General features: G+C 40.3%; 1 protein-coding gene across 4 annotated transcripts; it reads right to left on the bottom strand.

The window, feature by feature from the left end:
- Window positions 1-25,577: 25,577 nt before the first annotated feature.
- SEMA6A (semaphorin 6A) lies at window positions 25,578-145,819 on the bottom strand. Of its 4 annotated transcripts, XM_030467071.1 has the most exons (20): window positions 145,245-145,803; window positions 94,269-94,406; window positions 91,513-91,630; window positions 86,497-86,557; window positions 84,956-85,018; window positions 84,273-84,374; window positions 81,439-81,529; window positions 78,405-78,524; window positions 77,345-77,433; window positions 76,243-76,460; window positions 73,272-73,403; window positions 70,387-70,542; window positions 68,805-68,981; window positions 67,923-68,063; window positions 67,748-67,828; window positions 65,736-65,794; window positions 63,977-63,997; window positions 63,793-63,843; window positions 56,766-56,930; window positions 25,578-29,714 (listed from the first exon to the last, which is right to left on the bottom strand). In XM_030467071.1, exons 2-20 carry the CDS (start codon window positions 94,366-94,368, stop codon window positions 28,525-28,527), a joined length of 3,135 nt encoding a protein of 1,044 aa, XP_030322931.1. In that variant the 5' UTR covers window positions 94,369-94,406; window positions 145,245-145,803; the 3' UTR covers window positions 25,578-28,524. The 4 variants fall into 4 exon arrangements, with proteins under 4 accessions (XP_030322931.1, XP_030322928.1, XP_030322929.1 ...); XM_030467068.1 differs by lacking the exons at window positions 63,793-63,843; window positions 145,245-145,803 and adding an exon at window positions 143,448-143,550; XM_030467069.1 differs by lacking the exons at window positions 56,766-56,930; window positions 63,793-63,843 and having other exon boundaries at window positions 145,245-145,819.
- Between the last annotated feature and the right edge of the window lie 123,269 nt (window positions 145,820-269,088).

Below are 269,088 nucleotides of genomic sequence, written 5' to 3'. Positions count from 1 at the left end.
TTTGTGGGGAAAGCAGAGGAACCCCGAGGCAGTGCAGAGAGGCGTTTTGGAGCACTGAGGTGCTCAGCACAGCTGATGGCCAACTGGCCTTCTGAATTTGTCAGTGCCCTTGACTGGAAAGCAAGTGTTTCAAGATCTGATGCTGCTCTGTGTGCAGCAGAGTTGATTCTGAATGTAGACAGTTCTTAGCAAGATGTATGCAGGAGCAGGAGAAACAGGGGTGGGGGGAGTGGGGAGCGAGTGCTTACAGGGAGACTCCTGCAGATGCAGCCTTTGTCTGCCTGTGCTGCCCAGCACTGTTGAGCAGTGGGGCCTGCTGCTAATCTTTTTCACAAGAGGAAATCTGAGAGATTTGAGCTAATTGTTCTCAGTTGCCCAAGGCAAGGAATTTCCTCACATCCTTTCAGTGCAGAGAGCTGGCCAAAGCCACCAGCTTGCTTTGTTTGCCCCACTCTCTGGGTTCAATTTACCCACAGAGATGCCAGCCCAACGATGGCAATAATTTGCATTTGGGGGAGAGGTACAGGCTAGAAATCTCTCTAAGCATTCTAGTCATGCAAAACTGCCACCTTTGATTTTCAGAAAGCTGTTACCCCCCCTACCATCTGCTCTTTGTGCCACTTCCTTCCCTGGAGACACCCAACAAAATAATGATATGGATTTTTGCATATGAGGATGGAGATGATCAATAGCAATCCCTCCCATGGCTGTGACCATGGTATGAGAAACAGATAACTTATAACATTAGAGTACCAGAGGCTCAGGAGAGGCAGGAGAAATATCTTGAACTTCCTTGCTGCCCTGCTTGTCCTAAAATGAATCCCAGTGCACCAGCAACCTATAAACCATTGCTGCTGTGCTTGCAGTGTGTTTCCCCTAATGCAAAATGAGAGCAGAAAAGGCTGACCTACCCTCCTGCTTTGAGGAAAGTGCTTGCTTATGGTGAATGCACTGGGAAGGAGGCGTTTTCTTTGTTTCTTCTTTTTCCTAATGACCTCTCTTACACTGTCAAGGTCTGCAGTGATTTACTATTTGAGTGCTACTCAGTCCATCTGAATCTATTGACTGGTTTATTATACACATTCAGGATATCCTCCACCCACAAAGGATGTGGGCAATTTGTATAATGCAAGTATGAGCAACTTCTTTTGGTCAATTCCTGTATTTAGATACTTCTGCCTCACCTGAACTCTGAATATATGTCACCGACATTTCTCATATTTCTGAAAGGGCTAATACCAGCATTGAATAATTCCAGTAAAAAGCCCAGCGTGCCAACATATTTTGTCTAAATTATTCAAGAATTCAAGAGTGTTTCGTGCAGCATGAGTGAGCTCTGAATCTGTACGTGTGTGAGCCTGTCGGCATGATGGAGTAACGGTGTGTAGAGCTTTTGAAGGATTTGCTCTTATTTTCCTTAAGCTGTCATTGTTGATGAGAAGGCAAAAATATTTCTAATTTCTTTTCCACTCTGCTAGGGTATAAAACAATCCAACCCACCACCCCAAGATGCTTTTTCTGTGCTGCCCTGTCACAACAGAGGAATGAAACTGGAATACTTCAAATAGTTGTATGAAATAGTTGCTCTCTACTGTCAGAAGGTAGACAGAGATGGCAACCAGTTCTTTCCCTGCACACCATATTAAGCTCCTTTTGTGTTCAGAATTAATTGTGATAAGTCGACAAAGCTCAAGAGATTTCTGAAAAATAAATTAAAAATGTTGTCAGTTTGTGCTGAATTTTCCACACCTCTTCAGTGCATGTTGAAGCAAAGACCTTTTAAGTACGCTGTAATCTGGTATCAGGCATTACTCGAATTAGCATTTTTGGTACCATCATATATGAATTAAAATTCCATTGATACTTATTTTTATAACTAAGCTGATTAAATGTTACGTTTAGGTCTATGCCATTGTGTTCATTTACACAGATTTATTTTCAACAAGTAAAATGCATGCAGCTTGAAGGATTTCACTAGCTTGTGATTTTCACTTTGGTATGCATGGACAAAGTTGCTTCACCCTGTATACAGATTTTGGCCACATCTTGATGTAATTCTTTCAACAGTCAAATCCTTTTCACAGCACAGGATCACATAATGAAATAATGGCAGTTTCAGTAAATTTATGTTAAAACTAATACTAGCATTTCTAGACTACCCTAATATTTCTGGCATGCTTAGGTGTCACACTTCATGTCCTTATTTTGTGTATTCTCACTACCCCCACCCTATAACATGTGTTACTGTTTTAGGGAATTTTACACACCTGTCACAAGAGAATCTGCACTCTTGATTCACATGCCACATGCTGGGTAATAACATCAAAACAGCCTGTGCTTTTGGAAATAAAATTACTTTCCGTTTAGCACATTATTTACAGATACGTGAAAACTGCAGCCACCACTCACACCACCTGCATAAGGATGGGCTCTTTGCGTCCTCTGGCTTCTCTCCTCTGAGACTTTTATGCTCTACTCTCAAATTTTATCCAGTGCTCCAATAAAATGGACTTCCCAGCTATCTGAGCCTTGTGCCTGTTTATGCTACAGAGGCACAAATGTTCATTCATCCCCTTGCCTTGGTTTGGCCTTAAGAAAGCTGCTGTGGGAGGGTAAGCTCACACTGCTGAGTGGCTGATTACATGTGTGGTAGGCTGCAAGCCAGCTTTGTGCTGTTCTCATCTATCCTGTATGCATATTGGAGTCTGAATGTGTTTGTGGGCATTCGGACTGGTTCCAAATTGAAAGTGCAAGTGGGGAACAATGGCTTTAGATTAGGTGGATGCTTTGGAGGGCCAGGGGTGCCCCCTTCTTCACCTGTGAGAGTAGTCTATTAGCTGGACAAGTCCAGGAGACAGTGTTTGGCCTCACAAAATTCAGCTCCTTGTCCAAGGAGTGGAATGATGTTTGTTCTGAGAGGGTGGTAGGACCATCTCAGGAGCACATCAGGGGGAGGAGGAAAGAGGTGCAGACGTATGAAAGGGAACTTTTGATCCCCATGGAAGAGATTAACTGCAGGAGTTCCTGTGGTCTACCAGTGCTGGGTGCTCTCCAGCAAGCTCTGGAGAAGACAGAAACAGGAAGAGCTCTCATGTTTTTCTCTACCTATTTGTTAACCCCATTTTCCCTTTCTTTCTTTACCTATGTCTTCAGAAGAATAAACTACCCTATCTATTTTGAAGGTGTGATTAAATGTTTCTTTGTGAACACATCTTGATTTAAGGGAGATTTGAGAGTAACTGGACATCAAGCTGCCTTCCACCAAAAGGCTACCAAATCCATACTGAGGTAGAGAAGGATGTGTCCATCTCACCACTATATGTCTTTAGCTTGGTACCCTTCATGTTAGTGTGTTTCTCTCAGGAGAGAGAAAAAGCCCTCTCTATGCATGATACCCAGGAACACACCTGAGGGTATGTGGCTCTAGCTCCCTGTGTGTGTGCATCCATGCCCCCGTCACTGCATCACTTGAGCAGGAGGGCTCTCCCCAAGCCAGAAGCTGTGTATTTCCTGGGCTGGCAGTGTCGAAGCAGCCAAACCTAGCAGAAATTTCAGCTTCTGTCTAGACATCATCAGTCCCTCCCACTGACTGCCAGAAACATACAGGAGACCCGTGATGTGGGAATGTCAGTTCTCTTGTTTGGCTGTCTTTATGAATGTTGTGGGTCCACATGAGGCTCCAGTTAACATGCAGGGAGCTGTGAGGGTAAGGTTTTATTCCTCATGATGTAAAAAGCAGTAATTATTCTGGCTTCAGTAGAGCAGGCTCATAGTTTGATTTGAGGAATGTATCATCTGGCTCTTGTTCCTTTTACAAATGTCAGTCCTCCCCCTCTGCGCTGCTCTTACAAGACCCCACCTGGAGTACTGTGTCCAGTTCTGGGTCCCCAGAACGAAAAAGACATGGAGCTTGGAGCAAGCCCAGAGGAGGCCATGAAGGTGATCAGAAGGCTGGAGCATCTCTCCTGTGAAGACAGAGTGAGTGAGTTAGGGTTGTTCAGCGTTAAGAAGAGAAGGGTCTGGGGAGACCTTATAGTGAACTTCCAGTACTTGAAAGTACAGGAAAAAAAAGGTACAGAAAAGCTGCAGAGGGACGTTTTATAAGGGCATGTAGTGATGGAACAAGGCAGATGGCTTTAAACTAGAAGAGTGTGGATTTAGGTAAGATATCAAGAAGAAATTATTCAGTGTAAGGGTGGTGTTACACTGGCACAGAAAGCCCAGTGGAGCTGTGACTGCTCCCATCCCTGGCAGTGTTCAAGGCCAGATTGGATGGGGCTTTGAGCAACCTGGTCCCTGCCCATTACAGAAGGGTTGAAACTGGATGATAAGGTCCCTTCCAACCAAAACTATTCTACAACTCTATGATCTCAGTGTTTATGGTATTTGCTACCTCACCTGGTAGCTGTCATTGGCAAGCTGAAATTGTGATATATTGTGGAGTGGATAAAAAGATGGTCAGAAAAACATCTGACAAATGATGGGCCGAGGGTGTGGGTAGATGGGAGAGGCTCCCTGAAGCACTCAACATCCTTGGGATTAGTTCTACAGTGTGATAGGATGCTGGGGAAGAGCACTGGGCAACTGTACCACAATTGCCATGGAATGTTTGTAGGGCTGCTGCAGGGATCTGTAAGGCCTGTGACTGGATGGCCTGGGGAAGATCCAAAGCTGGAGAAAGGGAGGGATCAAGGTGGACTGGGAAGGAATGAATGTGTTAAAATGTGTGGGGAAGAAGAGATAAAAGGATCCAAATGCATGTGAAGAAGACTGGCCAGTCAGTGCCCTTTCCCTGTGTGACTGACTCTGTTCTGCATATGTGGGCATGCATTGGGTGTGAGTGTCTGCTGGGGGAGTCTCTGTGGTCATGGGGAAACGTGCCCAGCCAGGATACTAAGTGCACCTGGGGAGCCCCAAAGAGTGCACCCTTCTTTGGGGACCTCTGTGTGTGTGTGTTGTACATGAGGGACTTGGAATATCACGAGCAGGACTGAGGCTGTGGCTTGTAAGGCAGCCAGGGAGGCTGAGGATACAGGACCAGCTACTGCAGAGACTGCATTTCTAAGGCTACTTACAGGAAGGAGGGGAGGACCATGATAAGGGCATCTGCATGCTTCCCATCTTTATGACTGCTCTGTGCCTGCTGGGAATACATGCTCATCCTTGCTACTGCATGCATCTGGGGATGCAGAATGGCAGCAGCCTCGCATCTGTCAAACTACCTGTTCAGCATCTCTGAACACTGGTGTTATTCAATAATTCACTAATAACCTGGATAGTGGTAATGCTTATCAGTGTTGCTGCAAGTCTGTGTTGAAAGTCTGGATTAGCATTCCACATAGTGTTGACAAATTAAAGATATTAACCAAAAAACCAAAACCAAACCAAAACAAAAAAACCCAACCCCAAACAAAAGGATATAATTCAATAGGGAGGAGCCTAGGGTATAATACGTAAAGAACAAACCTGCTGCACGAACAAAGGTGGGGGGAAATGTGGCTTTCGATGGAAACAGACAGAAGTACACAGATAAGTGTACAGTGTACACAGTAAGTGACAACCCACCTACCCACAGGACATGAACAGGATTGTAAAGAGGCCAAGCACACTATACACTTCTGCTTTACACAGAAAATTGTTCCTTGAACTACTTTGGGCACCACACTTCAAAAACCGGTTGGCTTAATTTGTTACAACCAAGAAGACAGATGGAGTAGTATGGTGGACTAGAAAACATGCAGAAAATTGGACAAACTGTGCTTCTTTAGCCAGATAAGAAAAGCCCAGGTGGAGATAGGATAGTCTTGAATCCAAAACTAGTTGTGGTGAACTTGTTGGCATCTGGTGTTCTCGGACAGACAGGAAGAAATTGATTGCCACATGGCTAAACCTTAGAAGCAACATAAACAAAAGGATGAGTGAGGGCACGGGCATGCTCACCAGTACAGGGATGGTGAGGTCTCCAGTGCCCCAGCCTGGGTGCCACCAGGCAGGGCATCTCCCAGTAGAGGCCCTGGAATACACCATCCCTCACGGCCTATTGTCCTCTGTGGATATCTCAAGAAGGTCACATCCCCCAGTCTGTGCATACCATTGTTGGAAACACAGGCCAGATGCTTCTGCCTTCACCAGCAGAAACTTACGGACCACAGCAAGACTAGTGCAGGAAAGCACCCAGCCCTTCCAGGCTTGCCCAGGTCTGGGCTCATTGTCAGCTGAAAGTCATGCCTTCCTTCTGAAACTTTGCTGATCTGATGCCTTGTGGGAAAGGAAGGACTACTGAAAACAGCTGCTAGCAAGAGACAAATGAATAAAAGCATTTGCCGCCTCTAGGCTTAGTGCATACATCGGCTACCAAGTACAGAGTTACTAACCCTTTGTAAATAAGTAATTAGGGCACTTAATGTAATTGAATAGCATAATGAATAGGAGCAAAATAAATGAACTGCAAAATATTTCTTTCCTTCAGAGAAATGCATAGGTATGCAAAAAAGCATTTTCTGGTATATATTACCATGATTGTGAGTGAGAATAGGTATCTGAAAGACAGAAAGAAATCTTAGGTTTTCCACTTCACTGTTCTGCTGGGGCAGATTTGGTTCCAGCAATGCACTTTACAGTATTATACTACAAAAACTATCAAAGGTAGATGAAATTTATACTTTTTCAACATAGGTCCGAGAGCCTCAGTGGGTGTAGGCTGACAGATCGCCACTGAAGCCAGCAGAGGTGTGCCAAGTTACACTGGCAGAATTAGCTAATGCACACCGAGTTCAGATCCTGCTGCATCCCCCACCCCTCTGCAAGCTCAGCAGATTTTGTCAGTAGTAGGAAAAAGAGGCTGGGGCTGTGTCCTGCCTCCAGCTCCCCCTCCAGCTCTGCCTTTTTTGTTTCTCTTTGTCTCACTCCCCTGGCTGTGAAATGGGGTAGCGTTTTCCTGCCCTAAAAGCTGTTGTTAAGGGTCAGTCCTTTAAAAGCATCATTAAGTGATCAGGTATCATGAAGAGAGAAACCATTTCATTATCTAATGTGAATCTACTGGAAGTTGCTTCTGGGTATCAGAGGATTAGTTATAATATAGCTCTGCAAGTTAAAGCGTAAGGATGTGGCTCCTGATATATAGTTAATATTTCTAGACTTTTCATGCATGTAGCTCCAAAATTACTATGGGAGCCAAATATTCTTGAAGGATAACCCTAAGAAAAGCACATAGTGCTTAGACAGTTAGGCACTGTCTAGGCACTGTGCTTTCCTTATTAGAAGATTACCATTTTACCTATTAATATTTTGCCTCCTGTGTTTGCTGAAAGCCTAGTTCAGCTGCTTTTCAAATGTTTGGCTATAATCAGTTCAGTGTAAGGAAGGACGGGTAATTTGTTCCCAAATGCATGCTCCTGATGGAAGAGCAGAAGATTCTCCTTTTACCTGCAGTAGGGTCATAGCTGGAGTTACCCCTCAGGCTGGCCCCAGCTTTTTGCACCTCCTTGAGCAGCTTGCCAAGCCCACATGTACTCCAGAACCCCAAGATGTTGCTCCTCATAGGAGCTAGAAACACAAGTGAGCTGACTGCATAGTACATTTGGTGCTATACTTCATGTGCTCATCTTTAGCATAGTGCCATAGGTCACATATATAATACTGGTTTATTTTGTGTAATATCATCTGTGCAAACTACAGTTACAGGTTTCTTTACAGTTAAATAATGCAGTTATGAAGCAATATGAACAGCAGTTATGAACAATAAATAATATCTGAGGAAGTGAGAAGTTAAGAGGTGCAAGTGTAGGAGAAAATGTGTATTTTCAGATGAGATTTGAGAAGACATGGGGAGTCACTGGGGCATGTAAATGTATCTTCATAGAGGACCTTTCACTCCAGAAGCATTTTACCAGTTACTAGAGTTTCTTCTTTAGGCTACAGAGGATCAAAACCACCTGGTGCCCTGGGCTGTAGCCAGGCTGCAAGCAGTGATCTCACAACATTGTAAGTCCTGGGGTTTTGCAGGAGCAGAAGCAGCTTAAGAGATTTCAGAGCAAAGCAGGATATAAAAGACAGTTCTTGAATAAGATACACAATTTAGGTCAAAAAACCATCTCATGGCGAGTGTCTCCTTTCACCAAGGTGCTGTCTCATTACTGGGAGTGGTCTCCAGAAGAGCATTGCTCACTCTGGTCTCTGCTCTGGTCTCTAAGAGTTTAGCAGGTGATGTGGCTGCAGCAGCTCAAGTTGCAAAGATGGGGAACAGTGGAGCCAGTGTTGGGAGAGTGAATGCATGCACATAAATCATGCACCACAAGCCCTGAAGCACATATTGAACTGCAGAAGATTGAAGTATGAATTTCTACAATTCAAATAATGAACATTTCAATTTTTAAAAAAATCTAGGTCACCTGAGGTTTATTTGGAGTAAGATTAATGGCCAAAATGAAATACGATGATGAAATAAAGCTAAGACTGCTAAACACAATAACATTTGGCAAACAGTCTGTTTTGAAAAACAAAGGGATGGATAGTTCCTATATGACCAATAATTTTGGTCTAACAGGAAAGAGTGCTAGTATTTTTTTTTCTTCAACATTTGTCTGAATGTTGGTTGAAGTATTTCAAGACTAGGTTAAACATTCTTTAAAGTGTCCCTTGTTAAATCTCTCCATCCCCTAGGTTTTTTTCTGACATGTATTTGCATTAATGCAGTTTCTGCTTCTAAGTAAATGAGGTATCTTTGATCTGTTCTGCTGCATGATTTGTTTGTGTGCTTTTATAGGTTAAAAGCTGTATGCCTTCACATCTAGCTGCTGGAAATGTAGTATTTTCTCAGAAATAACGTTAGACAAATGCTCTCTGTCCTCCCAAGCCTGGAGTCCCCTCAGGTGTTTAATCCTTTATGCAATCCTTTCCAGTGGATGAAAAATGACTTGCAGCTCCCCAGCCAGGAGGGATGGTGAGAGCATCTGGTGGGACCCAAGCACAGGCATTTCCCCTTAACCTGAGTCCCATCCCCATCACCCCCGAGTCCCTAAGGGCAAGAGATGACTGCCAATTTCCTGAAGTTTTTGAGGGCCACCACTGCGTATGTTTCAGCATCCTCCTGCTGCCTGTATCCTGGTTAGTTTTCTCCTTACTCTGAGACACCCCAAAAAACAGATAATGAGCCTTCTTAAGAACCTGGACACTCAGCAAGGCCTGTGTGGGCTTTGCATCCCCTGCCTTCTCCCATTACTCCCCCTGTGCTTACAGCCAGCAGCCACACAAAGGGTTTCTCTCTGTCTCAGCCTCCAAGGAGCAGGCAGGCTGCGAGACTGTCCAGGCAGGTGGCAAAACCCACCCAGCAAAATCCATTCAAGCCCTTTGGGGACCAAAGATCTGGTTGCACAAAGGTCCCAGGTTTTCCTATCAGGATCCTGTGCCTGTGCTTGCAGTTCCCCCCTCCCCCTGGGAGGTGGGGAAGGGAGGATATGAAGTGGGCTGGCCGGGGTCTGTGAGCCTGTGTGTGCCTGCCCATGCGTGTGATGGTGGGGAGCAGCACAGGGATGGGGGCCATTAGTGGCACTGTGTGGAGTGTTTGCTTTTCCAGTGATGTAGCCCAGACAGTGTGATGCAAGGCAGAAAGCTGTGCCTCACCTAGCTGATGCTTTAATAGGCACTTTCCCAGCTCAGCTCTGCATGGTTAAACAGAGTTTGAACCCTATTATGTGACCTCTCAGGTCCTTGTCTGTCAATTGAGTTGCTTCCCACATGCTGCTCTCCCCATTTACAGCTAGCACCAGACTTTGCCCTCCTTGAAAAGCATTGTGTGAGTGTGACCTACAGCTATTTTAAGTGAAACTTGGCTGTTACCAGCTATTCCTACCCATACTGCTCATTTACTGAGAGACGAGGCAAAAGCAGATGTGATCACAACCTGCATTTTCTCTCCTTTCCCCAAAGTGGCCTGAAACTCAAACCTTGGATTTATCTCCTCAATTATATACAGGCTGAGAAGGAGAAATTATTGTTTTCAAATTGGTTCTACCCTGCTGAGTTTGGCTTGCACCAGTGCACAGCACTATATCGAGCAGCATCTAAATTCAAGGCCATCGATGCAGGCTGCCTGAGGGAGAAAAGGGACATTTCTCTCTTTTTTGTCCCTGGGATTTTCAGATGCAGTGTCCAAAGGTGTGGAAAGAAGTAAGGAACCAGCTATGAGACTTCTGGAGCCTCATCCTGCTCTCCCTGTGCCTCACATCACCCAGTGCCAGGAGTCCTGTGCCAGTTGTATGCTTTGCATTTCTGAAGGGCCACTGTTTACATTATAAGGTATTTCATGCACTACTGAAATTTACATGTTAAATAGGAAAAAGGTAATGAATTAATGATGCTTATTCTGCCTCTTATGTGCAACACAGTCATTCAAAAATACGTAAGCAAATAAAGCCCTTGAATGTGAGATAATTTTAATTACATCAATACTTGAAGTAAACTATACTCTTTACTGAATCTGGCAAAGGAAGGAGAGGACGTTTGAGATACATATAGGCTTCACCTCTAAATGTAAAATGAACAACACCCACAGTCGTATTTATTGCCTTTTCTTTTGCACACCTACAGGATGTTAATTTTAAGTGAAAATACTGTTGATTTGAAAACAAGCAGGAACAATTTGTTGTTGTTGTTCTGGTAACTGATTCTTCTGAGATGCAAAATAAATGACAAAATAAAGTAATTTTTCATCAGGAATATTCCTCTTGAGAGATCTGCAGTATTTGATCTTTCAGCCATGATCACTGTTTGTACTCGTATATAATACAAAATAAATTTAAGTACACTTTCACCTACTGCTCTGACATACAGCATTGCTTGTCCACCCCACAATATGTTTGATGTGTCAGAAGGATGCAGCTGTCCCACTCTGAGATCCCCTCACCAAAAGAAGCCTATGTGGAGCAAGCACAGGAGACTGGTGTTTTCTTCAATACACAATTTATTGCCTCATGTTCATGTGATGAAACAAAGTCCAGGGTTAACCTTGTAGATCAGTGCTATCAAAAATATGTTCTTTCCTCCCCTCCCCCCACCCCGGCCTTTTTTTCTCAGTTTCTTTTTCAGCTGCATGATTTGCGAAGAGGAAACATGAATAACATGGCTCCTCTGGGTCCAATGCACCCTGGTGGACTTCTAGCCCCTTTTACCTGGTGCCCTTCTAGCCCTGATGCAGCAGGGACCTGGAGCTGCAGCTTTCTCTGTTTGTAGGAGCCTTCCCCTGTCAAAGGCAGAAGGCTGGGCCTCCTCCCTATTTTAAATGAGCCATCACAGTAGACCTGTGTGGATGAAGAAGCCGCAAATTCAAAGCTTTACATATTAAAAGAAAAAAGAAAAAGAGAGAAAATATCAACAGCAACCCTCTTAATGGCAAAGATAACCTTGACCTTCAGCAATTTGCTGAAAACTAATATTGTTTTTAAGAAACCCACTTGATCTGAGAAAGTTCATTCAGAAAATTGGTGCTACTGCTGCAAGAGCAAGGTTAAAAGCTCAGCCTTTGTTCAAAGCTGGAGACAGGGGAAGTGGGTTCTTCTCTTGGCTTAGCCAGTAAGTCCCCTCATCTCACTCCTTCCATCTCCTCGGATTTCTTATGCTTTCCATTTCTCCTGTTTGAGTGCAGCTTTGATATTAGCCATACCACCTCAGCAGAGCCCTGCAGAATTTAAGTAATGAGCATAAAGTAATCTCAGCCTGGCCCCTGGTAAATCCCAAGTTGCTGAGTTGTCTCGTGGTCCTCCCGTGCATCCTGTAGGCAGAGGTTTTAGCTGGGCTGAGCCATCTCACTCACCAAGGCCACATCACAGCAGCCAAACACACATCCCAGCCTTTGCATGATACAGGGGGACTGAGACACTTCTGTGACATTCCCTGGCAGCTGGGCTGTGTCTTTCAGCAAGGTCTTGCTCCTGCGTGCACTGACAATGACCATAGGTGTGGGCTTTTTTTCCTATAGAGACAGAGCTCCCACTACCTCCCTTCAAGGTGGGTTGCACACTGAGGCCACTTAGCACATGGGAGCCAGGCTTTCCCTGCTTCCCACCCGAATTATCCCATGGGGGTGGTATTCCCACATAACCCAAAAATCATTGAACTGTGGCATTCCACTCAGCCCAGTGGGCAGCCACAACAATCCTGCTCACTGCTCAGTGCTGGGTGACCAGCACAGCACCTGCAGTCACGGCCATCGAAGATTTTATACCATCTTTTGGAATACTGATTAAAAACAAATGATTCAGTGTTGGCCTAAGACTCAGTCCTGTGAGAACTCTGCTGGATCTAGCCCCATCAGTAACTGTACTTTAAGTTTGTAATTAATCTTCATGCACAATTAATGCAATATTGGTTTGGAACTAAAATGTCCACGTCTAGACTGTATTGCTGTTTGAAGGTCCTGGAGGACGACATCTGTAGATGGGAACTTCAGCATAAATCAGGATTGGTCTCAAGGTAAGACCTCCTACTTATTGCTCTCACAAAGATATATGAATGCAAATACCACAATACTGCTAACAGCAACAACAGTCTGTGCTGTGCTTAAATGAGGGCTAACAGAAGGGAGAGTTTATGGCTTTTTCTCACAAGCATTTGTTTTCTTTCAGGCTACTCTTTGGGTCTTGGTCTGACCTGTGAGATGCTGAAGGCTTTCACAATACTGATGTAAGCCCTACCAGGGACATTCAAGACACAAAATGTGTTGTCCGTGAGCCAGCAAGCAGGCAGCACAGCACGGCTGGCTGTGACATTTGGCAAAGGCTGTGTGGGACTTACAGGGCAGGGGGGTACGTATGGGGTGGGGAGGATGCTTGTGAGCAGTGTGGGGGTGAACAGGGCCAATGAGGGGGATGCATAGGGTGCCAACAGAAGCCTGCAGATGGCTTGAGAACAGCACAGGAAGAGGAGTGTGAACCTTTCTTTCCTGTCTTATGCTACAGCGTTATTAGGATCACATAAATGCCAGTGCTGTTAACAACCACGGTGATGACTGTTGTATCAGAAAAATCCCCCCCTGCTGCCTGCCTCCCAGGTGTTTGCACTCACATATCACTTCCCATTAAAATGGTCTTCAGCAAGTGCTGGGGGTGTCAAAGCTGGGAGATGGAATTGAATTAGTTTGAATAACTGAATAAGTTTTAGATCTTGGACTGACAGCTTGTTCATATACATTTTAAATGCCCAGCAGCAAGTGCATAATTTGCTTTACCAAGGCACTGCTGTTCACAGCAGCACGGCAGGGCTGTACTTGGCTACTGCTTACGTTTAACCTTGCTGCCCTCAGGATCCTTTCCTTGCATGGTCGATCTGAAAGGCATGATCTTAAGTGGTGTGACTGCAAATAATCAACTTGCACATTTCTGTCTTTCATTTTTGGTTTGGTTTTTTTTTTTGCTTGGATTGTTTTTAAATTTTTTAATGTTTATTTTATTTGTTTGTTTTAGGCTTTTTTTCTTGCAAAATCTTTTCTGCAAAAATTCTCAGGCACAGGGTGGCTTCAGGCTGCCTGGGAAGTGTTTCTGCTGTGCTGTTAGCCCAGCAAATATTCTGGTGTATTTTGATTCCACCTCATCCTGCACAGCACAGGCACAATGGAAAGAAGGGGAAAGTTTCATAAAGGCCTTTTGTATATCTCGCTCTGAAATTTGATATCAGTAGAAGAAAAGAAGACAGAGCAAGCAGATTTTGAAGAAAAATTTACTCAGTACTTTTTTAACACCTTTCATCCATAGTTCTTGAAAGACCTCAGAGATGTCAATAAACAATATGAACATAATAATGTCTTATTATAATAAAACCATTCTCCATGTCCATAAACAGGAAGAAAATGCATTCCTAGGAAGGTGTATTGTTTTATCTCCAACCAAAAAAGGGACACTGTAAGAAAGTGAGACATAAAAGCAGAAATCTTTGTTTCCATCTCTTCCTTACAAACATTTTTTGGAAATTAATAGCTTTAGGCAGAAGAATTATTTTATACTTTACAAAAAAAAACCTGCTGACTGGCACTTATTACCACAGTGCTTGTAAGGCCTCCTGCACATGGTAGATATTTGCCCTACTGCTTGGTAGCCTGCCAGCAGAAGGAGTTTTACCTCTATAAAGCAGCAATGTGAAGCCTTTGTTTCTGTGATTAGGTTTATCTGCAAATTTATTTTTCTTTCTATGTCACCAATAAATAAGATATTGTCTGTAAACTTTTTACCCAACATGCAAAAGCAGCTTATGAATGGCTGTGAATAGCAGAGCCACTGTAAGCTCAATCTCCCCTGGAATTTCAGTTTGTTTTTAAAATTGCATTCTTTCCCTCTATCATCTAAAATATACATAGGAATGTGTTTCAAGTTTGGAAGCCAAAATTTCCAACAGGTTTTTCAATTTACAGACAGCTTAGGCTTTAATATGGCATAAAGCAACACAAAGGGAGGAAGGCTGAGGCTTGGTGAAGGGTCCTGCCCAGCAGTGTGAATCCTGAGGGCAACTGATCTCATTCACTTGAGGCTGCTATAGAAGTGTCCTTTAACTGATGGCAAATGCAATGTCAGTTCATGAAGTGTCAATGTGGCAGAAGTACATATGGAGAGGGATTCAGAAAAGGTCTAAAAAAATCTAAATGGCCTTCAGGAGATTCTGAGATTTGTTTTACTGTAATCCTTTACTCTAAGCAGAAGATAATAAAAACACCTGACTCTGGCTTGTGTGTATTTCTATTGCACATTGAATTAAATGACAATGCAGAAATTAAATGGAACGATTCAGAAGGAAAATTCCTTAATGCACAAAGGTCTTCAAGTGAGAATGTTACATGCAGCACTTACCATTAAAAGCATTGATATTTTCCAGTGCTTACTACATAGTGGTATATGGGATGTTATTCTGATAAGCTATTCTAAACAGATGGGTTAACTGTGGTTTCTTAGAAAATGCATGGTTTTTAATTGCAGTATCATTACCTGCATTAATGGACATGGTAGGATGTGGGTGAATGGGTACTTGTACTTAAGGCTGTCTAATATTTTCCACCGCAAGAAGCTGTTTGCTGATGTTTATGGCATCATCAGGTTTTGTTCAGCAGAAAAACAGGGTCCTCAGGTAGGTGGATGCTTGAAACAAACATTGCTTCTGAAGTGCCAAGAGCAGGGGTTTGGGCAGCCCTCATGAGTCAGCTCCTCCCTGCCCCCTCAGAAAGCCTCTAATATGTTCTCATTTTGAAGTTTCAGAGGTGTTTTGTAAAAGACCAAGCTTCTGAAATGTAGTGGGGGGTTACAGTTGTGTTAACCCAGTGGAAATTCTTTTCACTTCAAAACACACAGTTTAGGAAATATGTAAATATATGATCTGAGGAAGTTTGTTTGCATCTGACAACAAATCTTGATGGTCTCATGGGTAGACAGACAAGGTAACTATGTATTTTAGCTTGTAGCTTTTCATTCCACTTTTGTTTTCCTGGCAGTTTGCCTCCCTTTATGTGTTATTTGGCTCAGTTCTTGCTTCAGTTACAGAAGCCCTCTTTTATTTTTCTGTTAAGCATAGGGTATAAAAAAATACATATGAATATACAAACAGCTGATGGGAGTGAGCCAGGCTTTTCTCAGTGGTACACAGTGACAGGACAAGCAGCAACAGGCACACACCAAGATACAGGAAGCTGTGTAAACAGAAGAAAAACCTTTTTTTTATCATGTAGGCTATCTAGTGGTGGAATATGTTGCCAATGGAGGCTGTGATGTCTCCACCCATAGCGATACTTGAAATCCAAGTGGACACCATCCTGGGCAGCTTGCTCTACCTGACGTGGCTTGAGCCTGGAGGGTTAGACAAGCACCTCTGGAGGTGCTTATTAGCTTCAGCTGTTCTGTGAACCTGTGAATCTAGATTCTGTGACATGGATAAATATAGATTAAAAAAAACGATGACTTTGTGATGTGGTCCCGGAACCTGGGTTTATCTCTGTTAGTCCATGCTGCTGCTCAGTGGAGCTTGCCCAGCCTGTGCGGGGGGGCTCCAGCTCTCCAGCGCTTCCTCTCTGGCACAGTCAAGGTCACAGCAGGGACCAAAAACATCCTGAGATGAGAGGAAGGAGGAAAAGGATGTGGTCCAACTCCAAGTTTCTGCGACTAAAGATCTTCCAGGTCTCCTTGGCAGAGCTGCTGGTTGAGGATGGCAGGCAGCCTCCTCCCCTGCCGCTGCCCCTGTCCCTGTCCCGGGACGGAGGCGCGAGGTGTATGGACACACAGGGCAGCAAGAGGAGAGCAGAAGAAAGGCATTGCCACCTGCATTGTGCTGGTCATGCCAGTGGCTGGCACTTGGGTCCTTCCAGGCCCTCTCCAGTCAGCAGCACAGAACAGCCCAGCCCTGGGAGAGGAATAGCAGCCTAAATAGCTGAGCATGGTAGGTAGCCCTGCCATTCCTGGCACTACCTGCCACTTACAGTAAAAATATACCCATACAAACTCTCTGTAAATAAACAGAGAGAAAGGTTAAGTGAAGACCATCCAAGCTACTCTGACAGCAGCAGTACAGCTGATGACTGATTAGAGAGGTAGCTCACCGAAGCCTAATTATAATCTAGTATTTAATTGCTCCTGGACAGCACCAGCCCCCTGGGCAGGAGGCAGCTGGCTGTCTGCAGCATTCACACTCTGGAGGAGAAGGGGAAAAAACTTTACTGGCTCTGTGGGTTTTCTGTCTTTGGCACAATTTGGAAACAAATCACTCATTATTTTTATTGCTGTAAATGTTACACTTTTTATTGGTTTTTTCTTCTCACTTCTATGAGGTAACCTTTAATTAGCTATATGAGTAAGACCACACAATTTCTATTAAATGACTTAATTCCAGTCTCATAAAGTTATTTCTTTTGTGGGAAAACAGAAGCTTTTCCGTCACATCACTCCTACACTCCTCATGGAAGAGCCTGCTGCTGCTACACCCTGTACCCCCAATATTGCTTCCTTCCTTGGCTGTGACGCTCATAATATCTGAGGAACAGGTGAGCTCTCTGAGGCCCCTGAACAGCTTGCTGTTCCTCACAACACGAGGGAGACCTCACCCTGTGTCTGCCACCTCTGGGCAGCACTGTGGGCAGTCCCCTGCTGTCCCCACAAGCAGCCCTTTGCTTTCCCAGTAAAGCTGTGTGGAGCTTAAACAGGTGCAAAGGGCTACTTTATGCCAGATTTTCTACAGTTATCCCACCTCGCTTGTCAAGGGACAGGGAGAAAAGATTGGTGATTGTCAGATCTTGAAAAAGAAACCTCACAAATTACCACTTCTGCAAACAAGTTGCTGTACCAAGAATTGAATATATGCTGTTAATTTTCCCTATGAGATCCTGAGTATACTGAGTATAGTTGTAAAAAAGATATAAAAAATATGTAAGCTATGCTATACATGTAAGTTATATAAATATATCTATCTTTATTATATTTTATGTATACCATTTGAGTTGAAGTTTTATGGTCAAATTGCTGCAGGACAGTTTCTGACAGCAGAAATCCCATGATGCTGGAGGGATGCCCTTTGCTTGCCAGTCCCTTGCCAGCTGGCAATGCTGTGAGGGCCAGGGCAGCTCTGAGGGCAGAGAAGGGGCTTGGCTGGGGACACTGAACTGGCAGGTCAGCCCCTGGCTGGAAACACACCTCTCTAGGCAAGGCAGTGTGGTGGTCTGCAGAGACCCCCCTGGAGTCACCTGCTCTCCTAGTGGGGCAGCATTCTGTTTCCTTCCCCGCTCTCATACCAGCAGCTTCCCTTTTTAGTCTTCCAACCTGCAGGAAGGGATGTTTTTTTGTTCCTGCCTCCTTTTGCTTGAAACAGAAGTTCCCACATGCCTGCCCTATTTCGAAACTCTTCACAAAAGAGAATTCTTTTCCTTTCACCCCTACCCCCCACCTTTTTTATTTTTTTTTTTTTTTCCCTTTCTCTGTTTCTGCCACCTGGCTCTGTGGGCTCTGTAGCTGTGCCTTTTCTCAAAGCTGAAACCTTTTGGGAGGAGAATGTAGATGAGAGCCACCTGGGACCTTGTGACCCCTCATCCCAGCTGCTGGTTTGCAGCTAGCCAGAAACAAACTGGCTTCAGTCCTCACTTTGCCTGATCATAAAATAGGTCATCCAGCCTATTTTCCATCAAAGTCATCCCATTTGGGCAGGTATCAAAATAAGGGGAAAAGGAGAGAAAAGAAGGACTTGAAAAGGAACAGCATGATTAAAACCCCTTTTGAACTACATGAAGGTTCCCTGCATCCTCCATATCAGGTTGAAAGCACCTGTGAATGCCCATGGGCTTCCAGGCTGGGAGAGAGCAAGAGCCACTTTTGTGCAACCATGGCTTAAGAGAACCAGCACCCTTGCTGGTGGCAGATCCCTGCACTCACAGTCATCCCCCTCCCTGCTGCACCCAAAGCACCCCACAGGAGAATTGGGAACTCTCAGGCTCTTTCCTGTCCCTTGTCACCCTTGTGGGGTGAAGGTCCTACAGATATGCCAAATCCAAAATCATGTTGGTCTTTACTTCAGTACCAGCAATACATAAAAGTAAGGGAAGATACCACAACAGAGCATTGCCTGGGTGACCAATGGTGATGGGGCAACTTTTCATTACTAGATTTAAAGCATTAGGGAAAGGCCACATACATCTTTTTCTAGACCAGGGACTAGTTTATACTTTCTCTTGTAAAATGTAGTCACATAATCCAAAGAGGATACATTGTTTCTTATTGGTTTTATTACAACTCTGATTGTGATAAAATCCTTCCCAGCAGAGTAGCAGCTAGTAGCTCAATCTTCAGGTAGACTTTTTTTCTTACTTTCATTGCAAAATTAAGTTGAACAAAAAAAGCTACTGAGTTGCATTTGTTATACAAATTTATACAAATTTAAAAGCAAATACTCTGGAGACTATTTAATTTTCTGCTTGTCAGCCTAATGCATTTCATATTCTGTGTTCAAGTATCAGAGAAGATCTGGTATCATCTGTGATTATGGGTGAGACTGGCTTCTGGACAGTCTAAATAAGCTGTGTGGTGAGCAGGCTACACTGGAGACATACTCAAAGCAGCACTGGTGTTGCAGGCTGACTAATTGACAACTCTTCATCTCTGCATTGATATTTAGTACAAATTACATCATATAGGGTTTTAAATTTCTAAATGCAGAGGTATTGCAGTTAGGAGGCATTTAAAGGCATAAGTTACACTAAAGGAGAGCTGTTTCAATGTAGCCATGAATTATTTAAATCTTCAGTAACTGGGCACCCAGAATAAATAGTTTAGGACAGTGGGTATGTGTGATGCATTTCTACTCAATGTTTATGTAACCACAGCACATCTCTGTAGGCTTGATTACCTGCTGGTTTTAAAGATGAAATCTCATCAAAATGCATTTTAGTTCTCTTAGTACAGCAGAGCCAGCACAGCAGAGGATGAGCTGATGTTTTGCAGGCTGCAACAGCCAGCATCAGCCCTTAATACACGCGGTGTTTGGCCTGTGCTGTGCTCATAAAGATGAGCTGACATCTCAAGACTTAGTTCTGAGATTCTGTCTCCTCCCCACAACATTCAGCCCTGTTTGTCAGCTACCTGCAGCAAACAAACACTCCAGAGACCTTTTCCAGGGCAAATCACCAGCTTGCTACTGTCCCAGGTTCTTCTCTAGGACCATCCACAGGAACAAGGTGGCAAAATATCCTCATATACAGTGATGGCCTATCTTGCAAATCAATTTCTTGTAAAATACCTTGTGAGAAATTAGGCATGCCCTCACCACTAGCCATGCTGAGGCTTGGGGCCTGTTCTTCTGGGTCTGTTGCCTTTCATGCTCTGCTGTAATGCTCAGTTGGACCAAAGTGCTCTTTTAATGGGACATAACGCTGGACAGAACCACACGAGTCTGTGTGCCACTTTGCAGCTGGGGGGATGAAGGACAAGCTTGCAGCACTTCACGGGGTCACATTCTGTCTGCCTAAGGACCTCAGGGTACCAAGGCCTTGAGAATAGTCAAGGGCCAGGGGAAGAGTTTTATACATACATATTTCTACAGTTTTTTACCATTTATAGGAAATGCACCTAATACTATGTCACTATTATAATCTATGAGAGTAACGCAACTAATGAAAGGAGTATGCAGCTGGGTAGATTCAGACAGAGATACTGTTTATACAGCTGAATCACCCCATTTAGAAACTTTGTGTTTCTTCTGATGCTCTGCTAGCACACAGAGAAGGGCAAAGTTCTTCTCTCAGAAGGGCAGATTACTAGGCTTTAAGTAAGCGGAAGATTTGAACACGTGTCTGATCTTCCCATGATAAACATCTCTGATTAGCATTGCAGGTGTTGGTTTCTGCTTGACTCCTGTTGATTTATGTTGGGTAGCACAGGCTCCTTACAGCTGAGAAAATATATTGGAGTCAGGCATGAGGATTGTCTGAAACCTGAAATTTGGCTCTGAGAATTTTCATTGGTTTTTCCTTATTCTGAAACCACAGTGCTACAGATGAAAAGACTTGGTTTCAAACAAAACTTTTCTCTCTGTTTAGGGAAGGCATTTGTTTATCAAAGAGAAAAGTGGTCTTCAGATTGTGGGCTGCTGTTGTACAGACTTGTTTTGTTCTTGTGATACCATCAAAAGGTAAAATTGGCTAGCGGTATCATACAACACACTTGAAAAAAAAAGGGGGGGGAGAGGTCAGGAGGAACACTCTCTGGCACACACAAGTCCTTGAACTTCCACAAAGAGATATCACGTTACATTTTGCAGTGTTTCCTAGGAAACCATTTTAGTGTAAAAGGAACTCTTTGTCTCCTGCTCTTTGCAAAATTGTTTGAACCTCCATATCTCATAAAAGGTTGCTTCACAGGCAATTTATGCAGCATTTAAAAAAGCTAAATCTGCAGTTTGCTGCACCATGAGAGGCAATATCTTTATCAGCAGCCTGAATACTTTAGATTGTATGTTCTGAATTGATAAGATCATGTAATCGTTTCTAAAAGTAAGAGAAATAAAATCTTCATGTATTCTTTTTTTTATTATTTTTATTTTCCAACATGCTGTGATTTTCTCTACACATCAAGACAGTATTAAAAAAAAAAAAGAGAGAGAGAGAGAAAGGCAGAAATTGTTTTGGGAAGCTCTTATCAGTACCTTTATACTAGCATGTTGGCTGAGGCAAAGGTACATTTTGTTTTTTTTTCCTTTGGCCACAGTAGAGGCTGGAACAGGATTTCCGCAAGCACGGCTCTGACTCCCTGCAGCTATTGCGTGGCTGTGCCTGCGTGCTGATATGTGCCACCTGCCAGCCCAAATCCTGCAGGCTGGAGCAAAGGATGTGTCTGCCCTGAATTACCTGTGCCCTTCACTCCCACAGGCTGAGCACCATAGCTGAGGAAGGCTCATCTCCAGAATGGGGCAGTTTCTGAGCTGGTGGCAGCTTGCCACATGAGGTGCAGCCTGACCCCAGGGGGTGGCTGCCCAGGAGGGTGCAGCTGTCCTGGTCCTGGGCTGCAAATGGGGTCGAAGTCCTCAGGCCAGAGATTGAGCTGCATTTTCTCTGATCTCTTTGCCAGTTACCTTTTGTTATTTATCATCTTCGTTCAAATCCAGCATTAGATGCCTGCTATTTCATCTTAAGGAGGATGAATATGAGGGCATGCAGTGCCTCCACCCCTGCCAGCAGGCTGGCCTGTGCTTCCCCGGCACTTTGCTTAAAGAGCTGACCTAATGAGTTTTGTTCCCTCCTGTAGTCCCTGTCATTTATAGTTGCTATAATTTCCTGTCATAGCTACTTCCCCCCCGCCCCCCGCCTTGTGCTGTTGCAGAGTTCAGCTATATGGCTGATGTGATCTGACTGCAGCCTGCTAGATTTGTCTTTGTCTTAATGTATTATTTATGATGCTATTATTCCTTGCAGTGGACTGCCAGCCACACTCTGCATACAGTTGCTGGTCTTCCAAATGCACCATGGCTAGCAAAAGAAAACATAGATCTAATTGAATTAACAATGGTGCTGTTAGCCTTAATAGAGTCTGTCATGAAACACTAAGCAGATGTGACAATGATCTTGGTTAGTTATATTTTTGTTCCTACTTTCAGTCACTGTACCTGTTAGCCAGATCAGTGGGGAGGATAATTCTCCTTTGCTGATCAGTAATTGCTCTTATCTAGACATGTGGCAATCGCTTTGGACTGATGGTTGAAATAAGCAAAGGACTTGAATAGCAGAAAGTTTTATATTCTGAAAGTAAACTTGGCTAATTAAAACAAGATACAGATGGTACTGCCACCTAGCAATTTTCACCTCACTCGCTCTGACTCCAATTATAGCCCTTCCCTACTGACTTACACTGTTTAAATTACAAAGTCAGTGGATAGATGACTATTTACCTGTTTCTATTCATACAAAGAAGTCTAACGCATCATTGTTCTCCTGCACAAGGCATGTGATGATGGTCTTAGTACCTACTCTGAAAAGAAAAGAATATCCACTTTATAAAAAAAAGGGGGGGAAAGTAATAAAAAGACCACTTAGAGACTCATTAGCATACAACTAGTATCAGCAGGAAGCATACAAGTATTACACACACAGTGTGTTTCTCTAACACTTGTTGGTTGGAGCAGGTGTCATACTTCTGGGAAATTAACTTTAATTGGATAAACAGAAAACTGGCCTTAACTAAGTCAGTCAAACTCCTCTTCTTAGCTTATTACTTTCTTTAAGCACTCTGAAACACTTGATGTTGATCCCTTGAGTGATTTTCACTTCTTCCCAGGGCAAATCATGTTTATAATGACAGGTTAGACAGACAGCCATCAAGAATGGATTAGGTTTGCTTCATCCAGCCTCAGTGCAGTGGGGTACACAAGACTACCACTTGAGGTCCTCCACATTGCTTTAAGTGAGCTTTGGAAGCAGGCTTTAGGGAGCAAGAATCCATGTCCATTCCTGGGAGAGAGCATGGACTAATTCTCCTATGCTAATTCTGTGATAGAAGAATGAGCTGGAACTGCATCCCAGAGATTACTCTGGCCAAAAGCTGGAACACTGTTCTTGGTGTCGATTCATTACTGTTCTGGCACTTTATTCTGGCACCCTCTTTCATGCAAAACTATCGCCATCCTGCTGGCAGTAACATGCACTGACCTGCCCACGGTTTTTCTGATTGTCTGTATTTTTTCGTGTTAGCAGCTTTTGGGAGCAAAATATTCCCTGCTGAAGAAGATACAGCTGGGTAGGATTTGCAGCTATCTTTGAAATGACACTTTTGTGTAGTTTGAAAAGTTATGCCTGTTGGTGGGAAAGGGCAGAGTCAGGGTGGTGGACCAGGTTTATTTACAGTGACCTGTTGTTTTGTCTCATTCAGACGGCTTCCATTTTGTGTAAAAATTATGTATGCAAATTAATGTATACATTATTAGAAAGGAACTTCCATGCTTTCTTGGTGACATGCTAAATGAAGTAAACATGAGTACCACTATAACAATGAATAAAGTGACACTGACTTGACAGAAGTGCTCAAAGTACCCCTGCTTTCTTCTGGTGATCTCTGCTCCTTTCAATGCAAGGAGTTTCTGCAGTGTGGCCCTGGCAGTTCCCGCAGGGGATGGATCTCATGATGCAAAGACAGGAGATACCTCAGATGTCTTCTTCCCTGATAAAAGCTACTATGTAGGGGGCTGAGGGCACTGTCTCTTCTGGAGAGGGAGGTTGGTGGAGGGACAATTACTTGGTGAGGTGCTTTTGTTGGTGACTGTGCTGCACTGGGCTGGCCAAGATCCCATCAGATCAGTGGGTTGTAATCCACCCTGTTTCCTTCCATTCCTCTCCTGGTGATTTCTCCACGGCTTTATGGTAAGACAGGTCTCTGTCAGAGACTATGTGTGTGGCAGAGCAGAAGTGCACATTTGGGGAGGTGTTGGGAGGGAATATTGTTTCAAAATGCTAGGTTCACACCTTTCCTTAGACAGAAATTTGTGGCCACACAAGCAGAGCTGTCACAGACCCCACGTGGCTCGTGCATAAAGGCATCCTCCTTCCCACCCTCCCTCATTCATGCCCATGCTTTTAATGGACCTTCCTTTCTCTGGTAACAGATGAAGGAACTCTGCAAAGGAGGCAGCCAGTACGGACTCTGGAGGTGTTCTTGGGCCCTGTCCTTCAGGAAGCAGCCTGCAGTTGTTTAAAGAGGCATATAAACACTAATGTTAAAACTGAGGTATGTTAATCTTTGAACGGCTTCTTTTGAACAGTGCTGCTCATATGAGTCATTTCAAACTTGGACAAATTAGCTCCAGAGAGGACTGTTTGCAGGATAAATGTGGCAGAGTGTGGAGCACTGGGTGACCATAAAGTGTCTCCCATCCCCAACCTAGGGGCCATTCAGCATCCCTTGGGGCAGCCTGCTGGGTTCTGCCCATGGCAGGTATCATTTCCATGTCCACATCACACATCTGCAGGTCAGTGTGCCTGGCTCAAAGCACACCTGCACAGAGACATGTCCATGGGCAAAGTACTGCAAAACCATATTTGCAATGCTCTGCTCCTCTCTGTCACTGCCATGCCAAAGCTACCACCTCCAGTGCCCTGGTGACCTTCTGGGCTAAGAGAGGAAGACAGAGCTGTAATGGGAGCCTTCCCAACCAACAAGTAGAGCATGGTCAGATTTTGTGACTATTGTTCTTATATCATGTCCCTAAGCAACTCCACTTTCTGCTGAGCCAGTGTTGGGATTATCTGTGGTGCAAGGTGGTGTACAGTCCAGAGAGAGGTGTCCTAGTAGGGCAGGAAATCCCTAATATGACCTGAGCAAAGGTAAATTACTGAATCAGATCCTTCGTTTCTATGGGGCCACACAGAGCTTTTGTCACAGAACAAAATCATGGAGCCCAGTAATTAACATAACTAAGCATCTAGTATTTACCTGTACTGTAGTGTCTGAGCATAAGTGATCCACAGTTACAAAAAATCAGTGTGGAGATCACAGGTATGTTTTAAGGACTCCCAGGACTATGGAAATTAGATTCTTCTGTTTTTTATTGGTTTACTACCATTTTCTTGTAGAATTAAAAGTCTCAGACAACATCCTCAAGAGCAGGCTTATAAAGCACAATAGATTTATGGCTGCTAAAAGAAAACACAGGCTCCTCTATTATTAATATGCAAAGCCTGGAGGTGAAGTCACATCTGTATGATGATCTATTTTGGTGGACCACACATGCTTAAAACCCAGCCTTGATCTTTTTAAACTATCAAGGCTGCTATAAATATTTGATGATGGAACAAACTCATAAAAAGAAAATGCAGACTATGAATAGCAGGAGAGCAAATGTGTGATTCACTTTTTAATTACCACCACCTTACTCTAAAGTCAAGCTCCTCTTCCGTGAGAGACTGAAAGTAACTGATTTCTTTCTCAGCATACCCCAAACTAAATTATCAGCATTGCATTTGTTTGTATATTTCAAGGAAATGCATGTCATCATAGAAACAAAACAACCAGGGACACAAAAAATAAGGTAGAACAGTCTGGTTTTATTACCATACGTAATCAAGAGCTTTTATTTCACTTTTCTCCTCCTTCTGTCTTTTTTTTTTTTTTTTTTTTTTTTTTTTTTTTACAACATACATTAAGTTGTGATTCAGATGTTAGGGGGATGTGGAAATGAGGGGAAAGTGGTGACACCACAATACTTTACAACTTTACAACAAATGAGAGTCTGAATTTGTTGTATCTACCAGTGTATAGCAAGGGTGGAAAGCAAAGGCACACATAGGTTCATGAACCCCTCAAAACAAAGGGTGGAAGGGAACAGGGAGTGGGAAAGCACAAAAACAGGAGACCCACCAAGTACAAAATGAAAGTTTCAAGGTCAGCCCGATAACTGGTGTGGTGTACATCATGAAGGCAGATGGCTGCACAAGCTGTTGCCATGATTATTTGCCTCTTTGTTTTTGGGAGAATGCTTTCTAGAGTAATATCAATGGGACCTGTGCATTTGGTGTTCCAGGGGTTTGCAGCTTGGTAAAAACATTGTGAGTTGGTTCTTTTTTTAAAAAAATGACCTTGCTACCTACTGTTTTCAAAGGGTTTTCGGTTTGTTTTTATTAAAACAACAACATTCCTTTGGATACAGAACTATCTACTCCAGTCTGCATAGTTCACTAAGGGTGAACAAAACTGTTTCAAAAAAGAAGCCATGATGAAATGAAAGAACATGCAAGCACCCTTGTTACACACTTTGGTCTAGACCATCCAGATTTTATATATAACATCTATAAGCTAATGGACTTAAAGTCTGTCTTTTCAGTCATTCTGAAACAAAACCAAAACCCTGACAAACAAATGGAAGTATAAAATTTTAAAAACCAAATTGAAACAGAAACAACCACCTTACTCAAACATACTGTTCAGTAGAGATATATATATATATATAAAAAGCTTAGAAGCGATCCCCATCGTTTTTCTACAGTATGTTGACACAGTTATTTTAACAGATTAAAAACACATCTACGTTTTTGCATAAACTGAAAGACTGGAAAGGAACTTACACACCTGCGCGCGTGCACGCACACACACGACACACACACTTGTGCACGCGCACACTCCCACGCTAGTTACATGCACAGTCACACCAAAGAAACAAAGGAAAAAAAACCCCATTTTTCCCCAAAGAAGTATATGCAGCATCCTTCTGGAGTAGCAGGTAGCTACAGCAGAAGCCTGCCTGCCTGTCCTAGCCCTGTGTGCCCTGCATGCTCTGGGATGTGCTGCTGGGCTCTTTTTTGGGGCTTAGCCCCCCTATCTGGCACACAACCCCTCCCAGGGGACACACCATCCCTGTGGGTGAGGGTGTTGGTCACTTCCCTGCTGCTCAGTGACAATGATCCCCACGCTGCTGGGTGGTAAAGAGCAAGAGGGAGGTGGGGGACCGCGGGACTGCCAGCATGGTACTTTGGGAGCATTGCTGCTTGTGGGTGGTTTTGAGAGAGGACTTGGCACAGCTATGTCAGATTGAAGCAGAGGATATGGTGCTAGCCTAATTTCTTGAATGACACAGGGTTATGACAATAACCACCATGTGTGTTTTTGAATGTCTTTAATCCAGTTCTTGAAGGGGCTTGGAGGAGGAAGTATCAATAAATATTTGCATTACTCAAAGGGGAAAAGAAAAAGGTTTTACATACTACAGCTCACAAGTATACACAACTGAGGGTGTAAGGCACAAATTTACATGTGGAAGAAAACAGGCTATTCACAGATATATTCCCACGAAAAACCCGTGTGATAAGACCATAATTTATGCATGGTAACAGCCGGCATATTAACTAGTTCACACTGTTTGAGGATTTTGTTTGCCGTCTCACATGCAAGGTGAAATGAGATGGCACATCACAAGCTGGTGCCTTCACAGAAAGTATTAGCTACTGACAAAGCCATGTTGATAGCAATGGTGCACAAATGTGCAGCGTTTAGGAGTTTCTCTTGCAGTTGCGTTAGAAGTTATGAACTTGCAGTATTTGTTGCTGTCTTAGGTCAGAGGCCCAGTCAGCTAATTAGCTGAGAGACTTAAATAGATATCCCCTTTTTTTTTCAGCTAATCAGGCAGTCCAGGCACAAAGTTCAGAATTCCAGCTCCAATTTAACTCAGTGAATTCATTGGAAAAATAAAAGAGTTTTAATTACTCCAGTTAATGGGTTTCACGTTAAATAGGTATAACTTTCAAGGTACTTCTGAAGAGCTGCTCACAGGATGATATGCAGAAGTAATTTCCTTAGGAAAAACAAAAGTTGAACAATAAATAAGAGGAGTTACTTGCGTTAACAGTCACGTTATTTATTAAAAGAGAAGAGTAGCAGAAATCTATGACATAGCTTGCCCAGCATGGCATTTAACTGCTTTAACCAAATGGCTGTAACACTGACGGGCATCATTTCACAGTACCTGCACGCAGTAAACTTCTGCCATTGTTAAGTCAGAGTTAGCTTTGTCAATGGATTTTTTTTTCTTTCTTTTTTTTTTTTTTTTTGTTTTTTTTTTTTTGTTTTGTTTTGTTTTGTTTTGTTTTTTGTTTGTTTGCTTCTTTCTTTCTTTCTTTCGTTCTTTCTTTCATTCTTTTTCCTCTTTTTAAAATGTGTTTATTTTTTGTAATTATTTGTTTAGCTTTTCAGAGCACTCCTTCCCAGGAATTCCTTCAGGAATGCACTGTGCAGCTGAGGGAAGGGTGAAATGTCAAATTATCTTTCACCTGTGTGCTTTTGGCTCAATGTTTGTGATGGAGGGTTAGTCTTTTGAGCAAAGAACTGGTGGGTTGTGGGGGTTAGTCCTGCAGTTGCAAACCTTCAACCATGGGTCATATGGCTCAGGTTTAAAAAAATATTCCACTTTTCCCAGAGAGCAGAAATCCAACACATCTTCAGCTTGCAACAAACCATCTTCTCAGAGGAGCAAGTGATAACAGTTGCAGAACAGTGGCTTTCAAGGGCAACGTCTGCTTAATTGTCCTCCCTCCCCCACCCCCTCTGATTATGTACATGCATCATTGGGCTTCATGGACATGGAGAGTGGAGCAAAAGAAGGTTTGGGAGGTACGTCTGGCTTTAGCGAGGGTGTGCGTTTCAACCCTGACCTTGTCAGTGAGTTGTAGGTGTTGAGACTTGGCTGCCGAGATACAGTCACGGCCTGTGCCTGAGCAGCATGGACTTGTATGGAGTCCACCCGCTGCGGGGCTGGAGGCGGGTTGTCACCCCGGCCAAAACTCTGATTGCGGGACAGGTGGGACGAGTTGGAGGAGTTGGTATTGTTTCTTTTGAGGGTCGACGCCTGGTGACTTCTTGTGAGCGAGTTAGAAGGGTAGCTTCTCTTGTAGTCCATGTTGTAAGCAGAAGAGTGCATCTCCAGCCTCTTGTTCAGCCCGCTCTGTGACAGTGAGGTGCCTGGGGGCCCGAGGGAAGCTTCCCGCTGGGGTACTTTTGGAGGCATGCTGTCGAGATTTTCTACCAGGTTAACCCCATGGCTGGGGCTTTTGCTGCTGAGATGATCCTTGATAGTTTTGTATTCAAGGGTGGCATTCTGGTCCTCCACAGACATCTGAGCCCCATCGCTCATTTTTGGCTGGTCAACATACTCGTGCTGGTAGCCTTGCTGGGCTATGGGCAGGACAACAACACTGGGAATGTGGCTAGGAGAAGCCCTGAGTGGCAGGTCAGTTGGGATCACAGGGGAGGCCATCGGAGGAATATCTTTTGTGCAGGCATTGATAAGGTTCTGGTTTCTCTCCCATTCTCTGCTGCCACGGCTGGGTTTTCTCTTCTGTTGCAGGGTTGGGGTGGACTCAGGGGTTGGCAGGGCGGCCAGGTCCAGATGGTGCTGGTCAGCTTTGATTAACATCTTCGCAGTGCTGCCTGGGGTAGTCAGCTTGCCATTGTGCATCAGAGGCGTGAGGATGGCCTCAGGCTTTGGCTCCTTGGACTGAGCATCCCCAAAGAGACCACTGAGCTTGGTAACACTGCTCATGGAGCCGCGGCGGGAATGAGCCAGCTCCTTCTCTTTCCTCTGCACTACAGTCACATCCCGGCGGCGGTGGTCGCAGATGCAGTACACAATGATTCCTGAAAAGACGGCCCCCATGACAAAAGCAAGAATAACAGCAATGGCCAAGAGGGTGACTGGCACCAGTTGATCATGACCCTTCAGGTAACTCTCACGAATCACTCCTGCAATAAACAGCATACAGTGGTTAAAAACAATTGGGGCAGGGAAAAGCTACTTGTCGTTAACCACTTTGTTTGAAGACACACCCTGGAAGGTTTGTTCATATTTGCAAAGCAATTTTTTAGCAGCTTTCCCAAACTTGGAGACATGCTGTGCCTGCCTGTTACATCTTGCATGCACAGCCTTGGGCTGTCAGTACAGCTTTCAGATCTGGAGGTGAAGACTACAAAGTTCAGGAGGCAAGTAAGAATTTAATTGTAGGGCAAGTGCAATCCTTGCCCTGGGCAACTCACAACTGACTTCAGCAGGTCAGTGCTATTATTTCTCCTCTTCTGACATAGTGCTCATTCCTCCTCTCTCTCCATCTGATCTCTCCTCAGCCAATACCATCCATTTTTACTATAGTAAACTGTTCATACTGAAAAACCTTTAAAAGGAAGAGAGGAGACAGAAGCTCTGCAAATACTAGAGAAGTGCATCCCACATTGTTTAAGGCTTCTTTGATTGTCATTCTGTTATCTTTGTTATGTGTTTTAAAATCAGTGTCATATGCCTGAGCTTCAGGAGCATCCTTAAATAACTACAGAAGATAAAGCACAGTTCTGAAATCTATTGAGTCTGCTAGATGACTACCCTTGCTATTTTAATTCTAAAAGCTCTTTCTTGTTTTCAACACAGGAATAGCTTGACCTCTGTGCTGAAGCCTATGCTTTCTCAGCTGAAAGCCCTGACTCTTACGGCCTCATCTTGTGGTCCTTGCATTGTGGTCAGAGATCACTGCCAAATTTTACTTGGCCCTTGAAGCGCTCACTGACAGAAAAGGAGTCTTTGGCAGAGTGCACCTCCTCCATCTGAAGTTCCAAATACAGCATTAATCAATACCCTGAATTTCTGTAAAAAGTCGTTTTTTCTGACATAGCTGGGCACCAAGCCAGCAGTACTAATGAAACACAAGCACAAAGCCTCTAGTTTGTATTTTTTTCTCCCCCGTTTCTGGTTTTGTTCTTAGTGCTTAACAAGGAGCAGCCACAGCCTGACAAGTTGTTGAAGGAACAGCTCTCCCATCTTTCTTTCTAGAGAGGGCTCAAGTGCCAGGGCATTAAAAACTCCACATACTCCAAGGAAATGTAATCCTTATCCTTATTACAGGAGAGAGAGGGAGACAGAAAATGTACCTCCAAGGCTCTCCTGAGGCTTCCTGAAGTTACAAAACTTTCATATTGTCAACCACCTCCTTCTAAAATAATGTAATCTCAGGTACTTGGCAGACAAAGTATTAGTAGCCCAGAATCAGAACAAAATGCAAAATACTCCTCAGAAAACTATGTTAAAAGAGAAATGAAAAGTTACCACTATCTCATAGAAACTTTTGATGAGTATTCTGGCCAGCTATAGTACTGCTTCTATGGCATATATTTTTCTGTCCCAATCAAATTGCAGCATTTAGGTAGACAAGGGATATTTTTACAAGACAGGAATTTTACATTTAAAAGCAAAGTAGCTCCTGAAATCATAAACCCCTGTGTGTGACATCATAGCTCGTTGCCACAGAAATCACTGTGCTGTGACAAATAGAGGATTATGATTTCAAATGGAGAATAAATAGCAATAGCGGATGATGGCTTAAGAAAACATGATCCTGCATTCATATAAATGTCTTAATAGAAAAAAAAACAGAGGAAAGAAAATATCAGAAAACAATATATAATTAGAAACTATCTTCAAATTAAGTGTTTCTAAGAGATCTCTCTTTCAAAGCCCACCAGCTTTTTAAGAGGCAGATTTTTCTACTCTTTGTCATCAGCACTTAACAAGTAGTGATAATACCTAGCCCTGTAATTTAAATCCACATACAAAATTACTGCACATAGCCCAGAGGCACAGCCTAGTGAATACAGCACAGTCAGCACTAACTGTGTTTCACTGCAAAGTTGTTGGTCTTCTGTGGACCTTATACTTGCTGATATTTAGGAATCTGAGACCATGCTTATTTACATTTGTAAAACTGATTGAAGTAATTAACTGGAGAATCAGATGGTGGGAATGATGGTCAGGGAAGCGTTTAGTCTTATCCAGAAATGCATTTATGGGCATGAAGTTAAGGAAAGCTTCAACTCAAAAAGCCTAATTCTATGGACAGCTTCCATGCACAAACTTCTCAGAGATATACCCTTTTGAGCACTTAAATGAATGGTTTCTGCATGAAAAAGGCTCAAAATCCCAGATCCCTACCTACCTAAGGATGCATTTACCTAAGTACCTACAGTCAATGCCAGTGTGAGTGCATGAAAGGAAAATTATGCCTTACTAGCTTAATATCCTACTATGTACAGACTGGGGGACAAGAGGCTGAAGCGCAGCCCTGCAGAACGGGACTTGGCAGTTTTGATTTAATAATCTTACTTGGCAGTAAGTTCAATACACATCCACAATGTACCCTGGCAGCCAACAGGGCCAACCATATTAAAATATTAGGATGTATCCAAAGCAAGGCAACAAACATGGTGACAAGACAAGACATCAGGGATGACTGATGAGGAAGATGTTGTTTGTTCAGTTTATTGCTTAGCTCATTGCCAGCTAAAACTTCCTCAAGAAAGGGTGGGGAGAGGAAATGCTGATCTCTCTCTCAAATGCCTGGTGATAGTATGAGGGAATGGCTTAAAGGTCACATCCATGCCTGATACTTCCATCTGCCTAAGAGAAGCTGTTCTCCACTCTCAGCCTTCTGCTTTAGGATAGGTCCTACTCTGCAAATGACAGCCTTAAGCACAAACCTGCATCACAGCATACAAAAGCAGTATGAAATCTTAAGTCTTACCTTACCAGTGGATATTGAATCATTACAACTCACAATACAAAAAAAAAATTACAGCACAGTTCACACTGAGTGACCATACTTGTTCAAGAAACAGGTAGCTTAAATGATGTCATGCATGCTGTGGCTGTATTATCAGCAGAAATTTATGATGGTCTTAAAACAGCCTGATTCCAGCTAATTCTTCTTGGGCTCAAACCTTCCTGATGTTTATTATGTTTTCTATACTGGACCTAAAGGATATTTAACACTAGTGGCTTTGCTCTAGGGAGGTGGATCTTCTCTCAGCACAATGTCAGGTTAAATGATATAATTTATTTTTTATCATGGATCACATACATGTGCAAGCATGCACATGACAATGCAAACAATGACAACAACTATAACTTAAATGAAGCAAGATGAGGAAGATGAAGGAGCATGAAATGATGAACATTCAGCATCCTATTGTCATGACCACAAAGCGGTAAAAACTAATATGAAATGGGCTGATAATACTTCTGATTGTCAATCAACATCTCAAGCCTCTACCATCAGTAGTAACAGCATTCCCAGGCTGGGATGAATGGGCAAGTCTGTGATCCCAACTATGTCCCCAAAACAATCCTGTTTGAAAGCAAACAGATAGGAGAGTGTTCATGCCACTTCAGAAACTGCATTATGTGCACTTTTACCTATCCTGCAATTCCTAGAGAACAAAATACTCTGCAAGGCTAAGTCCAGCATAATTCATTAGTACTCATTATCCAGATAATTAAAATAGATTGAGAAAATAATAAAAAAATGTTTGGCCTACATTTTTGAAAGTAAAATATAGTATCCAGACTACCAGTTTGAAGAAATATCTGCTATTGAAAAGTCTTATAGGTATATATTATCTGACATCCTTCAAAGACATTAGGTACTAGAAAACTGACTGGGCTAGCTGCATAAAATGGCATGGAATGAGACTGTAAAATATGATTGATATAAAATCACTGTATTACTTTTATTCTATACTTAATTATAAAATAATTTTATTTTAAAAATATTGTGTCTAGCGCCTTCCTGTTTGCAACATATTCTTTTTAAGTGTGAAAATACATTCCTTATTTCATTCTTGTGGTCTGAGCTGCTCTTGACTGGTCTCTGTAGTACATGGAGACATATCACATGGATAATAAAGAGCTATTCTTTGCAAAGAGATATTGGTGACAAAATCACCTGTATTAACAGGGAAATGTCTGGTGGTAAAAACAGCAGTAAAGCTGAAAAAGCACTAAAGACACAGATGAGGTTAAACATTTGCATTTTCAGGGATCAGACCCTACATTTTCCTAATGCCACAACTAATGCAAACATTTCAAGCATCAAGTCTTCCATTTAAGTCAAGCTCTGTCCCTTGTCAATCACAACTGGGCTTATGACCTCAGGCTCTTCCTCCATGTGATGTACTATTATATCTGGCCACTCAAAGAGCCAGGCTCATAACCTGATATCTTTCACTCTTCATGGCCATTCTTATTCCCATAGACAACCTGAGCCTTCCTCCTCCACTAACTTTCTGTAATTTCATCCCATATCCTTTTGTCTGCATCTTCTAATGTCACCATTCATTTTTCTAGTCACTATGCCCTGTACTGTAACAGTCTGGAACAGGCAAAATCACCATTTCTCACTCTCCTAATGAGACACAAGACCTGATATGTTACTGTACTATTCTGCTATATATAATTCATTCTTTTTCCAGCAGAGCTTGTGGGTAAGGTACAAAATGTTGGCTGGTTGGTTAGTTAAGAGTACATTAAGAAAAAGGTTTCCAAACCTTCTGTTTCAACTCCGAGATTAGCTAGTGCTTGGACAAATCACACAAACAGTATTTATCTATCTTGTTCGCTAAAGATCATTGGAAGCACAGAAAAAGCAAGGGGACCTTAAATTTTACGCTAATAATACATGTGCTTTTTCTAAAGTTGACCTCTATATCTGCTCAAAAAACAAGTTACTAGCAAGATGTGCACAGTTCTGAAATTATAATTGTATGAAAACGCTGATGGGGCTGTTCTGAGCATGTTTTTCTCCTAATTCTAACAGGAAAGAACTTTGGAGGGCAGAAATGTAATTAGGATGAAAGAATCACATGGAGTAGAGTTGATCATTCTAAGGAACACATGATATGAGTGTAACTGAACAAGAATAATGAGTATCAGTACAACAGATTTCAATAAAGGAGGACAGATAAGTAAAGACATGGAGCTTCTCTGGCTTCATTTTTCAGATTCATTTTTCACTTGTGTTCAGAAATGTAAAAAAAGAGAGTCAGAGTAAAGAGAGTAAGAGTGCACCAAAAGAGAGAAAAGAGTTACAAATATTTAGGTTGGCTAAAGGAATTTGTCCCAGACTGCTTAATGAGCAGTCTAGGCAATTTCTAGACACTCTGCAGTATCTTGGAGAATGCTGGAGTAGGTATGGCCATCAAGAACTCTAAAAAAGGACAAGCATATTACCTGCCTTTGAGATGAGCTGAAGAAAGGACCTCACAAATGACAGACCTGCCAGTCTAATTTTTAGAACCAGAATGACATTAAATTAATTACATTAAATCAGAAAAAAAATCCTCTTTTGACAGGGAAAAATGGCTTACTTTTTATGGAGAAACATTAAGTATGATACCCTTTGATTTCTATTAAAGGCAGCTAAAACCTGCTGAAAATATGCAGTGGAAAAGTATTGATCAAAAGTCTACCTGGAAACAGATCTGAAGTAAGGTGTCTGCCACAGAAGAATACCAATTATTAGGCATATGCAGAAAGGAAACATCCACTCTAGGAGGGCCAGCAAAGAAATTCTGTTCGTTTAGAATGCACTGTGTAGAATGAAACATCCCAAGATAAAGCCTAAATATGTCTCATTTATGATCAGAGACAGAGATGACAGAACATCAAGTAGAGCCTCAGAGTCACATGTCTCTAATGGTTCTGGGTTACTCTTGACAGTAAGCAGAAACTGAAATTCCAGCTTAAAACCCTCACAAGTCCTTGATGAATGAAAACAAAAAAACTACTTCCCAGTGTGAATAGCTTAGTGTGAGGCTGTTTCAGTGACACAGTAGTCTGGGTGCTCCCATCTCTCACAATGTAGCTGAAATCTGAGAAATTAACAAGAGCAGTACAGAGAGCAATACCTGGTCCTACAACTGCAAGTTCCTATGTGTGAATAATGTAGTTACGTGTCACAAAAAATAGAACCATAGATTCACAGAATGGTTTCACTGGGAAGGGCCCTTAAAGATCACCTAGTTCCAACCCCCTTGCCATTGGGAGGGACATCTTTCCCTGGAGCAGCTTGATCAAAGATCAAGGCCATCCAACCTGGCCTTGAACACTGCCAGGGGTGGGAGAGCCACAGCCTCCCTGGGCAACTTCTTCTAGTGTCCTGCTACCCTCACAGGAAAGGAGTTCTTTGTAACATATAATCCAAATCTATCCTCTTTCAGTATGAAACCACTCCACATGGTACTGTTGCTACATGCAGTTGTAAAATATCTGTCTGCAGCTTTCCTGTAGGCTTCCTTCATGTACTGAAAAGGTGCTCAAAGGTGTCCCCAGAGCCTTCTATTCTCCAGGCTGAACAACCCCAACTGTCTTAGCCTGTCCTCATAGGAACAGTGCTCCAGCCCTCCGATCATCTTTGTGGCCCGCCTCTGGACTAATTCCAACAGCTCCATGTGCTTCTCACATTGGGAGCAGCAGAGCTGGACGCAGTACTCCAGTACTCACCCTTGTGAGACGCAGGGTCTCACAAGAGAAGAGTGGAGGGGAACAATCACCTCCCTCAACCTGCTGTCCATACATCTTTTGATGCAGCTCAGCATACAGTTGGCTTTCTGGGGTGCAGGCACACATTGCCAGCTCATTTTGAGCTTTTCATCAACAAACACTCCAAGTCCTCCTCAGGGCTACTCCTGAACCATTCTCTCAGGTGAGAACAAGGTCAGTTATAGCACCTCTCCTCTTTGGTTTCTCTATTCCTTGGAGAAGGAAGTAATTATCAATGAGTTCCAGCAATTTCTTGGCTTATTCCCTACTGTGTTGTCTCTCTAACAGGTATCAGAGTGGTTGAAGTTGAAGGTTGATGGGCTTGTAAATATGAGGCTCACCTAACTATAAAGAGCCTCATCTTCTCAATCTTCCTGGTTGGGTGCTCTATCGCAGACCCCCACTGTAATGTACCCTGTTCCTGCCTTCCCTTTAATCCTGACCCATATACTCTTGGTGGGATCCTCGTCCATTCCCAGGTGGAGCTCCACGGGCTCCAGCTGGTCAGTGATGCTGAGGACAAAGCCCATTCATCATATCCTCTGCCTCTCCTTCCTAAAGAGCCTGTCTCCTTCCATTCCAACACTCCAGTCATGTGATACATCCTACCATGTCTTCGTGAGGCCAATGAGATCACATCCCTGCAGGCACACACATATAACTCCTCTATAACTTCTCCTTTGTCCTCCATGCTATGTGCATTTGCATAGAGGCATTTAAGTTGGTACCCCTATTAAGCTGACTTACTGGCTTACTTAACCCCTTTCAGTTCAAGCACTACTGCTAGGTGTCATGTGGACACAGAGATACTCTGTCCCAGTAATGATGCATGGCTGTGAGAGATGTACCCTGGACCACCTGCTACGTTTACCAAGAATGCTCTGTGATCACCTCTGCAGGAAGCTGTCATTCTCCAGCTTTCCAAAATTGCCTATAGCAGGTGGTAAAGTGGTAACCCAAAATGGTGGCACACATGAAATGGAAACACAAAGCTGGGAATTGAAGAATAATGTTTTGGCAGGAAAGTGAGGGGATAGCTGTGAGTGATAAGGTAATATTTATGTCTAGACCACACATTAACATCAGTCAGGGAGTGAGTATCAGTGCTGTCCTAAACTCCCTCTCTCTGGCTAAATGACAATGAACCCACTTCTATCTCCAACGCCTACAAATTCATTTAAGAGTTTCCACAGAACAAGTTATTGTTCCAGAAAGGCACAGGGATTTCTTTACTAGTGTTATTTAAGGGGAAAACTTGCAGTTAATTTATTTCTCCAGTGAAAGCTTCTCTGTCTGATGCATTCCTCCCTTTGCTTAGACTTGCAAGAAATAACGGTATAGACTCATTATGAATGGAAGTTTTTATGGTCATCAGAATACCTTTTTTAAAATATCACTGAATAGGTTTTCAACATGCGTCTCCAGGTGTTACAACTGTGTTTACTAGCAGTCTCATGCTGCTAAAAGAGTGTTTTGACCCGAAAAATCGCTGCAGGTACTAACAAGTTTTCTTCCTCCTTTTTAACCAGCATTAGGAATAAAAAAATTCAGAAGAATCTTGAGTGGACACCCTGATCTGAAAGGACAGCAAATTCAGGAGTCACCAGAGTCTACCATGCATTTCTGTGATTTTATCTCATTGTTTCTCTTGAAGGAATGATTTCAAGGTTTGATATGAAAACCCACATTATAATCCTAGTGATTTTATGTCTGCCACTCTATTGGAATTGCTTTGCTGAAAACAGTAAGCTTTTTCCTTCATCCTCCTTCTGGCTGCAAAGACTTGTTCTGCTCACTCAGTGCAATTCTACCAATATTCTTTTCTAGACTCAGTTTCACCATCAAGAGAAGAACAGCTCAAGCATTCACAATTAAAGCTGCTTGCAAACAGTTGTGGATTTGTTTTCCCCCTCCTGTTACAGGAAAGCTGTATTGTTGATTAGAGAACGTGTGCAACTGTAAGCTTTCCATGACTGTGCTGACAATCTCTCTACCAGATTCTGCTCTATGGCTCCCAAAGCCCGTTACCCAAGCTAGCATACTGAGATATCTGGTAAACAAAAAGAAGATGTATGCACTTGGAAAGAAGAAATGAGCTTGGTAAAGAAAAAACCTTCAGTTACTAGAGGCCTGAGAATCATTAGAGGTATGAAGAGAAATTGCAATTCAAAACTATGAAATGAAAATCAATTTATAAATGTCTGAAGTAACACGTAACAAAGCCTTGAAAAGTTTCTAAACAATCAGATCAGCCATAGCCACATTTGTCAGGGTTTTTTTGACTCTTAATCAGAACTACTTCAGAAGAAATCCCTCCAGGATAGGTTCATCTATTGGTCTCCAAGGGTGATTTTGTTTCTCCTTTCAAATGGTCCAAATTATATCACCTCTCCTCTTTTGATGAATGACTGTCAACATGACTTTCTATAGAAAAAAGATATTTGTGATTTACTAGAACATGGAGATCAAGAGGTGGCTTTGCTCTCAATGGGAAGATGGAGAATTTTCATTCTTGTATTTTTCTAAAGCTTGTCAAGTTCACCAAGAAAGGGGAGAGAAATGACCCCCCCATATCCTTGTAAGATAAGCTGTGAGTTCTGTAGTACCATTTTCAGAATGGATTTAAATTATCTGGTTTTAATTAAATTATGAGCCTGCAACCCAATTTTTCTACATGGCACAGTGTCCATACAAAAACTACACCAGAACTATACCATGGCCACACTTGTAACTTTTGAGAAATTAGAAACAAGCAGTTATTTTTTCAAAAAAGTATTGTTATATTGGAAATTACAAGATCTGAACCAGCAGATTCAAGCTCAGACCACTACCCCCTCTCACCAAAATGAACAGGAAGCAGACAAGAAAAAGACTGGAATAGCAAAGTCTTAGAGCTTTTTAAAATTGTGTTACTTTTAAGTAGTATCTCTCCAAACAAATCAGTTTATTAAGCTTGCATGTCTGGAAGCAGGCTTGAGATACACAAAGTCCTGGATCTGTAATATAATGATATAGGCCACTATAGTCCTGAAGCCAGCTCCATGTTATTTGTCCCAGTGGCTAAGCTCAATGCCAGCTCATACACTAGAAAGCACTTTTTTCCCACTGGCAGGTGGTATGCAGCAGCTGATAATTTTGAACTTTCACAATTTCTGTACTTTCGTTCAACTATCACCCTTTCCCAGTGAGCAATGATAATTTTAGATGACTCTGTGTGATAGGGAATAAGCAGACATAGCAGATCCTCTAAAAAGAGTAAACCACAGGCATTCACAGTAGTTAAAAGAAGATGTATAAAATTCAAATGTCAAGGCAAAATAATTATTTGGAGGCTTTTCTCAGTAGAGACAAACTTTATGCTACTTTGCATGTTAAAACACAAGTTTCCTTTAAAGTCGGCTGCATTTCCTCTAATGACGTAAGAAAAGCTTAGTGCACATTCTGGGACCTTTCTACTATGCCTGGGATGAGTTTAAACATATCCAGCTGCTCTTTAGTAGTTTACTTCAGGGGATCTTTCACAGCTGGCTTAAACCAGATTTACATATGTTTGGCTGAATATTCATGATTTCAGGGCTCCAGAGATGTTGTTGCAGCCTGCGAAGTGAATCTCTCATCTCCACAGTTCCCATTTCACTGCATGGATCTCCTCTGATGGTGCAGAACAAATGCTGTGGGTTTTTTTTTTATCCCTGCTGTGGGCATTATGTATTCTGGGCAGCTCACTGCCTTTCTGGAAGCAGTTTTTATGAACAGTGTCAAGGAAAGAGAAGCTGTCACTAAGAAATTCTGTGGCTTTTCCTTTCCTTTTTTACAGCCTGTTTTGAACTATGGCCTTTCTGCACACAAGGGAAAAGTGAAGTTTGCTGAATGTCAACATAAGCAGCTCTGCTTAGCAGGCTGAAGCTCAAAGCAGACTTATGGAAGAATTGGAGTTAAATTTCAAACATTGCATACAAACTAAAAGCAAAAATTGTTTCCTCAACAGCTCTGATCTTCAAAGAAAAAAATGAAAATGCTAGTTTTGAGCATTTGTGACTGAACACGTTACAGCTAAAGTAACATAGCATCCATCTATTTAACATCTAAGACATTTACATACCTAAGACTGTACCCTATGTACCCTATTCCATGAGGTCCCTGAAAACTATTAAACTCTTGAAAAACTATGTGACCAAGCCAGCAATGTTTATTCATGCACACAGACTGCTGCTGGGTTGCTGTTGCAGGTTATGGACATAGCTGGACCCGAAATTAGGTCTGCTCTTACACAGAATAATGATGAAACCTCTTCTGTCATTACAATGCCAGCACTGTATATTTTGTGACAGAAAGCAAACACTGTGCATTAACTCTTCATTTCTCCTACACTCATGTATACTGCAGGTGTAGACAAAAGACCCAGACTTAAGAATTAAAACATTTCTTCAGTGATCAATAATATACAATACTGCTTCTTCTAGAAATATTTGGAGGGCTGGTTCTGTAAGCAAAAGTAGCTTATACAGATCTGATGTTAGGTTTATTGTTTCCTTCCATATTGTGGCACCATAGACTCATCTGCCTTTAAATAGAGTAATTGACTAAGGAATCGTTATGAGTTTGAAACACTGGCTTTAACAGTCAGCAAGATTAATTTTACTGGTAGTTCTTTACGTACATCTCAGTACTTTTTCAAATGTAAATTCAAGTGTAAAGCCTTCTTTTCTCTTGGTTACAGTTGCTCAAATCCAGTCTCTGGTAAAGCAAGCAGGGTTACTGCTGCCACATCCTGAGGTAAAAGACAGCTTTTTTCTAATGGACTTCTTGTTCTGGTGCTGCTATCATCTCTCTCTCCCTATATTTGATGTCTACAGTGGTGTCTTCCTTCATGCACCTCTGTCAAATTTATAGTTCCCTGCATTCTTTGACCTAATTTTTATCCCCTCCACACCTTGCTGCCACTGCATGTACATTTGCACGTTGGTGCCATTCATCTTCTTCTCTGTGAATTTTCTAGTGTGCTCAGTAGTTACTCTTGCCAGTCTGCATCCCTGAATGAGATGAACCTGTAGCTTTTCTCAGAGTACATACTGTAGCAAGCAGGTACCGATGCAACTTCAAGAAAGCTATCCCAGGGACCAGCAGCAACCTAGCCACAGTACTGTGTACAAACCAGTGTCTTCTCCAACACATTCAAAGCCCATCCAGACACCCTCTTGGCTGTCCAGATGCAGTACAGGCAGAGGTACCTGTATATTTGCCTTACCATGCATCTCACAAGCAACAGTGTTTCTGCAATACAATAGGTCCCCAGCCTTCCGCTCAGTTCTGGTACTGGGTCAAATACCAACTTTCTGGATTATTGTAGTGGTTGCTCAGTTCCTGCTCTTGCTCTTTCTTTAAGCCAATACTTTCCACTGCTGCAGGGAAATCAGGCAGCTTGCACAGGTTGGTGCTGTAACAAGGAAGACAGCTGGCTTTTTTTCTCATCTGTAGACTATTTCTCAAGCCATGTTTACTGATCTATAGATATACAAGTTTCCATGTGAGAGGCTAAAGCTTCAGTTTTTGCCTAACATTGAGACCCTAACAAATTCATAGAATCATAGAATCATAGAATTGGATGGGTTGGAAGGGACCTCAGAGATCATCAAGTCCAACCCTTTATCCACTACCACTGCAGTTAGTAGACCATGGCACTGAGTGCCACATCCAGTCTCTTTTTAAATATCTCCAGGGATGGAGAATCCACTACTTCCCGGGGCAGCCCATTCCAATGTCTGATCACCATAAAGAAATTCTTTCTAATGTCCAACCTAAACCTCCCCTGGCACAACTTAAGACCGTGCACTCTTGTCTTGCTGACAGCTGCCTGGGAAAAGAGACCAACCCCCACCTGGCTCCAACCTCCTTTCAGGTAGTTGTATAGAGTGATGAGGTCTCCCCTGAGCCTCCTCTTCTCCAGGCTGAACACCCCCAGCTCCCCTCAGCCTCTTCTCATAGGATCTGTGCTCGAGTCCCTTCACCAGCCTAGTTGCCCTCCTTTGGACCTGCTCCAGCACCTCAATCTCCTTCCTAAACTGAGGGGCCCAGAACTGGACACAGGACTCAAGCTGTGGCCTCCCCAGGGCTGAGTACAGGGGCAGAATCCCTTCCCTGGACCTGCTGGCCACACTGTTCCGGATACAGGCCAGGATGCCATTGGCCTTCTTGGCCACCTGGGCACACTGCTGGCTCATGTTCAGCTTCCTGTCAATCCAGACTCCCGGGTCCCTTTCTGCCTGGCTGCTCTCAGCCACTCTGTCCCCAGCCTGTAGCACTGCATGGGGTTGTTGTGGCCAAAGTGCAGGACCAGGCACTTGGCCGTGTTGAACCTCATCCCGTTGGAATCAGCCCAACTCTCCAGTCTGTCCAGGTCCCTCTGAAGAGCCCTCCTGCCTTCCAGCTGATCAACACTTCCCCCCAGCTTAGTGTCATCTGCAAATTTGCAAATGCATGATGATGGACTCAATCCCCTCGTCTAAATCATCAATAAAGATATTAAACAGAACTGGGCCCAACACTGATCCCTGGGGGACACCACTAGTGACCGGCCGCCAACAATCTCTCTTATCTCAGTAATATATATTTATTCTCTTCCTTCCTTTCTAAGCATAGTGTAGGTGAGATCATACCTTTTGCAGAAGCACAGCTGATGTTATCAAGTTGTGTTTCAAGCAGAGATAAACTGTATTGCTTTTTCAGGTCTTGATGCTGTGTATATGAAAGTAACCACTAACTTAATATTAGTAATTCAGTGAGTGAGAACTGCTACCCCCAGGTATGGAAAATTAATTGGTCTTGCTGGACGACTGCCTCAGGGCATTGCCTGTAGCTTGGTCATATTTAGACAAAAAGCACATAGAGTGCTGCAAGACTCTAAGACCTCTTTAAGACACTCAATAGAAACCAGTGTTTTGTAGAGATAAAGCCAAACGCTATCTGCAAAAAAAAAACCTCCATCAGTACTCAGTACTCTCTATGTTCTTTGTTATGAGCCATGACAGCCAAACCTCTGGGTAGGCTCTGTGGAGAATGCAAGAGGATCAGTGAGGAAAGCAGGCAGAAGAAGAGAGAGAGGGCACTCCTGCTCTGTGTCTTCCTTTGAGAGCCTCTGACTGGGACTCGCCCAGCAATGAATACACACTGAGAACAGCTGAGTGGTTTTATGGGAGCTACAAGCTGGCGGCAGGAATTAAAGTTCTCCAGTGCTGACCAGTGGCTCAAAGAAATTTTCCACAGCCTTTTCTGCACCACATGACAAGACTAATTCTCTTAGCTTCTTTGAAAACAAGCAGTACTCAGTGTTTACTCAGTATTACGGCTTCTGTCTCACTCACCCTATGTGCTTTTGAACAGGAATTCAATATAGTTTTCTAATTTAAAGAATATGGAAACACTTGGAAAATATGTGCTTCCCAAAAGACTTTTGGAATTATTTTAATAAAGGCTTCAGTGAACTGATGTTCAGGAGGTGTTTCTGTGCATGCTTAAATTCCCTGTGTTTGTGTTTAGTATTTGTAGGTCTTTCAGGCACTCCGAAAACCCCCCTCTGTTTCCTTCAACAAGAACATGATGGTGAATAATAGTAGCTTTGCAGGGCTTTAAAATGTGCCTGCTTTCCGCTCCTCACTTTTTTTTTTTAACAGCTGTTCTTTTATTTTGTATCACAATTGTGGGTAAGATGGGATGGAGCATGAACAAGATAGCATGTTATTGACAGCATGCATCTGGTGTTATTTTCCAATTAAAAAAATCCTTGTTGGGCACATGAAAGAACTGTCTAGTTTATGCCTAGTTGTGACAGTGCTATCAAGCTGCAGCTTCATCTGAGATTTTATTTCACAGAAGATAGCAGTATTTGGTTGCTGGTGGGAGAGCTACAATTTATATCAAAGTCTAACCACCTTGGGAGACATGGGAGGCTGGAAGTGGTCCGGAGGCTGTCCACTGGGACTCACTGTTTCAGGGTATTACAGGTACTCTTCTAGACAACACAGAGCTGGTGATGAATGTGCTGTTAGCCATTTCCAAATGTTTGCTGTATTGTACAGCTGTGCCAGAAACACCTCTTAGATGCTACCTGAGCAACTTCTCTATAAACTGCCTCAAGCTTTTCTAAGGCCAATGGAGCTGTTAAAATGTACTTCAGCAGAGACTCTGACTTATTCTCATCTGCTGGGGCAGGGAGAACTGTCAGACTATCAGCTAGGGGTTAGAATGCTTATCAGTCACAGCACCAGCACTGAATGCACACAGAATTGCCTGTGTGTTCAGTCTCTTCTGGGTATGAGAGACTGAAATTTTTCAAAAACTTACATCTTGGCCTCTTTTTCCCTCACAGGGATTTCAGAGTGCACATTTTAATATAATGGTAAACTTGCACAATCTGCTCCAAAACTTCTCAATAAAATGCCCTTAAGACCTTTCTTTTGTGACATGAAAATAATGATATATTTTTCCTTATCCTCTTTCTCAGCCACTGGCACAAAAAATCTCCGAACACATCACTAAAATCTAGGAAAAATCAGAGCAACAGTAATCAGATACCAGAGACTATAATGTCTGGCTAAATGATTATTAGAGAGCTCAAAGTAACACCTGCCAAACATCTGGATATTCATAGGAACAACTACTTCCCAAATGTGATAACACTTGTTATCTGTATTTCATGTTTAATAAAATCATCATGGTACAATCTAAATTATGCCCTCTTCAGGTTTTCCTTTTTTAATTAACTATATGCTGTTAATGAGTAAGAACCAGCCCATTCTGACATAAAGAATTAAGCTCACCTTTTTTAATCTTAAAGAAAAAAAAGAAAACAGGGCAAAGGATCAGTGAAGATCCTTCCTACATTCTGAAATGGATGTTGATACTATTCACTAAAAGGTTATCTATATGAGAAGAAGGCAGGTGGTATTTTGTACAGAGGCATGTAATTAAAAAGTTCACAGTCCACTGATCATATTAAAAGTGTGCTGAACCAGGACTGTCAATGTTTATGTCATTGTAAAATTACTACAGGACATCTTAACTATTAATTAATATAATTATTAAAACTAGGCACATCCTATATGAGAAAAATGAATTATTCATATATCTTTAACAGTATATTGACATTTTAATTGTACACTGGCATTAACTTAGCACCAAAGGCACTTTAATTGTCTTTTACCTACTAGATTTTCTGCTTTTAAATCCCTTCAAATTTCAAAGGAGTTTCAGAAATTTCATCTAATTGGCCAGACTGCCGTCCCAATTTAGCATCTTTGTACGGCATGTTGTCTACCTGGACTCAATAACATGACACAAAAATTAAACCTGGTGTTACTTAATATCCTGCCCACTGATTATGCTTTGCTACAGATAGAGTGGTGGCCCTGAGGGGCCAGCATACCTTACAATGAATTCCCAGGCCTTGACAAATGTGACAATGCTACAAGGGTCAAACAAGAGCACGAGGCAGCCTGCGCTCCTCCACTGAGCTGTCCTCATGGGGTAACTGGATGAAGGCAGCTGGGGATCCAGTCCATCACACAATAGCTCTAATGCCCTGAACCCTGAGCAGCTGCCTTGACAAATTAGATGTGGCCCCTTTTATTGAAAAAACAGATCAAGGTCCAAGGGTAATGACAGTTTCCCCCTGTTTTAGAAAGGCAGGCTTCTACTGCTCATTGCAGCCTGGAAACGGATGGCATGATTTTAAATCTATGCAGGACAATTACGGGTCAAGGATACCTGCTGTGTCCTGCAGCCACATCTGACATTTGATGAGCTCTATTTTAAACTTTAAACCCTTCTTTAATTTGCAGAATCTACTCATCTGGGGGCATTTAGAAAGAAAAGCTCTGTTGAAAGTTTTCATAACCAGAAGTTGCACATTAGCACAATGTTGTCTATTACAAATGCTGGTTGTTTTTTGTTTTTTTTTTTTGCTAGTAAGAAGCAAATAGCACTTGGTTTCCATCTTGATACTCATGTTTCCACCCCTGCTACTTAAATCTGAAACCCATACTGTTAGAAAAATGTAGAAATATTTTGATTTCTGACAATTTTAAATTAATGTCAGTGCTGAAGTATAGGCATTTCTTTAGGGGTGGCATGGGCAGTTGTTATGTACTGGAATATACCCATCCATTACTTTTATTTCCTCATCCTTGTCTATCTTTTGAAGTGTAAACTCATTTAGTCTGTGACTAGATGAGCTGGGTTTCTTTATGTAAGATTTGAAATGAAGTCACAGAGAAGAGACACTAAATCACTGCCCTGTATTCTATCACAATCCCCATTTTTTTATTAAAATTTGGCTTAAGGATGTGGCCCTCTACAGGGACTTAGTTTCTGTCACCTATTTTCCGTATCTTGTCTTCTCTCTGTCTCTTTGCTCTTGTCCTCATAGAAACTTAGAAAAACATAACAAAAACAAGTTGAAGACAGTAATTTGTCAGAAACATCCCTTCCATAATTCTTAATTCATCAATTTTATGTAGAAATACCATTTTATTAACTAGCATCTAGTCTTCTGCTCCCACTGTTTGAACTGGAGGATGCACTCTGAGATGATTAGCTGTTTCTAGACCTGGGAGCAGTCAGCTTCTACACGCAAGACAGAACAGAGGAAGGATCAGTGTCATTCCTCATGACAAATCTGATGCATTCCCTTAATCCTGACTGCACAGCTCTCTGATGTATGTCATAGGTTGTCAATTTTCTGGCATGCTTGCTAGTTGTATTAACCTGGTCTGGTGCACAGGTCTCTGGACATTAAAAACTCTGCTGAGATATTTGGTCCCATCTAACTGCAAACAGTGGATTTCTAGTACTTGTCTGATATGGAATTAAATGTTGTTCCATGGCAGGTATGCCAGGAAGACATTTTGCTCCTGGACAAGTTGCTCATTAGGACCATTCTAAACAAACATAGGGTTGTTTGTTTGCTTTTTTAAAAATGTATTTTTTATTATTTTACCCAAGCAGCTGATATATATGACAAATGCCAGTAAGCCCCCCCTTTTTACGGCTATTTACAGTAAGCTGGTATTAATATATCTAAGAACATTTTAGAAAATAAAAAAAATCTATGTCTTTGTTTAGCACAGATTAATCCAACCAACTGCTCTTTAAACCCTAATGGGAAAAGTCAATAGGTTTTAATCTTGATTAGGATCTACTAAAGTTTAAATGGACTAAGTTCCCTGTCTTCTTTTGTGTAGGTGAAATCCCTCTGTGAAGCACTGCAGCTCTGAGTAGCCAAACCTCTCACTTCAAATCCCACCCAAACACTACAGAATCATTGACAGAATCAAGGTGAATTCCCTACACTCTTTCTCACAGCACTCTTACTAGTCCATGGGCAAATGACTTAAAAGTATAGTAAGCAAAGGATCCAGTCTTTTTTGATCTTCATTGTTTCCTCAGCACTTGAAACTGCTAGTGAACTGCAATGTATTTGCAACCCGCTTTATATTTCTGCATAACATGGTTGGATGCACGGGAAAGAACAGCAGTGTTTGAGCAGCCTCCTTCAGGCACACGATTTGAGCTTATAGCCCTTCCTGAGCCCCATCCAGGCAGAACAGACTATGGTGCAACTCTTCTCTCACTGCCTAACACTTTTACCATCAGTCACTTTCTTCTCACAGTGCCAAGACAATGATATAAACCACAGAATCATAGAATCATCCGGATTGGAAAGGACCTCTGAGACCATCAAGTCCAACGCTTAATCCACCACCACTGTGGTTCCCAGACCATGGCACTAAGTGCCACATCAGTCTCTTCTTACAAACCTCCAGGGATGGAGAATCCACCACCTCCCTGAGCAGCCCATTCCCATGCCTGATCACCCTCACTGTAAAGAATTTCTCCCTAATATCCAACCTAAACTTCCCTGCCAGAGCTTAAGTCCATTCCCTCTTGTCTTACCGACAGCTGCCTGGGAGAAGAGACCGACCCCCACCTGGCTCCAACCTCCTTTCAGGGATTTGTAGAGAGTGATGAGGTCTCCTCTGAGCCTCCTCTTCTCCAGACTGAACACCCCCAGCTCCCTCAGCCCTTCCTCACAGGACTTGTGCTGGATCCCTTCACAGCCTCCTTGCTCTTCTCTGGACCTGCTCCAGCACCTCAATCTCCTTCCTGAACGGAGGGGACCAGAACTGGACACAGGACTCAAGCTGTGGCCTCCCCAGGGCTGAGTACAGGGGCAGAATCCCTTCCTTGGACCTGTTGGCCACGCTGTTCCTGATCCAGGCCAGGATGCCATTGGCCTTCTTGGCTACCTGGGCACACTGCTGGCTCATGTTCAGCTTCCTGTCAATCCAGACTCCCAGGTCCCTTTCTGCCTGGCTGCTCTCAGACACTCTGTGCCCAGCCTGGAGCTCCCCATGGGGTTGTTGTGGCCAAAGTGCAGGACCCGGCACTTGGCCGTGTTGAACCTCATCCCGTTGGAATCAGCCCAACTCTCCAGTCTGTCTAGGGCCCTCTGCAGAGCCCTCTTGACTTCCAGCTGATCCACACTCCCCCCAACTCAATGTCATCTGTGAATTTGCTAATGGTGGACTCAATCCCCTCATCTGAATCATCTCTGAAGATATGAAACAGAACTGGGCCCAGCACTGGTCCCTGGGGACACCACAGCCACCAATTGGATCAGCACTGTTCAGCACCACTCTCTGGTGGCCTCCACCAGTTCCTAACCCAGCACAGAGTGCTCCTGTCTGAGCCCTGGGCTGACAGCTTTTCCAGGAGAATGCTATGGGAGATGGTGTCAAAGGCTTTGCTGAAGTCCAGGGAGACTCCATCCACAGCCTTCCCCTCATCCCCCAGGCAAGTCCCCTATTCATAAAAGGAGATCAGAGATCAGGTTGGTCAGACAGGACCTGCCTTTCCTAACCCCGTGCTGGCTGGGTCTGATCCCCTGTCCATCCTGTAGGTGCTGTGTGATTGCCCCCAGGATGATCTGCTCCATAACCCTGCCAGGCACTGAGGTCAGGCTGACAGGTCTGGAGTTTCCTGGGTCCTCCTTTCATCCCTTTTTGTGGATTGCTGTGACATTCGCCAACTTCCAACCACCTGGGACCTCCCCAGTGAGCCAGGACTGTTGGTAAATGAAGGAGAGAGGCTTGGCGAGCTCTTCTGCCGGCTCCCTCATCACCCTGGGGTGGATCCCATCTGTCCCATAGACTTGTGAGGATCCAAGTGGCTATTTGCAGGCCACAAACTGTTCCCTCCAGCATTACAGGGGGGCTGCTCAGCTTCCTATTTCTCTCTACAAGCCCCAGAAGCAGCTGTTCTCAGGACAACCTCTTACTGTTGAAAACTGAGGTAAAGAAACCATTAAATACCTCAGCCTTGTCCTCATTTTGGTAACTATGTTTCCCCTCATTTCCAAGAAAAAAATGGAGATTTTCCCTGCCCCTCCTTTTGCAGTTGATGTATTCATGGAAGTACTTTTTGTTATCCTTAATGGAAATGGCAAGATTTAGTTCAAATTGTGCCTTTATCTCTCTGATTTTCTTTCTACATGACCTAACTATACTCCTAAACTCTTCCTGAGTAGCCAGCCCTTTTTTCCAGACTGTAAGCTCTCTTTTTACCCCGAATTTCCTTCCATATCTCCCTGTTCAGCCAGAGCAATCGTCTTCCCCCCCAGTTTGCCTTTGAGCACACAGGGATAGGCTGCTCCTGTGCATTCAGGACTTGCTCCTTGAAGTACACCCATCCCTCCTGGAACCCACCCCCTTTGTTTTCAAGGGCTGTTTCCCAGGGTACACTCTGAATCAGTCTTCTGAAAAGGCCAAGATCTGCCCTCCGGAAGTCCAGTGTAGAGGTTTTAATGTTGGCCCTCCTTGCATCCCTGAGTATTAAAAACTCAATTATTTCATGGTCACTATGCCCTAGAGGGCCTCTGACCACTATATCTCCCACCAGCCCCTCTCTGTTTGTAAACAGAAGGTCTAGTGGGGACCCATCCATGGTGGGCTCATTTACCAGCTGGAGTGCAAAATTATCCTCTATACACTCCAGGAATCTCCTAGACTGCCTCTTCTCTGTTGTGTGGAGTTCCCAGCAGACATCTGGCAGGTTAAATTCACCCATGAGAACAAGGGCTGGTGATCTGGAGACATCTGCCAGCAGCTTGTAGAATAATTGATCACTCTCATCATCCTGGTTGGGTGGTCTGTAACAGACTCCCACCAAAGATGTCAGCCTTATTGGACTTCTCCCTGATTTTGACCCACAGGCACTCAACCTTTTTGTTACTGACCTCAAGTTCTACAGTCAAGAAACTCTCTAACATACAGAGCCACCCATCCACCTCTCCTACCTTGTCTGTACCTTCTGAAGAGCTTGTAGCATCCATGGCAGCACTCCAGTCATGGGAGTCATCCCACCACATTTCTGTGATGGTGACTACATCAGAGCTTTCCTGCTGCACAATGGCTTCCAGCTCCCCTTGATTGTTTCCCACACCGTATGCACTGGTGTACATGCACTTCAGCTGGACTGCTGATTTTACTCTTTATTCAGGCTTTCCATTCCCAGGCTCATCTTTGGAGATGCTCCCCCCGCCCCCCCTTCAAACCTAGTTTGAAGTTTGGGGCATCAGCTCTCCTGATCAGCCCTGCCAACTCACGGGCTATCTGTCACATCTAGACAGATGAAGTCCATCTGATTTGAGGACACCAAGTACCACGGAATTTACCCCATGGTCAAAGAACCTGAAACCCTGCCACTGACACCAGTCCCTAAGCCATGAGTTAACCTGCTGGATCTTCCTGCTTGTTCCTTCATCCACTGATGTCATTAGAGGGATGGAGGAGAACACAGCTTGGGCTCTTGATCCCTTCAGCAGTTGCCCCAAGACCTTGAAGTCTCTCTTGATTGAATGGGTGCTATACAAATACAGAGTATTTGCTTGGCCTTGAATATCCAAGCCCTCCAGCTTCAGACCTGAAAACAATGACTCAACAGATAAATCTTGACAAACTCTGTGCTACTTTAAATCCTCTCCTGAATTATTACAAAGTGCCAGCAAGATAGTAAATAATTCTCCCTTCTTCCTCTGACATAAGGTGCTTTCAGTGTTTTAGAACCTTGTACATGTTAGCATATAACAACATTCCTGTGTAAAAACATACTCTGCAAATGTGCTTCCTGGTGTAAAACTCAGCCCTCCCATGATGAACACCAGTTATTTAATTTAAGTAAAAAAAGAGTTCAAAGCTTTTATTTGCCACAGACATTTTCTCTCGTTTCATGTCTACTTGTAAAGTATCTTGTTAAATCAGTACCTTCCATTCTTTGTCATAATAGTACCTGAAGTTTCTTATAATTTTGTATCATTGCAGCAAAATTTGCCTGAACATTTGCAGACCTCTGGAGACAAGAATTGTCAACACTAGGCAAATCTTTCAAGTAGAGATAATCATGGTAAAATTTAGTAATACTGCCACTTGTGTACACTATGAAATACCTTCTGGACTAAGGTTTTGAAATTAACCACCTTTGGGCTCTGCAGTAGCACAACGCTCTCCAAACAGAGGAATTGCTAGTGTCTAATTCTGTACCAGAGGAAGGGATGCATTTTTTATCATCATTATTAATATTACTATTATTAATATATAATAATTATATATATTGTATATATTACATACAATATATAATATATAATATTAATATAATGACTATTACTATTATATATTATATATTGTATAATAATAATAATAATAATAATAATAATAATAATAATAATAATAATAATAGAGATTCTACATTCTATAATATAATAGGTTTTACCAGATGCTATCTATATCAGGAGCATTCTTGAGATCCAAACATACCAGCAACACTTAACTCTGTAAACCGAGTCCATCACACTCTGATTCTCATCATCTTTTTACCAGTTACTTGGACAGTGACAAAAAGCTTGCTACAGAAAGGAGATACCACCTCATAATCCTCACTTAAAAGGTGTTAAGACAAGAATACAAACATTAAGCCTGCTAATAGCAATGCTACATTTTTGTCATTCAGTGCCCAGCTCAGACACATCCACCTGTGGGAATAAAAAAGTCATAAAGCTGAATTTGGAACCAATTTATCAACACTGTGATTAAAAGGCAAGCTCCAGGCACCTAGAGACCAAGTGAGAAAACCGGGTAGCTGGCTGCATTTGTGCTAATGAACCCAGGACTTGAAAAGCATGAGTCACTTCTGAAGGGATGCAGGAAGGACAGGAGGCAGCAGAGAAGGGCAGCAGGGTAATGAGGGGGAAGGCCAGCTCCTCCTGAAGAAAATCACTTTGTTTTCTCCATGTACATGTCTGTCCCCCCTTCGTTAGTAGGACAACTACAGAGAGACACAACAGCACTACAGCATCACTGGGGTGTAGAGGTAAAGCCTTGGAGTGCCCCACAGAAGGAGCCTTGTGACTGTGGAGGGAGGGGAACCAAGTACAATGGCAGCAGGGGGGAGGGTTAGATGGCAAGGTTAGTGAAACTGGTTCAACAAAAGTGAGAGAGAAACACACAATTAAATTAACACTAGAAGACAGCAAGAAAAGAAACAGAACATAAACATACTCTAGGACATATTTTTGGGTTTTTTTCTTTTTTTTCCTGAGGAGGAGATGAGGAAAGAGGGGTGCATTTTGCCCAAGCAGGGGTAATTTTTGTTGTTGTTGTTGTTCTGCAAGAGGAAGGGCAGATTCCCTAATGGCCAAAATGAAAATGCCAGTAGGATGACAATGCATAGTTCCCAGTCTATGGGTTCCACTACACATTTTTATCTTGGCAAGAAATGTATTGAAGCTCAGAAACAACAATCCCAGAATATATTTAGCCACTAAAGCTGTGGCACACAAATGTCACATTCCCATGAGTCAATCCTTTTAAAGAACCCCCTCTTCACACCCCCACAGATATTCCCCAAGATGCCTGCACTGAATTAAAAGTGAAGCATATGGATGGATGTGACATCATCAAAGCACCCGTGTTACAGAAAAGAAAACAGCAAGTGGATTCTTTACAATTAGTACAGCCAGTAAGAAGTCATTTGCAAGCACAGGAAAAGAAAGAAAACACTGTTCAAGGGATTAGACACAACCAATGAAGAAAACCACAAAGCACTTTGCAAAACAAATAAAAAATGTTGATATTTAAAAAAAATATATTTTTTCTCAGTGAATATGTGAAAGTAAAAGAAATCACAACAAAAGTGAAAACAGAATCTTAATAAAAGGACAGTAAGTGTAACATTTTCTGATTTAACTTTGTGTAAGAACTCTTTGCTTTGCCCTTTTAAAACAATGAATCAATACTAATTCTGGAGCCAATCAGCTCTGACTGGGCAAGGCAAAGAGTAACAGCACACAAGTAGATGGTAATGGTAAACAACCATGCGGTCACCTCTGCCGCCATTGTTTTGATTTTGTGTAGACTGCTTCCAGCTTTGTCAATATTCATAATTAGGCACCAAAGAATGCATGATATTTAAATGGCCCTGTCAAGTGCTAATAGGGCTCTTTCATAACCATCACTCCCTGGGGAAGGGATTGCTGAATGTAAGCCACCTCATCAGTCAGTGAATTGAAGCGAAAATGATTAGAATCCAACAGCTACACATTTATTAATATTTTCACTGCATGATCTTCTGGAAGCTGCCACTGGCATACAAGATGCTTTTAAACACCTATTAAACACTGCTTCACAGAAGATTTGTGAAGTAGGGATCCACACATAACAAATAGTGCCATTAAAATGTGTCTCCACATTCTTCTGGGTACATAAAAGGGACAGAACTTCCACTGTTGGTTGGTTGCTCTGACACTTCTCCAATGGCTGATGCCAGCAGAAAAGCCGGGTTCAAGGATCAATTCCTTCCTTTCTCATCCAATCTGCATAATGACACCCCCTCCACTCAGGGGGGAGATACTACTTACTTTCTTGGGGAACACTGGACTTAGAAACGTCCTCTCACCTCAAGCAGTTTCAATACCAGCTGTTACTAAATGACTGGACATAAAAAGAATAAAAATCCTTTTTTTTTTTTTTTTTTTTTTCCTGTCATCATTATCATTGATTTACTGGTGAGAAGAAAAAGGAGTTCTAGGTAGATCACCTGCTATCTTTAGAAGCACATGCAGGCTCACCAGCCTTCTGCCCTCTGTATATGTGATACCCAGGAATCACTTTTTCTGAATTTCTCTTCTACAGCTGAAAAGTAAGGGCTGAGGAATTAAAAACTGATCTTAAGCAGGAATTAGGAACATGAGCATTTCACTTCAGCACCCTCAGTCCCTTGCATCCTAAATTATGGTTTTGAGTTTGAGTATTGCAGCTGCCTAAATTCTTTCTCTGCTGAGACTCAGCAGCCTCTGTGTCTGCAGAAGCGCTGTGCTTAACTCACAGGTAAGCATGACGAGGTTCTAGTAATTCACATTTTTGCTTTAGGTTTGCAGTCATTCTTTGAGAATGATTACAGGATCAAACTGTGAAAAAAATGGTTTGAGCAGGGGCTACTTCTGAAAGTCAGTTTTTTTTTTCTGAAACTCAGTGTTTTGTTTTTTTTTTAATAGGAAAAGCTCATTGCTGGGAGGTGGTAGTCTGCATCCTTTGCCTGAGAGAATTTGAATCTTCATATCCTATTTCCTGCCACCAAGCCTGAAAGCCACGGCTACTAGATTGATGTTTGCCATGGCATCTCACCAAATTTTACCACATCTCCTGCCTGATTTGATCAGCCTCCTCAGCTGGAAAAACACTTCAGGCTTCATCTCTGGTGGGCCCGCCAGGTGATGTTCATTGCTTTCATGCCCAGAAGCCGTGAAGGCTCTTTGAGGTCAATCTTGGAGAGTTCCATGGGAAAACCATGGACTATCCTAGGATATCCTAGGACTGTGGGAGGCACAGTGTCCAGGGCTGCTGTGAATAACAGGCCCTGAGTTCACAGTCTGGGTCAGGACCACCGTCAGAACAAGATTGTTCTGCAATGTTAATGTGCTAGTTACTGCCTGCATCAGGTCTCCACTGCCAATGAAGACAATTTTTAAGATTCCCTGGGTCAGATGGAGGGGATGGAATATGATTTAGTAATCTACTAGTTTGGACAGACAGTGCAAAGCTGTAGATCTGGCATGCCAGTAGCTTTCTCCAGCAGCAGCTGATGCTTTTACCTAATGAGTTTTTCATGTAAAATGCATGAACAATAGAGGCTGGAATCCACATTTCAATTAATATTTTAAGTGTTTTATATCAAGTATTCATAGCAGAAAGAACTAAAGCTCATGTGTGTTCTTGCCCCTGGTGAGTGCCCTAACCACTCAGTGAGTGAGTTTTGCTCATGCCCATCCTCATAGACCAGTGAGTACTTAATTAGGCCATATAGAGCAAAACATCTTCAACAGAGAAGAGCTTGAAAGAAGTGATCTAAGAACACCCTGGAGAAGAATAACAAGGGCTCAGATCTCTCTGTGCAGTGGAGCTATTTGAACCTAAGTTCCCTATTTACAAAGGAACCATTTTAACCTCCTTGAGACACAGATTAAAAGGAGCTGGGAGAAAAATGGAAGGCCAAGCTGGACTGAGGAAAAGCTCCTCCTTCTCTAAGCACATTCAAGCGGTAAACTTAGATAATTCTCTGCTTAATTCTCTGTATGCCCAGCAAAGGGGGACTGTAGGCCAAATGACAACGCTGTCACTTGTACTAGACCCAGCTGTGCTTCTGCACAGGGATGAACACTGAAACCACACCTAAATCCTAACTTCTCTGTGCTTTAAAAATGCAACACAGAACCTCTCTTCAACAGCAGTCACCTCTGTATCTTTTAAAATATTCTAACTACCTCCGCAGCCCTCATTCTCAAAGGTGCTTGATGCTCAGGTCTCACTGGAGACAGTGGAGCAGCCTCAGTGGCTAGGACTTGTGTCAGCTTTACTTCAATGGTTAAATTAAAGCAGACCTTCAGTATCTCCCTTTGTCATTGAGAGTCAGAAATAACATTAAATTATCTGAGATCTGCTGTGCTGCCCTGGGAATTCAGACAACTAGCAATATAAAAGTGCACCCTCAAGAACAATGAGAAGCCATAGGTCTTCCTCTGCAAGACAGTGGGGTGGGGGGAGCGATCAAGCTTAAAGAGAGCTAAATCTCCACTCCTTCCCTCCTTCCTGTACACATGCACAACACACACTGCAAAAGCATGCACTTCTATTTGTTTTGTGTGGTTTCCTCAGGCAGTGAATTATCTAGGACTGAGTCTGAGATTGGCTGTTTAGTTTCAGGCTTTACGATAAGCTTTTAATTATAGCACAGGAGTTTTATTACATGTTACTCTGAGCCAGCTGGAAGCAGTTACACTTTAGTCCTCCACCCCCACCCCTCCTCACCACAGGATGTCATTTCCAAGGCCTTACCCTTCTTGTCTTGATGATTATGGGATGAAACTGCCACATATGGATCTGTATTTTCAGATGAACCAAGCGGATCCTTCCAATCCAGCATGCGTCCCCTACCATCATAACCCTGTCGAGCGCGAGAGTCAGAAGTGGTCGTGCTTGGGACTAGGGAACTGGAGTGTCCTGTTCATATTATAAATACAGGTAGGGAAGACAAGTCTCATTAGTCACTTACCATGCTACCTCACCATGCTCAGGAATGTACCCACTGCTTTTCTTTCATGATGGGCAAACACCTTCTCTTGGGCTGAGCAGTAAGTCCTTCAAAGCACTGGCCCAAGGAAACAGGGGATTTGAACCTTCAGATCAGTCAGGCAGGGACTGTGAAGCAGTGCACACATGCCTTGGGCTGCTGCTGAGCTCATGTTTGCATGGTTTTACTCAGCAGATCTAAATGCATGTGGAGGAGAGTGAGTGCACTTCATCCAAGTGAAGCATCATTTGACTGAGTTCAGCACACACACCTGACTGACACCGAAGTGTCAGCCCACACTGTCTGAGTTAAAATGCAATTTAAAAGAAAAAACAATTTAAAATGGAACAACTTCTTATTTGGCCAAAATTGAAGGAAAATGCCATCAGAACCACAACAGGGAGATGCCAGTAGCTCTCTGCCCCATGGCCCCAGAGCAATGAAGCACGGTCCAGCAGCAGTTCTGTACCACAGCATCACACTCCCAACAGGAGCTGAGCAGGGCATGCCAGCGACCTGCATCTGTTTGCACCCTTGCCATGGGTCCTGTCTGACCTGATGGCCCAAAGTGGCCCTGAGATGAGCATGAAACTGAATCTCATTTCTCCTCAGATTGTAAGTGAAGACCATGCCCTACTGTGTGGATCTATGATTCCAGTAGCTGCTGCACAGCCTCCTCTGACCACAGAAGTCTCACATGCCCTTTTTCCATTATAGCTGCTCTAGACATTATTACTGTTGTCCTGAATGAAGCCAAGAAGCTCCTCACTAATCAAATACACTCCAACAAACAGCAGATGCACAGGACACACCCCTCTGGTGTGTAGACACAATTTTGGCAGCATCTTTGCTTGAGTAGAGATGTGTTTGTAGACTCATACATCCCTTTCAGCTAGGTCCTGAGAAGTACATCAGCACCCAGAATGCCTAGAGTGCTTGGAGTCTATAGCCTTTGAAAGATGGCTTGAACCTGGACTTCCCAGTGGCTTGGGCTGTTGTGTCACTGCTGGGGAGGGGACATCAACACTCCACCCATGCCACATTTTGACCTTAAAATGTGCACATCTCTGAAAGTTCCCTTTCACCACATGAACCAAAAAGAGCTACTTTCAGGAAGACACAAGCAGCTCTGGGCCTTTACCAACTTTCCTGAAAGAGCTCATCAAAGAGGGGCTTTTGAAAAATGCTCAGACACAAACCAAGAGAATTGGATTATTCAGACAGAATGGCAGAATAACACTTTCTCTTCAGATACTGTGGGACAGACTGACAGCAGTTCTGCATTCTCCTGCCTCCTTTAACATCTCTGCAAATTAATTTTCTTTCCTTACATGTGAATTTCCCTTGGAGAAGAGTCCAATCACCAGGCTACAGACTGCCCTAGCAGGGACCCTCTGCCTGCTCCTTCCTTTGATGTTTTTTTACTGCTCAGAAAAATAATTTGAGGCTTACTGGAGCAGAGATAGAGGAAACCAAGGAGCTCAAATTTAGAGCTTTGCAGTGAAGGCACAGAGCTGGGCATGCAGAGACTGTGCTCCTGTATGTTACATTAAAGCATCACTGGATAAGCATAGAAGTTTTGGAACCTGTAACTCAAAAAGGCTGCTTTAGATGGCTCCTGAAGCCATCAGCCCCAGCTCCCAGCAGTGCAAAGAGCTGTTCAACACAGATTCCTGATTTTACTCTAGCAATCAAAAATCTAAATGTTAGCCACCAATGCTCCCAAGGTTTTTGATGCATCCATGTGCTCCATTTTATCCAACCTTTTCCAGCTTCATGGAATTGAACTACTGACGAAGTCAGCAAAGAAGTTGCAGCTTCTATTATGATTTAAAGAAGTCCTGCTGAATATTAATCATCTTACAGAGAAAGAAAACATCTGTACTCCTTCAGATATTTTTGAGAAGCCCTTTGGATTTACTGCATGGCATTGATTATATCTGGCAGCACTCTGGACTGTGTTTTGCATGGGACATGGACACAACTAACTCGTAAGACTGGTATGCTTAACAAGGAAAATTGGTCTGATTCAAAGTGTTCTCACGATGGAGCCAACCTTCAGCTACTGCTCCTAATCATTAACACAATTTAGCTCTAAACCTCAGGCTGAAGGCTTATACTGACAGAGGAACTGCATGATTTTTTATGACAGGAATCATGGTTTGCCCCAGGTATCTTTCTGTAACATGATAAATTAGAAGCTTTATTTTGTTGAAGACACAAAGCAAATAGAAAAGAGAAGCCAAATATTATTCACTTCTAAAAAGTTTCCATAAACCATAGCATGGGTGGGAGCATTGGTAACATACAGTTAGATGGATGATGGCCTCTGATCCAAATGTGCTGTCTGCTCCACAGCAGCCTTGCAGCAGGACTGCTTGTTTCCAAATGCACAGGTAGAGGTTCAGAGACTGAAAACACAAACCCTCCTGAAACAAGAATATGCTGAAGCATCAAAGCTTTCAGTCCTAAACCATTTTATGTTTGTAAACTCCTGTGCTCATCACCAAGAAAGAAGTGTCACAATGAGACAGAGGACAGGCTAGAGAATGGAAATTATGCTGTTTCCAAGTCTAACAACTAAACCACAGTACCAGCATAGGGTTCCAGGCTCTGAGTTAATACCCCCCTCAGCAACTCCAATAATGTGTACAATATTTGGTCAGCCTACAAACAGAGCTGCACTGAACATAAGAAAGCAATTAGTCATACCTTGATAAGGGGGCAAAAGAGAAAAAATCCTGCCAAGTAGCAATCATACTTTATGCCTGTGTTTGATATGCATTTATATAGTCATATCTCTGTCCAGACACTCTCACTTCAGGTGTGCTTAAAGGGGGAATTCTAAGGAAAAGCCTTAAGTATGGTTAAAGAAAAACATTTCTTAATACAGTAATCCAGAGGAAATATATGCCTAAGGGACACATTTTCTGAAAAAAGATTTCCTGAACCATATGCTGCAAATGCATGGAGAACTTCTTCGTAATGGAAAGCTAAGGCTTTGTAAAGATATTAATGTGTACCAGATGGTCGTTAGGTAGAGAAGGTTTTTACACAAATGCAAGAAATCAATCTATTCGCACTGGTACTAATGTGTTAGCCTAGTACACACTGAGAAACAATCTTCCACATGTAATTGAGATAAACTTTATTCCATTTGATTTTAAGGAAGCAGTGCAGGAGCAGATCAGACTCTAATAGCCTGTCCCACTTGTGTTAGGACTGTATTCTGCAAACACATACCACTGGGCCACGGTTGCTGGTGTGTGCAGAAGCTCTGTGTCCTTTAAGACCCTGATTAGCCAGTCCTGCTGGATGAATTTCACCTCTGAGCAGAGTGATGTGACAAATGTATGAGCTGGTTAAGTTTCTCTCACTGACAGAGAAAAGATTAAACTGGCAGGCAACTCAGGCCTGGCCCTCTTACATATAGTCATTATTAAACCTTTACAATGTGCTGTATAGTTTGCAACATGTAGTGGATTGTTTTTTTTCCATTACACCATTTTTACCATTCTGATGTGTAAACAGTCTTTACTGCAATTTAAAGAGACTTCAACATATCTGAGATGTAGCTAGTACCTTTATGTTAATATCTGTTAATACCTAAACATCTAAAAAGACAGTACTGCCTTTGTTTTAAAACCATCCATTTGGAAAACAGCAGACACAGTGCTTTTCAAACTTAGTTGTTTAAAACAAACATGTAAAAACCGATATAGACATGCTTTTAAAAAAATCTGCTTTAGGTGCTTTCGTTATTTGCAAAGATATTTCATCTGGAGTGAGGTAATCAAGTAACAGGAGAGCAAAACCAGTCAGTGTCTATGGGCATGGGTAATGACTCAGAAGGGCTGCACTTCTGAAAGGACAGCTCATTCTGAAGCGCACTTGTAAAATACACGGAGGTTTTTTCAGGTTTAAAACAAAGACAGGGATTCAATATGTATATGATAGTTGCTCTACTATGCACAAGTCATTAGGATCTCAGAGGTTAAGATATCTGCACACTATCCTATTAACAGCTATAGCAACCTAATTAGACAATTAGAGGGAAAGGCTAAATCAATACTACAGAGGGAGAAAGGATTATGGCTAGGGGGTAAATAAGGGCCCAATTCACTAAGAATTGATGTCTCCAAAGGTAATTGAAGATGCTTGCAATTTTGCAGAGGAATACAGCCCAATCTCCTTGTTTAAATATACAGATCTTGCATAATCTCTCTCTGACATTCTGGTGCCAGACCTTCTGCCTCTGTTCTCTTTGGATATTAAAGCCATGCACCTGAACAGTCACCTGTGTGGATTTCCATTTTACTTGTTTACAACTGATCATGAGTCTGCCCCAGAAAAGAGAGTCCATCTCCCAGACTGAGGAGGAGGCTGATGGAATATGAAGAAGACAAAGACTAAGGGCTTGGTTCTCCTTTCATTCATGATGTTCCAGACTGGCAGTAAATTCATTGAAGTGAGATGATTTATAGTGGAGTAAATCAAGGAAATCAGGCCTCAAGAATTCTTTTTTAACTGTAGTTTCACATGCCTTTGCATATATTGAGCCCACTGGATCTAAAAGCTCCTTGAGCATTCACCTAGTTGGCATTCTGGAATACCTTAGTGTTCTAAGATTTAATCTACTATGAAAAACCATTTAACTCTGCTCAATAACATCAAAAAGCACCACTTAAAATTTTTTGTTTCTCTCAAGGAAGAAAAATGATTCAGAGAAGTCACTACAGTTAGCTAACATAAGCACATTTACTGAGACTCGTTTACTAACTTGGAATTTTTTATACTCTTCATGTGCAAGACCAAAGGAGGTGACTTGCACCTCCTTTGGCTTTTGCATTTTGCCACAGCAGGTGAAAAGAAACACTGGGTATATCAGAATAGGTATTTCAACAAAACTCATGAAAAGAACAGTCAGCTTGCTACGTTTTCAGCATGTACCTGAGCAGGGTCAGTGAAATCATCTCCAAAAGACAGGGCATGAATGGGAACCAATGTTAATGTTAGCTCAGCATTTCTCCATTTCATCTGTCAGTAGAGCTGGGTTTATTCTATCTTTGGACCTGGCATTCCAGGACAGCAGAATGGGCCCCTTTTGTAACCTATACTCCCTAGGACTGCAGCTTTTTTCACTCTTCTGTTCACTTGAACCATTCTTTATGCTTTCTTAGTCAGATTAAAATATCAGCTTTTGCTAAAGTCCCTACGTAGGTGATAGCTGATGGGGTCCAGAACCACAGCCTTACAGCCATAACTATGCAGCTTATGAATGCACTTAGAAGCAGGAAACCTACAATATTTCTGCCACATCAGCACTATGCCCAAGGCCATTTTTTTTTTTTTACATTAAGCAGTGTGGATTTTTTTTCTTACTGTTCTTTTAATTACTATGCTATATAATAGAAGTACAGTAATTTTAAAATGAAAGGAAGTACAAACTGTATGCAGATGAAACCGTGCTTTATATATATATATGTATATATATATACACACACATATATATATATATATTACAGAGTGGCAACTTCTCTTTGATTTTGTATATTCTCTTCACTGGTTTTCATTATCATACTTCCAAACAAATTTCATCTGCACATATGGAGAATTTTATTTTAATTTTACAAATGTTGAACAGTATTAGTGTACATGCAGTTTTTTACACTCTGCTGTACTGAGCTGTCACTGGTTCTGTGTTGTACGTACATTATTTTGCAGGCACACAATAAAAGGATCAATTAAAAGTTCATTGCAATGGCACACTGGCCTACCTCTTGCTAAGTTCAGCCAAACATATGGTAAATTTGCCCTAGCTCTGATGAACTGCAAGTCTCGTACAGACTGACAGAAACTTTACAAGCAAGCTCCCAGCCCACGTGGAAATTTGCCATTGACTTCACTGGGAGCAATACCACACATCTTCTTAGCTTTTGAGTACTTGTCTTTGTTTAGGATGTCTATAAAGAGAAACTATTGCAATATATGTCTAGCTTTGCATTTAAAGTGATTCTTTTTTCTGCAATAATTCCTCATGAAGACATTTATTCTGCACTCCAAGTACCAGTGTAATCCACTTCCAAACAGACAGAACAAAGTGGTGGTAAGTACTGTAAGCACAGATTAACAGCTGCCTCATGGGAAACTGCTCCTCTTCAGCTCAGGCCATTTAATTTGTTTGCGAATACCCCTCTTTTTTTAGACCAGGCACCATTCAGGTATAAAGATATTGCAAGCATGGAAACATCAATGACTCATGCTAGAAATGACAGGAGCTTCCAGAAATCAAGGCATAACCCAGTCTCAGCTGACATAGGTAACAGGGTAATTTTCCTTATGAGACTTTCTTTTATTCAGGAGCAGTTCTGCTCCTTTCCCTAAGGCATCTCTGACTGGCTGCTGTCATGACTGGCTGTAGCAGTCATCACACCAGCTTGGACAACTCATGAGTGGGACATGAGCTGCTATCCTGTTCTTCCTGGTGAACAGATAAGATGCATTACTGTACCAAAGTGTTCCTTTGTGTGTTCAGATGAAGCATGCTCTAAATGATGTCTGCTGCATGCTACTAAACTAGGCTGTATCTGACTGCAAGAGAGGCAGTTTTTAAGGAGTAAAATAGAGTGACTGCAAATCAAGAGGTATGATTTAATCCTGGTTTTGATTAGTGAATCAGGCCCTCAAAAAGAAGACAACACGAGTGAAAAAGGGTAGTAACTATTTGAGTACAGGAACTACTAGCTAACACAAGGATCTGAGTAGAATTTTTAAAAACATCCGTAAACTGACCATACACTGTGCTGTAAGACATTTCATGATCAGGTGAAGCAGTTGAAATGTCTATGAACAAAATAAATTGGGAAGAAACATTAAATACAACAAAAGAATTAAAATACTTAAAAAGTTTAGTAAAAAGTCATTCCTCCAAAATGGATTTGCTGTCAGTAAATAGTGAAACTAGTAACTTCCTTACCATTCAGGGCTACGAAGGCATCTGAAAGACAAACAACAGGGAAAAATAATTATTTCTTTGCCTTTTTTTCCATTTAATAGTTGGCTGCTAGCAACTTTCTATGTTTCAGCTGATATTTACATGTATGTGATTAGTAGTAATACCTGAAAACAATGTCTGGCTTTGAAAGTTGGCCAGTTTTGTGCAAATGATACCAAGTGGGAAGGCCAGCATCCTCCCTGCCACGGCTGTCTTTGCAAGATCAAGTCCTAATCTAATGCGAGGCTCTACAAGTGATGCAGCCAGAAATGTGAGTCAGTGAGGACAAACTCACATGACCCAATACTACATGAAGTCGTAAGATCAGCTGGGTCAGCAGGGAGTGAAATCTACCCCTGTATCATGGTTCACTGCATCATTCAGGTCTAAAGAGGGATTTAAGCAGGGTATGAGCTTTGCTGCTCTCTGCACAGGAGCAGATCTGTCTCTCTGAGCACAACGTGCTGCTCTTGAATGATTTCCTGCCCTTACTTTATATTTAACTGATCCCAGGCACACTCTACTCCTGTCTAACATGTTTGCTCAAGAAGAGCAGAACTAGCTGAAAAGAACAAGGCTGCACCAGATGGGAACTGACCTGACTTTGGTGCTAACCCATTTTGCAGGGGGCACAGGAGGGACTATGTGTACACCCCTTCCAAAAACCTTAAAGTTGGCCTACGTAACACCACTTTAGGGCAGAGAGAGGCAGGTGAGATGGAAGGTATGCAGAAGCTGAAATCCCTGTATTCCCCCAAGCACAGTGACCATCGTAATAAATGGCTCTTGAACAAGGATGCATGAGACATAAGAAGACTGGCTTTCATCAGACCAGTCAGCCTGCACTGTATCCCACAGCACACTCCACCCTCTGTTGTTTTGCTTTGTATTCTTGAAGTAGTGACTCTCTCACTGTACGTCCTCATCTTCAGCAGTTTTATTGCAATTACAGGAATCAGTGCAAATTGCACTGAAAAGAATATGATTCTTGATTTCATAAGTTTATAAATAATATTTGGGGCTCAGAATTAGACCCACCATGGCAAGAACATTTGGAATGAGATCTGCCCTGAAAAAGATGTTGGTATTCCTGAAGGCTAGGAAATCAGAATGCAGTGCAAGCTGTGCACATTTAAGCACCTCAGTGCAAACCATAAATGTATAAAGCTGTGTTTAAGCTTCCAACTCATGTTGTAAGTACTGAAGGTTTACCATTAAAATTTCTTGAGTGGGGTCAGTTGTGCCTGAACCTTAATACCACTACATTGTTCAGTCTGTGTGTAAAATCCACAAAGAATTAAAAACTAAGTAGTTCCCACTCCTTGATCAAGATACAATGCTGAAGATATATTTCACTATTTCCTTGTCCTACGTGGGAATGGAGTCCAAGTCACAGTCTACACCAAGGAACCAAGCTACTCATCTACCAACCTAACCATCATAGGTAATACAGACAATGAACATTATGTTGTTGCTATAACCAATACCTTTTGGAACTGAGGTTTTCTCACTACATAATTGTTTTGAAGTCCAGTGTTTGTATGAATTGCACCAATGGTGCTATTGGCTATACATGCATTTAAAGAACCATTCCTCTTCTCAGCCTGCATCATTAGCTGCATTTGCTGTCCCTGTTGTGGCTCACATTGCTACAGAAGAACGTCCAACAGGTAATGGTGATTTGAAGAAATCATAAGGACGCTGTGACACATGGTAAATAGAGGGTAAAAGCTTTGCTTACTTTGGCAGTCACCCAGGCCATCTGTATTGCCATGTTCTATGTCTTGTTCAAATGCCTGTCTAAATAATAGAAAGAAATAAAACCATATGAATAACAACATCAGAGGCACTACAAGAAAGAAATTACCACATGTACAACTGAAACAAATCCCTGCCATGAAACTGTCCCTTTCTTTGGAACGTTCACACAAATGCTGAAAAATTGCAACACACACATTCAAGTTCTTTGTTCTTGTTTAACAATTTCTTGACTTCTGATGGTGCTCTGTCTTTTTATTACTTTTACTTTTTAAAAATCCACAGTATGCTTCATTGAAGAGGGAGGCAAACTGATTAATATTTTTAAACTAATTGTATAATATATGACATTATGGGGGCAATTATGATCCTACCTTAACTTGTCCAGATAGTACAGAAGGTGCATCAATATTTTGATGTAAAAAGATAACCCATAGGATAGGGTGCTGTACTGGAGGACGACAACCTGCACTCCAGCAATAGTTTTTGTACTAAGCTGGACAAGGCTGCAAGCTGTAAGGTGAACTCAGGGGCCTCTATTGAAATCAACACTCACAGGCTTTTCTAGCTTTTAGAAGAATAGTTAAGCTCTTAACCTCTGCCTGTGATTTTGGGTAACTAGTGAAACTGCTCTTTCAAGTTCCTGTATGGACAAAGGTGAATGACAAGAACCTTGGAAAACCACCAGGACCAGCCCTTGTTTACATGAGTCAGGATCCTGCCGTTGAGGCATAATTGCCTATGAAGTACCTCATTCCCAGCTCCATATTCTCAAAATTCCTGCTCAACAGTCACATACTCCAGGAGGGTACCTAACATCTCTGCCTCCTGTTGTCCAGTTTAGAAGTACACTAGACATCTGCATAGCTGATCTGAATCCCCTTCCTTCCCAAGGGCTATGTGCTGGACAAAGAGCAACCTGCCTTGCCTCTGGACTGCACCATAGTAAGCTGTGCTGGCTCCTAGTGATCTATTGATAAACACAGAAGCTACTTCTAAAAGTAAGGTACAGAAGTTACCCACAGCTTCCCAGAGGAGTGCAAAAATACTCAAGCGCTTTGGGAATGTTGAGAAAATGTGATATGGACACAGGTGCATTATAGCATCATTCTATCAAATACTCAGTCAGGAATAGCCCACACTCTTGTAGTAGAGCATATACAGACAGATGTAGCTATAGGATCCCCAGTGGACAAACAGCTTGAATTGAAATAGCAAATTAAGAACATGACATAAGCACAGGGATGGGAACTCATCCATTATAAACTTAAGACCTATGCAGAAGCAGGGTTAAGCAGGGTCACCTGTGGGGTTATCAATGTGTCATGTTTGTGCTACACATAGACCACTACCTTGAGGAATTGTATCTGCATCTCAGAGAAGGTAAGTGTGAGGTGTGTCAGATGTGGCAAAAAAATGAGATGTTTGAAAGGGATTTGATGTTTGATCTTCCTGCAGGGAGATTTTAGTAACCACATTTAAAAAAACCTTTGAAGACCTTCATTATAAAATAAATAAATTCTATTGCTAAGCAAGGGGAGATCCAGCACTTCTGTGAATCTGCTTTAAGCTCTTACTCTGCTCTGTGATTTGTCTGGCTAATGCACAGTAAATTAGAAGGACTGCTTTTGTTTTCAGTGGACAAATTGCTTCAGTAATTTAATTTGGATTCTATTGCCTCTTTAATCAGCTCTGATGGCTCCAGTGTGGGCTGGTCCAGACATACCCATCCAGTTCCCTCCTTTCAACAACACGCAGACCTTAGTAAAGCTCTTTCATTTTCTTCTTCCTCCTCTTTCAGCAGTTACCAATCAGCTGGGAGTTCACATCAAAAAAAATTGTGAGAAATTTTGGAGTTGAATGCAAATAAGGTAGAAAGAAACACTTCCCACATTTTTCCTTCTGTAAAAGCTCCATGTTTCAAATAGCTCTATCCAAGACTGCCAAGAGCCACAGCAGAACTTCATGGCCTGCTCAGCCAAAGCTTGTACTCACTTGAAGCCAAGGACCAGCTGCATACACACCCCACTCTCCTTCACCCATCCGCAGTACGGGTCTCTGGACGCTATGCAGGCCCTTGAGAAAGAAGAGTACAAGGTGGCATCCATGAATGGCCCCACTTTCCCCATGCCTGCTGGGCAGGTTGCTGACAGCCACCACAAACACATACTTTTTGCATTTGCCATGACGCTCACACCGTCCCATGGGGACCTTGATGACACAGGTGGAGAAGGCGACGTACAGGGCACTGCTGGGCTTGTCAAGCTGCATCCCCACTATCCGCTTGTCCTCCACACCATCGTAGCTGCACCTGATTTAAAAAAATATGAGATAATGCTATAAATGTGTTCTGCTGGGAAACCAGATGAAAACACAAATGATTCCTCAAGCTGAAAAAAACCCCAAACCCCAAACAAAAAAACATCTAAAAACTCCCACTAAAAAAAAACCCTTGAAAAAGGTAGAATTGAACAAGCCAAGGAAAAAGAACACACAATAGGCACTAAAAAAACTCATAGACATATAAATGAGTATTAAAAATGCATGAGACAAGGGAATAAGAAGTGGAAAGAGATAGCACACCAGACAAGGTTTCTGAGGGGCTTTCAATTTTTGTGTTTATTCCTCTGCAGCACTCGAAGTAGTTGAAATTTCTGAGTGATATGGCCCTCTTCAAAGCCCCCTTAGGCATATTTGAGGAAGGCTGAAATGCAGGAGATTTTCCTTGGAGAGCGGTTTGCTCGTTGTTCAGTTATTTAGAGAGGAATCAGGTTTTTTTATAGGATCAGGAAATTAATCTTCCCTTTAAGAATTTCACTTTTAATTATCCATCAAGTGCTGCATAGGATGGGCTATTTTATACACATACTGAATAAAAAATATCTTAGTGCAATGTAGAGACTGATAAGCAGACATCCTCTCCACAAACAATTTAAAATTACTCTAAAAACTTGGCTTTTCTAACCATTTCCCTTTTGTAGGACAACCTACTCTCTGGGAAGTCGGAAGTTCAAAGTTGCTCATACATGAGTACAAAGAATCAGATACACACTTTTCAGGATTGTAAATGTTCATCTCCTCCAGGAAAAGGCTGTCATTTAGGAAACCACTGTTTCCTGTCCGTGCCAAGAACTTTAGGATGATTCCCTTCTCTGATCCCAAGAAAACCACAGTGTAGTTCTGATTTGGCCCAGCAGCAGAGTCCACAGCAATTTTGGTCAGGCGGTATCTAGAATAACAATACAGCATTTTCTTGTCACTTGGAATTAGATTATAATTTATTTTATCAGGAATAAGATTATAATTTATTTTATCACTTTTCCCACTTCAGATAACTGTGTGGTAGCCTTCTAGCAAACATAAAACATACATAAGCACTCCTCCTAGCTGAATAATCCCATAAGTCAAGACAGAATGTACCAGTTCAGCTCCTCAAATGGTAGAGAATTTTTGTGTGTTTGTCTGCATGTCCATACCTCCAATAGCTATCAGAAGTATCTGTGGAAAGCTGAAGGGGTGCTAAGAGTCTGAGGCCATTTAGGAATTATCCTTCTAATCAAAAGCGAAGTACTGCCCTGGTGATTTCTTCAGGCAGAGAAAAAAAATCAGCACAGTGAAATTTTGTTTAATTTCAAGCCCTGTCAGATTAAAACTAGGAATAATGATAACTGATCTACATTTAACTTTTTTGGCAGGAAAAGCTGTGTGAGTGCAATAATGAAACAAACGCCATTTTACTTCACTAAAATAATCACACAACTGCCACTAAGTGAGTTCAGTGCTGAGATGATACTGAATCTTGGGATGACACAATTTATTGAAAATGAGTTCCAGTGATTTAGACACAGTTACCCAGTAAAGGTGACCAAAGGAAAGTTCTCTGCAGAGATACAGCACTTGACATAAAAACCTAACAGAAGATACATTATTAAAACTAAGTCAGACCTTTCCAAAGCTAAACACTGCCCAGCACAAAACTCTACCCTCGTACGAAAAAGTGGGAAATATGGCAAAAATAAGTCACATTATTCTGTTCAGAACTAGAGGGTATATAAGTAGTATAGGGATGTCAGCAGACAGTGGGAATTTACTTTGATAAGAAGGGGATGGTATATTTGAGCCTTGCTAATTTATGAGTCTTTGTTCACATATCTTCATTATTATTTTTCTCTTGTTGCCATGGAAAAGATACAGATTATGTGTTTACTTTTGCCTGTACATTCTATAAACATATCCCAACACACATCTTTATATCCTGTCAATGTATCCTGGCAGGCATGTTTGTATCCTGTGTACATATCCCTAGGCTGTCTCCTGATCCTCACCCAAAGTTTTCTACAAAGTTGTCTCAAACACTGACCCATAAGCCAAGAGGCAGGTCAACCCTTCCAGCATGGCATTTCTTTCAAGATCCTGTTCCAGCACAGCATTGTTGGAAAGGGCTGAGGTTTTTTCCTGCTTTGAAAGCTGCTCAGGGAGCTCTGTGGCATCTGCTCTGTGCTGCCACCATTCCTAGCTGGATGCATGCCCAGCACATGGAGGATGTTTACAGAATTTGAGAGTATTCTGAGCAAGACTACTTAGCACAAATTAAGAGCTATGATAATGATAAGAGTCCACTTGGAGGTACATACCTGACCATTGTTCTGAGAAACCAGGGTCGATTGACAATAGCAGGTACAGCCTCATCCATCAGTGGATGTGTTTTGATGAAGTTCAGAGTATCATCCGGGAACTCATTAGAGGTTACATATTTTTCTAATGACGTAGAGCCAGCACAGCAACCTGGCCTAAATAAAACAAAAGGGTAAGTCCAGAATACTTTTTTGATCCCTATGCCAAACTTCTTTTTGTAATGAGGCCCTCAGTGAAATCTGCTGTACATTACAAGTGTTTCAGTGGAAGATAAAGTCTGGTGGACTTGTTTAGCCCCTCAAGGGAAATTTAAATTCTGCTCTGTTCTCCACTCAAAAGGACCTAACATGTAACCTGAAAGCACAGAGACATTTTTTCTGCAGGACTGTGAGACACTGTAGCTCATCCACTCACATGGAACTCACTCATTTGACTTGACGCTACCCACAGGGAACAGGTACTTTCTGATCTGTAACTTGCCCAGTTGACTTCTCTTTTCTGGAATAAAAGCGTGTGTGAAAGAATGTGGCTTTCAGTTGTGTCTTGTAGAAAGCACAGAAGACAACTGAAGGAGACAATCCAGCAAGCATCTATGTAAGCATTGGTTTTATCCTTCTTTCAATTTGGATGAGATTATTTAAGTATGGTAGCACATTTAGTACATTCACTGAAATGTTACTGATAATTTTTCAACAACTTAAAAGTAAATCTTCTCACCCTGTTCCTAAAATCTACTCTGCTCCTCACTTAGCCTTCCTGCCTGAACCAGTCATCCCTCCACAGGAAGCAGCAAAATGCTTTGTTTGTTACTAATACTTTGTGGGTTATTTTCTCTAACAAAAGGCTCATTCGATCCCATTTTCTAGAGCACCAAGATTATTCAAGCCTTTGAGCCACTGTGAGATGGGAAGATAAAAGATGGACCATTCACTCATAAAACACACGGTATTGTTTATTTTTCATCTGCTCTGACATGGGTAGAACCACTGACATCAACAGAGTAAGGCCAACTGGAACAAAATATAGCACTAGTCCTATCATATCTGTTGTTCAGATTTACATAAATATTCAAACTTTAGGTAATTAAATCCTGTGTGGGAAGGTAGCACAGGACTGGAGGGGACCTGGTGTGTCAGTGAGTGTAGTCCCACACAACTGCACAATGCAGAGGCTCTGCCTCTTTGTATCTGAAAAATTTTGGTTGTCTTGTAAGAGCATATATGATTAGTCATAGAGGGAGAGAAGGAGAAACCAAGGGCATCACCAGCCTCCTAGGTCCTTACAAGGGTACTGATTCATGAGGTGACATTTCCAGAGAAATCTAGGGAGCAGCCTTCTGGCATCGTGGTGCCTAGTGTTTCTGTATATCTAATCTGAAGGTCTATTTCCCACTAAATCCTAATCACATGTTTTGATCAGACCTGTTTTAATCTCAAAACTTGTTCAATCAAGTAAGTATAAACCTGAGTAAGTCCTGCTGTGCACCTCAGCCAAAAAGGGAAGCAAGGTCCCTAAAAGGCTCCAGTATGTTTCTGAGCAATGTTAGGACCAATAGGAGCATTATTGTTTCTGCACCATACTGAGATACCAACTAAAAATTACCTTATTTCAAAGGCCTCTTGTGCCTCTTTGCATTTCAACATCCGTTAGAAGTAATGATTATTTCTATTATGCAGATTGTTGGTCAAATGTTACAGGAAACAGAGTTCAATTCAGTTCAAGTTGTAGTAGCATAGAAGGAGCAGTGTTATCTTCATCCTAACTCCTCGTCTGCTATTGGCTCATCACATAAACTAATAATGTAATATTTTCTTCTTCTTTCCTACTGAAAAAGATTTCATTTTCTGCTTTCCTCTTTCCCTGGAAGTACTCTTTAACTGAGTTAATTCCAAACAAGCAACCTTAGAGCTGTGTTCCAGCCTTGTACTACCAAGGCAGCCCACCATGCCCGTAAGTTGCAGGAACACTGCAAAAAGAAGAAGAAAATCCAGCAGCAGTGGTATCAGATGCCTTTTTAAGGCTCAGACAGACACCTAATTTGCCAAATTTTCCAGTCACCTCCAAGATCTTAAGTGACAAGTTCAGAATAAAGGCAGCACAGAAATACCATACCCATCAACTCTAAATCAGAGGGGCCAACTTTGGATTTAGGCAGAAGCTCAGTTGCCACCACAGAGCTTCAGATGTGTTTTTATTTTGAAATTATGCAAGATATCACAGGCTATGTAAAACATATACTGAGGTAGTGAAGCTTGGCTGAGATAAATGAATTTGCTTTATCTACTTTAGTATCATATGCAGATAATGCAGAGCAAAATGCCCGTGGTGTAAATGAGCTAACAAGTGGCTGTCAACAGCAAATTGTACAAAATGAGTGCTTGCTAGAAACACAAAGTGCATGTAATAGGGAAGCCACATGAAAGCAGGGAAGTGGAAGCAGGCAAACCAGCTCATAGGAGGAATGAAGTAAACAGAATCTCCATTTTGATGGAATGCTGTTTTTTTTTCTCTTCATAATGGATCTTCTGTGGCACACAAATTGTATGTTAACTGCACAACAGCAAACTGCAAAAATGGTGCAAGCTTTGTAATGATATATTTCCATTACCAAACCAATCTGCAACAGGTTGAGGTGCCACTCACACCATTCTTTACTGCTGGATTATTCTGACCAAGTAGATATGATGCTGACCTGATTTATGTTACACAAATCTTAAGTGGAAAAATTCTCATTTGTATACCTTAGAAGTCAACTTCCCTTTTATTCTTACAAGATGCATCTTCAATTCAGAAGTGCATCTGTATTTTAAAAGGCTGTTCAGATTGTGAAAAAACTCTGTATTGAGTGCGGGGAAAGAACAATATCACTGCACATAGAACCTACCTGGGTTTGGGCACTCGCTCATCAGGAACCGGTGTCCATGTGGAATCAGGAGACTTCTGTTCTTTGAATCTCCCAGTGAAGACATTGGCAATGTCAAGCATGTCATAGGCACAGACTGCAGAGCCAGGGATGCTGCAAAATGACATTTCCCAGAAATTGTTACTCATTCTGCAGTTATGCATAATATCTTGAGTGAAAAACATGCTGTATAGAAGTCTTCCTGTCACAGGCTGCTCTATCCTGAACTCTGTAACCTTTGAGTATTGACAGGAAAAGACAGCCCCATGGAACAGCCTGAAAGATACCCATCAGCAGATAGCTCCTGCAAGCACGATTTGTTTCAAAGCCTCCATAGAAAGAAGCACTTGCAATAATCTTGAAAAAGGGAGAGAATCTGGGAAACTCTGTGTACCAATGGAGATGCATGAGGATTAATAGTCAGTCTCATTCATAGCATATTATTTGGAAATTCTAGTTCTTGTAAATAACAGCCTTTTTCAGTATTAATTCTCACAGTTCCTGTCATTCCTCAAAAATACACTGCAGACAGTCCAGAACTTGGTGCTGCTCCAACTGGGAGCATGCTGCAATGTGCCACTGACCTGGCAGTTACATGTCATTACTTCATCCTCCCACAGCCTGATCGCCAATTTTCCCCAGCAGAAAGGAGTTAACTATGCTCAGGAATTTGCTTAAGTCAACGAGGTGTAAAGAGCTTGTAGAAGCAAATTCAATTTTATTTTTAGATCATAAAGTTGTAAATTCCAACTTTATTATTACTTGCATGTAACTGCATGATAGCATTGTCAAAACATAATTATATCTTTACATATGTTCATTCTGAAATGCTTAGGGGTTTCTCATGGTCAGTCACCTAGAAGCATGAATTATACATTTTTATCCACCTTTCATTATTTTTACACATGAACTGCTGTATTTGTGCCTGACTCTCACCTCTTGATTTTTCCAGGTAAATAACTTGAACCCAGCTGACTGAGGCTTTCAATTCTTCTTTTAGCTAGCAGGTTATTATACACCAAAGAAAAAAAAGTAAGAAAAACAATACTGCTAAAGAGAATAAAACTAAACTCATAAAGGTACATAAATTGATAGGAAAATAACTGAATATGAATAAATTTCAAAATGCTTCTAACTGAAGGAAACAAGTAGGGAGATAGTAACAGACTTACTTTGATCTTCACACATTGTGTTTTTATATGGAAGGAAATTTCAAAGCTGTGTACTAAAGTAAAGTTACACAGCAAGAGTTTTAAATGGGGTCAGCCAAAGCTATATTGATGTAAGAGCTGGTAAAGAATATATTAGGCTACACACACGACCTCACCCTTAAAGAGACCTCAAGACCCACTAGAGATAGATGATTCTGCAGTTTGCTGAATCTAGCCCTGAAGAAAAAACAACTCTAAAATCTCGAGGTGTACTACAGAGAACTAAAAGCACGGAGAATTGTGCTTAACATGTAATTCCATAGTGACAGAGAGATCTCTGCAGTGACAAGTCTGCAACTGTTTTTACTCTAGAGGATGACAATTTGTAGGCCCACAGGTAATACAGCCACACATGTGGGTCACAGCCAGGCCATCTCCCAGCTGCTGGACTGCAACCCATCACCAGCTCCTACCCTGGGTCAGGTAAGATTAGAGTGAGGAATCTCTTCTCGCTCACTCTAAGGGAAAGCTTTGTTCCAGAAATCAAAGATGTTTCTTACAGCTTTTCCTCAGTGGAGAAGGAGTAAGAAAGATGCCTCCATGTCAGAGGTAGGTCTGTTAATAAGAGGTGTCTCCAGGCCTACATGCATTCCTGTCATCTTCAACATATGACAAAAAACAGGGCCTATAAAATAGTACCTTGATTTTAACACCAAGAACTTATATTTTAAAATGCAGGGTTTATGAAAAAGTATTATTCGAGATAAACACAGGAAATACTAGCAGAGTAGGAGAAAATCTCAATTTCGAGATAATCTCAAGATATAACTTACTTTCTGATGCTGACTCTCTATTTGTTAATTTTAAGACAGTTTGTAAAAAAGGGGTCATCCTAATTGAAACTATATTCCCTTCTGGTGGCATTTTTCCAGGATTCCTATAATTCTGTTATCAAAAGCAGTGACTCTACATTACAGGTGTGGGCTTACTCTGATTTGAAGTCAGTTTTGTGCATAACCTCACTGAGGTCAGGTTTTGACAAGAGGTAGTGAGTGTACAGCAGAACCAGATGAATTTCAGCAATAAAGTTCTCCTTTCAGTTTGAACATTACTCTGTGAAACATTATTGTATTTGTTAATTAGAATGCTACTTTTTTTTTAACTTCTCTGGGAGACCTCAATAATTAGATACAGTTATTGTCTCGTAACTTCTGGAGAAACAAGTTATTATGTGTAATGGTAATAAATTCTTTGCAGAGGAACTGATCCTTTTGGAAGACCATGTGAACAATGAAATACCTGTGTTCTAGGGACTGGCAGGGCAGTGTAGGTTCTTGGCTTTCTTAGGATAAAATGCAAGAGTCAGTAGGGATGCAGGAAATAGAGGGAAGGAGTACTAATGTGGCTCCTGGGGTTTTAGATGTAAACAGGATAGAACCAGTCTTTTATTTTTGAGAAAATAAACTCATATTTTCTCTTTGAAATAACTTCCTGCAAGTTACATGCTACAAAATCTCTTGGTGGCCAGAATGAATTACTCCCACATAAAAGAAAGCACATCCAAGGAATGTGTCCAGATAGTAAATGGCTGAAAGCTGCTCTTAACTATCAGATATAATAAAGTGCAGTAAGCAATACCAGGGTATCTTAAAATGAAACACAAACTATCAGTAAGCACGTGGCACATAATAATTATACTGCATGAGCAAATAACTTCTTGTATCTTCATAAAGTAAAAAGAAACTGTAATGAAAAGCAAAACATAAAGGAAACAGCAGGCAAAAGGTTATTGTGCCTATTACCTATTATATGGAGTGGAGAAAGTTGCTAAAACAACATCCCGGCCATTGAAATGAATAACATCTGTAACTGCCTGCAGTATGTTAAAGTAGAAGTGTGAATCGCCAGGAACTGAGCAGTTCAAACGAGCCTTGAGAAAGGAAGTCCACTGTTTTTCCAGTACTCTCTGAGATCCTCCCATGTCATTTTTGCAAACCTGAGCCACCCTTGGGAAAACTACCTGGAAAAAGTAGAGCAAATATAATGAAGAAAATTAAATATTTAGTTTGAACTAAAGACTTTGTTGGAATTCTGATTTTGAAACATTTGGGCTAACAATTAATCCCATGTTTCCATAATCTGTGACAAATAAGAAGTAGGGAAAAACTCAGCTTTCGAACAGTGTGCTATAAAAGGTAAAGCTGTGGCATTTACGATACAGCCATAAATCCTTCAGGAGATCTGTTCTCAATCCATATAAAAATTCATTTCCATACAGACTGCTTAGCTTTCTATTTCCACAAGCAAAAGCACATTTTCTATTCACAATCCTTGCAACCAACACCGCCAGCTCTGACTCTTGTGTTTTCAGCACTTAAACACTAAGCAAATCTTTCTTGGGTTTTTATTCCTGCCCTTCACCTTTGTGACCTTGGTCAGCTTTTCTGACTGCTTAGTAAGAAAGCTATCCTGAAATTAGAAAAAATGCAGGAAGTGTTTAATTATTCCTTGCAGAATGGCAAAGCACAAAATTCATGCCATATTTCAGCACTCCATATTTCTTAAAGAGAAATATCTCCCTGCTTTGGAACCCATTTTTAACAATTACCTGCTACACTGAACTAACTACATTGGCCTTGTGCTTTTTATAATCTCAGAAAAGAGATTCCAGCATACATCATCGTGGTAAGAAACCACCCTATTTTCTTTGAAGACACTGCAATGTTTCACTGCAACCAACCTTCTGGCTCCAGCTATAGGAATCTCCTCAAAATTATGACCTTGTCATCATGATTAATGGTTCGCATTTCAAGGTCACTCCTAACAACACTGGTCCAAGAATAGCATGTGTTTTCCTCCTCCTGAATCTGACAAAGTCGTTCAAGGCAATGTTTTTGCCCTTACCTTTCCCATGCTGTTGTACTCTACTGCTATTTCCCGGAAGAAGAAGTAAATGTAATTGCCATAGTCCACAGCCTGGACAAAATATGGTTCTAGAAAAAAAAACAAAGACATCCTATCTAGGCACCATGTACAGCATATAGCACAAAAAGGGAAGCCAAATACATTCACACTAAAACTCCAAATGTGGAATGCCTGGGTTAAGGACAACTGCATAGTTTTCAAAACTAGCAAAATCACACTGACAGAAGAATCATTCTGGGGTTTGCCACTAAAATGTCTGCCCTGAGAGGTGTATGAGGAAAGGTAAAGAGACTGTATGTAATGGTCCAAGAAGTGTCCTTTACTGTATGCAGGCTACATGTGGGGGGAATAAGAAACCATGGAACTGTTTCTGCCCATATGTGTCTGTAGCAGCAAGCAAAGAGGGACAGCTAAAGTTGACACCTGGCAAAACACTTCTGCATGCAGAAAAAGACTTCAAACTAGAGCTTTGCTCACTTATAAAATCACTCCAAATGGTAACTATTCATAAAGCCTACGTGAAGCTAAACAGCACTGTTCTTAACAATGAGGGCATTTAGAGCACAGAAATTGCCTAATTCAATGACAGCTGTACAGTCCCCTAGGAACCATAAAAGACAGGCTTTGTGCAATATTCCCATATTTTTTTTTTCATTGATGAATCTAATTTTACAAGGCAAACCCTCTCGACTTTGTGAAGCCTTAACTGTTACCTAAACACAGTCCTGGAGCAGGAGTATTTTCAAGAACATTGAGCCCTGTAAGTTCCAGAATTTACATCCAACACCTGTAAATTTAAGGTTGGAAAGATTGATGGAATATATATTCTTATCTACTATGCTCACAGTTTCTGTCATGTTCACTAACTTGTGATCAGGAGGAGAAGAGGGAAAGATAAACAGATCAGTGTAAGTAAAAGACGTAATTTAGTTCTTTCTTTCTGCCAGAAAACATTGGTGAAATGAAATGACAAAGAGGTCTGTCAGGAATCCGAGACTCTCCTCAGAAATGCTGGGGGTTTTTTGTTTTGTTTATCTACCTTTCAGCCATTTTGAGTCATGTTTAACTGTCCGCAGGGTTGGGCTGTCTCCAAGGCTCCGGTATATGACTGCATCTATTGCAAGGAAGTCGGTCACTGTGGCAGAATATAGCTTTCCCTCTGGGGAGGAAGGAAAGAAGAGGTAAGAATGCAGGAGTATTAGAAATAATGTAACTGCTTTCTCTCATCAGTCAGATGAAATGGGACAAACAAAATCATCACAATCTCCTTAGGAACACTGAAGGGAAAAAATCCAGCTAGGTAAATGGGGCTGAACAAGTAAGCATCAGTTTTCAAAATGATAAACCTTATGGAGGTTTATAATTTCTTTTTATGGAGGTTTATCTAATTCTTCTCCAGTTTAGGTAAGTCATGCTGAACTATGCTATCCAGTTTCCCCACACGTCTCTGGTTCAATGCCTGTAAATTCTGCCTTTGTATTTAAGCAAAATAAATATGGGGAAATCTGACAGAACTGTTAGTTTTAACTGGAAGAGCAAACCAGACAGGTCTTAGGGACTGTGAGCTAATTGTCACTAATGCAAATTTCTCCCTTTGAGAATACTCCTCTTCTGCCAGCAATCACTGCCAAAGATCACTAGCAAAAACGTAAATAGTGTGCAGGGAGCACAGGTGAAACAGGGATGCAAAGTGCTGGAGGAGGATTGCCTATCTATGTTTCTTTTAAAAAATGTGTTTTAGGCATTTCCCCTCTCTCTTAAAGAACTGAGGGACAAGTGATAAGAAAAGGTCTACAAAATGGAACCTGAAGGACAACCACAAGATAGAAAAGTATCAGGAGGTAAAATCATGAGCTCCAACATTTTAAAGCTATATTTGTTATCTGCTCTGTTTGCAGGTCATGGTAACTGTATAGATCTGTTTTCATGTGTGAGTCAGATCTTGGAAATGATGTCTGATAGGAGCACAAGCATCATGGCACGAGGACAGTGAGATGTGTCCCTGTTTTGTCTACATGAAATACAGAATGGCCTACATCTCCTTTGACAGAAATTATTTGGGTGCCAGGCCTTGAAGGAACCAGCACTGAGGACATAGAGAGGACAAAGCAGAGAGACTTTTTTCGGTTATGTTCTCCTCATTGCACTTACAGATAACATTTAATTTCAGCTCATGATTTAAAAATCAGACTGTTTTAATAGCAGGACTGCAGTCTTTTTCTGAGCCCCATAATTCCCATCATTATTTGTCTAGTGAAAAATGGGCTTTTTTTTTTTTTTTTTCATAGCAAAACCAAAAAAAAAGTAAGTAGAAAAAACCCCAGATCCTAACAACAATTTTAAAATAGAATTAAAAGCTGAATTGTTTAAATATGGATGTCTGAACTCATGTTGATATAATCATACACTGATTTTCTTTTCTGCGAAGTTCCTGAGGCCCATGTGACCAGTTACAATTCGCACATATCAGCTTTAAGGCTGCCAGACCTGCCACATTTATGTAAGTGCCCCAAACACTCAGATGAGCTGGAATAGTGCCCTAAACTGCTCTGAAACTGCTCTTCACTGCTGCCTGAAAAGTTATTACGGATACCAACACGTATGACATAAAACCAGTGATTTCTCTGAAGCCAGCATATTTACAAAGTATATGCTCCAAGAATTTATTTAAAGAGTATCAAAATTATTTTGGATGACCATGAAAGAGTATGACCATTTTTAAAAATATTCTTTTTATTTTCAAATAACATGAGGACTTCTTCAGTGATAGAATAGGAATCATCTTCAGTTGTATGAAAGGCAAATGTTTGGACTGAGTTGGTCAAAAATGCTTTCTTGGCCATTATGGTGAGAGAGACCTTTCTGAAAGGCAATTCAGACTGCCCTAAAGGTAGGAAATCTGATACAGGGGATAAATCTTTCTCTGAAGATGTCTCTTTCTTCCCAAGGCTTGTGAATATCTGATACAATCAGAGAATTTGTATTTTGCATGCTTTTGACTGTAATTAAGAAATTACATACTACCACTATCATTATCACCTTTATTTTTGAAAAGAAAGGACCTATTTATTTACACTACAGAGAGTAAAAAAACTCCAAAATTCAACCTACTATAAAATTACTGCTTTGTAAGGCAGATGATGCTTCCTCAAACAGAGCAGTGTTTAATGCAGCCCTTCAGCCACAGACGTATGACTGCCTGGAATACTTGCATACACTTAATGCTTCAGAGGAATAGCTAGAGGATTTTCTCATGAGCACCCAGGCTCTGCTTTCTAGCATCACACCTGCTGAGGAGGTGACTTCCATATTATCTTTATTATCTATTTCAGAGCCAAATCTCAGAAAAGATCAAAGGAACTAACATTATGAGAAGTTCAATGAATAAACAATTTAATCAGGAATTCTTCAAGAGAGGTACAAAAACATCAGTTCACAATCAGCAGACCAAATTAACCCCATTTGTAAACAGTCAGTTTTTTAAACTATGGTAGTAGAAATCAGAATTAAGTGTACTTTGCTGCATACAGCATAAATCATTATTAACCAACAGACTTTTCTCCTTTGCCTACAAGAGCTGGTAGCACACTGAGATCTTTCTTTCTTAAAGATAAAATTGCCTTTGCTTTCCTCCTAGATCTAATAAAGGGGACATCACAACATGTTCCTTAACTTCCCTATTATGAAGGCTAACTTAAGCTTGGAGTTGTTAAAGAGCACATCCTGCCCACCCTTCGGCAGAATTTACATAAGCCTTGACTTGTCTTGACTTTTTCAAAAGCCAGACAGAGAAAGAAATGGTGCCTCACACTGGTCTAGCATCATATTATCATGAGTCAAGAAATCAGTGAAATACTAAACCAAGAAACTGAGGTTTCAGGCAATGTTTATGATAGCGAAGTTAATTCCAGAGAAGGAAACGTGTCCATGCTAGTGATTTTCTTATGCACCCTATTTTTAGTCATTATTTACTCCCCTTACCATCTTTTAGATCTTGGTGTTCTGGACTCAGGAAACACAGGAAATCCTAGGCTGCATGACAGAAAGCAAGAATTTTATTTCCATCACTTTACCTGCAAACAATGCAACATTGGCATGCTTTGCATCATAGGGGCATCTGGCCATTCCACTGAATTCATCTCCCAAGAACTCCAACGTATCCATCTGAAAAAACAAATGGGAGCTCCTCAGATAGAGAAACAAAACCTTTTACTCTGGATGAGGCTTATGACAGTATTTCTTTTTTTCTTACTAGAGAGGAAGGTCCTTTCTCTAACCGTGCTCCTGACTATGTATTAAGAACCTGACAAAAATCAGTGTTTATTAAAATCAGTCTGAAGAAAGTGCATCCAATAAGTCAGCTATTCTTTTGCAGCTAATCACTCTTGCCCTGACACATTTTACAAAAGTATTCAGTCTATATTTTATCTGTACACAAGCTTCCTGTTGAACCATAGCAGGCTATGTGGTCTGTGGTTCTGGCAAGGGTTCAAAATTTATCCTCAGCAGTGATCCAACAGAAGCGCTCTTATACACAGAAAAGACTGCAAGGCACAGCAGTCAGAAGAAACAACACTAGGATATTTCTCTGCCTGCATTTTTCTCCCTAAGTCCGGAGATCCTTCTGCTTTAGTCTCAACCGTGGTGCTCTCTTCCTTGATTTGCATACTCAGAAGGATGCTCGCAAAGTCTTACTGTATCAGTTGAGTCTGTCACAGAAAAATCCTCTTACCATCAGGCAAGAATTAATCTGTGCAGGAACTGTAAAATCTGAGGCTTAAGTGTAACTCCTGGGAAATCATTTCACCCCAGGTGCAGATAATGATACAAATATACAGATCAACTTTACTAGAAGTTCAAGAGGTTTTAGTGAGCTATGGGGGAAAGATACAGCTCCTGCCTCTTTATGATTCTTATACTACCTTATTTTGGGAATAAGTATCTTTCTAGTATATCCAAGTAACTTGAGCATCTCATACTGTATAAATCACGTACAGTACAGATCCACAGAGCATGAAGAATAATGCACCCAGCACCATGAAGTACTCCAATCAACTTTTAACTCCTATGGTACAGCACCCGACTGTTTCCGTGAAAAATTTGTCATTGTTTGTTTTGTGTCATGTATTCTTCCTGTCCAAATACACTCTGAAGAGAACCAGTTGTGTTTATTCAATGTTTTATTCTGAAAAGCATTTCACAGGATAGTGAAGGGAACCAAGTTACAGTCCTGAGCAAATTTCCCTGCCCCAAGCCCCACATCCTAGGCTCATCCACACTTCTGGAAGTGTGGAGGGATAGCCCCCTTTTCTACTTGGCGCCTCTTTAGTGCTCTCTATATTTAATGCAAAATACATGGAGGAAAAGCCAGGGAACGTACTGGTATCACTATCTATCCCACTCAACAGGTGAGGCAGTCTGCAGTGGCCATGCATCACAGGGAATAAACCACCTACAGCAAGGGTACGGAGGGACATTTACACCCCTCACATCAGGATGCCAAGGAAATCTGTATTTGTGCATTTGTTCCTCAGCAAGGAGACTGGCTGAGATTTCTAATTGCATTAATGGCACTGAGAGCTTAAAAAATTACCAACTCTTCTGGAAGACTAAACACAGCACTGAGACCAAGAAACTTTATTGCATGGTAGAAGTGGCACACAAGGAAAAGCTGAATAAACAGCTGTTAACAGACCAGCTACCTGTACCACAGTTACCATGATGCAGCCTTGTATTTTTATTCAAATGTAATGCTTCTTCCACCAACCAAAATTTTAAAAAAAGCTGTACTTCTGTCCTTTGTTTCCTAGACTATAGCCATCACAGTGGCTAAACAAAGTAAAGCAGCATTGCAGAAAAAGCAAGGAAGGGCAGCAATCACAGGAAATATCACTATGGAAGTTGTTTTTCAGCATGTTAATGTCTTTACTCTGCTTTTTACAACAACTCTGAACCCCATGAAATGAAGGAAAATTGTGACTTTGTCAGAAATAGCATTAACAAAGCTGAGTTTTCTTTTCCAGAAGAAGGATGAGAAACCGTCCGTGGGACACAAGCAGTGCCTGGAAAAGCAGAGTCTGTATTCACCTAAGTGAATACATTTTAAAGCTACTCCAGAGATATTCACTGGTGAGGGTTATATCAGTTTATACTAGTGCAAGCCTGGGAAAATGACAAATATCTGAATAAATGGGCCTTATTAAAGTGGAGATCACAGGGACACACTTTGTCAAAGGAAAAATTTGAGGTCAAGGAATTAACACTGGGTATTCATGGACCAGCACAGTTTTCTACATTGCTCTACATAATGTTTTGGCTTTGCAGATTCTCAGCTAGTGAGGAACACATCACACTCCTCCTGTTCTTTTCCTTATGGAGACCTGCTGTCAATCACTTTTACAGCACACAATGACATAGGATCTCCACAGCTTCCACATATGCTTGGTCCCCAACACTAACTTTCCCATGTTTTGCGTATTAAGCCCTCAAATGTCTTGAGAACAGGCTTTGTTATTGAGAACAGTAGAACAGATACATTAAAAATGTGCTACCACATAGATAACCCTCACCATCAGTCTATGACTTGATGTACATGTCAGTGATGAGCCAAGTCGTTTTCTGAGGGCTGAATACATCCCCAAGTAGAGATCTGAAGGACTCTACACATATGGAGGACAATGCAAAATGGCTATAACCTGTGATGTGCAGGAGTTGCAAAGAAGTAGGTAATAAGTCTGAGCAATCCTCAGAAAACCAATCAACACTGAGTTCTGTAGCATTGAAACAAATGTAGATTAAAGCTACAGAGTTAAATGATGCATTGTTGGATGACAATCTCATGCTGTAGCTACAATAAAGCCAATAGAAAGACAAGGTGTAAATTAAATCCCACACATAGATCACATACCTTGTAGTTCCTGCAAGAAGGGTTGAACGCATTTGTTCCACAGATAAACAAGGTATCCTCATTTCTTTTTAGGAGAACTTTAATAAAATTATGACATTCATCCTGAAAAAAAAATCCAAATATTTCAGCTACTGTATTTTAGGCATCTGGTTTTATTTTTATGCCATGATATTTCACTATCAGGTCTAAAATGAAACTGGCTCGTAGCCACTGTGATATTCTGGGCTTTCTTTCAACTATGTTTAACTCACAATGAGCCAGACCCAACTGATTTATTTTGTATGGTTTCAAAATGGTTACAAGGAACTGAAGATATGGTATTCACATTATAGCTCAGGTTCTGCTATTGTTCACATGGGTGAATTTTGTAAACTTCTGCAGGAGGATGGACAGCAGCACTTAATTTTTGTGACAGTGGTAAGCAAGATCAGTACCCTAAGCACAGAGTCCTAAATTCCCAATGTTTTAAGTATTTCAGGATATTGCTGTAGCTCCTGTCATAATTTTTATCACATTAAAGGTAAACTATTTTTGGAAATTAGTCTTCAGTAAGTTGATGGAAAAAGGAATTACTGGCAAGAAGTGAATGGTATCATCCATTCCACATCACAGACAGTAACTCAAGATAATAGTAAAGCAACTAAACGGAAGTGGCAGATGCAGAAGAAATGAAAATTGCCTACCTTATGTTTTCCCTTCATTCTGCATGTGTCTACATCAGCTTGTCTAGATTTCCACGTCAATTTCTGCAAGGATCAAGAAAGAAATCAATTAAAGTCTGGAGGTTGCATTTGATTTCAGAAGCCCCTTAGGGATAACTAGCTGTTGAACATCTATTTATTGAAAGCTTTCTGCACCATTTCTCCATGATTAATTCACCACAAAAATGAAAGATCAGTGATGTGGAGCATTCACTTAATTTTGTATTGCCATCTATTCATTAGACTAGAACTCTATCACATATTTTAAAAGCTTCAACCAATGGAGTTCAGCCATAGGCTAACTTTCAAAAATATGTGTGCTTTTCTGAAAAGTATTAGATGGTCTCAGTTTAATTTGTTGTTGTTCTGCCAAACAGAATAATCATCTATGCACTATAAATCCTAACTGGATTCTAAATGAAATGTGTATTGTGGAAGACAACACTTGAGATTAGCCAAGAAACCAAATTCAGGTTTATCCCTTCAAGTCAGCTAGCAGGCTCAGAAAGCTCTCTACCTATCATCACACTCCTGTCTTTATCTACAAATGCTCTTCCTCCAGAACATTTACAGGTAAATCCCAGCCTGAGATTTTTTGTGTTGAGTTACACGAGTGCTCAAAATGTAGTTGGCTCATTAATTAAAATGAACCTTTGCTTACAAACATATGGAGTAGACATAGCACCTCAGACACTATAGCCATGAGAATCCTGAGATGGTTACCCACCAGTAAGTGAGGAACTGGGCATTCATGAAGGACCTCAAGCTGAAAGAGTTATCATGTTTATTTCCATTAGCAGCTTGTGCCCTCATTTTTTGATGAGCAATTAGTCAAAAGCTCATCTTTAGCAACACTCACAACAAAACATTTTTCACTCCTACAGTGGGATTCATCAAGTGCCCAAATTCATACAATCTTCTTTTGGATCTAGTATGTGTTTGGTGCATATTACACAATGTCTATGCAATGCAAAGGAGATGAAAGGAGATTATTTCTAGTATGTTTATGTAAATATACAATATTATAATGCAGACAAAGCTCTTCTTAGTTTGCATGCAACTTCCCAAGGAGATAATGTGAATATATCTACAAAGCAATGTTATTATAAGATTTTATTTAGTGAGTACTTGCATGAGTGAATAAAATTTGTGTGCATGAACATATGTAAATAGCACTTGCTTTTTATGATGAAAATTTCAGTATACTTAATTGGGATAGTATAGCTGTTACAGAAAACTGCTGAATATAAATGAATAGATGTTTGACAGATGTTTCATCAGAGACCTCACTGTGTTTCAGTACAGATTGCTTATCAGCCCAGCGAAATCACTTACCAGAAATCCACAGAGGACATGATTTCTATTCTAGCCTTTCCCAAATATGATTAGCAATGCCATCTTACTTGCTTATTACAGTTTTTACAGCAGTGCTTGGCAAGTTATTTGAAACAATGTCATCTTCCTATTTATTTGAAGCTTGTTCCAGTGCCCTTGGTTTCTGGATGATGATAGAAGCTACTTACTTTGCTAAAATAAATTTCTTCTGTATGTGATGTGTCCATATCAACAGTATAAATATGGTCCCTGTAAACAAAGGCAAATTAATGCAAAGTCAAATGCAATAGTCAGACAGTTCATTCGCTATGAAAAGAGCTATCTATCATGAGATAATCCACAATCCATTAAAAAAAAAAAAGATCACAGGTCTTACCAGAGACTGTTACTGACAGCATTGCCCGCATCTCCCAGAAAAGCACATTCATGAACTATCCTTCTTCCCATTAAGAAAAAATTAAGCCCTCTCTGAAGCAAAATTCTTTCCCAAAAGCAATTATTTGAACAAATGAAATTTAGAAAAGGAGGTAAATATCATATAATTTATGTATTTAGGTTCTAGAGCAAATCTAGCATGCAGACATTTTTCTGTATCCAGAAATCAGCTACAGTAGTTCTTAGGCAGCCTCTGTCAGACTCATGGGCCAGCAGTCACTGTGCCACATTTAACCATGCTGGGTTAAAATGAGGTTAATGCTTTTTAAATTATTTTTTTATTTATTTTTAAATTATGAATTTAATCTCAGCTGTGGTAATTTGATTGACAATATGGCATGCAAAAGGCTGATGACCAAGAAACTATTCCCAGAAATTATTCTTCTCTTCAAACACTAGTCACTAGACTAAACTGTAAAATACTCCTCTGAAAAAAGTTCACATTTCTTGCATGCATTTACTTTTCTGTCTTCCTTAGGATATGTTTTTCTCTACAATTAGCTGCCAATTTCTCCTTGGATAGAGGAAACAGACTCAGCTACTCAGGTAAAGAGATATTTTTACACATGCTTCTCTCTGTAAGCTGAAAACAAGGTCATGTCTATGTGGAAAAAGAAAATTTGAAAAATCCCACCAAACCGCAGCCTTGTAGCAACCACCACATCAAATTGGGACTGAGCATCTCACTGCTCCTTGAAACAACTTTGGCTCTTTACAATATGCAGGAAATTGTGCAGCTGGGGCATGATCTACAGCATTGGAGGGGTCTACTGAAAGTAGGATTCAGACTGTTTCCATTCTATAAATCCCTGCACTCAAGGTAAGCTTTATTTTCTTGGGTTTGGGTAAAATAGTGCCAGTCTCTTAAATAAAACAAACACAAAACACTGCTAAAAGAGGAATAAGGAACGCTCTTTTCACATAGAGAAAAGAGGCAGCATTGTTGTGGGGGAACTGGCTTTAAAATCTACTGTCTGCTACAGCGCTTGAGGCTGTTTGCTTAGTTTGATGCCAAACAGAGGGGTTGTGGGTTTTCCTCTCTTCCAGACTGTAAAATCAGAGCTGTCCAAGAATGGCTTAATGCTTTGGTTTATTATTTGCCTGACTTTACTGGCAGAGCAGTGGTCAGGATTGGTGCTGGACTCAAATTACCTATTTGTGTGATACTAGCTTCATAAATTACTACATGGTTACCATCACTCTTTGTTGCTGTCACTCCTGCTACATAGAAGTGGGAACAAAATCTCTTGAATTGCAAATCAGGTGCAGCTGGAACTCCAAAACTTTCTTCCAGCACAGCTCTTGATTTTAAACATCAGTCTTACTTTCCAGTCGTTATAATTTTTTTCTTTTTAAACAAGACAATTAGAAAATACAGTGGTGGTTTTTAGAATGAGGCTTGAATTATTTAGTTCCACTCTCAATAAAACAGCTTTCAGGGGACTTTGCTTTCTGATTCAGGAAACTGTTCAATGAAAACTCGCACGCTAAATTACAGGATCATCTGAAAGAAGGTGAGAATCAGGCAAATTACATATCATTTTCTCATGCCTTACATGAAATGTAGTTGCTGACAATGTCAGCAGAGTGCGAAAGAGCTGTCAAATTCAAGGGAGGGCTCTGTAACCACAGACAATGTGGGATTGTCCTTGCCCTCCTTTTCCCACTGCTGCCCAACTCCTACTATCTGCTAGCTGTGGTATGTGTACAGCTCACTGCTAATTAAGTTATTCTAACACAAATTGACTTAATCCTAGAGCTTCCGTTTTTCCCACCTCCACTCAGCAGAACCGAATTTTGTTGCCATGGCATAATCTTGTGGAGGAAGGGAATTTAAATAATGCCACTGGCTGTGCATGACCCTTGGCCACTCAGTGAATCGTCTGGAAATTTGTAACTGCAAATGAGGAAGGAGGCATCCTGATGCTTCGAGGGCTCAAGAAACCATTTTGAATATACACGAGGGGTGACAGATAATGTGAACAAAAGCTGCCACCACAGAAGACAATGGGAGGAGGAGACACTGCAAACTTAGAAAAGGGTGTGTGAGGGGGGGCGTGGGTGAATGTGAGAGAGACAGCCAGGGAGTACCCTTCCCACGAGAAAAAAAGAAAACAGAGCCGGTCCTCTGCACACTGCAAGCCAGATATTCAGACAGCACAGCTTCATGGGCTTCAGCTGAGGTATTCTAATTTATACTGGCTGGATATGTCTACCTGATTGTATGAAATAAAGCCTTTATTATGCAGAATTTTATTTGGTAATAACTAATACAGAAGTTGCTGTTTCATAACGCAAAATAAGCAACTGACAGAGAACTTTTTTTCTGTGTCAGTTGCTCAGTAATAAAGTGTTAGCAGCTCTCATATCTGAGTCAGCCCTCTCCTGTGCAAGGAAATTGTGTGCAAAGTAAATGCTCAATTTTCTTAAACAAGCTAAGAAACAAAAAACCCCCAACAACCCCAAAATAAAACCTCTCAGTGCTTAATCATTTGTTTTGATTGCTTTTTAGATAACTGGGTACAAATGTGAACTTATCACTATATTACAATGTCTAAAAAACCAGCATGAAAGCAACATCTGATAAGAGAGCTAAGAGATTTATGTTAGTTACAGTTTTCAGTGACTCCTTACAAAACTCTTTGAGAAACACCTTTGATTGTGTACACATTTGCTTCAATCTCTGGATTTACTACTACCTCTAAAGGAGATGTGGTATTGCAGTTATAAACTTTCATTCACATGAGTTATCAAAGGATGACTCATTTTCTGAAGTCTATTACTTAGAGATAAAAATCACCTTTGAATTTTAACTTGTATCGCTTAGGCTTCTCAGCCCAGCAGGGATTTTATTCAGTAACATGGAGGAGGAAAAGAATACGTCAGAGTTTTAGAGTTACAATAGGAAAAAAAGTGTAAGAACTTTTTTTGGCACGTGAAAGGGCAAAACAGACCAGGTCTTTATTCTTTTTATGTAGGTAACTAAACTCTAAAATATATAAACACTCTCATTGTAATAAACTGTTTTATACAAAGTCACACATTATATAAGACTGCATATTGACATACACACACAATCTCACAAATATTACTACTCCTTATATAATCTGTGCACCCAATGGTTTCATATCTCAAATGTTTCTCTGGGTTTTCCTGCTGTAGTACTGGTTGCTTGGGCACTGCCACAGTCTTAATTGCGTCAATCTCAGTCTGGGAACAAACTATGAATACAGCAGTGCAAAAATCCACAAAGTGGACTTACCACCTTCTCACTGCAAATGAGAAGGAAATTTAAAGGAAAACAAATAAGGAAAGGAAAGGGAACTCAGCCATGAAAAGGAGGAAATCCTGCCACCACCTTTCAAACCCCTTCAGCCTGCTCCTCCGCCCCACTCATTATCGCTCTAAATGCATAAAAAACCCCAAGCCTTAAGCTCAGGAAAAGCATGGGGGAGGCCTTACTGTGCCTCAGTCTTTGTGCCCTACAACCAGTGCTGCCGCAGTTCTCAGTGGAAGGTACACAGCTCCATGACACACTTGATACAAGGACTTGGCATGAGACAGAGCCCAGAGCTCTGCTGCCCAGACCCCACACAAACTGGCCTGTGTGAAAGGCCCATAGAAGCTGCTTTTAGCTGTTGAGTCTGCAATACCTGGGTAGGTCAACAGGCATAAGTGTTGTCTGCCTGCAGCAAGAGACATGACCATGTAAAAATGGCACCAGGTGACTCCGCTGCTGTAACCCAACACATTACTGAGTGCTCCGTGGAGATCAACAGGCAGATCACTGCAGAACAAATTCAGCCACCCAGAGGATGGGGAGTGGCTGTTTGAGAAGGAAATCAAGCAGCTCCCAGAGGCTGCCAAGGACTTGAGAACAGGGCTGGGTCACTGGAGGCTGCCTGTTCAGCAGCTGTTCTCCCTCAGCTCCTGGCCATCCCACCCACCGCTTCTCCCATCTGCAGCAACAGCCTGGATCTCTGTGGCAGAAACAGAAGGGGGCAACCCACCCTTGCTAATCTGGGCCCTTCTTACATTCATCCTGTGTCCAGCAGGTTAATTCCCACTCTAAGATTGTCAACCTCCTTTGCTAACAACTTGCAGGGAGAAGAAGTGTTACTGTTTGATCTGGGCTGGGCTGTCAGCTGAATAAACTGGTGGTAGCTCCACTGAAGCTGATGGTGCAATGCTGAGCTGTGCTAACTGAACAGGAGGCTCTATATGCAATTTTTATAAAAAGACATGTAATTGTAGGTGCACAGTGTAGCTCTCCAAAAAGAAGTCCAGACACCAAATTAACTAACCTTGCTGAGTACACCAGAGAACTATCAGCCTTCTTTTTGTCTTACAGAATTAAAACATGCCTGACACTCTTATTTGAATACACATTTGTGCATCAGAACAATCATTCTCTAACATATGCCATTCATAGTGTGCACAAACAATATTGCAGGATAAGTATGGACTCCACAGAGTTGAACAATTTCTCTGGTAACTTCCCTAATCCAGATGCAAAGGAAGACAGTGGTGTTCCTCTCATGTAATCTGGTGTATCTAATGAATGGAATGTCTCAGTACATAGCAAAACTGAACCTCATTTGACTGATGTAACAAGATCTCCAGTATGTGCTACTAACAGACTGCTCTCAGAGTGTTGGAAAATATTAAAAATAATATGTCTGGAGGAGAAGAACATGGACTATCCCTTGCCTTCCCCTTTCTCCTCTGTAATCAGCCAGGGAGAAGTGGCCAAGCAGGACACTACCTACCTAGCAGCAACGTAGAGGGTCCTGTTCATGACCATGACCAGCTGGATGTCAAGCCGGTGCCTCTGTGTGGTGTTCCGCCCTGGTTTGTGACCCACAAACACCGGATACTGTCTTGTATCTGTGGGAAGGGGAAAAAAAGAAGAGGGTTAAAAGAGAATTACAAACAGAAACTGCTAACACAGAGCACTATGAGACCCAGCTGGGCCAAAAGCTCTGATTTTTGTTCTGCACCAGCACCGCACTCTGGGGTTGGAAGGCATGAGCACAGAGGGCAGGAGAGTTCTTCAAGGTTACAGTCTTTGCAGCTGCAAAGGAGAAAGTCATGGCCTTTGTAGAAGATAAAAATTGTGAGGTTTTTTAGAGCATAAAGCTGCTCTGGAGCTCTTGGCTCATAGATACAAGGCACTTTCTCACAGTTTTTCTTTCCCTGCTTAAAGAGCTTAAATGCTCGCTTCTGGCTGCCAAAGTGTGTCTAGCAGGACAAAGCTGTTTCACAGTGGCACATCAACCACCACAATGACTGGTATGGTAGAGGTTAAAGCAAAAGACTTGTCTCTCCTCGGTTCTAAGTGCCAGCTCCCTGGGTTTTCTACAGGATTGGACTACCACCATAGAACAGCTGTGGGGATTTCTGAGAAACAGTGGGAAACCTCCACTTGAACTTTATAAAACGAAAGTCGCTGCATATTATTTTGGCAGCCAATCTCATACTCCAGTTTTTCTGAGACCTGGAAAACAATACTGACTGGAAGCCCTGTACTGAGCTTATGTTACCAACAGGTCTGCTTTTCCTCTGTCAGTCAGTGAGAGCATTTATTTACTCTATTTCTGCAGAGTTTCACTGCAGAGACACCTCAGCATTCATGGGGTGTGCTGCTGTTTCTCTCCAGATGACCTGTGTGTACAACCTGTAATAACCCATAGCAACAGTAACACTTCTGACCATGGGCCATCTTGCTGCTAGACTTTGTTTATGTGACCATGACATCTAGATGTACAAACAAGGGGGGTAGTTAAGCAAACAAAACAAATCAGAAGACATGAGGAGGATAAACTTCTGATAAGCATCATCAATGCTGCATGTGCACATTATATAGAGATAATGTCTAAGCCCTTTCCTCATCAATATGCTTTCCCAGAGATCTGGAGCTGTTTAAGGGAGTCTGTTTCTTCTGAAACCCAGCTACTGCTCTCATGTTTCCAGCTATTGTCCTCTAAAACTATTTTACCTGTTAAACTAGGTCAAAGTATTGATTTGTACCATGGCATTAGCAAAGCATTTGAGAGTGCCATGCAGCAGGAAATCTGGTGATAAAACTGTAAAGAAACAGGAATTTCCCTGCAAATCAGATGCTGAGAAGTCCAAGAGAAAGAAATTAAGATAGCCAATGCAGGATTTATGTTCATCAGACATAGCTTCAACCTTTTGACCAAGTCCCACATGCAAAATGCCAAGTTTAATTGTCAAGAGTTCTCTGTGTGGTACTGTTTCCTCTGAAATTCATGGATCTAGCATAACCTATGAGCTAGTACATCAATGTGTACTTCACACATGAATTTATTCCATGTTTTATTTCCCCAAAAGGACTAAGATTGGCTATTTCAGTGCTAGCAAGAACTATTAGCATCACCCTTCTGGGGGTAAAAACGTTCCTGCTGAGACTTAGTGTTCACATTCAACATGTTCCAGCAGCAGCTTTGCTTCAGAGCAGTTCTGTCCTGTATCCTAGAAGCCTATTAGCATTTAGAGCACTTCAAATGTTTCCTTGGAGTCTGTCTTTCAGCTTGGTCTTACCCAAGACAGACAAACTCACAGGTGCCAAGGTCACCCCAAAACTCAGTAAGAAAGGACAATCAAGAGATTCACTTTAAATTCAAGCTCTTGGCTCAAAGTAGATCTAATCACAAGCCTACACATTGATGACTCATTATTGCTTGGCATACTTTTACAGAACCAGGTGCTAAAGTCTCCCTTTTAAACACCTGAACCCCTTGGACCTCACAAGACTTCTTTTTGCAGCAACTGTAATTGAGGTAATTGAGATAACTGTAAAAGTATCAGTTATGCTGAGTTTGACTTGCATGGAAAAATGCACAGAAAGCTCTTCACCTGTTCAGCTAGCAAATCTCAATACTGACTTGCAGCTGTCTATGTTACCCTAGATTTTGGAGGTTTGCCAATTACTGCTGGTAACAGAGATTCTGTTACAAAAGATTCTTTGTCTTGATTTGTATTTTAGCCATATTTCCAGCTTAGCAAAAAATGACTAATGCTGAAGTGGAATCCATCAGAGCTTAAAGAATTAAGTCCAATTATTTGTACCAGATCAACAAATTACGTTTTCAGACCTCAATTCCTTAGTGTGCTATGCTTGATATTCTGAGTTGCTTCACTGGTTATTCAGGACTACGTGGTCATAAGTCAGGTGAGGGACAATGGTTAATAGGGATGGGTGGGTAAAAGCTTCCTTACTTAAGTGCTGGATAGAGCAAGATATTTAACTTGAGCACGTTACTGAAGTCTCTGAGAAGGAGAAAGTCTATGGTATTGGAAGATCATGCAGTTTGCCACCCAGCAGTCATAAGACAATATGAAAAAGTAATTTTCTATACATTAATATCTGAGAATGTAGATTTGTCTCTCTGGGAGAAATAAAGAAATCAACTTTATTCATTGCAACTGTAACAAAATACAGATTTGAAAAACCCTGATCAAAGTATTAAGCAAATGAAGCCCTCTTGCTTCTTATACTTACAGTTGCCATGCGAAATACTGATTGGCTCAGAATCTTCTGGGAAACCAGCCCCAGCAAAGTGTAGCAGTGTGAAATATAGCAGCAAGGCTTCTGACCTCATAGTAGTTCAGCTGGGAGGCTTCACTTCTTCACTTCACCCTGTGGAAGACAAGCAAGGGCTTAAGCACCTTCTGTCAGTGCTGTTTTAACCACTGCATACAAGAAAGCTAAAAAGAGTATTGGAAAGCAGAGGAGCTTTCCTCCTTCTCAAGCCTCTCATTGTACCTGAAGAGGCATAGTGTGTTTTTAAACAGAAACTGCCCTACCAGACCAGTTCCCTTAAGTGCATGCCCAAGGAGTGGTCATCTTGCTTGATGATAAACTTAAGTATCAGTGAGTTTTAAAGAGTTTTCTAACTCAGTTGCTTGTATGCAATGAAGAAATTTAGCCTCTCCTGAATGAGAACTGACAAGAGTTTTTTTTGAAATATTTTGTTTTCTCCTTCTTTGTTTTATGTAATTAGATGATGACACAATGACACATGCCATAAATAAACCTCCCCCCACACTACATTATTCTGGCTAAGAAGACTAAGGGTTATACTATGGGACTAATTCTTAGCCTGAAGAACTGTTAATCAAGTGAAGAAAAGACTGAGAGATTGAGGGAGCACAGAGAACATGTCATTGGGCTTTACCATAAAAATATGTACCCATAAATTTAGGTGCTGTAAAACCAATAGTATAACTTGTGATAAAATAAGGGAGAACAGAACTATCTAAAAATAGAGCTTTTTCTGTGTACTCCACTGATGCATTCACTCATTCACATTTCCTGTACAAAAATATCTCAAAATCTTGAAGATAAAAGGAGCCACAGGGGCCTTTGGATACAGTGAAAGAAAACAGCATATAATACAGTAAACAGCTCATAATTCCCAGGCAAATTTCACACAGACATTGATCTGCAGGGGAAACCAGTGTAAAAGTGGGGGTTTCTTTTCATCCCTTCCAGAATTTCAAATCTTTTCTGCTGCCTACCAAAGATTCCTTTTGAACTAAGCTATTCTACATTAGTCTGTCAGTCACTCAAGATCTACAGGCAGGAAGTCAAACTTCATAACCTACATAGTCTTTGAAACTTAATTTGGCAAACAAAATGCTAACTTGCCCTTCTGCAACACCATTTAATATTAGATACCTATGTCTCCTTTCTCAATGCCAAAAAAAGCATTAACAAGTCTTGAGTGCTGCATTTTCATTTCTAATTTCACAGACACAGCTGATTCCTCATCTTTTACCAAACTGAAATTATGTCAGAATAATTAATCTGCTTTGTCAGATATTTGCTTTCAAATAATACTGCAACTAATAAACTAAATTGGAACAGGGGTTCTGTTGCAGGCTGATACAGTCCTTAAGGACTAATGATTTATTATACTCCATGTTTGCCTATTATTACTCAAACATACAAACCGGAAAGTTGTCTGATACTCTATTTCTAATAACAAAATAACTGAGAGACTGATCTGGACTGAGACTAGAAAAAATACAATTTAATGTAAGACAATGACTGACACCTTAAATGAACAAAGTGTTGGACGGCAGAGGAAAAAAATAGAGGGAATAAAAGCAACACAATGCAGTCACAATCTGTCTATTATACTGTATGTGAGAATGCATACTAGAAGTTAGTACATACAAGGCCCAAGAGAAGCATTTCCATCTAACACTGGTTAGGCTGATAGCTGTGTACGATTACTGAAACAGCTATGTCTGCCTGCAGACACTTTCTTTACCTGTTTCCTCCATTTGTCTCTTTAATCACCTCTTATATTTTCTCTTGACTGCTTACCCTCTGGGGCAGGCACTTTCTTTTTTCTGTTTATTTCCATGCCCAGCAAACCAATCTTTGGAGCCCTTAGGAATGCCCTAAGTAGAAATAAGCAGCACAAGTACATACTCCACTTAGGAACAGTTTCCCTGAAAAGGTTTAAATTAGAAGGAAGACACAAGCATTAGAAGGGATAATTCCTTCATCCTGACACAATTTTTCTAAATGTAATTTTGCCAGTTTAATTTTTTTTTTCTCCTGTAAGTACAACACAAAATGACAGAACAAAGTCCCTCATCTTAAAAGGAAAATAGAATTAAATTCTTTCCTTCTTGAAATTGTCACCAATCCAATGCAGAATTCTTTTCTGAAATGTGCAACAGTTTAATTGGAAGAAACTTATCAAGCAATCTAATTCTTCCACTTAAGCCTGATTCATCCACAGTATCAGTCTGCAGGCTGTCAATTCAAACCACTTGTCTCACAGTAAGGCTCTGGAGCATAAGAACAGCTGCTTTGCCTTACTCCCCATCAGCACATCAGCCAATATCTAACAACGTGTGTACACTGCCAGGAAAGCTTACAGCACTGCAGACCTATCACTGCCACTCTGCTTTAGAGCTTGAGAAACTTTTCCCATGGGTCATTCTGCACCATCATTCTCTACTTCTCATTCAGATATGTGTACTGCTCTGCATAAATATACATGGAAGACAGATTCCAGGAAAATTAACAATGCCCAGCATGCTTACTTTGTCATTTTATGTATATGCTATGGGGCTTGATCTTCTTCCTTTTACCTGAAAAGAATTAATTGACTAATTCATATATTGACTTCTAATAAAGATTAGCTTAATAAGTTTTTAAGTATATGGAATTCTCTGTCATTTTAAAGAGTTGCGTTTAGGAATGAAAAGAGTGAGAAGAGAGAGAACCGACATAATTCTTGGTGGCTCTAGTGCTAGCAGTTGTTAAAATTCATACAAAGTAAATGCAAAATCTCCTCTTTGATAGGTCAATGATTCAAGTGGTCTATGCATTTGTATCAATGCCTATGTCAATAAAGTAACATTGAGTAGGTCTCAAGTTTCATCCAAAGGCAGCTTCTGACTGGGAGGTAATTATTCAAATATAACATTACTTTTGTTCTTAAAATGGTGGGAAGAGTTGTTTTATTTCAATGGAAATTCAGAAAGTGCTGATTAGACAATGTCACACCCACTTTTAGTACAAATTTCTTTTTCAGCAAATACCCATCTTTGGTTGGGCTCCTGGGAGTGATGCAAATGTTCTCACTTGCAACTGTGCTGAAATTACTTTCTATTCAAAAGTGCTTGGGACTGCAGTGTCTGATGAAGCATAAGTAGCTGTGTTGTGATGTTGAGCGAGTAGAAGCACTGCCTCCAAATAAAAGTTGTGCAAAACCCTCCCTCCAGTTCTCACTATTCAAAACATGATTACTGCTCCTCCCATTCAGCTAGTAGTGACAAGAAAACTGAGTTTTGGTGGTGGTGTGAACAGACACGTTAATAAAATACAGACCTGCAAATGTTTAAGAACATGTTTTACTATCTATGTCTAATGCAGTGACTTGTAGCCATTGAGTTCGCAGATTAGATCAGATTTCTTCCAACCTTTAAAAAACCCCAGCTAATCTGCTTGCATGCCAAACATCAATGCAAATGTAACTTCATGCAAGACATTTTGGTGCTCCAACTGTACTTTATGAAGCTGATGGTTTCAAATACTTATGTGAGACCATGTGTTCTGGTTACTTCTGTTTGTTTTAGTCATATTGTGATTAAGTACATATATTTTTAAAGATTTAGCTCTTAACACATATGTGCCTCAAAGTTTTGCCTTCCTAGATAGAATAAGTTTCTGTATGAGGCAGCACAGAGGTGAACCACCTCTAAGCAGGACATTTGGATACTAGTGCAATATATAATTACCTTCGCTATTGTAATTACTTATTTATAGTCTGTATACATATAAACATACGTATTCACACTTGTATTCTTATACAAATTCATATACATATATGCCACACATATACATAAATGCTTTATTTAGGGGAATTCAATTTTGTAAAAGTCACACTGGTGGCAAGAAGGAGTGTCTTGAAGCTAAGAAAATAATATTCATTCCCAACCCAGTCACATGGAAAATCTTAAATGGAAGAGCTAATTTCCTGGCAAACTCCATACTTTAAAACCGTACAGTCAGATTTGATCTTGTGAACAAATTCAAGAGCAACAGGAATAACTGTATAGACACATCTATAAAAAACTATTGAATGGGATGCTCTTCCCTGTAAGAAAACTCCCATCTTGTTGCTTTGGCCTTGCACCTTCTGTACCTTTAGCTAACTCCAGTACAACTCCAAGTAAAATCAAAGTATGTAACCATGTCAGAATTTTCCCATGACACCATAATCCCACTCTGTAAGGGAAAGATCTTGTTATATTCACTTATTACAAACCTCCTTTATACCATGATGGGTTGTGTTCATACACGACAGCTGCACTTCGATCCGCAAATTAGTAAGCTTAATGTGAGATTTACCAGACAAAACCCAGTGCTCTGTGTTGTGCATGAAACAAGACCAGAAAACCTAATAGCCATTAAAAAACATGGCTGTCTTAAATTCTTTTGTTTCTACAAACAGTAGAAATAATATTTTCTTCAAAAAGACAGTAAGTCTAGGAAGAAGAAACAGCACTTAAGCAGTGAGGAAACTAAAGACTGAAGCCAGATGAATTTCCACTACTGCATGAGGAAAAATGTATGACCAGGAGAAGTAGCAGCCTCTGTGAACTAACTCTGGAAATACTCAGCAAATAGCCCTTCTCATCCTAGTCAGCATTTCTTACCCTGGGAAAAACAAAAGAACCATAAAAAAGCCAGGAAGAAAGTGATTTGAGCTGCATAGCTGAGGCAGCAAAAGGACTTGAGAATCTCTTGTGGTAACAGCTTTAAAGGCATGCAAGTGAACCAAAAAACCCAAGTCCTATTTCAGCATCTCACTGGAAGAGACTTGCAGAAAAAGATCTGTCTACCCATACATAAAAAAACCACATACTGATCTACATAGCACGTTCTTTGCAACACTGAAGGCAAAGCACACAAACCATTCAGCTGGACTGCTTGCATATCTCTGCTATGGTACAGTTTTGGCTGGCAAGCATCCTTCATCTCCTTTGCCTAAGTCTTTGAGTGGAAGATGCTGTTACTACTATTTACCCCTCTAAATTCACAGTTCCTAGAAAGTGAAAGACAAGAGTTCTGTGCAAGTCAGAGAGAGGAATTAGGAATAATGCAACAACAACAACAAATAGAGGAATACAACCTGCAGGCTGCAGCTTCCAGAAAACGAGGACAGTTAGGCCAGTGCAGCTGAGCTGTTCATGAGAGCATCCTTTGTCTACTCCTGCTTGGGTGGTGGGCTAGCTGCTGCTCAGCCACATCACATGGCTGCACCTGGCAGCAGAAGGGATCATGCAAAATGCCCAGGCTGAGTAGTGCCAAGGGGATCAGACAGATGTGAGTGAACAGAAGCTCAGCAGGTGCTTGGGGAGCTCAAGAGAGAGGAGACACAAGTGGCTAACAGAAAGACACAGCATGGAGTGCCAGACATCACAACTGAATTGGCATGTGGCAGGACAGTGCCTGGGATGGCCAGCTCTTTGCTTCTGTTGTCCTTTCTCTAATGACTGCTGCTCAGTCACCTGAATGATGGTGCAGGTGGCCACAGAGACTTAATGCCAGATCTGTGCTCATCATCACTACCAACCTCCAACATCTTTTTGTGACCAATGGTGCAACTATCATTCATCTTTCCTTTCCTGTCCTGCTCCTGTTGTCTCTACAGCTGCCCATTCATTTCATATGGCCAGAAAAGCACTCTAGCACTCCAGGTAGCTGGCCTTTATGCCAGGGAGGCTGGTGCATACATGCATTCAGGTAATCACCTGTTCTCCTTCAAATGATGTGGTAACAAGGAATTTCTCCAGAATGCTGATGGGGGTAAGGGATGCAGTGCTCAAGAGAAGCCCTCACCTCAAGCCCTCACGTCTCTTGTCATCCCTGTTCACCCTAAATTACAAGTATAAAGCGCACTTTCCCTCATCTTTTGTGTCTTTGTGTTCACATGCACCAGAGAATGCATGGGTGCCCTCTGCTATACACACTTTACTACCATTTTAATTGGATTCAGGGCTGCTTACTCATTACCCAACTGCTGTGGGCTGCACGCCAGAAGTGACTATTAGGCCCAAGAGAGAGACACCAGTGAGAGTGATATTGCCTCACATTGTAAGTCACAGCACCTACCTTCATTTTAAAGAATAATACAGACTTCATTACTAGTTTGATATAACAGAGATTCACTGACTCACCATGTGGAACTTCCCACTAAGATGTTCAAGAAAACACATGTCTAAAATAAAACTTCAGCCAAAATACAAAGTACTTTTCAAGCAAGTGTCAGGGGTACTTGCTTATTTTGTTCAGGTTTGTGCAAATGTAAGTCATTACCACCTTCCTTCTCTCTTAGTTTGGAATTTTACAAGGCTGTACATCACACACCATAATGTCAGCTATGATATGTAACATCACTACCTCCTGCTTCAGTAAGCGATAAGCTGAAAAGATCTGGACAACACCCAGACATCACTGATGAGCCTCAGCCTGCCCAACAGTAGTAGCAGGTGTCAAGTCAGTAGGCAAAACTCAGCATGCTTAATGCTGGCAACCTGTCTTGTCAAGATCAGCATTACTGCTCGATCCAGTGCAGTGCAGAAAGAAAATGTGAAGAAGAAATGAAGGCCTAAACAGGAGAACCTTCTTCTGACACGAGTGAGATATCCCCAATGACTGCAGTTAATAGGATGCTGCTGTTCAGAGACAAACAGTCAGATGGAAGATGAACATCTCCCAGATGGAATTAGAAGCATCTCAGGCCTATCGATTTTGGTTGTAACCTTTACTGTAAACAGTCCACAGGGGCCTCATCAGCCACCTGTTCAGTGATATTTGCATTGAAATATAGAGCCAACGTAAATGAGAAAATGGCCACAGTTCCTTGCTAATGCATCTGCTCTGTTCCATCCCTCTGTCTGTGCATCACCAGCAGCATCACAGATACAGGTTTTAGAGGAAAGGGTAATGCAGTGGCAGTAACTCTCTTATGCAGCACCAGAAACAATGAACGCTCCATTTGTCGTGATGCTGACGGTGGTGGTACTGGTATTATACCATGCAATATTTCACTTTCTAATAATTGCTCAGTTTTATACTGAAAACAGGCTTGCCAAAACTGGGAGGAAAGCCATCTGTGCCTGGAGGACGACTGCCAGGAACATTTGCAATTTTATTTTGGGGTTATAAACCTGCAGAATGGAACAAAGGCAATGCCTAAATAACCCCTTTCACTCACCACCCCCAACCACACAGAGCAACATGACCCAACTCTGGAACAGCTTGGTCAGTCATTACAAAGATGTCTTTATTATTTTTAAGAGGTTCACTCATTTAAGAGATAAAAATAGCTCTATTGATTATTTGTGGGACTTCAGCAAGCCTCTGTCAACATTTTGAATTGATTTAAGAGCTAAATGTAGCAATCACAGTCTTTTGACAGGAGAGAATGCCATCTCCAATATATACTTTGCTGCTTCATCTCTGAATGCTTAATAGAAAACAGATATACTACCGGCAACATCACTACTATCCCCAGCTGACAGTTTGCCTGGGAAATATCAGTGCCAGTCAACTGACCTTCCGTTCTCTCATCTGATGGATAGAATAAAAATCAAGTAGCCACAAATGACCCAAAGATATAACAAATGTGGGCTCCCTTTATTTTCATCTCCTTCTAGATAACAAAGGTGAAACATAAAGCCTGATATGTTTTCACAACAATATTGACAATTGTCACTCATTAAAAGTTTGACACAGACCATTAGACATTGTCTCAGCTGCCACATGCTTGCTATAAACATAACATTAGGATCAGGCAGTAATCCTAAAACAAAATCCCTGCAGCTCCTCAGGTCAGATTTCCTCAGATTTTTAATATTTGCTTCCTCTCATTCTGGTATGTATTTAAATGAATTGCATTCAGTCTTCTCCCTCTAATCCGGAAGAAAGACTTTTTTTCCAGTTCCCTTGTGTCTGTGTGATGGATCAGATGGATACACATGGGCACAGGTTAACTTTGAAGAAAAAGTTAGGATACCATAGAATATATCACTGTGTTTAAAGCTCAATATAATCACAAACAAATCTGCACTTTTTGTTAGTGCAAGAAACGTTCATGTATCTAAGGCAGGAACCCCTGCTGTATTCTTCAGGAAACTTGTCCTGCTTATTTGAAATTATAGTTTCCATTTTTCAGGTGATAAAACAGTAGAGAAATGCAAATCTTTACATTTAAGTCAGCTGTCAAGTAATCAGAGCAAACTGCCTAGCTCTCGTGCAGTTTGGCCAGTTCTGGTCCTAAAACCATTTATGCAAAAATTGACTTGTTAACCTAGCTTCATTTACCTTGAGTGAAATTGCAAGAGAATTTTTTTAAAAGGCATCAATCAACTTTGGCAGTAAGTGGTTTTATAAAACATCAAACTATACTCCTAACATTCAAAATGTGAAAATGTGCAAATGCTAAGAACAGACATTACCATTTCCATATTAATTACTCTACCTGTGGGACGCCATAGTACCCAACTAATTCATCAGGATAAGTTGTCCTGACAAATAAAAAACACAAGTAAGCAAAGAGTTCTCATTGTGTATTTATAATTTTAGCCCCTCATTTGTTAATTAAATCAGTTTTCTCCGGCTCCTCTGGACCTTGAAAACAGCATGAAACAGATTATTGAAAAAAATTTAAAATGTCCACAAATGTAAAACCTGAGGGAAATTTTAAAAATGCCTATGGATAAGCATGACCAGGAAGGTGAAAAAAACAGAAGACAAGTGATTAGAAAACAATTGGTTAACCGGGAACATTGCCTCTCAGCACTACCTCTGACATCTCTTTCCCTCAGACATCCATTTGTTCACATATACCTATACGCTTATAGACATTCACCCCAATTTAAAAATCTTAGTTATCACAGGAAAGGTTTTTTATGAAAACTTTAGAGAAATTTCATAGATCTCTGCCTTTCATGATTATTCTTTGTTGCCCAATGTTTTTTTTGCTACAGCCTTAAAAGAGTAGATTAAATCTGAGACAGAAAATCCATGTAGTTTGCTCATCCTCTGAGTTGAGCATAATGCTTGCAGTAATCCAGTTCCTGCAGTTTCCTAGTAATTGCTAGCTGCAAATGGTATACACTGAGCTTTGCGCTGCCTAGATTCATGCCCAACAAATTGCCAAATTTTACATCATATATAATCCAAACAGCTTTATGGGACAAGTTAATATAAGAAAGTACTCTATCCTCAGGAATGTGTTTTGAGTAAAGGGATCACCTCAATATGCCAACATAACACATTTTTCACTCTTCATTTCACCACTTCAGGGTTATGAAGAAAACAGAAGGCAAAGCAAGAAGCCAACAGATATATAAGAAAAATCCTACTTCCAAGGCACTGCTGAGACAAATTATATTGTCTGTTAATCTGGACATAAGGTTAATTACTGTGATTCAACTTACTTTAAAGGCAGGAAAATGCTATATGCAGATATCATCAATTAACCTCTGAATATAAACATCACGATTCCTGTAATTAATAGAACAGTGCAAGATCACTCTAATTACTGAGGGTCTGTTATTGAGAGGAAATATGAACTATCTGATGTGATTTTGAGGCCAAATTTAAAATTGAGGTGGTGTGGGTCAGAAAAAGTGAAAAAAAAAGAAAAAAAAAGATTAGAGTTGGACAGAGATAAGCTGCAGCACCACATAAATACAGTACTCTCTTCTCCTGACACACATTCACCCACACACTGAAGAATACAAGCATCATTTGTTCACACCTGCTTCTTAGCACAGCGTGAGGGAATTAGAGCAGCATAGAAAAGGAAGTCAAAGCAGCATTGACAAATGCCTGTAGTACAAGTTACAAAAGCAATAGCTCTGTTACTTTGTGCTTTACTTCTTTGGAAAAGCTGTGGAGAAAAAGGTTCAGTGTAGCAAGAGAGAACAAGCCCACTGAGTATGACTGCCTGAATGGTGCATGATGGATGAGCTTCCTTGCGAATAGGAAAAGCCTTTAATCCGTTCTCCGGCTCATTGGTAGAGCAGGGCAAAGTCGTTCTCTTCTTCTGCAGGAAATATCCTCTGCCTTTTCAATACCACGTGTAGGGTTTTTGCAAAGGACAATCCAGACTGTCACCCAGATGAGAGAGCAGCCTGTTTCCAGGTCTTGTGCTAGGGCAGTCTCAGCTATGCAGCCCAAAACCCTGCAGCGAGACAAAGACGTTTCTATATTGCTTGCGTTTCCTACAGCTATTTTAGGAATGATTGGCTGCATTCAGGTTCCAACTGCAAATAATGAGATACACGGAAAGAGGAGTCATTTTCACAGCATCAGCACACAGCTAATGACTGATGCTGAAAACATCATTACTAATACTCCAGCTAATTTTGCAAAGTTTAAAAAAACAATGTTGTGTGCAAGAGACAGAATGTTGGCATCCTCCCAGAGATGAAGTAACATCCATCAACACCAGGATGGGAAGACTTTTGCTCTGGTGTTCTTTGAAGAAATTTTGGCTCTAACAGATATGCTTAGCCTTTTTCAGACAGCCAAAGACCAATTCCTAAACCTCTTCCACTTCTCCCCCACCCCCTGCAACTTAATGGAAAAGCAATGGTTCATTAGCATGAAGCATCTATAAGAATTCAGCAAGACAGCAAGCACATACAGTTTTTAACAGATTTGCCAGGTGTTTCTGAACCTAAATGAATCCTTCCTAGCTTGCCTGACAAGACAGAAATTCCTGTGCAGGAATTGGGAAGAAGAGAGTGTAGCTGGCAAACTGCTGCTCTGATTTCTTACTCTGCAGTTCTACTGCTTATGTGATTTATATGCAATGCTGCAGAGACAGTTTCCTCTGACTTTGGGTTGGCCTCAATAATGTGGACACACAGCTGGTCAGTTGCCAGGAGTTGATCTACAGCCAAGACTCCAACTCCTGCCAGCAGATAGAAGAAAAAAAAAAAAAAAGCATGAAAGACATAGAACAGAAAATCAAATTATTTTTAATGACACTTAAGGCTGTATGCATGTACCATGCTGAACTCACTAGAAACACTTGAAGAGATGCAAGCTGTCATCAAGGTGTGATGTTCACAACTGGACACAAACCTAGCAACTCCATGTCAAGCCTTGCTTTGTATGAATGATGCCTCACAGATTATGCTTTCTTGCACCACAGAGCAGCAACTCTCCAGCTTGCAGCACAGTCACATAGTTCGCAGTTACAACTAGAGGGCAATGACTTGTTTTTATTTATGCCTGTGGAAATGCTGACACTGACATCTGCTAGATTGTGGTGTACTGATTCCTACTGGAGTAAAAAAAATCCTGTAGCTGCTTTATAGATAATGCCACTTGCATCAGCTCATAGGTGGTGTTGCTTTACCAATTTACAAGCCTTCCGCTTTCAAAGAACTGCATGTATTTACTACCTTCAACCTCATCATATATCCTTATATAAAGGCTGAGTTAAATTCTAAGTTGATATGACTTCTGAGCAAAGGAAATGGAAATACTACATTCAAATTTCCTGTGAAATCAGAGGCTATATTTAATCTTATATAAGATATTATTTTGGTTTGAATTCTTGCTTTCTTAGAGTATGCAAATTAGATGCTCTTGGTCATACTCCATGTTGTATTTCTTCTTCTTAAAATTTGTCTGTGAGCTATTCAGAACAGAATATCCTGCATATTGTTAATCTGTGGTATCACATCACTACACCAGCTTTAAATAAGAGGCTCTTCTTTGCACATGCATGGCCTTATATGCAACCTGTCTGCCATAGAATAATGTCCATTTTGCAGTGTCTACAACTATATGCATCAGTCATTTCTGGTGTCATGAATAACAGGGTGAATACCATCTACAAAATGGCCTGTGATAGCTCAGTGAAAAAGCCTTTTGAAGAAGTCCTCTCTCAATAACTTGCAGCAACAAAGATATTTGAAACACATCTCTTCAGGCATTTCCCCTCTTCTGATGGAAATATGTAACTTTGAAATAAAGCACTTCATCTACAAAATCTTTTGGCAATGTCTGAGGGATTCTGTTACTTTATATTTGCTTTATCTCAGGATTATCAGCAATAGCTATTCCTAGAGCCATAGAGGTACCTCAGTGAAACAAACAGCCCAAAGCTTCTCCACACTCCTGCAAAACTTTCAGAATAGAGAAAGACCTTTATTTAGTTCACTTACTTACCAGTAAGCTACACCTGCTGCATGTGGAATCAGAAACATGTCCAGCCAGGGAACAAATGGCACTCTTGGAACTTGCTAAATATTTTTTTTTTTTTTTTTTTTATGGCAAGGGGGCAAAAATATAGAAATTCATTTATAATTTACAGTTAACCCATTGCATACTAGTGCCTACCACAACTCCCCTCCTTAATTTAGAGTTGGAAACCAATTTTTTTTTTCCCTCAGCAAAATCATATACATTTTTTCCGTGTTGTTGTAAAAGTACAGGATGTCATGCCCTGGTCAAGATAAAACAACCTGCACAGAATCTGCATGGAAGAGTAGGCAGCCAGGACAGGCAACATGAACCTATGACTAGCAAGATGAAGTTTCAAACTGGCAGTGTTCTACAATAAAGTGCTTTTATAATTACCAGAATTGGTCTGTGAGGCTGAAAACTCTGATTCCTCCCTGGTACAGGCTGTCAGAAATGCTTGCAGGCTTCCTTTCTGAATGCTAAGGAGCTCCCTACAGCCCCTCCCTTCCTTTCCTTTCCCTTCCCGGCACTTACATACAGGAACTCTCTCTCGTAAATGCTTGGCTTCCCTCATGCAAGAACAGATTTGGCTCTCCTTACGCTGGAACAGATTACTCCCCTTACTCACACACACCCTTACATTCACCAAAAGCTGAGAACAGTATTTCTGTTGCAAGCTCGTGGGGACAGATGGTATCTTCCTTCCTTTTTTTGGAAAGCTTTAAGATCACTACTGCTTCACATAAATTAAAAAAAAACTTTTGATGATCAAAGGATAACTAAACTTGGCACATACCTCCTAATGTGCATTTTAATAAAGCTGACTTGTGACATTTCTCTTAGCTGAATGGTGGTAAACTCTGAAAACAGGTGTTATTTGGAGAAATTCGAATAGAGAGATGTGGTAGCTAGCTCCCAGAGGTTGGAAAATGAAGAACATGAAGAGGAAGCTGCTTTCTTCAGGAGCTCTCCAGGCATGTTCTTTTTCCATCAAGGATACAGATCACCTGCTGTGCACTTTCTCAGCTGATAGAACTGGACACCCTCTTCTCCCCTGACCAACCAAACGGAGGTAAACTTTTTCCCTCAGCCAGGAACGGAGCGGGTCACCCCTGCTGTGTGTTCCCTGGAGGCAGAACACAGTCATCCAGAAGAATTTTGCCTGACTGGAAACACAAATGAGGACAGAAATCTTTCCATAACAACTTCCACATCAGTCTCTTCTCCTGCTGTGGTTAGCAATGGACAAGACCGAATTCATTAGGACAAAAGTGTTAAGCCATATGTGCTCTATAGGGTACTCCAACAAGAACTCTCCCAAATAAGATTAATTGTACTGCATGAGTCAACATACACAAAATCTATAAAAAAAAAATTATTAAAACCTCTTTCATTTCCAATATGCTGCTTTCAAGGTATTTCTAATATAAGCACAGACAAAAGGTATGCTTTCTTTTATGACAGGCCTGAAATAAAGAAGCTGTAATTAACAAAACCAGATACAACTTTAGAGGTAACAGTTTTGATTGTAAGGATAAGAAACTTTCCTTTTAACTTACTCAGCAGCAAGCAGTCTTCCACCTCTCCTCCTTCCTATACCCTTTTCTCTTTGACTCTGCCAAGCTATACAATAGACAGATTGATTATTTTCTTCTACAGAAATTTGTTTACTGATTACTGCTTTGTCAGAAAGCAACCACACACGATCTACACTCAACCAATGTCTTGCATCAGCTGAACAAAGTAGTCCACTTGTACTGCTGGTTGGATTCAACTATACACTAGAAGACTAACACAGTTTGTGGCTGTCACCTGTGTGATTATAAAGTTTTGGCTACAACCCCTACAGCAAAATATAGCTGGGGATTAAAGCAGCACTACCATCAGAAAGAAAATAATATCTTCACTGGCAGAAGATACAAGTGAACTGGAGCTCCTTTTGAATATTTCTTGCTAAACTTGTATTTTACCCCAGGAATTCTAGGTGTTCTGCAAGTTTTAAGAAAAAGGCCTTGTCCTGAAAGATTTACAGTTGACATAGACAATAGATACATATGTGGATAAGGGTTTTCTTTTTAAAATTTCTACTGGTACAAGAAAAACCTGTAGTTCCTACCTATAGTTCTCTACTGAAACACACAAGTCTTTTGTCCCATTTCCCCAGGCAAACATTTTAAAATGCTTGGCAAATTTAAAATAGAATTTTAAAATAGGAAACTGTAAAAAACATTGACAGCACTTCTATAGCAAAATAGACACAGTAATAATTGACTTCCAACACCCCAAACTGCTCAGAACAATGTTCTGGTCTCAAATACATTCAGATGCTGAACTCCAGTCCAGCACCAGGTTCTTAACAAATGAACCACTCACATATACACATACACGGGATCCATTCCCCAAGATAGACGAGTTATTGGTTGAAGTTTCTGTTTTGGGAGGGACATCACTTTGGAGCAGTTTTGCAGTTCAAGGAGCACAAACATGATGATTCATCTCACTGGAACTATTCAACTTATAATCATGCATTTGCTTAGTTTTTCCATTATTACCAATTGGTCAGTCAGAGCTACATGGTTTTTTTCCTAGCTGTCCCTACAAAAGCTACCCAAATAACAAAAGAGTTGTTATGGAATCTTCTTCCTAAAGAGCAGACTTTAGAAGCACTGATGTTTGAAAATCCCTGCCCCCAGTGTGGGGAAAGACTGCAGAATTCACCATTCAGTCTTAGTTCAATAACAAGGGAAATGATGTTCCACAATTTTCAGTTCTTATGAAAGTTTTCCTTCATTCTGTCAAATCAATCAACTTAAATTATATTTAATTATTAGACTCCAACAGCTGGGCTTAACCAGAATAATCTAATAATTGCAGCAAATTCACACTTAAAAGCAAACCTCAGTCACAATGTCTTGGACAAATTGAAGGTTTAACATGCAAACAGTTTCCAGATGATACAAGTAAAAAAAATATGGTTTCACTCAACAGTCATTAAGTTTCAATTCTAGCAGTAATGAAAAGGAAGCAATTAAAAGGTATTTCTTAATAAAGGAAGAAAGGAAGACAAAAATTCAGCACTGAAGCAGGACAGTGTTATGATCATTAGGGGCAAAACAGAAGAACAAGAACACTATCTCTGGTTGCTAAAGCCACAGCCAGAATTGGTATGATATAAACAGCAGCACTAGGTCCCTTGAGACTACAGTGTTGTGTGAAGCCACACATAAAACATTTCACTTTTGTCTCTCGGGGACCAGAGAAGGCTGAAGGTCAATTTTAGCTAACTATTCAAATCCTCCCATTGCATCCTCCCGAAACAACACTTACCTTCCTTTCCAACCTCAGCAGCAGCTAAAAGCCTAACTATGCACTGCTGTGAAGATCTTGCACTTAATAAAGCCCTGTAAGTTTGATTTTTAAGTAGAGATCACTAAAAAAAACTTTATACTTATTAGCCTTTAACTTTGGTATCCAAAAATAATGAAAGCTCCTGAGAAACTAGTAGGTATCTCTGAATAAAAGGAATGAACACTACCCCATCACAGTCTTGCATTGCTTCCCATTTACTCCTCCCCTCCCCTTATTTTGCGGACAACAAGATGGACAATACATGAAAATTTGATTCTTGGTAAGCTGAGTCATGCAAATTAGCTTAATGAAATAGATGACTTCGTGTATGTCCCTTGGATACTAATTAAGCTCAAGTATCCACTCAGCTAATGACTAAAGCAATACCATGAGAGTTCTTGTGGAGGTGTCACAGCTATACTTCTTTTATTTTTTTTAAACAGCCCTTTACTCAGCACGTATTTCTTTCTCAGATCCCCCTGGACAGGAGAACAGGCCAGCTTCTAAAGAGCAGACAGAAACAGTTAACAGTTTAAGACACAACTGATGCAGCAGAAAAATCTGCACTTTGCACAGCTTGGGCCTCAACATACAAAGGAGATATGCCTTCGTGCCCCCAGTTTTCCAAAGCAGATTACCAGTGCACAGCAAGGGGCTGTTTTGACTCTGTAATTATAGCCATCTTAATAATGATTTGTTCAATGGATGCTTACTGCTGGTGCCCAGACAGTTTAATCACTATGCATTCGGCTGTAGAGAACCAGCTACCCTTCCTGTCATTTGCAACATGGGACATGTTGTGTGAAGGCGGTGTAAATGAGCCTCCCCTGAGCTAGCTGGCTAATATAGTTTCATAATTTAAAGCCTAAATTATAAAATAGACCAGGAAAAGTGATAATGTGTTGCCTCTTTTTACAGAAATATGTTTCACCTCGGGTGCACTGGATGAACAGTCACTCCTTACCAAGCCTATACATATATTATTTATTGAGCACCAGCTGTGTCCTCAGCACTGTGCAGACACAGGGAGATGTGCTCCCTACTCCTGAGAAGCTTTTATACTAAAGTATTGGAGTTTCACATTCATTCTGCATGTAGGAATACCACTGACTTCGCTATGGGGAGCAGTTGCAGAAGCAGATATTAAGGCATCTGTACAAGCTAGTGTATCATCAAGTGCTAGGTACAGTGAGAGACAAAATTCAAGCAGTGCTCCCACACAGACTATGATATAGGCCTCGTGGAAACTACTGCGAAGACTGATACAGAAGAGGTATGAATACCTAAGCATATGTGAAAATACAGAAAGATGGAGTACTGTTTCAAGTTCCAACAACCCTTTGTCCTGATGCTGCCTGTATTTCTCCACACACCACTGCTGCGTGGTTCCTGACTTACTGTGTTCTTAGATTATTATGCTTTTAAGGCAATACTGATCCAGAAACATCCATCAATGAAAGAACCATTTCCAATGTCTTCCAGTGCCAGGGACTTGCTGGGTACTAGTACTGCTGGGTAAACACATGGAGTGTGCCTAATGTGAGAAGGAGGTATGAATCACCACCAGAACCTCAAAAATGTATTTCATATTGAAATGAAATACTACTCTCAGATTCCTACAAAAATTTCTCACACTAAAACCAGAAGTGGCTGAATGTACAGTTATATTTACACATGGTGGATAAAAGAATCTGGAAAAAAATTGGGGAAGTAAAAGGCTTAAGTGGGGATAAAAGGGTGCAGACCTGAGTATAGCCACTGGGAAGCACAGAACAAAGACTGTGATAACTGTGAAGCTGGAGGTACAAATAGGTGAAGCAGGCTAGGGCGGGAGAGCTGTTGTGTATCTGTGCATGGAGGGAGAGAAATCGTCAGTGGGTGGCAGATGGAGTGAAAAACACAAAGATGAGAAGGGTATTTCAAAATGAATATAGCTTTAAAAAGAATCTGAGGCAGAAGGATAGGTGTGGATATATATAAAAACATCTTTAAAAGTGGAGAAAGGCAATTACAGGCAAAGGGAAAAGATTCAGAGAAGATTCATAAGGAAATGAAAATAAAAGAAAGGCATCAGCTGGATGGAAAGAAGTGAAGGATACTGCTATGTATCACACCCATTTTCATTTGAAGTCCATGGTTGGACATTTGGTCTTGTGGGTGTGTGTTGCTTTTTTTTCATTTACTTTTCCATCAACTCATAATCTTACAGAAATGATTCAAAGAGAGGAAAGGACACAAGGAAGCCTTCTGTCTACCAATTGATGCAGCATATTAAAGGAGGCAATGATGCTGCCCTTCTAGCAGTTGGCTTACAGAAAGACTGAAGATCCCAATCCTATGGCTACAACCAATCCTATGGCTACAACAGGTTCATAGTTGTGTACCATAAGTGGATGAAAAGACAATTTCCCATCACTACAGTCAGCACATCTCTGATCAAAAGACATCTAAATACATTAAATATATTTTAAATGTACTCTTCACTGTCAGTAAACACTGCAGTTGCCTCAGAGATGCATTTTAATCATAAATGAAAGGGAAAGTAGTTTTCAGATGATGGGTGGGAAGGCAAGTAGTCTACCAAACAACAATATCACTCTTGTGAGATCCAAACTAAAAAACTCCAAAACCTGCAGACATACTGAGCCAAGGGAATTTTGTCTGTGCATGAGAATTGTTCTTATGTTTCAAAGAGGAAGGATTTGGAGTCTGGGCCCAGCTTACTGTGTGTCCTCATGTGTGGCTTGATTTATATAGTAATTCTGTCTGTTGCCTCTGGCATAGAAGCTTGTTATAAAAGCACAGGAAAATGCTCTCCTGCAAAGCGCTATTGTACACCTCAGTCAGCAGATGCATTGGAGAGGAATGACAAGTGGGCCATAAGAAAGGGAAAAGACTTGTAAAGCTCAAGGCGGAATGGAAGAAGAGCAAGTCCGGAATGATGGAGTTGGGAAAAAGCAAAGACAGTGGGAAGGGAACCTGCAAAAGATAAGAGGCAGAAGGATATACACAGAAAGTCCAACAGGATATGTACCTACCTCGCTTCATGGCAGCTGGGTAGATAATCTAAATGGAATAGGCCTTTATTTTCCTATAGCTGCAAATAAACATCCTTCCCATGAAGCCATTATAAATCTCTCATCTTCAGGGTTGATTTAAAAATTGTAACTCAGCTGCTGCAATTTGTATTGGACTGGAATATGGCAGTCCCAGACATTAAATCAATTCCACTCAAGAAGAGGATCTACAATGCTCCAGTTTACAGCCTCAAATTGTACTTTCAAGGATTTAAAATGTTTTCTACACCAAAGAAAGACTAGGTAATTTTTAAAATGAAGAATCAGTTCAGTCCTCAGTAAGAGTCAGTTGCAAGATTCCAACTGGACTGAAATGATCCAGTCAGAAACACAGATGCTGTGCCTTCAGCATTCTTCCTCTCACAAAACTACCAAAAAAAAGAAAAAGCAATGGACAAAGAACAGCTCTTTAAGATGAGAAAACACTTAAGTCCTGAGCACATACAATAGATACTTGACACTGGTATCTCATTTACCAGTCTACCATGCTTGTTATCCAACACATTGCTGTTGCTTGCACAGAGTCATTCATCGATTTCCATGCATTTTTCCATGCATTTTTTTTTCTAATACTGTCTTATTTTAATGGAGTTACATCTCATGCACAGGGCTAGTATGCCATATGGCAAAGATCAGGACCCATGCACTGTTATACTTTTAAACTGTTAAAAATATGCAAACTGTGGGTCTGGATCCTGAAAAATGGAGGCAGGCAAAACCTTCCATTTAATTTAATTTAATAAAGTCAGTGGGAGTGTAGCCAGCAAGTCAGACCTTATGAAATTAATATTCTGCACTAGCTAGTCTACTAGTTTATGTTATAGGATGTGTCGGGCACTCTGAAATGCAACATAGCAAATTCAGCCTCATACAACCCTACAGAAGGAATGTTCTGTTTATTTATATGTAAACGTTACTACTAAATAAGCACTGAAACCAGCAAAGCCCGGTTGTTAGGGAATTTGTGTTCTGCTGCTGATGACTTTAGAAGGACTAAGTTCCCTGCACACCCTTTGCTTCTCTGCATCCATACTCTTTCACTGGCTTGCCTAGTTTCAATAGGAACGTCGGAAAACCACTCTCTTGCATCCTGGGCTGAGGCAACCCAAAACCTCACAACTTACTGGGAGGTGACAGCTGTGTATACACAGACAATATGATCACACAAGACTTGTTTCTTTAAGACGCCTGGCTAAAAATATACCCATTTGCATTAATTGCCCAGAAGAATTTCAGCCCTGAACTACAGTGGGAATTGTACCCCCAGTTGCAGAGAGCCAAATTTAGCCCTGGAGGCTGAATGAGGCTGATCTTATTGCTGACCTCCTTCCTTTCTGTGGATTTCAGACACTTCCCTGTCCTCACAAAGCTGTTTGTGCTTAATTGAAAGTTAATTGAATTTCCTGTTAACTTGTAAGCAAACAAAGCACCCTCTCCACCAGCACTGGGATCCCTGCTTGGCTGACTATAAATAGATGAGGCTGACCAGATACTGACCATCAGTTCAGTGAAGAAAGGGCATTTGTGTGAGAAGGCTGCATTCCCCCACTGGGGGGGATTCCCCCACATTCAGCACAGTGCTGCCATTGCCCAAAGCCCCACTGTTAGCTTTGGAGAGGTGGAGAAGAAACAAGAGGAGACAAGAAACATGGACCTTCATAATGCCAGGAAGACATCATCATGCAAAAATCCTAGAGCAGACGCTGGCAGGGGGACAGAAAATTGCTACTTATTTACAAATATCTTAGAATGGGAAAGATGCAGGGGGAGAAAATACCTGAGCTCTCCGTACAGGGATCTGGCAAATCCCCAGCCTAGCTCCTCCTGAAAAGCTCAAGTGCCAGTGTTTCCTACAGGTACTACTTCAGTGTCAACAGCAAGATGTTCTCAGCAGCAGAATAACAGCTGCACAATACAAGCAGCAACTGAATGGCTGAACAGCTCGTCATACAGGCATAGTGTGATAAAAACCTGTTCTTTTGTGCTTCACAATGCCTCTACTTTGCTGACTCCAAGTTCAAATCTCACAGGCTATTAGAAGAGGGAAGAAGGGCAATACATTAACATGCATTGTAGAAAAGAATGTGCTTTTTTTCTGGAAACCAAGCCTGCACAAGGCGTTGTGTTACGTACTAAATACCAAGCCAGAAGCTGCTTTCAGGTCAATTAGAAGGTATGTATTTTGGCATGCTACGACCAAGCACTTAGTCAGAGTGCAACTCAAGCCTGCTCTTCATGATAAGGTGTAAGTGGAGCATTTTTCCCTCAGTAGTTGTGATTCTCTGTAGGGGGAAACACAGGAGATAGGAAGCTGTCACCAACTGGTGGTCTTGGAGCTTAATTTTTAAAGGTTGGGAAACATATTTTTCCTAGTTCCCAATCTTTTCTACCTAAAGAATAAATGATTCATATCCAAATAACTGAGAGGTGGGAAATTCCCTTTGGAGTGCTGAGTTGAACCCCATGTAAGGCAGAGACAGTTAAGCTGCTGCTTGCTCATTTAAATTGCACTGGAGGAACAAAAAGAGAAACAGAAGTACCACCAGGAAAGAAAGACAGAACAGCACTGGACTGGCTGTTCGAAGTGGCAAGCTAGTAGCCAACAGCCATATCAGGTCTCCAAGCTTGCTTGGTTTTGGGGGGTATTCTTCAAGGTCCTCCACTTTCAAAACCAATTTTCTCCAGGAGAGGGATGCCAGGCAGTCATGCCAAATTAAGCCTAAGTATTGTATAGGTAGTTCTCCAGTACGAACCAGTCCATAGTACATTAGGTCATCTCTGCTACCCCTTTCCAGTCTTCTCTTGAGAATATTGATGACATTGCTGAGACATCCAGGACTGTACAAGGCCTTAGTTTATTGATTTATGAATCAGTATCATATCTGCGTCACAAGGAAATTATAAGGATCCATTAAATCTCATAATGTGCTTCAAGATAATCTAAGGTGCTAGGCAAGTGCATGGTAATGTTATTGTTCCCTGGAAATTCCCATTTTCCTAGTTGGCTCATTTCTCCCTTTTCCCTGCTTAATTTTAATCTCTCTTAGTCCTTGGGCTATGGCTTATTGCTCTGTTTCTAAACTGAAGCCAAAAACTATTTGCAAATAATTTTCCACAAGCAAAGCTGAGCCAGTGTCAGAGTTTTTAGTGTAAACTATGGGAATTAAAACAAGCTATACGGGCAGTAACATAAAAATTCAGTTCTCATACCTGCTGCAACAACTCTTTATAGAGCTCTCTAAAAGGTAACAAAGTGTTTGAAGGTCAACAATTGGTTTTGTGCCATATGGTCTGAAGGCTGCATATCCCTGTGAAAATTTGCACAGATTTGACAGTGGGGGGCAGGTGCAGGATGCAGAAAAAGCCCTGCAGTTAAAGGAAATTTGAATTATATGCTGGCCTTGCTGAAAAAAATTATTAATTGTAATTAGCTTAGTTTAAAAATCCTGAATTAATTGGAAATCAAACCAAACAACATAGTCCTTCCATCTAGCAGTCTTATAAAATCAAGGTGTCCATTTTGAGAAAAGAAAAACTGTAGAGATATTTCCTCTATGAAATGATGTTGTAAATGAGTAAATCATGAAATATGATGTACTAAAATATAGTTGAAGTAACTGTTATAAAGGAAATTGCCATGGACATAGGAAAGGATTAATAATTACATAAGATGATAGTCCAACCATAGACTTTTTGTCTGCCAGTACTTAACACATTATTGTCATTACAGCTTCAAGCACTGTAGTAATTCTATCACACATGCTGCTGTCTTATGCAGGGCTGGATATCTAGGACAGGAAAAAGCTTTAAGTTCTGTAAGCCTTGAAGAAGACTGCTATATCCACATGGGAGTTCTCTTGCATAGTTTTATCACGCCCTTGTTCCCATGGCTTTTGCTTTCAGTAACCCCCATTACTAAATTAGAGTTCTTTTATTTCATTAAGTTATTTTACTCTCACAGATTTCATAAAATCCCTTCAATCAGAAAAAGAGCATTCAAAAACGCACAGCAGACCCTAGACTGGTGGATTGCATAAAGCACTTCTGAGGGCTCAGTGACTCTGAGGACCTTGGCCCTCATGGACATGGTTCTCCTTTCAGCAAAACAAAACACAATACTTCAAGCTTCAATGTACAGAAAAATATGCATCCTGCTACTCCCAGCAAAGTATACCATGCTACCAGTAGTGAGAACTGCAGGAATTCTCACTGTTTAAATTGTGCTCTGCAGGAAAATGTCACATTAAGTTTTCACTGAAATAAAGTTTTCTTACCTAACCACCACCAGGTTGGTTCATACTCAGTGATGTTTATGCCACTGACTACAGTGGCATAATTCCTGACTTCCTCTGGTGAGGGAGAGAAATTATATACAACATGCTTTCCACTATAATTCAATGGGTGTCTAACCTCCACAGATCTGATTAGAAAGAATACATTTTTAGCCTTTGCCAGGCCTAATAACATGGAGTTTTGCTAAGCCAGCATTGAGGTCCTTTTCCCCTGAAATAATAAATTATAAATACAATGCACATTGCCCATTGCCCTCACACTCCAATTTATTTGTTCTCCTTGTCTTTGCCTATTGAGCTGAGAAGCCTGGTCTAAAAATGACTATGAATAACATGTAAGTTGAAGCATAAAGTAATTATTTTTTTTAGGAATCACACAAATTACAGTCATGGAATTTCCCAAGTCAAAGAATTTCCATAATACCTCATTTTATTTTATTTTTTTTCTGACAGATTTTGAACTTCATTCTTTGCTTCTTGAAAAAGGTCAGTTATTCCAGCTACACGTGTCCCTTCTCAAGACTTTCTGAACTCATATTTGTTGACTCTGCTTGTGATGAATAATCAACATGTTAGAACAAGCTAATAAATCTGAGTCTCTATAAATTCCAGCATTGTGACTAGAGACCTGTTTGAGCCTAAGTGGCATTTTTATTTACTTGAAGATTTTAAGAAGTTGTGCAGATGCAACATGGGGAAAAGTGTATGCCTTCACCTTTTAGCAAGACGTTCTTTCAAAGGCAGTGAAGGTGATGACAGGCTTGAATAAGTGCCAGGTGCAACTGGCCCAACTTTAAAGAGTACCTGAGGGTGTGCTGGTTTTTTTTTTTCTGTCCAGATCTGAGCAACTCTATCTTGGATACACTCCTTGTAAATGTACTGAAACACCCTCCTGTCACGAGGGATTCCAGCTGGTCTGCTTCTGGGATCCACCTGCAAGATGGACCTGGAATATGAAAGGTGATCTGACCCTTCTGTTCCCTCATCTTCCATTTCTCTTTCCCTTTCAAGAATTTCTTTTCAATTGATGAGTTGCCCCTATCTCTACTTTCACCTTTGTCCATCACTAAAAGCAACAGAACAAACTATAAACTATGTATGCACCCGAGTAGATATAACTAAACTACTTAAACTACTACAGGCTTTCCAAACCAGGAAGCAGTATATACTGCTCCTAGACACACACACCCCATGTGGTCAATAGTACTTCTGAATTCCAGCTTTCAAAGCAGGAAAGAAAGCAGCCTTGATCCAGATGTGAGCAAGAAGAGACGGATCTGCAGAGGCACCTTTGACTGCTACCACTTCAGAGGGCTGAGGGCACAGACCACTAAGACAGGGAGTAATAAAGGGCACCCCAGCTGTTTCATCCCCAGAACAATCCATACACATTCAGAACAGTCTAGCAAGAACTGGAACAAAATCACAGTTAGTATGAGTTTTTCCACTGGTCTCAGAAGAGCAAGTATTTCTCTCTTACTGTGAGGCTCACACTCACTCTGAACCCATCAGGAAAGCACACATTTTTTATTAATCACAGAATCACAGAATGTCAGGGGTTGGAAGGGACCAAACCCCCCTGCCAAAGCAGGACCAAAACTAGGGCAGGTCACTCAAAAATGCACCCAGATGGGTCTCTGAAGTGACCAGAGAGGGAGCTCTCTGGGATCTCTCCGGGGAGCCCATTTCAGGCTCTGTAACCCTTACAGTAAAGAAAATTTTCCTCATGTTGAGGTGGAACTTCCTGTGCTTTATCTTGAATCCAATGCCCCTCGTCCTGTCACAGGGCACAAGTGAGAAGAGGTTGTGTCACTGAAGAACAGGAAAGCACTCTGTATTTTAAGATGGAGATTTGTTGGTGGATATTTCTGCCTATTTTGTACATAGAGATTAATAACCTAAACAAAAGCTTAAAAAGCTACAAGCTTTGCAGCTAATCACACAGACTGACCTGTAGATGACTGATTCCTCCAATGCTCATTTCCAAGCATACACTATACATTTCACTTTCTGTTGCTGCAAGAACAGGCATTATTTAAAATTATTCAACTACCACAGCTCTGTTAGTGATGATACTGTTCACATTAGCAGATTATTTATTCGTTAAAGTATTTTCAGTGGTTCAGAAAAATGACAGGCGGATTTTTCCCCTGCAGAACAACAAGAAATTTTTGGTTGAGTTAGCAGTATTTGCTTTTGTCTGGGGAAAAACTAAGAACCAGCTAAAACTGTAACTCCAGCTCAAATCCTGAACCAGATCCACATTTTCTTTACATTTGAGTAAATAATACTTCATCTTTATGCCAGACTCTCTGTTTACAAAGAAACTGTGTTTATTAATATAATGTCATTGGCTTCTAAGACCAGGCTGGATGAGTCTTTGAGCAATCTGGTCTAGTGGGAGGTGTCCCTGACCATGGCAGGGGGATTGGGACTAGATAGATCTTTAAGGTCCCTTCCAACCCAAACTGTTCTGTGATTCAGTGAATATGAAGATCAGAAAATACCACATTGTCTTCTTCTCAGAGACCTCTTAAATATCAGATGATTCAGATTTTCCTCAAAAAGTGATGGTAGAAGGCAACAAAGAGTCTGAAGATCAGACCTCCCAAGATGATGTCATGTATTGGCAGACAAAAGTAAGGAAGAGGTAAAGAGTCAGAAACTAAGCAAAAGAATATGGAGAAATGGGCACTTCTGCAGTCAAGAAGGAAAGAAAGGCAGCTGCAGTTACAGAGAAGAAAGGAGAAAGGCTTGAAATATGAATCCTTCAGAGGAAGAAAGGATTTGGTTGAACTGCAGTGAAGATTAGGAGCTTGTCAATACTGGGATCCTGAGGAGTGTCAAGACAATTGAAGAAAGATGTGAATTCAAAGTTAATTCTTAAAACATGCTAAATTTCTAAAGCATGCAGGCCACTTCAGAATAAGATCACTCATAGAGCAATCAATGCACTTTATTTGAACCATAGTTGTAGATAAAGTTACCTCCATCTGGGAGAACAGGGACATAGTGATATAGAGAAAAGAATATTTGAGAAGATAAAAGACAGAAAAAAGGAGAGACCTCAAAAAGTCTGGTTGGCAGAAAACAATGGTAAGACTTAATCCTAGGTGACCAGGTCTTTGGCGTCCTCATCTGCACTTTGTTTCTGCAAAACAATTCTGTAGGAGTAATGTTTGCCATAGATTAGAAGTTGCCAAATTTTGCTGCAGGTGCAGCAAAAGGCTAACATCCTAGAAGGCTTCTGTAAATGTGAAGATCACATAGCCTGCTGTGGCAAATGAGCTGGATATCCTGTACCATTACTACAGGAAATAATGAATGCAGCAATGGCATTTCAAGTAAGAGCACAGGATATTTCATTTCCCTTGTTCCAGTTAGTTAAAAACTTAGTTGAGGCAGTTAGATAACAGGACTTTGACAATAATCAGACTGTTCTTTCACACACAAACCCACTTCCCACCTCATTCCTACCTACCAGTAGTTTGCAAGTTCCACTAATTCCTTTTCAGCTATCCATGTGACATCTGTACACACGAGGTGTTTGTTTCCCTTGCTTCTTTCAGACAAAAGCTTTTTGAGATGTTTTTCAACTATAAAGTACAAGAGCTCACTGAACAAATAAAATAAGAGTACCTTTCCTCAAGTAACTGTTGTTGAATTATCTGATAAGGATAAAGCTAGTACAAACAAATGCCTGACATGAGGTCCCACTATTTCAAGCCAGCCATGTGTGGAGTCTCTGTTTACTCTGGTAGGAGACGGCTCCAGCCCTATCTACAGAGGACTCAGTCCAGTGGAGTGCAGGTACTGTGCTCTGTAAGGCATGCAAAAGTGTTGAGGTCCACTGTAATTAGTTTTCAGACTAAGTCTGGTAGTTTAGTATGTTTTATATAAAATATATAGCAAAAGTAAAAAACGTGTTCTAAAACTAAAGGGAGTTAGGGGTGGAGGGATGGGAAAACAACACAAAAAAAGCTAAGAAACATTTCTTTATCCCCTTCATTTTATGATAAAGAACGATTTTTGATTTTTGAACTGTGAGCATGAACAGCAGGTTTTTGGTCAGCTCACAGGAAAAGGGTTTTTTTCTTCACCACCCTTTGTCATCCTGGATTTGAGAGTAAACTGGACATAGACCTCTGCAGCTGAGCTGCAGTGAGACTTTTTCAGAAAGAGACTCGTCTGATACTGGCACAGAACAGCCACTTGTGTCCTTAGTTACTGCTTCCCAAAATACCACTGTATGGGAAATAAAGAAGGGAAAGAAGCAGTGAACAATGCATCTTTACATCCTACTGATTTCCAGGAATAGTACAGACGGCCTCTGGCTGTGGCATGGTTTTCACACACCTCTCACCAGCACATCCACAATCCAGGCTTTCGTAACCAAGGGCTGCTTTAAAGGCTCATAATGCCACGTGCAGGATCCCCACAGGCTTCCACCACTCTTGGGGACCTTACAGGCACAGGAGGCTCAGGAACTTTCTTCTGTAGTTGGCAGTCAGGGTCTATAGCTTTCCCCTGTCCTTTCAAACCCTGAAAAATCACAGTATTGTTACTTCTCTAAAGCAAGGAGTTTCAAAGATCTGTAAATTGGGTATGTGAGACTGGGATGAACAATACCTTCCAACCACTGTGTATTCCAGTAGGAAATTAATTCCCACTAACTGACTTTACTTCAAAAGTGTTCACAAATTACAATGGTTGGCTGCAAATACTGTTACTAAGTGAACTGAAGAAGTAGTTGGTTTGGGGTTTTTTTTGTGACATGTAACTATCAAATAGTCTTTCTGTAAGGGGAGATACCACTTAGCATTGATTTAACATACTTACTTTACCAGGAGCCCTTCTTAATATTCTAACATCCAAAAGTATATCTGACTCATTTTTGAACATCACCAGAAAATACTTCTGTGTACAGTTTTTATATTCCTTTTCAGTTTCTATACAGAAATACTTGAGTAAGTTGATTTCCTAGAAAATTCTATAACTATATTAACTATATACTATTAACTATATATTAACTATATTAACTATAACTATATTCCATAGGAGAAGTAACAGTAACTATTAGTTTGTGCAAGCTTCATATATATTGATAACAACACTAAGTCTATATCAAAGATGGAAGTGAGTTTATGGCAAGACTCTAGAAAGCAGTTGCAAGATACCTGGCAGAGCCCTGTACTGACAATTCTGAAAAAAATCCCCAAGTGTGAAACCTCTGTATATTGACCAGTGGTGATTCTCCTCCTGTTTCTACACTCTGGTACCTACATACAAGGGGTTAAAAATGCTGTTCATTGTCAGTATGATCTACAAAAGCACCTACCTAGTGCGGGCACTGGGCTGCTGTGAATGCATTCACCATACAGTGAATATACTTGCAGCAAATTTACTTCACCAGTTTTTATTTAGCAGATTTATAATAGAGTCATTGCTAGATGTACTGGTGACTGTGAAGCTACCCTAAGCCTATTCAAACTGACCTTCATTTTATATATTGTTTTTTTTCCTCAGTGAGCTCTGATTCAGTAGCTATGGTTCCTACTTTCAAATACAATAGCACTGTCAATCAAATACAAGTTCTGAAAACTTTTTTTTCAAAAAGGGCTCACTGCAGATGATACTTCTTTCCCCAGTGACAGTGTGATTGCTGATGACAGCCTAAATTTCTTGTATAAAGTTCAAGAATCAAACTGCAATGTCACTTGCTCTTCATATTCTTCATGAGCTGTAAAAAACTATTTCCCAAGTCACCATCTTACCAATTTCACTCTCATGCTGCCTTAGTACTCCTGAATTATTAAAGTTATTCTTAGTTTCCTCTCAGAAATACTTGCTGTTTAAGAGACTCACAGACCTTGAGGTGCTTTTTCTTTTTTTTATTTTTGTATTTAAATTTCCAAAGCAGATGCAGATACCTGCTTGCATTTTTCAGCCATATGCTTTAATAACTACAGGATGGACTCTACACTGACCTTGCTTTCCAGTCCCATAATCTATGAATAAAGCTGTTTAAAACATGACTAAAATGCAACAAGTATTTTGCAAGAAACCCATAACTTAGCAGGCCTGGAATCTGAAGGAACACTATTAGTTTCACATCCTGTCAGCAGGATACAGTGAATGTATCCTTATTTACTCTGTCCTACCTTACAATGAATGAATATAAACACACATTATATAAATATAAACTTTCTATAAACTTTCTATTTCTTTATTCATAAGGCAATTTTTTGCATTAAGTGACAGCTGATGAAAACATACACCTTTTTTTAAACAACTTAAGAATCACCGGATCACTTACCCAAAATCACAGAATTGTCATGGTTAGAAAAGACCTCTAACATCTCTTCATCAGAAAATAAAAATAAAAAAATCACCATGCCCACTAGAGTATGTCCTTAAATGCCACATCTACATGGTTTCTAAATAACCCCACTACCTTCCTGTTTCAGTGACTGACTACTCTCACAGTAAAGAAATTCTTCCTCATATCTAGCCTAAACCTCCCCTACACTGTTATTTACTTGGGAGAAGAGGGCAACACCCACCTCACTACAGTCTCCTTTTAGGTAGCTATACAGAGCAATAAGGTCTTCTCTCAGCCTCCTCTTCTACAAACTAAAAAATCCCAGTTCTCTCATCCTCTCCTCATAGGACTTGTTCATTCTCTAAATCCTTCAGCACCTTGGTTGCTGTTCTCTGGACAAGTTCCAGCAGCTCTCTGTCCTTCTTGTCATGAGGGGCCCAGAACTGAACTAAAGCTATGGTCTCTCTAGCGCTGAGTACAGGCACACAATCACTTCTCCTGCTGGCCATACTACTTCTGATGCAGGACAGGATATTCTGTTGTCCTTCTTGGCCACCTGGGCCCACTGCTGGCTCATATTCAGCTGGCTGTCGACCAGCACCTCCAGGTCCTTTTCCACTGGGCAGCTTTCCAGCCACTCTTCGCCAGGCCTGTAGTGCTGCATGTGGTTGTGAGCAAAATGCAGGACCTGGCAATTGTTCTGGTTAAACTTCATACAACTGGTCTTGGCCCATCGATACAGTCTATATGGGTCCCTTTGCAGAGCCTTCCTACCCTTGAAGATCTTATGATCAACACCCCCACCCAACTTGGTGTCATCTGCAAACCTGCTGATGAAGCAGTCAATCCCCACATCTAAATCATCGATGAAGCTATTGAACAGGACTGGCCCAGCACTGAGCCCTGGGAACACCAGTGCTGACCAGTTGCCAGCTGGATTTAACTCCACTGACTACAGCCCAGCCATGCACCCAACAAAGAGTATACATGTCTATGCTGTGAGCCACCAGCTTCTTGAGGAGAATGATGTGGAAGATGATGTAAAAGGCTTTACTGAAGTCCAGGTAGACAATGTACACAGACTTTCCCTCAACCACGAGGCAGGTCACTGGTCATAGAAAGAGACCAAGTTGGGTGAGCAGTTCCTGGAACCTGCCTTTCCTGCCTTTGTCATGATGGCTGGGCCTGATCCCCTGGCTGCCCTTCATTTGCCATGTGAGTGCATATATTTGTATCTTTAAAAAGGTTTTCCTAGGTGTTTCTGTTGCTAACTTTAATAATTTTTATCAGCAGGGTATATGTCATCAGGTATTTTCTTTGATGCTGTAGATCCTGGAATCATGATATTAAATTAATTTCCAGAAGTCAGAGAACTCTTTAACACCTCAGTACATGTTGCACACTTCCCTATTTCATAATTTTGAAGATCTGATCAGAGGAGCTTGGCAACACTGTGTGGTCATGGTTCATATTTCCAGAGACTCCAGAAAAAAAGCCTCTCCTGAATTTACAAAAAATTCAGTGACGTTTTTTATCTCCACTTGTCAGACCCAGGTTAGGAATTCACATTGCTGATAAAAACTAGCTTTTCAAGTACTGCTTCTTGCAGACAGAGGTGAGCTTGCTCTGGCCCTCATGCAGAGCTCAGCCCAATGCAGCAGACTCAGGTGAGGGGAAGAGTGGGCTGGGATGGCTGGACCAGACAGGCCAATTCAACCTGATGCCCATGGCCCAGAAGGATTTTGCATCATCAGAAGTTGAAGAGTCTGGCTAAAGAAAAGACCTGTGCTGCCTATTCTTCTAAGCAAAAAGTACAGCTCTCTGGACCGCCCTTCGAAAGCATGCTGCACCTTCCAGTCCCATCAAATGCACCGCGAAGTCTTGAATATTCAGCAGTTCTGAAAGTTGTGATATCTCCCTTAAGCCTCCACAAAGGCAAACAAAGCTAAGCTGTAAGAGCAAACCCCTGGAGAAAAAAAACATTAAAATATCTTTCTTTTTACGAGAGAAAATAATGAAATGCATCTCCACTAGAACATTCCCTTTAGTATTAACCTTTATTACTAAGCAAAATAATAAAACTGATTGCTCCGTAGTATTTCCACTAAAATACAGAAGGCAATTAATATTACACCTCTTCATGTCCCTATATATAAAGAATACTTAATTTATTTTGTTTGTTTAGAAAAATCTAGACAATAGTTTTAGTGGTTAGCACCAAGTCATGACCACCAAAGGGATCACAATGAAAATAGCCAAAGTGCATTCCCTGACAGTCCAACTGTCCCATGTACAGCCTGCAAATAGGTCTCTGATAATTAACTTACACTCCTTTTCTACATACTCATACAAAGAAAAATTTATTTAGCCATATTTTGATTTTACTCTACAATGCCTAAATCAGTTATCATGCATACTGAATTCTAAGCAAGTACCAAGAAACAATTAGAAATATCATGTTATGTAACATCTTTCAATACCTTTCACCTGAGCACAAATATTACTGTCTCCAGATTTTTGCAATCTCTTTTAATACAATCTGTTCCTAATGCCAGTTCCTGAACCTGACATTTTCCCATTCAGAAGATAGAAAGGTAAGCAGCACTTGTCTGCAGTTAATGAGTGTGGCTGAAACGAGCACTTAGCCTGCTGGTCGCCATTCAACAACACTTACCAGGGCTGACAAAATGTTACAGAGATCTACTCTCTCAGGTATTGGTATCAGTAGACATGCAGTCTTTTAATTCTTGGGCTTGAAATTGGCACTACAAAGTAACTGTGGGATAACATGAATCATTCTGCTGTATGGAAAGTCTATGAAAGTTACCATGTCATTGTATACAGTTATCTCAGCCTTTCCTTCATAATTTTCTTTACCTTGCCCCAGTAAAGTGGCTGAGTTAACAGTTAATCTTTTTCATTCAACTTGCATACAAACCTTCACCAGTAACTTCTTGCTCAAAAGCAGACCAAGGTACTTGGTGCCAACTCTCCACACCGTCAAAACACTGTACTGGACATGCTGACCATCACAACCAGAAATGTAAGTACTCTTGTACCAACACACATCCAGAAAATAGCCACAAACAGACAAAATGTTACAAAGTGCTTACAGGATTTCACATACTAAATCTCACTGTTCATGGCTTTATACCATATTTTACGTATTTTTGTGAATATCCAACTCTGGTGCTTTACCCATATATCTACAGAAGTGGACAGAGAGGGGAAGGAAGGAAAAAACAGTAACAAATTAAAAATTATAAACTTTGGAATGACCAGTCTAATTATTTTAGGCACATTAATGATTCATATTCTGATATCTAAGTCACACAATCAGAAGGCAAGTAGTATTTGCTTCACAGGTATGGAAGTCTCCTGCGCTGCATATTGCAAAGCACTGATGCTCGATAGGGAGCACTGAGTGAGCAGATACAAATCACCTGGGGGTCCAGCCATCTGTCTCTCACCCTACCAGATCAGATGATCTCTGCTTTAAAGCCATTTTCTACCTCAGCAAAAACCACTCTGTTTTAACCTTGTTTTAACCTTGTTGTTAACCTTGTTTTAACCTTGTCAAATATATTTCTGGATAGGACATTTCATTTGCTCATAAAAAGGTTACCTTCCTATCCTGGACTGTTTTTTGTTTGGTTTTTTGTTTTTGGTTTTGGTTTTTTTTTCTGTTTTGGTTTTGTTGTTTTTCCCTTTAAGAAAATGACAGCTGCCTGAAACTGTTTAAGAAGGCTGAAATGGCTGAAGTACTCTTGAGGAAGAATTAGGAAGCAAAGTGAAAGGTAGTCAAAAGTGTGTAATAAATGCTATTTAACCTCTGACATGTCACTGAATATCTATGGCACATACAGAAAAGTTAATAAATTTAAAAAGGACTGGCCCATGTGGCTTTTTTTTGCTTCTAAATTGCAAGTATCATGTAGTTAAGTTACTTTTAAAAAATTATATTGCATTATCTGTCTCAGAAGGAACAAAACAATATTTTTCAAACTTTGTTGCAAAGTTGATAAAGTGTAATGTAAACTCAGCAATCGCTTACCAAATTTCTTCCTTCAAGACCACCCTGGAGCTCTAAATAAGTCACAAGGGCCACGCTGAGAATAAATATCAAAGACATTGATGACAACTTCATCTTTCTATTTAATTAGCAGACAAGCTCATTAGCAGAGCTGTGAAGAAGAGTATGCCTGCAGCTCTTGCTCACATCAAGGACCACGGAGAAGTAGGATGTAGTCACACATAAAGCTGTGCAGAGCTGGCAGCAACAGCCCTGTATGGCAGAACTGGGAACAAGGAAATCCATCCTCCCAGTGAAGGCAAAACTCAGCAGCACGCTGTGCTGTAAAGTCAAATTTGACGTATCTGAGGGAAACCAAACACTGGGTTCAACAGCGGAGAGCACAATTGGCAGAGCACATCCTTGCTCTGTCAACCAAGCACTTTATCTGCATAAGCAAGGGGCGGGTGGGAAAGACAACCCATGTCCTCGGTATCCAAACAGTGCCTTGTCCCACAGAGCATGGCACTGCAAACAAAGCAACGCAGACAAGGGTGGTAAACAAATGCTACCATCAGAAAACATATGTGATAAATGTGTGTGTGGGAGGGAGTGAGTGTATGTGTCTAGTCTGTGTGAGGTGGGGAGATTAATTCACAATGCACCCACGGTAGCCTGCTTCTGGGTTCAAACAGCCTGTCACTGAGCAGCACCATTTATAACTTAGATCTTAGTACTTGTTCAGCATGCAGGAACTAATGCTCACAAGGAATGCTCCAGGAACAGAAAAGATTATTTATCTGAACTAAGGCAGCTCATTGCAGCCCCTCCAAGCAGGAACATGTTCACCTAATTACTGGGATGTTATCAAGCACTTTTCAGCTTAAAGTACAAATAAAATCTTCATTGACAATAATTTGAGGATTTCTTCAACTCTTTTCTATTGAGAAAATAAGAATTGGGGGGAGGGTTGAGGAATCACAGCTGTTACTAATCAGATTTCTTTCAGAGAATAACATGAAGCAGCATGTTTGCAAAAGTTCATAATCACAGCAGAATTAAATCATTTTTACAGAGCTTTTATTTGAAAAGTTCTGTACACAAAATTGGAATATGGCAGAGAATATTTCCCTTGCAGCTTAGATTTGATTTCATTCCTGGAAACCACTATAAAAATCCTGCTTGCTCACAGCAGGGTTCTTTATTTACACTTGGTTTTAATTTTAAGACCTGTGACAAACACCAGATTGCTCACGTTCATCACGACGCAGGCAGAGCCGCCACACATACTGCCCTGCCTCCTGGTACTCCCCAGCTGGCCAGCATGCTGCACTCTTGGCACACTCTGGTTGCTTGCAGACACACAGGTCACAAGCTTGAATAGAGGCTTTGAACTTCACATTCCTCCTGGCACATCAGTAGTTACAGCCAGAGGGTGACACTTGCACCTTAAATGATAGTGGACGCTCACTCTACTACAAAGACCAACCCTATACCTACTGCTTGCACAAAGACCCATCCTGTCATCAAGAGTTCTGGGTCCAGCTGGGTACCTTCTGCCTCCAGAGCCACCAGCTTCTGCCTTTTCCTGCCCCTTCCACAAAAAAACTCTTTAAACAGGATGCCTTTTTTATAGAAGGTATTATTTATCAAACTCTAGCTCTTGGGAATTTGAACCTCTGTGTTGAGCTAGGCTTTTGCTTCCCTGCTGAGGCTACCAACAATTTTCCTTAGCAGTGCCAGGTGCAGGGATTTTTTTTTAAAGGAAGTTTTACTAGTTCAGTGGAAACTGGCCAAAAAACCTGAACTTGTTTCAGCCAGCTGACAAGCCAGCTGCTAAGGGTAATGCCAGTGCCCTTCCCTCATGGCTGGCAAACACATAAATTTGCTGATGACCTGGCAGCAAGAAGATCATAAAACCCATGAGTAGCTTCCTCAGAAAGCACATACTGAAAAGCCTACCACCATCACTTTGCCCAAGATTTATTATGACAAAACTGCTTACTCTGTTTCTATGCCCCTTCCCTCTGCACTGCTACATGTCAGTCTTTACCACAGAAGAAAACACCTTTCCAGGCCTATCACTCAAATCACTTTTTCTCAAACAATGGCTTGTGAGTCTCATGAGATTTCCCAGGGGCAAGGAAGCAGGGGTGGGTCAGAGAAGAATCCCATCTAGGCTTTTATTCTCCCCCTGCCTACCGAATTCTGTATGAAGGGTAAAGAAATAAGAGAGAGAAAAATTATGTCACTCACATCTCTCTTGTGCCATCTTTTTTTTCCACTTCAGACTTCCTAAATACTTTAGATGGTTACAGCTCATCAGAAAGGCATTGTTCTGAGGAATATTTCTGGTTTGAAAGGTAGAGAGAGCACCTTCATCCTGCTCTTCCCTGCACTTTCATCAGCCCATTGTACCAATATGGATATGTGTCTACAGCTACTCCCTTAAGCCCTCTGTTTCTAGATATCTTTCACTCCTAAACTTTCCAGATACTTTTCTTGCTCCCTTTACCCATTTTTTCCTTAAAAGTTACTCTACCTATATATATGTGCTTGTCCCACCACTTGTGGATAATTGCGATTCAAACAGAGCAGTGTGGTACCACAGCTGTACTGACTCATAATTGTATCAAGGATTATGGGTTTCATGTTGACTTAGTCATGATGTTATCTTTTCAAAGATAATGTTTTTGAGCAATTACACATACCAAAAGCACTGATAAGCCTCCATAAATTTAACTTCAACTTAATTAACTGGAGAACACCTATCAAAACCATCTTTCTTTTCATTAAAGTATTTTGAGTGGAGCTTCATTTAAAAAAATAAACAACAACAAAAAAACCCAAAACAGGTTACATTAGTGGTTTTGCTAAGGGGGAAAAACCCTGCAAATTATTTATGGCTTTCTTCCAATATCTCTCACAAGCTCACAGAGCATGCATTAACCTGACATACAAACTTTTCCAAATATTATTAACAGTTCAAAGACACCACAAATATTGAAGTAGATAAATTCTCTATTACTTATTCTCCTCCAGTGTATCCTTCAGGAGGATAACACAGCTTCCCATCTTCTGCCTGCTGAGTTAATACTGAAAATGTGCATTAGGTATGAAGTACTTGGTTCAAGAAGAGGTTTTCATTTAAACTGATAAAAAGTAAGGATATTTCCTGCATTTAAGTGAGATATCTTGTCCTTAATTTTCCATTTAGCCTTGTAGGTTCCAGAAACCTGTTTCATCTTTCTGTATCTCACACTAACATTAAGTCTCTATGGAGTTTAAAGCAGAGAATGACAGCATGACTATTAGACATCCAAGTGTTTTCAAATACAAAGCCATGGCCAAAGACAGTGTCTTAGTTTCATACCTGTTAATGTAAACAGCTCCCATTTTCCTAGATCAAAGGTTTACATCATGAGAGCATAACATAGAATTTTTTTAGTTACCCTATCTGTTTCTTAAAAAGATAATCCGTCGAGTTAGTATGAGCCGCCTTGTTACTCAGTGGCACCTCTGTTTCATACTAACTGGTTTCACCACAGAGCCTCAGAAACCAGCTCTCCTTATCTGAATCTGGGAGAACTGAGCTGGAGCTGCTGAGGCACCACACTAAGCAGGATGACTTGGTCCTATGACATAATTCTCCAACTCTTCACACCTTGTGTTGGCTGCACTGAAAACCCAGAGCTGTATCCAACATACAACTTCCATGTTTTCCAGGCTACTGTGGTGGAGTCACCTCCCTAGAGGTGTTCAGGAAGCATTTAGACATGGTTTAGTGGTTGTGGTAGTTGGATTATGGTTGGATTTAACAATCTCTAAGGTCTTTTCCAACCTTAATGGTTCTATCATTCTGAGCCTGTGATGTGCACTGAGAACTGGAAGCTTCCAGTCTTAACATCTCCAAACCTGAAGCTGCTACCTTGCACAAAGCAGAAATCTAAATAAGCAAATGTCTGGTATGAAAAGTCTGGTCTGCCAGCATGTAACAAGTGTGAAAGAAGCAGTCAGGCAACACCTTTATTTGCAGATGAATTTCCAGTGCAGCAGAACAAGGAAGAGAAGTAGTCTTTCATAATTCTTTTGGAACATCTGATTTATTTATACATGCATTTAAGTTGTTTCTGTTCTAAGGCTTTAGACATTTTAGCCATGACACATTTTAACAGGTCAAGCACACTTCTTTTTTTTTTTTCAAATAGTGAGACCTGATCAGATAAGAATGAAGAACTGAGGGCTTTATTTGTGAGCATACTGCCTTTCTTCTATGCACAATGCCAGCTGCTTGACAGCATCTTTCTGTGCAAGGCTTTGCCCAAAATCACCTGCAGGCTTACAGATCTAACAGTGAAGTGTGGATTAAACAGAGGGCAAAGTTGTGGACTGGGGTCAGAAACAAGCATCTGTCCATAAAGCAATCGCAGGATGCAAAAAAACCACCACCTTTTCAGAGCAGTCTTCTCCAGGGGGGAGTTCACTGTAGCCTGACAAAACGTATTCAAGGGAAGCATAAATTTAAAGCCAAATTTAAAGGTAAGTCAGGAGACCCAAAATCAGCATGTGAGCATGGGCATCTTGATCTGACAGCTGTGTCCTTCTGCTGATTTCTTAGACTCTGTGGATACCAAGAGAGCAGCAGGAGTGGAAGCAGTGTTACTTCAGTGTGTTACTTCAAAACATTTTGTTTGTCTATTGCATAGACAAACAAAATAATAAGAAAAAAAAATCCCCAAACAAACAAAAAAAGATCCACCATACTAAGCCTGGCAAGTTCTTTTTGTTAAAATCACCTGGGCTTAAGTCCTAAATGCAAAAGTAACTCTTAGATGGCTAAAAACCATTTCCAGAATCCACATTTTACCTGTTCTGGATCCATGAAAATGAAGGCTGAAAGATGCTGTTTCTCAAGCAAGATATAAATTAAATGGTTTAAAATAAGCATTGAGTTTACATGGCAATAACTGGAGGCAAAATCCAAATCCAAACGCACATGATTTCAAGAAGATAAAAAAAAACTGGTTGGAAAAGTGAAAATGAAAATGGCGTTAGATTTGTGGGTCGAACCCATTTCTAGCTGATTTTTAAGTCACTTTTAATATAAAGGATTACTTGAATTACTAATTATTTTTTTCTTCTAAACACTGGAACAGCACAGAGCTGCTGCTGTCTATTTTTTGTGCATCTTTCAAAAACATCATATATTTCTAAATTCTGGAAGTTCTTTAAACATGAGAATATTTAAATATTCTCTTAAGATACAGAAAACATACTTCATATGAGCAAGGCAAATGCTAGAACTACCGCCAGAAACTATTTAAGAGCTTGAAGCCATTTCTACTCTCTTGTTTGAACAGGAGAAAAAATGTTTAAAAGATATGAAATTTCTTTCTGTTTTTCTGTTTCTCTAAAATATCCAACTAATTCGCGCTAACTTCTTAACTTAATCTGTGTTTTTACCTTCCCTTCCCTATGAGTATTATGAGTATTAAAGAACTAAGCAGCAAGAGAATAAGAGCTCAAGAAAGACCAAGTGCATGTTAGCCTGGGACACTGTTTTGCTAATATGCAACAGGCAGTTTCTGTTCGGTACAAATTATATTGCGTTCAACTGGTTGCACTCATATAGTTGTCTTATCTATCCTGTAGGGATGAGCAAAACAGTAAAACTAAACACAAATTTATTTTCTGTAAAAGCAGGGCTTAGACATGAAAGCTGTGAAAGAATCTTGTTAGCAATTCCTTGTGTAGGCAGCATGTCTCACTTTAATCATATGCATTACGGCCTTTACCCATCACTGTAAATTCACTCCTAGAGCTTTTCTGCACATCGGTTTGGCTAACCCACTTTTTACTGTCTCTGCATAAGAAAGTTGAAAATATATATTGCTTCTTATACTGCACACAGCAGACAACACATGCACCAAAATCAGTGCCTTTGAAGAGCATGGCTTGTGTCCATCACTTCCTGGTTTTGTTCCATGTTTTTCACTACTGCAGTTATCATCTGGGTGGCTGAAGCTTCTGCACTGAGATTCTGAAACACAAGAGGGCAGGCTACATGCAAAGGAAAAAAGCACAGCTGATTTTTCTGTAAGGTTTCACACTGTAAAGAGCCCTGCTAAACAGGCTTCCACAAAACTTAGGAAGAGGTGCCCTTCTTACTTTCACCATAAAAATTTGTGACCAAGCTCTTCTTTGGTTTTTCTAGACAGTGTACTCTTAGTTACAGCTGTACACCCTGTGCTTAGAAACTGCTTGAAAAGGTGAAAAGTCTTTTTCTCTTGAAACCTGGAGCAGTTTCAAAGGCTGCTATGTAATGGTAAAAGTTATTTGCCCCTTCTAGGCCTTGACATACAATATACTGAGAATACAATGGATTCTCTCAGTAAATTCCATTCGTTGACATCTTTAAGGCTCTCCTCCACAAATGTATTTTAGTAAAAGCGTTGCGTTCACTCTTACACAACTCTGTGTTTCTTAGTTGCTAGAGCAGGCTGTCATATGATGGTTGTCTACAAGTAGGCAGTGCAGCTGCGAAATAGCACTCCAGCCCCCCTACTAACATTCTCTGCTGCTTTAATGTTGAAAAATTTCCTAGACTTTTTGAAGCTAAATCATCAAGTCAGTGTACCAATGCAATTACAGTACAATGCCTTCTTGATTGTTTTCATATTAATTTGCTCAAGAGTTAATTTCCTCAAAAAAATTTGTATTTCAGTAAATAACAACTTCCACTGAAGAGAGAAGAGTTTATGACGCCAATATGAACAAGTCTGAGGCTACCTTTTCTAGACAAATCCCATGCTTGGTGAAAAGAATATGGACACGCAATCTAAAGCAAAACTGTGCCCTCATTTTTCTGCTTGATGCTGACAGATCAGAAGTTAGATCCTGCTAACCTGTATTTTTGCCCTTGGCCCAGTTTCCCTGCATGTATCTGCATGAGCAAGGTAATTGGTTCTGATGACATATACATGTAAAGTAAGATGACTTGTTTGAATAGAGGTTTACAGCTGGAAATCCAGACACTCAGATCTTGGGAGTCTGGCACAAATGAGGCAGTCAGGATTAGTCAATCTAAAAAACCAGTGGTGTAAGCATCTGTGTAGGTGCTCTGAGTTTTGAAAAGTTCTTTAAGTTCTTTGACTGTGACAACAATTAATTCTTTCATCTGTTCCAAACCAGAACCGATTACTGACCCTTTATGGCAGGGCAAAAAAAAAAAAAAAAAAAAGCCTCAGGAACTGATTTGCTATTCAAGGTAAATCAATGAGAGCATTCATACAGCCCCCTTCTCCAACGCTAGCAGTCATTATACAGTCTGTATTTTCTACCCTTCTGCAGCACATCATCAGCATTTAGTTGCACCAACTTGTTGCCAGAAGGGTCTGTATGAACTGCCTCATTGTAACAACACTTGAGTTGGGTACCACTTCGGTTTTCTTTGCAAATGATGTTACCTCCAGGATCTCAGGTACACAAGAGAGCTTATGACAGAAACACAGATGAACACAAAAACCAGTAAGTCAAAAAATGTAAACGGTGCATGGAAAGAAGTTAGAATTCATGTGACCAAGAACTTTGTTCCACACTTGGTCTCTTGTTTTCCAGATTTCTCCTCTGATAGGTACTTTAACACATGTGTACATTATTGTCTCAGTCAGCCACTCAGTCATCAGCCTTCATTTCACACCCTCAGGCTATTAGCTCTAGGTTAACTAAATTTGCCTTTTGGACTATGCGTGTTGTTGAGCAAGAGCAGGATTTTATTTTTATTTTTTTTATCTTGGGAAAGGAAGTGTTCTGGCAGTATCTCTAGGTCTTATGCTTAGAACAGGATAAAGCAAAAAAGACGACACCACCCTACAACATATGCGTCTCGTGACGGAATTAATCAGTGTATCTGAACACGCTGAACTTCCCTACAACAGAATTAAAAGGAAACACCTTGCAGATAATAATGAAAAAGTGTAGTAGCTCATGCAAAAATCTTTCCTCTTCCCACAGCAGCTCTTTAAGGATTTGGTTCTTGATTTCTTTTTAAAGAAAAACAAAATCCTGTTCAAATTCAAAAATAAGTTTTCTGGGTGAGAAAAAGAGCAACCCGAAGAACCTCTAGAAAGTTTGCCTTCTCACCCCTTCACAAAACCTGAAAAGACTCTTCTCTTGAATTCCTTTTCAAGAACATGAAAAATATGGCACACTGTATTTCTAGAAAAGGAAGAGTGAATGCATGGACACAGTTCCTAAAAAATACATTACATAATTACCTTCCTATAACAGACTACAGCAAATTTAAAAAAATCAATTTGTGGACATTTCTAATTAATCTGATTAGGATCAGTAAGCTCTCACTTCAAAAGCTGTGCATTTGTAAATAATAACTACAAATTATTTAGAAATGGAAGAGGTTGAATGCTATCACAAGTTTACACACACAGTATCAAATTCTGTTCCCTCGGAAAAATAAATTCAGAACTTGATCTTAATGCTTGATACCCTTTTTCATTAGAGAGCTATGATGAAAAGCCAGTACTATGAAGACTATGACCTGACGTTCAAGATTGCAGCTCCACAGCGTGTGACCCTCTCTATATAATAAAAAACCTATTTTGAATCAAATACCAGTCTACTTTTAGCCAGGCTCATGGAACTAAGTACTACTCAAGACAAATAATCCTATGGGACTCAACCTCTCCTTTGCCATCAGGAGGCAGACACCAAGTTATACCCTAGGCAAGCAGGGGAAAAGGGGCTCCAGACAGCACAAAGGCATCCTGTCTTTTTCCCCTGATATCTTGGGACAGGATGCTGTAGTATCCTCCTGGCCCATGTCAATTGCAGCCACAGCATTTCCCACGCACATTCAGAACAGGCCAGGGCTCTGGACCCACTCCCATCCCTTTTCCTCACCCACTTGTTCCATGGACCAGAGGGCAGGGGTGTGATCTGCCCACACACAGGGACTGGCTGGAGGCACCAGTGAGCTCTGTGACTGAACAGGAAACAACCTCCCTCTCTCACAGGTCCCTTGGCAAGCCTGCAACCCAAGCCAAGTTTTAGCCTTCCAGGAATATTCAGGCAGTAAAATGCTATTCAATATGTGTCAGATTTGCAGAGAAAACTCTGTAATGTTGCTGTAAGGACACAAATATAACAATCGCTTTCCCAGAAATTATTGTTTCATTTCCTTGATGAGATATTTGATGATAAAATTCAGCTGTTTGAAGATGCAGGAGAACTCTAATGACCAACTAGAAATAAACTGAAAGAAATATACTGAACTATAAATGTTGCTGAGGTGTTTGGCAGAACAATTTTTTACTCTCCAACAGGAACATGACAGGGCCTCTATACTGACTACACAATCACTTACCACTCACTTCTCTGTACCTTAGAGGTAAAATAATATCCACCACATTCATAATGCTAAAGGAAATAAAAATGAACCTTACAGCACTGCTTAAATAAATTTATATACGAAGTGATTCTGTACCTAACCTGAAACTAAACAGAATACAGTAAATTCTGAGAGGAAAAACACAATTGAGTTTGCACCTCTACAGCTTTTGACCTAAGACATATTCCACTGTAACAATTTTCTTATGCCTTCCTTCCAAAGGCAGTTCTATCGTTGTCAGTCTGTTAGGTACACACTATGAGTTTAAAAGGGCAAAGGCTGAGATTAATTTCATGTAAAATATCCATATACAACACAGTATGACAAAACGAGACAATAAAATAGAAACATCCATAAACTGTAAGGGTATAAAATTACAAATACAAATTTTCTGTATACCTACTCACAAATAAAGCTTTGTAAGGTTTAAAATTTGTATGAATTTTCTGGACTTCAATTTTCTTCTGTTGGGAAGTCTCCTGAAGGTGGATTATAAGTAACACACATGTCCTCAATCTGCTTGTTGGTCTCACTTGAAGAAATGACAAGATGCAGTAGTCATGTCCCAAGCTGGAGCTTTAAAACTCATATTTGAATGCAATCTAACATTCCGAAAATTTACAACATGGCTAATTTTCCAATTACTTTCTGTTATAAATTAATTTTTAAATCCAAACTGAACTGCCTTTAGCATGATTTTTTGCTTGATGTGAATATTCAAAGATGGTTCTTTTTGTGAACAAAAGATATGTATCAAGCTTATGTGTGCAAGAACTAAATTGCTGTATTAGAACTGCAAGGAAATCACTTGATTCTGGTGACATTGTAAAGTGCAAAAGAAACGGGATTTAAATACCTGCTATAATGAAATGATGGAAATTTTTTCTCAGTGAGGAAAGAAACAGAGACCATATTTTTCTTAGTGAATGATATTTGTACATTATTTTAAGATACACATAGCTAGCAAAACAATTATTTTTCAGCACTGCACTGACAAGTCAGTCTTCCAGCTGCTTTCCTGTTAGACCTATTTACTACTTTACCATTTTTCTCATTCGCCAAAAAAGCTATTTCTGACTACTCACACCTCCACATTTCTGAAGCGTGCATGTTTTAATGCTGAATTTATGAACAGATATTGAAACATTATTAAAAAAAAACCATACCAGCACAGTGATGAAAGAGCAGTATTTTCTGGGGAAAAAAAGTTTACTTCTCCTTTTCTACTTTGTATTTCAAGCTGCTCTTCAGCTAACAAAAGGATACCTATTGTCATTTTATTAAATCTATGGTAACAATAAACATTAACTCAGTCTCAAACATGATGTCATGCTGTATGTAGCCAGGTTAAAGGAGAATGTAAAACAAATTACCTGGATTGCTTAGAGAACCCTAAATGCCCTAATTTACTGAACCATTTATCAGCAGAACTAATAAAAAGCTTTTCTTGCTCTTCTAAGGGGTAAAGGTAGCCATTTGTCTCTGAAGTATACAATTTCACCAGAAAGACAAAACAAAAAGCAAATCTTGGGAATAGGTATCAGCTGGACGTTCACATAACAAGGTCCAGAGAGATATATCCAGAAGTTTCCTTTTTTAATCCAACTCTGAGTAATATTGGATGCTGTCCCCCACTCCTTCAGAGCTCTACTACTGCCAAAATAACTGCAAGGCTTGCAAGTCCGAGTGTATCTCAGGCCTTTCCCAAGGCACCCCAACATTATCTGAGGCACTGAAACTATGGCAACCGAATAAGAAAGCAGCTTCCATGATTAATAGATGAAGATCCCAGCGACAGTGCCTACCTAGGCCATAATTCAGGAATGCAGGATAAATTAGCATAGAATTAATCTCAATCTACCAATAAAAAGTAGATCTCAAAAGGCATCAACAAAACAGCAATTTTTTTCTGAGGAAAAATATTCTGTAGAACTATAAACTGTTCAAATTCTCATTAAGACTTCAATGAATGGCTGCCTCGAGTGCAAGTAACAAATAAATGTTCATGAACAATGATGAAGGAACCAACATAACAAATTTCCCATATGACTATCAAAGCCATACATCAGAATACTCAATATATAGAAAATCTGAGTTAAAATGAGCACAATAATACAAGAAAGTAAAAGTAATGTTTGCTACACTCAAGAATACATTTGGACACGGTTCTTCCCATTGTGTTAGGGGATTCCTATAAGAGAGTACTTTTTCCAACCACTGAACTGGAACACCTGACCATATCTTATTATATACACATTTTCATTATTAGAAGACCCTAATGTGAATCAGTCAGGGTAATTTCAAAAGTGACGAAGGTTAGGAATAGCATTTTTAAAGCATATAATCAAACTTCTGCTATTATCTCCAGTAAAAATGCTAATATTATGGTCCTCATCCACTAGATGGTCTCAGACTAAGGTGAAAGTGCAAAATAAACATATTCTTTATTTCATTCCTCTTTCATAAACATTAAGTTTTCACTGAAGGCAACTGGCTACAGAGACCTTAAAAGCATAGGACCTTTTTTTCCCATATCACACAAAGATATGGGCAGTCAAGGCATGGCTTTACCTGGGGAGAGTAAGAGAGAAGGAGCCAAATGCTGCCCACACTGAGATAGCACATATGCTGCCATGTCACAAGACATGCTGGAATGCTGTCCAGCTGCCCCAGAAACTCTAACACCAACACTGTATGCATGTTGTAAACTGAATTTCTGTTGAAAGCTTTTCAGCAGTTTTGTCAGTAGCTAAAAAAGAAACAAAAAACACAACTCAAAAACAACAAAAAAAATTGTATGGGGTAGTACCTGATATGTGAATTTCAAGAGTCTAGTATAAATGCTCCATATACAAATGCCTATAACTAACAATACTTTTGAAGGAAAGGTCATCACGGAATGTAGTGAATTACCATATGTCTTCACTCCAGACATACAGCAACTGGCTGGTCTGTTCATAGCTGGTTTATCTACTTCATTTTACATCTCCATTTCAGCTACTAAAGAAACACTCTGGGGCCTGGGGAAAAATTCCTTTCATACAAAAATGACTATATTTACACAGAGCATACTACACCCCCTCCTTTTGGCTGATAAACAAGTACAAGACTGGGAAAGTCTTCAAGAGGTTTTGCAGTGAATTACAGGGCAATTCATGATGTTTTTTTCTCATTTTCTTCTACCGATGGCTACTTCATTTTTTAATTAAACTATAACTGGAGCTAAACTTTAGATTTCAGAGTGGGTAACCCTAGCAGCCTCATTTATGTCAATCTAGTGGATGAAAAGTGAGAATATGATTATTTTATGGGTGGAGGCATAGATCTCTCAACCCCTTCCCCATTTCCACTGGCCCCACTATTAACTGTAGCAGTCTATCAGTCTGAGGAGAAAACTGCAAATGCCTCTATGCCTGTCTTTAAATGAACCCCTCCTAAGGCTTCCAAAATACCCTGATGTTGCAGGTACTTTACTTTTATTATTTTTCTCTTGCTCTGTTCCCATACATTGAATTTTGAGTCCTTTCACATGTTCCAGATGTTAAAATACAAAAGGTAAAAGAGCGCCTTGCAAAATCCAGAAGACACACGGACATGCAATATATGTAATTACAACACGGTAGGTGGCACTCTTCCCTTTAAATCTTTAAGTAGTGCCTCTGAGCTGTGCTACCATACTTGCCATGCTGCAGTCAAGACATAAAACCCAAGTACCATTTACGATGGACACTTAAAAATCCTTCAGTACTGTTCAAACATGAACATTCAGTTATTTCCATGGCCACAGGTAATGGTTTAGTTGCTTCACAAGACAGCACACATACACACACACAAAAAAAACCCCAAAACCCAGACATGGAAACTCTGGTCTACCAGGTTTGCACTTGAAACTGGTGGAGTGTACTTCAACCTTCACAGACTCTACACACATCTAAGCTGTTCTTCCCTCAGGAGACTGGTGCAACAGGCCAAACCCAAAAATATTCCAATAAAAAAATACCAGGCTCAGGCCCAGACTTCCCCCCTAATGCATTTTTCTGCCTTTGAACACGGCTCATGGTTGTTGTGTGCTGTTGATCAGAAGTCATACCCCATGCTACTACTGACATCATCTTACTGCCAAAATGATCTCTGTGTGCCTCACCCCCCTCAGAGTAATTCTGATAAACAGAATTAATGGGCATAAAACGCTAAAATGGTCACCAGTAAAAAGCATTGCTTATTCTTCTTATTTTTCTGTTGCCCCATAAGATAAATCATGTCACAATTTGTCAGACGTGACTTGATCTGTAACACTCAGATCTAGGTCTGACAATGCTGAAGGTATCCAGAGCATATGTACTTGTACTGTAGCTTTGCGTCCTCAACAATTATTGATTCCCAACACACAACAGTAGTTTCAGATTGGTGCCTAAATGTGAAAAGAAGTCCTTTTTGGCAATTGCCTTTCCTTTCAGAAAATTACGCAGGCAAGCGAAGCTTCACCGGTGAATACAGCTTACTCGGGTTAATGAAACTGGGAAGGACAGGGGACTAAAGATTTATCTCCTCAATAAACAAACAGTAGGATGTAAAATACTGCAGCATCTACATCGAATAAGGATAGTGAATTCTTCTGGGTTAGTATGGTTCAATTTTCTGTAGCATATGCTGCCCTTAAGAGTGTTAAATGATATTTTCCAGAATTTGCCCAGTTGCTCATTTTCAGCACTCTTTCATAGCGTATGGGAATCAGGTACTATTCACAAAAGATTTTTTGGGCAATGCAACAATGTGCTCTTGCAAACAAGTTGGATGGAGGCATGTATTAGCTCAGGTCAATTAAATCCTAAAACATTTTATGTCTCCCCTGCTGTAAACCCCTTTCATGTGTATTTATGTATGGCTCTTCAAAATAAGATGACAAATTTCCCCTTCCCTTCACAGAACATGCACAAGGTAGTTAACAATCACCTACCTCCTTTTTCAGGCAAGCAGTTCTAGCCTGGATTTATCACAGGTCATTAATTTGATCTCTTTTTTTTTTTTTTTTTCCCCAAAAAAAATTCCATTGAGGCAACCCCTTAGCCTTAGTCCAACCTATCTCCTTCTTCATTCTTAAACTCCAATCATTCTGATCCTCTATTTACAAACAGTGAGAGGGGACTATCTAGCCACAGATGTTAGCTAGTCATGTTTCTCATAGATGTTGATGCCCAATTATGTTTTGGTTCATGCAGTGTGATTTCAGTTGATACAGCTGGTTTTGCCATGAAGTAAGAATATACAGCTTTCATGTAGGCTGAGAGTACATAAGCCATGTGTGATCCTGTGATTCATCTTCCCCGAAAGTGTTCACCCATGCTTCAAGTATTTTATTCCTACTACATGAAAAGCAAAATATTGTGAGTATACTTTATGTTATTAGTTACTATTGAAAAATTCCTTCGTGATAAAATTATGCCCAGGACAGCTAAATGTGTTGGCAATTCTACCTTTTTAAGAGCAATAAACCTTCCCAATCTCACTGAAGCTGAAACTTGCTTTCAGTCAAATGAAGGGGTTTGCTATAGCAGACACAAATTTCCTCAAGAAGCAAAAGACTACTCTCACTAAAAAAACAAAACAAAAAACACCAACCCTCTCAAAACAAAACAAGACCACCACCAAAAAAAAACAACAACAAAATACCCCAGATAAAACTAATCCAAAAAACAGCAAGACCATTTTCCTTTTCAGGTATGAAAACAAATGACAAAGGACAACCTCAACATGGTAATAGATGCATAAATCTCAGTCTGATGCCACAGACTCCTAAAAATCTGAGTTCTGTGATTAAAAGAGACTGTCTCTGCTGGACTTTCTCACGTTGATACCAAAGGGTTTACCAGCCAAGTAAAGATTACTCGCATTGAGAATGGGTCACTGTATGACACTTACACTAACGAATGCAAACCAAGAGCTGTCACTGGACTAATTTTTGCAAAGACAGTGGCTATATCAGTAGCCTCTAGCTGCTATTTTTGAGGTTAGCTTAATAATTAATATCACTGTTGGATAATACTAAGCGAAAGTTAGCAGAATCTATGTCAAACAGTAAGTAGTAAGTCATTGTAGGCAGCCCCGTAACAGAAAACCATTGTGGAGATTCAGCTCTCCGTTAATTACACCACCTGCAAGGCGTGTGTGCCCCTTAGGAAGATCAGGCATTCACCTTGCAGAGTCAGGAATTAGCGTCTTTTACAGTTTATTACAGATCTGACGCAAGCCTTTAATTTTTTTGCCGTTCTATTAATGAAATAATTTTCTGTCTATACCAGCTAGAAATCCGCGCTGCACAGACGCTGGCACAAACGCGCGTGTTTACAAACTTCAACAGCAGTAATTAGCTTGGGAGAGGAAAAGGAGAACAAATTTCCCTCTGAAGAAGCGGTCAAGGTTAGAAAAAGACAGAGACGTTTGCCTTAGGAAAACCCAGCAGTTACCACCTTGCGACTCACCCTGGGAAGCGCCGGGCAGGACGCAGGCGGTGGCGGCGGGCAGAAGGGCATCTCCTCTGCGACTGACCGCGCTCCAGCCTCCGCCCCGCTACCACCGCCAGCCCCCCACCCGTGGGCCGACCGGAGCCACCCCCGGGAAACGCCTCCCTCAGGCAGCAAGTAAGGAACAGGCGGCGGAGCGGCTGAGCCTTCGCAAGAAACAGGTACTTTCTCCACGCTTGATAAAAAAGGCTCAAACTTTTCGCCGCCTTCCCAGCGGCGGAGCATGGGGCGGTGCTGACCCTCAGCCGGCCCCCTGGGACCTGCACCGCCGCCTCCCGCCCTTCACCGCCTGCAGGAGCACAGACCGGAGGGGAGGAAGGGTTCTCGCTCCTGCCGAGTCGCAGTTGCCTACGCACCTTGCCCTCATGTGGGAGCCTTCCCTGACCCGGCGTGCACGGGGACTCTATGCCTGTAAGGGGAAGTCCCTCCCCTCCTCAGCATCCTTTACCCTCGGCCGCATCCTGTCCCCTCCGCATCATCCTTCCCCACCGAGGCATCAGCGGCACGAAGATGCCCCCGCCCGGCCTCCCCGAGCCCCCGCCCGGCGGCAGGGCTGTGTGTGCGGGGCGCCACGACACCAGTCCGTAGCTAGTCTGGGGGGACCTGCCGAACAGGAACTCCTCTGTGCCGGCCGGCCCTGTTACTCCCCCTTAGAAAAACTTTCTCCTTGATGCCCCTTCGCCCGGCTGCCCCGGGGACACAGGGAGGAGAGGGGAGTAGGGCGCGGGCGGAGGCAGAGGAGTCGGGCTGCTTCGCGATGCTCCCCGCCCGCCCCGAGGGGTCCATCCAGTCTCCGCCGCGCTCGGCGCCGGGACCAGCCTGCCTGCCCGCGCTCACCAGCCGCGCTCATCGCGTTACCCAGAGGCGGCTGGTAGCGCCACCGGCCCGCGGGGTAAAGGCGCCCAGCAGCAAGGGGCAGAGAGCGGTCCTACCCGAAAGCCACCCCTCTCCCCGGGACTGCGGGAGGGCCGCCGACAGGCCCCCTTCTCCGAGGCTGGGGTGGTCAGGGGAAGGCAGTCGCTGTCCGCGGGGAGGGGAGCCCGCGGCCCCAGCCCACGATCGCGAACAAAGCCTGCGGCAGCGCCGCGAAAGAAGTTTACTCGGTTCCCGGCCCTTTGCCCAAAAATTAACCCTCCACCTTGAGAAAAAAAATTAAAAAGTAAAATTAAATAAATAAACAGCAACCCAACTACTCCCCCATGGAAGAGCGCAGGGTTACGCCTCTGCACGGAGCGCCCACATTGCCCCTGTAACAAAGACAACCCTCCCCCAGCCCCACACGATGCCCGGCAGTCCAGGGGACAGCGGGCAGCGGTCCTGGCCCCGGCGGCTGCGTCCCGCAGTCGCTCAGCCGCCGGCCCGTTGCGAGCGAGGTCGGGGCTGGGGAGGAGAGGCGCCCCAGAAGCGCGCATGTAAACCATGGCAAGGGGCTAGGGCGGAAGGCTAACACGTTTAGCAGTTTGGGTAGGAGGAGTTCGTGTTAAAAAAAAAAAAAAAAAAAAAAAAAAAGGAAACAAAAGAGGAAAAATAAAATAAAGGCGAACCACGAGATGCCTGGAAAGTGGCAACAGCAGCGTGTGCACTTGCAGGCGACACTTCTCCTACTAGGCGATGCTAACGCTGTCGAGACAGCAAGCAGCAGCCAGCCTTAAACCATACTCGCTCCTCCCGAGCCAGCCGAGGCGACCCAAGCACCTTCCCCTCCGAGCAACCCCGAAACAGCAGAGAGGGATACGGACGGACGGAGTACTGTACCTTTTCGGTGCATGTATCTTAGCAGCTAGAGGACAGAACTAGCTGATGTAGTGTCCCATTTAGTAATCCATTTAAGGGGATCTCTCTGGGAAAGTGGAGCCACTCTCTCCTTTGCAATCCTTTGTCATTACTACATGTGTGCTTCCCGGGGGATGGAATATTTAGTATTTCTACTTTCTGAATTGCAGATGCAATTTGTTCATTTCCAATGATGGGCGAGAAGAGGGGAGGGAACACGGAGAAGAAGAAAGAAAAAAAAAACCCGAACAAAAAAACCAACGATAGCAACTCCTCTCCAGACCCAAATTCCACTACGGTTCCACTCCAGTGAGTCCTCTTTAGTCGCGCCTGGGAAGGTAAGTCATTTCGGGGTCTCCTCCTGCTCCTTCTCTACCAAAAGTGTTCCCGCTATGACGGCTGCTTCAGAAAAACTACTAGGCTGGAGGCACTCGCCGTGTCACGGAAGAAAAGCGCAGTCGCTCCTCGCCCCGGTCTGCTGGGCATTGGACTGTGCGCGGAGAGGAGGTGGAAGCCGCTGTGAGCTGCTGCCCTGCCGGCCGCTGCCTCCCCTCGGCGCCCGCCGCTCGCCCCCCGGCCCCTGGGACGCGGCTCCGCCGGCGGAGGCGGAGACAAAGCCGGGACTGGAGCGCAGCGGGCGGGCGGACGAGCGCGCCCTACTACCCGCCCCGCCACGACGGGAGGGGCAAGTGCTCGGTGTCCCCGCCCCCCTGGGCGGTGCCTGCGCGGGGCGGGGTCCCTGAGCCACCGCCTGTTGGTGTGGGTGGGGGCGGCTCCCTCGCCCGGGGCTCTGGGCTGGCGCTGTAGTGTCTGCTGACGGCTCCCAGGCGTCGCGGGGCCTGTAGAAGTATTACCGGGCTTGTGTCGAGCAGGTGCAAGCGGAGGGGGCACACCGGGCCCCTCCCGTCCCCCTGGGAACTGCTGCCACCTCCATGCCCTCACGGTCGTTCCGCGCCCACCGGGGGGAGCGAAGCCGGGGTTGCTGCCAGAGTAGCCCGGACCGCCCGCTGTAGCTGCGAGGGCACGGTGCCGGGCGGCCGCCTACAGCGGCCTGAAGGACGCGGGGGTACCCCATGGGCAGCAGGCGCGGCGACGGGGCCCGGGGCGGCGGCGGGGCCCCGTGTACGCTGCATCCTGGCAAAGGGAGCAGGGCCGAGCCGTATACCCCGAGCGCATCCCTTGTTCCCCCTCCCCCACCCCCGGGGGAAGCAGGGTCTGGGGCCGCAGCTGTCGGTTGGCGCTTTTCTCTTTTTCCTGCTTTCCTCCTCCCGAATCCCGCCTCGGTGTTCTCTCGCCGCCCTAATCCTTGTCTCGGAGCCGATCCAGCCAGGGCAGGAGCGAGCAGCGTTAATACATTAATCACCCTCTCCCCGGCCCTGCGCCGAGGTCCCCCGCCGCCAGTAATCCCCCTGTCCCAGCTACGGGACGATGCGGGGGCTGTGCGGGGGACCGCTGCCCCTCCGCTGCTCACGGGCTCCCTCGCCTTCCCCCCGCTACGCCGCGGCCCGAGGCAGCGGTCCCGAGAACGCCAAGGGGCCGCCGGGCTCGCAGACCCCACTGCGGGCGAACGGAGCTCCGCCGCTGTCCTCCGACGCGGCCGCCGTGGGGTCCGACCCGACCACCCGGGTCCGTCCCTTCGTGGCCCTGCTGACCTCTCAGAGAGCTGCGGGAGCGGACTACTATAAATTCGACAAAATAGCCCGAAGTTGGAGCGCTGGAAATCCGCCTGCACGTTTCTTTGGTGGCGGCAAGCAGTCCCTCAAGAGTTTGAGCAGTAATTTCCACTCTCTAGATATCTCCGGAGTACCGCTGCGAGGAAAATCTCTAGTTATTTCAGCGTGAAGGTATTTGATTTCCAGAGGATTCATTTACATGTGCAATTGCTTTAACATGATTTATACTTTTTTTTTTTTTTTTTTTTTTTTTTTTTTTTTTTTTTTTTTTTTCCTCCTATACATCTGAGTGAAAGGACAGACTGGAGGATTTGCTGTCAGGCCATGAAGTGTGGCATTACAATTATTATTACTTCTTCATGGCAGCCGTTTTCCTGACTTTTATTTTCAGATAATGAAAGGACTTTGATTTTGAATCGACAATTTTGCACATGTTCATTCAATTTCTAGTTGTTGTATTACAAGGGAAAACATTCATCTGTTTCAAGGAAAAGTTTGTTCTTTCTGTGCAGACAGTTTGAGCTGTATATTTAGGGTAATTTTCTAACCTAAGGAACTGAGACTTAATATATATTTTATTTCTTTCCCTGAAAATCTAAAACAGAAGCAAGTTCTGCACCAAATAGAATAATTACTGAGAGCAGATAAATTTTAGTGAAACAAACTTACCCTAGATCTGAAAGCAATTAGAGAAACTGAACTGGTACAGATAATTCCTGGGTACTTGAGTGTGTGTCAGGGGGGTAAACCAGATGAATGTACCTTGATTTGCCAATACCCCTAACCCCATTTCCACAAAGAGGCCCCCATCATCTCATGGTACTACTCTGTCAGGAAATGAGAACAGAGACTAAAAGCAGTGAGGATTTGTGGGAAGTACACATTTGAAAATACAGAAGGTTGGCAGTCAATCATTACATTATGCTCAACCACTGCATACTTTTTAAGGTGTTCAAAACTTCCACAGACTTTGTTGTGGTTTTTAACTGTAAGCAGATCTAGATTGAGCCCTTACTGTGTGCTTCTGATACTTAACAAATATTTCTGCAATAGTGAATGGTTTATTTAACACTTGAATTTCTTCATTAAACAAAAAGGTTCTCTGTCATGAAACATTTTTCCTCCTATATTTAGGGTTTTGAAAAATACAGACTATATTTTGTACTAAGCAAGTTCTGAAAGAAGCAGAAATCACTAAAAACTCCTATTTACCATACTGGTACCAGCTAAGGCATCTGTTGCCAGAAGTTTAATATTTACCTTCTTTTATGAAAGTGTTTTCCATTCATTGATATTATTTCCCTGTCTGTGTTTTCCAGACCTGCACTGCCTGTTTTCTTCACTTAAATCACACAGTGTTTCAGTTGGTGTGCTTAGCCCTATCCTGTATAGGTATGTATTCTACTCTACAATTTCCCAGACCCATGTCAATGGTGGGAACAACATCCCATTAGATACAGTTCTGAGGAGCTGGCATACTGCAGGAGTACAATATCACCTTCTTGTTTGGCACATCCCCATTCATTATCTTCCCACGTCAGAATAACCTGTGCAATGTTCACCAGTTTCTGTGTAAGTTACTGTTATATCCAGTTAAGTCCATTCTTGCCTCAATTTCAAAGGGTCAAAGTCCAGCAGAGGCTTATGTTGACAAGGAACAGCACACAAGAATGACGGAGCTAAGGATTTTGACAGAGATTTGAGAAATTAGGTATTTTGCTCCTGTGTACAACATGGACCTGATATTCAGAAGGAGCTCAAAGACTCTCATTGTAGAAGGGATTGTAACTCCTTTTCCCCCTCTCTCATTCTGGCATCAGAGATGCCTTTTACCTATAAGGATATATCTCTCCACAAATAAACTTAAAAATGTTGAGTGTAGGGACATTGTAATGTAAAGTTTTAGTCTTAAACCAATAGTGAAAACTTATCTAACTGTACATACATTTTTTGTCAAGACAACATTATTGGATGCCTGGTAAAGTAATTACTCTGACACAAAGAAAAATAAGAGCTTTTTTTAATCACTTGAGTGGAACTCACCAAGCTCAACTGTACTCTGAAAATGTGGTTAAAAGTGGGTAGGTTTTTAATCAGCATGAAGCTGCTTCTTGGGCACACTATAGCAAAAGGAAAAAAGATTCATAAAAACCAATACACACCTGTTTCTCAGTCTCGTGGTATAAAATGACAGTGAGTCTTTTCCCCAGTTAACTCCTTCTGCGTCAGGGTGAGAACTGAAGATTACTAGTGCTAGGAATTTTACAGACTGTTGTAAACATTTAACCTCAGATGGAATGGGTACTCCATGATTTTCCTTCATGGATTTGCTTTTTAATAGTTGGTGAATCCCCACAAAATTCGTTGTGTAACTAAGTATCTTCCTAGAAAAGCCACATTTTTAGCTTGCTGGATAGCATATCTGAATTTGCTCTTCTTAATCATTTTGTTCAGACATCTTCCAGATACCCAGGTGACTGTAGGCTGACCTGAGGTGTGCTCAGCAGGGGTGCTTAGAGTATTAAAAATTCAGGAAAGTAGTTAAAAATATTCGCTGGAAATAACAAGGACTCCACTGAAGGATTTTCTCCCGTCTGTGATCCCAAAGGGAGTCTCTGTACCAGTTCTTTGCAGGTTGGTCTTACTCAACTATGAAGGCTTTTGGAAGGCAAAAAACCACTGCAGAGCAGATGTTTTATGCAGGAGGCTGCCCTGGTCAGCTCCAGCTGTACAGTGCCAGAAAAATCAGCAGAAATTCATGTTGAGCTGTGAGCAACATTCACATGTCACTGTGTCATCTAGCTCCCAGAAGAGGAGAGTGTTACATGATGGTGAAATAAGCAGAGAATACTGTGGATAATGGCTGGACCATATGGTGAAGGGAGTGGTTTCCTGTTAAAAAAACAAAACAGCAGAGCATGGAAGATCAATATGGGAAAGTGATGTAGAGTTTAACACTTGTTAAAACCAACATAAATTTAGTGAGATTCATTATCAGATTACTCTGAACACACATGGGACAGATCCTTCTGTGATGTAAATTATATAACCATAATAATATTTGTGTATCTATATACATTTCACCTGCTGATGATCTCTTTTGTAAAATATGACCAGGAAGAGTGTATGGTAATTTTTAAACTAGCTTCTAGAACTCCACAACACAAATGTAAGTGATCTGGTTTATTCCATAGGCAGTTGTTTAATTGACTAGAAAAAATTATTTGCTATTGAACTCTATTGAATTTTCCATGAAGAGAGGATTGCTTTCTTCACACATTGCATGTTGATGATGTCACATTAGTCTCTTCTAGATGAAGTCTCTGAGATGAAAATTAATCAGAAACTGTAGAGAGAGCATATGCAGAAAGTTTTCAGAGGTTTTTTCCCCATCAGTATAGGAGAAGACAGTATGCTCCTTGGTTACTCAATAATGTTTTAAGTATTGTGCTTTACATTTTAATTTCACTGTTTCAGGAATACAGGAATACCCCTCCTACCCCAGCTTTCCAGTGTTGTAAGTAAATGTTGCATCCTCTCCAGGTACAGTGAAGAAATGAACAGAATAAAATTTGTCTCTCAGATGCAGATTAAGGTTTGACACAAACTACTGAGCTGCTTGCACAGAAAGCAAAGAGGTGAAGAGAAACTCTCTGAAAGCACACCAAATACCTTTTGATTGGAAAGTTAAGTGAAATTAATGCCAGTTTCTTGGTGTAAATCTTCTGTTCTCATCAGGACTGTAAAATCAGAGACTTTATCTAGAGCTTAAGGAAAACAACGAGAAAAGAGATTTATTATGGCTTTTGCCTGTGTTCTTGCAGTGGATAAATATAGTTCAAAGTTAACCATTGCAAAGGCTCCCAAAAAGCAATGCATATTTGAGATCTAGATGGGGGAACTAAGTGTAAAAGTATCATAATTGAAAAGACAGCACTGAAAAAAGTCAATATTATAATAACAATGTTTAAAATACAATTACAGAATCAAATTGAGAGCAAATTCAATTTAAAATAATAAGAAGTGGTTAGTTTAATAAGTAAAAATCATTGCTTTCAGTATCCCTTCAGCTGAACTGAGCCCTTAGGAAGACTCAGTAAGTGGAATTGCCAAGCAATACAATATTACCAAAGAGAAACCTTTAATTGCTTCAGTATCTGAAAGAAAGAGGCTTTATTCCATCCTCCTCCCCAACACACACACTTTAATTCATAACATTAAATCTCATCCAGCTGACTGCTTTTTTTTTTTTTTTAACCCTCTAATTGATGGTAGTGTGGAAAAAAAAAGGGTCTGCAACCAACAGGGAAAAAAAAAAAAAAGAAAAAAAAAAGAAGAAGAAAAAGAGAGGGGAAAAGAGCAGCCAGAACAAAATGGAAGAGTAAATGAGAAGGCTCTAGCTGAGAAAATTTGTGAAAGCAGTGTGTGCAGTGGGGGAGAGAGAGAAACCAGAGAGAAGATTGCTGAATTAAACCAACAAGAAATGAAAGGCCGAGTTGCTCTAGGTTTACGCTTGGTTTTAAACAATATGAATATTTTTACATACTAAAGGAGAAATTAATGTCAAACACATTATGGACTGCTAATATACAGAAGAGTGACTGAAAATGTGTTGAAATACATGACTATTTGGGAAAAAAAAAGCATGTCCTGCTTTTGGCAAAGCAGTTTTCATCAGTGTCAGTCACCTCCACATATAGTCTGATGAGCTATTTGGATCTAATTTTGTGTGGAAAAAGCGACACAGGAGAGCCAGGAAAAAATGGTGCTTCAGGACACAGGTCAGGTGGTGGATTGGTCTGGAAAGACACCTGGGTGACCAGCAACCATCATCCCTGGTTGGATGGCTGAAGTTTAACTCCTCTCACACCTGTGAGCATGGCAAAAATAGGAGGAGGCAAGTGGAAACATCTCTCCTACTCTTCCTATGCATCTGCCCTCAACAAGGGTGAGTTAATATCCCTGGTGTCTCACAGAGAAGAGCAAAAAATTATTCCTCTGCAAGGGACAAGGTGGGATAAGCCATCAGTTTGTAGCACAGGGTGGCTTGTTTGGAATATGGTGGGGGATTGGGAGTGGGGAGCTGATGGGGTCTTTCCAGTGATTGCTGAGTATGCTTTATCTAGAGCAAAGATGTTTTTAAGGAAAAAAGAGTTGGAGTGGATATTTCCCTCTGTCTGCTTGTCTTTAATCCTTTTTTGAAGTAGGAAAATTGATAGGATGGCATTTCTAGCACTAGTTCAGTTAACAGGCATAGAAAGGGCTCTTTCCACCTTTCACTGTGTTGCATCAAGCCTGGAAAATTAATAATAAGAATGCTGGAGATGCTAATTCAGTAGTTTAGATTTTTTCCAGATAACTACCTATACACTGCCAATGGTACTTGTATTTCAAAGGACTTACTTCACAAGGAGTTGCACTGAAGCCAGTGCAGGTAGCTGCAGTTAGATGTTTCTTACTGTGTGCAGAGGTGAAAACTTCTGACCCATTTGAAGATGATTATGACAACAGCATTACAGCCAGGTACAACCTCACTCCCTCCCTTCCTCCAGGCTAGTGGTAGTCTGGAGTTGCCTGGTGATTATTGGAGCTGTAAAGCATTTGCTAATGAAGTCTGCAGGATTACAAGGGAATGGGGGAAGGTAAAGGGTGACTTCCCGTGTTTGCTCATTCCTGGCAATCATTACCTAGCCCATGGTTCCGGGTGTGACTGTCCCAGGTAAATGACAGCCTGGACATTCCAGCCCTGCCTACATGAGTTTCAGTCACTCAGCTGTGCCTGATACTGATGCAGCAAAATTGGGAGGAAGTATGGCAAAGCTGTTTGGAAGGTATGTCACTGATCCAACAGAAAGCGCAAGAGACCACAAAGAAACTAACTGCTAGGAGAAGCCTGTTTGACTCACCATGGATGGAGAGTTTCCATTGCTTGGAGGCTCATGCTTATTTCTGAGTCAAATCTTTGTCCTTTCCTTAAACCATCCTATCAAACGTAGTGTAGTACCTTGTACTTACCATTGCATTTGTGAAAGTTTAATACATAAAGAATGATACCTTATAGATGCAGCAGTGGTGAGACTAGGTATAAAAAAGAATACGGAAGAAAACATCGACTTGCATGAAATGAACCACAGGCGTCCTCATTTTTGTGCCATCAGTGATGAAACTACCACCAGCAGAAAAATGAATTAATGTATTATTGCCAAGGGTATCATTTATAGCAATATTCTTGGTGACTAACTCTTTATTTGGGCTGTCCTGAAGACATTATTCCTCACTTTTGGCAGAGACTTCCTTGTTTGGATTATACATTCAGCCCTGTGTGGAATATGCATTAGCCTTCGCAGAAAATCAGCAGAAAACATATGTGCATTTTAATATCCACTTACATTCTATGTCAAAAATACAAATAAAACTTGATTTGGGAGTATAATGTTTTTTCTGCTGAAAACCTTAATTTGGTTGTTCAGTGGATTAAAAAAAATGGTAGATTTATGTATGAGCTATCGTTGATGTGGGCTGAATTGCTCAGGGTAAAGAAGTGTCCTTACTGACTTTCATGGACCTTGAGGTACAAAATCTGTAAAAGTATCCAGTTTATAACCATGTCTCCTCATTCTGTGAAAGCAGAAAATTCAAAGATCCTAACTGTAAATAAAATGAATATAAAACCCCAGGCATTAAAATGGAAATTCTGGTTCAGTCCTTGGTTTCATAGGGATCAATGGCAAAACTGTAGCAGACCTCAGTGTGATGGAACACTGATTTTTAAGTCCAAATTCAGATTTTGGCGTGGTCTTTAGCATGTCAGGTAAGACATAAACAAGCCACATTTTTTCACAGTCTACTTCATGATAATGAAATGAATATCCCATTCCTCCATTTGGAGACTGGCTTCAGAGTGACTTCACCTGTACTATTTACCCTTGAAGAAGTGTCTAATACCAACAGATAGATGTGGTTTTGTGTTTGTTTTTTTTTTTTAAATGGCATTTTAATTGTTTTTTTTTTCTTTTGCCTGTCCAGAACTTAAAAATAGACAAGACTACTGCAAAAAGTACTCCTTGGTTATCCTTAAATTTTCCAGCAGAATTACAAAACCCTGCAAGTAGGGGGTTTATAATGAAAACTCTCCAGTGACCTTAATGATGGTGACAGATTATAAAATGCAGGTTGCTAGCATGTCCAGTTAATGAATGTCAGTAGAACTAGACAATGATGAGGGCACTTTTTAAGGTCTCCATGCTGAGGTAGATTTATATAATTAATAACAATGAAAGGTGCACAGTAATCTATAGACACTGCCTCTTTCCTCCAGAAATCGGCACTGTCTCTTATTAATTAAATTGGATACAGAACAATATAAATCTCCCAGTGCTTATTCCACTCATTTCATACATACTAATGAGGATGAGCTTCTGAAGCTGGTGGTTGGGATCACTTATTCATTGGTGGGAAAAATAACATCAGGATTCAGACCCCCTACTGACTTTGCACACTGTTGTGCTAGATTTATATTGGCCTACTAATAAGTAACTGAATACATTAAAGGAGGTGCTCGTCACTCCAAGGGTTACAAGGGACTCCTTGTTTTTCTTCCTTGTGTATTCTTGGGTGAGGAGATTAGGGGAGATGGGCCCATTATGTAAGTCTCTCCTCTTTGTATTTCATCCACCAGTTCAAAGCCCTTCTTTCCAAACAGAAACTATGCCAAAGCTTTCATCAATCATTAAAAGTTCCAGCAGTTACAAACTTGCTGGTTTTTTTATGTGAACTGCAACAGTACTGCCCTTTTTTCATGTAAGAAAGTGAATCACCCTATGCTTAGCAGTTCGAACTCTGCATCGAACAGTATGCATGATTAGTGAAGAGAGAAAGTGCAGCGTATTCATCTGCCAAAGAAATGTCCCTTTAGAGCTCCTCTGTAGGAGGAAATACAATGGAACAAGCAAGCTGGATATTGTGTGGCTGAAAAAAAAAAAAAAAAAAAAAAAAAAAAAAAGGGAGAGTCCTATAGCTCCACATTTAATTTTCAAGGCTCAAGATTTAGGATAAGAAAACAGTATACACTGTGCTGCCAGACACACGGCTCATGTTACAAACTGAACCTTCCACATCACTACCACACTTTGTAGCTAATGCCCTGGGTCCATGTGTGCTGGTTGGGTAGGGTAACATTGAACCACACACTGTATGGCAATCAGCAGCCAATGAGGACTTTTAAAATCTATGACTTCTGTATTTTTGCTGTCCATCACTTGTTAGAAGATACCCAAAATGCACCAGCTATTTACATCATCAGACGGATCCCTTGTGCAAATGAATTTATATTGTAATTTGGGGAACTCAATTAGCCTTATTACCTCAGCATGCATCACTGCGCAGGTAATTAAGTAAGGGTGGCCACCTCCTTGAAAAGTCCCAGCTACTCTGTTTTGCTGTACACAAGACTGGGAGGGGCTTTTCGAGTGTTTTGCAAGGAAACTGGAAGTAAACAGACAATTTCTGAGGAACAGGTAACTTAAAGGATGTAGATTTATGCAACTGGGGCCCCAGAGTAACCATTGTCTCCAAACTGTCTAAACAACTAACTTTTGGGGGGTAAGTTGAAGAGATGGTTCCCGTACACATCTAATTGTCCTCAAGTGATGTGACCAGAAGAGGAGTAAATGAATTCACCGATGAATTAGGAAATAAAAGAAACAGTGAAGAATAAATATTTATTCCTTTTTTGTGTCTTGTGTGTGGCAATATATAGATGAAGCATTGTAAGTGATTTTATTACAGGTTGCAGTTGACTGCACTGTGCATAGCACCCTCTGAAAAAAAACCTAAAAACTTAAAAAGGCCATCTCAGTAAATTTACTTTACATTTGTCCAGGCTTCTTGCTTGCTACATTTCCTCCTGCCTGCCATCTCTTCTTGATGACCTATTTTGTGATGAGAGCTACTCTTGCCTTTGAAGTTTTCATTTCCCTTCAAAGAACTACCCGGGAAATACTCTTTTTATTGCTGGACCTGGAAGCAGGGTGGGGCTTGTTAGTCACATTTGAGCATGTGGCTAAATCACAAATTGTATCTTTTTCCTTAGTAACTCAGCTTAATGTACCTTCTTCCTTTAGAGGTGATGCTTGCTCCTTCATACACTTTCTGGTTTATGGAACTTAATATTCCAACAGCAGCACTAAATGTGATTTATTTAGAACATATAGCATGTCAAATGCTGGTATGTGCAAACAGTTGTTAAGAAGTAGAGCAGTGTTTAGAAGAATTAGGTGAAAAAATAGACAACAGTCAAAATAATTTTGCTATACTGATAGAAGAAACTTGAATATTTTTTTTATATGTATCAGACCTTATCTCAATGAACTTATCTCACTATTCTGAGGTTGTGGGGGGTTTTATTTTTCTGTTTTGTTTTGTTTTTCTTTTTAGTTGTTTTTTGTTTTTATTGTGGTTAGAATCACAGGTTGTATATGTGTTTAACCATTTGGAGGAGACACTTGGTAATAAATGACTTTTCAAAACTACAACCTCTTTGTTCTGACTCCAGCAGCTGTAGGACAAAGTTTTTATACTTTGTCAGTTGTATACCCACGAGAAAAGAAAGAAAAGAAATTCATGGAACCTCCGTTACTTAAAAGTATGTGTACTGAATATAGAAGTAAAGTCTTAACATCTTTTAGTTCACCAATCTTTTCTTTGCAATCTTAGGAGTTAGCTGCCCTGTGTATTTACTGCAAACCCAAAGTATGGGGCAGAAGGAAAGCAGTCAGCTGTGTGTATGAAGCAGAGGTGGACGTTGCTATGGTAAGTCTGTAAGAAATTGCAGAAGCGCAAAATCTCTGGATGATGTCCAACCCTGGGATGCAAATTTTCCTGGCTGCAGTTTACAGCATTGAGCCGCTAAAATTATGGCAGATACTTAGTACTTAGAGCTACTTCCTACTCAAATATCTGATTCTTAGACTTCTGGACCACATCTAAAATTACACAATTGCATGCTGAAGATTATAATCCATTCTCTCTTAAAAGGAAGTCCATTAGAACTACATATGTTATTATTCACTTATACTTGCAAGTCTTCTGCATATGTGCACTGTTTACCTTTTGCATGACAAAGACAATGTGAAAAATTATGTTTAGGTATTTTCTTCACAAAATAGCATATAGAAAATGGCACACAATACACAGAGAGCAGTCAGGCAGAGCCAGATCCAGAAAAGGACAGAGATATAAACATATATATACATATATAACATATAAACTTTTAATGCTAGAATTCTGTTTTTCAGATCTGTAAAGGAAGGACTGAGCATCAAAGCTAGACTGAGATCCAGTGCAAATTTCCATAAAAGAATGAGCCTATCCAGATAAAGAGCTTAGCACAATTTCTACAACTCAAATATGTTTTAATCATTACCAGACCTACTTTTATATAACTTTGAATTTGTGAATTTTCTTGGCATTATTCCTGATTTCCACCTGTAGTAATACACATTGTATTATTAATATCTCATATTGGATAAATGCACAGTCCTCTTTGCCTCCTTCTATTTTATGTGTATACATATACTAAATAACATACAGGAGATGTCTTCTTTTCTGAGGCTGATATAAATTCTTAATACATTACAGTGGGGCTGAATTCACCTGTTTATTCAAGCAGCACACAAATGTCACTTTGCTGGGTTAGGTCTCCTACCTTGGCTGTTTTCTGCAGCTGTAGGACTCAAAAGCCTCCTAGAAGGGTGAGATAGGCAGCGCCTCTCATGGCCCTCGTCTTCTTTAATATTTTAGGATAAATTAGGAAGTAGTAAGGTAAGAATATGCCCATATGCATGATCAATAGGCCCTCTGGCAGGTGAGGTGCTTAATCTCTGTGATGTGGGTGATGTCAAGCAGTTCTTGGAGCTGGATGCCAGCACTGTCCCTAACAACTGTCATTTGGATGTGACCACAAGCTAAGCAGACTAGATGGACCTCCAGAGTATATTTTTTAACTGCAAGTAGTAGCAAAACACTGTCAAAATTTTAAAGGATTTAGCAACATTTCTGTGCAAAAAATTAAGGGGTCTTATTAAATCAAACATTCTCATCTATTTCAAGAATCTTTCATGTCCTGGGTCTGCAATGTTTGGTTACACTTTTGTTGTTTGGTGTAGAGCTTCAGATCTTCAATTAATATGCAATTCAGTGTTCAGTGAGACAATGGCAGGATCTACTCAGCATTTTGGCGTCTAGTGAAACTCAGATAAACTCTAACCTTTGCCAAATACAAAGGATGGTAAAAGCTGCTTTTTCCAGCTGAATTAAAATGAGCTGCCAATGACTTTGTAGTTTTCATCTTTTTTTGCTGCTTTACTGTGGTAACCTTCAGCTGGCATTGCATGGCTCCAATAAAATACCCACTGCAGAATTAATAAATAGAGCTGCAGCAGCAAGCGGGAAGCCAGAGACGTGAGTCTCCCTCAACTGCTTTACATCCATTAGATTCAAAATGAAACATGTTGCTAGATTTCTCTAAGCTGTCCCTGGAAAAAAGTAAGGAGTCAAAACTACCTTAAAATGCCATTGAGTTCAATGGGGTAGGATTTCACTGAGGCTGTTAACTGGGAACAGATCAAGATACTACCATGAAGGTCCTTTCATGTGCACATCAGGGCTGAGATACTGGAAAAGCTAAGTACAAAAATCTATGAAAATTTGTTTTCCTCTAAAATCATTTGCAAACCAAGAGATTACTGTTTTCTGCAAAGAAGATCAAATATAAGGTTATTCCTTACATGGGAGTCAGTAGATGGTACAAAAGCAGAAAAAAAAACCCCAAAAAAACAGAAGCAAAAACAAAGACCTAAAATATGGTTGAGGGTTTTTGTTCTGCATCTTATGACAACCTGTGTTTGTAATTTGGGAGTTTATGACTACATCTCAGGGCTTAGATCTGGTCCTTTGTAGAACAGGACAGCATATTTATGAATACCTTTTTTCTCATTTTAGCAGGGGGGGAAAAAAGGAGTTCCAATGACATGCTATTTTTAGTCACAAGTCACAACAGTTCTACATTTTTTCTGCTTAGTGCAAGGTCTGTTTTGTCTCTGAAATATTTCCAGAGAGAATAGTTATGAAAGGTCCTCGTGTGCCTGTTTAAACAGTGCTTTATCTGACTTAAACAACTAAAGTGGTATAGTTTCACCAGCCTGACATGTCCAGATTGAAATGTATTAAAGACAGAAACACACAAACAGCTCCCTTGGAAAGTTGAAGAGGATGATCATGTAGGTGAGCAACAGAAAGCTGGGTGATGGAGTTTTTAAAAGATCAGGTGATTAACCATGGTCATAGGGACTGTGCATCCAGTGGTTACAATGTGTGTTACAGCCTGGTTTAGCAAACAGGAGGCTGAGGGGTGGAGAGAGGAAAACTTCACATGCTATACTTCAAGCCGAGCTGTCTCCTTTTGCTGGGAGAGTTTTTAGAAGTGGTACATTGGTGCTGATGCAGTTGCATGAGCAGCTTCATCCATCTGGTCGTCTGTGGACTGGTCTGCTCAGTGGCTCAGGCATGGCTCAGGTTCAATCCTCTCCTTTGTCTGAGAAGATTTGGAGCTCAGCAGCCCTGGGGGAGCAGTGCTGCTGCCGTGCTACAGGATATGAGAGACTGAACTACTGCTAGCCTCATTTATGACACTATTCTACTTCATGTGACAGGTCCACAGAGCCAGTGCACCGAGGCAGCAATGAGGCTGACAAGATATGAACAGGAAGATTGATCATCCTGGAGTAAACTTTCTCACATTGGTAGAGGCAGTGTGCTGTAAAAGATGTCAGCTGAAATCCCCACAGGAGGATGAGTGAGCTGATCTCAGGTGAGCACATGTATCACTAGCCCATGAGATAAAAAGGGGCATAGGTAGACTCAATAACTCTTCCTTTATTTCCCAAAGCCTACTTTGAAGTTTAAGTGGTTTGGGGTTTTTTTTTGTTTTGCTTTGCTTTGTTTTGTTTTGTTGTTTGTTGTTTTTTTTTAAGTAAAAATGATTCAGCAAGTTTGTAACTAGTTTCAGGACAACTAAGCCAGAGATATAATTTGCAACTTGTTTCAAAAGAAAAATCGTATCTGGACATAATTCTCTTCCTGTCTCTTGCATAGATCACTTGCTACCAAGTGATCACTTCAGGAACCATGCTGCTCGGAAACCAGTTTGGATGTATAGGTTATACAGAGTTATTTTACTACAATGATACGAGGTTAAATGGAGACATTTATGGAAAAAAATATTTTAAGATTATTTTTACATATGATTTCTCCATGATTTTAAATTAGCTCCTCTTCAACTTAAAAACGATAGATTTTCAAGGTTTCGAGTGAGTTTGCTGACCAGAAGAATCTTATAAGAGGCTCACAGTAAATCCAGTGGAACAGTGCATTTTGTTAAGTGCTTGTCATTAAAGATTGGAGTTCACAGTATACTTGAAAAGAGTTTGGAAGACTGATTCAAGTAGCAGCATTATTTTTCACATGAGTGAATCAAGAAAGCATGAAGGATTTTAAAGAAAAAATGCAGCCATAGAAAACAACCCTATTCCTGTTGTCATCTCTTTTTAATTAACTTGACATCTTTTTAGTTTTTGTCATTTACACATAGCCAGCAAGGCATACCTTGTGTCCCACTGCTTTGACAATAGAAAACGTAATTAATTTGTGGCAGCATTTCTGCCTATATAATACTTATATCACTGAAACAGGAAAAAACCACCTATGAAAGCTTGAACAACAAGGAAAATAAGTCATCTAGAATAAACAAGAAGACACTGCTGGTTGACTGACATGGATCTGTTCTGCATCTGCTGAATATTTTTTCCCTTTCTCCTTTTTTACAGTGTCTGAAATTATTCACCGAGCACCGTCTTTGCAGATTTTTTTGTTATGGAATCTTCATCATAAAGCTGTGAAGTCTGCAGTATAAAGCTTAAAACACAGAACTAGAACAAATCTTCCCATCCAGCATTATGTGCTTTAGCTGACAATGACAATTTCTGCCACCAATCTGCGTACCTGAGAAACCATATCTCCCTGCACAGCACAGCACAGCCCAGCACATTAATGATGACATGACTGGAGCAGTTTAATCTGTTGCTCTGCTTATTTAAATCATAGGGTTGCTGGTGGGGCAGGCTGGTGGTACTGTAAAGCCTGCCTTCTCATTCCAGCTTTTGGGAGTGATAGATGTGAGCAGTGCAAGCAACCACAGTAATAGCTAGAGACAGAACCACATCAAAACTGACACCATAGCCCATGATTTTCACACCAATGCCTTCAAGCTGTGCTTTCTGCTTCCCCAGTGGAGCTCTTCATAGCTGACTGCTGCTAATAAGTTGCTTTTCTCCCCTCACCACCTCTGCTCCTGTGGTTTGAGCAACTGGTGTCTCATCCTTTTGCCACTTCTCTCCCCCTTATTGTCTCTTCTTTTATCTCACCACCTCACCTTCTCTCTCTCTGGAGAGCTCCGTGGTGACTCAAGGGGTTGAATGTTGCACAGCCACACCAGCTGGCAGCATCTGGTACAACTGTGGCTGCCCAGATACCAAATCCTTCTTTGCAAGACCTCTTAGCTACCTTTCTCGGATGGTGAGATATTGCTGCTTCTAGCCTGAAGTTGGGGATCAAGTGAAAGGCATTCTGTTTAATATGAAAAGCATTTAATATTATTAACGCCTCAGATTATGAATGCTTACTACATGGCAAAATATACAGTTCAAAGACTGCAAAATGAGTGGACTTGTAAATGAAAAGAAATAAAAATAAATTCACCTCAACAAGTTCACAATCCTTCTGCTTCATGAATTAAGCAATGCAGGATAATACACCTGTATTTATTTCAGTTTTTAACTTGTTCACCTCTTTTATCTGACATAACTCCCTGCTTTCCAGCATTTGATTCATCCAGTGAGTCAGTCAGTAAAAACACAAATGCCTTAATGGGATAGATCCTCATCCAAAAAAATGGGCTACTTTTGCCATGATACTCTGTCCTTTCTTGCTGTTCCGTGTGTATATCCGTGTGTATATGACACACTGGATGTGTCTATCTAATGGGTACTTTATGCAGTCTAAAACAATTTTCAAAAGCCAATGTGTTTGTGTGTTGTAAAGTGGTACTGTTATAGAAGTGGTGATAATGATAAAGCTTGATTTACTAGGAACCCTTATCAGAGATTTTGTCATCATAAAAGAGTCTTAAAAAGAGTGACAGTGTTGTGGGAGAGTAATACTGTGTATGAGCCTTAGAAGTCTTTATGAAGGTTGAACTAGAGGGGACATATTGAATATGTGCAGATTTTTAAAAGCTAAGTATCTGGAGCTGGCTTTATAGACAATGGCACTCCTATTATAAATCTTGAAAAAAGAGCCTATATACAGCCAAAGCAAGTGTAGAAAGTGTTGAATAGGAATCAAAATAAACCTTGCACAAATAGCTGCAACAATGAAGAGGAATATCTGCTGCACTTTTGATTTATGTATATTTTTTCTTATCACTTAAAACTGATTACAGAATCTCCTATTATGATCTTCAGTTCTCAGATTTAGAATGTAATTTTGTCAGGGTTTACTTACTGCCAGGAGTAATTGCCCAAAAGAGAAAAACAGGATGGAGATAAGTCCAACAGAATGGATTTATTAGGAAGAAGGTACTTTATAGCTGTATACTACCTTGTGACTAAAAAAACCCAAACATAATGACATGATAAACTAGGGATCAAAAAATCAGTGATTTATATTCTCCATGAACAAGCAAAACTAAAATATCTAAGTGTATCTTAAGAAATCCAGATCAATCTTGAGATATTATCTTGAAAAGAGATTTATTTACATGAAACAGTCACTACTTTTTCATATGTACAGATGTTTGTCTATTCTGAGGGCTAGGAAACATACAATAAAAGGACTTATAAAGAAACTTTCTTTTATTTCTAAGAGATCTTGTGAGCTCTGAATTTTAATAATTACCATTGCAACTTTAGTTTGCTGAATACCAGTCATGTGCATTTCTCCTTCCAAGATCCTCATTCAGTTTTACATACAAACTCATAAATCAAAGAGTCCTGATGATATTTTTTTAGCTCCTTGGACTAAAATCAAAACAATGGCTTGGCTGTCAGCTGTGAAGAGAAAATATGAGGGGGAAAGGTGATGTGGGGACAGGTGTGAACACAGGAGAAAGAGAAAATGGCTCATCCAGAACTTATAAAGTGTCATGAAAAGCTGCAAACTTGTGTTGTGGGTTGTGTGGGATGAACACATGCAATTAGCTAAAGTACTTGGTGGTTATAGCTCTGACCACTGTATTTACATCCCCTTTGTTACAAATGCAGGAGATTCACAAATTAATTTATGGCAAAAAACCTGTCTTTCCTCAAATGACACAGTGTGAGGTTGCATCCTGGTGCGAGCTGACCTAACAAAAATAACTAGATGGCAAATATGTGGTTATGCCAGCATAACTCAGATAAGACCATCCCCCAGCCTCTGCCCAGGGTCCTCTATGTATGTTTTCTTTCCTCCTAGGTACTTTTTTTGTGAGCTTGTGTTTGCCAAGGACCAGGGAAGACAACACAGAACAAACCTATGCAGGAGACCTTCACAGAGCAGAGGCTTGCTCAAGTACTCTTACTGTCTCTGGACATGGACCTGCTACCAAACAAATCCTGGCTACACTCTCATAGTACATGCATGCAGGTACAATACAAAAATCAGTTGCAATAATTGATTTTGAAAATGATTACTATGGAAACTGAGGAGTAAGAAAAGTTATTAAACTGTTTGAAGCAAGAAGACATATAGAATTTAAAAAACCAGAGTTATGTGAAGGAAATAGTCTTCTGTTCACAGCTCTGCAAACTACAGCCATGGTATCAGCAAATTTAAGAGGGCAAGCAGTCTATAATAAAGTTTTCACAGTCAGGCAAAACTCCTGACAAGAGATGGAACACCGAAATTACATGAATACACAAACACATCGTGCCCCAAACTATATATGGATGCGTGACTCTCAATTGCAGTTTGTGAAGATGTTGAGTGTAAGTTTAAATTCCAAGACATATATTTTCAAAATTATCTATTTCTTCTAAAATCAGTTATTTCATAGGCAAGGTCAACATTATAAGGTTCACAATCCCTGGGTTCAAAAAAGATTGGAAATCTCCTAATTCCCCTGACAGTTTGAGAAAGCATTCTCACTCTCTGCCTAACACCACAGATGGTCTTACCTCTTTGTAAGCCACCCAATGATTCAACCAGAGGGCTGAACAATACCATGCAAGTAAGAAGATTGCTTCCCCAATGAGCAAGGAGAAAGGTATCCTCTCAGAATTTATGACAGGAGGCAGCCGCAAAAGGTCCAAGTATCTGGAAGAAACTGAGCTCTTTAGTACAAAATTTCTTAAAGCCTCAATGCTTCCAATTGTTTACAGTTGTATAAGTCAGCTAACCAAATCTTTTTTTGAGGTGGTGGTGGGAAAGCAAACAGTATCTTCTTATCTTCTTTTAAATTTGAGGAATGAGGAAGTCTGCATCATATACCATGAAGCATAAGGGTGAGATGGTAGGTATTCCTTAAGCAAATAAATAAGATGCAACCACCCAAAACAATAAATATTGCCAATTAACAGCAGAGTTAGACTGTGCCAAAGAGAATCATTGATTTCTTTTTAATTTGCAACATTACTCTGGTATACTTATTGTTTAGCGGATTGTGAGGCCCATTGATTTCCACACATATAGCATTATTTTTTTCAGTCCAATCCATGTAAAATAAAATCTAAACAAAACCCACTTATATCAATAGGCAAAGAGATTTCAAAGTGAAAGCAGAATAAGCAGATTTTTTTTAGTAGAGTTTGTTCAAAGTTAACAGACAAAGCCTGTGTGATTTGAGATCTGCAGCAGCAGCGAAGCTAGTGACAGGAAATGACCAGGTGCTTGACAGTTTCTGTTGGATGCATCAGGCTGTCTTCCTGTAGGATGCAGCTGTTCACCTATTCTTTAGCAAAAGCAGATGGAAAATTCATGTAGTTAATTGGTACTGCTGACACGGGAGTCAAAGAAATGTGTTGTTGTTTTTTTTTCCCCTTGACTTCCTTTTCTTCATGCTGAGTATCAACATTCCAGATGGGAAACACTAAATAATGTAGAATTTCAAACATAAAATGTCTGAAAGTTAATGAAAAATGTCCATAAATTTAATTAAGGCTGCTGAGGTAAACACACATTATCTGTTTCTTCAATTAGCAAAAAAGTCCCTGTGATATTCTTAAGGAAATGTGAGACCTTTGACTGAAACTTTCATTATTTTTGGGGATACCTCTGTTGCATAAAAGGAAAACAGAATTCCCAAACTGAGCTGTGGAAAGACTCTTCTTTGTAGATGCAGACATGCTGGTAGCGAAGCATTGTATAAATATGCTTAATTAAGTATTTGTAAAATTCTTTCTTGTTAGGATCCTAAGTGAGTATTTTAATCTGGTGAATTGGAAGTAAGATTTTGCTTTCAGAGGAAGAATGGATTTATAAAAAAATAAACTTCTAAAGTATACTGAGTCTAGGACTTCTTAATAATGCCTTCCTCAGCTTAAATATATGCAGTCATTAAGAACAGTTCTAGAAATAGAATTATGTGGCTTGTCTTTTTCCATATAATTTAAATACTAAACAATATTCAAACATTTGTTTACTTCTGTTCGCTCAAAGTAAAGCTGAATGGAATTAGAAAAAAACAAAACAAAACAAAACAACAAACCCACCCCTCTTTAGTTTTTCTTGTGTTTTTCCTTTTGGTAAATCCCAGATAGAAAAATCACCAAGCCTTATTTTTCAGCAAAGGACCTGGTAAGATTAGTAGCTTTACTTACATGAAGTGTATTTTTTCTAGTTACTTGAAATCACCATGCAAAACACTGAGGTATCTTAGAAACCATAATTCATTTACAATGAGGGTCTGGATTGCTCCCCTGAGAAACCTGTAATGAAGTGACCTGTTTGATTTTTTTTTCAGCCTCAGTGAAGGGGGATCTTAATCACTTCCTCCCCCAGCCTTCCCCCACCAAATCTGTTGGAGGTTGCTCTGCTAGAAAGGACTATAATAACAAGACAAGACAAGATGAAGCAATGAATAGGAATGACAGCATTATTTTTTTCCAGAGTTTTCTTGGACTCTGGCTGTTCCTTAAAAGCGTCATACATTTTGAGCTTATATTATTTTGATAGGTTCCTGGGAATTAAGGACTAATCCAGAGTTACACTTCTTAGGAATGAGGGAATGGGAACATTAAGTAGCTGGGAGACCTCTTGACTTGTCTTACCGGGGAACTATACAAATCTTGGAGAAGGGTTTACTGACCATTTTCTGCAGGTCTGCCAGCTGTGTTGTATGAAATCCTTAGTGAAGGCAGGCCAGCCTCCACAGAGGCGATTAGCTGGTGTAAAGTCAGAATGAACTTCTCCAGCTTGTTAGTGCAATGCTGATAAATATTGAAAGTGGTAATGGTTTGGCACAGAGCTTTACTAGGGCTTTATGTTTCACTTCAAAGCTTAGTCAAACTTGCCTAAATGTCTTTGGATGAGAAACAGGCCTGTAAATTTCTGGAACTGTAACTCCACTAAAGATTTTTATCTTTTGCAATGTTTTTCTGTTTTCTTTAACTGAAATTAGAAAAAACAGGTTGCTTAAAGAAAGGAAATGGAAGAAGTAATGAATACATGGTATCATGCAATAAAACCACAGTTATGTAGAAACAGAGAGTGAACAGAGTTCAGCAAAACCCGTCACAATCCCACCCCCCACCCAGTGGATGCAATTCTGATGAGAGACAGGAATCATCAGCCAGAAAACTAGGACAAGTTTTAATTAAACATACATTCAGCTCCATTAAAAAGTGAAAGTTGTCAGAGAAGGCAGTTCAAAGATACAAACAGGGAGAGGAAATGAGCGAAAGAAAAAGATGGAGAAAAGGAAAAGGGGAAAAAAAGGAAAAAGGGAAAAGGGGGAAAAAATAAAAAGGAAAAAGAGGAATCTAGAGAGATAAGAGTATTACCACCCGAGGATCCCGCGGCATCCCTACTTCCTGGGGTGGTGGTCCAGTCTCAGGCAAGAAAGAATGAATGCATTTGTGTTCCTTTCATGCTGCTGGAGTTGAGTTTCCCATTGCTCCCATGGTAGATTCAGACTTCAGGAATGCTGCTTCTTCCACATGTAAGCACAACGGAGCTATTGTCTGGACTGGCCCTTATCTAGCCCGGTCGTTTTCTGTCCTTTGGTCAGTTAGCCAGGGGAGACAACTCACTTCTGGCTTTATCTGGGCAAGACCCATCACCTGAATGTTGAGTCATGGGGCTTATCACGAGTCAATTGTCCAGCATTCAGCTTGCAAGTTTGTTGTGTGAGGCAAAAGCCTGACTGGAATCTCACACCAAGCCACAGCCCCACTTAGAAATTAAGCTATTTTGGAGAGAAAATTGTATTCCATATTATTATATCATCTTAAGTTACTAACACAGAAACTTTGCATCTGGCATTTATGAAAAAACTCAAGCTTACTGTTTTCACTTTTAGCATTACAACCTATATTTAAAACTAGAAAATGATTCATCATCAGAAACAACATGACAGTACCTAATCTGATCTGCTTTTTAAAATTGATGGACAGTTTTTCTCAAAAGCCTTTCAAAATTATCATACTTTTCATTCTGGAAAAACATATCTGTTTTTCTACCTTTGAACACACCAGTATCTGACAGGCAGTGGGGATCCACATTTATGAAGAGGATTTTACAATATCTATCAAAGGCAGAGGTAAATGCTAGTAAATTGTTTTGCAGGACTGCTCCTTACCTTAGTTGGTTTGCCCTTTTTTCCAGTGGTGGTTTGCACTTGGTGCTGTATGTCCCTTTATTTCAGGACCATTAATATCACCTAAGCAGAGGACATATACAGGCCTGCCCCTGGGAACTGCCACCATTACTGATATATAAGCATATGTTGATGACCCATTCATTGCAAGCTGTTGCTTGCCTGTCTACAGACTAGCAACTTCCCTTCTAATCCTGGTTTCACAAGAAAAAACACTAAATATCAACCCTGATGCTTTTAAATGCAGCCTCTGTTCTGAAGGGTGTCATCATATGCTGCCATTGATACGAGCAAAACAAAGCAAAGAATAAGACTCTAAAATAGGCTCAGCTGTTTGCAGGTTCCACTTATATAGGTAGATCAAAAATAGGCAGCTTTTTATACTTGAAAGGCAGCCTTTCAAAGAGGTTAAAATTAGAGTTGATGAACAAGGAGACAGACAGTTGCACCTGGGCATGCAGCTCCTCTTGCACCTCTGTTTTTGTTGGATCAAACTAGGGGTATTTTACTTGACAGTGAAGCACTCTTGAGAATGCTGTTTACTTGTTTTCAAGCAACAGAGAAGGCACCTTCATGGAACTGGCACACAGTACAGAGCTGCTGTTTCATTTTTGGGTAATGCGTTCCCTATTATACTTATTGTTCTGCATTTATTCTATTGCCTGGTACTGTAATACACTGCTCTCAGTATGCTAATGGGATTTCATGGGGCTGCCATCACCAGCTTGATTTGTAACAGGAAGCCAGGACAATAAAGGCTTTGAGAAGATTAATGTGAGAAATGCATGCTTCTGTAGAGGGGCATCGATGCAAAATGAAAAACAACACTGTCTTCCATTGCTTGTTACTGCCATCTCATTTTCACCAGTATATAACTAGTGCATTTCTCTCCACAATGAACACCAACAAAAGGAGGACAGCCTTTAACAACAATGGATGTACTATAGGAGGGGACAGAGAGAGCAGCATTCCTCTCAGACATTCCATACCTATCATTTCTCACTATCCCACAAGACTGCTATGGTTAAAGAAATGACCCCAAATTTTACCTCCTGGTCATCTAGTAACAACCTGCAACTTTCTGTCAGAAAATTCACAATGGATTAACAAGGTTTCTGGCTTTTGAGGAACAGCTCATGATCATACTTTAGTGAAGCTATTTTGTCTATTGCCATGGTTTCGATGATAAGCCCACTTGGTAGCACAGGGTGCACAACTGTGCAGTTGACGCAAAAACAGCCATCCAGCAGCAAAGTAAGATAGCCTCAGGAAATGTGTTCTTAATTTTCATGGGACATTATCATTATACACACTGATCAAAAAAGTCACTGGCTGTTTTCTGAGTCACACAGTATTTTTGCATTAGAGAAGACAGGTATGTTTATAGATTTCTGTCTTATCTGTTTGCATTTCAGTTATGTTGTAATTTAAGGGCAAAAACTGCAGCAAGAGACTGGAAAAAAACCCAAAACCAAGCAAACAGACTAAAACTAAAAAACAAACCAAAACCTAACAAAAAAAAAAAACAACAAAAAACCCCCAAAAAACAAAAAGCAAAAAAACCAACCCCCCAAAACTAAGCAAAACAAAAAAAGGGAAAAATTATTAATATGAGGTTATTTCCTAGCAGAAGGCCAGATAAATCTTCTAGGAGCCCTCAGAAGGCCACACATTAAGTGCCATCTGAAGGCATGAAAGCAGAACCAGGTGGTATGGCAGGTATTCACAGAATGTATGTGCCCTACAGGCTGCCACGAAAAGGATACATGAATATGCTTATCCCAGACCAGTTACTCAACAGTTCAGATAGCCCTGGAGTCTTTTCCTTACCTTCCCCCCTTGGAGTCCCACAACTTTGGGGTGGTGCAACAAATGGCCACAGTGCAAACCATTCAGTCTGGACCACACTTGCTCCAACTTAAGTCTTCACAGATATCTCCATATTCTGTTATCTCCAGGTTGTGTATTATTGACTGCTTCCAAAGGTATTTTTACGGTGATGTTTCTGTGTTAAGTCTACTTCTGTTTAGCTTGCGTATTTCTTACCTCATGTATCTTCTATGCCATTGGTCTCACTCTATTTACTTGTACTGACTTTGGAAGCTCAAGGAGCTGTGCATTATAAAGAAGCAGAAGCTGCATCTGGTACAGATCCTCCTGGTTTTGATAAAGCTGGCAATGTCAAAATTTATTGTCCCAAGACACACAGCTCACAAGCTAGTTCAAGTCTGCTAGAAGTAGAGCTTGACTGTGGTAGAGAAAACAATATTTTTACCAGTGCCTGTGTGATAATAAATTAGCAAGTAAACAAATAAAATCTAATGAGAAACTGGGAGAGAATTTCTGCCTCCTGTCACAATAAAGCATGCTGGAAGACTGCTGTGAGTCCATTTGCTATTTCTGGTAACAATGCAGAGTGCTGAGGTGTCACATATCTCATGCATTCTGGATAAGCATGCATGATAGCAATACCTGTAATGTACTATAGTACCTCTGCTATGAAAGTAATAACTAACAAGATACTTTGTGATATTTTTCCCTTAATAAAGCTAGTGTGGTCCTAAACTGATTTAAGCTTGACTTAGTTAAACTGGATTAAAGTCTATAGTCCATTAATATATAGAAAACTGAATGCCTTGGCCCAATTTTACTTTATGAAAGAGGCTATGCCTTAGAGGTGACCTTTTCCAAAAGACTGACTTTGCCCCATTTTTTCTTCATCAATCTTATACCATCTAGATTTGCATGAATTCATGAGCAAATAACTAAAACCTGTGTCTGTTTCACTGTTCTCTTCCACAGCTCTGACATATCTGTAGCTTCTTTCCCTTTACTCCATGGATGTACAGATGCTCGTAACAATTGACTGCCACAGACTAGGAAACTTTTTTTGATTTGATGAGGCTGAACAGAGAAGACAAAGTTGGCTGACAAAACCAAGTTGCTAAGGGTAGTATTGATGGAGCTGCCTGTACAGAACTGCAGAAGAACTTTATGGGACTTTGTACTTGGGGATTAAAACGGTAGATTAAAATTAATGTGATAAATACAGACCGATGCACACAGGACCACACCTTGCTCCCCTTTCCCCTGAGTTTGTGGGGAAAATAAATAATAGATGGTCTGTGAGCTCACTGTAATGAGTCAGAAATGAGTTCTTGAGTTCATAACAGAAAGTTTCATGACAGTGTTAGGTTAATGGTCAAAAAAGCACAATGACTTGCAAATTAAGGAGGGAAGTAAGAAAGAATAGATAGAAGAGAATTTTGCCACTGTATGGCAAGCCTATCATATTAGGCTATGATGGGTTCCATAGATTTTGTTCTCAAAAAGTTTGTTTTAGATTTAGAAACTGTCTATAGAAGGACAAAGGACACACACAAAACAGGTAATTACACAGTGGGAACTGGGAATTCTTCACCACAGGATCCTTTGGAACCTAGCATTTCACATGATCTAATGAAAATTGAACTTCCAAATATATGAAAAATCACCTCTGACTCAAGAACCCAACAAGCTGAAAATTCTGGGAAGCCAGAGAGAATCTGGCAGAAGACTATATCCCTACTTTGGTCTGATGGCACTTCTCTGGGGAATTACTTTTGGCCTTTCTTAGAGAAAATGTATTCAGCTGGAAATTTTGACTCACTCAAGCAATTCTTATAATATTATGACATAAAATGCCCCAATAATCCTAAATCGCCTCCAAAGAGGAAAGACACAAAATTACCAGAAAGGCTCAGGCTGCTTATCACATCTCTGGATGTGATAATGTTCTGAAAATGTATAGTACAAACATAAAGACTGAAATTCAAACTGTTCATAAATCACTGATTCTTATCTTTAGATAAGAATTCCTCTAGGTGACAAAAGTTGCTCGAATAGTGTAGTTCTAGCATGGATTTGTAGAACTTCTTTGTAACCTTAATGTTTATTTTTGAAAACACTAAATCATCCCAGAAGATCAAGCTGACGAAGATTTGTCAAATGCTTGTCTTCAAGTGGAGAAAAAAATACGCAATGAAAAAAGAATAACAATGTTGAAAGAGTGGTTTTTGGTTTTTGTTTGTTTTTTCTTTGGTGGGTTAGGGTTTTTTCCTTATGGTTTTGTCTTGGTTTTTAACCATGCATAGTTAAAATGAACTCAAGGTTGTGTTGTAATTCATTGTCTTGTCCTTGGACTTGCAGGGATCTTTGGTTTTCTGCCAATTTATTTCCAAGTGTTATTTGATGTATGCCTGGCCAGGAAGTATTAGCAAATAGAGCTCCAGTGAGTCTGTATTCCTTTTATTTTTAGCCATCTATTAATGGAAAAGTTATTTCTAATCTACTAATAATTATTTATGTAGCTTCTATTTTCCTCTGTATATAACATTTTGCTCCAAGATGGCAAAATTCATAATGCTGAGGTCCTGAAGATCTGAAAATAATAGTTTGCATAAAACCAAGGAGACAACTGAAAGTTAGTGCAGAATACATTCCTGCTCCTCCCTTCCCCCACCCCCCTCTTTTTTTAAAGAATATTTCCCCGTATATTCTTATTTTGATGTAAACATTTTTTTTCAGTGAGTATCTGTCAATGAACATCACATTTTGAAAAGCCAACAGCTACAACATCACTAAGATATCAAAGGCTGCTTTTGTCTTAGAGGTCCTGGTAGATTTAAGCATGCATATAAAATTTAAATCTAATATAAACATTCTCATCTTAGTTTTTTTAGTCTCACTTTTAAGAGATAAAACATCTGGAAACACATCAAATGTCTAGAAAAATCAATGATTTTTCATCACAGTTCAACCTAATTTGAAGATCCAGCTGTCCGTGCCAAGATGACAGCATGAACTATACCAAAGAAAGGGCTTTGATTGGTAAACTAGAAGTTGGAAGGAATTGTGGCATGAAAAACTGAGGTCCACATATGCCCTCTTCCAGCCGCTGATTTCTTAACCCTGTGCACATCCTTTGATTTCAGTACCCCTGGTGTGCCTGGAGCTCTGCATCAGAGATCCTCCTGCAGCTTAGTGCAGCTGAGTGACTTGTTTCTGTCTGGAATGACACAGGGCTCCGCCCAGCTGCTGCACTCTAAATGTGTGGCTGTGTACCGCTGAGATCAGAATCTCATCCAAGTGCAGATGTGATAAATTTTTTTTGTCTCAGGAGATACAGGAGAAACCACTGCTCATTACATAACAAAAGCAGTCAGCCAGCTCGTGGGAGACTTTGGTTCAGCCCTCATCACAGTCTGAGAAGGCTTGCGTGTCATTTCCCGCTACTGTGTATCCAAAACACAGGAAAAATGCTGATTGTCGTCATCACCCTCTAGTCGTTTACTCTCGAGGGAGGAGGCTACGAGAGCAAAGTGCCGTGCTTAGTGAAGGCACAGGGTTCCTGTCTCTATTCAGCACCATGTTATCTCTTCCCATAGCTGTGACACTCAGGACTGGAATGAAACTGTGGCACCATGGTGAGAAATTCTCTATTATTCTAAGGAATAGGAAACAAGAAGTAACAGGGGGGAACCCTGTTCATCCCTCTCATTTTCCTTTGTGTCTCAGTAAAACAAGTTACTTTCAACCCACTCACTAAAGCTATCCTCTGATCTGGAGTCTGTGGACAGGGATGCCTGCAGACATAACTCTAGCACTTGCATCTGGATCAGGTGAAGTTTCGGGCACACTGACTTCCTAATTACTTGTACAATTTACAAGATTCTCAGAGATGTTATCCTGAGGAGATTCTGTCTCTCTCAGTGGTACCATATAGAGCAGAAGCACCTAATGCAGGATTCTGCATCCTGCCCCTGCGGCCTGCATGTTTCAAACAGTTTATTACAGATAATTGCACATGGCCTTATTTGGTTATTCAACAGTCTACATATTGTATGAGTTTGTGTTTTCTGAAAGCTCTTAAATGAAATACAATAGCACAGTGGGAGTACCCTGCTCTATTTGGACAGAGTGTTATCATTGTTGGACATGCATCTCAAATGCATGATTTTTTTTTAATTTTTTTTTTTTAATGAAAACTACATGGCATAGCAGCTGTAATGAAACAACTAAAAAATAGAAAGAGGCAGCTACTGGCCAGTGGTCATCTTGTGTGCCATAATGTGGCAGCAGTGTCTCTAAGTCTACCAAAGGAACCATTTGCAGCATGTTTGGTTAAACTGCACTTTCAAATCTACAGTTTATTCATATCTATGGAGCTGGCTCTTTTTTGCTTATGTTAACAAGAACTGAACTCAGTTGGCATACATAGATGTAAAACTGGTAGAAGAGGAATTAAAATAAAAAAATATATATATCTGTGTATTCCCACAAGAATGTTAGACCTAGCACATGGTTCGGATAGAAATTACCATAAGTACTATGCACTACTGAATTATGATACATTCTCCTTCACGAAAACTGAAGCTTGTTATGATATTGCATTTTAATGCATGTTTGAGATGGGATGAGTTTCTATGTGGTCAGTTTTCTAATATTCTTGGTTCAGTGTGTTAAGTGAGGGCAGCACATGCTGTGGGGTGTCTAGGACCTCAATCCATCATGGTGTCTGGATAGCTTGTGGGGAATCTGGACTAATTTTGCAGAAAGCTCAGAGAACCTTTTCTTCTTTGCCCCTTCGATGGTGCAAGAATAATGTTCAGTAAAGCCATCATCTACACTTCCTTCTCCACAGTTCTTGCAGAGGAAACACAGAGATCACTTTAAAGACAGGGATGACTGGAATGCCTGTATCACTTGCTGAGGATAACTCTATATCCTCAGCAGCTATGACTCTACAAATACCAGGCTACCTCTCTGGTGCTAGACAGGTATTTAGAAATGGTATCTAGTTAATAGCCTTTGATACACCTAAAGTAAGCTGGAATTAGAGAAGAATCAAACTCTGCAGATATGTAATTGTAAATATTAGTTCCTTGTTAGTTTCAGAGATTTGGGAAGTATCACTGTAAGATGTAGAGCCTAGTAATATAACACCCTTTCCAATATTTCTCTCTTTACTAGAAGGCCTGAAGTGGGACTGCCTGCTCCACACTGTTGTAACAATCAGATGCTGGTTTCTGTTGTAGCTGCTTTCATTCTGGTAAAATGCCTAGCAAATAACTATTCCTGAACATTATACCTCTTTCTGGAAAATATCTACTCTGTTAATTCAAGCTGTGTGTGCAACTGCACAATTAACACAAAGCACTTTTGCACCCACTGCTCCAGGAACAGTCTCCCACAGTGTTTCCTAACACTGCCATGCCTTATGTTAACTGCTTCTTGGAGTGCAATCTCCATTTTTCTGTTAATACTGGATATGTTTGCACAGAAGAATGTGAGGACATTTCATCATTATGGAATCTAATCAAGAAATTAAATCAGCCCTTTGGTGGTTGTCCTTTTAAAAAATCAGTATTAAAGGTTTGGCAAGTTTTTGGCATTTTACTGTTGAGATGATTGTTTAGTTGGTTTTGCTCATTGAATGCAAAAGAAAAAAATTGCCTCTGAGGACCTGTCATTTCACACTACTCTTTTTTCACTGGGTTGACCCAGGCTGCACTTCAGGTGCCCACCAATGCTGTGCTATTATTCTCCCTCCATCAATAGGACCAGGCTAGGAAATACAACAAAAGGCTTACGAGTCTTATTTCCAGGCTTAACTTAACTCAGTTAACTTAACTTAATTTCCAGACTTCCTCCACCCCTTCACTTGGGCGGTGCAGGGGGACAGGAAGTGGAGGTTGCAGTCAGTTCTTAACACTTTGTCTCTGCTTCTTCTTCTTCTTCTTCCCTCTTACATTTTCTCATGGATTTGCTGACATGGGATACAGTCCTTCACAAACTGCTTGGGTGTGCCCTTCCCATAGGTTCCCATAGTTCTTCAAGAACTTCTCCAGCATGGGTCTTCTTCATGGGTTGCAGTCCTTCAGGACTGCTCCACCTTGCGTTCCCCTACTGAGTCACAGGTCCTGCCTGACAATCACAGATCCTGTGTAGGCTTCTCTCCTTGGGCTGTTTTCTTTCAGGATACATCAGCCTCCTGCAGTGTGGTGTTCTCCATGGGCTGCAGATGAATGTCTGATCCAGTGTGGTCTTTCATAGCCTGCAGGGGGTACAGTCTGCCTGACCATGGTCTTCTCCATTATGCAGGTGAATCTCTTCTTTGGTGCCTAGAGCATCTCCCCCCTCTCCTGCCTTGGTGTCTGCTGGGCTGTTTTTGTCACGTTTTCTCACTCTTCTCTCCCAGCTGTTGTTGCACATCTTTTTTTACTCTTCCATAAATATGTTATCCTAGAGGCAATTCCAGCAATGCTGACAGGCTGAACTTTGGCCAGTGGCAGGTCATTCTTGGAGCTGGCTGGAACAGGCTCTGTCTGGCATGGGCACAGCTTCTGGTCTTTTCCCACAGACACCAACCCTGCATGCCCTCTACCAAAACCTTGTCTCAAAAATCCATTAGACTGTAACATATAAATACACTGTAGAGGCTAAAAGGAAATGTAGCAGCATAAAGTCATGCATTATAAATGAAGAATGGCCATTTGTCCCATAACACTGGCTGTCATTTTGTACTTGCTAGTGATGGCCCAACCTCTGCAGGAACCTCTTGTGCACTGAAGTTCAGACCTCACATTTTCCTCAGAGGTAAAAATGAGTGTGTCTTACGCACTTTACCAACTTGTTTCACACAGCAGATGATGTTATGACCAATACTGGCAATAATTTTAAATCATGTGGAAACACATGGTCTGTAATCTATTATCTGTTCTAGGAACCACACTGTCCTCCACCATGAACAATTTCGTCACAGACCTTATTCTATCTGTATAAGCAGCATATAATGTATATTCCATGTTAGATTTGAGCTCTGTCAATTCAAAACATCTGCAAGACTTGTGTTTTCTTGTGCCTCTATAAAGCAGTGAATACATTATATACAGATCTCAAGTCTCACATCAAGCTCCTACAAGAATTCCAGCAAAACTTGTTTGCTGACTATCATGCTACTGCGTTTCTTTCCACCTTCCTAAAGTCACCTAATTGTAATGAATTACCTAATGAACACATAATATAGAAAGCTTAACAATTCAGCACAACCCTTGATTCAGCTTTCCTTCCTGCTCTTCAGCTCCTGAATTTTTAATACACCATTCCTTGCTTGAGTAGAAAAGTTTAATCTCTCTCATACAAGACTCATTTTGCAGTTTGTATCTTTCCATCCTGCCCCCTTCCCCCGTACTGTTTGTACTCTGGGTGAGATATATTTTTCCCTGCTGAATGGCATATGCTGCATAATTGGAAAGATCTGAAATAAATGTTCAGTTATAATTTTAACAACAGTGAGTATTATTAATAGTGTGTTATTTCAAGACTGCACAATATTTGCAGTGGTTCAATTGCATGGAATGGTTATCTGCTGGAATATTGTCCTACAAGTATTACTACAGAATGTAGTAATAGAATGTAGTAAAGGTACATAAAAGTAGTTCTTTATGTACCTTTAACTTACACTGTTCTCTTATGAGACCAGGTTCCACATTTTTACATACCTTTATATCAAGCTGATGACATCTGTCTTTGAGAGCAATGTTGAACTTTAATGGTATGGTTAAACACTACAAGTTTTGTGTGTAGACAGACCCTCAGGGCTCAGACAGACGCTAAAGTTACTGCAGCTCAACAAGTTAGTGCACATCAGCAGAGCCACAGCAACTAATCATATACATGCACTTAGTCTGTCCCAGCTGTGAGATAAAATGTAAGTGCTTAACTGCACTCTTGCTGGGTCTATTTTTTCTTACTTAGCCTATAACACAAGACTGATTGATTTTTGTACAAGTAAGAAAAAAAATCAGACTGAATCTTTTAACATAAACTAGATCACTCTTTAAAAACTAAAGGGTGCAGATTTCCATGAGACAGACCTCCGCCATTAAAAAGGAACAAAACACAGTTAGGGAAAATAACTAAATTGAAAGTCACTTTTAAAATTAATTTACTGATCTTTCTCTCATGTCTGTAATCTACTGTAAACTTCAGATCTGGGATGCATAGTGATTACAACATGAGGACGTTATGACTCCAACCCACACTTTTTATGAGGATACAGACTTCTTCCATTGAGAGAAAAATACTTTTGCCCAATTTTTTCCACAAGTATGTATGTTGTGAAGGCAGTTTTAAAATCAATTGAAACTCTGAAAATGGGCCAACACCATTCCCTCAAGTCTTGTACAAAATGCTGAGGCTGTTCAATCTGAATTAAGACCCTGACAACAGCACTTTGCACATGTTAGAATTTAGGCAGCAGGATGTAGAAAGCCATAAAATGAAGAAGTACCATAGTTCATCTTACAGATCACAACTATCTGTACACCATCTATCTGTGATGATAGTTTTGGCTGAACTCCATCTGTGTGCTGGGAGTGACACAGTTAGACATTAACTAGACAGGCTAGTTAATGCCTGTTAGTTAGTTAGTTAGACAGGCTGAGTGTAACCTTCCTCACTCTTTGCAGACAGACAGGGTAACCTACTCACATGCAACATGTTGAGGAAAGGCCTCCATGCAGTAACTGGAAGCAGGAAAAATCAGCAGTAGCTGAAGCACTAATTGTCTCTGAAACTTAGAATAGTCCTAACAGACGAGGGATTTGGGTAAATAAACCACTGTCCTGGTAGTGGTAGCAGCTAGCCCTTAGGTGTAATATCAGACCAGTTCTGCCACTGCAGATCCTGAATGTTCCTCTAGCTGTCCAAAGTGTTACATTAGCCTTTCTTAAACTGAAGAGTGCTTAGAAAAAAAAGACATTTCTGCAAAATTATTGGTTTTACATTGTCTCCCTGTGCTTCACATTCAGCTTTCTGCTCAAATATTTCTCAAGCCTTTCCTGTCCTGCCCTGTGACTGAGTTTAAAGGCAACAGTGCAGATTATTACGATCACTTGTAGTGAAGCCAAAAACTGTGGGCTGTAGGGTTATTTTCTTTTGTGTCTACTCACCCAGCCCGTTACACATATTCTAGGAGGATCCCTTAATAAGGTATCTTAAAAGTTGCTAACAGTCTCAGACTGATAGAGGATTAAAAGTAATGGTACATCTTCAATATACTGGGCTCACTGTTATTGCGAATTCTCAGTATACAGTACAGAAATATCTGTAAATTGAAATTATTTTCTCTTCAGTGTTCTTTTTCATATTTATACATTCAGATATTCTCAGGTACTAGAGAAATCTTCATAATACATATTCTCATGGCAACTGCAAAAATTTTGATGACTTGTTTAGAAATTGAAAAATGCAGTTTTGAGACTGAATTATCAGTACTATTCTGAAAATAACTCGAAGATGTTATTTGAAGCTGGTACATCATAGCTGTTATTCTTGCAGAGATCTAAGCCTGTTTAATATCAACATTCAATATTTCTAATTTTTCTTAAGTACCAGAAGAATAGTTTCTTACAATATAGCTGTACTGGAGTAAAGACAATAGTATAAAAACAGTAGAATGAAAATATGATAGAGGTATCTTTTGACTATGTACAAGTCTGCACAGCTGGAACCAGCTATCAAAATAATTTTGAGACTGTCAGGCATGTATTCTGTGCTGGAGAACAAAGAAAATGTCACATGAAGTTAGACCCTTCCACAGACCATGTGAAGCATCTTTACAATTAATTTGTGTCAGCATCAGCATGGAAGCTGAAATGCATTGTTATCAAAAGAAAGAAGACTGTGTCGTTTGCATAAGAATAAGATCTGCTCATTCTCATATGAGCCTAAACAACTGCAGGCAGAACTGTAATGGATATGGGAATAGGAATGAATTAATATTCAAAATTACATGTGGGCATGTGGGGATTATTCCACTACAAAAATAATTTTGATCTATTAAAAAATTAGAGGCATCAGAAACATTCCAGTTTAGAGATGATCGTTACTGGAAAAAAATGTAGCTGTTGATATAGCATGAAATCATTTGTGTGTAGTATATACTTACTCAGTCTTAATCAACATCACAGTAATCTAGATCATGATTAAATATTAAGGTGAAAGCTTGAGGTCATGGAGGACTCTGTTATTTCTCCTTCAAGAACTCAAGGGACAAACAGGGCGAATTACGTAAGATAAAATCCTGCACTGCTTCACTTGTCCCCTCCCGTTCCCACGTGTCAGTGTTCCCCTAAGGGTCTCTTCCTACAGGAAAACAGCGTGGCAGGTGGTCTCCACATGGCTTCTCCAATTGCTCTGATATCCAAGGCAGGATGCATCAGGAAGGTCAAGTGGCAGTGCCAAACTGAGCACTCCTCACCCCAGCTCAGGTGCTGCTTGTGTCTGCAATTGTGACACAAGAAGGCTAAGGAGAAGAAGACAAATGCTGTTTGCAAAAGGGGAAACCAAAAGCATTTTCCCTGAAATTAAAGTCAGGGGAAGCTCTTCTTGCCAGTTAGGTCTTTCAATGAAAATAGAAAGCACAAGCCTGAGGGTGGTGGGAGGAAGACATCCCCCTATGGAATTACACAGGATAAAAATAAGGGCTTGAATCTGAAACCATGGCTCCTTTTGCCTCTTTTCCTACCTCCCACAGAGAAATGGGTAAAGCGCAGTGAGCAGAATGTGTGTATCAGCTATTGCCACCAGAGAGTTGCCAGATGTCTGCTTTGCAATTGGAAAACAAGAGGAAAAAAACCATAACCAAACCAGTCCAGAGGCACAGGGTTTGTGAAATCTGATAGTTAGTATCAGAACCCAAGGAAAATTAGCTAATGTGTATGTCGGAACAAGAAATCCTCAATTCATTGCAATTACTCAAAATATTGGCTTGCCATTGAGAATGCATTTTAGAGCCTGGCATAATTAAATGGGGAGCAGGAGCCAAAAGGGAGACTGCAAACCCCTGGAAAGGAGAGCTAAGAGACTAAAATCATACTTCATTTACATATTTTGCCATAATTTCAGTGAGTTTAGCCAAATTACTTTAGGCCAAATTGATAATGATGTTAAGCAGCAGCAACACTACTGGCTCAAAAAATTACTCTGGACTTGTGCTGTAAAACCACAATCAGAATATGGCCCAGTATTTGAAGAGTGCTTTGAACACATATAAGTTTCCTAGTGTTACAGAACCAAAATTTGCTGAAGAGCTTGTGACTGAGCTGCCTTTCATACTGCTGTCCCTGCAGGGAGGAGCTATTAGTTCAACAAGCACAGCGTCACCCCTCTTTTTCTCCTTTCCTGGGTGCCATCAGACCAGCCGCAGGAGTAAAGAGGGACCTTCCTTCAGCTCTTCATTGTGCTGACTTTTAATTTTATCTTGCTGACTCTTAAGCTAGTGCAGGCACTTGGAAGGCAATGCAGTGCATCTGCATCCTCTCCTGACACTTTGGCTGGGAGAGAAAAGAAGGCTGGGCTCCCTTGTCTACAGGCCAGGGGCTCCCCAGTGCTGCAAGCCTTCAGTTTGCATTGAGTTCTGCATTTAGCAAAGAAGGTTTGGCAGAGGAAGCAGAGAAACTGCAGGTTTGAGGTGAATCTGATCCTGGCTTTGGTTTCACTAATCTGAAGCCAAAGCTGGTTAAAGAACAGTTGCTTCACCAGAGCTTAGCCATGAGATTTGGGGATTTCTCCAACAAACAAAAAATGCCTATCAACTCATGTGAGTTAAAAGCCTAGTATTCCACATAGCTGCATATAAAGGTCACACTTGAAGGACCAAATTGTAGGGCTGCTACAATGAACAGTGTTCTTTGTATTCTTGTACTGAAAAGCTAATGAAAAAAATTAACCAGGTTATTTGCTATACAAAAGATTCAGTCTTCACCCACTGATGGTTATAGCAGCTGAGAGTTAAAATTAAAGTTTACTGCTGGTGTGTTTTTGTTGCTGTTTTCAGTGGCAGGATTTGATGTCTTTCTGACTTAGCAGCCATTCGTTTTCGTTTATAGAATGGGAAGGGGAAGTACCGTTCAGAGTATTATAAATGGTTAATTAATTGCATAATATATATTTTCCAGGCCCTCTGCTTGTCACTGAGTATTGAAGAGATGCTGCAACTGACAGAGCTGTTTCTTCAAGAAACAAAATGAATTAGTAAAAGTGAAATTAAAATGACCCATCTTTCTCCATCTGAGAATCTTAGGAGAGGGAGAAGGAGAGCCAAGTGGTCTCACCAAGGTCTGAGTATCAGCAGAAAGAATAAGAGGCATTTTTATATCACACAATGAAAGCTCTCCAGTCCCACACAGTATTTATTGTTTGTGTCACTATTAGTTAAATGGGCTGCTAATTTCTTTTCCTTCTTCTGGTCTATATCCACTGGATTGTTACTTTTGTTCAGTTGCAGCTTCAGAGCATTTAGTGATTAAACCTCCCCTAAGGATTTGTTTTTGCAAAGCCTAGCAGTCTATGCCATCTTTCTTTATAGACTGGTATACTTTGTGGTTCAGCTAATGGGAGGGATGCTTTCATTGCATTACTGTGCATATTAAAGAATACATATATAAAATCCAGGCCAGGGGAATTAGTATGTGAGCTATTTTAGTCAATGTTCAACCATTTCAATAAAATCTTTAGAGCCTGGAGCCTAGTCTTGTAGCGTTTACTCTGCAGGCATGAGACAACCATCTGTATCAAAAGGAGTTACAATGGGTAAAAATTGGGAAAAAAAAAAGATGTTAGAATATGGTCCAGCATGCATCAGAACCAACATCCTTGCATGGAGGCCCTCCATTCAAACATGCAAAGCATCATCAAGCCTTTGCCCTCACAGGCACAAAAGAAGGACAACATACCTAGTGTTTGAAAGTCCCCAAATTATCCCTTCCTTCCAGGGCACTCTGCACTGGTCAGCCATAAAAGTAATCTACAAATATTCAAAGTACAGAAATGCCTGGTATTTGCTGTATTTTTGACGAACTCAAGAGTTTCTCTGTCTTGTGAGATTGTCTCAGCTGGCCAGTCAATCTCCTAAAAGTTTCTTCTTGTGTTAAGTCACAAATGTCACCTGGTGCTGGCTAAGACAAGAAGCTCTGGAAAGTAGGTTCCTGCACCTTGTTCTCTTATTGAGGCATCACCTATGAGAAAAAGGCTGCCAGCATAATTTAGGTAATAGCAAAATGCTTCTCTATGATTCAGTTGCAGTGCAATGTGCAAATATATAAGTAAAATGTTGCTATTTCATTTTAATGTGTAAAATTCTCAGGTAATAGCTGGGATGAAATAGAATCTACTCTAGGATGATAACCTAAATCTATATTAACTACAGAATTTTTCATGGTTCCTTTCACTGATGCTTGTGTTCGAGAGACAGGATGCCTGAGTACAGAGCAGAATTTCCATATATCTTTTTGTACCATCCCTGTTTCTCAGGACAGTTATGAAGATCTGCTTTACTATCACATTTTCCAGAGAAGTGATAAGTACAGCATGTAAGACCCTTTTCATTCATGTTTCATGGAAATAAAAACATGAAAAAGATACAGTAGGCAGGACCAGATCTTTATGGATACAAGTTGTTAAATGTCTTTTGGAGGCTCTGTCCTAAACTCTGTTAGGTTCATATTAACTTAGGCAACACAAGGAAGATAATTTCCTTGGCTTTGCTTTAGACTGACTGTGTGGTATCATCCTTGAGTTTATTGATTGGCTGAGTTTGCTGTGACTCGAGTCTGGGGTTTAGGCCTGGGTTTCTTTTCTGTAGAAGCACAGCCAGACACGTTTGTGATGGAGACAACATACACTTGTGATAAGTGTTCTAATTTTGTAGCTTTTAAGTTCTCCTAAAACCCATAATTAGACTCAGCCTTGCCTTCTCTCAAGTGAGAGGTGGCCCTTTCCAAGGAGTGATTTAACAGTACTCTGGATTGCTCTCTGGAAGAGCTGATTTTCTACAGAAAAACTCAGACTTTGCTGAATGTTTAGAATTTTAGTTCTTTGATCATTTACACCTTCAGCACTGACAGATTTCAGCCCATGCATACTCAGGAAACAAGGAGCCCTTGACCTGACACCTGGTGAAGGAAAATGGCACAAGCAGAAGTGCAGGGACTAGAGCAGTTCAGGTCCCCCTGCCATGCTCACCAAGGCACCCATCAACACTTGCCAAAGGCTTTGTGGTATGTTCTCAAGAGGAATGTGGCTGAACAGGATGGCCATAAGGAGTGGGTGTGTGCACTGGTCAGGCTAGAAGCTCTTGCATTACCTCTGCAAGTTGGGAAAGGTGCACCTGTGTCACATCCTCCCATATAGTGTGTTTTAATTATTGCCTCAGATCTTTGGGCAAAAGCAACCAAACGTGACTCCAGTGGAACAGGTTACCACAAGTCTGGTGCTGGTCATGGGCTGACTGTGCAGGAGATGCAGACTGGACACTCCCTGGAAGACAGCTGAGGGGACAGACTGCCAAACTGAGGAGTGGCGATGGCCCTGGTGCCTGTGCAATGACTGCTCCCTACCACTGAACTTGTTTCCTTCCCCATCAACCATACTCCTCCCCTCTCAGGGTGGCACTTACCAATGGCAAGGATGCAGATGCTAGTACTGGGTGCAGCCAGCCAGCAGGTTGCTGAGCCCTCTCTTCAAAAACAGGGGCTGTGGAAGAGACAAGAGGTGGCAATGACTTTCCCAGCTGCCATCCCTGCTTGGGTCTCTCTCAGATTCACAGCTCAGGGAATGGCAAAGTCCATCCCACCTGGCAGAGGCTTTGTCTCAGTTCTCTCAGCTGAATAAGGCCTCCACTAGTTCTGGACAAACTGAGAGTATAATTTGCTTTCCACCTTCCTGCCAACAAAATTTGGTAAGCCTGTACTGCCAAGAAGACTTGATAAAGTAACCACTTCATGCCTCAGTATGCTGGCTGGGAGGAATGCAGATTGTGACAAAGTCCTTAGCCATATCTGATGGGTTCTGGGATGGGGGTATGAAGCATGAAAAGTGATGGTGATATCTCCTTGATCTTGTAGCTGGAATTGCTTATGCTCTTTTCCCCCCATTTTAATTCAGGCCAACAGGCTTAAATCTGGGAATTCAGGTATGGATTGGTGGAAAACCGTGGTGTCCCTAAAGCACAACACCCATCTTTATTTTGTCCCAATTCTTCTGCACTTTAGGCTTTGCATCACTGTGGGTTAGTATGAGCTTCTTGGCTGTGATGGCTGGTGTTGTGACATCCCAGTGTCCTTAGGTGTGGTGAAAGAATCTGGGTCATGTCTGGTGGATCAGCACAGAACAGTTTCTCCTCAGTGGTGGCAGAGCTAGGATCACTTTCAAGTATGATGTGAAGCTGTGACCAGAACCATTTGTGGTAATTAGAAACCTCTTGGCATACACTTGGGTAGTGTTTAGGATATGCTGATGAGATTTTCAAATTTTTTTTTACTAAAATGGAGCTGGACTCATGGACTGCATATGCTAATTTTGGGGAAGGTGTGGTCTAAACCCAGTTCACTCCAGTGGTTTGGGATAAGGCTAAAAGAAACGTCCAATCTGTGTAGGCAAGAAGTGAGGAACATCATCTTGCATTAATTTTCCACAAATTGCTCAATATGGTATTAATCTACAGTAGGACAAAAGCCCTTCCTTTTGTGGAAAAAGCTAGAGGACCACCAATGAACTCTATTTTACCACTTAGGAAAAGTTCAGCACTGCAGTGCTAGCCATAGTAGTACAGCTGCCTTAGGCAAACAAGCACATCCATGTTTACAACTGCCCAGCCTTCTGCCACAGGTTTTAACACTGCTCTGGTGATTCTGAGAATCAGCATTGTACATCCAGAGCTCCCATGAGAGAAGGAAAAGTCACAGCACAGTTTACATCTATGACATAGCTCTGTGGGCACCTCCAGAAGTTCTACGAAGGAAGAAAATAAAAATCAAGTATGTCTAATAGGACAAAGTGACAAAAATGTTTTGTTTCCTGTTTGAGAAGAAAACCAAAAAATCCACATATTCTTTGCAACTGTAAATACACCATAGAGGAATAAATGAAAAAACTGTAGTTACTGTCAATGGATTTGATTCCCAATAATTTGCTCAGTATCATGGAAGAAGATGGTCAAGTTTTTACTGCATGAAGTATCTGGTCTCTAAGTTATTAGTGCCAAGATGGATCACTCACTGTCAGTATCATGAAAAGGTGCTCAATCAAAGAGATTGAAAATTAAGCCTTCTATGGTCTACTGTCCATGGGTGAGTCTATATGCAGCTGCCCTGGCATAACTGGGATACTTAATGGGCACAATGGTCTTCTAATATGGATGAAGTTATGGAACTGGGATCCAAGTAGACAGGAAAGGTCATGAGAATTAAAATACAATGAACAGCTGCCTGCATGTTTTATTAGCCTGGCTTCCATTTATTTTTCTGTTGTGCCCTCAAATAACTTATGATGCTGTTGGCTTGTTTCAACTACATTTAACAGAGACATATAGGCCTTAGATATATTACATTCCTTCAGGTTTCATGAAAGCTGGCAGCTAGATAGGGAAAAGAGAGCTGAATTACCACTCCAAATGAGAGGAGGGTTTCAGAGTGAATTAAACAATTACCTGCTCTGTTTTGCCTGCCAGCTGACCAGCCAGTGTGGCCAAACAACTTCAAGCCCATCAGAGAATAATGAATCAGGATTTTTTTCACTTTATGTGGAACAGAACTATAAAGGAGGAAAAAATAGGTGTATGGTGCCTGAGGGAAGGTACAGAACCAAGTAGGAAATGGTAAGGACAGAATGGTGCAGAGGATACATGGAGGAAGAGGAGAAAGTGGGCTGAAGGGGCTGTAGGAACAATGTGAGGGGAACTGAGGTAAGAGAGGGGCATGGTGGATGGATTGGGAGTTATTGCAGGGCAGGCAAGTATGAACAGAGACTTCCTGAAATTAGGTTTAATTAGTGCTGCTGCTCACAGGATGGCCTGTATATACAAAGCCTGAGGTGAATAGATTACTAGCCTAATTTCAGAAGTGATGAGCACTCTTAGCTTCTATGGATTTCAGTGGGAGTTGTGGGTGCTCAGGATCAGTAACTCGCAGGTCCTGTCTATATAATTTTAGCTAAATAAATTTGCAGCAGCTATACCTGACTGCTCTGCTGCATGAGAATTATTAGATCATTACGGTTTCTAAAATCCATCACAGTGAAAGCCGATCTGCAGAGGCTATTAATTTATATACACTAATAAAAAAGGAAAGAAAAATATACCACATGCACTGTCATCCTTATTATTAGAGGTCTACAGACTGCGTTGTACCACTAGATACTCAATTCTTATTTCCTTAATTGCTGTAAAATATACAGAGAGTTCAAATCAATTAAAAATAAGTGTTTGGGCAAAATCAATAGTGAGTCAGCCACAGCAAGATTTAGCAGCCACAACTGAGTTTGAAAGCATTACAGAATTATAAGAGCTGATTCACACCTAAATCAGGTTTCACGCTGGAGTCACTTCACTGGCTGAAGCATAAACTAGAGCAATAGAGAAGTAAATAAGGCCAACAGAATGAGTAAGACTGGCAAGAGACCTCCAGGAAGGACTTTGTCCTCTGTGTGATAACTAAAATCCATTATCCCTTGAGGTAGCTGATCAGGCATCCATACCAAGGTTTCCATATTTAACTTTTTTGCTACTTCTTTTGGAGGCATGGAAGCCTGTAGTTAACTCCACGGTTCTAAAAGGAAGATGTGCTGTAAAACATATTGCTAAAGGCTTGGAGACCCTTGTTACAATTTTGCCATCAAGTAACTTTGGGCTTTCCCTGAGTATTTCTCTCCCTCTCGTGCAGTTCATCTCTCTCTGGTTACAGATGAATTATCCTTGCCAGAGATGACTTCTCCCAGAAGCTTGGGTTCTGGCTGTTGGAAAAGACTGACTCTCACCAAATATCACTGTCATTAGCACATATTTCACTGGTACAATATTTTTGTCTTAGAAGACTGACACTCTTAGAAGATTGACACTGCCTTTACATTAAGGATTGAATGCTAGGCAATACAATTTGGTACATCTGAAAGAATCATACATCATCACTTTTGAAAAGTCCTGCTAGGGCTACATTTTTCCAAGGGCTTTGAGGGATGAAAAACTGAGTTATGAATGGCTCTCTGTACACCTCTTTCTCTAATTATTTTAATTATCCCTCTAATTACACACACAGAAGAGCAATTTTGCTGATTTACTCCTATATTTAAATTGCAGGTGTAGATTCCTCCCATGGCTGAATTTTGAAAACAATCTAGGGCTGAAAATGGGTCTACCCATATTGCTTGATATGCTTGTGTTGCTCTCAGAGACAAGAAGCCTCTGCCTTCAGAAGTTTTACTTGTTGGATAAACTGTGGTGCCTGCTTTTTGGTTGAGAGAAACTGGTTTTGTTTCCACTGAGTACTTTCCCAGCAATACAGCTTGACACATAGAATACGCAGCCAGCTATGTATGGAAATGTATGGGAGATTTTGTCAGACCAGTCATGAACACATATCACCATTTAGAAGTTTCTCCTACCCCGATGTATATGTAACCAGATACCAAATGTAGAAATGTAATTTACTCTGGAGATTGTTTTTCAGGTAACTGAGGGATGCACTATTTTGTCAACATTTCAAGCAGCTTAATTGAAATGCTTTGTGCCACAGTTTTCATCAGTGTGCCAGTCTGTTAATTTTTTTTGCTGTATAAGCTCTAACATGCTGAAACAACATCAGTGGGACTGGATTCTTCTCTGCTGGTTCTTATGTGTCTTGGAGAGTCTTGGAGAACACTACAGGACTTTACAAGGGACATACACTTAATACAGTTTTTAGAATAGTAAGCTCTAAAAGGGGAAGTAGCATCCCCCATTTGGCAGAGCAGTTAATGAACAAATATAGCAAGAAAAATAACCAGTGAATCAGTCTAGTCTACCTTGCATGACCTGCAATAGTGTGCTGTCTCCATTAAGGATAAGAAAAACAGACAAAAGAAGTGCAGCATACTAAAGCTGCATTGTCATCATTTTTCTAACTGACTTGGCAGAGCACAGGCCAATCTGGATGTCTATTAAGTTTTCAAATAAGAGATTGTGATCTTTATTTACACTCAGTTTAAACTTCTGAAACTCTGATGTATTCTTAGCAGTTTCTGCTTGAGAGTAAGCAAAATCTCAAAAAGGTGTGGAGTGAGCAGCTGCACCAATCTCAGGTAATAAGGAAGCTGATCAGGAGACTATGAGGTATATCATGGTGTGGATGCTATGCAGAGTATTCTTAAAAAAATAAATCAAGTCCATCATAAATCAGTGCTTTTTTCAGGCCTAGAAGCTGGCTAGAACTGAGCTGAGAGGTGGGACTAAGGTATTTGGCAGTAATTTTAATTATTAGCTAATCACTTTACTGGGAAGGGTGTCATAGGCATACATGTGAATCTACTTACTGTGCTGCACACTGCTCATCAGCCATGAAATCCTTCAATGCACTCTTTAGAGCACTTTAAGGAAGATGCAAATACAAGCTGACTTCATTTGCATAGCTGTGAAAAGTGGATTTAAACATAAGGGCCAGATTTTCAGCTCTCAGCAGAGGTACTCTGATTTACACCAGCCAAAGATCTGATCCTGAAGGCATGTGTATGTGTAAACTTGGGCATTTTTACTGGAATATATGCACACACATAACTTGCAGCAAGTTTTTAATTGCATCTGTAATTCCAGATGACTAATTTTATACTCATACTGCAATCTGAGAATCTTTCTGTTGCTGCTTATTTATCCAAGTCACACATTCAGGCAAAAAGACACAGCAGCATGTAATTTACCCAACTAAATGACACTTCTTCATTTCTGAATATTTGCAGTGAAGTACTGCTGTATGTGCTTTAGATTAGAAAATGATTCATGGAACACATTAGCAAATACCTTTGCCTGCTTTTGAGAACATAAGTCCTTGTAGATGGCACTTGAACAGAAAAGAAGCAGTATTAGTAGAATAGTTTAAAGTTTTTAATTAGTCATCCTTGTCTAACAAATATGTGCTTGTAGAAGATTTAAAAAAACATGTCTACTATGGGTCAAAAGTATCTGAGAACCACATTTTGAAATTGATTTAAACTTCTAAAGAACCTGTAGATAAGATGGGCCTATTTCTGTTTTCAAAAACATTTACTTGCCTACTTTATATAAGGTTAACGTTTACAGGTGTTTGAAGGTGTCCTGTCATTTTCACATGCAATTTTTATCAGTGAATGAATGGATTGTGCTATTTTAAATGCTTGCTCAGTCAGCAGTAGATAATAACACCTTGGTACGTGTTATTATAGGTGAATAATATAGGTGAATAATATAGGTGAATAGTATATAGGTGAATAGTATATATATAGTATACAGGTGAATAATAACACTCTTTAGGTGAGAAAGGGCTAGCAGTGCACATGCAGACCATCTATTATGCTGGTAAGTCTTTGTTTGTTCACAGCAACCTGTTTGTGTGTCTGAGCTCATATTTTTGTTTCTGAAACAATGTCTTAGGCAACAATGTCTCAGGAAAACTTTACCTCATGGCCAGGATTTTCAAAATAGCTCAGCATTCACAAATGTTTTTCTCATCATGCTAAATACTGAAGTCTTTTGAAAACATGGCCACAGATACTACGTGGGGGAGTGTTAAGCACTTGAATACTTTTGGAAAATTCAGCTTTCATTTGAAGTCTCTTTTTTCTGAGAATGCTGGCCTAACTGGGGAAGTTAAGATCCTTTAAACATAATCATGTTAAGACGTGTTTTAAAATTAATGAGAGACAGTGCAACAATTTTGCTTCTGGTTAATAAAAACATAATCTTCTCAATTCATGAGGTCATACTGTTCATGATACAGTTAATTGTATGTGTGTGGTTATGCTAGTCTAAAAGTGATGGATGTTGGTCTTACTGTTTAATTATTTGTGTAATGGAACCAAGAGCATCTTCTATTTAATCTGAAGGCCTATTGTTTCTGAGTTACTCATGAATAGTTTTTACATGAACCTCAATAGGATGACTCACAGAGTAAGTTACTCCCAGCTGTCACAGCACATAAAGTTGGAAGAATTGTACCTAGGGAGATTATATGGTTAGCTGTGGTATGTATGAGATATAATACCCACTTTTTTTGAAAATACAGATTGACTGGAATTTACATAGAATTAGCCTAATCCCAAACAAATTGACAATTTCATACAACTTGCAGATATGACAGCTCCTCTCTAATTAAAGAGTAAGGGCCTCTGCACATGGCATTATATTGTCATATCACATTTTCACAGAAGTTCAAAAATATGTTGTTGGACTTGTTTTCCATGCTACCTTCTTTCTCTTTTTCAATCTTTTCAGAAAACGTTCCAGCAAATTTCTACTGTCAGCAGATTTCCAACACAAGAGAGAGGGAAGAAGAAAGGCTTAGGAGCGATGAGGGAGATTTCCATGTACGTACCCAAATACCGTTCTGAATTTTTGGTCAGCTTTAAAAAAACCCCAAATGTATTTTTCATATAAATTGATTTCCTAATGTCTTTGACTACAAAAGAAAATGAGATGGAGGGGAAGAAGTTGTATCTAATCAGAACTTAAATAGCTAGTGGCTGCTGGCTGTATTTTGTGTTGCATTTTACCTCTGCAGACTGTCACTAATTGTTGAGTGTTTCAGACACCATAAAGTGAATGATCCATAGAGTACTGTCTTCAACAAGATTGGCACAAAATACAGAAAAAAAAAAAAAAGACTTTGTCATTGAGCTATTTACTTATGTTGATCAAAGAGGCATTAACAGTGTTAGACACACACACTCACTGTTAGTCCCTGACATACTGATATGAAAGACATGGTTCTGTGCTCCAGGCAAAGAAAGCAATAGAAAATAAAATAATCCTCCTAATTCATTTTGTCAAGTGGCCAAATGATTTTTAGAAAGTTACAGAGGAAATTAAATTCTTAATGATTTTATTTATTTAGAAAAGTAGGGTGGTCACTAAACACAGTGTTGGTGTATAAAAAATGCATAACAGTATGTTGCCCTCCTCGGGGCTAGCACTTAACAGTAAGTAATGTTGCAAAGATGCAAAGCCAGGTTTCTTAATGTCTCAATCTTCACCCCATTCACTCAGGCTCGAATGACAGCTCCGCCTCTCAACGGAGCTCTATGGGTCTCCACAGCTTGTGCCCTGTGCTTCGACTGCAGCAGAGATTTTAGGCTGGACTGCATGGGGTGTACAGCAAGCAGAGCAGTTTACAATTAATGAGTGGTGTAATATGTCTCTCCTGCCAAGAAGGCTGTCTTTGTCTGAGACTGCCAATGGATACTAAGGGCTGAAGTGTCAATCTCAGAGCTGGAGGCAAATACTCATTTGCACAATAAAATAAACAAATGATTATAAAATGCATTATCTGTTACAGTGCAGCATGTTGTAAAGTTTCACAGTGTAATTTGCTATTGCATGCCAGTAATTGATGATGTATTACCTCATACTCATGTCATTTCATGAGGTATAATACTGCAGTGTTACAGGAGGGAAAATGGGAAGAAAAAAGGCATGCTTTAAGCTGATGAGCTGTGTAGCTCATACTTCAACTAGCATGCCCTTTTTCCATGACCTTACATGTCTTGGCACATAATTTATCTGCCTTTAATTATTTTTTTCAAGTGGAAGTACCATGGTATACCATTAAAAAAATTTAACCTGAGTAACACAAAATTGCTGAACTTGTTACTGATCATAACAAACTTGGTTATGATCAAGCTAGTCCCCACATACACAGCAAAATACTCTGGAATTTGCTCGGAATTGTATGGACAAGGCCTCTGAAATTACTGAAAATTTTTCCTGCAAGTACTGTGGCTTTTGATTCAAGACAAAAATTTATAGTGAAATGTAGCTTTACACTGTCAAATAGAAGTCATATTGACAAAATCCTCTGAAAACTTTCAAAATCCAGTACTACAGTTTTAGAATCTAATATTAAATGCAGTGAGAAATTCGAAGGTACAGACACAGGAAGATGAAAATATTTTTTCATACAGGTTTTGAAGGCCTCTAACGTGAGAAAGTAAAGGGCATGCTGCCTCAAGTGTGCCTGCTGTTAGTACCAGTGAGAAACACCACGAACCTCAAGCTATGTTAAATTAAGCTTCTTCTAAGCTCAAGTAAAACAGGTATTCTTGGTAAGCTCTAGCTACATTGCACAGTGAATTTCCTTCTAACATGAACTGTCTTTTTGGTAAGCATTTGTGCAGGGGACAGTGCATAATTTATGAGTGGGCCCTCAGGCTCAATACTTTGCAGAGCAACATCAGTAATAGTCAGATATGCTTTCTAGGCCACAGGAAATGCAGAAGTGAAGGCTCTTTTGCTGCTGGAAACTGATGGACACATTATACCTTTAAAAAAAAAAAAAAAAAAAAGGGAAAGAATAATAAATATTTTATGAGAGCTGGAGGTGAGAAGTTTTTAGGATGATTTGGGGGTTTTTTACATTGTGTATAAGAAAGGCCTGTCTTACAGGGGGTTTGAAACCAGCAAACATGCAGAAAAAACCTGGTAGGATATAGGATTGCTGGTTTGCTAGCTTGAAAACTCCACCAGCAGAACCAGGTTCTGTTGCTGGATCTGTGGAAATAACAGAGAAAAGCAAGGTGAAAGGTTTTCAGTACCTAAGATTTTATGCGAGATGTAAAATATCAAAATCTTAGTTTCTTGCCTCAATTTCCTAGTCTGTAAAATGAAGATAATAAGACTTGCTCCTGCTTCATGGTGTTTTCAGGATGAAAAAATCATTATATAAGTGCTAATGATCAACATTATGAGGTTTTTTTTAGGTATTATCAAGCTTAAAAAAATTGAAAGGAAGTCTTTCCATGAGCTGTGGCTTTTGTAAGCATGAAATCTCTCCATTAATAAAATAAAGTTAATAGAGTTGTCTTGAACACTAGTTAGATATGCAAAATTCTACCTACATAAATATCCTTTCTTCCAAAATTAAAACTCTTATGCAAGAATACAGCTTCAGATAAATGTAACATGAGGGGCATTGTTGCCTAGCCAAGTGCTCTTGCCTACATATGTTGAAATCTGTTTCATGCCTGTGCCATGCTGCAGTTCAACAAAAGAAAACATATGTTGGCTTTTACTTGGGTGCAGCTCGTTAAAGGTCCCTATGCAGTTTTGCAGCCTATGGTGACTAGAAGCCTTCACAGTTGAAAACAGGGAAGACTGGTTTGTTGTGTGCTGTCCCTATGTGCTGACATTATGAATAAACATCAACCTTTGGCCCAAAAAATACCTGGTGCCTTTTTAATGCCTGAATGTTTTACATCCCTGAAACAGCTTTTATGAGAAATACACAGACAAGAGCCACTGGTGCCAGTGTGCCAGTGCTTTTAACAAGTCAGGTGGGAAATATGATTTCTTCTCTCCCTTTTCCACCCCCTTAACTTTTGCCACTGGGTCCCTTATTATTCTGTGACATCTGGCACAGAGATATCAAACTGCTATGGAAGTTCTATGTTTGTGTATAAATACATAACCAGAAGTAGCAATTAATTACATGAGAAAAAGCTGCAAATTTGTTTGCTTTTCTGAGGTCAGGGCTTGTCATTTTGGTTTTGTTTTGTTTTCCATTCTGCTTTTTTTTTTTTTTTTTTTTTTTCCCCTCACAGTGAAGTACAGAAAACCAAGATTACATTTAATTATCCTGTGACCCCAGGTGGCACACACTTTTCCATGCTTGTTAGCCATTGAGCACTATCAGAACTGCTTAGCTGAAAGATGCCTTTTGCATGTTGATGGGCACTGCAAATCCTCCTGCAGAGTTGTCTTTCATGTCAAGACAATATCAAGCACATCAAAACATCACCGTATGTCCTTGCCTCCACTTCTCCCTGTGCTCTGCAGGTTGTATTCTCTTTCTCTGCCACGTGACCACTTTTTTTTTCTTTAGTGATGATTGTGTGTGTGTGATTATGCACGCACGCTTATAAATGTGTGCTCACAATTGTCATATTGTGATGAGAGAGGGGTGGGATGCACACTGCCTTCACTCAAGATTTTCCTTTTTAGCTAAAAAGAATAGCCACATCTGCTGCTTTGTCCACAAAGTGCCTAGTATAATTGCTGATTCCAGTTCTGATTTATTAATATTTAGATCCTTAGATATAGAAATCCTTCTTTCAGAGCAGATAAGTGACTATTTCCCACCTTTTTTTTCCCTGCTGATTAGCAAGTGTCATAGCATTCTTGTTTCTTGACAGCAAGAATTAATTGTGCCACAGAGCCTGATTCTTTGGGGGAAGGAAATTCCTAAAAACAGCAAGGAAAAGATGAAGAGAAACAACCATGAACAGCTTTTGAATCCTATTCTTATTAACATGATCTATTTTTGGATATAATATTTTTTCCTACAAACTCTAATTTAATGTTAATACCAGAATCACAAAGATTGGAAGGAGGAGAAAAGAAATCCCACTTGGGAGCCTTTAAATGGTTCTCTTGGAATTGTGCTGAATTTTTCATTTTGTCATTTGATTGAAAATTTAAATCATTTTGCATTGCATGATATTGGTCATCTCATAAGAGACAGAATTTGACAGCTTATGGCCTCAATTCACAATGTCTTTAAAGGGAAAGTAGTAAAAATGAAATTAAGGACAACATAAATGTCAAAATCCTATGATGGTGCATATTCTAATTATCACATCTGCTATAAGCATATGAAAAATAGCTCTGGAAGGCTGCCATGCTGCAAACAACTCACACAGTGAAGGGGAGGAGGACAGTAAAGGACAATTGATTATGAGATTTTCAAATGGACTTTTAACCTTGTAGCAGGAGGTCTTACCCTTTCTATCTTTTGCTCCTTTAAAATTTTAACCTAAGAAAATATTTTCCCCTTTCATGATGCCCTCTGATGTCATGTTTGGAAATGTGATATGGTAACAAATCCATCAGTGCCAAGAATGGAGGAATGGCTGTAGACTAAAGAGCGAATTAATTCTTCAAGTCCCTGTTTCACATAGCATTAGCTACTGTCACTAGTTGCCTTTGTCTTTTCATTCAGCTTTTTCCTAGGGTTATAAACTCATCTGCAAGGTTTCTTAATGTAAGGCACTGTGCCCCTGGATGCAACTTCGTTTGCCTTTTGTTACATGATGTTCAGAGTGTGAGTTGCTTCAAGTAGTGCTATTTTGTGACTTAAGAACCTGCAATATAGTTTTGGCATGGAAAGCTTTTTGGAATCACTAGTTGAAAAGAGCTGGAAGTGAACTTGAAGGGAATTTGTGATCTCAGCCCTTGATCCTCATATTACTTATCTGTGGGGAAGCATGTAAATTTGCACATAATTGCATGTTCAGAACATCACTGCAAAGCATCTTTGTTCACAAATGACTCATCAGTGATTTGGACTCATGCTTTTAATGCCTTTAAAAAATAAAAATTGACAAGATGGTAAAAATAATAATTATGTACCCTGAATAATCAGTTTTCAGTAAATTTTTCTACACTCCTTATCTTTCCTACTGCCACCATTTTGGCACCATAAATAGATTAGGAAGTAAAGTACTACTTCTTTTTGAGTAGGGCTAGAAACATTAAGGTACCTGTAGGGGGACTGAGAAGGATGAAGATTCTAGAAGGTGTCAGAAGAAGGGCTAGCAAGAGTCATTAGAAGTATTCTCACTGTCTCCCATTACGAAAATTTGTTTTCTGACCTTCTGTGTTCAGACACGTTGAATTCATTTGCTATGGGCTATTAAGAGAATTTCCCTCTGACAGCTCAGGCAAAACTGGGAAGAATTCTGGGGCAAAACCTTTGTCCTCCTGGGTAGAGAAGAAACAGACAGTGCATGTTTTGCTTCTGCTTCTAGGCATCTCAATAAAAGGTTAAGAGCAGCATGTCCTTTTTCTCTTCTGCTGGCCATGCTCTGATAGACAGGAGGGAACCCTGCTCCTTTTCCCAGAGGAGGCAGGTATCATAAGCCTTAGAAGATGTGGAGCCTGACTTTTGAGATGCATGGCCTGCTCATTAGAGCACTTGAAGCATTCCACAAGCCACTGTTAAATGTCTCAAAATTGCTAGTCCTTGTTTTGTTGGGAAATTTCAATTTACCAGATGTCTGAGAGAGATATCAGATCCATGGACAAAACAGCCTAGGACATTCATTGAGTGTATGGAAGATAACTTCCTGACACAGATGGTGAGTCTACCAGGGAAGGTGCCTTGCTAGACCTGCTGTTTACAAACAGAGAAGGACTGGTGGGAGATGGGGGGTGGGGAGCAGGGGGATCTGTCTTGGGCTTGTCATCAACTTCAGGAGGGCAGCCTGTTCAGGACACTGAGTGTGACAGCACCTTGGGAGACAATCCTGAAGGTCAAAGGAGTCCAAGAAGGCTGGGCACCTTTCAAGAAGGAAAGGAGGGAGCCATCCCCAGTCCTTTCACATGAAATGATGGGGAAGACAACCAGTCTGGCTGAACAGGAAAAAAAGTTTGCCACCTTTGGAAAACAAGGGCGGCATCTCAGGATGAGTGCAGGGATCTCATTAGGTCACGCAGAGAGAAAATTATAAAACCAAAAACCCATATAGAGTTCACTATGGCCACTTCCATAAGAGAAAACAAAAAGAGTTTTTTACAAATACATTAACAATTAAAAAGAGCCGTGGAGATTCTACATCCTTTATTGGATATATGGGGTAACATTACAAACAAGGATGAGTAAAAGGCTGAGGTAATGTCTTGAGTTAGTGCAGTGGCATTGTGGAAGTAGGAAGGCCACAGGGGTGGCTCCTGTGAGAAGCACTGGAAGCTCCCCTGGTTCCAATTCTGGCCCTGCTTCTGTCCAAAGCCAAGCAGATCTGGAAAGCTGGATCACAGAACTGATGTGGCATGGAATGATAGACACCCATGGGTCCTTTTTGAGCATCAGCACTTTATTAATGAAACATCACTATTTTTATACTTGTCATTATCTTGTTCATGACTACAGGCATAGTTCATGTTACTTTATAATTGGCCATTATGAGATGATCATACATACTTGTTGCAAGCTGATAGGCTACAACTACTTTGTTTACTCAAGGCAGAGCCTTCTCTAACTATTTCTTCCTAATGTCTAGCTTAAACCTGTCCTCTTCCAGTTTAAAGCCATTACTCCTTCTCCTGTCTATAGGTGCTATTGTAGGAAGTGCCTCCCCAGCTTTCTTGTAGGCCCCTTCCAGGTGCCATAAGGCCTCTGTAAGGATTTCCCAGAGATTTCTCTTTTCCAGGCTGGACAACTCTAACTGTCTCAGCCTGCCTCCACAGGAGAGATGCTCCAGCCCTCTGATCATCTTCATGGCCCTTCTATGGACTCCCTCCACAGCCCCATGTCCTTACTGTGCTGGGACTCAGAACAGAGTTGGCTCCAGGACTCAACACTGCACTCCAGGTGGGGACTCACTAGAGGGGAGTGTAGACCCATTCACTTAGCTTGGTGTTGTCAGAAAACTTGCTGAGGGTGCACTCAGTACCACTGTCCATGTCTCCAACAGAGATGTTAAACAACACTGGTCCCAGTACCAACCCTTGAGTAATGTCATATCAACACTGGTCTCCATTTGGACATAGAGCCATTGACCACTATTCTTTGAGGCCTACCATTGAGACAATTCCTTGTCTACTGAGTGGCCCATCCCTTGAATCCAGATCTTTCCATTTTAGAGATCAGGGGTGTTTTTATTCAGGTGGCCAAGTGGTAGTTACATTTATGGATACCCCCATACTTTTCAAAATGGGATGGGAAAAAGCAATATTCAGTAAAGCACAGAAAACGAAATCTCAGTGTACCACATGTACTATGTTTCTGCATGTGCATTCCTCATTCATCCCAAGACACTATTCAGCCTAGGAGTATCACTGCAAGAACATTGCTGGGTGTTCCCTCTCAGCCATGACTGCAAACGTAACAGATTCATACAGATTCACTGCCACATTTCTTCAGAAACCTCTGCAAGGACCTGTTATATTTCTGACCCAAATCTTTGAATACACATTTGTGCTGTGGACTTCATCTATGCCATCTGAATCTATTACTATTTCAAATGTTGCTTCAGTTATCTGCAGCCAGCCTGTAGCAGATTTCTGGGAGGGAGATTTGGAAAACAGCCTACTTCTGTGTTTTGTTGGTCTCTTTCTATTAATATCTTGGATCATTTTAGCAATATTTATAAATATGAACAAAATATTAATCTGCAGATTAAATACTAAGACCTACTTTGAGATCAGTTGTACTACAATAAATCAGGTAGCCTGAAAAACTGCTCTGTATCTATATCATGTAATTTAGATCAGAATCTGTCCAACTCTGAGACTCTTCTTTTGCAACTAAAGCTACTGTATTTTCTCTGACAGGATAACGATGATGTTCACGATAAGCTGTCATATGCAATTTCAAAGACTTTTTTTGAAAAGCCTTTGCTCTTCTCATAAATGAAAGATGGGTAACGACCTGACTTCACTGCTCTTACAATATAAATGTCTGAGCAGTACACTGTCTTCAGCAAATGCAGCAGGATCAGAAGTCAACCCGGAAACAAACCAATATGAGAAAGCTCAAAGACCTTGGGATTCAAGATTTATATTCTTTTATTGTCCATCATATCATGATGTTATGGGAGCCCATGAACACCTCTCCTCTTGCAGACTTGTGCACAGATACAGAACAGTGTATCATAGCTCCAGTAGTGTGAGTGCAGAAGAGCTTTAACTAGGAATTAATTAGGGTTTTGCAGAGCTAAAGCAGAAACAACAGATCCTTAGAAGTTTCTATGTATTTAATTATTAATTATTATGTAACTATTAGATAGAGCACAGATGTGACAATGTAAGGAGCAGATCTCAGTACAAGCAGAAAAGGGCATGTGATCAAACTCTGCATCTAATAACCTCTTGGGGTTGGAGACTGCCTTTATAATTCACACTTATGTAATGTTTAGTACAAAAGAATTTTTATCACTGACTGGGGGCTCCAGGAAGAACAGCAACATGAATAACACATGGTTACAGCAGTGAAGCAGTGTAGGGGTTAATTCCTGGCTACAGCTATTATAGTTAATGCTGCAATCCAGGAAGTTCCCTAATTGTTGGTGCAGGAGGATTATTTTCTGCTGTAATTGTTGTGGTAATCTTTATTTTTTCTCTACTTCAGCTTTTTAATGGGAAATCTTAAAAGCTAATTCTTTGAAGCTGGAGATTTGGCAGGAAGACAGCAGAATGTGTTGCCCCATTTTCATCCAAGCAGTTTCTCAGGAAACAGCCATAAGAGTCCTCTGTGCTCAAGAAATGACTGAACTTACTACATTAAACCAGAAAGTAAAAATACTAGAATGAAATAAAGATATAAACACAACTCCCTTGTTGCTTGACTGCTGGGAACACTGAGCACCTGTGTGCTAATGATCATGAGTTCGTACTGCTGACTGGAGGAGAGGTGAAAGCATGGTTAGCTCATTGATGTGATATGAAAGCCATCCTTCCACTTGTCAGGCAAACATATTTTCTTAATTCTGAAGGTGAAACTGTAGGATATTTTCAGAAACTGCTCTCTTGTCTTCTTTTTACAGAAGAGAGGTTTGTTGTAATCTCACAGTGACATATAACTGCTCTGAGGAAAACTGACAATGGCACAATGCTGAAAAGGTGCTTTAAGTTATTTGCTGATAGGAACGCTCAAGTTTCTACATCTCAGCTCCTGCTCTAACATTAATTACTGCTACATTCTCTTTAATGGGCCAAACAAATAATGAGAAACAGATGGGAATTACACTAATGCCATATTTGGTTTTGGAAAACAATTATCATCAGGAAAAACACTTCAAACTAGGCAGGTAAACCAGAAGTTCAAATAAAGTAAAAAGTCTTCCTACAACAAAGGACCACAGATGAAAATGACAAGTTCTATAGACCTTGTATTTTTTCACTGAATTACCTATTCAGCATGGTTGCTCCCTTTTGCCCATCTAGAATGCAAATCAGAGATGCAGACACCTAAATGTTTTTGAAAATAGGGTAACCTGAAAGAGATATGTCAGTAAAAGTCTTCACATAGGATTGCACCTGTGAGCCTTGACAAAGGAGTACTTTATAAGCCCTCCCAGCTGACCTTACAACAATTAAGTTTTACCAGTCATGCCTTTGTTTCTGCTTTCCCTTGGTCTCAAAGGGCAGGGAACTGGACCCGTTTTTCCCACCAGACCCCACCTCCTGCTAACTGAGTACATCATAACTTTCACTTGTGTTCTCATACCTACTCTTTCTACTGTCTCTGCATTCCCAGAGACAGCTAGAAGAAATATGGATGGCAAGTTAAGACAAGTGACTCTGGGCTTATGTTTGTGACCATGAGCTGGCTGGCCATGCTTGCCATCCTCTGCAAGAAGGAAAGATGTGAGTTGCTCAGAGATTAAGGTTGTCCTCTGTACCTCTGCACACCATCTGGGGCTGGCATCTCCACCAGCCTCCTGTCCATCCATGGAAGTTGGGGTGGCCTGGGTGGGAAGCTAGGACCAAATGTGCAGGGGCTTTGGGGCTGCAAGGAGAGCCTGCAGGGTACCATCAGAACAGATTTGTTAAGAGCAAATAAGTATTGTGGTTTCCTAACATTTATGAAAATGAGGATGGTGGGCTGCATGCTGTATCCGAAGGACTAACTATGCTCTCTGCTCACTGTACCTATGTGAAATTCACTTCAGGACCTGATTAGAATAGGATAGAACAGAATCATAGAATAGAATGGTTAGGTTTGGAAGGGACCTTAAAGATCATGCAGTTCTAAGCCCCCTGCATGGGCAGAGACACCTCCCACTAGATCAGGTTGCTCAAGGCCCCCTCAACCTGGCCTTGAACACTTCCAGGGACAGGGTAGCCTCAAATTCCTTGGGCATCCTGTTTCAGCATCACACCACTATCACAGGAAAGAATTTTTTCCTAATGTCTAATCTAAATCTTCCTTCTTCAAGTTTCAAACCATTGCCCCTTGCCTTTCATTTCATACCTGTACAAAAATCATTACCCCAGCTTTCTTGTAGACCTCCTTCAGATATTGGAAAGCTTCTATAAGGGCACCTCAGAGCCTCCTCTTCTCTAGGCTGAACAACCCAAACTTCCTCAGCCTGTCTTCATAGGGGAAGCGATACAGCCCACTGTTATTTTTTGTGGATCTCCTCTGAACACACACTCAAGGAGCTCTTATGCTGGGGACTCCAGAAATAGACACAATAGTGGGGAGTAGAGAGGAAGAATCATCTTTCCTCAACCAGCTGTCTGTGCTTCTTTTGATGCAGCCCAGGACCCAGTTGGCTTTCTGGGCTGCAAGCACATATTGGTGGCTCATGTTAAGCTTCTTGTCCAATATCACACCCTAGTCCTTCTCCCCAGGGTTGTCCTCCATTCATTCTCCTTCCAGCTTGTGTTTGTGCATAGGATTGCTTTGACCTAGGTACAGAACCTTGCACTTGGCCTTGTTGAACTTCATGTGGTTTGCACAAGCCCACTTCTCGAGCCTGTAAAGGTCCCTCTGGTTAACATCCCTCAAGGCTGTTGACTTTACCACACGGTTCAGTGTCATCAGCAAACTCTTTGAGGATGTGGTCAATTCCACTGTCCATGTCGCTCACAAAGAGATTAAATAACACTGGGCCAAGTACCAACCCTTGAGGAACACCACTCATCACATATCTCTATTTGGATGAGCCACTGAGCACAACTCTTTGGGTATGACCATCTAGCCAATTCCTTATCCAGTGAGTGGTCCATCCATAGACTCCCTATATATCTAGTTTAGAGATTATAATATTGGGCAGGACAGTATCAAATGCTTTGGACAGGTCCAGGTAAATGGCGTCCATTGCTCTCCCTTTTTCTGCTGAGGCTGTGACACCATTGTAAAAGACCACCAAATTATCCAGACTGGACTTACCCTTCATTAAGCCATGCTGGCTATCACCAATCACCCCTTTGTTATCTCCTTGCCTTATCAGAGCCGTCAGGAGGACCTGCTCCATCATCTTGCCAGGCACAGAGGTGAGACTGACTGGCCTATAGTATTCTGGGTCTTCTTTATTTCTATTTTGAAAATGGGGATGATTAGACAAAATAAGTTCATGTTGTGGTCCCTAATATAATGGTCTAAACTTTAGTAACAGGATAAAATTCTGATGGGATCATCAGGCATGTGAGGAGTAATGTTGTCTTAGGAACCAAAAGGACAGATTAAACACTGAAGACTCAAGGAAACTGTAAAACCTTGTCCATTTCCTCCAACACAAAGCCATTAGGTATTAACGAAACAGATTTTTTTATAATTCTTGTGTTACTTTCATGCCCAAGGGAGAATAAGAAATCTAAATTTTATTGTCCAGCTAGTGGACAGACTTTGCTCACAGTTTTTAACAAAGCCCAGTCAATGTGCAGCTATCTGTGTTTTCTGCGCACAACACGCAATTTCACGGTATTTTAAAGGTGTTCTGGGTGGTCATACAAGCTGAAACTCTGCTCCAATATCTGAATTTGTGGCCTCTTCCTAGGGGCCAAAGCTGGTACTAGATAACTTCCCTCTGCCCTAAACCAAGTCATTAGTCTTGCAAGGTGAAGAGGCTTAATAACTGAACTCCAGTCTCTGTGACCTACAATCACATCACATCACATCACATCACATCACATCACATCATATCAGCCATATGTTTGATTGTGAAATTGAACTTCTTTAGTCTCAGTTTCAGAAGATTTTTATATTGGACCCAGAGAGTGTAGGGGCTTTATTTTAAATATTTTTAATATATAATTATTGAAGCACTTGCCTGACTTTAATAAAAGGTTTAAAAGGCTGAAAGAAAATAAACTGACAGTTATTTACATGTTAAAAAAAAAAAAAAAAAAAAACCAAAACTGTTGTTATGCCATAACACATTTTCCTCACCTGGAAATACCAAATCACCTCGTATTAGCATCAGTTATGGAAACTCTGATCAGGATGGATAATTAAGTACCAGCTACTATAGAAGTATGGGTAGAGATATGACCCCAAATTTATTTTCATTGTACCTATAAAAAAACAACCTGTATCTTTCAATCTCATGTCATTGCTTAAGTGTTGATATGAATCTCTAAACCTTCCTTCTTACACCTTTTACTAAAGACTTTTGGACATATTACAGAGGAGCAGAGGAAACAGTAACCTATGATGTTAAACTTTTGTATTTTTAGCACCCAGCAGTCTCAGTACAGAAGCTAAAATTCAGGGCTTTTTTCTCATTTACAAAGGGTTCCTCCAAGCACAACCATGAGTCATGTTGGCAGGAGATCATTTAAAGACTGAGTGGTTCCTAACTCAATTACTTTAATTTACTTTCAAAGCCTTACACCACAACTGTTATACCACTGGGGAGGGGTCATAAAAGCTGGGAAACACTGAATATGGTACCATGAGTAAATAGTGTTCCTGGAGAACAGACAGATCCCAAAATCTTGGCTGCTCTGAGATATAATCTTCCTGCAAAAATGAGGTTTCTCTGCAATAGGAGTCTTAAGTTATGCATCTAGGAGGGAGAGCACCAATATCCCTGCTCCTCTTGAACAGCTTTGTCTTTTTCATCTGTTTGCAATCCTCTGAACTTCTTCAGCTTCCTACATAGCTGAGTTACAACACTGAAATATCCTTGCAAAGTGGCCAATTTTGGGAGCATAAGCAGCCAGCGCTTATCTTTTGCCCTTACATCAAAATCCCAATGAGCTGGTGCCTGGTGGGGACACCTTCACATGGCCACCTGTGCAGCTCCTTGATTAGTGGAAAAAGCTGATGCTGCAAAAATGTCACAACCAAATCTTATACTTTCCCTACGCATCAGCTGCATTATTTAGTTCCAGAAAATGTAAAGAAAGGAGAGAGACAGTAGAAGGAAAAAAAATCAGCCAGTCAATAAACCCTTCTATTTTGAGGACAATAACATCTTTCCCCTTTACCTCACTTAATAGGGTTGTCTTGGTCCAAATATTTTTTAAGAGTCAGAATAATATTTTGATTATAATTTAATTTCATCCTGGTAAGAGAGATGTTTCCTTGCTAACTTTATATAAATGAAAGATTTCCTCCAAATTTATCAAAGGATGCACTTCATACATATGCACAGTTCTTAGACGTGTCAAATTCTCATGTCTTTCAAGGTATGTATTTCTAAAAATTGACACATAGGAGGTTGTCTGTGATGTGAAATTGCCTGAGCCTGCAGATCCTGATTTTAAGATCTGTTTATATTTAAAAAAAAAACTACCTTACTTCACACAATACCCTTTTTCTTGAAAATGCTTCCCTGGTATTGTCCTTTATTGTAGAATGCTATTTGACTGTAGAATAGATCTTTATTAAAGTGAATTATTCACTAATATAAGACAGCAAACAACAGATTAAATGGGAATATGGATAATCTAAAGTTGATGTCGGGAAAGGCTTAAAAAATTACCCTATTCCTTCTGCCAGCTTGGTATATGGTGGTGTCTCTGCTCCATGTCTTTCCTCCTGTTGCTGAGAAGATCTGATGACCCTTTTAATGATAAACATCTGCATAAACCAGTATGTCATTGTCATGCATAGGCTCCAATTCCTCTCCCATATTGCTGTACTGTGTACTCTGTACAGCAATTTAATTTTGTCATTCTACACCGCATCTGATACATAATCCTTTTCTACAGAATGTTATCAGCCTTTGCAAGGTGAATCCTGGAGGCTTTTGGCAACTTTTTGGTCCTATACGAGCTCTGATGGTGTAGTGACACTGTACAAAGCATATTATCTGGTATCTTCTAAGCTAATTAGTTACAACCTGGAAAAGCATTATGGTAATGAAATGGCTAATGCAGATGAAATGAAAAAAAACCCCACAATCAACCCTCTTTCTTACAACACCCATGAATGTCATATTTCTTCCAATAACTTGTTCAGTGATTTATGTTTTCATATTTTATTTTTTGTTTATTTGATCCTAAACACAGAAATCTTTTTGCTTGGATTTTTTTACTGGCCATATAATTTTCCAAGTGTGTCTCTATTTATATATAAGAAACAGCCAATAGAAATTCTACTGGTTATACTCTCATTTTCATGTAAATGTAGCTTGCAACTGCCTAAATACATCAATTAAGCTGAGAGCAACCTCAGAAGCCAAAAGGTAGTCAGTGAATGTCAGCTACATTGAATACATGGAAATATTGGAAAAGCACTTACAGACATCACAGACTGTCAAAACAACGACAAAATAAACCTTGGAATCTGGATACATAATCTTTTTCATTAGCAAGCGACCTATTGTTAATGGAAACTATCCCTTCAATTTGAACCATCAGGAAAAGACTCTTTACAAAGCATTTTATAGTGTCAAGTGAGTATCTTTTCCTTTCACAGTTCACATAATTGTCTCAGTCAGTGTTTTCTGCAGGCTTTCAGCTTGCCACATCTAACAGCAATGGGATTTAGCAAGTCTTAACTTTTCTGACTTTGCTCCCATGCCTCACTCTGCAAACCTTTGAATAAAAGAAAACCTGAAAGGTCTTCTTACTGAGAATTGATTGACCACAGCTTTATGAAATGGCAACACACAGATGGTTCTGGAGAGGATGGGGGAGAAGGGGCTAGCACAATGAAACAGCTTCAATAAAAACTGAATAATGAGGAAACCCTTCTGAGCAATGAAAGACAAACAGAAAGTAGACTGTGGTGTACCTGGAGAAAGAATAATGCCATTAAGGTGTTGTACTGTGATATGTCAGTGTCTCTCTCCCCAGCAAGAAAAAAAATAAAATTCTTATTGTGAGAAAATATTAATGAAACAGTTGCATTCCCTTGAAAGTTTACACAGTAATTAGGTGTTTTGTAACCATCCTCATGAACAGTTTTCTTTCTATCACCTTTATTTAGAACTGATGTACAAAGTGAGCCTCTTGCGAATTAGCAAATGATGTGTTTTTGTTACAACATTTCAGGGATGATAAATGATATATTTAAGAGTTTACAAGAGTCATGTAGAGGGAACAAATATGTAAGACTCAATTTGTGTTTGTAGGTTCTTGCACTGTAAAAGCAGCTTGGTCCACTGGCTAGGTGGACAGAAAACTTATGGTCTAGGAAACTAATACAATTCCTGTTAAAACAAGATGAAATTTTAGTGAAGGAATTACCTATACATTCATAAGTATCTATATCAGCAAATGGACTGGCGACAGGCCTGGAAGCTAGGTATTCCTCTGTATTGAGCTTGTCACTTATTCCACAGACAATCCACAAAAGACCATAGTTTTAAACACAGACAATCATTGGTCTGCATATTTTCAAAACCAGCTTGTGCAGCTCTTGATTTGTGGAAACTAGATACATACTGAAGTTGATGATAATTACAGGTTCTCCAAAACTTTGATGATTAAGCTGTTTGTTTATGTACCAGAAATCAGATTACAGAAATCTAAATATAGGCCTCTAGGTCCAGGAACTCTGGACTTGTTTTCCTCTAAAGGATAGTTAAAAAAAAATAATAAAGGATTAAAGAAAAACACAAATACAAAATCTAGCAGAAAAAAAGAGGAAAGCACAGAAGCAAAAAAAAGAAGAAATGTAAAGAAAAAGATAATTGAACTGGAAATAAATGTGTTATTAATACTGCGAAGAGCAATAACTTTTAATCAGGAAGTGGTATAAACAGGTAAACTTCTTGTACATAAGATTCCTGGGTCATGATACAAATTCATGATACACATCAACTGGAAGAACTATAACATGAGTCCAGTCCAGAATTAAATGGGCAAGATGGTTAGTGTCAGACACGCTCCAGACATCTCAGTGATGATCACAGCTCTGCATGTTTGCATGTGTAATTGCTGAATTTGCATTTACGTATTACTAAGTACATATGTAATTACATACAAAACAATGGTTTATACTTGCAAATATATTTTAAAGGGGCTCTTTTAATGGTGTAATTCTTAGTCTGAAAAGGTAATGGTGGTAGCTATGTAGACTTCAAATATTCAGAGAGTTTTGGCCTGTACAGTCTCCAAGTGAGATAATAACAAACAAAAGCTAATGACATTATTGCACGTGAGCTGAAGGAAATTTTGAATCCCTGATCAAAGTCCCCACCAAACCAAAGAGTTAATTTCATTTACCTGGCAAGAGTAACTGATACATGCTCTGCCCAAAGTGTAGAATAATTACACACAATGTGTTTCAAAGACATGCTGTCCTCATAAATGCTTTTTGCTGATGGTGATATATCTTCACATCTTTGTGGATCAGCTAGACAGTGAATTGGGTGCATGCTCTATGGTCCTGTCTGTTTAGCTCTTGTGGCTGCTCAGGTACCACAGAATAAGTCTATTGCAATTTCTAGATGGACTTATGACAGCGTCACAATCCTGGTCAATGTCACTTTTCTCAACAATGGTGATTTCTACTGCCTGCACGTGGTAGAGATGTAATGAGAGAAGTGTACACAGTGAGCACTCAGTTCACCAGCACAGTCACACAGAATGCACTTCCGCAACCAAATTTGACCTTCTGTCCTGTGCCATGCTCTGACACAAAGCCATGTGCTTTGGTGGTGTGTCTGGGCAGTGTGTCTGCTCTTTTACAACAAGCAAAGCAGGAACAGAGTCAGGTCTCTGCTGCCCAATGCAACCATGTGGAAAGCACTGCATTACATAATTTCAGGCCTCTCATTTAGTTTGTCTACCATAACACTATATGTGGTTAGTCTAATAAATAACACCAAACATTTAGCAGTTAGAAGAGTGCAGATGGTATTACCTGGCTTAGTACTGATGGATTAATGGTTTTACATGTAGATATAACAGCCTGATCAAATATCAAAATGGAAAAGTATATATTTTTACCAGGAAGTTTTAAAAAATAGTTTGTGGAGATTTTCCTATGTCAGCCCATAAGCAACTCCTCTCGGTTATTTCTTTCATGAGAATATGAACATTCTGATAAGGCTGAAACATGTCCACTTTCTAGATTTCTCAAGAAACCAGATTCTCCTGGGGAGCACCAAAAACTTATCTAATCAGTACCTGAGTAAACTTCATGTAAATTCTCAGGATACCTACACAAATTCAGGATGATAAACCTTAGAAAGTACATATGCTGTGACAGACTATTTTCAGAGGCCAGTCAGGGAGAGAGGAGTTTTAAAAGAGGCAATAGAATTATTGCCAGTGATCATCAGGTATTCCAAAATGGGGATAGGTTAATAGTTCAAATTTTTGCATTCTTTATAGAAGTTGGTACATACCATTCATTGTCTCCTCCTTATTGAACTTAACTCAGTATTCTTGCAGTGAGACACAAATTGTGTGTGGTTTGGTTGAATTGACAGAAAAAAGTAATAGGGGTAAGGAACAAGAAAACAGGCTTGTCAGTTATTAGAACACTTTGTCTAGAGTTCTGTGGAGCCAAGGGTGGATGCTTTAGCTAAAAAAGGAGCTACGGACTTGCTGAAAAATGACTGGACATTGTTAAACAGTTTATGTCATAGAGATGAAGTGGCTTCAGGAGAAATCTGACCAGATAATAATTTTGCTCATGTCACCTTGAATTTGATTGATGTTTCTATTTCAGTTGAAGTAAGCTAAATTGGAAAGGAACTGGAACCTCTTTAAATATCAGAGAAGTGAAACTAATCCCTTTTCCAGGGCTCTAATTAAATTTCTTAAGGTTTTCTTGTAAGTTGCTTGGGAATTGTCCACATATATCTTATCAGAAAATCAGTCATAAGATCTATAGTTTCACATACACTACCAGAGTTATATTCTATTATTCACAAAATATTGCCAACCATTTCTCTCTTTGCTCCTAAATATATCTGAAAAGAGGGTAGAAACAGGTGGAAACATCTGCAAGAGACAGTCCCCTGAGCTAAAGAGGCTGGTTGCCTTTTTCTCTCCTCTGTGCTAAATTTTGCCCTCTGGTTTCTGAGGATCAGTGCCAGAGTATACATTAGCACTATACTTGTCCTTCTGTCCTCAGATTTATAAGCTGAAGCTACCACTGAGGAAATGCTTGGATGTTGGCATTTTTGGACTAACCCTGGCACATGGCCTGCTTAAAAGATGGTTTGTATTTTACTAATTAATTCATCAGTGGTAAGTATGCCTTAATGACAGGTTTTTTGGATGAGGCTCAGAGTTTCATTAGCCTTAATTATATTAACTTAATACAGTTATTTATATCAGGCAGAAGAAAGTGAACATTTCACCAAAGGACATACTTCTGTAAAGGTAATATCAGCATGGAAATTAAAGGAACTTGTAATATATGGAACGATAACGTCAGACAAAGGTGAATTCAACATCTCTAATCCTTAAGTGTTTCCATGAAAAAAAATTCATCATGTTGGTGAAGTGGTTTGTCCTTACAACATTTTAAAGTCAGAGAGCATGGTCATTACCCCCAGCATAAGGACACAGAGCTACTATAGTTAATCTAGAGGAGAGTCATGAAGGTGATCAGGAAGCTAGAGCAGCTCTCCTATGAAGACAAGCTGAGTGTTGGTGTTGTTCAGCCCAGAGAAGAGCAAGCTCTGATGAATCCTTGTAGAGGCCTTATATTTCCTGAAAGGGGCCTACAGAAAAGCCTTCAAAGGTTCTTCAATGTTAGGACAAGAGACAATGGCTTTAAACTGGAAGAGGGTAGATTTAGATGATACATTAGGGAGGTTAGAACTGGATGATCTTTAGGGTCCCTTCCAACTCAAACTGTTCTATGATTCCATGATTATATACTTAATACATACATACTTATATAAAAATTTGTACAAGTCCTTACATGTAGTTAAAGATACCAAGTAGACAATGCATCTCTTGATGTTTAGATTGTTTAAGTTTGGATCAGATGATATCCCAGATGCCTAAGTGATATTATGGTTTTGGTTTCCTAGATACTAAAAGAAGGCTGGGGTGGGGATAAAAGAAACAAGAGAAAGCTTATTTGAGAGAAAAAAGAAGCAAAACTGACAGGAAACACCCAAGAGCAAACTAAGTTAAGGATTAAGTTTGTAAAAGACAGTCTCATTAGCAGTGGATTCATTGCAATGTGCTCATTCAGACATATGACAGACATAAACATAGCATTCGTTCTTCATCTGTAATTTTTTCAGAAGTTATTGCTCAGCTGAACAAGGCTTACTTGATTGCTAACCCTTAAATATCAAAGCTAGGGTACAATTAAGGACTTTAATCAGGGCTACTGTTAAGAAGTAAATAGAAACTTCAGGTAAACGAATCTGTAGCAGCTCAGTGTTGGTACTCTGCTGTGAAGTGCTATTTGTCACCAAATTTCATTTGAAGCCATTAAATCAATGAAGTCCAAAAGATCTGTAACACAACCATCTTTTAATTATCCATCATAGTGCTCTCATTTTTGTTGGGGTCTGAGGGTAAACTGGTAATCTCCAAGTAACTACTCCATTCGCTGTGGTGTTTGCAGCTCCTAGATTTGGCAAGCTCCAGGAGTGAGAGCTATCTTTGTGGCCTACCTCTTTTTCAGCAGCTACCACTGCAGCTAAGCTTCTGTGTGTGTGTGGTGTATGTGTGTGTGTGTGTATGTAGGAGCAGAAATAAGAACAGAGCATTCATCTTGGGAAACTCACTTACAGACTCATATCCATCTTTAACCTTCTAAAGAAGCACCTTAAGCGTGAAAAGAAAAGTACAAAATAATAAGCTTAGCATTGCAGTTCCATTATAATGGAACTTAACATAGCATGGGTGTTTGACTTTAGACACTTAGCATAGGCCTTTGAATACCGGTAGAACTAGAACTAACTAGAATAAGCATTAGGCATTCACATTCCCCCTGCAGCTTAGTAAATCTTATTGCTAAGTTTGAGAGCTGTGGTCTAATAGTTGTGAGATGTCCAGATCTCCAGAAGATAAACACCATTTAAAAGTTCTGAAGTTCTAAAAATTAACTCAGCAATTAGGAGTAACACAAAAGTGAAGTGAAAATAGCTTTCATGTAGTGTAGCCTTCCTGGCTACACTTTTTCCCTTATGCATACATAAGTTTTTCATTTTTCCAGTTGGAAAAAAACCCAAGCTTCTAAAGGAATCCACTTTCTCAAACAAAATTTGTTGTTCTATCTGTTTTTAGAAGAAGGAAGTAGAGGCTGATTTTTCATAAGGAGTGCTGAGGTTTGTGGCTGTTTGACTCTGTACTACAGAAGGTGTTCAATATAGTTTTGAATGTGCAGAATGACATTTTATGAAACTTTTCCCCACTAAAGCTTCAGCAATACCTAATGTTTCACAATTGTTTTTTTTTTTAATTTTTAAAAATACGTTACTAGTGTTCTGTGTTTTGTTTTAGCAGGAGATAAGTGACAAGGTGGAACTGATGCAGACCTTTGGGCAAGATGATTTAAAACCATGAAAATAATAGGCTAGTAAAGCTGCATTCAGGACTTATACAACAAGTCTCCATCCCACCACAACTTCCAGAGGCCTAATTATGATTAGAGTCTTTGCTCTTCAGCTAGATCCTCAAACAGATCTGCAGGGAGAATGTTTCTGAGTCTTGAACAAGAGAAGATTTTGAATAAGTTCAAAAAGTCATCACTGACTCCTCAGGTGATTTTCCACTCATCTTGTCCAAGGCTGCACTCATTCTCCTTATGAAATATCATGGGAAAAAAAGTCATGATGCCTACTGTACCAGTTGCTAAACTGAAAAGATGAAAGATGAACTAACTAGGTAAGCCTGGATGCTGTGGTTTCTTGCTGCTTTCATCTTCACCTCCAGAGTCACCCTCACTCTGAAGGGTATGAGCACCCTTGACAGACTCCCCACATTCTCTTATGTTTATCATATTTTCAAGATAGCAACCTGTGTGGAATAGGAGCAACTCCAAGTGCTGTGTGTCAGAGTGGAGGAGCAAGAGAAAGGAGCTTCCCACCCCAAAGAAACAATTGATTTACCACCCAGAGCCACAGGCCAGCATGCTTATTGAAGGAAAAGAGAAGGTAAAAAGTTCAGTCCAGGACTAAGCTTTCAGGAGGCCAGGCAGACATCGTACACAGAGTCACAGCTTAGTCTTCTCTCCTGAGTTCCTGCAGGGATCCTCAGCATATTTGTTACCTGTTTCTACCTGCTCCTCTCCCACAGTCCCTGCTGGGATACAATACCTCCACTGGACTGTTCTCTGCTAAGGGTTGTGGCCTATTGCAGTACCATCTCCAGTTTATGTTGCAGCTCTCTGCAGCATCAATACAGCATGGCCATGCAGGCTTGAGAGGTACAGCACTCTGTTTTGCAAAGCGTACTACTCACTGGTAGAGGCTGCAAGCCCTTAAAATGAGCCATCTATTTCTGTAAAAGCAAAAATGCACAGGCAAAGTGAACATGAACATTAATCTGCAGAGTAGCAGCCCTCAGCCAGTGACCTTTTATGCCTAACACTTCATTCCCTTGACTGGAAGAACTGGACTTCTTTTTTGTATCTGTTGTGCAAGAATTTGAAGTGAAACAAATGTGCTATTGGCTTACGCTGAGACTTAGAAAAACAGCAGGAGAATTAGAAACAACGGCAATCAGCAGCTAGAACAAGCTGACCCAAGAGTCAAGCTCTTCTGCAACAGCATTCCAAGCAATATCTGTCAAAATGCTCAGAAAGCATAGCTAGGAGAAGATGAACCTATTCCAAAGGAATATCTGTTCATAATGCTAATGCTTACCTCTCACTTGCTTTTCCTTGCTATTGTTATTAACTTTGGTCACAAAGTGAGTGCTGCATTTTATGTAATAGATTTTCTTGAAATTCTGGTTTACCAGAGAGAGCAGCAAGGAAGATACAGTGCAGCCCAGACACAGGCATTCAAGAGTGATTTGCTTGCTTTCTGTATGCAGCTTTCTGTGACATGCCTTGCCATGCTATGAATGTGGTTTTAATATTCAGACTGCTGGTACAGAGAGGTGAAATGAGAACCTGTCCTAGGAGGGCAGCTGTGTTGTTGCCTGCTTTGTGAGCTCATAGCCACCTGGTGAGTCCCAGCTTCTCAAAACTAAAAGGCAGACATCTGTAACAAGCCCAGGCCCCAGATGACCTGAGTATGTTTCTTGTTATTCACTTCTCTGAATCCAGGCTTTTGGTGGACAGTCATCAACTGGATGATGACAGTGTTTCTAGAAGCACATCTCCTTTTTTCCCTCTTCTGGGTGCAAGGGTGCAAGGGACAGAAGCTGTAACAACCCCTGTACATTGCTCTTCTGGACTGAATTGCACAAAACACTCTGCTCCAGCTCTGCATCACCTGCCCCAGGAAAACGTGGACTGCCTTGAATGGCACAGCCAACAGGGACTTCCTAAGGGTATCAGTGCCAGGAGTCTGGGAATTCTCCAGTGCTGCCCCCACAGGAGTCTTGTTGTCCATGGCATCTATGTTTATTTGCTAGCAAAAGCTGTGCAATGTGGCGTTAGTCACACAATGATTGTAGCCAGCCTTTGTGCTTTAGAATAACTTTATTTTTAATTATGCAAATATTCCCCTCAACCGTTCTTTATCATCATTGTACCTTTCCTAGCTGGAGGCAGCCAAGGTGTCTCTGGCCAAGGAATCCAGGCACATTTCTTCTCCCTATGCTTCAGAAGGAAAAACAAAAAATGTGCTCTTTCTCATCCAATAAAGCCTAATAATGAAAACTGCTTAAAAAATGGAGCACCTTGACAGTGCCTACTCCACCGATAAATTGTGGTAGATAAGACTCCATGGCTAAATATGAAGGATTATGAAACAAGACCTTTATCATCTATGGTAGTAAAAGCCCACGTTGCCTGCTGGCTCACTGAGAGAATTACTTGGTGCTGAGTGTCACTCTTGTCCAGAGTGTGTGGTACTCCTATCTAATTACAGATTGTAACCTTTGTGAATGAATCATTGCCACCAATCTCAATGAGGCAAGTGGCTTAGTAGAATTCAAAAAGTAATTAAACATTTATGTAGATAATTAGACCACCCACAGCTTCATAAGATAAGTTAACATTATAATTAAGGGTAACTCTTCATGCTTTAAGGTGTTTTAAAGCCAGCATATAGCCTTGATCTATCTGATGATATGTGTTTATGTAGACAAACAGCTGGGATGGTTGAGGCCCTGCTATGAAAACCAGTCCTTAATAACTGTGCTGCCATGTTTCACTCAGGTATTCTCAGATGGTTTACATGATGTGTTTCACAGCTTCTGGCTCCAGTATTGTTATAAGTAGTCCAGATGCTGTCTTGAGGCTGAGAGGGAAAAGTAATGAGTCTTTCAGACAGACCATCAACTATAGGCCAAGTTCTGATCTCAGGCTCACTGATGCAAATTGAAACAACTCAACAGGCTTTAGAATTCAGAATTATTTGGCTTCAGGGCTAGTCCTCAGGAGTGCTGAGGATCTGGACTTCAGGACTGAGAGGACCCTGCTCTGCGATGGGACTGCAGAATTCCTCTGCAACAGCTGCCAGCAAAAGGTTTTCTCTTTAGACCCACACTCCTTTGCCATCCTAATGGGAACATTCAGGCTGCATAATAAAGAGTTTTTCTTCATGGGAAAACAGCATTCAGTTTGTGAACTTAGAAGGGATTGTTTGCTACATTTACTTGGGAGGTGAACAGTTCACTGGAGCTTTCATGCTCACCCAAATTCACCCACATGGTATTACACGGATTACTAACAGCGATTCTTATTTTTTTTAATTGTGTATGCACAACTCAGTTGTTAGACATTCTGCTATAAATCTGAGACTGAGCAGAGAGGCGACATTTTTTAAATTCATGGTGGGAAAGGTCAGAAAAAGCGGTGCATTTTTCACAGAGAGGATTCAGACTGACTGTAAAACAGAAAAGAAGTAAAACTGTTTCCTTTTCCCTCCCTCATCTCTATGTGCTATAAACTTAAGGAAATGCTGAGTCTTATTCATTTTTTATGGCTTTACAGTTCAAGAAGTAGGAACCCATTTGGTTTTCAAATATGGGGGAAAAAATAATTCCTAATATGCCACCATTCTTTTATGTCTTTTTGTGTTTTCAGCTAAGGCACGTTGCTAGTTTTATACCCATGGTTTTCAGCACTTTGTCAAGAAAGATAAAAATTCAGGTTTCTAGAGAAAGCAAATATGACTTTTTGGTCACACCTGTGTAAATCCAGTTGTAACTCCAGAAAGGTAAATAGTGCAGCTCCAGATTTTCACCACCATGAATGACACCAGAAACCGCATCATGCGAACCTAAATAAGAGAGAAGTGATTTATAGAAAAGATCATTTGACATCACCTTTCTTTCCCCCTACCACAACCTACACATATGCCTGTGGATTTATAAAGCCCTGATGGAAGAAGCAGAGACTGCATGACAGCTTGTGCAGAGGGCCTCTGCAGAGACACATCCAGCTTGGCCAGTGAAATCTATCTGTGTGGCACCTGTTAGTTACGCACAGTGGGATTGTCCATCATCCTTTCTAGTAGCTCTGCATTTCCATAGTACACTGTGGTGCAAGCAGAGGAAAAATTACTCTTTAACTACAAGGCAGTGAATGAGAAATTTCCCTCCCTCTTTATGCTGTCAGACCACCATCAGGGATGCTGTACATCAGCTGAAGAGGGGGAAGGGAATGTAGTTCATTTCAAATGCAGCTGCCAAACCTTGCTCCTCAAAATAGGCTCTCAGGCATTTATCTTTGCTTTCTACGTCATGAGATCCTGTAAAAATATTGTTAATGAGTAGAGAAATGTTTCAAAAGGAACATGGAGCACCTCATGCCTTTTAAAAGGGAAAATCACCACTAAGTGTAGAGATGTTGTAGTAAAACAATGAGCATACAGTGTCTATTTTGTGACTTGATGCCTGGATCACAAATGGACAGACAGGCTTTTCCACTGCTGAACTGCAGCACAATGCTTGGATTGGCTGCTCTTGCATGAAGACCAGTAGGAAAAAAACCCCAAAAAACATATGCAAATGCAACAGAATCCCCCCCCCCCCCCCCCCAGGTCTTGTCTGCACCTTTGAGAACTTTAGCTTGGTTTGCCTTCCAATGGCAAGGAAATTTGGAAGTGAGACCGCTTTTGGCTTTATCAGTTTTTTCAAATGGGAGAGGGAAGGCAGAATTCACCTCGAAGACCTCCATTATGCCTCACCTATATGACTACCCAAAGAACCCCCCAGTTTTGCCCGTTTGGTTAAACCATTATCTTTTTCATCTTCACCGATCTTCAGTGACCTGTATATCTCAGCCCCTCTGTACCATCTCACGCATTACTGTGATCATAATAGACCCTGAATACAGCTTCTGGGTTGAGCAGAAACTCATTGTGATATTGTGCATTTCCAAAATGGGACACCAGCTACTTTTCCTCTTTCTGACCTGATCAGAACAGCATGAAGAACTGATGACTTTTTTCTGTGGTAAGGGGGTCATGGTTTCAATGTCATTTAGACACCCCAGTTGAACTGAGTGTTTACTCCACCTGAAAATTAAGCCAATAAGACAGCATTTGTTACTGTGATTATTCTCAGATTCCTGTGAGTACTGCACTATAAAGCTAGACCTATATTTAAGACATTATTTGATTGCATAATCTGAAGAAAGAAACAGGGTGGATAGATAGTCATGGCATTACTTAGGAAAGAAGGGTATTTGTCCCAAATTCAAGCCAAAGCATCTGAATTTTGGGCACTGCCTTTTTATCTGTCTTTGTTGGGTACCAGTGCATTACTAATATGGGAAATAAAAATAGACTTACCAAGGAACTACACTATTCCTGTTTACCATTGGGAACTGAAGCTCAGAACAATTTATGAAGCTAGGCAAAGTATATGCCCTTCTGTAGTCTTTTCTTTCAACCTGAAATGATGGTCAGAAGATGGTCTAGAATAGAAATCCTAGAAGCTGTGGATGACATTTCTGAGAAGGAGAATGTAAGTTCAAAGTACGCTTTTTATCAGATCTTACCTAACCCTTATCTCATGAGCCAATGCAAACCCAGTTTGTTCAGTTATTGAAGGAGACTGCATGTGTTGTACTGGGATTACCTGTTGCACTGTTAACTGTGGTTAAATCTCTGATTTTCTAACAGATAGTAAAATAAAAAATTACTAAAAGGAAATGTATTACAGAGGTTATGTTGCTGCTGCTAATTGGTAATTTTTAATTGAAATGCAACAATTCTGTTAACAGCACACGTAAAAGCAAAAGTAGTGAAATACTTTTTTTTCTTATGGAAAAATTAAATGTTGTGACCTAAAATGCTTAATCTGTGACTGCTAAACCAGATGATATTGAAGTTTGAAAGGAAGGGTGCATCAGGAGCTAAAATGCAATAACTAACTACTCTGTGTGATTCTGATAGGAACTATCAATTTTTAACCAAAGTCTTGAGAAATGCTACTTAAATTTCCAATTATCCTTACATGTTTAAAGCATTGCTGGAGTGTTTCAGCTACCTGATAGCACAAAGAAAAGAGGGAAGCGATGTCACTTGCAGATTATATTCCAAATGTAAACATTTGTATCAGTTTATTTTGTTTTTTCTTTATATCTTCTCTGAGTCATGTAAATAGACTATACCTGCAGTGCATTAGTAGAATGTCTGTGTGTCTTTTATTTATCTGTGGATTTTAGGTGAAACTATACCACCTTTGTTCTTCCGGATTATATTGTCACTAAAGTCTGTTTATCAGAATCCAAATTCATATTACTCTTCTGGCCATGGTTTACTGGAGGAATTCAAGAAGTGACTTTTGTGAAACCACTCGTTCACATTTGATTAAAAAGCCTGATTTATGCATTCATGAAGGAAGGCTTGGAAACTAGGTTTGAAATCAAGACAATAAATGCTTAAATTTTAGGAAAAACTATTTTTAAAATCAAAGTGAAAAAGTACTATAAGAAATTAAAATGCTTTTAGGTCTGCAAATTTTCCTCAGTGGAGTTTCATTATTATGGTTACTGATTGTTCTCATACATGTACCAGGCACTCTGCAGTACAACTAAGACATTGTCTTTCTCTCAGGGGACTGAAATATTCGATCCACAATGTGTTAGTTGATACAGTCACTCAAGGCAGTGGGGTAGGTGTCAGACATTTGGGCTAAAGTTTCAGAATTTTGACCAGTTTGAAACACTGCAGATGCAACAGAGGGTAAACCAAAAGAACAAAACCCCATTCTTTCTCTCCTGTCTCCTCCTTACACACATAGCAGGAAGCTAGAAGCAGCAGATCATGAGTGAAAACAAAACCAAGATTACATGGTCACTCAGGAAAGGCTACTGTCAGAGAACAAAACCTAGTGTTGGTTAAATGGCACCTTATAAGCATCACAACAAGCAAGTGGCAATTTACAAGATGCATTTGAAAAAAGGAAAAAAGCAACAGTGGGAGAACATTTAATCAAATTAATATGTAACATTTTTTCACTTGCACTGAAGCATTTTTAGGGTTCATGGGTGAAGAAAAACAATCTGCTTACCAGGGATTTTTAAAAAGTAGTTACCCTTTAAAAATTTGATAAACTATTTATCAGTATTTTTACACTTGGAAAAGATTTGACTACTGTAAATGATCTGACATGCTTGTGCTTCCTATGTACATGTTAACTTGCAGCACAAGAGACATGTTTTGCTTTACATTATCTTTCCAATAATGAAATTCATACCTAATTGCATATGAATGATTTTATTGTCCTGATCTAGACAAGCCACCAAGGACAGGAACTGCAGGCTGATCAGTTTCCCCCATGACTCTGGGTAGTTCTATAATGATGCATGGATAACCAGCTGTAGCTCAGTTACAGCTCAATTAGATGTCACTATTAATCTAAACTTGGAAAACAGGATATCAGCTGTAACAATTTTTAGTGGTGAGATTTGCATAAAATGCTTTACATATATTTTTTTCTCTCATATATTCTAATTAGCAACTACACATAGATACATGCACAGCTAGACAGCATAGAAAACCCAAGACAATTAACAATGTGTCATTCATGCATATGAAAATACTTGGTTTCTGTTCTTGGTTGAAATGCATTTTGCTGTCTTCATTAGAAGCTACCTAGTACCTTTTTTCCTCCTCTTTCTGCAGGATTAGCAGTTTGTCTAAGCTGTGCTTTTTACCTGAGATGCGTTTTCTCAGGGCTAAGAGAAGAAACACATCAGCTTTGTGCCTGTATACACAATCTTTGAGGTTACCATGATTCTGACTCAGAGAAGGACAAACATTTGCACTCTGAGCAGCACTGAATATCACCTATACTTTGGATGACACGATGTCTTGGGGATGTGGGGTCTCCTCTCTTCTACATTACTCTGTGATACGCTTCCAGATTTTCCGGTTGTAATCACAGTTGAATTGATGATTTTTTAAGCTTCCATTCACACCAGCAAGTGTGTTTCCTTAGTGCTGCCAAGAGGAGCAGATTGAAAAAAACTCTGTCTGTCATGGCAGTTTGAAAGAGTTTTGCTGGAGACACTGAGAAACCTTAGGACTCAGTTAAAAAATGTTGGAGATGTGTCATTCAGTCATACTGGTGCACTTCAGCTGAAAATAAGTTGAAAAGTCCCTCTTCTGGGAGTTTAACTAAATAAGCATAACATGAAAGAACTCACCACATGTCTACAGTCAATGTAGATATATATAGAGTATATGTATACAGATATATATAGTATACGTATGTAGATATATATAAGCATATATATTTTTTCCATAGCGACAGTGCTACAAAATATTTTTGGAACAGTGAAAAAAACTGTCAAGCCCAACACTCCATTACTGTCACATCTAACAAATATTTACTATTAAATTCAATAAAGAGATTAATGAGTGAAATTTCCTGTCTTACATCTTGGAAGAGGTCAAATTACACGACACAGAATTCCCATTTGGCCTTAAAATCCATAACTCTACCTCAATAGGATTACAGTGACTTACATCACCTGAAGATCTGGTCCTCTGCCTTTGTTAGACCTAAATAAATAATTTTCCATACTGCAATTTTTAAATTTCGTCTCCTTTCCTCCCTCCCCTCATGCTCATGACAAGTCAGAAGACATCTTGCTTCTTTCTGTGATTTATTCTGTACTCAGAGGTATTCATCCCTTAAGTAGCTCCTGGGATTGCCCTGGCTTGCTGCACTATTCAGAAGTAGACTGGAGTAGCTGGTCATTCAAATCACACAAAGAGTGTAAGTTACAAGCCCTAGGGAGGCGACAGCTCATCCAGCTCCTTAGAGACTTGTTAGGGCAGAACAGCCATTTCTCAGAGGACATCCTCTACGCTGGGCATGCCACAACCCATGGCTGCAGCCTGAAGTGCTCGAATATTCTGCACCCTTACTGTGCCAGTTTGTGAGAAGACAGGGTTGTTGAGGGGGCAGTGTTTTTGAGGTGGAGCAACACCCCTCCTGTGCTTTCCCTGCAGGTGCTCAGGCATGCAGTGCATACATCAAGGAGACAAAAAAATACATGCCAGCTGGTGGGAGGCTGGAGACGCTTGGATCAGAAGAGGGGCTTTCTTGACATAGAGAACGGAATCAGCAAATGAAGAGGGGAGGGAGCTTCAGAAATTAAGGGACTGTAAGATAGCACACTACTGAAAACAGGGAGTGGCTGATGCTGGACAAGGAATGCCAGAAGACCTAGCAACAAAAGAGAACTGACAGGAGGGAAAAAAATTATAGCATATGAACAGTGGAATGGTCTGGTTGGCTGGGGGCAGAGATCCTGGGAGGAAAACAGACAGTGGCCTGAGGTGAGGGAGATGAGACATGGTCTTAAATTGATCCCTTCTTAAAGCAACAGAGATGGCATTAATGCAAATTTGTTACCCTGTATCACAGTGCGGCCTGGTAAGAGCCTCTGGTAAGGCTGATTGTCTGAGAAGGCTGCTACAGAACAACCAGGGTCTAAAGGAGAAGCATTAATGTAGAGGCAAAAGCAAGAAAGAAGTTTGCTAGGCTTGTTCCCTGCACATGTGCAACTCACAGCAGCAGGGAAGTAACTCAGAAAGATCATCAAGAGATTATAAGAATGTGTAATTTCCCTTTTAAGTGAATTATGTCACTGTGATTTTCTTGCTAGTGTCAGTAAAACCAGTGGGTTTTCTTCTTAATTTTTATTCTTCCAAAACACTTTTTTCCCCCCTGCTTTCTTGCCTTGACTTTCGTTCAGTGTTTGTATTCTTGCTGTTTCAGCTGGCAGTCTGCAGAAATCTTGATGAAATGGGTTTGCTCTCTTTGTACACACCCATACATGCACTCACAGAGGCTGCCATGCACACACGCCCTGGGATACAATAGTTTTACGTACAGGATGCTCTGCTTGAGGACTGCAGGTCACACAGCCCTGGACTTGGCAGCTTCAGCTTCAGGGGACATTTTAAGGGATAGGTTAGCTGCTATCAGTCAAAGTCAAGTATCCTGGAAAAGGAAATTATAGTCCCTAGTTTTGTATCAGGAAGGAATCTCCCATCCTGAGGAAGAAAGATTAGCTTAACTGTGTGCAATTGCTCAGGAACAACTTCCCAAATGACAATGCATGAAAAGATCCCAATTCAGTACATTATGGGAGTACAAGGAGGGTGGTGCATGCAGATTAAAGCTCACATTCATTATTGTTACTAAGTAGTCTAATTTTAGAAAAACTCCTGTTTTACATGAGGCAAAAGCACAGTGATGTTAAAATGTATTAAACAGAAATTAGAATAATAAAGGTCATATCAGTGTATGTCTGAGAAATAACAATACAGTGTAATAAGAACATATGATTATATATTACAGTGTTCTGTGCTCACAGCACTGTCAACTGAGTACAGTTTGTTAGTATCTTCATGAGTAATCACACACACACATACATACAGAACAACTAACTATATACTAACTACAACTATACAAACTATATTTCATTTTACAAGAAAATTTAATGATGCACTCACTCCTGTAATACTGAGTGATCCTTGTAGATCATAATCAGGTACCCAAAGTCTGTGAACGTTAAAAATCTTAGTAAGCTGGGGAAACTGACCTAGAGAAACTTTAAAAGAAGAAAATTGAAGCAGTGGATAGTACAGGAGCAAGTTCAGTGCATTAGGAAAGTCCTGCTCAAGAAGAATAGAAAGTCTGCAGAGTGATAGAGGACACAATACTTCTTCATATTTTAGCCCAGAAATACATTGAGTATTGTAATCTTAAGAACAATTGTTAGGCTGCTTCACCACTATCAAGTCTCCTCAGTCAAAAATGATAATTTTTTCACATTAACCATAAATGAACTTACTAAAGAAAAACTGAAGACATAAACTCTGCCCCATATACAACCTGTGCAGTGGGACTTCCACCTACTCATGCTCTCTTCCTGTGGGGTGTTATTCTGAGGAAAGCTGGAAGTGGTCAAGCTAATGAGAATGGTCACACACCATGAGTCAAATTGTAAGGACATTTCCTCACTATCCCTCTTCTCTCTCATTATTTTTTTCCCCCTCAAGCCTTGTTTTCTTCCTGATTGAGGAGAGTCTAGAGATGCCATTGTACTTCCAGTCCAGCCAGATGGTCAAGGTCTGGCATCATGGCAAAGGGACTGCATTCAAAGGTTTTACATTCCCATTAGCTCCCAGAAAAGCAAGAAGCAGCATAAACAATGCATTTGTAACGCAACGTGCATTTTCTGAAGCACCAGCATCCTAATTTCAGTAGTGATGTTGCAGGTTTCTGGTGTTTTCCTTCAAGGAAAGGGGCACTGGCCACAGAAGCAGGAAACCAGACCACTTGCCTGACAGTTTACTCTTTTCTCAGTGTGATTATTACACTGCAATGGGTCATCATGGCTCTTCTTAGTTTTCAGTTCCTTTTTTGTAGAACTTGATCAATAATCAGTGTGTCCTTCCCACACTTCTGCTGCACTGCTTGTTCAGCTAACAATCTCTGTCATGCAGTTTCTTACACATATCACTAGTGAAATCAGCTCAAAGGATCCATGATCTTGGACACAACTGCCTTAACATTAATAAAAACACTAGTTATGTAAAGATGCTCCCAGTGGTCTCTTCAGATAAGCAGTATGAAAGCAAGTTCCAAAGGTAATCAAGGTCATGAATATTCTCTCCTTCTGCTGAATAAATGACATTTTTCCCACTGTGAGTTCAAAATCTCACATACAGTCTCTCTTTCATTACAGAAATTGTCTTTTCTTTCTGCCTAATCAGAGACTGTTAGGACAAGAGCTTTAGGATGGAAGGTATATACCTAATGTTTGTAACAAAGCCAATGACTATTAGAGGTTGGCTGATTAAAGAAGCCATAGGTCTCAATGATAAATGGCTTCAAGTCTGAGATAAAGCAAAGGCACTTCCAAAGGAGTCTGTCATGTCATGGAAAAGGAAGCAAATGTGTGAGTGGACATCAAGAATTGTTTGTGGATGCTCTTTACAGCCAGTGGTACAGGAAATTAATTAGTTGTTTTTCATCTGTGCTCAGTAGGTTAAATCAGCTGGATCTGATTGGAAAAAGATTCAAGGGAAACTGGCTCAAAACATTAAAACAAAACAGAAAAAGGAAATATTTTTACTATAGACAGTGATGTCACAGTATACTACCTGTGACATCTCTATGAAAGCAAAAGAGAAAAATGAGTACTGTAACTAAACACTGCGCTCATATTTCACATAAAGTAATCGAAAATGTGCTTTTTGTCACATTGCTTTTGGAAGGAATATATATTTTACATTAAAAAAAATAATCAGAATTTATTAGAGCTAGCCTTATATTTCAGTTTTAAAGAGGAAACAGCCTGATGGTGATGATGACACTGCAAGAGATTAAAACTACAGTCCCTATCCTAAAAAAATTAAAATTCTGAATTTGTGCTGGACTGGATCAGAAATCCTTCAGAGAGATGACGGAGGACTGTAAGAAAAGGGCAAAGACTAATACTTACGATTTCATGTGCCACTCATTTTCTCAAGAGAAAGAATTAGGGAATAGTCTATATGTGCAGTTAATTTCTTTACCTTGCATAGTCATTCATACATTTATGAAGGGTGTCCAGCTCTGTGCACAAGACAAAAAAGTGCAAAATCTATGCTAATGTTATTGGAAATATTTTATATGTGTTTTAGAATGGCTCAAAGTGAGGCAAGAGGTAAGTAGGTTTTTGCCATGAAAACTTCAAGTATTGAGTTTTATAAACATATTGAATTTCAACCGCGGGGATAAAAAGTTGAAGAAATACTATTTATCCTGCTGGTCCTGGTGCGATGCCTTCTGCTGAATGCTGTTGGTGTCGGGCAGGTATAACTAATCAGTTTCCCATAGCTGCATCCTCCACAAAAGAAAAAAAACCTATTCCACTGAATTCATCACTGACTGTAAGCACACAAGCTGATGAGTTTCCTTCAAACATCCTCTGAAAGAATAAATTGAAGGCATATATACTACTGAGAAGAGCTTCCCAGATGGTGAAATAATTTTTGAGTAATTTCAAAGTGTGGTGTTCTCCTAGCACTGCCAGTGGGCTGGCCTCTTAAAAGGCCTGGGAGCTGCTGGGATCCCCAGCTGAGAAGTTCCTGAGCTGATGCTGAACATGAGGACATGCTACCTCCTCCAGGTCCTTTTTGAGGTTTGGGGACAGGGATGGCAGGGGAATCTGGCACCTCCATGAGTGGCCAAGGTGGCTCCAGGGGAGCTCCTCCATGGTCTGTCCTGCAGGGTTGCTACAGAAAGGATGGTCCAGGAGCAGGAGTTCCCCTTAGGGAGGGAATAGGACAGGAGCTGTCCAAGGGGCTGATGGTGGAGATGGTGACTCTCCAGAGTCTCCACTTTCCACTGCTGGGCTTCAGAGATGACTTACAGCTCCCATCACTGCCAGAGAAAAATCACAGAATCACAGAATCACAGAATCCTAGGGGTTGGAAGGGACCTCGAGAGATCATCTAGTCCAACCCCCCCTGCCAGAGCAGGGCCACCTAGAGTACATCACATAGGAACGTGTCCAGACGGGTTTTGAATGTCTCCAGTGAAGGAGACTCCACAACCTCCCTGGGCAGCCTGTTCCAGGGCTCTGTCACCCTTACAGTAAAAAAATTTTTTCGAATATTCAACTTGAACCTCCTATGCTCCAATTTACACCCATTACCCCTTGTCCTATCACTGGTCATCACTGAGAAAAGCCTAACTCCATCTCCCTGACACTCACCCCTTACATATTTGAAAACATTGATGAGGTCACCCCTCAGTCTCCTTTTCTCCAAACTAAAGAGACCCAGCTCCCTCAGCCTTTCCTCATAAGGGAGATGTTCCACTCCCTTAATCATCTTAGTAGCTCTGCGCTGGACTCTTTCAAGCACTTCCCTGTCCTTCTTGAACTGAGGGGCCCAGAACTGGACACAATACTCCAGGTGCGGCCTCACCAATGCAGAATAGAGGGGGAGGAGAACCTCTCTTGACCTACTAACCACACCCTTTCTAATGCACCCCAGGATGCCATTGGCCTTCTTGGCCACAAGGGCACATTGCTGGCTCATGGTCATCTTCTTGTCAACCAGGACCCCCAGGTCTCTTTCACCTACACTGCTCCCCAGCAGGTCAGCCCCCAACCTATATTGGGACATCGTGTTGTTCTTCCCCAAATGCAAAACTCTACACTTCCCCTTGTTGAATTTCATCATGTTTCTCCCTGCCCAACTCTCCAGCCTGTCTAAGTCTCTCTGAATGGCAGCACAGCCCTCTGGTGTGTCAGCCACTCCTCCCAGCTTAGTGTCATCAGCAAACTTGCTGAGGGTACATTCTATACCCTCATCCAAGTCGTTGATGAAGATATTAAACAACACCGGTCCCAGCACCGACCCCTGAGGGACTCCACTAGTCACACACCTCCAACCAGATTCTGCCCCATTGGCTACAACTCTCTGACTCCTTCCTTTCAACCAGTTCCTGATCCACCTCACTACCTGATCACCAAACCCATACTTGATCAACTTATCTACAAGGATGCTGTGAGAGACGGTGTCAAATGCTTTACTGAAATCAAGATAAACCACATCTACTGCTCTTCCATCATCTATCCACCTAGTAATTTCCTCATAGAAGGCTATGAGGTTAGTCAAACATGATTTACCCTTGATAAAACCATGCTGACTGCTCTTGATGGCTCCCATGTCCTTGATATGCCTGGAGATAGTGACAAGAACAAGTTGTTCCATCACCTTTCCAGGGATGGAGGTGAGGCTGACCGGTCTATAGTTACCCGGGTCCTCCTTCTTGCCCTTTTTGTAGAGGACTCATGGATCTCTGAATGTGTCCAAGAAAAAGGCCATCCAGATTTCCCATCAGGTCAGTCTGGCTATGGCACAAGTCTCTGGCAGAACTTTGTAAGAATGCTTTTATCTTTAAAACATCTCACTGACTGAAGCTATTTCCAGGCCCACAATAACTCTTTCCTAAAATGAACACATGCCTCAATAGAGAATTTGTTTTTCATCCTTCCTATTAAAAAAAAAACAATCCCAAAACAAACTACCACATTCAAACTGTCATAAAAATTAAAAAACTTAAAATGTTTGTTTCTGACTAAAGTTTTCTACTTACACTTGGCAAATTAAATGAAAACTTAGTGGAATGAAGGCTTTGGCATGACCAGTGAACTGTTAATATCAGTGAACTGTTAATATCAACACATCCCCTTTATTTGGTAGAGAGTGGGTAAAGATACTGTCATTCAATGTGAGAAAAAGCATCTGCAAAAGCATTACTTCTCAGCAGTGCAATTTGCACCTCAGTCTCTCTTCAGAAATTTTACCCACTGGTACATATCTGCCTTAAAGTCATCTGTCATGCTGTACATCTGTGTGCCTGGTATAGTCATCCATCTTTAGCCCTTTCTTTGAGACAGAGAAGTTATTTCTATTCTTTTTCTGTTTCCACATATGTAGCTGTTATTAAAAAAAAAAAAAAAAAAAAAAAGAAAAAAGAGAATAAACACATAAACCTTTAAAGCAAGCAAACAAGAAAGCAAGAAATAAAGAAAGAAAACTTAAATAACTATATGATATTATCATATAGATCAGTAGGGACATTTGGACACCCAACTGCCCAATGATATCAGGATCACCTTAGATAGAATCACAGAACGCTAGGGGTTGGAAGGGACCTTGAAAGATCATTGAGTCCAAACCCTGCATACCAGAGGTGGGTCACCTACAGCAGGTCACACAAATGTGTCAGATGGGTTTTGAATGTCTCCAGGGAAGGAGGCTCCACAACCTCCCTGGGCAGCCTGTTCCAGTGCTCTGTCACCCCCACAGTGAAAAAATTCTTCCTCATATTTATATGGAACCACCTCTGTGCTCCAGTTTATAACCATTGCCTCTTGTCCTATTGTTAGTCATCCCTGACAAGAGCTTGACTCCATCCTCCTGGCACTCATCCCCTACATATTAATAAACATTAATGAGGTCACCCCTCAGTCTCCTCTTCAAGCTGAAGAGACTCAGCTCCCTCAGTCTTTCCTTATAAGGGAGATGTTTCACTCATCTTGGTAGCTCTGCACTGGACTCTCTAAAGCAGTTCCCAGTGCTTCTGAAGCTGAAGAGCCCAGAACTGGACACAATATTCTGGATGTGGCCTCACCAGGGCAGAGCAGAGAGGGAGGGGAACCACTCTCTCCACCCTCCATTCTAATGGACCTCATGATGCCATTGGCCTTCTTGGCCACAAGGGCACATTTTTGGATCATGGTCATCCTTCCATCCACCAGGACCTCCAGGTCCCTGTCACCTCTGCAGCTCTCCAACAGCTCAGTCCCCAACCTATAATGGTGCCTGGGGTTGTTCTTTCCCAGACGTAAGTCTTTACACTTGCCCTTGTTGTAATTCATTAAATTTCTCCCTGCCCAACTCTCAAGCCTTTCTAGGTCCCTCTGAATGGCAGCACAGCCTTCTGAGGTGTCAGCCACTCCTCCCAGCTCTGTGTCATCAGCAAACTTGCTGATAGTACACTATTCACTCATCGAGGTCATCAATAAATGTATTGAATAGTACTAGTCCCGGTAGACCCTTGAGGGTCTCCACAAGAAATAGACTGCCAACTGGACTCCATCCCATTGACTACAACTCTCTGGTTTCTATCCTTCAACCAGCTCCCTATCCACCTCACTATCCAATCATCCAGGCCACACTTCTTTAGTTTAGCTCCAAGGATGCTGTGGGAGACGGTGTCAAAAGCCTTACTGAAATCAAGATAGACTATGTCCACTGCTCTGCCATCACCCATCCACCTGGTTACATCCTCATACAAGGCCACCAGGTTGGTCAGACATAACTTCCCCTTAGTAAAGCCATATTGACCATATTGACTGCTCCCGATAAACCTCTTGTCCTTGATGTGCCTGGAGACAACACCAAGAATGAGTTGTTCCATTGCCTTACCAGGGATAGATGTGAGTCTGACCAGTCTGTAGTTACCTGGGTCCTCTTTCTTGCCTAAGACCCTTGCCCAGTGACTTTCTTGGAGCCTTGTCTAGGTGAGTTCTCACTGTCTTCTTATGATACATTGGGTGAAACAATAGAACAATAAATTAATATTTGTGAGTATAAAAGAAGGTAACAGAAAATAAATATTTTATTTGGTACATAGTGCATCTCTGTTAGTATACACTTTGACTAACTCCATAGATAATTTTTTTTGCTTTATAAGAAAATATTTAATTATGCCATCATCTACTGAGAAGTACAAATTATCTAAACTGATATGTTATGTACCTTAATATGCCCATATCCTCTATAACAAATGCTCTTTTATCATCTTTGCTGTGTTTGAGGCTGGTGTTCAGCTTGAATTTTCATGAGGGAAAAAAAATAATACAATGCCCATCTGGAGTATCTCCTTCAAGTAGCTCATTGTCGTAAGAGGCAATGATCAGAACTTTCACTGTTAAAAATGGGATATATTTTGAATAATTTCAGTCTTTTTTCCTTGGAAAGCTACCTAAAGAAACACAGCCCAAGTGTATCCCAAACAAATGAAAACTATGTATTTTTTGCAAAATTCAACTGGTTTATGAATATATCAGTGAATTTTTAATGTTGTAAAAGATTCTGGATAAAAGTAGTCATTCAGTAAATCAGAGCAACAAAACATCTCAAATGGGAATATTTTAGCTCAGAAATTACTTTCATTTTAATGAGATTAAGGAGTTTTTGTCTTTGACCTCAGCTAACACTACATTTTTTCATCAAAACAGGCATCCCAACATCATCAAGCTGCATGAGAACTAATTCCTGTGTCTGCAATTCATTCTTCTAGAGACATGTGAGAGTTGCCCTTTTTGTTCAACTTATTACCAAGGGTTGCTCAAATAGAATGAAAGGCTCACCCAAGCTTAAAATCTCTTGAATTGCACTTACTTCTCAAATAAAATGGAATATAGGTGACACATAGACCTTGTGACCACTAATGGACTGTATTGCTTGAGTAGCTGCAAAGGGCCAGAGTTTTCTGAGGAAAAATCTCCATGACTGCTTTTTACAGTTTTGTTCCCTGCTGTTTTTGTCAAGGGAAAAAGACCTATATATCCACACTGCTTTTTTTTTTGCCAGGCATCCTGTCCCTCCCTACTGGTAACTTTGAACCCACTAGCCAATTTCTATAGAACAACAAGACATTTCAGAATTACCACTTTTTAAGTTATCACAGGTTTCCAGAAAGTCAGTGACTGAATTTTCCCAGTTTATGTTTGTTTGCTCAGTGCTCTTTCTGTGCCTTTCTCATTTTCTTGCACTCTCAATTAGCGAAACAACCAGGCAACATGCTTAATAAGACAAATCAGAAAACGTAGATACCTGTAAATTAAGTGTGAGCCTTCCTGTTGATTTGGCAAACAGGCAGGAGAGTCCTAGCTGGGTATAATGTGATTTACATCATGAAAGTACACAATAGGACCATTTTACAGTGAAGAGCATCTCCAGTGGTTCTTAAAAACAAGGAAAAACTGAACAAGGAAACATTAAGCTGCTGCATCTCCTGCAGGAATTAACTACACTTTAATATGTATTCAGGCAGCAGGTTCTTGTTATTGTGTGGGGATTTGAGGCAATTCTACTGGTTCTGCAGTAATAATAGTAGTGATCTGTGACAGCAGACTTAGGGTAGTGGCATCAGGATGGATCCTACATTCTATCCCTCTCTGAGCATGCTGACCAATTGATTGCTCCCAAATGGCAGCTGAGGCAAAGTTTTCCAGTGCTGAGCTGCAGCCAGCTACTGTTCCATGCATTTAATAACCATGAAACTATGGAAAGCTGAGAACGACGGCAGCAGCAGTGTTGCCATCAGTAAGAAGCTGAAGAGCATTCTGGTGACAATGTGGCTTTTGCTCTGCATTCTCAACTGTAAGAATAAGTGTTGAATTCACCATAATTCTTGCTTGTGGGTTTTTACTTCTCATGGCTCTTTATCAGAAGATCTTCCCCTTCCTCCCTAACTCCCCATTTATCCCAGTGGAGAATTTGCTCTGATTTCTAGGGAAGAATCCAGTCAGAATCTGAGCAGAGACTTCTGTTCTTGGACTTGAGCTCACCATATAGGGATTCTTTTCCTGTCTGTGAACTGAACAGGGCTGTCTTAATATTCCAAAACAGAGAGAAATCTAAGCTAAGTAGTGAAGTTAAACTTGTGAGTCTGGTGAACCAAAACATGTCTTTGCAGAAAAATATTACATATGTAATCAACCTGTATTTTGTGATTGTAACCAAACATCTTCATGTCAGCTGTATCAAAAAGGACAGTGAGTCTCAATTTTTCATCTGAATGTTCCGTTGTGCATAACAGACTCATACTGACAATGAATACTGAATATGTTGTGTAATGTTCCTTGTAGCTTGATTAAAACCAGTAGAAATATTTCTACACCTCACCTACCTGAAGCACTTTGCAGAGCTGCTTCCTTTTTTTCCTTTTCATCTATACATTTTTACACAACTCAGTTCCTCACAAATCCAAAATATAATATTTTATACAACTTTTTCTGTAGATGATGGTTCTGGAATTTCATTTCGCTCATAACTGCATTGAAGGCACAAGAATATATAGCCCTCTAAATATCCACCTGGAGGAGCTGAAAGTTAGCAGGTTAGCTACATATACAGAGTTGGGCATTGTTTGTGCCCTGTATGTCAGTATGCCCCCTGTGTTTCTTTCCTCACATGGGAACTGTATAAAGAGTAGGATGGATGGGCTAGAGACAAAGAAATGTAGTCCACAAGAACAGAAAAGCTACAACGTGTTTCTAAGATAGGTGGAAATTCTGATCCTATGGTATTCAGTAACTAAAAATATCCTCCACTCAGTACAAGAGCAGAGCTTCCTTTCTCCCAGCTTAAAGAAAAGGTTTTAAGTTGCTCAGGTAAAAAGAACTATAGTGATGCTTTCCTAATCATAGATAAATATCAGCTACTTCTGATCTGCTACATTGTGAACTAAGTAATGACTCATTTTCTGTGTTTTTCTCAGTATGTGGAGGACAACAGGAGAGAAAACATTATCCACAGGCTTCTGTTACACTCTGGCATTTCTTTCAGTCAGAGGCAGACATTATGAAACACAGTTAGTGCATTCACAAATTAAAAGCAGAAACACAGTCAGCAATTCCAAAGGCTGTTGATACACCTAACTGATTGTCCTGTTGTGTTTCAAGACTGTATGCCTTTGATTGGATCAGACAGAAGAGTAGTAAGTAGGTCTGCAGGTCAGTTTAGTGCCCGAAAACTAGACCTTCTTTGAAAGTGTCTTCTTTTCCCCTTATTTATACACATATTTTGCAATTTGTCACAAGGTAAGCAAGATAGGATGTTTTCAGCAAACTTTTGTTAACCTGTGCCTCACCTGCTCTTGACTAGACTGCCCACTGCTAGTGCACAGCACGCATCCTAGCTCATACTCATTCAGCTCAGAAAAAGAAAAAACTCAGGGTGTCTTCTCTTTCTGGAACATAGATAACTGGAGGGCCTGCCACTGCTGTTCACTTTGACAGTCAGAAAATTCAAGAAAAGAGATTTACTGGGCATCTGCTATGAGACAAGTTACTTACGGAGCTACCCATAAAATGCTTTTATGCAACATGTTTGGCACCTGAATAGGAGGTTAGATTTAGGGCTGAAATCCAAGGCAAATCCCTCCATTGTGTAAGAATGAAGCAGTAGATATGCCTTGTGGGAGTTCTTGAAAAGATGTCCTTATCGGATTTGTACCTATTCCTATGGGTGGTGCCTCTATATGTCACAGGCTAAACCTGTGAGGACTATCTAGTATTTTCTGGTAAATGCCAAGAGTTTAAAAAAAACTTTAACATGCATCAGGTGGTTTGGTTCCACTCCTCACCTACCTCACTGGCAAACTCTGTCCTTGACTGATACTCTTCCTACCTGAGAAGAGAACATCCTTCACAGATCTACTTCATCCTTTCACCTTTTGCTTTTGAAATGAGGACAGATGACCTCCTGAGTCATAGTAGCTGACTTCAGGTTTCCTCCTGTTTTGTTTCATTTAACCTCTCTGAACTGAGAACCACATATTACACAGATTTTGGTAATCTGCTCTGTACACCATCATTCACATGTGCACGTCATATATTGCATTATACCCTCTGGTTGTAATGCATACCCTCTATAAGATGAATTTGTGCCATGGTGTGATCTGTTGCAGAGGTTCACAACAGAATAAGCTTACTTATGAATTCTGTCCTGTAAAAGTACAGAGGATTTAAAACCAGTAAGTCTGTAGAAACTGTTTTATACTGCAGAATAGAACATTTTAAAAAGGTACAATAATTTTTGAGCCACTGAGTAACCAAAATTTTATATACCTACAACTCAGATAAATATTGATGTCAAGAAAACAGGTTATGATTATTTATATGCAAACATCTAAACAATTTTGAGAAAGCATGATGTGTCTACTGAAGTAACGTCCCTGCTTCTGACTCTCAGTGAGGACTTGCAATTAAATAACTTCAGAGGAAAGTATGAGAAGAAAAAAAAATAGCCAAAACAGTTTCACATTCATTTACTTTGGGAACTCCCAGAGTGGTCACACTGGAAATAACGGATTCTTCCTCAAAGGCTCTGAGTGCCCTTCCTAAAATTTTGCTCCCTCAGGACTGAACACTGAGAGAATACCTGAAGATGACTTTTCCAGACAGAAACAATAATCCTCCATAGGTCTAGATAGCCTTTATTTCCCCTTTCTCCAGAAGGGCCAGGTTTGGTTATTCTGGGTTATGGAAGGTGGGATAACCTGGTAGGATAACCAGGTCAGTCTGTGAGTCAGGGCTGCTGAACATTACTTATAAAGGAATTTTTTTTTTTTTTAACTGATATTGGAATTCGAACATACATTTGTTACATGGGGAAAACTCATCTCATGGAGGGATAGTACAGGCCTTATGCAATACTGAAACAGAAACAGCTTGAGCTTGATCTGTGTTGGGAGATGAAATTTCATGCAATACTGATGTTGTTTTGTGCAAGGCTACAGGGTTAGTCTCTGCCAGCCTTCTAATGTATCAACTTACATGCAAGAAAATATGTAAAAGACTGTGTAGAAGAAGAAAATAAAACTTAATTTGTTTTAAAAATCTGATACTTTCTTAATATTCAATGACAGAATCCTATCACTATGAATTCAACATCGCACCATCACACACATCACATATAGCATACAAATGAAAGAATGAATTAATCAGTTCCTAAATAAAAGGGTTATTTTGTAATACCTTTTTGTGCTACCTTTTAAGGCAACACTTTCCTTGGGAAAATGCAAATAATTAAAAAACATATTCATTAAATGTCTGAAAAAAACACATCTAAACCTGCCTTCCTTCTAACCTTGTTTGAATATACCATCAAGAACAACAAAGGCTACTTATGGACCGAAGACTCATTAGTAATGAAATATGATCAAACCCAAGATTTACTGCAAATGATGCAAAACTTCAGGAAGCCAGCTTTAGTGTGTGCAAATTAAGATCTGGTGTTCTGATGAACTGACAGGATCGTACCATGCAGCAGAAAGGCAGATGCAGAACTCCAAATGGCACCTACCTGCTCATTCTTACCCTCATTATAACATGGCCCAAGGCCAGGAGCATGACTTTCTTTTTTTCCTTCCCAGACTGTAGTGAGCTTTGTAGATTTTTGTCGTAATGAAAGTGTTTGAAATTGATTTGACTGTTACTGTTATAAAAGTTCTAGATCAAATAATTTAGCATCCACCCAAAATGGGGTTAAAATGTCTCTTGAAATGGCTTTAAGGAAGACATATAACCTCCATCAGGCCCATTGATCCTATCATGTTTGTTGTGGCTAACTGTAAATCATTCACAAACTACCAGATGGTGCTGGATGAGTCTGAGAATCATTATTTTGAGCAATATTCTGAGTTCTGATTTAATTTCAATCTCATTCCATAGTGTTTTCACATCTCTCCTTCTATCACAGTCATGGGCATCCTCCCATGCTAATTTGTAAAATGAATTTTACTGCATACCATCTAATCTTATTGCCATAGTTACAACCAAGAAATTGAAGATTGCTACACTGAGCTGAAAATAGCTGACTTGATAGAGAGACTAATTCTTATGCAAATCTCTGTATTCACATACAATCTCTTATTCAAAGAACAATGGGAAGTTTTTCCAGGAAACAGGGACTTCTGTGTTTTCACTTTAGCAACAATCTAAAAAAAAGGCTGAATGAAATAAAAATTATGTGAGAAACACAAGTACTCGAGCAGAATGTTTAACACAAAATTATTTGCCAATAGGAAAAAGAAAATGAGCTAAAGTAGCAGAAGTACTTACTTCGTTAAAGCCACTCGTTGTTAACAACTGAGCTCCTGCTCACCGGAATAGAAGTCACCCAGACTTCCCCACTAAGTCCATTCTGCAGTGTGCTTAAAACAAGTAACAGGAAAGGTCTGATTGAAACCAGGACTTTCAGCATTTGGACTGTTGCTAATTTCTACACCATGACTTTATGTTTGTATATTGCACAAGTTTTTCATATAATGAAAATAGGATACAAAAGTTATACCACATATTACTCCAAATATTCTTGAGTCAAGCGGGCAAGTTCCAAGAGACGTATATGGGCAAAATGCTGTAGACATGTGTCATTTATGCTCTGTGCAAGAGCATTCTGAAGACATTCAGTGACCTCAGGGTTTGGAGGAAAGCAACTGTACCTACGGTGCACAGAGGAAGGAGATGGGACAGTATCACCATAGTAACTCCTGAAGCATAGATAACTCCTCCAGCATAGATTGTCTCGTCACAATTCTGGTAGATTTAAAAATGGTTAATGACCCTCAATACTCTCGTCTGTGTTAGTAAAGCAAACATATGATGGAGGGAGAGAATATACAAAAAGCAAACAGAGGGAAAAAAAGAAGAGTGAAGGAAGGAAAACGAAGAGAGGAAAACCACATGTCTCAGAGAGAAAAGAGAGAGGTAGGGGAAAAAGTCCTACAGAGATACTAACATGATACAGAAAAAGAAATAATAGCAAAAAGATGAAGACAAGGAGAGTTTTCAGAAGAAGAGGGGGAGTGTGTAATAAACATGAGACAGCATATTAATGAAAAAATCCAACTCAACAGTTGGAAGAAGGAAAATAGACTAAATTGTTCCTACAGAGTTAGAATTTAAAATTTATTACTGTTTTCCTATATAAGATACTGTACACTTTTTTTTTTTTTAAATGAAAGAAATCTCATCTTATGAAATGCAATAATCTGACATATTAAGAAAGTGTTACAAGTCCTAATATGCTGCTTCACTGGTGAAAAGTCAGGACAGGAAGTTTTACACTTAGTCCTGCATATAGCGAGTGTTGCAGGTATACTAACTCATCAGGAGAGCATTGACTCAAAACCAGGCCTCATCTGTTACAATTACTTTGATCTTCTACGATACCCTCTGGCCTCTCCATTACACTTTTGTCCCAGTCCTTTCTATTTTTTTGGCAAGACCACCACCAATTCTCTCCATTCTCCATGCTTCACAAACATGGCACCTGAAAAAGAAGAACCATTTAAACTTGTTTAAACTTGTTTATTTTAAGATAGCTTGATGCCACCTGAAATAGCAGTGTCTCCACCATTTACACTTTAAGTTACATCAGACCTTTGAACATAAAAGAGCTCACACAGAACCAGGTCTTCCATGCAGAATTGTCTCAGAAACCTTCTGCTAGTTTTTCCTGCAATGTGAAATGGTTGACCAGCCACCACCCTGAGAGAATGAGCAGTAATCACAACCACAGAGGCAAGCAGTATTTTGGTAGTTCCCAGTGTAGAATAGCAGAGTACTGGCAAATGTTGACCTCAGCTACCCAGTTACATAACCACAAGAGTCATTAAAAGTAAAGATTTTCCTTTTGCTAGAAAGCTTGGGTTTTGTTGGATGTTTTAAGGCAGTTTACTATCACTATTTGATAATGTGCCATATTACTGGGTTTTATTACATTGTAGTAATGCCAAGCAGCATGAGAAGTGTGTGCTAAATAAAAGAAAAAGGGCATTCCATTCTTGTATGGGTCAGATTATAAAAAATTCTTCCAATACTGCATCCTAAACTGTGCAGTAGAAATAATAAAATTCCTCCCCTGTCTTCTTTTTGCTTCTTTAAAAAAAATAAAAAGAAATAGAAGAGGTAAAAAGAATCTCTATTTTAATAAATTTTATTTTCTAGATGTTGATGTTTAAAATTAAAAAGTGTTGCGTAATTTTTTGTATATATCATTTTGGCAATAGCTTAGTTCTACCAATACTTACCCATTTGCTTAAAGTATATTGGCCAGCAGTCTCTTATTTCAGTAAATGGGACAATTCATGAACTAAGAAGACAGACACTTGGGGAAGTGTATGGAGCCTGAGGTTAAATGCCTATATTCAGAAATTACTTAATCCATGGAAGCTGTTTCATTTAAATGGCTTGTTTACCAACTTAGCTGTGGGTGGACTTCTACCTGGAGGCTTCTTTTGCATTTGGTGTCACCTGAAAACACTGGGACAGTCTAAGCTAGGTAAAATCAAGGTAAGCTTATTAAAGTTTTTCATACCCTTAATATCATTGGTTGAGAAAATAGAGCTTTGATATATGATAATGAGCTCTTCTAGTTCTTACCTGTACACATAATAATCATGTATAGCAAACAATGAGTCCTCAAGGGTTTAGAAATTAAACACTTGGTTTCATAGCTGAAGATTTTAGAACTGAGATCCACTGCTCAGAGCAGCAGATGCACAATATCTTAGGCTTGCTGGGGTTGGGAGGGGCCTCTGGAGATCCAGTTCTTCCTCAAAGTAGGACCAACTTCAAAGTTACATGAGGTTACTTTGTACTTCTCTCATTTCCATGAAATTTTTGAAATCTCCTCTCATTACAGGGTACAGACTTTGTTCAAGTGTTTGTTCAAGTGTTTTGTTCTAGTGTTTAAAAAGTCTTTATAATACAGTGTTAAAGAATGGAATTCCTGCCTATTTTATGTTGTTCCTACAGTTGTGCCAGCTCAAAAGAAAATCAGTTTGGTGCCTGCTAGTCTTCATGGCTTCCTGGGTGAAACAGCTGGATATTTTTGATTAGGCAATACTTAACAGAAGTGGAAGCACTTGGTAGTCTTTGAGGAGTGCCTCTATTTTCAATAGAGATATTTAAGCCCCTTTTGAAATTTTGTGTAACTGTATTGCAGTGTAGGGCTCGTGAGCATGCTAACAATAAAAATCAGTTAAAAAGCACTGTATGAAAAACAATTTCTGGCAATATTATGTGTAATTGCAATTTTGTTCAGGGTCTTCTACTCAGATGAGATGGGTCTATGGTACAAAGTGAACAAATGATGGAAACTTCACTTTCAATTACAATGCTTGTCCTCCATCTACTTTATCTTGAGATTTATTCTTCATTATTGCTAAGACTGAAGACAAATATTCACGTAAGGATATGATTGTAAGAAGAAGCTTCAAGATAATCCTGGTAGTAGCTGCTATGTCACACTTCTCCTTTTTTTTGGTTTTATCTGAACTGGACAAGAAGTTCTGTGCTCAGTTCAAGCATCAGTTCACTATCACTGGCTCTTTAGCCATGGTGCTACCTTAGATGTTATGCTGGTAAGATAGCTGTAATTTTCTTTAAACAGATTTTGCATCTAGTCATTGTGCTTACTCATTTCATGGAAACACTACAGAAACTGACATTGGGCTGTAACAACTTTCTTTTATTTTGCCATTTATATAATCTAGTGTCAACTTGCTTTCAGCTGAGGATGGTCATGAATCTAAGCATGTCAAAGGCCCTTTTTCTTAACAAATAGAGAAGCTTCTGGGTGAATGCTTCAGTTTTCTAATAGGTAAAATTTTTCACTTGCTTTCTGTAATTTTGGTTATTAAATGAGGAGAAAACACCTGAGGACAGCAATCAGCAAACTTCTGGTTAATTTCTTATTAAAGTTCAGGATGATATAAAAATCAGGCTTAAAAACAAAACAAAACAACAACAAACAATAGAAGCAATCACAAAATCATGGATTCACAGAATTGCCATGGTTGGAAAAGACTTCTAAGACCACCAAATCCAACCATCAACATCCCCTCAAATAAAATTAAATATATTTATATTTGTATCACCATGCAGAAGAACTACAACAACAGACAAGTACTTTGCCTCTAGAAATATATTTCAGAAAATGGGGAATAGGAGCTTTTAGGAGATATTTGTGAGTCCATTAATACTCGGTGTTTGTAGGCTTCCTTTAAAAATGGGGAGATTTCTTATGGCATTTTAGAGGGCAGGAGACAGGCAAAGCTCACAGGACTTTTTCTCTGATTATGAGACATCCCACTTGGGGATATTTATCTTTGAATCTAGCTTTTGTGGATCCCATGAAAGTACCCAGACTGTCATAGGTGCACCTACCACATCCTGAAAACTCTTCAATTACTTTGAGAGATGTTTACAATTAGGCTATATTTTTTTTAAAGCTCATGGTATAATTAGCTTTACAAACATGTTCATCATCCATGTTTGAATCATGTCAAGTACACCATGGTGCTGCTGTAGAAATTAATACTGTAGCATCATAAGTAATATCAGTAAGTGTTTTCAATTCTCTGTGATACATTAATTAACAATTTTGAGAAAAGTTGAACTGCTTTGCTGGGGACTCATCCAAGTGCTTATTGATATCCAAAGAAGGAAAAATTGCTTTTGATTTTTATGGGTATTTGGTCTTTCATAAATGTTAATCATAGAATCATAAAACTGCTCAGACTGTAAAAGACCTTGAAGACCATGAAGTCTACACTTGACTTAACATTATTACCATATTTCTGATGACCCACCACTAAACTATGTTCCCAAGAACCACTTTCAGATGATTTCTAAACACATACAGGGATGGAGACTCAACCACCTCCTTGGAGAGCCTGTTCCAGTGCTTAACAACCATTTCTGTAAAGAAGTTTCTCCTGATATCCAACCTAAATCTCCCCTGATGCAACTTAAGGCCATTTTCCCTTGTCCTGTTATCTGTCTCCAGTGAGAAGAGACCAGTCCCACTCTCACTACAACTTTATGCAGGTATTTGTAAAGAGTGATAAGGTGTCTCTTCATCCTCCTTTTCCCCACACTAAACAGCCCCAATGCCCTCAGTTGCTCCTCATAGGGGATGTTTTCCAAACCTTTCACTAGCTTTGTTGCCCTTCTTTGGACTTGCCCCAAAGTCCTGTTTGTGTTGACGTTCCCAAAACTGAACCCACACTCAAGGTGGGACCTCACCAGTGTTGAGTACAGGGGCAGGATTACTGTCCTAGTCCTGCTGGTCACACAGTTGCTGATACAAGCCAAAATGCCACTGGCCTTCTTGGCCACCTGGGCACATTTCTGGCTCATATTCAGCTGCCTGTCAGCCAATACACCAAGGTCCTTTTCTCCGACACAGCTTTCCAGCCACTCTTCTCCAAGCCTGTAGCATTGCCTGGGGTTGCTGTGACCAAAATGCAGGACCCGATACTTGGCCTTACTGAATTCCATACAATTGGTCTCAGCCCAATGATCCATTCTGTCCTGATTTCTCTGTAAAGCCTTTCTACAATCCAGCAGATCCATACTCTCTCCCAACTTGGTGTTATCTGTGAACTTACTGAGGGTGCATTCAATCCCCTTGTCAAGATCATCAGTAAAGATGTTAAACAGAAGTAGCCCCAGCACTGGGCCTTGGGGACAGGACTCATGACAGGCTCCCAACTGTATTCAGCTCCATTGACCACAACTCTTTGGACCCAGCCATCCAGCCAGTGCTTAACCCAGCAGTGTGTATGTCCAGCTAATCCATGGTCAGCCAGATTTCCATGAGGATGTTATGGGGGACAGTGTCAAAGGCTTTACTGAAGTCCAGGTAGACTACATCAACAGCCTTTACCTCCACTAAGCAGGTCACCTTGTCATAGAATGAAATCAGGTTTGTCAAACAGGATCTGCCTTCTATGAACCCATGCTGACATTGCCTGGTTGTCTGGTTGACCTTTAACTGATGGCTCTTGAGATTATCTGTTCCATCATCTTCCCTGGTACCAAAGTGAATGGATGCACTTTCCAGCCTTTCTTGAAGATGGGTGTCACATTTGCCATTCTCCAGTCCAATGGGGTATTCCTACTTAGCCAGGACTTCTGAGAGATGATGGACAGAGGCTTAGCAACCACATCTGCCAACGCTCTTAGCACTCTAGGGTGTAAACCCTCTGGCCTCATTGGTTTTTGAGTGTCTGGCTTATGAAGCAGGTCCATAACCATTTCCTCATGGATTATATAAGCCCTAATGTGTTCCCCATCTCTGTCTTCTATCTTAAGGGACTGTGTGGCCAGGGGACAGCTAGTCCTACTACTAAGTACTGAGACAAAGATAGTATTATGTATCTCAGCCTTTTCTTGATCCTTGGTCACTGTGTTTCCCTCTGCATGCAATAAAGGATGGAGATTCTCCCAAGCCCTCCTCTTGTTGCTGATATATTTATAGAAATATTTATTGTTATTTTTCACCACAGTGGCCAAGTTTAGTTCCATTTGGGCCTTGGCCCTTCTAATTTTATCTCTGCACAGCTTCAATGCATCTTTGTAATCCTCATAAGTTGCCTGTCCTCTCTTCCAAAGACCATAAACATTCTTTTCATTTCTGAGTTCCAGCTAAAGCTCCCTTTCAGCCAGGATGGTCTTCTTCCTCATCAGTTTGTCTTCTATGGCTTGGTGATGGTCAGCTCCTGCACCTCTAAAATTACCTCCTTAAAGTATGCCCAACCTTTCTGGGCTCCTATATCCTCCAGGACTGCCTCCCTAGAGTCTCTCTCAGCCATGGTCCAGAAGAGATCAAAGTCTGCTCTCCTGAAGTCCAAGGTGGCAGTTCTGCAGATTTGCTTTACTAAAAACTTTTTTTACTAAAAACTTTATATTTTATGGTTACTTTGCCCTAGATGGCCTCAAGACATTACACCCCCCACAAGACATTCTCTATTAATTAACAGCAGGTCCAGAAGTGTGCTTCCGCTTGGTGGCTCTTTCAACTTCTGTGACAAGTACTTATCTCCAACACATTCTAGGAACCTTCGGGACTGTTCCCCCTCTGTGTTATATTTCCAGCAGATATCTGGGAAGTTGAAGTTCCCAATGAGAACATGAAGTAGAGACCATGACACCTTACCCAGCTGTCTATAAAGTACCTTATCCACTTCTTCATTGTGGCTGGGTGGCCCCAAAAGATTCCAATGATGATGTCTGTCTCATGGACCTTTCACCAGATTCTAACCCATAAGGTCTCAACCTTGTAATCTCCAATCATTAATTTCTAGAAAATCATATCTCTCCCTAACATAGACAGCTACCCCATCTCCTCTCCTTCCTTGCCTGTCTCTTTTAAAAGTTGGTAGCCATCAATTGCAGCATTCCAGCTGTGTGAGTTATCCTCCTACATTTCTGTGATGGCAACTATATCATAATAGAAACTGCTAAGTCTGTTAGGATTTGCTTTGCTTTCTTTATGTGATCAAAAGGAGTTTTTTTCTGCCAACAAAATAAATCCAGGCTTATGTGTAGAGCTAGGCACAGGCAGTCTAGATGTTGCTATGCTGCCGCATGTTTAGGGATGTACACTCTACAGGAAAATAGAATGCTGCCAAAAGCATACATCTGCCCAAACTGAGAAAGAATGCAAAAATAAAGATACATCCACATCAGTGAAATGATGATGAGAAGGATTCTAACCATGTTGAAACAGGATATCACGTGGCAATAGAAAGTGAACTAATTTTATGAAGCTGCTTATATTCACAGTAACATATTCTGTTCTGCTGCTTCTGTTACCTACTGCCTGTAAATATATGTTTACTGCTACCACTCTACAGTGAAAGAGAAAGGTCACACAATGCACACAATACTTTTTATCCTATTAGTTCTGCTATGGAGATGCAACAGAGTAAAACAAATCGAAGATACACAAGCATGAACGTTTGAAGGGTGTTCGGTGAACTTGGGAGAGAGCAGATGCTGGTTACAGTGACATGGCAAACACATTAGAAATCTTTTGTTTGTGCAATTAACTTGACATCTCCCTGTAGCCTGAAATATAGAGCTTTTCAAGGTTTTCTGTTGCTTTACTCTGAAGAGGTGATGAATTATTTGAACTGTAGAGTCACTTATTGAACCTCAAAGTGGTGACAAAATTTTGAAAGGGATGTTATCTTTGCTCCTCAAGATTTTGATCAGTCTCTATTAGCAGAGATTAAGGCACAGCTTATTCAGCTTTGGCATAAAACTTTCTGGCATTTATCACCACAGTCAAGACAATACACTTTTGGATGGACCTCAGGGCTGATCTGGCATAATAAATGATGTAGTACTTTTTGTCTGTATTGAATTGGAAACGAGAAAATTGGAAAGAAGAAAGATACTTCCATGTCTTTAAGATGTTTTCCATGTCTGTAAGAGAGCTAAATAAATACTAGAGATGAAAAGTGCTTTAAGGATCCATTTTAATTTTCAAGTGAATTTAACTTAAACATGTTTATATGTATCTGACACACATACTGAGGAATGTGAGGAATACAGCTATTTTAAATGTTGTACATACAGGTACATACAGGTACTTGATCTACTGCAGAAGAATGCTGCTATTTGTAACTTGTCAAAAATTATCAAGACCTCTCATCATTAATAACAGTTTCAAGTGTCTCTCATTCCTTGACTGATTCTAATTCCAGCTAGTTTTAATTCGCATCTACTGAAATGTAGTTTAAACTATGCTTATGCATTGGCTGGAGAGAATAAAATCACATTTTTTTATACAGGACTCAAACTAATTTCTAACAGAGAAACTCACTGGGGTAAATATTGAAATTATATGGATTTACTGAAACAAATTAACAAATGTTACTGTTTAGAGACATTAATGGATCATTTCAACAATTCTACTAGCTACAGAGAACTTTTATCTCAAAAATATACATTTCAGCTGGCTTCACTGTTTAAAAAAGACATTAGACTCCTGAGGCTTGAGCTGTTCATATACATATCCTGTGTATCAGACAAAAAGAACAGTGTTGATAGTGATCTGTTCTACCACTCGACTGGGTGCAACACAAAAAAATAAAGCTATAAACTTAGAACTGTTAGATATGCAGAATCAGAAATCTTTCGCTTTTGGTGACTGTATACAGGTTTTGAGAACTATAGGTGCAAATAATGCCTCTGCAGAACAGCGCTGTGCAGAAGGTAATGTCATGAAGAGACGACCACTAATTGTTGAAGAAAACCAAGGTGTTCCACAGTACTAGGACAGTATTTAAAAAAATTGCTGTTTCTTTGATGATTTGATGGTAATGGTGAAGAAATGAAGGGAGTTGTGTCCTAATTGGATACCTGATGCCTTGGCAGATAGTTCATCCAAACAAAAAGACCACTTTGCTCTCAGCCTAAGGAAATGATTCTCTGACCAGTGCAGGTGCAAGTAGTCTTCTGGTGGCATGACTGGAATGCCTCTGGTAAGAGTTGGAGGGACGGGTAAATAAAAAAGCGTGTTTTTCTTGTCACCATATGGTTTGAGGTTTTGCCTCATTAGGAAGAAACTGGTTTGAGCTTCATAACTATTGTCTTTCAGAAATCCTTCTTACTGATCCAAATGTCAGAGGGTATCTTATCCCTCTTAGGCATTACAATGCCTTTATAGAATAGAGATTAAGAAACTGAGTCCTTGCATTTTCTCTAGCATGAGTATTCTGCTCTGTATTTCTTAATCCCTGTCTTTTTTTCAAAGTGCTTTCTACAGTAAAGAATTTGGTGCTCCATGATGTGAAAGACTCCTTTGTCTCTCCCCTTCTATTTTGTTCTTGCGCTGAGCTGCTCAAATGTGCTTTCATATATGCTGAGTTCATGGGTTTGATGCCCTAAATAGAAAAATTAAAAAAAAAAAAGAAAAAAAAAAAAAGAAATGGGATGAAGAACTCAAATACACTGAAAAATCAAGAGAGACAATTTAATATAAAGGTTCCATTATTGCAGATTCATTGGAAATACTGCTGATCATAATGAATTTGTTTAGTATTCATGGAATGCTACATACATTTCCATAGATTATACTCTTGTGAGATATTGCATCACTTAACCATTGGCTATTCCTACTGAGGGAATTAGAGTAAACAGTTTTATCAAACAGTGAATTCCATCTATTGCAAAGTGCTCAGGGTACAATTGTTATGCTTGACTAGACAGATATTTAGCTTCTCTGCTACAGAAGTGACTGACCTCCTGCATAAATGTGTAATTTACCTCAGGATTACAGCTAATCAGGACGCTTCCGCACAGTGCTTATTTTTTCCCTTTGATGTTTTCCTTTTTTGTTTTGGTCTGTATTAAAAATTATGGGGGAACCTCGGACAAATGTTTAGGGAGTCTTTTTAAGCATTATTAATGTATATGTTTACCAGGGTGCCTTCTCTCTCAATTCCACCCAATGGTACTGGGAACATGCAGAGAATTTCTGGTCCATAACACAACCGTCCCTCGAAAAGCGTAATATGGTGTCTTCTAGAAAGTCACACTGATAATTCTAACTCCTTCTGCCTATGAAAATATCCTTGTTCTCTTTCTCTCTCCTTTTTTCCCCTTTCTCTTTCTCTCTTTCTCTTTTTTCCCTTTCCCTTTCCCTTTCTCTTTCCCCTTTCTCTTTTTTTCCCTTTCTCTTTTTTCTCTTTCTCTTTCTTTCTCTCTCTTTCTCTCTTTCTTTCTCTCTCTTTCTCTCTTTCTTTCTTCCCCTTATTAAAAGGTATATGTTTGTCAGTGGTTTATATACCAAGATTTAGTAGTAGAAGTACACACTTTCTGCTGTCAAAGGCCACAATATTTTTCTCTTTTGATGTGTCTTTCCTTATCTAAAATCTTTAAGCTTCCACAAATCCGCCAAGACCATTTCTGTGAGAATCAAAGGTACAGAAGATTGATAGCAGAAAATGGGCAAAGTAATTATAAACCGTAAACTGATGATACCCTGCTTTTGCAGTCCTGGGACTGGAATATTTACTTCCAAGAGCAGCCCACTACTTTGTGGTATAGTTGCACCTATAGCGAACAAATATTAAATACATAATTTTAAGTCTCTCTTCTCTGAAAGTTCTCATTCAAGACATTTAAAAAAAGTACTCCCCTTCTATGATTTAAGTCCCCTATTTGAACTGTAGTGGTGACAATGCTGTGTCAAGAACATACTTAGTTGGTCTAGAGACTTCAAACACACAAAATATCTATGTCATGCTCTGCCACCCACTGCTGCTGAGTGCTCTGCGAAGAGCTGCAAAAGGATCAGAAATTCTTTTGTGAACAGTCCTAACATTTCCAGCAACAACGCTATTACCAAAGCATAAGTTAAAATAAGACCACTATTCCAGCTGTATGTTGTGATACTGTCAGCCTTCCTGAAACTTATTTCATGAGTTTTCTGACAAGTTATCTAGATTTCAAGTCGACGAGTAGAGAAACCTGGGGCAGATAACATCCACTTGTTACAAACAGATAATAAAAATAGCCAAGCTGCTGCAATGGAGCTGCTGCAGAGACATGGGCTATTAAAACCTGAAATCACAAAAATTTCCATTCTGACTCCTTTACTTATGTTTCAAGACTTGTCCAGTATGACCTAATTTCTTCATGGTATATGCAAAAAAGAAATACCAGCAATTATCCCTGATGTACTGTGAAGTACGACAACTGTTTTGGCTTGCTTTGGCTCTGAATCTCTCTCCTTTTTGTATATAAGATTACAGTGTGTTATCATCTTGCAAACAGAGTATGTCATTAAGCTTGCTCTGTCAGTCAACAAACATGGATGACTTAGGACAGATGTTCTTCTACAACAGCTGGAAAAACTTGCATAGCAATGGTAGCACACTATCACTGTCTCCTTCAAGGAGCTAGCAGAGTGAGACAGGAATTGTGTATTACTCATTGCCCCTAAACTGCACAAAGAGAACTGCTTATCCATGCACACTGTGCTGCTGTAGATGACCCTGCTGTGAAAGTCAGATTCTCTGGCAAAACATGTGGCTATTTATGTCTGAGAGGCTGCTTGAGATTAGTAGTCACCAGCGTACACTGAACTTGAACATATATCTGTCTCATCATGGTTGATTGACCTCAGCTAAATAGAACACTTCATGAATATGGCATAGGCAAGCTAGTACTTGATGGAGTATCTGGTAAGCTGCTGACTAGAGTGCTTGGCTCTGTAGTCCAAACCAGCATTGTTGTGGCTATTCATAGCACTCTAGTTTTACCCAGACAAATTTAATTTCGTAGGAAACACTTTTTGTTTGTTTTTTTTGTTTTGTTTTGTTTTTTGTTTTTTTGTTGCTGTGAGGGCCATTGGAATGGGCTGTTCAGACAGGTGGTGGATTCTCCAACCCTGGATATTTTTAAAAAGAGACTGATGTGGCACTCAGTGCCACGGTCTGGTAACCACAGTGGCAGTGGTTCAAGGGTAGGACTTGATGATCTCAGAGGTCCTTTCCAATCTGAACAATTCTGTGATTCAGTGATATGACATACAAAAATCTGGATGTTAAGAAAGACTATGGCAGTTTTTTCTTAGTATATGTTTACCTTGAACCTTTGGGTGGCTTCAGTTTCCTTTGCCAGGAATCTTACATCTACAGAACAGTATAGTTGAGATAAATAAATTTTCCAAACACAGATATAAACAGGATGTGAGTAAATGGCCCACATAGAGCAGAGTCATATATCAACAGACAGTTTTTCAGGAGCTGGAATTGTTATATCTTCGAGAGACAACTCAGGAAAGTGATATAGCACATCATCCACAAAAGAAAAAACAACAGATGCAACAATAAAACAAACAAACAAACAAAATAATAATTTAAAAAAATCCACAACCAACCAACCAAAAAAAACAAAAAACAAAAAACCCAAACGAACACTCAAGGAGGAAATATGTATTGGTTTTACATAAACAAGCCAGGATACATATGGATGTATATCTTTTTCCAGGGCCCAAATATTGTCTAACATCCCAGGTATAATTCATATTCATATGTGAACCTTAATATGAAAGTCTTAATATATTAGTCCCTTGGTGGGACTGCACAAACCAGATCACTCCCATATCCCAAAGTCACTTTATTAGTGCCATCTTTCTGTATATATTTATGGTCTAAGTATTAAAGAAGTATGTAATTCATTTTCAGATCAATTTTTTTCTGATATAATAGAAAAGTAGATTAGCTTCAGGTTTTATTACATTTGTTTACATATAAAGTAAGGACCCAGTTTTGTTTGTAGTCAGCATTTACAGCTGACCTTTAATTAACTTCCATCCATAATTTTTAAAACATTTCTTTTGCTGAACAATATTTTTATTCCACAAGAGTTGAAAGTACAGCCAGTGCAGCATAGAGGGAAAAATGTCTCTACATTACTAAAAATTATATTTGCAGAAGCTCTCTGCCAAGAAACTTTTTAAAGCAGTCAAACAATAAATTCATTAGAATGCCAAAATGGAGCACCAGGGGCCAAATCTTGATCCTATTTAAATCAGTAGCTGATGTACTAAATAGTGCTAATATTTGGCCCTTAAAACTATTCAAATGACTTTAGTTCAAAAAAATAAGAGATTTTTACTCCAAATCTAACATTCATTAAATTTTCTGTGCACTTTGTTTGAACTTAATATAACTTATATTTGATTTTTAAAATGATTTTTTAAAATGTCATATTCTCTCCAGATCTCTATTATTCTCAGGGAGCAAAACTGCAGCTAGTAAACTCCCATACATTCCCATGGAGACTAGCTATCCAACTGGATAGCAACCCTACTTCTTATTTCAAAGGCTGGAAGTTCAACGTGACAGAGCTCTGTTTTAATTAAACTTTCTATTTGTTTCTCTACAAGTTATGACATATAAAAGTCAGCCCTGGTTAAAAATATGCCTATTTATGCTTACAGTTAGAGGAAGTCCATTTCTTTTTGCATATCACAGAACAGAAAAGGTCAGAAAATGTTAGCAGGGACCTGTCTTTATCTAAGTGCAAAACCACACTATTGTTTAACAAAACATGTAACTTTCTGGTTCCTAAGTACAAATTGGAAAAGAATCTCAACCCAGGCGCTGTTTCCCTTTACTGGTTTAAAGTATCTATGGGGCAAGAATGCTGAAAGCAGCATGGTATGTGAAGAAATAAATAATTAATATCTACCTGTTAGCCCCGTGATAATAAAGACTGGGATTGCTGAGAGCACCAGCAATAGTAGGCAGTGTAATTGGGAATATCTTTGACAGCAGTTTCAAATGACTTGTGTTCATGGGACACTGCAAAAATGGCTACTTTTGGTCATAGGTCGATGCCTGAAACTGTGCATCTTAGAGTCCTTGGGAAAGGCAAACAGATAAATGTAGGGATAACACCAATGGATAACAGTGGGTGCCAGTCATGGTTAGGCTCATGGATATGTGCAACTTCTATGTATCTGATCAGAGATACCCCAAACTCAGGTCAATTTTTAAAGCCATTAGCTTATTCTTACCTGAAGAAATGATATATAGGACAAAAAATACTGCAGCTTAAGTTAATGTTTGTGTTATTTTGAGAGTATGGGTAGACAGAAGAAATAATTACCTGTGCAAATAAAAAAAAATAAATATTGGCTTTCATGGATTTGTTTCTAAGAGCCAAGAGAATAGACTTAATTTTACATGAAGAGATACAGAGAAAGAAATTTTCCACAGAAGAGAATTCTCCATATCAACAAAAAACAGATATTACAAGGCAAACACATACTTCTGTACAGAGTGTTAGTCAACAGACAGATGTTTTCTGTATTCAGAGTAGCTTTTTTAGTGGTGAAAGCAGCCTGTCAAAAATGATAAAGATGCAATGTATTTTCAGCTGCAGAAGAAAGTGATGTGTCCCTGTGTAGACTGGCGGTGAAGCAAACGAATATTGTCCATTTCATTGAGAAAATGGGGACTGATAGAGAGTACAATTAACCTATGTTAACATTCAGTCTGCCTACTATACCTACCACTTCTCTAATTAAATGAGAATGATCTGACCCAGAATTTATCATGTGCAAGAAAAGACTGAAGTGATCAGTCAATCAATTGGGCCATCTAATGAGCTCTCCTTAAAAGGGCGGATGGTTAAATGCGGAAATCAAATATGCAAAGTAAAAAATCAGAAACTTCAGTCATTGATTGATCTAAAGCCCATAGGATGCAATAGCAGTTTCAATAAGGCATGGATGGAGTTTTCATGTCTAGTCCCCCATCTTTCTGAAGGTCAAGGCCATTTTGTTGATTTTTTTTAAAGAGCATTTTATGAGACTCAAAATTAATTAAACCAGCATCTGTGAGTATGTTAGACTAGGATTGCTTTACTGCAATATTTATGCTACATGAGCCACATATTTTTAAACCACTTCATTTTGTTATAAGTTTTGGAAGTAGTGTTTTTTTAAAATAAGAAACAGGCAAGTCTTTCAGTTTTATTTTTCTTATCAGCTTGAATACAGTGCTTTATTCTAGTGAAGTATTTTCTATATCTTGTGACTCTGTGAAATAATTTTTTCCAATTTTATTTCTTGATGCCAGTTCCTTTCTAACATACTGGAATGTTATGTTCAAAGCTAGAATACTGTAATCTCTATATATTTTGGGATAGTTTGGAAAGAATTAGTAATACACAGTCTTTTTCATTTTGAAATGAAAATTTACAGAGGGAAGTTCAGATATTTTTTCTCTGACCTGGCTGGTTAAGTCTCCTAGCAACTTATGAAGCATTTTAAAATGGGTAGGCTATTTCTATAACATAAATATATCTATAATATTAGTAAAATAAGGATAAGCTAGAGAAACAGTACTATCAGAGAATTATTTACATGAAATTCTCTTCGAATCACATGCAACATAGTTATTTGTATATGATATTAATCTTGAAATTTTTATCATCTAATTATGTCTATTTCTTGGATCAGAAATTCTTACAATTATGAGAAGTTTAATTTTGGTTGTTTGTCTGATTTCTATTGAAGTTAGGACAAGAACTGTCCACAACTGTTTCATTTTTTTGTTTGTTTTACAAGTAATTTTTGCTGTTAGGAATTACATCCTGAGTTCCATCTCATTCCTTACTTTTTAAGAATTAAGCTAGGAACAGAGATATTTTAAACTGTTTTGAATAGTGACACCTCACTGCTACAGAGAACTTATTAGCCAAACCTTTCCCTGGGCTCCCAGAAGACCATTTCGAAATGCAGCAGCATCTACCCTAGATGCTGCATTCTGCAGCGTTTTATTTTTGTTATTGCTCTCTTCATTTAATGAATGGAATGGGCTTTTTAGGTTCTTTTTCAGTAAGAAGCAGAGTACTCACCAGTTTCCCATTAATTAATAAAATCCCAAATGTGTTTGTCAGGTGCAACTCAGCACATGTGGGAAGAGATAGCTGCAAGCTCTGGAGGCATTTCAGAATAGTTTATCCACTTTTCAGGCCATCTATAAATCCAAAGATAATGTGTTAGACTAAATAATTGTAAAAACTACAAGAATAAAAACTGACAGCATTGGCCTTGCCAATCACAGCATTTCAGATTTTAATGCTACAAAAAGCAGGCAGATTTGAAGGGACTTTTTTTTTCCCATTTGTGTGGGCTGTCATGTTAATCTGAAACACGTGGACTAATATATTGTAGTGGTTTTGGCTTCAGATCGCTGGTCCAAAAGCCAAGGATTAATTTTTTGTTTATTTATATAAACAAAAATTTCCTACCTCTTTTCAAATATGCACACCAAAAAAACTATGCTAGAAAATGACTATATGTATGTAAGCATAGAATGTCAGGAAAAAAAAATTAACTTGACAGCACGTATCAGTATCTGCATTTTCTACAGTGCTTACGAACTCACATGTTGAATAAATATCTGGCTTTAAACACTGTCCTGGTTTGGTCCCAGATAGAGCGAATTTTCTGTTTTGTAATTTTGTTTTCAGCTACTTACAAGAGACATTCCTCTAAGACATTAACTTGTTTATGGCTTAGAAACATCAAGGTTTAGTCTGCCTAACTAAACAATAATCAGTTACAAAAGAGGTGGTCATATATATGTGTGGGAAAAAAAAAAAAAAGGAAACAAAAGAGAAAGACTAAAAAGATTTGCCTCATGTTTGGGTCTGATCCGGGTTATCTGAGCTTTATAAAGGTTACACAGTGTGTGCCAGGTGACTGAGTTAGAAAGCAACTCATCAAATGTCTGCTGCTAGAGAGGCTGAAGCAGCTGCAGGATGATTCATGCTGAGGGCCTGGGGGAGGCTGGGCTCTCACTTCCTGCACCTCCCAGCCCTTCCCTCCCAGACCAGCAGAAGGATGTTTCTCCTGGCACTTCCTTGCCACAGATTTGGCAAGAGTTGGGTGCCCTACCTGTATTCTGGAGAGGGCAGAACTATGCTGACACAGTTTGGGACCAGGCAAATTTTAAACTTTTAGTTTAAATTACATTTGGTTTTCTGCATCAGGACCAAATATTTGTGAGAGGCAGGAAGCATTAAAGAACTTCCCTCAGATATCTCTGCTGACTTTTAACTTAATAAACTAATGTTGCTGACACGATGACACATAAAATATTTTGAAGTCACTTTTGAGAATGGACTCCAGCCCCATAATGGATCTTAGGCTGGAAATGAGAAAGCTTCATTGATACGGATAGCCAGTGCTCAGTTGCTTTTCCTGACGCTATTGCAAGCACTTGGGAAACAAATGATGTGCTTTACATGAGCATAGCCATGGATTATTTTGCTCATTTCCTGAAGTGAAGGGAAATTTAAACCACATTTGACTTAGAAGCACATAAGTGTTGGTACATATGGAAGCAGAAATGAAGACCACCTCAAAGACCTCAAAATAAGTGTGAAGGAAATTAGCTTTATCGTATGATGATCATAAAGGATAACACAGGAGATACTGAAGAATTAATGAAACACACTTCAAGAACCAAGGCTGCGTGACAGAAGGCTGGTTATAACCAGGTTTGCTCAGTAAAATATTAAAGGCCATTTCTCCCTGCCCATTTACTTGGACTTACTACATAGCACTTTAAGAAGGGTAAGAGACTAATATGTACTGAAGAGGCTGTGACTGCAGAGTGCAATAGGGGGTAATAACATGAAAGTTCTGCAGAGAAAATCTGGTCAGAAAGTGTAAATCAAACAGGGTTGCCCCGGAAACAAGCATTTCAGTAAAGCTGACATCTTACAAAGTGCATTTCATAGACCAGCATTCATTTCAGAAATGGAATTATTTTAAAAATATCAAGATGGTATATTGCACCATTTTATTTATATTTACTTTGAAAGATTTTCAGTAATGTTAAAATACTGCAATGTTTATACAAATATTTTGAGGATTGGAATGTGACCATAGTTTTTTTTAATAAAACTTTTTTCCCTCCCAGATGAACTCATGGATCATTTCTCAATGTCAAGTTTTTCTTACCACTCTGTACTGAGAATGGAGGAAAAAAAATGGTATCAAGTCCTTCTGTGTGATTTAATTTCTAGTCTTAAAAATGTTCTCTGTTGTGTTTTGGAAATACATCCAGACCCGCACCCTGCTGCTCATGAAGTTTCCATGTAGAAAGAGGGCACAGGAAAAAAAACCCAACAGATCAGCAGCAAAGCTTAGTCATGCTCCTCAAGGGATTAGGTGACCTTGAAGTAGGTCTGAGTCATCAAAATACTCAACTGAAAGCATTGGAGCACACAGGAAGGACACTGCTTCATCCTTTGACTAGGGCTGAGCACCAGGGCATCTTCCTTGCTGCTCAGATGAAAGGAAAATTCTACTTCTCTTTCAGGTGTGGTTCTTCTCAAGGTTCACCTGAGACAAACCAGGCAACCATCAGACCTCCTAGAGGGCTGTGCATTTTCCATGAAAGTGGAACACTCAAACATTAGTATTAGACCTGTCCCAAAGCTGTCATATAGTGAATATTAACTGTATCTTCTTAGCCCCAAATTATAATGATCATCATATAATTTTGAAATAAATGAATGACATCAAAGTCTTAAGAGTGGTAAAATCTCATGGAAATAAAAAATAGATTTTTAAAACAGTAATAAAAATAATCCAGGTAAGCACATCTGGGGCTTTCAGTTTTACAGCTTGGAAATTATATTTTTAAAATCATCCTTTGAAAACACACTAGATTAAGACTGGGAAAGAAATTGATGTTCACACATGGGATTGCAGCATTTTTTTCGATAGTATTCTTGTTGTTTTGAGAACCACCAAACTAGAGAATAATATACAATGCACCGAATCCCTCGATCATTCAGTCTTGAACAAACAATTCTCCATTCTAAGCAGCAGATCTGCAGATCTTTCTAAGTCCTGAGTTGTACTTAAATATTAAAAGACAATTTAGCTACTCTTTGCTATATCAAAGTTTGTTGAGGTCATCTTTTAATTGGTGGCAGGTGAATTTTTCTATATGTATATATTTGAGTAACTCACAAATCTGAAATGCCTAAGGTGCTTTCTGAGCTATTTTGCTGTCTGCAAGATGTGTAAAAGAGCATTTAATAGTGTAAATTCAGTGTATTGCCATTGTCTACAAAAAGCAACAATATGAAAAAGCCATAAAAGTAAATCTGATATATTATTGTTTAATTCCATTACATACTATCACATTTTAGTTATTTTGAATTTGATGTCTGTAAATATATGAAATTTTAGTCCTTTCTTGGTAATTCAGTGTACAAGAGAACTGCAGAAGGGAGAAACAGACATACAGGATTGTTGAACAAAAAAATAGTGATAAGGGCAATGTACTTTAAAATCAATTATTATATGCTCAGCCTGAACTGGAAGCTAATCTTCCTAAACTTGGACATGCAGCTCCCCAATGCAATAATTAAATGGATGTTTTTAACTAGAATATTTTCCGTGATATCACACCAGTTTAGCACTTCACTATGTCTAGGATTGATTCTGACCATAATTTAGCTTGAAGAAGGATATGTGTCTGCTGATTTTTTCTTAAAGTTCTATTTGTTTGTTAGTTTGTTTTGTTTGTTCATTTGTTTTTTTAAATCAGCACAAGCAGAACTGTTTGAAGCCATTCAGGAGGTGTAGGATTTTAAAAGCAGTCTTCTATCAACATAAGGGTAAGTAAAGAGGAAGTGCTGTGAAACAGATAGTGCAGTATATGAAGGTGATCACAGCATTCACCAACTGTTCTGTACCACAGCACAAGCTGAGAGGGGTGGGAGGGGTGCAGAAGAACTCTTGGGCCTCTCCTCCCACCAGCTGCTCCAGCTGGCAGGTTCTGTTCCTGATTTTACTTGTGGCATTGATAAATATGGTAAGCCACAGAAAAATGCAGTAAGCAAGATGTGGATCTGGGAACCAAAGTTTCCTTGAGCTGCCTTTATGCTGCAGTACAGGCTTGATGGTGTGTGGACACAGCATCCCTTCTGTATTTCAGTTCCTACATTTTCCACAGCAATGGAACTAACAAACCAAAACTCCCAGAATGCCATCAGGCTCTTGTTAACACTTATTGGTGCAGTCTTTACAAAGTAGAGAGTATTCTCTACACTCTTCTGTCAGTTCTTGCCAATGATATCTTTAAAAAGGCATCCTTCAGAGAACTGCCTTTTTAATTTTCTGCTCCCACTCTCAGCTCTCAGTGCTTCCGTTATCAACTAGAAGTTATTATTTCTTCATACAGCTTACTCCTACACTACTCCCATAATCTTGCAGTTTCTAAGACTGCCCAATGCACTACAGTTCTGAGGACTGACCACACAGAGCATTCCTTGTGCAGGATGAGAAGCCCACCATGAAAGGCCATGGCCTTACAAAAGAATTATTTTCATTTAAGAACAGACATTCATAAATGAGTTGAGAGTCTGACAGGTAAACACAGGTCCTGGTCCTGGAGATGCTTTTAAAGATCTTTTAGAAGCCTGTTTATCAAAGCCTGAAAGAAAGGCCTCACAGTGGCCTTAAAGTAATTCAAACAATCCTTTTCCCTGCTCTCTCATTTGTGGTTTGAACTATTTACAATAAGCTAGTTTTCAGAGGCAGAAACAGGTCGTTGACGTGGTGGTGGTTAAAACTCAAAGCTCTTTTATGAGTGCAACTTCAAGCAAAATATGGTAAAAGGGCTATGAGTGACCTGCACATGAAAATGTGAGACAAAACCAGAAGGTGCAGGTGATGTTGGTAATCATCTTGGTCTGCTAGTGAGCACAGTCTTCCTTTGAAAAGATGCAGAAAGGTACAAAACCCAACAAAAGCTGACCCTGAATATCGGCTGTGTTGCAATAGCTTCATGCTGACGGACCAGTAACCATAAGTCCAGGCCTAGGGAGTTCTGTCTGCAAAATCAAATCGTCAGGTGATACTGACTCTGCACATCACCTTGTAGGACATCTTTCTGTTAGCTACTGGGAGAACCAAAGAAAAGACAAATCTGGATTGGTCCCATTGCCAGAACTTTCACACATGCCTGCCGTTATTAGAAGAGGTTGCACAAAATAATCAGAGCAATAGTTTATTCTCCAGAGGTACATTAAGTTGCTGATAAAGAAATTCGAATTAAAATGCTGGATTGGACTTGATGTAGAAAAGCATGCAAGGCAGAACAAACCCTCTGGTAAGTCCAGGCATAGGCTGCAACTCCAGCCAGAGTGTGCAGGATAAGAACGTGTCATGTATCTGCAGACTCCCTCCCAATCCAAGCAGGTGGTTGCCCCAGACAGAGAACAACTGGAAACTCAATTCAGATGACCACCATGAGCAACTGTGAAAAATTGCATTAATGCTGATGCTGATGATATTTCATATATTTGTCCAGAGCAATAAGCAGAGCTCTCATTTGGGCTGGATCATTAGGGCCAGATGTCTTCCTTCACATATCCCTTGCCAACATCTCAGTCCATCTCCAAAAACTGATACAAAGAGGATGGGCAATGCCTAATTGGGAGAAATGCTGAATCTTCACCAGAGGGGTGTTTTGTATGGACTGCATCCTAGGAACAGCATGAGCCAAGCAGCACAGTGCTACCCAGAGCATAAAATTTGGGATAATGCACCCCTGCCCTACATCACAAAAGTCACAAAGACTCCAGTGTTTTGGAACATCTACAACTGAAGTTGCAAAAAATTCTGCTTAGTATTTTGCACGTTTTGAAATATAACATTCAGCAGAGCTGAAGTTTATTCATTTTGAAAACTAAGCCATCTGGAGCATTAGCTGCCAAATTGCAGCAGAAAGAGTCATGGATGAACAATGTGAAGGACTTTCTTTTTTTCAGCTGTAGGAATCTGAGTTTGAGTCCTTGATTAAAAAAAAAAAAAAAAGAAAAAAGAAAAAAAAAGAGTTATGTTTTGCTATTTCTTCAGCTTTGTTTTCTCCTTTTTATAAAATAAAAACCACAAAATACCAAAGAACGATCCCTTCCACCCAAAAATAAAACCTAAGCTCTAACTATGTTGAGATAAAATTCAGTTTCTCTTTGCAAAGCAGTGACAACAGCCATTGCCACATATAGATAAGTATGGAAGAAAAATAATCAAAGAAAGATGTTTTTTCTTGGTTTATTATTGCATTTAATTCAGTTTTTCCCCACTGGGTTGTAAATCACTTGTCCTTTTGAGCTTTTATTCATTCTAACCATTTGTGATCCCAGGGTAAAATCCAACTTGAAACAATGTGAACTTGATGCGTTTACTCTGTTTGAAACAAGGAAGCCTTTGTCTCATATGCACTAGGCAACTTAAAAACACAATGCCCCTGTCCTCCTTTGGCATGAGACCTTCAGTCAACATTCCCCATGGTTTATGACACTGAACCAACAATTAGGCCTGAGGCATTCAAACATTTGAAATAGAGGGTGCATTGACATGTATGAAATCTCTAGTGTGCTGCAGTTATCTCCTGAAATATAAACGTACAAAGGTGAATTTAGAAGTTGCTGTTACAACCAATTTTTTTTTATGGTGCTTTTTCATTATTGCCATTTTGCAGAAGAGAGTTAAATTTGGAATTTGCTCTGTATTGTGCGAGTTTTCCTGCATTTCTAAGGGTAAAATTTTACCATTTTAACAAATGTCTTCTTTCTCCCACATATAGTGCCACAGCACTAGATAAAGCACTCTTCCACAGTGTCCTAGGGCATGCCTCAGCCTTGAAGCTCTTCCTTGTTGCATGCTGATAAAGAGCAAATGCTACCTAACAGGTTTGTCTGGAAGAGAAATTGTCTGGTCCTGCAGATTCCCACAGCCTGAAACATCTGCTGCTCTCAAAGCCAGAATCCCCAGGTGCGGGTGTGACGAGTAAGGGGTGTTCAAAGTGGACCATGAGATGTTCTGCATTTGTGCCACCCCCAATACATGTGGGTATCAGAAATAAAGAAGACTGGACATAGGGACAGCCAGCTAGTTAGAGAGGAGGCCACAAAGCAGGATAAACACCCTGTGCGTAGGGGTCTCTGGGCATGCTTGAAGGCCACTTCAAAGGGAAGTAGATGGTGATGCTGAAGCCATCTTTTGCATGCTAGTTTTTCCATGGTCATTCCTGTCAGGTAGTGGTGAAAACTACCAGTAAGTGAACCAGCTGTCCCACTGGGGAGGTCACGCCTGGATCAATGCTTACATGTAGCTCATTAACAGCATCATTTGAGTGGTTACCTTTGGAAACAATTGCTTTCAAAGTGCCAAAAAAACACCACACCAAACCATATTGCAAGATTCAGAGACGGGTGGACCACTAATAATCAGTATTAACACAAAAGGGGAAAAAAACCAGCAGCAACCTACAGTACTGATCAGCTGAGAGACTGACAAGAAATGATGATTCCCCATCGCAGGGGAAACTGTGGCACAGGGTAAAAAATGGGAAAGTTATCTAAGGGCAGATAGCTATCAGCTAAATTCTCCATTCCTTGTGATCAGGCTGCTAAGTCACAGTGCCTTGTATCCTATTAGGTAAACAAATGCCTTGGACATTGCTTCCTGCTCAGCTGGTAATAGGCTCTGACTGGTTTTGAAACCTGTATAATGGGAAAGTTACTATGTAGCATTCTTCAAAGGCTCAGCTTCACATTATTCTAGAAGAGTGGCTGGAAGTCTCTGATTTTTTATAATGGTGAAAATATTTTTGCCACATTCCTTGCACTTGTCAAACAGGCAGAGTTTCTGTATTTTTCATATTGCAATTAGAATAAATATTCAGATATCAGCTTTGTGCTAACTTGAGCACGTTTAGTGCAAAATTTAATTTGCACGCACCCGTCTGATACAAATAGAATGTAAAAATACTTGTTGCACCGTTTTCACATGTTCGAGTAATTTGCTCAGCATGACTTCCTGGAGCTGTGTTCTCTAGAAAACAGGATCCATTGCTTGGTGTGCAAAAATCTAATCCATACACAAAATTGATATTTGCTTTAGTATCCATTTCTGCACAGAAAGGGGAGCAGGGTGGTATTTAACAAAGCAAGCTCAATTTCCCAAGTTCCCAAAGTGCAACTTTTATACCCAAAAAGGTGAGAAAGAACTTTATCTCTAACATTATTCTATCATTTTCAGACATGATTGGTCTCTCAGGGGAGACCTCATCACTCTCTACAACTCCCTGAAAGGAGGGTGTAGCCAGGTGGGGGTTGGTCTCTTTTGCCAGATTACTTTCAACAAGACAAGAGGGCATGGTCTTAAGTTGTGCCAGGGGAAGTTTAGGTTAGATATTAGAAAGAATTTCTTTACAGAGAGAGTGATCAGGCATTGGAATGGGCTGCCCAGGGAAGTAGTGGATTCTCCATCCCTGAAGATATTTAAAAAGAGACTGGATGTGGCACTCAGTACCATAGTCTAGCAACCGCAATGGTGGTTCAAGGGTTGGACTCGATGATCTCTGAGGTCCCTTCCAACCCAGCCAATTCTATGATTCTATGATTCTATGATCTCTGTTGCAGGCATCCTGCATTCCTGTCTCAACACCAGGCTGCTGACTACTTTGGGCTGTGCTTTTCTCTAATCGTAACCTGTTTTTGTCTAATTTTTACTGTTTCACTGTTATGGGAACTCTATTTTTATTCTGCATGTCTCTTTTGTTTTCTTTTATGTGATTTTCTCCTAAAGGTTATTTCTCCTTACAATAATATTTATTTTAGCTAATAACTGACATCAGTTAGACCAAGTGATTGAAAACAGTTAGCACTCAGGACTCCTACCACAGCAGAACATAACAGAAAGTAACAAAAAAACCCCAAGCACCAACCCTCTAGAAACACTGGAAAGAAAAATAGAAAGAAAACTATAATGAATACAAGGCAAGAATTTCTTAACTCTTCTTTAGCTTTTCTTTAACATATCTCCAGAACAGAACAACACCTGAGGCACTGGGAGAGGTTTTGCAGAAACAGTTGACACATAAAATGCAGCCAGATGTCCTGCAATGATCTGAATTTTGCCATGGTTTTCCTTGGGATGTTCCAAGACATTGTAAGCAAACAGACTTCTACACAAATCACCTTCACAAGCTTTTATTCTCACTGTACTACAGTTTACTTTTTCATTTACTAAAGCTGTGTCACTCTCAAATGTGTCTCAGTGAAATGATGTATCATTCTCATCAGTGCAAAGGGGGTAAATTTGAAATCAATGCAGTTCTTGAACACACTTCATGCAGCAAAGCACAGAGGTATATGCTTGTCATTAAGATGGTGAATCCTTCCACTACAGTAAGCAATGCTGAAACTCAATGTCTAAAGCCAACCTCATGCTTTTTTACTTGGATAGATCAAGTTGTGTGATGGAGTGGATGATTTTGATCTGTAGAGGACAGATGCTTTATGTGAAGTTGGGAGCTTAACATCAGGTTTGAACTCCATCTCAACACCCCAACACCTCCCTCCCCCCCAGAGGTCCCATGGGCACACACACAGGGGGTTCATAGATAGGGAGGGGTTTGCTCATTTCCTGCCCCACCTCCTGGGCGTGCTGGTTCCACCTGCAGTGGGTCCCAGGCTTAAAAGGGGGAAATGGCCACTGGGGAGGATTGTTATTGTTTCCATGGAAGTCAGTGTGCTTTGTGAGTCATTCTGATAAGTTAATGCCCATAAGTTACTTGTATCTCTATGTTTATAACTGGAATGGTGGAATCAACTGTTTCTAACCTGCAATTGTGTGTTCATGGTGGAGGTGCTGTCATCAACTTTTGCTAACAGGTGTAAAAGGAACTTGTATTTGCTGAATCCTGGTCCAAACTAAAACAAGTTGCCACTTGAGTATTTTTCCCTTTTAGGTGTCGTGTAGTTTCTGCTTTAATCATCTGGGCTGTTTGCACTCCATGGTGTCTTGGATGGGTGAAACATGCAGCTACCATAATGCAGCCACTGACAGCAACTTAGCTCTTCATAGTACTGAAACAAGCCCTGGTCTTTTCAAATAATTGATTTTCCAGAAGATGACAAAGAAAGGCAGTTAATTCCAAGGGTGCCATCAGGCTGTCAGGCAGCTACAGGTAAACTTTTTTTCATGTGTTGTTTTGCTGGATGGTTCCCAAGTGTGTGTGGAAATAGCAGTAACAGCAGCTGAGGTTCATCTGCAGTAGGATTACCAGATTTGCTATGGTAGTTCTTGGAAGCAGACTACTCCATTGTGGTGCATGGAAGAAATCTGAAATCTGCTTAAAAGAGGGAAATCTCCACTGCAGCTTCTGTTCAACAACATACAGAGATTTTTCTTACTCTGCTGCACAATCTATTGCTTTTGCCTTCTCATGTACTCTGCTTTCACGCGCCTCTTTCCAGTTATTCCATCACTGGCAAAGAAGCTGCTTAATTTTCTGGACTATTCTGCCAACATGTTCCACCCTACTTCCTCACATTCCACACAGCCTTGGCCATATGTTTACAGATTTCTGCTGTAACACCTGGAAAGCAATTTTTCATACCCTCCTGTATTTTCCTGTTCCCTGTCTTCTTTACCCAAGAATTCAATGAATTTTTTCCACATATAGAAATATTCTCTCTCCATGGTTAAACTCTTTCCTTTAAAGTTTTTATATAGTTATAAAGTTATGTAAGTTATAAAGAAAAATATGGCAGAGCAAAATTGATACTGTACTAAAAAAAGAAAGAGTGAAATAAGGTTTGCAGGATAGTACATAATGTCCCTTGTACTCACTCATCTCAACTTTTGTGTGGTTCACAGAAAATGATCACTGCAGTAATCTGGGCATCCTTGATGCCCGTTGTAGCACACATACCTCCTTTTGCATGGCCTGTACTTCCTCCTTGGCATGTCAACCAAGTGAGGAGCAACACTAGTTGTGACTAGATGCTACTAAATGTAGACTCCACAGACAGCAGGCAGCTGCAAGACAAAGTGAATATGGCTGTTTTCTGCATTTTTCTCCCTAAAACTGATGGAGTCAGTACAATTCTTTACTTAGCTGTGAAAGGGATTAAATGTATGGAAGGTTCATGTCCTTACCAGTTCTTCGTCTGTCAAATTCAGTGAAAGCTGACCAAAAAGGAATATTACTGTGAATAGTGGGGATGATAAGAAGCAAAACAGTCACATAGGTCTTTTTGTAGATGAAATGTGCACACACACATATCCAAATGTTTCCAAACTCATTTGACTTCCTGGGGGATATTTTTGGCCTTGCTGCATAGCACCCTCTTCTGTAATTCAAAGTCACAGTCCCTGTTGTCTGAGTATCAGAGGTCACATTTTATGTATAAATGTAATTTAGCCCTTTGACACTTAGAAGGAAAATATTACATCCAATATGCTAATATGAAGGAAATGACTGATGCTCAAGCCATAGAAGTGAGCTTTAATTCAACTAGTATGCTTTACAGTTTGATTTTATCCAATAGCTAACAGCATTTTGATGTTTTAAATCTAAACTTTAATGTTAGAAGGTGGAGGAGGTCAACTGTGTTTTAATCTCCTATCAAAATCAATCACCCCAGAATACTGATATGAATTTTGGTAATGTAAAACAGAAGAACTGTGCCCTGCACTGTATTAACTTTGTTGGCCTTTAGCTACTTACAACTGCACATTGTCACTCTGCTCACTATAACCATTTATTCATATGGTTTTGTTTTTGTTTTGTTAAAAGTTTCTGCTTTTACTGCTTTTGTTTACAAACAATGTCTGGATGAATGCATCAAGAGGCTACTCAATTATTTGTAATGCTAATGCAGTAAAGCCAATTTTTAAGCTTGTACTTGATAGATGATTCCTTAAAATGTTTATAAAGTTTTAAATAGAGCATTTTCATTTCCTGGATTATAAAATAACACAGTATCAAATGGACCTTTTAACCCCTTAATCCTTTTAAATTGAATTCAGTGAGGGTAACCTACCTGGACTGTGTGTACAGTGTCTTCCTTATGCTCCCTAAAATGGGCTCAAGACAAATAAAATTTTAGACAGGATGCTAAGATGAACAGGTTTGGTGAACTTTTTCTTCACAGTATTTTTCTGCCCTTCTCTCTCTTTCTGAACAGCAAAGCTGGTCCAAATGTCAGTGTTTGTGTGGAGAAAGGGCTAAATGTACTCCCTCCTTTACTGTGCGACTGTGTTACCCTAAGGGAGAGGTTTCATACCTTATAGAACCAGATAAAATCCCTTTCTGAGAGGGGTGGTAAAGGGAATTTTAAAGTCATGTATGAACAGAGGGCTTCTATGCAAATACTATGCAAAGGAATGGATTCTCTGTTCCTTTGATATTGATGAAATTTTCAGTCCCCGGAGGAGTAATCTAGAAGAAACTCATAAAAGAAACCCTTTTTGGAGATTAGTATTTCTGAAAGCAGATTCCAAATAGGTATTTGTATTTTAATCACAAGCAAAAAAGGAATGCGCTTTAAACCTAAGTGGTTGAAGAAAAGTGACAAGAGAAGAGGCAAGGTAAAAAAATGTACACAATGATAAGTGAAAAGAGTTGGTTTCACTAATTAATGTCTTAAATTTATCTAGGACATCTTATTACAAACTCTGGGTTCTCTCACTAAGCATTATGTTGCAAGGCCCAAAGATAATGTCTGATGAGCACTACCAATGAAGCTTTTAGGAGGGACAGTATGAGGATAATTTTAAAGCATTAATAACAGTAAATTGCACTGATTTTTATGAATTCATTAGGATGTACTTTGACAGAAATAACCTGTTGAAAGGCCATCTCTCTGTTCCATGACCCTTTGATAGTTCCATATCTAATATGAAAACAAATAAAATTAAAAGCAGGAATATCATCTTTTATAAAAGAAGGAACACAGCCCAGCTTTATAGGTTTTCCAAATGCAGAAAAATAATTAACTTCCATTAAGGAACAATCAACTGTTCATGTTATTATAAAAATCACAACTGGTTTTGAGTATTCAAAGGAGACAAATAATTTAAAACATAAAATTTACTTTTAATAATAAAAAGATACAGCATATTGATTGAAATTCAGAACAGTTCATCCACCCACCAAAACCCTGGGGTTTCAGATGTCCTCTGTATATTTATGAAGTTTTCAGCAGCCCTACTTGGACATAAATGTTCAACCATGTCCTTTCCAGCTTATGTATTAATGAAAATGATGGTTGCTAGAATGTACAATGAGCTGATTCCTGAATGAGGTAAGAACCAAATTTCCCTTCCCAAAAAATGTTTTCCCTCTCTCTCCCACTCTCTTTCCCACTCTCTCTCCCACTCCCACTCCTTCTCCCCACCTTTCTCTCAATTCTACTTAGTTTACTTATCAAATTTCCAGTTCAATATTTCAGTTTGTCCCACACAGATAATTTTACACATACAGAAAGGAAATGTGGACATTATCACACTTTGGTCTTTCTTATTTTTCTTCTCATTTTATTTCAGGTAGGAGGTATATATTTGAATCAAAGAAATTGTGCTTTAAAGCACTTTTCCAAAGGACAAATCTCAGCCTCAGAAAAACACTAACAGTTAGACTCTTTGAAATACTAGATTCAGAAAGCTGAAAGCCTTGTGACATTATGACTTGGTAAGGTAAATGACAGTATTGGTAGCATTACCCTTGAAAAATAAATTACACTTTATCTTGCTATCACTGCTGCTCTTCTGCCCATACTTCCTGGGGAAAGAGCTATGTTAGTATCTCCTACTGTATGGGAGGTACTGCAACCTGGAATACACCTGGAGAATGGCAAGAAGCTGATCCCTGCATATGTTTCTGTGCAAGACAAATGGGTAATCCATGAACTGCAGAAGGGACAAGAAAAAGCCTTTGTGAATGTACCTGTAGAAGATGATGTCTGGGAAACCCTATTCTAATACAAGTTCTGAACCCTGAGCATGAAACACAGACTTCTCTGGGCTCAATAAATCTATTCTTCTCAAAATACCATATACATCAGTGGGTTTGTGTAGCAAGGTTCACATGGAGTAGATATCCACCTACAGCCCATGGATGACCCCACACTGGAGTGGATGAATGTGCCCAAAGGAGACCCTGTGGAGACCCTGCACTGGAGAAGAACCTGTGGACCCATGGAAAGAAAATTCCACACTAGCGCAGGACTTGTGACTCCATGGAGGACTTTCATCAAAGCAGTCTGTTCCTGAAGGATTGCAGCCTATGGGAAGGACCTACATTAAAAAAGTTTGTGGAGAACTGTCTCCTGTGGAAGGAACACAATGCTGAAGCAGAGTGTGAGGAGTCCTATCCCTGAGGAGACATGAGCAATACACTCAATGTATGATGAAATGAACCAGTACCCATTCGTGCTTTCCATGTGCTGCTAGGGGGAGGAGGTAATTAGGAGTAAAGAAGGAAGGGGTGTCAGGATATTTTTTAATATTTTTCCCTACTCTGATTTGCTTGGTAATAAATTATATTGATTTTCCCAAACCAAATCTGTTTTGATGGTGCTGGTTGAGCGAACTCCCTGTCCTTATTTCAACAGATACGCTTTTTGTTGTATTTTCCCTCCCTTGTCCAGATGAAGAGGGGAGCAAATAGAGTGATTTTGGTGAGTGTCTGGTGTCCAGTCAGGGTCAACACACCACACATGCTGTTTTCACCATGTATAAAACACATCTGACTCTTAAGTACTAAAAAATAATTTTTTTGAATATTTCACTTCTATTTAAAACTTGTACTCGATCCTTCCTTTTTACTGAAATTTGCAGCATCGGGTTTATGTGAGAATTTCAATTAGCTCTATTTTATTTTTGGGGCTTATTGAATGAACCTTTTCATACGTTACCGTGCTATGGCACTAGTGCATCTTGTCCCCAGCATGTGATAAAATATGCATCACTAAAGGCTTTAAATTACTTTTTCCACCTGCTCTAACAAAATTGCTTCTTGACTTTTTTGCTGCTGATAGAAAGGCAACTCTGTTGACTTCTGCTGATGTCAGGAGGAAGAGCTGATTCAGGCAGAACACTCTGTCTTGTTTGGATACCCTTAATGCTATTTCAAGAACTGTTTTTGTTCTAAGTTACATACAAACAAACAATTTTATGTACTTTCATTTCTAAGCTATTGCTGATATTTGAGGATGAATCTTAGTAAGCAGAAAGGGATATTTTTTCTTCTCCTGTCTTTGGATATAATCTTTACCTCAGTTTTCCTGAGTGACACACAAAATGTTTGAACCAATCTCAAGGACTCCCAAAATATCCCAAACAAATTTTGGGTTCATGGTTAACTTGCTGTGCTCATATTTACATACACATCATGTCCAAAGATAACCCAAAGACAAAGGTTTGACATTTTGCTCTGAGGTCAAGGTTTCTGCATCATTTGTCACACACAGTGAAACAGCAGTACATGGGTTGTCCTGTTGCCATCTAACTTGGACAAATTCATTTAGGATAGCAAGCTTAACTCTCCAGTGAAGCTGAAGAGCTTCTTGAGAGCTGAAGCAACTCCTTCTTACTGGTCACAGTAGAGTTTCAAAAGGACAATTACTCTGCCTTTAGGTATTTTTTTGACAATATAGCCCTACACAATTTCCCCTCCTTTTAGCACTCTCTTTTCTTCAGTTCATAGGCTGGACTCAGATCTTTGAATTCATAGTCACTAACCTTGCTTTTATTATATGCCAGTCAGTCGTTGCACTCATTGCAGACTCATCATTTTCCTAATAAATTTTTCTATAACTGTTCTCACTACATTATCTGAGAGCTTTGTAAGCACTGCCTTTATCCTTATAATCTCTATCAGATGAAGCATTTCTATTTTCCTTGTCTTAGATATGGAGAGATAGGTCATGGTGAAATCAAAGTGTCCAGAAGAGTGCACTAATTGTAGGTGTCTATTTTAAATTTTAAATGTAGGTGTCAGGCTGCACACTGACTTTCACAAAAACATGCTAGAGCATGTTACAAGGGACACAACATAGATCTCATTGATTTTCTGGCAGCAGAGAGTGCTCATCTTTTCATTAGTTCCTCTTGGCAAAAATATCTGTGAGTACTCACCAACTCACCAACAAGTTATCCCATATTGGATGGCAAGAGGTGAATAGGGTATCTGTGGCTGAATTTCTCTAGAGTCTTTGGAGAAGGTGAGAGTTAACCATTTCATGGAAAATGTGGATGATCTAATTCTTTCTTTTCTCTTCCCTCCAATGAAGCAACATATCCACTAGGAGACAACCGAATGGTCTGTTCTTGCTGGTCATATCCACTTGGAAAATAGTAATGAAAATATCAGTGTAGAATTTCTATGTCTTTTTTTTTTCCCTTGAAAACTTGCTCACATATTACCACAGGAAAAAGTAAAAAACAGCAGCAAAATTCCATAACTAAAATTAATTTCTACTATGCTACAAGGACATTAATGAATGAAAAATGCATAACTGAAAAGCATCTAATTCCAGAAACTTCTGCAGAGACGTTTCCAGTAAGGAGACCTCCACTTAAGGTTTTGTCCCTCTGCAGTATAATAGATGTTGTTACATTCCCTAACATTGTATTCTCTGAATGATTTACAGGTTCCTGGGGGTAATGCAGTCCTGGTGGAGCATAAAGCATGAACAAGAAAAAGTCTTTTTTTCACTTTTTAGGGTTTCCCATGTTGGCATCTTAAACAGTGAAAACACTGAGTCAGCTTTTCTCAGAAAGAGAGATACACAGAAAATATTGTCTGTGCTTGCTAAGTGTTGCAGTCTACCTTCTCCACAATGAGGCAGAAGCTTTGTTTAAACTGTCAGATGCTCTAATGCTCCACTTTCATCCCGCATTAAGAATATATGGTAGCTCTTCCTGAAAAGCCCACTTAAACAAACCCAGAATCCCCCAAAAGTTTTGCTACATCTCTGAAGTGCTGAGATATTCTTAAAAAACTGTACTGACATCCTAGGGCTGCACACTGGATTAGCATTTGGATTTACTTATCCTAGAAGTGGTTTTTGTCTAGTGGCTATAGCAGTACATTTAATGATTACAAGGCAGCCCCAAGAAGTTCTCACAATGAATTGCAAAAGATGAATGGAAAATCTGAGAAAGATGGACACTGAAACTAAACAACAGACTCCCAGAAAGAGAAAAATATTTGCATAAATTTGTGGCTCTAAAGAAGTTCTGTGGAACCTAAATTTGCATATTCTAAATGATGAGAAAA

The sequence above is a fragment of the Calypte anna genome, chromosome Z (assembly GCF_003957555.1).
Source record: "Calypte anna isolate BGI_N300 chromosome Z, bCalAnn1_v1.p, whole genome shotgun sequence".
NCBI classification, from domain to species: domain Eukaryota; kingdom Metazoa; phylum Chordata; class Aves; order Apodiformes; family Trochilidae; genus Calypte; species Calypte anna.
This window is presented reverse-complemented; position numbering and strand designations above follow the sequence as displayed.

Excerpts from the sequence above, each read along its gene's own strand:
- SEMA6A (XM_030467071.1), bottom strand. The coding sequence starts at position 94,368 with ATGAGGTCAGAAGCCTTGCTGCTATATTTCACACTGCTACACTTTGCT. Across the intron at positions 67,829-67,922 it reads CGTCATGGCAAATGCAAAAA|GGCCTGCATAGCGTCCAGAG; the intron begins GTATGTGTTTGT and ends TTCTTTCTCAAG. Across the intron at positions 29,715-56,765 it reads TAATCATCAAGACAAGAAGG|GAGTGATTCGTGAGAGTTAC; the intron begins GTAAGGCCTTGG and ends TGTTTATTGCAG.